The 288,358-nt window shown below is 38.5% G+C and overlaps 1 protein-coding gene across 1 annotated transcript; it reads right to left on the bottom strand.

Moving 5' to 3' along the window:
* Positions 1–125,921: 125,921 nt before the first annotated feature.
* Positions 125,922–283,419, bottom strand: LOC5568626 (transmembrane and TPR repeat-containing protein CG4341). Its single transcript, XM_021839645.1, has 7 exons — positions 283,403–283,419; positions 282,943–283,028; positions 203,384–203,628; positions 148,517–148,657; positions 147,809–147,893; positions 127,365–127,522; positions 125,922–127,287 (listed from the first exon to the last, which is right to left on the bottom strand). Exons 1-7 carry the CDS (start codon positions 283,417–283,419, stop codon positions 127,111–127,113), a joined length of 909 nt encoding a protein of 302 aa, XP_021695337.1. The 3' UTR covers positions 125,922–127,110.
* Between the last annotated feature and the right edge of the window lie 4,939 nt (positions 283,420–288,358).

The raw sequence follows: 288,358 nt of genomic DNA, 5'->3' as shown, positions 1-288,358 counted from the left end.
TTAATTTCCGGATTTACAAAACGACGAAAGTAAGATTTTCAACTTTCGCAACCTAACCATTACGTTCGCCGCCACGCTGTATGGAGAGACAAAGTGACTTATCCACGAATCAAAACAAAACACTACTTGAGCCGATTTTACACTGATAGAAAAACGTCGAAAGTAACTTGATGAAACGGCTTATCATTTTGTATAATTATTTTTTTTGGGAAATAATAGAAACTACGTAGTTTTTGAACGCGAGCTGATTGTATGCAAAATTTAAGTGTTGTACACTGCGAAAAAATGTTAAAAAGGTGATTCATTTTAAAACAGTTTTAGAAGACAGGTTGTGATTCTGCTGAATTAATTTTCTCAAAACCGTATGAAAGTTACTTACGTCGATTTGAAAAAGTAATCGAGAACTGATTTTCCATAGGCTCAAGTGTGTTGAGACATTACTGAGCTAATTTCATCATGTAACCAAATTAGTTCTTGTAGCACAATATTCATTTAGTTTGGTGATCCCATGTACTCACGATTCAGATTATTTTACATGATATTGATTATTACCTGTTGTACACCGAAGCGAAGTATACGTCAAGGAATACTTTACGAGTTAAGTTTTCGGTTATGATTAGCAGTGTATGGAATAAAATAAAATAAACAACGTAGAAAACAGTGATACAAAATGTAAGAAAATAATGCAAAGTTTAGAACATCCGTTGCTATTTTGTTTTAAGGAGTTCAGAACAGTGTCTGCATATTTCAATATACAGTCAACAACGCCGATCCTCAGTAGGCTCCGTCATCGTTGAATTCTTCTTTGTGTGAATGTTTGTTTGACAATACATGCACGAATCTGGTAGAACGTGCATTCAGTTTTTCAATTACTTTTGCTACACTAATTCTCATCCACTACTGACATTCAAATTCAATTTCACTAGTGAATAAAATCATTTCCGTCAGAATACCCCACAAAACATCCGCAAATTGCAAAAGTTGTATTTTTTTTTATTAAAAGACAATCATGATTGATCAACTGGAGGCATCACATTGCCGTTTTCTTACACCAGTAATATAAAATTCATTTGTAATTTTTTATATTCAATTTTCAATTTCAGTGCCTCTAGGTGAAACTGAATTTTGAAATGACACCAACAGTGGGTGAAACTGAATGTGTGCGTGTGTTGCACCCACTCTCTTTCTCGTCGCATTCGCACTCGAAGTCAGATTGGCTTCTTGCTAGCGGAGTTTGTTTTTGTTCGTTTTCGCACTGATCGGGTATCATTCGGCTGAATTTTTACGACACTGGTTCAGAATTGTAGCATTTGCAGAGCTTAATTTTAAATGTTTGTCTTTGTCAATTTGGAAAACTTTGTGACGCTTCCAAAGTATGATTTTTTTTCGTTTGTGATGAGTCATAGCAGCTGATGAGTCTGTACTTCACAAGTACAGTCTGCGATCGAATTCAAATAAAAGTTTACATTGAAATCTGTAGTTTGTGTAGGATTGAAACCATATTCTGGTAGGTAGACCAACAGGTTATCAACAGGGCCACAGAACAATTTACGATTTTCCGAAAATCAAAACTGGGATTTACATAAAATCCATGAACAACTCTGTTTTAACCATATGGTATATATCTTTTCAAAATTATACCCATTGATTTTGAATTCCATTACCCCGAATACCCAAAAACCATCTTCGCAAGTTCCAGTTTCTAGAATGGTATTACTTCGAATTCCATTATCACGGGACAATGTCATGCAAGGTAATTATATATTCGGGACAATAGCATGCAGTGTAATACTGCGTTCAGGGTTCAGGGTGATGACACTCGGGTTTTGTATATTTGTATTTTGTATATTTGTATATTTGGGTGGGTTAATGAAATTCGGAGTAAAGGTATAGAATCTTCTCAAGAGAGTTTGATTTTCAAGGGAGACATGTAACATAAAGCTCTGAAAGTGTTATGATTTTAAATTAAATGAAACCAAATAAAAACGAAAGTTTCTTACTTTTCTTAAGTATTTTTCAAATACTGAGACTTTTTCTTCACGAGTTAGCATGAGAATGGATTGATTGATTTAAACAATTCTTCCACTATTGGATTTATACAGAGCTCTTACGTGTTTGTGTAATCGTCAAGACCGAGAAACCCAAAGGTAAAATTGTAGATTTTTGAAAAATATAAATGTAGTAATGTATGCTACAAATGATCACAAAAGTATTGACAGTGGTCTATTGTTCTATAGTTTGGCCAATTGTACATTACTCAGCAATTGAAGTTTATGTTCTAAGGCAGTACAAAATTAGCCACAATAGCCGGTAGCTTCTGCTTCGTCTTATTAGCATTATGTCCCCACTGGGACAGAGCCTGCTCCTCTACTTAATGTTCAATGGCAATTTTGGCAAAGAAAGCTCCATTTTCGCATCGTATATCGTGTGGCAGATACGATTATACTCTATGCCCAGGGAAGTCAAGGAAATTTCCATTACGAAATGATCCTGGACCGAACGGGAATTGAATCAAAACATCTTCAGCATGGCTTTACTTTACGCGGACTCTAACCACTCGGCTAAGGAAGGCCCAAGGTAGCTAGTTGGACTAGTTGGGGTTATGAATAACAATAATGACACGAAAATTGCTCCGTGATGCCTTACAGCGCTTGAGCCTTTGAAAAAATAATCAATTGTGAAAGACTTTGGCGACATGTAAGTGCAATGTTTTATTGAAAACATTTGAACATGCTTAACGGAATGCCTGCTTAAAAAATGCCTAATTAATCTATTGGAAATTAGTGTTTTTAATGGTAACGCTTCCAAAAGGACGTAACTCCAAATTTCGTCTATCTTCTCGTTCAAAACTCCTCCAGAAGTTACTAATAATTATAAAAACCAACTTTGATTCACATTATAATATTATAACTATTCTGATAATCACGGCCAATGAAAACTCGTTTAAATATCTCAGATTTCCTTTGAATTAGTGGACTTACACATCCAAAAGGGCGTAACTTCAAAACGGGCCCTGCGATTTTTTTTTTAAATTTTGCCTAGACATGCAGCTTAGCTATAGAAATCGACTGGTGAGCACAGATTTGATGGAGATTTTTTTCTGATAATAACGGTCAGGGGAGCACCGTGGCTTCGCTTCGCAGTCGCTTACTTGTCGATCGAGATTCTCCGGCATTCTAGACACTTCAGTCTACGCACTGCCATGAAGTAGCTGTCTGCCAATTCCACCTGGCCAACTTTCCATATCAAGCCAGTGACGACGTGAAGCTGCTTAAACGTGTAGCACTCGCGAATCCGATGTCCGCTCTTGTTGCAGTGGGCGCAATTGTACTGCTTCGTTGTTGTCTGCGTAGCACTCGATGAGTCCTGTTTACTAGATGTTACCGTTGCATGAGAGTTGACAAATCCCTTCTGCCTTGGACGATCACGAACGTTGTATCACATCGCTATAGAATCGCCTAAGCTCTTCAGGTCAACGTGCTAAAATCCGCACTTGTTGCCTGCCCATATTATTCATTGGTCCACGGAAGCTTGACCACTAGTCCCTGGAATAGCGAAGGATTCTAGAGATGAGCACGTTCGTTGGCAGCCTCAATATGATCGCTCAACGCTTGTAGAGCCATGCCAAATTCGACGAGTCCTTCGAGCTTGTCAGACCTTGGAGCCGGGATTTCACGTACCTTTCGCAGTAGGGCATTGATGAGGAGCTCCGGTCTTCCAAAGCGCATTCGGAGGGTAGTCATGGCCTACGGCACTGCTGCAGGTAGCTTTAAGCGACTGTGCGCTGTTTCAAACGCTGGTCCCGATAAACATTACTATAAGCGGAGCACGTTCTCTCCATCCGTGTACCCACAAGCTTCGGAGGTGTAGTAACAAATTTGAAAATGGCCTATGATTTTTTTGCCAAGAGATATTATTTGAAAATTTATAGCTCCGAAACTGCTTATTTTTGACAAAAACATTATATGGAGAAGTTATTGAAAACCGTTTGAGTTACGTAGGAAAATATACACTGAACATATATTTCGTTTATTTTTTTATCATGGATCATTCAAAAATAAAGTTTATATCTAGTAATACATAAAAATCCCATTTTTATTATTATTTAAGACTGAACAAAACAAAAGTTTTTCTAAGAACCGGCCTTGGTTGATTTTATTTTATTTTTTATTTTTTGTTTTTTGAAAACGTTCGTTTTGATGCTCAAATAATACTCTTGAAATTATTCTAAACTATCATGATGCCAGCTTTAAAACGAGTCAACAGATTCACAGAATTCTACCACTAATATTTTCGTTAAGAGCTGCGACGTGTTTTTTTTTTTTTTTTATTTATTCATTTATTTATTCATTTATACGTGTTAGTGCGTAGAAAAAAGTTGTAGAAAGTTTCCGTAATAGTCGAAAAAAAAACGGGAGAAAACTAAACTGTTATTTTGAATGGCTGTACTGATTGTAATGTTAAAAGTCATACCCCATTCTCCATTGATAACAAGAACGATCAGTTTGGTAGAACATAGATCGTATTACATATTCTGAATTAATTTAATGGAGAATCGTGATTGACTGGAATTTCAATCATGGAGTTCCTTCAGATATTCTACTGGGAATTCCTACAGGGATTCTATCAGGAGTACTTCTTCTTCTTCTTCTTCTTCTTTCTGGCGTTACGTCCCTACTGGGACAGAGCCTGCTTCTCAGCTTAGTGTTCTTATGAGCACTTCCACAGTTATTAACTGAGAGCTTACCATGCCAATGACCATTTTTGCATGCGTAATATCGTGTGGCAGGTACGATGATACTCTATGCCCTGGGAAGTCGAGAAAATTTCCAACCCGAAAAGATCCTCGACCGGTGGGATTCGAACCCACGACCCTCAGCTTGGTCTTGCTGAATAGCTGCGCGTTTACCGCTACGGCTATCTGGGCCCCAGGAGTACTTCTGGGGATTTCAACAGGAGTTACTTCAATGATTCAAACTGGAGTTCCTTCAGGAATACCCTCAAGAATTCCATGGATTCCATCATAGGTACCTATAGGGGTTCGATAAAGTATTCTTTCAGAGATTTCACTTAGAATTGCTCCAGGGATTATATCAAGAGTTTCTCTAGGGATTCCAACAAAAATTCCTCTGGAGATTCCATCAGTTCTTCCAGAGATTTCATCAGGAATTCTTCCAAGGATGGATTCCATTTTTAGTTGCTCTAGGGATTCCATAAGGAGTTGTTTTAGGGTTCCTATCAACAGCTCCTTCAGAGATTCTACCATGAATTCTTCTAGGGATTCTATCAAAAAAAAACCCTATCGGGATTTTATCAGGAGCTCCTCTAAAAATTCCTGCTGAAATTCGTCTATAATTTGTACCAGGAGATCCTCAAAGAATTCCATCAGGATAACTTCTATGGATTTCATAATGAGTTTCTCCAGGAGTTCCTTCCGGAATATTTTCAGAAATTCCCTTAACGACCCCAATTCTTCCAGGTATTTCAACAGGAATTCACTGGAGGAACCGTTTCCATGAGAATTTTCTCCAGAGATTTTATCAGGTATTGTCTTTAGAGATTCTACCTGGAATGCCTTCAGACGAATCTATTAGGAGTTCCACTAGGGAGTCTATCAGGTGTTCTTTAAGAGATTCCACCTGAAAGTCCTCCAGGGACTCCATCAGGAGTTCGTCTATGAATACCATCAGGGATTCTTCTTCCACAGTTATTAACTGAAAGCTTTCTTTGCCAACTGACCAATTTGCATGTGTATATCGTGTGGCAGGTACGAAGATACTCTATGCTATGGGAAGTAGAGAAAATTTCCAACCTGAAAAGATCCTCGATCGGTGGGATTCGAACCCACGACCCTCAGTTTGGTCTTGCTGAATAGCTGCGCGTTTACCGCTACGGCTATCTGGGCCATCAGGGATCTTCTAGGGATTTCATCAGAAGTTCCTATAAGAATTCTATATTGAGTTCCTCTAGGGATTCCATCAGGATTACCTATAGGGATTCCATCAAGTGTTCCTTCAGAGATTCCACTTGGAATTCCTTCAGAGATTTTTTCAAGAATTTATCTAGTGATTCCATCAGAAGAACCTCTACAGATTCCATCAGTTCCTGCAGAGATTTCATCAGGGATTCCTCCAAGGATGGATTCCATCACAAGTTCCTCCAGGGCTTCCATCAGGAGTTCCGCCGTTCAGTGATTTTATCTAGAATGCTTCCAAGAATTCCTTCAAGAGTTCTTTCAGGGATTTCATCTAGCATTCCTACAAGGATTCCATCAGGATAGAAACGCTAGAGAAACCGTTTCCATCAGAAGTTTCTCCAGGGATTCCTTTCAGAGTTTCTACCTGGACTTCCTCCAGGAGAATCTATCAGGACTTCCTCTAGGAATTCCATCAGGAGTTCTTTCAGAGATTCCGCCTCAAGGTATTCTATCAGGAGTTTGTCTACGAATTCCAGCAGGAGTTCTTTAAGGGATCAGAGGTTCCTTCAGGGATTCCACCAGATGTTCCCATAAGGATTTCATTAGGAGTTTCTCCAGGGATTCTTCCAATCTGGTACCTCCAAGAACTTCCTCAGAAGTTTTTCTAAGGATTTCATCAAGTGTTTCTACAGGGAGTCCGTCAGGAGTTTATTCAGAAATTTTATTAGGAGTTCCTCCAGAGATTACAACAGAAGTTCTTCTTGAGATTACAGCAGAAGTTCCTCTAGGAATTCCATCAGAAGTTCTTTCAGGAATTCTATAAGGAATTTCTTCAGAGATTCCACCTTGAATTCTTCTAGGGATTCTATCAGTATATCCTTTCGGGATTTTATCAGGAGCTTCTCTAGAAATTCCAGTTGAATATCTTCCATAAGTTATATCAGGAGTTCCTCAAAGAATGTCATCATGTTTATTTCTACCTGTAGTTGGTATACAAATTCCATCAGTAGTTATTATACGAATTCCATCAGGATTTCCTCCAGGGATTACACCAGAAGTTCTTCTAAAGATTAGAACAGAAGTTTCGCTAGGGATTCCATCAGATATTCTTCTAGAGGTTTAATCAGTAGTTCCTCCAGGGATTCCTTTAGGAGTTCCTACAGAGATTATACCTGGAGTTCCTTCAGGGATTCTATCAAGAGTTTCTCTAGCGGTTTCATCAGGAGTTACTCCGAAGATTACAATAGAAATTCCTCTAGGGATATCATCAGGATTTATTGTGGAGATTTCATTAAAATTTTCTGTAGGGAAGTGCTTACATGGATTTCATCAGGGAAATTTTTAAAGATTCCATCAGGTAACCTTTCTGGGATGGCAAACGTCCTGTCAGGGATTCTATCAGGAATTCTTCAGAAAATCCTCCAAGTTCCTCTAGCGTTATTCTGGGCTTACCGGTTCCTTCCAGAATTTATTGAGGGATTATACCAGAACTTTTCAAAAATTTCTGTAGAGAACTCTTTAAAGGATTCCTCTCGAAATTCCTCAAGGGATTCTTCCCGAAATTTCCCTAAAAATTCCTCTCAAAATATCTACAGGGATTCTCGAGAGTTACCAGGAATTCCTACAAGGATTTTACCAAATTTCTTACAAGAATTTAACTAACATTTCCTCAAGGCAATCCGCTTGTTTTCCTCCAGTAACTCTGTCAGCAAATGATCCAGGGACTCAAAAAGGAGTTTCTTAAGGGATTTCACCAGGATTTTTTTCAAGAATTGCACTAAGATTTCCATTGAAGCAGTGAACTAGAACACCCCCTCATAAACCATACAGGGATTCCTTTAAGGATTCCCCTAGAGGTTTCTCTACGGATTTCATCCGGAATCTATCAAGGTAATGTTCCAGGATTTCCAACAGGCAAACCTCCAAGGATTTCAGTTAAAATTCTTGTAGGGATCTCACTAAGAATTCTTTCAGCGTGTATTTTTTCTAATTATTCCACCAACAATTATCGAGAGGGAAGTTTCTGGGATTTTCACCGTAGGTTTAGCAGGATTTTCTTCTTAGAACTCATTCAAGGTTATCAGAAATTTCTTCAGGGAATAAACTTCATATTTAGAATATATTCTTTCAAGGCGTTCAAATTTTTTTGTAACCACCTGTACTTGAGCGAAAGAATCTACCAGAAATACCATGAATGATTCAACCATAAAATTATTATTTCTCTACCCTAAGTATTCCACCTATAGAATTCCGAAAGATATTCCTCATGGAATTCCACTGGATTAACCAAAGAATTTATCAACATGCCTCCATAAAGAATTCATAAAGTAACACCTGAAGAAATTGATGGGAAATATACTGGAAAATCCATATAGCAATTCCTTGACAAATCCTTGGAGGATCACCGAAAAAATAACTGAAGAAATTCCTAGAGTTTTCCCTGTAGAAATTCTAAAATATATCCCTGTAAGAACTTTAAGAACAATCCATGAAGGAGTTCGTAAGAGATTATTTGAAACTATTCTAGGTGAATTCCTTGAAAAAAAAATCTTCAAAAAATGCTTGATGGAATCCTTTGACGAAATGATGAAGAAAATTCCTTAAGAAATCCGCGAAGTAGTTTCTTGTAGAATCTTGAAGTTATTCCCTAGAGGAAAACCTCTTAGGGTTCTCAGAGAAACTTAAAGTAATCTTAGAAAAAAAAACACTGGAGGAATTTCTGGAAGTGTATTTGAAGGATTCCCTGGAGGAATCTCCCAAAGAATTGAAAGCGGATTATCTGAAGGTCGAATCTCGGGGAGGAAGCTTTGATTAATTCTTTTGCTGAATCTCTTGTAGAAACCCTGAAGGATTTTCTTGTGGAATCCCTGGAAAAATTCTCGGTGAAGTTCCTGGGGAACTGCTGGTGGAATACTTAGAGGAATTCCTTGACGAATCCCTAGATAAATTCTAGGAAGAATCCCTGTGAGAATATCTGAAGTAAATCTCTGCAAAGATTTTTGAACAAAAATCGTGTAGGAATACTTGAAGCATTACCTAGTGTTGGTGTGGGGTCCAAAAGGAAGACCTTAACGAGGCGGATGCTCAACCGGAGGCGAACGGGAAACTTTCCGAGAACGATTAGAATAAAACGCGCTTGTTGCTAATTCAATTGATACTGATTATTCTTAGTTCTTTGTATAGGCTTTTATAAGGTTGGACATGTATTCAAATAAAATAGAGAATCAGGGAGAGAGAGAGATTCTGCCGTTTTTGGGATCAGAGCTCACCTTCATATCGGCGACTACGTTTAGATCACTTTGGATCGAAGCTGATAGGGTGGTTCCCTATTCTCGCTCGAACATAATCCGCCCACCAAATTACGGGCAGTAATTTCAGTCCCAGTCCTGCCTGCAACGTACTCATCGCTGTCCAAGGGAAATCGACGAAGTTTCCTGATGTCCCGGCGAAATATTCCCTTAGATGTTTTAACCGAAACCACTCTTACTAGTCCATCCGATCCAGGGAACAGTTCCAATATACGTCCGATTGGCCATTGGTGGCATTTCTGGCTGTCATCTACAAGAAGCACGAAGTCGCCTTGTTTGAGATTCGGAGATACATTATTCCATTTCAAGGACCTTTGAAGTCCTCCCACATATTCGGTCTGCCATCTCGATCTGAAGTCCTGTGAAACACGTTGCACGTAAGCCCACCTGGACAGTGAGCCAACATTCAGATCAAGATGGTTGATTTCTGGTAAAGCATCAAGAGGACGTCCAATTAAAAAATGGGCAGGAGTCAAGGGTTGCGGATCCGTTGGGTCAGTAGAGATTGCTGAAATCGGACGTGTGTTCATGCACGCAGCAACTTGCGATAAAATCGTACTTAGCTCCTCGAAAGTGTACTAATTATCTCCAATCCGACTTAACAATCTTTTAGCAACCTTAATAGCTGCCTCCCACAATCCTCCTTGATGCGGTGATCGAGCCGGAATAAACAACCACTCCACTCCTTTATCGGCCAAATAATCGCTTACTTCATTACTGTGCTCGGTGGTGCTAATTTGCTGATAAAGTTCGCGTAAGATCTTTGCTGACGCTCGAAAATTTGAAGCATTGTCGGAGTACATTTTGTTAGGTACCCCATATCTACAGTAAAATCGTGTAAATGCAGCAAGAAAGGCTGGCGCACTCAGATCAGACACCGCTTCGATATGCACCGCTCGAGTTCCTAGGCACACAAACAGAGCGATATAACCCTTCGATGGAACCGCAGCCCGACATTTTCGACCAATGATGCTCACTGGACCGGCATAATCTACGCCAGTAATCGTAAATGGTGGAAGAGGCTTCAAACGATCAGCTGGTAGTTGACCCATCTGTTGGGTTAGTGGCACTGGTTTGATTCTGCTGCACGTAACACAATCACGATACACCTTACGTGCCGCACTGCAACCGCGTACCATGCCCACACAGTTACGGATCACCCACAGTGACGGATCACTTTGGCGTTCAACATCGGATAACTCGCTCAAAACATAAACGTTAACGTAAAACATATTTTTTCCATGTTATAGTATTTGTCTTCTACCATTTGTAATGTTAAGCACAACATTCAACCGCTAAATAACGGTGTATTTGGCAAATGTTTAGTTGGTACCACACAGCTATCATTATATGGTCGTTTTCCGAAAGAAGTGCCGTCAGCATTCATAAGCTCCCACAGGTGGTGAAATATAAATGTTATAGCAGTAAGTATGCTCATTCGCTTCGATTTAGTATGAACTCATCTTAGGAAAACATTTTTCTTGATTGTTGATTCTAAATACCGAATATTAGCACTTCTTATTAGTGATCCATAATATGGACTAGGAAATGTTTGTTTACCACGGTTATGGATCACTTACGAAGAATGTAGATTTCTGCCATTTTAAGCATTGGATTCCACATTTTCAGACAATAGCACTAAGGATAAAACTAATAAAACATCAAGGTTTATCAATTTCATTTTTAAGCAGACAAAAATGGGTGGAAAACTTGGTGTGGAGCGAAAACAGTACATGTCTCAGTTACTACAATGCGGTATCACAAAAAAAATGACATTTTACCCTTGTTTCAAGCTTTAACACTGCTATTTTTTGCAGTAACATGTGATACATTATTAACTTTCACCAAATCATGCAATACAGATGCATTGAGTTTAAAATCTCTTGATTTTGCGCACTGATCCGTAATATGTCACAATTTGATCCATAATATGAAAATTGATCCATAATATGGTTTTCAGGAACCGACACAATTTTTAATTTTTATGCAATCCTATGTAAATATTACACTCAAAACAGTTTACTAACCGAAGTTCCAATTTGAAACGATTCGATTCGTGCTTTTAAATTACAATTTTACGTTTTCCATGTCGTTTTATTGAATTTTATAGGTTGGACTCCACACTATTTGATCCATAACTGTGGGGTCATGGTATAATCCAATACTGCTTTCTTGAAGCCGCAAGCAACAACTGAGGTCCACAATGTAGCTTTTCGTGATGCTCATCCAACAGAACAAAGGACGTGAAAATTGAGTTTGTGGGTAACAAAATCGGATGCTTGTTATCATAACTCAAATCTGACTGCTGTAGTCGACCGCCCACCCTGACGAGACCGTATTCATCCAAAAATGGATGGAGCTGGTGAAGTGAACTGCTTCGTTCGACAGGGAGACCACGCTGTAGACGGCTGATATCTTTGCAGAAATGTTGTTGTTGTGTATGTCGCACGAAGATTCGCTGAGCGTAGTTGATTTCATCTGGAGAGAGGCGGTGAGTGCTACGAAACTCTGGATGACCAACACGAAGCAATCGTGCTGTGATCCGCAATAGTAGTTTGAGTTTGGGATAGTATCGCGACATCAGACCATCCAAGAAGCGATTTTCATGCACAACTGCCAAAGCTACGGCCGTCGTACGGTGCTCTCTTTCAATTTGCCGTTGTTCATTGGTGTTGAAAGCGCATACTAAAGCAGATGTTTCGCTTGTGCTCGGATCCCATTCTGGTCCAAACCACCAAAAAACATTTGTTTTTATATGTTCTGGAAATGCTCCTCGCGAGATCAAATCGGCCGGGTTATCCTGAGTGGGAACGTGAGACCAGTTTATGGCGGGCAAGTGTGAACATATCTCGGCAATGCGATTTGCGACAAATGTTTTCCACCTTGAAGCACCAGCAGCAAGCCAAGCCAGAACAACTTTGGAGTCAGAGAAAGCCCGCACCTCGTAGAAACTTGTCGTGGAGAGAGCCGACCGAACATTTGTTATCAATCGTGCCAGAATGACCGCAGCGCATAATTCCAATCGGGGTATAGTTGTTTTACCGTTACCAATGGGGGCCAATTTCGATTTGGCACACAGCAGGTGTGATGAGGTATCGCCATTGTCGTTGACGGCGCGAATGTACACACACGCGCCCATCGCCACATCGGAAGCATCGCAGTAGCCGTGCAGGTAGAGACGAGACCAGTTCTTCACGTTGATCACATGGCGAGGGATCTGGAAAGAATTCAAAAGCGAGAAACTTTGCACCAAATTCAACCACTTATTGGTTAACTCACCAGGAGGATTTGCATCCCAGGCCACCTTCAGCTCCCACATGCGCTGCATCACTAACTTTGCCTTCACGATGACCGGAGCGAGCAAGCCTAGTGGATCAAAAAGGCTGGCAATTTGTGACAGGATCATGCGCTTTGTGGGCTGAAGGATCTGGTTTGGCTGGTACGAAAAGTGGAACTCGTCACTGCACGGCTGCCATTGCATTCCGAGAGCCTTCACCACGTTGCTTTCACTTTCTTCAATATTAATTTTCACTTCCAAATCTGCCTCAGGAACTCCTTCCAAAACCGCTGGGCAGTTGGAAGCCCACTTCCTCAAATGAAATCCGCCGTCCTTGAACATCTCTGTCAACTGTTCCCTCAAAGTCCTTGCTTCCTCTTCAGTCTCAGCACCGGTCAAAACATCGTCCACGTAGATTCCTTTTTCCACCTTTTCGACGGCCACTGGATATTGCACTCTGTGAGACTCCATCAATTGCTGCACACACCTGGTAGCCAAAAAGGATGCGCATTTCGTGCCGAATGTGACGGTGTTCAATCGGTATTCCTTTATAGCCTCCTCCTTATTCCATCGCCATAAAATCTTCAGGCAGTCACGATCATCTTCGTGAACCCAAATCATACGATACATCTGTTTGACGTCGCCTACAAGGACGATCGGTGGCATGCGGAATCGTATTAAAATGTTGATCAACGAATCCTGAATAGTTGGTCCACACATGAGAACGTCATTCAATGATAGCCCGCTAGTTGTTTTCGCCGAAGCATCGAAGACAACACGGCACTTAGTGGTGGAGCTTGTTTCTTTAACCACGCAGTGGTGTGGTAGGTATACCGAAAGGCCGTGTGCTGTGACATTATCTACGGCAGACATGTGTCCGAGATCGAGGTATTCACGCATGAACGCGTGGTACTCAGCTTTCAACCGTGGATGTCGTTCGAGTTTTCGCTCAATGTGGTACAATCTCCGCTCAGCAATTTGTAGTGAGTTTCCGAGGTTTCTCGGATGCTGTGAGAAAGGGAGCCTAACCACGAATTTACCTGATTCGTCACGATTGGTATACTGACAAAAATGCTGCTCACAGAGCAGCTCTTCTTCCGAGAGATGTTTGGACCGCGCTGCATACTCTTCCAGTTCCCAAAATCTACGTAATTGCTTGGATAGTTCATCATCAATAGATATCAACAGACATGTCGATACAGGGGAATTCGGTATTGGATTCACATCATCATATCGACCCGCAACAACCCAACCAAGCTTGGTGTTTTGAAGTATTGGTGCGGTACCGTTGGCACCGAGAGAGAGTTGACCCGGTTGTAGTAGTTGAAAGAAAATTTCACTACCTAGTAGAACATCGATGTTTCCAGGGCGGTAGAAGAGCGGATCAGCAAGATTGATGGATTCGGGAATTGTCCAATTGCCAATATGTGCTGGCTTGCAGGGAAGCGTGTTAGTAATTTTCTCTAATACTATACAAGATACCACCGCCCGAAAGTCTGAACAATGGGAAGCAATAACGATTTCGGCGCACTTGTGTGCTCGAGTTGGTACAGATGATATGCCTTCGAGATCCATACATGCCGATCGCGTTCGGATGCCGAGTTCGTTACAACATCTCTCTGTAATGAAACTCACTTGTGAGGCACTGTCTAAAACGGCACGACAAGTGCGTGGTCGGTTGCGACTGTCGATAACGTTGATAGCAGCCGTAGCGAGGAGAACGTTGGACGCATCGAGGTTGGCAGGAGAGTCCAGCGCCGAAATCAAGGACTGAAATGGCTGTCCTGGACTATTAGAAGCTGGCACAGACGCATCGAAGGCTTGTATGCTCGCTGGTGATATGGCAGAATGTAGTAACGTGTGGTGCGGTAAGTTACATTTTCTACACATACCTGATCGGCAATTTTCTTCCGGATGCCTTTTGAGACAATTTACACACAAACCTATCCTGTTGACCAGGGCAAATCGAGCTTCAGGGTTCATGTGAAGGAGCTTTCCACACTGATAGGTGTTATGTTGTTGATTTGAACAAACGTCGCAAAACGGAGCGTTCGTGGCGACGTAAGTCAATGCCCCTCTAGGCTGTGGTTTGGGAAACGGCTTGAACGACATACCGGTTCTTGGTCTTGCAGGTTGAGATGATTGAAGCGCGAAGCTTCTCGATTCGATAAATTTGAGGAAACATTGCAAGGTGATGTCAGAATCCTCCATTTCTGCAATCTTCTGGCACCATAATTGTTTGGTATCAGGATCCACCTTTTCTGAGAGGATGAATAGTAGCCACGTATCACGATCCTCTCGATTCATGGCTTGGAGCGCTCGGATAACTTCATCCGATACGTCGTGTAACGATCGTAGACCATTTGCTGATGCTGACGTCAACGTTTGCTGAGTTAAAAATCGCTGAATGTGTTTGTTAGCGATTTCTCTCGGCTTGTCGTATCTTGATTTGAGTTTGTCCAAAGCGGTTTGATAATTAGCGTCCTCGATTTTGAGATGGGAGATTAACGACGCAGCTTCACCATCGAGATTTGTCTTCAAAAAATAGAGTTTTTGACTGTCCTTCAACGAAGGATTTGCATCCACCAAACTCTCAAACAAGTCGAAGAAAGACTGCCACTCGAGGTAGTTACCACTAAAGATTGGCAAATTCATTCGAGGTAGCTTCAGGTCCGATAGCGGAGATGCGGTAGCGCTATTGTTTGCTGACGAGGTCGAAGCAATGGCCATGTTTGCAGACATTATTCGTAAAAATTCTGCCTGTTGATCAGCGAGTTGCTTGATGACGTCATGAGACGCCTGCTGAACAACCGTACTGTCTTCCCGCCCTTTGATGGCTTTCAAAGTTTTCAAAAGCCGATTTTTCGCGGTACTGTAGTGCTCTTCGAATTTTGCTTGATGGCTAACGGCCTCATCGTACTCAACATCATTTTCACATGCACTGATAATCCGTTTGTACAACGTTCCATAAGAAGCCCAAACTTCACACAATGCATCCAACTCAATTTGGACATCCACTTCTTCAGCTTCTAAAGGCTTGATTTTGATCGCAGTCTCGGCGATTCGTTTCAAACGCGGCTCTAGTGACTTTCGTTCGCGGATAAGTTTATCCATTGTTATGGATTTCGCGCACTTATTGTTCGAAGTCTTTTCTCTGGATCACACACTTCTTATAAATATCACCTTCGCCGATTGACAGGATCACGACTGCGACGGTGTCAATTCGTGGGCACTGATGATAAATATTAGATATTTCGGCTCGCGACGATATTTTCGCGATCCGGCTAACGAAGGACCATATGTTGGTGTGGGGTCCAAAAGGAAGACCTTAACGAGGCGGATGCTCAACCGGAGGCGAACGGGAAACTTTCCGAGAACGATTAGAATAAAACGCGCTTGTTGCTAATTCAATTGATACTGATTATTCTTAGTTCTTTGTATAGGCTTTTATAAGGTTGGACATGTATTCAAATAAAATAGAGAATCAGGGAGAGAGAGAGATTCTGCCGTTTTTGGGATCAGAGCTCACCTTCATATCGGCGACTACGTTTAGATCACTTTGGATCGAAGCTGATAGGGTGGTTCCCTATTCTCGCTCGAACACCTAGAATTTACGTTCAACGCTCCGTCATCGTAATCATCGTCATCATCGAAACTTCAAAAGCAGTTTTTCTGTTCAAAACTAAAAATTATTCCATGAAAATGTGTTCACTGTGTTTCGGTTGGAGAATAAAACACAATGAACACATTTTCTTGTAAATATTCTTGATTTTGAACGAAAAAACTGCTTTTGAAAATTCCGAAATCAATGACGGATCCTGTCCCCTTAATCGCTGAAAGATTTTCTGGAAGAATCTGTGGAGGAATTCCTAGGGAAATTACTGGAGGAATCAGTGGAAAATTTTTAACAGGGAAAAGTCCTGGTGGAATTTTTGAAAGAATCCTTTGTGGAACTCCTGATGCAATCCCTGTAATGATTTCTTGGGAGGGATTCCTGAAGCAATCTCTTAAGGAATTTCAGGAGCAATATTCTGAGGAATATCTGGTGGAATCCTGTGCATCTATGGGGCCATCCTAACGGACACTCATCGGAAGAACGCTGAAACGAAGGTGCAAAGAAAATTAGGCTCTCCCAATTGAGGGCGAATCGAACTAAACTCCACTCTTCCTGTGTGATTTGTGCAAAGCTCGTGGTCACATCATTGGGCGATATACAATTCCACACCGATTTTTTTTTCCTAGTATGAGCACAGTTCTGAGTAAGAACAACCCACAAAGCAGATAAACACAACACGTCCTCCGGATAGGTTCTTGACTTCCGGATCGACAGAGCAGTAAAACGAAATTTGACCAGTGCTAGGAAGGGGGAGTTGGTTCCGGGGCAAGTGAAAGTCTATTGCAGCTCGTGTGGAAGATTGTACATCACACGCTCGAGGCCAGCAAAGGACAACAACGGATGACAATGAAGCCGCTTCTTCGGACACTCTCACTCATGAATCATTCTGGACATGATGGAAAAATGTTGCTACGTGACCAAATCGAAGATTAACAGACAGCTTGTGCCGCTGTATGGCCTCAAGGAGAAGACGATGGATGTGAGTTTGCTGTTGGCGATTACTGGGAGGGTTCAAGCCTGGGGATGTTCTCAGGTTTGAAAGTTTTTGTTAAAAGAAATATTCATATTACGATTATTTCAAAGAATTAAGTCTGAATTTCTTCATACCTTGGTTTTGCAGAAATTTACGCCAAACAAAAATTATCAAAAATAATTGAGGCGTTTTCTCTCGAGGAATTCAAAGGCATTTACCAATATTGTACCAAAAACATAGTTTATTGCTACAATAAGTCTTCGAGCTGTTTAGTGGAATACCTATAAATAAATAAAAAACTGAATTTTGTACTGTTAATTTAATTCCACTGGAATTTGTATCCTTTGTCATCAACTGTAAGGCCCTGAAGACGGCCCATCGAAACCATTTGACCTATCCGTACAGCAAACTTTCACCCACACGTCCGTTCCTATAGGCGTGTTTAACAGCGTTCGGCCCGTGAGACGTGTGACACAAATTGAGAATAATCATCGGGCAGCGGACGTGCGTTGTCGCTCTGCTTGCCGAGGAAAGCCTTTGGGTTATTGTTGGTCTAAGTATATACGCATCAACCCCCTTCCCAGAAGCGCAACAGAGTTGATGAAAAACAATTGCGAAAAAAAAGCTGCGAACGTGCACGGCATAGGAGAACGATATTGAGTGTTTTCCACAGTGAATGTTCGATCCAATCGTTGCATACAGGAATATTTAGTGGTAATCATGGCAAAAAATATTTGCTACTCGCAATTGTTATATAATTGCCTTATGTTTTCAAGCATTTGCTTCCCTATTGAAGCAGAGTATTTTTCTCGATTTAATGTTCAATGGGCACTTCCACAGTTATTAACTGAACTATTGTAGAAATATGTTATAAGGTCTACGAATTCGTTCTATTTGCTCCACTGTGCGTCGTCCCCGTCGAGTTCAATCAATGATGCGGCTTGGGCCCGGAAATAACGACCGGAAGAGCCGGGCAAAAGCAAATCTTTTCTCCACTCTCGATAATGCCATAAATATATTCACACTCATGCTCCGGTGTTCGTTCGGCAGCAGCCCCAACCAACCAGGCCAGGCAATAGTGGCAGAGGCGCTCGAGAGTCGTCTTCGGACGTAGTTCGCATAAATCCTGCATCTTATCTTGCTTGTCCAATAGATCTAAATTTTCATCAGAAATAGTTTCCTTTTCCGGGTGCACGGCGGAATGTGACCACTGAAGAAAAGGGGGTATGTAAATTTAATGTGTGCCGGTATTAAATATACATTCTTCTTGTTCAATCCGGGCTCCTTTTATGCATTTGAATGGGAAAAGTCGGTCGGTAAGCCCACTGCTTTGTATATTGTCTGCCAGGGAGAGAGAGAGAAGGGATGCTGTGAATGGAAGAGATTGAGTTGTATGCCACGTACGGATTCAAGTGTCTCAATCGAGTCGTGACCAGGCTCCGAACCGGGTTAGAGACGACGACGACGATGGGCTGAAAAGAATGCATGTTTTACAATCGAGCCGGATTTCGGAAAGCCATTCTCCATCAAGCAATCACAATGAGCCGACGATGGGTTCGAAGGGAAAGATGCCTAACGTGAGATGTATGTTGGTTTGCTAGGGACAACGAAGAGTGCCAGTATGATATAGAAGGGAAACCCAGAGCTTGATTCCACGATGCATTCATAAGGAAACGAAATCTGTTTGATACAAATGGTCAAACAAGCCAGAACAATAGAAATCAGATTCGATTTTCTATGCGCATGTATATCACAATTTAACTGCTTAGTGTTGTAAAGATTAATCACATCGTTACACTCTCTCGTGCAGAGTTTGTTAGCAGATATTTATTAACATATTTTGTCCTTGGATATTCAGACAAAGTCCTAAATAACTACTTGTATAATTTCCTGCCTGAAAAACATATACCGTTTTGATTCATATTACGGACACTTAAGGCCCCTGTGAACTATAACTTATCTAAAAGCATACAAATTGAAACATTATATATGATACCTGTGCGTTATCAAGCTACTAAAACACTTTACTTTCGAATGGAGGGTGAATATTTGGAATCCGCTACTTGAATTACCTAAAATGAATAGAAATTAGAGATCTTTCAATGATTCTCATTCCGAAGCACAAATTTTGAAAGAATTTCTAGAGGAACTTCTAAAGAATTCCTGAAGATACTCCGAAGAAAATCTTGGAGGAACTTTGATGGAATTCCCGCAAGAACAGTGGAAGAATTCCCGGCGGAGCTCTGAAGGAATTTCTGGAGGCATTACTGGAGGACTGAAAAAAATGAAGAAATGCACGGACTATTCACTCTGAAGGAATTACCATAGGAACTCTGAACGAATTCCTGGTGGAACTCTTACGGAATTTCTGAAGAAACTCTGGAGTAATTGCTTGAGGAACTGTAAAGGAATTCATGGAGAATTCCGAAAAAAAATCCAAAAGGAGCGCTTGTGAAATTCCTGTACGATCTACTGAAAAATTTCAAAGGAACTATAAAGGAGGAAAGGAATTCTCGGTGGAGCTCTGGAGTAACTTAGGATGAAATTCCATGAGAAACTCTGAAAAACTTCTTGAAGAACTTCCAAAGGCATCCCTGCAGAAACTCCGAGGAAATTGCTGGAGTAACTGCTGAATATTTTTCAAAGAAACTCCGGAGATATTTCGGAAGGAACTCTGGAGAAAATCTTGATGAATCTCCAAAGGCAATCCTAAAGGAGCGCTGAGAAATTTCGGGAGGAACTTTGAAAGAAATTTCCGGTGAAGCTTCGCAGGAGTTTCCGTCGTACAGTGATGCATTTGAACAGTAGAAACATTAGCATTAGAATGCTAATGTCGCGACTGTTGGTGTGACCAACATCTAGTTTGCCTCACTCTGATAGCTTGAGTAATCATTTTTTTCGACCAAAATTCTCTACAACATGGCACTATACAAGCAATTTAAAGCTTCAATAGAAAGTAATAATGAAATAATTATATTTTGTGATAACAGCGCCACTAGCGATCTACTACTTATATTTCTATTATGTGAACGCGTTCCTTTCGCGTTTCAGTTTAATTTTTAGAACGGAGTGATCAAGTAGGCTTGCGCATTGTTTAGTTCAAAAATTTGAACACTAGAGAGCAGAAAATTGAATGCAGATGGTTTTGACCAAGATATTTTAAATAGAGGTACAGCAATCTTAACAGTCGGTGGATGCGAGGAGTGGTTAACAGCGAGGGGAATAAAAATGACACCTGGCAAGTCAGCGAGCTGGCAATTCGGTTCCTATCGCCTCTATAGTGCCATGATGTTTATTCTTACGGTTTCATAATTCAAAAGGAACATTTTCTGCAAACAAACGACTAATTCAGAATACAGGTTCAAAATAAATTTATTCCTTAGATTAGGTGTAGATAATACCTATATTTTAATTGCTCTGTTTTAGGATGCTGTTATTCCACCACGAGAGAAAATATTGGAAATAAAACAAAATCCCAATGTGAGGGTGACACAGACGATTACGTAGCGCAGTTTAAGATCCGTTTGGCTCGGAAAGGATAGTTTCAATTTTAGAAAATATTATGTACTGTATAAAACAAAATAAAATCCTTCTTCACACTCTACGTTTTGAAGACGGGAATTGGAGCAAACCAAGTTTGGGAGTTGTGATATTCACGTGAAATTCTAGTGATAATTATGAGTTGTGTTCATAGCGTACGAATAAAAAAATATCTTGAGAGATAAACTAGAAGTTACCAGAGTTGTGTTCATTACATTTTTATTCAAAAGCGAGAGGTTGGCGAAAGATCCTTATTCTATTTATGTCCTTTTTCACGGTAGGAATGACAGCTATAAAAATGTCGAAAATGACTTCCATTTAAGTTGTATGTGACTTTTTCCAACCTAATTCTCCTGTTGTCACCGTAATAAATTATTTATTTAGTTTTTACGGGTAACTGGTCCAAAATCATTTAAGTTCTTTATTCTAATAAAATCACCACTGGTTCTAAGCAAATGTTCAAAACAAATTGAAAGCGTTAAGTTTCCACTGGGTTGTTGAATGATGTTTACGAAATAAAATAAAAATTGAGGGGAAAAAATTGCTTGGATCTCAAGGCATGCTGACCTAAAAGAGCGACACAAACTTGCCAGATGTCAAATATTTTTTCAATATGGCGGAATGCTCTAAATGACACATTGAATTACCTCCCTTATAGACACCTTGGTTTTGACAGACTTCACGGCATCTTAACGTGCTAAAGTTGTTTTGAAGCTTGAGCTTGATTGGCCGCCCGTGGATGCTACTCCAGTATCGCCAGATCAGCTGCACTTACACAAGGAACCAACCGAATGACTGCTTGGGACTAACAGGCATCCTCAGTGTATAAGTGCTGGTGATCTTCTATTTTTTCTAGGCTATGGCTATAATGGCGCCTGCCACGTCAGAATGCAGACCAATGTGGGGAAGGGGGAGGAAAATGATGTTGCACTTATACTAGCCCTCTGTAGACCGTAGAGTCCGACTGCATCTACGTCAGTTCATGCGGAGTGTATGGATTGGGGGAAAGGCATGGCAGAGAGGTTTGCTTTTGTGATGCTAACTGCCTATGTACCAGGCGTAAGGAAAAGCATGCGCGTGGAAGAATGGAAGCGTTAGGGAAACGGTTTCTTGTCCGTCTCTGGTTCTAGCGTTTGCTATGAACGAATAGTTTGAGTGTGATAGATTTAGAATGGAAAACAGAAGCAAGTGAGAGATATATAACTACAAAGTACGAGGGAAGGGACGGGCCTGGGATTGAACCCATGACCTTCTGCTTATGAAGCAGAACCGGTAGCCATCAGACCACCAACCCCGTCTTGCCAAAGTTGTTTTGAAGGTGCACAAAGCAAAAATTGCTATATTTTTGATAATTAAATTGAACTTATCATCAATTCAAGAAATATGTGTAAACTTAAACTCATACTTTGATTACCGTTGTGATGAATTGCCATCTGAGCTGGCCGTTCGAGAGCAGCAACAGGCTCTGACTCGAAAGTTCAATGTTTACTGCGTTCTCGTGCAAAATTTGAACGCGCTTCATTCATTTTTGGCACGCGTTGAGTTCAAAATGTATCACTGCGATCGTAACTACGGTTGAATTCTCGGAGGAACTCTGAAAGAATTTCCGGTGGTGTCCCGAAGGAATTACCAACAACGTTCTGAAAGAACTATACAGGAATTCCTGAAGAAACTCCGAAGTTAATGCTGGAGGAATCCTGCAGAAATTTACAGAGGAATGTTCGGAGCAAATTTGAAGGAATTTCCGGAGAAACTATGGAGAAATTCTAAAATTCTCCGGAAACCCCTCTGTGGAAATCACCGAAGGAATTCCATGTGAAAACTTTAAGAGGAGTCCTTGGGGGAAATCCCCGCAGGATATTTGGAAAATTTATGGAGAAAACCTCCGGAGAAATTCTTGAAAGAAATTTATTGATTATTTCATGGGGAAAATCGTCAGATGAGTTTCTGAGGGAAATTCTCTGACGAATTCCTGGATGGAATCTCCGAAGACATTTGTATTGAAAATTTCCTGAGGAATTCCTGAAGAAAATTTCCGGAAGAGTTCTTCAGGGATATCCTGGTAAGAATCCTTGGAATCCTTGAAGAAATCCCGGGGAAATATTCGTAAAAATTCCTGATATAAAGCCTCAGAAAAATTCGTGGATGAAATCACCGACTAAATTCTCTGAAAAAATCCTTGAAGGAATTTCCTAATGACATCCTCGGAGGAAATTCCCGAAAGAATATCTGGACGAAATCCCCAGAGGCATTCCTGGACGAAATCCTCGCAGGAATAGTAATAGAATCCTCAAAGGAATTCCTGGAGAAAATCCTCGGAGGAGCTCTTGTGGGATATTCCCGGAGGAATCCTTGGAGGAAATACTGGGATGAATTCCTGGTGGAAATCCCAGGAAGAATTCCTGGAGAAAATCTCCGTAGAAATTCCTTGTGCAAATATCTAGAGAAAATCCTGGAGGAAATCACCTGACAAATTCTACGAGATAATCTCCTAAGGAATTTCTGGACAAATTAATTTTTGGATGAAATCCCCAGATGAATTCCTGGACGAAATCTTCAGAGTAATTCTTTGAAAGAAGAATTTCTGATGGAAATCTCCAGATTAACTCTTGGGAGAAATCTTTGGTCGAATTTTTGGAGGAAAACCTCGAAGGAATTCCTGGAGAAAGTCCACGGAGAAATGCTTGGAAGAAATCCCTGGACGATTTCTTGGTACAACTATCAGGAGGGATTCCTGGACGATATCCCCGGAGGAATTCCTAAAGAAAATCCACGGAACAATTCCTGGTGAAAATTCTAAAAGGATTTTCTGGAGGAAACCCCGGATGAATTTTTGGACGAAACCCACGGAGTAGTTTCTGATGAAAATACTCGTAAGATTTCCTGGAGGAAATTCCTGTAGAAAATCCCTGGAGGAATTCCTGCAACAAATCCACGAAGGAATTCTTGAATGAAAAATTCCCGGAAGAAATCCTGTATGATACATCGGAGCATTTTCGGTAGAATTCCTGGAAATTTCCATAGAAGGACTTCGTTGAGGAATCTTTGAAAGTAACCCCTAGAAAGTCGTGGTGGAATTCTTGGATGAATTCTTGCAAGAATTTCTAATGGATTACCCGAGAAATAACCTCAAAGGCTCATCTAAAGATTTGAACATTGGATAATATGGTTCTTAAGAGAAATGTTGGTAATTTCTAGCGATTTGTTCAGCAATTAACTCATCCATTAGTTTTGTCAGTGACGTAAGCAAGCATTTCTATAGGATATATTTCAGGAATATCTTCACCCATTAATTCCTTAATCTTTGAAATTTATTTGCTGATTTCTCCAAGACCTTTTCAAAATATAAAAAATTTACTCGAAAAAAAAAATAGTCAAACAAAAATTATCACCAAAAATTTATTTTCAATTGAATACTTTTAAATTTTCAGCAATATTTATTGAATTTCCTCCCCCAAGCAGCATGCTCATACATTTCTTTTTCAATTGCCCATGAGATCTTGGACGAGGCTTTGCCCATCTTTCTTACACAATGTCTCCCAGTTTTCCTTTAAAACTGTTTTTCCGCTTTTCTTTATCTTCTTCTTCATTATCGCCTAAAACATTTCGATCAGACGAAGTTCTGAAGTATTTGGCAGGTTCGCCTCATTCGGGACCACATTAACGAGCATCGCTTCGAACTAATCCATTACAGGCTTGGCGTAACACGCTATGCCTGAACCAGACGATTATAAAAATCGAATGTACCTCGGATTTTTTCTCGCTAGAGATCAGTATTTGGTTTTTATTTACATAATCGGAAGGTTTCAAAGTATTCTATCGGTGAAATTTTTTCCATACATTTTGTATGGACAGAAATGCGTCAAAAACTTGATTTTCATGGGATTTAGTATGAAAAATGGCTTAAAAGTGGAAAAAATCAATATTTCACCGATGGAATATTTCAAAACTTTCCGATTATGAAAATATAACAAAAATATTAAACTCTAGAATTATGCGATCGTGACCGGTGATAGCTTTTTAAAAAAGGTTAAAGGCCGTTTATTAACATTTCACTCACTCACTACTTTTTAATACATAACAATTCGATTAGTTTTAATTATACTATTCGCACGCGTAACGATCCTGTCTCGATGATTTCCGGGATAGAAGAGAGAGGCGCCAGCGATTGATGACCGTTTTTATAATTCAATTCTGCTGACTGTGTAGTTCTGGAACTGGTTCGATGATAACTGCTGACCTGGTTATCCACGTGGCGTCGGGCTCCGTGTAACTCTAGCGAGGAAAAAAGCCTGGAACATTCGATTTTTATAATCGTCTGGTTCAGACATAGCGTGCGTGATGGCATAAAGCAAGATCCTGCCAGAACAGCCCTGGACCACGGTGAGAGCGGAGTAAGGGCGGCAAGCGCTTCTGCAAGCATTCCTCTCAATAAATCTGCCCGTTTATGGTGCCGGTTGTAACGAACGGCTTTCTGTACCTTCCGCACTCACAGATCGCCTGCCACAACTGGTACTTCTTCGCGAATTTGTCCATCTTCCTCTTCCGGAACCTCCATTCGGGACGTACCGACAAAATACTCGAAGCCGAGGATTTGTTTGGTGTTCGCCTTGATGCATGTCTCGTCGTCCATGACGAGACCGCCTGGCTTGACCTGCCACTCACGGTACAGCTTCCGCGCACGAAATTTGGCCACCGTATTTTGCTTGTCAGTCCGATTTGGCACCTTTATGGCCTTAAAAACACGCAGCCCAGCCCGCTTCATGGTCTGCTGGACGAACCACTTCGACGAATTGACCTTTTTGGCCACGTCTCGGGTGGAAAGTTTCTGGTTATTCTTAAAGCACTGCCTTATCTTCCGCGCCTTCTCCGGGTATTCCGTTTTCGGTGTTAGGCAGCTTCCAGCACGACACTCCATCTGTGTGACTGACCAAGATTATCGATCACCGCTCCTGAGGTTTGTTGGCGTAGCTCTTTTTTTGTTTTGAACGCATCTTGACAGAAATCGCTAATTTGGCACACATAAACATAACACTCTAAGCTAGTATTAACCAAAATTTAATTAATTTTTACCCACGCGATAAAAATTTCGCATTCAGGGATTCTTATTTGAATTATTTCTATGATTCCTCTAAAAAATACTTTCTAAAATTATACCACTTGAGCCCCTCCAGTATACTGTGTGTACATTTCCCTATTTCCTCTCTCCCTTTTTATAGCATGACGTAGTTTCGGAGAAAATCTGTAAAGAATTCTAGGCACATCCTTAAAATATTTTTGGATTTTTTGGAGGAACTACTGGAGTAGTTTTGGAGTAAACTTTGAGATGTTTTTGGAAGAGGTCAATGTGGAATCCCTGGAAAAAAATCCTGAAGAAGTCATGGAAGGATGTTCTGAAAAGTGTTTGGAGAAACAACAAGTTATATTTCAGGATAAATCCCTAAAAAATACTCTAGAGGTCAAGGAGGATTTTTTATGAATATCTGCAGAAAGAAATTACTAAATGGACTTTGGAGGAATCTCTATTCGAATCCATCGACGAACTCATTCGAAAATCCAAAAATTCGTCAAGGAATTTTTGCCGACAGCAAGGACCCTTCCTCAATAAATTACATTTTTATCAAAAATCCATGTTCTCTGCCCGGATGCGGTTTTGGTCTGAATTATTGAGCTTGATTCTGACGTCAATTGGAGAGTTGTCACACACCAACAAAAAGTTTGCCAATCTCTTGAAGCATGCAGTTTCCGGCGTTCATTCTCTCTGACTCAGGAGGTATCACCACCAAGGGAAGAATAAATTACGTTAGCATAATATATTTTTCTCTTCTCTCAAGTCTCATATGCATAATTCACAGTCAGACTATTCGGCTAGACATTCACCGACGAACAATTCGTCATTGCCTATATTCAACCGAATCGAGACATCGGCAATCTGCTGGCAATCCTCGCAATAACAGACGCATTCCAGTAGCAATCTCAATCTGTTGCTTGCCGGTACAAATCTGTGTCGTTCGATAGAAAGTCAATAAACAACACACTCGGAACGAAACGGAGCAAAAGCACACGAAATGGACGGCTAGCATCCGATAGGGCTCCAAGAACATAAAAACTTCCGCAAAACAAGCAAGCAACAAATTATCATTCTTCACATGCACTCGCCTCTCACTCAGGCCAAACAAAAGCTCGTAAATCAATCCGATACAATAGTTTGGGTGATTTTTTTCACTCGTATTCTTGGTATAGGAGGTAGAGTGCCACATTCGGAGCAGCTCCTTGAGCTAGTCGAAAAAGTGATGGCTGCTCATGAGGCTTCCGTTGCAGGCTACCTCCAATCAGGCTCTCAAAGTTGTCATTCGCCACTGGGGTAGTGAAGGGTTGATGATAAAAGGGGTTGTCTTTTGGATTTCATTTGTTATATCGTTATATTTTTGACCTTCCAGATTTTCTTGTTTCTTACTCCTAAATGCGAAATTATTTCGAAGAAACCATGTCTTCGCTTTGAGTTTTAATTTAAAGGTAAACAATTTTGAATAAAATATGGTTAAAAGTATGGAACCGCGAAATTTTGGTTTATTTGCATTAGCCCTCCGCGAAGTTTCAAGAATTTTATCGCGAATTTCCATTGTCCCTACTTTTTTATAGATTCAAATAATCAGGAAATCTCGCATAATTTGGGATTACGTTTTGACACCTGCACATGCCTATGGCTCTGATACATGCAGCTTAAGAAACACTTTGGAACAGAGAACAGCTTTGTGCTTTTTGTTCTTTCCGCTTTCTTTTTCGGCAGTTGAACTTTCGTTTCATTAGTTCTTAATTCCGAGCGCTATACCGGGGAAAGAACGGCTGCTGTCTCAATCAGTAGGTTATCAGGGTCCAAGCCTTTGACTGCCAATTGCTCATGTGAGTTGGGAAAATGACCATTCCTGCACATGAGTCAGCCCTTTCCCAGGGGGAAACTTTTTCCTCAAATCGTGCAGCTCTGTGTTTGATGATTTTCTCATTTGTACTCGATGCTGCTTTTCTTTTCTTGTTCCCCATTTGTTGGCTACCCTCTGATGATCCACTTGTCGAAGGGAAACAACTTTTTAAGATGTCCACTCCGTGATGCGGGCTAATTGCTATCAAACATTATTTAATTCACTTTTTAGTAGCAATGGCTTTTGCGCAGGATTGAGTTGAAGGATTGAAAAGTTGTATTGTTTTAGGATATTGACTCCGAAACGATTTCGTATCCAAAAACGAAAATGAATTAAGTTTTGCAACCGCATGTGCACTGCATGCATATTCTATATGCCCCCCTTCGTTGCCTCCCTAACTCGACGATCTCTTCAATACGAAGTTATGGAAAGTTGACTGTAGTTTAAGTTTTAGACCTGACGGATGGTAGAGCTTCGTCAAACAACTCTTTTTTTAAGTCTGTTTGGTATTAATTTGAATTTTACGGTTTTAAATTTAATTAACATGGAATAAATTTCAAATTTGAATTGCTCTATTCACAGCATGTCAGTTTATTCTTATAAAATATAACACAAAAACAAGATGTTTATGGTTTTGATAACCATCCTGTTTTCCGCTCGAGAAAAACGTTAACTTTGGTTCCCACTTGGTCGACCAAGTTCTTTTCCGCAAGGTGGCGAGTACCAAACAGGAATATTTCCGCTCCGGTTCAATTACGTGCAGTTTATCCAAGTTCTTTATTACACGATTCATAAAGTTCAATTTGCTGCATCCTCCGCCATCCAGAACCGGTCGAGCATTCCTGGCTGCCATGTAGGGTTAGCGCGACATCTTCGGAGTTGATCGCGCCCCTCCCCCTCAAACAACCAACATCGGTTCCATCGGAAGCAGGAAAAACCGGTGCTTAAACTTTACACTGCTAACTGTGGCGCATGTCTTCGACTGACACCAGCTTCCTTGGCCGGTTGATTTTTTTTAATAAACGTCATACCAACAACCAACAGGGTGCCAACATTCGCCAGATCCAATGGATCACGGTGCTTTCTAGACTGGTATTATCAGAAAAAAATCTATCGTTTTGTTTCGAATTGCCGGACGCTTTGAAAGCCGGACACCCTCGAGAAATTACAGTCAACTTTCCATAACTCGATATCGAAGGGACCATCAAGTAAGAGAGGTATCGGGTTATTAAACACAAAACTAATGCAAATGCGATTCAAGGGATTATCGATCTAGCCCTGAAAACCAAACTATATTATGGTTCTCTTACCCATTATCAAGATACAGAATATTGAGTAATGAAGAATTGACTGTATAAACATGAAGGATGACGGTAATCAAATGCACCGTTAATCAACTTATCAATGGACCAATGCAAGAGTTCACTAATTTGACGTTTGAGCGGTGCCGAATTCACTAGTTTCCATGGTAACATAAATAACACGGCACCGCTAAAACGTCAAATAGTGAACCCGTGCATAGGTCCATAGCTGTGTTGTTATATTCATCAAAATGGCTTTGGTGAGTGAATTTGACGGATCGGGCCGATAATTTCTGTTGCATAGGATTCATCGAATGTAGCGCGATTGTTGCACCGGTTCCGGATCATTTGGCCGAATGCCATTTGGCCGAATGCCGTTTGGCCGAGAGCCATTTGGCCGAAAGCATCATTTGGCCGAATGCCATTTGGCCGAATGCCGTTTGGTCGAAATTGAAAACAATATTAAACTACAGTTAGCATGCATTTGTAATAAATTTCAAAGCTGAATTTCAATTTCACAGCTTATTCTTAAAGAAGGATAAATCAGTTAATTCAAGGAACAGTCAATGCTAAAAGAAAAATATCCCAAATGTAAGCAATAATTCACTTCTCTGCCAGCGGTAATAGCTGCTAGCATAGATTTTCGCATTGAGCTCTCGCCGCAATTTTGCTGGTTGAAAATACTGCTGTTTGATTTTGCTGATTCTTTTCCAGCAGCACTCTTTAGGTAGTGTTGGTGACATGTGATGTGTATGTACACGAGCGCAGAAACCACTATTGCGTTTGTAGTCAGATTTTGACAAGTAATAAAATGGTTTACGACTTATTCGAAATGCTTCAATTATTCTGATAGTACTTAGTAAATTGATTAGTTTATAGCAACCACAAGTTTTGCTTCATCTTTCCACAACGGAGAAACAGTGAGCTTCTTTAACGTAAGTATGCATCGAGTCGTTCGGTTTAATTTTTAATAAAACTATTCATGAACGTATTATAAGCCTTAATTCGATAACTATGAAACATATTCATGTATGAAAGAACAGCCTATGATCAAAAGAAGGAAAACAATGTTATGAAATTATCAAAAACATTTCAAACCCTAGCACACCGTTGGTAGCTCAGCGACGACCCAGACAACCAAAATGTACGTATAACGAAATCACCTGGAGGCTCTATATGTGCAAAATTTCACTTATAAGATGTTGCGAAACGGCCTTCTACGTACAAAAGTGGAGGCGATATGCGTGCATATATTATGTGATGAATAATAACATACAATGCGAGTGTATATTTATTCTACCGAAGTAACCTGCAATATTATGCGACTTAACTTATGATAACAAATGATGATTTGACAGCTGCTACGAATTGATCCGACTTACTTTGTACGTGTGTACGGGACGAAACAAAATGTACAAATGAACTCAGAAAAGAAGTGTTTTATGCGAGGAAACTCATCAATCTGACGAGTTTATCCACGGTGTTTAGCGAGTTTGATGTTATTAGTATGAATAAACGAGTTGTAACGTGAACTTTCATGCGATTTCTGGTTGTCTGGGGAACCAACCATGAACAGAAGAATGTTGACTCGAGTTCACAACTTTGTCCTGAATAAGCGGAAAGTTTAATTTATTCTCATGGATAATTTATGAAGTGACAAACATGACTGGCCACACATTAGAGTTGTAAAAAAAATGTTTTTGTTCGTGATTCGGCCAAACGACCCATTCGGCCAAATGGCATTCGGCCAAACGGCGTTCGGCCAAACGGCATTCGGCCAAACGGCGTTCGGCCAAACGGCATTCGGCCAAACGGCGTTCGGCCAAACGGCATTCGGCCAAACGGCGTTCGGCCAAATGGCCGGACACCTGTTGCACCATATGGCAAGATTCATTTCTCGAGCGTGTGCACGGAAAGAAATAACAGTCGTGATTGAAAATGCAATCGACTCTCCACATCTTGATGCTCTATATCTCGATATCTCTCCCTATGTCGATTATTTCAAATTAAAACGCTTCTTGATTTGCGCAAGTCTGTCTGATGTGGATTTCCTCGACTACATAAATTCGCGAAATATGAGAAATACCGCGAAATGAGTCATATGGGGTCATGCACAAATTATGTCACGCTTCGAGGTGGGGGGGCGGTTAAGCCAAGCGTGACAAGCCTTACAAAAATTTTGAAGGACTTATACCAAAAAACGGGGGGGGGAGGTGGTCAAATTAGTTGAAATTTAGCATGACATAATTTATGTACCATCCCTATATGAAGAATTTAAGTGACAATCACAATACATTTTAAAATTATGTTAATGAAAACATTTTCTATTTATTATTATTATTATTATTATTATTATCTTTATTTGTGAGATTTTCAGCCCTAGGCTGGTTCATCTCAAGATTTTCTATTTTAGATTTGATCTTCCAGCAACATTTTTTACAATGTTTGTTTTAAACTAAGTGTCATGAGTTAATTTTCCCATACCGTTGATGAAAAGTATCGAACCGCAACAAAGCCACAAAATTTCAAGTATTTTACCGCGTATTATCATTGTCCTTACTTACTTCCCTCGCGTTCTTCTACAAGTTTTCATAATTTAATTTGACATCGTCAGCATCCCACCAAACCGGATGGCGCACAAGTTCCTCAACTAGTTTATACAATGTTCATGTGCGGAACGAAATGAAAGTTTTAATCGAAATATATTTGGTAGACATGATAGTCACAATCATCACGCAATCCTGTACCAAATATTTTTTTCGAAAATAGTTCCCAATTTCGAGAAATAATTCCTTAGATGCATTTCACTATACAATAATTTTCCACGTTACCTTTAGGCGATTGTTCGTGCATATACACTAGCGCATGTGCGTTACTATGCGGTGAGTAGCGAATCAGGCCAAGCATGTAACCCATTTGAGGCAGCCCTGTTTAGTTAGCAATTTTGCCACTACGTGGCGCTAGTGTGTAAGTAATTTGGTCATGTTCTAGAAAGCTCTAGCTCATGACCCTGGCTACCTAGAAAGCTCATGTCTTCAGCAAAGTTGTTTGAAAGCTTGAAAGCAATTTGAGACAGCGCTGTTATGTTAGTGATTTTGCTATTAGCACCACAGTGTGTTGAAAAATATAATTTTGAGAGAAATATCAAAATATCCGAATAGAAATATGTTTGAATCATGAATGTTTAGAAGAAATTTATTCTACAAACTTGTACACTTAAAAAAAATCGATACAAGGTGGTATATTATGTAGGGGAACATGGTCCAATTCGGACCTAGTAACAGTTTTTTGGCCATATCTTTTCAGCACGATGAACTACATCAAAAGTTTGATGTTATCGTGAAAGCCTGATTCAGCGTGCACACTTTTTACTCAGAGAGTTTTATGATATCTCCTACCAGGACATGACTAGACATGTTTGAACAAAATTCTCCAGAAGGTCCGAATTGGACCAACCCTGTTCCAATCCGGACCCCCCATGTTCTAATTCGGACCATCCTATATACTATTGTTTTTTGCTATGGTAGTAATAAAATATAACTCCGATTTGTTTGGTATCAAAGCTTATTGAACTTCTTCTGTAAGCGCGAGCAAAAAAAAATAAACTCGATGCGTGACAAATTACATTTTAATTCTAGGTAGAACTAGCTTAATTAAAATGTAAATTCCATTTGAAAAAAAAAATCATAAGTGCAATCCACTAGTGAAACTGTTCCAAAATTAGGTACAGTCAACTCTCCCTTATTCGATTTTGAACGGACCATAGTGTATGGGAGATATCGAGATAATAAACAGATATTTTTAAAACTTTGGAGCTTTTTTCATTTTGACAAAATAAATTCGAAAGGTAATTTAAACTTTGAATGTAGTAAAATTTCAACACATTGAAACTTTGCATGAAAATATCGTGTAAAACAGGTGAACTTGTATGGGGCACTGAAACAGACATCATCGAATCTCAGGACATCAAGTTGGAGAAGTATGGACTTCGATATAGGGGTCAAAGTATCTATACACTATATTGAAAGGACTGCGAATTCAATCGAGCTTGTGAACAAAAATACAGAATATCGGGTAAGGGAAAGTTGACTGTATTGTTCTTAGCACTCGTAAACGTTTTTAATACCATATTGCCAAACTATTTTGGACACTGCTTGGCTGTGGTATTGATGGATATACCTTTCAAGTCGCTGATATATTGATTCCTTTAGTTTTTGGTGAACTACCGTATTTCTTAGATTTATTTTCAAAGCCTTTTCTTGACCACAACAGAAACAAAGGCACCATTGATCAATATTATAACTGCTGTGATTTTCTACCAAGTCGAGAAGACTTTCACGGTGTGGAGCTCTTAGAATAGCCTAAGTACACGTTGAAAAGCAAGAGGTCCATATTGAACCATATCAAAAGGTCCGGATTAGACCAACGCACATTTTATGATGTTCTATCTAGTTGAGCACAAACAGTGCATATACTTATCAAAACCATATGGTCAGATGAAAGTTTAGGCTTTGGGCATTCCATTACAAAAAATCACAGAAAGATTGAAGAATTATTGTCGCTTAAAGAAGCTTGGAAATAATTCTAACAGACGGTACACTAGAGCACTAAAAAACAACAAACTTATATAAAAATCAAATTAAATTACTGAAAGGCGTCAAATTTATTGTGTTAGATCCAAGCCGGAAGATGAGTAGAAAAACGGTAAACACGATCTTCACAGTAGCGCCAGTATTGAGAAATGCTTGATGGTCCGAATTAGAACATGGTCCGAATTGGACCAGGTTCCCCTAATAAAAGTTGAAACGATGTATTTGTTTGTTTTCAACAATATTCAACTGGGGTGTTATACTAGATGATGCGATTCCATACTTACGGCGGGTAGTGTATATAATATTCACATATTTGTATATTTATTAGTTGCGTCCCTGCGAGGCTTTCGAAAATTACTTTTGAATCCTTCCAGAAATGCATGTACGATGCTCATGAAAATATCTCTAGGAATATTCACAGAATTACTTAAGGATTTAAAAAAAAATCTGGGAATGTTTTAAAAAAAAAACCTTTGTAACTTTCCTGAATATGCCTCATGGAATCTTACTGGGAACCTTACGGATATCCTTCTGAACACTAACATTTTCTCAGAGGGAATTGCTCTGCAATTGCAAATTGAATCACTCTGAGTTGCTTCAAAAAAAATCTTCGAGGATTCTTCTGGAAACCTCTTAGGAGTTCATCAGAAAACCCTTTCGGGATTTTTTTAGCATTCTGTCAAACACCCCTCTAAATCTCACTGAGATTCTTCCGGGTACCCCTCAGTATTCTTCCGTATGTTCCGTATATTCCGTATATTCATGAGACTCTCCCGAAAATCCCTCCTAGATTCTTTCGGTACTATTTTTGAAATGCTTTAGGTAATACGTCTAAAATTCTTCCGGATATTCTTCTGTCGTTCTTCCAGAAATTCATCTGGAGTTGCTCCGTTCGGAAATCCTACTGGGATGCATTTTGAAATTTCTGTGGGATTCTTGGAGAGATGCTTGTCGCTAGGATTTTTCTAAAATCTTCATGTTTCTTCGGAAATTTCACCTGGATTTATTCCAAAAAATTTTCTAAGATTCTTCCGGAAATACCTAAGAGATTATTTCAGAAATTAGGATGACATTATTTCGGAAATTTATCAAAAATTGTTTTAGTTATTACTCTGACAGTAGTGCTCATAAATAATTAAAAAAAAACAAACATTTTAAATAAACATATTTCCTGTTAAAGTTACATAATTTTGGTTTCCAGTTTCATATAGTCTACAGTTTCATATAGTTATACAACTTTTGCTGTTTCCGTGCGGTTAGTGTAACCAGGCATTAAGCCGCATCGTGCCAAAGAGTGTGGGTTCGATTCCCGCCTCAGGTAGGAAAACTTTTCGTGAGAAAAGTTTTCCGAGTGTGCCACTGGGCGTTGCATGCTAGTCCGTTGTCTAGTGTGGGTGCTTCCTTCAAAGGGCAAAATGCCCACTGGAAGCATTAACGTGTCCGTGTCTTTTAAATATTTTCCAGTAATCCTTCAGATTCTTAAGTCAATCTTCCTGGGACTCTTTCAGATATCTTTTTTGAATTCTCCAATAGTAGCTTTCTGGTATTCTTATGGATTTTTCCGGATATATTATGGATTTTTCCGGAAATCTTTCCGAGAGTCTTGCAGAAATTCCTCAAAAATTCTTCCGGAAATCTTTGTAAAATTTTTATATTATTCATTTTGATATTTTCATAGAAATCCATCTGTAATACTTCGGTAAATGTCATTGGTACTCTTCTGGTGATCCCATTCAAATTCTCCCGAAAATACCTCTGATATTATAGTTTAAATATTTACTATTCATTCTTTGATATTCTTTCGGAAACCTTCTGAAATTCTTTCGGCTGTTCCTTTGGAATACTTACGGATTTCTTTTTTTCAGAATCTCTCTGAAGTTTTTCCAAAAAATCCCCCTAAGATTGTTTGGAAAACGTCTTGGTACTCTTCCAAAAAGCCCCCTTCATTTTTTCCAGATATCTTGCTGGAATCATTCCAGACATTTTCTTGCTATTTTTACAAATATTCGCCTTAAGTACTTCCGGAAATACGTCTGTGATTCTTGAGAAAATTCGTCTAAGATTGTTCCGAAAACCATACGAGAATATAATAAATCTTCGAGCTGTTTAGTGGAATACCTATAGTTCCTTTAGAGTTCGTATCTTTTGACAGATAAGCGTATTTTGCACTCAACTGTAAGGCCGTCTTCAGTGCCGTGTACTGAAGTCGAGTCTAGTACACGGCACTGAAGACGGCCTTACAGTTGATATCGAAATACACGTATCTGTCAAAGGATACAAACTCTAGTGGAATTAAATGGTATAATACTAAATTCGGTTTTCCATCTTATTATTCGAGAATAGTTTCAGAAATCTTTCTGGAATTATTGAAACGATCCCTCTGTGATTCTTCCGCAAATTCATCGGGGAGTTTTCCGAATTTCTTTTTTACTGACAGGAATCCCTTAGGAAATCTTCCAGAAAGCCCTCTGGGGTTCTTAAAGAAATGCCTCATATATTCTCCTTTAAAGCCCTCTGAGATTCTTTCGGATTTTTTCTGGTGGTCTTCTAAGAATTTGGTGTGGAATATTTACAGAAATTTATTTTGAAGTTTATAGGAAATGATTCTTGTATTCCGCCGGATATCTCGTTTGAATCCTTCCGAAAATCCTTGTGGGCTTATTCCGATAATCTTATCCAGAAATTCTTCCGGATAGCTTCGAGAACTCTCCCAGAATAAGCTAGTTTTACCGGAAAATTTATAGAAGAATGTTTCAAAAAATTGTAGTGGTATTTCCAGAAAAATCTTAGAGAAGCCAGATAATTCCAAAATAATTCCTGAAAGACTCCCATAAGATTTATCCTTTAATGATATTCAGAGAAATCCCAGAACGAATTTCGTTTTTTTTTCGGAAGGATACCTGAGGTTTCTCTAGAAGAATCTCAGAAATATTTCCGGAAAAAAACTTTGGGAGATTTCCGCAAGCTTTTATTATGTATTTCTTGAAAAATTTCAGAAGGATTTCAGGAACGATTCCCGATGAATATTCATAAGAATCCTAACGAGATTTGTGGAAGTATCTCAATAAGATTTTCGGAAGAATTTCTTAAAAAGGTTTTTAGAAGAAACCAAGTAGTAGTTCCAGATGAATCTCAAGAGGATTTTTGGAAGAATCATCGAAAAATAACCTGAAGAAATTTTAGCAAGATTTCTTGGAGAATCCTACAGAGATTACCGGACAAATCTCAGAGGGTTGTTCGGAAGAATCCTCGAAAAATATTCCGAACAATTTAAACATACTTCCAGAATTATCCAAGAAGAATTATAGAGGCATTTCCTTAATTCCTAATCTCCGAAGGTTTTGTGGAAGCTTCCCACAAGGACTTCTTGAAAAATCCTGGAACAATTTACGGAAGAATCCTCGGATGACGTCTTGAAAAATTCCAGCAGGATTTTCGGAAGAACTTCAGAGCAAAAATCTTAAAAGGTATCCAGCCAGAAGTATCTTAAAAGTAATCCCGGAAGAATTTCGGTATTCTCACGAAATTTTTTTTTTGTTGAAGGAATTCTCGAGAAATATCCGGAAGTTTTACCACAAATTCTTGATGGATTTTAGAAACGTTTTCAGAAGATCCCCAGAAGAATTTTCGTAAGAGCCAAAATATTGAAAAAAATATTCGAAATATTTTTTGAAGAATCGCATTTAGTCGGAGGGATTCTAGAAGGATTTTACATCAACAATTTCTGAAAAAAGAATAATAAATGGTTTTCCCCACAATTACTTTCATAGTATTTTAGTATAAATTAAAGCATTGAATTTCTTTGTAGAGACAACTTGTAACAGAAATATTGAATTTAGTTTATAAATTATGAGGCGAAATTTATTACATCCTAATATGAAAATCCCACTCCCCTGAGTTTTCGAGGATATAGATATATTTCTTATTTGATATTTAATAACCTAGATTATGCATGTGCTTCTAGAACAAACTTCTACATCAACTGTCGGAGTTTGCAAATCAAAATAAAGAACATAATCGGATAGCAAAAATAAAAAAATAAGGTTTCGTTCTTCTTCGTCGTAAGCGCAATTATTCAACATATCAAACATAAAATGTTCCACTACGGCGGATATTCCAACTAACCTGCAACACAGATTCATTTTCCAAGTGAATTTTTGTGAAAGCTGTTATGGTTCGCACACTTGTACACCAAAAATGCAATAGAACTACTGTGTTTCTATGAATAACTTCAGTTCAATTATCCACTTTGTACCTTTTCACCGAAGTCCCATGGACGAACACGATTTGAGAGAAATGCTTAGCGTCGACACCAGTCACACCACTTTATGATACAAGTTTCTTACCGCCCCACTGTGAAACTTAGTTCACTGGACACTTAATTTCACTATGGAAACACTATTCCGTACACTCGGTTTTTGTATGGCGGTTTGGTTGAAATGTTTCGCTGAAATATGTCACCAAATAACAAGGAAATGGAAGTCAATTGCAATTCAATTTAAACGTCTCCAGTATAATTTATATCGCAGGAGTAGTGATGATTCACTAGTTTGAGACCAGTAGAATAAGCTCAGATTAATTTATTTGCGAAATTATTCATTTGAATACGATTTATTCGTGCTGTTCGGAATTTGAATCAAGGTGTTTGGAATATGAGACAGAATGGAACCAGTGTTCGGCATTTGAATCAAAATGTTGTTCCATACTTTTAAGTAAAACAATACTAAAACTGATAAAATCAACATTATTATTGGTACACCCAACAGCTAACAGTTAGACTTTGCGAAGAAATTAAAATTTACACAAATATCAGCTAATTTATGCCAAATGCATCTTGAAGTCTCTGTTGGCCTTAAGTGTTCGGAATATGAGTCAAAACGGTACTGAGTAAAAAAAGCTTGTGCGCATCAATGTATGCGCGATTCCTATGATTGTATTGCACGGTTCCTATGATTGTATTGTTTTCGCACCACTGTGAGCAAATGTCATAATAGTTCGGTCAAAAAGAATTGTGTAAGTATGTTTGAACTTAATTTTGATGGCTTACAATGAATTTTAAAGAAAATAAATATATTTCATAATGCTGAAAGAATAAAGGGAGATGTCCGTAGATGTATACATTCTAGTAAAACATTTTATAATAGCGTTGATATGTTGTATTTTGATCACAGTGAGTCGTAAGTTGTGAGATGAATCTGGAAACTGATCGCGACAGGAATGAAAACCATACGACGAATTGAGAATATGGCAAGATGCAGTTTCTTTGCATTATTTTCAATAAGACGATCAAGATTTATCAAAATCTTATTGCACAATGCAAAAGCCGTTGTGGGAAAGAAGCTTTTGGCATCGGTTTGTATCAGCATCATTCACTGCAATACTGGGAAAATTTCAGATTCTCCACTGATCAAAGCTCAACACTATGGATACTAGCACATCACCCTACCTACAGCACTATCCACTTCGGGATGAATAGGTGTGGTTGTCTGGTTGTTGCAGATGAACACTTATCGTGTAGCGCGACATCATCATTGCCATCAAAATTGCAACTCACCAGAAAACGATAGGTTGGATTAACAACAGGCCCAATGTTTTTGACGATCACTACCCAAAAATGGCGTAAGTTACCATTTCGTTGACCTCCAATAATGTATCCAGATGTAGAGAATAACTATATAAATCAGCTTTGAATTAAGCTTTGATTATGTATGTCTTCTGATACATAACGATAGATCAAAAACATTGTCTCCTTATAATTTGTTGTCTTTACAGTCAAAAGGCCGTAATTTCAAAACTTTTTTACGATTTTTCGATCAGATGTGCAGTTATGTTGTTGGAATCGACTGGTGAAAACAGATTTGATGGAAATTTTCCCTCACAATAAAGGTCTCAGGATCACCGTGATAGAGGGAGATGGAGGACAGGCCTTGAACCGGAGCATTTTACCACATCCGGCACGTCGCTGTTTGGTACGTCTTCCATCGGTCGTCTGCCATTCCGCGTCCTCCTCTCGCACTCTGCTTATCAGGAAAGGGATAATAATAATGTAGATTAAATTGGAAGTTTTTTTCTCATCTCGGCTCTGCTCGTTCCCCGGCTGACGGACAGCATAAAGCAATAAAAATGTCCTTTTTCCAGAGCGTTTTTTCTTCCATTCCGGAAAATTCCGGAGACAAAGCTGATGTTGACTGCGGTGGAATGGGATCTGACTCATAGTTCCTTGGATTTTTTCCTTCCCTTCTCACCGACCGACGGAATGTCCGCTGTTTGTTGGGAAACGAAATCATATCAACAACAGAGCCCCAACATCAGCACCAGCAATGGCGGCGTGTCTTGCTTTATAAAAATGACAGAAACAAGATCTCCCATCCACTGTTGGATTGTGAAAAATCGCCGCAATGTATTCTACTTTGCTGCCGGATGGCTGCGGGATGGAAAACAGGAGCCCCCTCACAGTAAGGATCGTTTTCCATCTTGCAGGGTTCGTCAGATGATGGGCTACAGGGTAAATATATGGCATTACGAGGTAGAAAAATCCTACTTTATGGACGCTTCGTGTCTATGATAAAATATTTGTTTTTGTCTCAATTGGTTTTTCATTTCCTACGAAAACGATAAACTTCATATGTTTGTTCCAGTAGTTTACGCAACAAGTAGCAGAATGATGATTTTTACAGCATGAGTCATACATTTATCCAACGAGGCTTGCCGAGTTACGACGAGTGCTGTATAAATCGAGTTCGGCAACGAGATGCGTACAACTTTTTTTTGTAATTTCTCATCGTAATAGGCTGTTTTTCATCACGCCAATCTGTCATGAAACGGCCTACTTTCCTGCATTGAAGTATGCAGTGCGGGAATAGTCATTACCTAACTGAAACCAGTGCTGTAATCATTCATTACGCAACGCTTTCTCATTACGCAACTGTTTTGAGTTGCGTAATGAATCATAACACAACAATTTCTCAGAAATTGTAAAATGTTAGTGTATGCATTCCTATATAATTTCTGATACCCTCGAGTGGTCTTCTACGAAATTGCAAAAAATGTTGTACGTAACTCGTTGTAGAACACGATTTTAACAGCACTCGTCGTAATTATCCTACTCGGCAAGCCTCGTAGGATAAATTTACGACTCGTGCTGTAAAAATCATCATTCTGCAACTTGTTCCGCGAACTACTATTTTGCAATTTCGCAGAGGACCACTTGAGAGTATCAGAAATCATATCGAAATGCAATCACCATTATTTTAGTATTCCTGAAAAATGGTTGTGTAATAATTTATTACGGAACTCAAAACAGTTTCGTAATGAAGAAACGTTGCGTAATGAATCGTTACAACACTGGTTTCAGTTACGTAATAACTATTACCATACTGCATAATTCAGTGCAGGAAAGTAGACCGTTTCATGACAGATTGGCATGATGGGAAACAGCCTATTACGATGAGAAATTGCGAAAAAGGTTTTTACATTATTACGATTCTTAAGCATAACCGATAAAAAGTTTGTTCGGCAAAGTAATTTGCTCTTCTACGATTTCGCTGGCCATATCAACTTACAATTCGTTAAAAAAATAGTGTCGCTCTTGCGATCACTGTATTTATTTTTTTATTTTCATACATTTTGTAGTACTGAAAGCTCTGAACATATACTCAGAAGAAACAATCGAGACGAAAACCACATGTCTGCCTAAATTAGCTTCTTGACCAGTGTTCACTGTCTGTGCACAATATCGACTGTACTGGTATCATTGTCGTGCCTCTGAAGAGCGAAACAGCGAGATTAGGCCTGACCATTAGTTCTACAAGTACATGGTAGCAGTCAGAGATAGCGATAGTTCTAGTGATGTTGGTGCTAAATAGATAAGTGTTTGATGGGGATGTGTTTAAAGTTGTTGAAAAATTCTTCATGCAAATGAAAGCAAAATTCGACATGTATAACACGAAGCGTGGACGTTGAAAGAGACAGGCAGGAAAACCTTCGATAGTTTCGAGCGTGAAGTTCTACGGACAATACTCGGTGGGAAACTAAATTATGGGGTGTGATGCAGACGCACGAGTCGCGAGTTATATCAAGCGTATAGAGATGCGAATATTAATAAGCTTGTAAAAAACTATGGCATACTTCAGTAGGATGGTTGCTTAGTGCGAATGTTAGAAGAAAGAATTTCGAAAATAATATTCAATAGGGAGTCAGGTAGAACCTTACTAGTCAGACTAAGGCCTGGGTTAATTATGCTGTACGTAGGACACGTCTCCATTCGACTCGGTTTATAACTGCCTGTCGCCAGCCACGCATTCTGCGAAGGTCCGCAGAATGTCCCCAATTTGATCGACACATCTTGCCCGCTGCGTACCACGTCGTCTTGCGCCGGTCGGATTATTTTCGAGAACCATTTTCACCGGATTGTTATCCGGCATTCTGGTTACATGCCCGGCCCATCGCAACTTCCCAATTTTTGTGAGGTTCGTCTTCCATCTGCACTCCGCCGTATATTATCCGCAATACATGCAAGCTACAGATATTGTTATACTTCCCTGAAGCTTTACTCTGACAACTGGTAGTTGAGAGTCGATGTTCAGGAAGGTGAACGGGATTGATTTCAGGACTCCTAAGGTGACAGAACGGCATCCTCACCATTTCCAAGATTCCGAAGGCGGATAAGCGAATCCGGTTGGGGTAAAACTTCCGGTACGCTGGCGCCCCGACTATCAAGGAAGATGGACAGACTGTAACAGATTGCTAGGTCGATCCGGCGATTCCGATTGGTGTTACTTCAGTGGGCTGAGGGCTTGTTGATACCTCTACGCCATTCCGTCACCTCTGCCTCCGTCGCTTATATTTTAGGGCCGGCCGCACGCCTGGGCTATGTGAGACTTGTTTTAATAGAAGCTCCTGTGCTTGTTGATTCTCTGGACTTTACTGCGCTGCTCGTCTTGCTCTTTGGGCGGACCGGTTGGATGCCAAGGTCGGTCTTGCGATTTCAGTTGAGGGGTTACTTCCGGTACGCAAGTGCCCCGACTACCGAAAGCCGGCGATTCGTCGTGATCGATACTACTCGGCGTAGTTCGTGACGGTGAAGCTAGCTTACTCCTAGCTCCGACGGAGGAATATTTCCTGGAACCGGTAACGTTACGCGTTTCTCTCATTATGTTGTTGGCCGGTAGAGTACCGAAGTCGGCCCAGCGATTTCGGTTGGAGGATGGCTTCCGGTACACTGGCGCTCCGACAACTCAATCCGATTACTCGCTACGGAGTGCTCGGAATAGCCCCCGACGGTGAATCTATCCTACTACAACGAAGATTTCCCCGACAGTGGAAAATTTTCCGAACCGATGCCGAGGTCGGTCCTGTAATTCCGGTGGAGAGAAGCTTCCGGTATACAGGCGCCCCAACGATCATTTATCATTGCTGTTTCGTGATCTTCTCAGCTAGCCCCCGTTGGAGGATCTGCTTAGTCTACTCCGACTCGATGGTGGTCGGTATGGTGCCGAGGTCAGTCCTGCGATTCCAGTAGAGGAAGGCTTCCGATTCACAGGTGCCCCGACTACCCATTACCGATACTACGTGACACTCGAACTACTCGACCTAGTCCCCGACGGAGGATCTAGCCTACTCCGATCACGGTCCGACGCCTTCTGGTTTTCTTGCCATTTCTGTTGCAGCGACGACATGACATGCGTTATCACTCTATTCGCCGTGTGCCACGTACTTGCGTGTTGACACATTTTCTGTACGATGTTGTTGGTGTTTCGTTCCGCACTTCCGCCTATCTTGGGCAGTCATAAACTACATGTTGCGGTGTTTCCTCGATGATTTGGCGGTCTTGGCAGTGTGGCAACTCTGAGTGCCCGAATCTATGAAGATAATTTCTGAAAAATATTCATGACCTGATAGGACCTGTGTCAGGTAGAAACTCGGCTCTCCATTCCTCCTATTCATCCACGTCGACAGGTTTGAGATGAGCTGGTGAGTCCATCTTCCTTTCTCCGCGTAGTCTCACTCGTGCTGCCACCTCGCCATAGATCAAACTATGGCCATCTTCTGTACGTTTACGACGTCTCTTCGTTGGTGGCATTCGATATTCTCTTCAAAGTGATGCAAATGGGGATCATACCGGCTATAACGCATACAGCATATCGTTCTATATGCACTCACTATTCGCACTGTCATCAACCGAAATGCTCTGCTCACCTTTTCACGGTTTTACTTTGTTTCTAGTACCTTGCCCCAAGCAGGAACTCCATATCTCAGTATCGATGACGAGACGTTAGCTAGCAGACACTTCGAATTGATGCTTGGACCGCCTAAGTTTGGCATTATTCTGTCTATTGCGTTCATTGCCTTCTCGGACTTTTCGCATGCGTAGTCAACGTGGCTGTTGAAATTCAGCCGATTGTCGATCATTACGCCCAGCAGCTTCAACACGCGCTTCGGTGCAATCACATATCACGCTGAAAAGCTGAACCGCCTTGCATTTTCTGACTAGCAGTACCACTGTTTTGTGGTGAGCTTTCTGCTTTCTGACTCCACTCATCCAGCCCTCGATTGCCCTTGTTTCCATCACAAACATCTCCATTTCTTCAGTGTTTCGCCCATCATCGTTAGTGACACATCATCCGCAAAACCAACAATCTTCACCTTCCTGGGTAGCCGCAGTGTCAAGACTTCTTCGTACATCCCGTTCCAAAACGTTGGACCTTATATGGAACCTTTAGGGACGCCCCCCGAGGAGGAAAGAATAACTCGCCAATAACTTGTGCATACCATATTTTGGTATCATACCACAATTAGGTATTGTTCATTTATCATTACCTCATTTTGGTATTATAACGGTATTTGAAAAAAATGTTTAAGACAATTGTAAATACTTCATTTTGGTATTCGACAGCTATTGAGGACTGCTAGAGGTATTGAACTTGTATTGAAAAATTTCATTTTTATATGAAAATCATCAAGTATTATTTAGGTATTACGATACCTGATCTAGTTATCAGCTTCTACAAATAAGAATATGACGAAGGTTTTATTTGAGGTATTTTACCTCTTATGCAGAGCTCATTCATACCTCATTCAGGTTTTTTTTAAGGCACTCGTGGCCACTATTGTGCCGGAATCAGTTGATCTGTAGCTTCTTTATCGATACAGATCTATTTTTAACTTATCTATATTTACATCTTCTTTCACTCTCTCCTACTCTTTTTACTCTACTCACACCGAGCAGGTAGGAGAGAGTTCTGCTGTTAGTGAGGCTAGCTGCCTGCGAAGAGGGTCAGTTTGTCTCAGGCACCATCTGATACTGACGGAGGATGGATGTGCTCCCCAAAGCGTAGTTCTTCTTGAAGGCGTGTTCTGGTGGCTGGACGGTTTTTTTGTGGAGGGGCTGGGAATCGAATCCATGACCTTCCGCTTATGAAGCGAAAGCGTAACCTCAAGGCTACAGACCCCCCTCTTATTCAGGTTGTAAGTATTGGAAATTATCTGGTATGGAACTTTTATAGAGGATTGACCATGTATCCAATGTTAACTGGTAATCAATGGTGTGTTAAATTCATCGGTAAAATGTTCATCATATATTTTCCCTTCTTTCATATGTCAGTTACTCTTTTGAATTTGAATTGTTGGCAACTATATCTTTTTTTTTCTGGGACAGTGCCTGTTTCTCAGCTCAGTGGGCACTTAACAAATTTCATAACGCCAAAAATTGTCATTTTTGGCACCCATCCACCCCCTCGTAACCATTTTGTATAGAAATTCTACGAATTTTGTATGAGTTGTAACATTCCGGGAACAACCACCACAACCCCGTTCGGCGTTATGAAGTTTGAGATTGGGCTTTCAACTAAACAAGCCTTTTAATTACTGAGAGCTTTCCTTGCCAATTTATCATTATTGTACATGTGCTCACCGGTATTTGGTGTTCTTGGTGGTGTTAATATTTCAATTTTAGTTTTAACAATGATTTTCATTTCTTATGGATACAGGTTGAGCGATTGTATCACGTTGTTACAGTGAATATTCACGTCATAGCTGCAAGCATTTCACCAGAAGTTTGCCCTTCTTTCTTAAATAGGCTGATCTTCTAAATTTTCGTTGGATAAGCTAGACACTAATATTTTCATATGGAACAGCTATTTTTTTAAAGCAGGATATCCTTAAGGCATTGATTGAAGATAATCCTGCAAATTTTAATCAAAGTTCATCTAAAACAAATGAACGAAATCCGAAAGATTGTATCTTTTGTCAGATACGCGTATTCCGACCTCAACTGTAAGTCCGTCTTCAGTGTCGTGTACTTGTCTCGAAAGTTGATCCTGCTAATTCTCATCAGAAATTTCTCCTTCTTTTATCTTCTGGCATTCAAAGAGTAAGATTTCTTATGGAACACCTCACCACTTTTCTGCCATCATTAATTATTCATTGTGAATCAAAAACAACTATATTTAGAAGATCTTATTGAAATTCAGCTGAATGAGGCCATAGTTTTTCTAACATGTATAAGTTTATTAACGTTTATATGCCTTCGTGGAACGATTGTCTATCAGGTTGGTTTTTAAAAGCTGCGATAATATCAGGGTGATCTTATATTACCATCGTTTATGAAACAAATAATTGTAGAAGATTTCAATGCTAGTAAAAAATAATTGAGTGAAATAAGTGGGTAGCAGTGTCAAAAACGAAACTTTACTACATCCTTATTTTGTGCATATTATAGCTGTGTTAATGTTATCAAAATTAGGGGACAAACCCAAACGAAACTTAGTACGTAAAAGTTATTTTATAAAAAATCTGCTCCATTTTTATCTTATAATATTTGAAAAATTCATTGTTAAGCCAAACTTGGTTAAATACTCATAAGGAATCGTACAGTTTTCTCTCCACCTTCTAATTGAAATAAGTCTCAAAATGTTATGGATTCGGGGTAATGGCGTTCGGGGTAATGGCATTCTGGGTAGTGGCGTTTGGGGTAGTGTTATAGAGTCTTACAAAACGCCTGGCAATGACGTGACGATACTCTGTAGTCATCATCGTTCTGAAGCTTTTCACGTGAACTGCCATTTTCATTTTCCGTACGGCTCTGAGAAAAATGCTTTCCTCGTTCATATGAAAACGTAATCGAGAATGGTATTTCGCAATTTGTCAACTTATCCTTACCACGAATGGCCCATAATTTCTCATTGGAGTCATCTATTCTGCAAGAGAAATACTTTTTCTCCGAACAAACTTCATCACGGCACATGATCCCCAGGAAAATATACATCAGTTCCAAGACAAATCTTCCGCTCTCGGTAGATAATTTGTTCCTTATATTGTTGTTAGTGTGCTACGAGTTGTGGGAAAAGGATTCCACAAATCCGGGCAAATGGGCACGCGTTCATCCTAATTTTCCGCAGTCATAAATTATATTAGGAACACAGTTGCGCGTTTCCCCACCGGTTCCTGATGCTGGTTGATGGAGCTAGGGGTGGAAACTTTTTCTCGCTTGGCTTGTGCGAATAAAACTCACTCATGCACACGAAATCATACACACACTCGCTGCCTCCTGGTTTCGCTTACAGAAAGCAAAATCATAACTCCGCTGTCGATTTCGCAGTTAATTTATAACCGTGTGCTTCACGGAAGATTTATGCTGCCGCACTTCTTGCCTTGTCCTTGTTGAGAAAAGGGGAAGGAAACTTTGGTTCAATCATGTTGCAGCAGCTTCTGGATGACGACGGATGGGGCCGGTGTCTTTGAACGCGAATAAAAAGTTCATAAATTTCGCTGCTGCCAGTGTTCCGCTTCTTTACATCAACAATTTATGAAGTTTGAATAAATTTTAAATCCTTTCCACCGACTTGACGCCACGGGAGAGGTGGGTTGGCGTGCGTTGCAGATGAGTGATATTTTTTTTTATGCTGACAACTTTCGTTGTTACTCGAGACGCAAGAAAAGAGCAATAAATTTCACCCGTGTTTGACTTCTAAGCGAAGAAGAGCAAATTGCGACACGCCCCACGGTGAAATGAGTGTTCTCTGAAAATTATAACTTTGAATGTTATATTTGATTTTTCGGAACAAATTTGTGTCTGAGCAATTTATACTTTTTTTTTCTACAAAGTTGATATGAAAAACCACAGTATACAGCAAAAACAAACAGGCGTTGGAGTCGCTTATCTTTTGTGTTCAATTCGTTTTAGGATCAAATTTATTATGCCTTTCCAAAAATAAAACAATCAAACTATGGAGGCGATAAACCCTCCCTTTCGAATCATGTCATAGATTAGTTCAGCGCTGAATCGTATCGAAATGAGTTGGAACACAAACGGAGAAGCCCTTTTTTACATTAAACGCTTGCCGCCTTTCAATTCACCAAGGAGAGTGAAATCTTCCGATTGCGAAAGCCCAATATTACTAATCCTAGCTTTTGTTGTCGTTGAGAATAACTATAGCTATCAGCCCCAGAGCGATTCAAACAAAAAGCAGTCGGATTTTATTGTCCATTCCTATACAAACCCATAGTCAGTTGCTGACTGACGAGTGATTGGTGATAAAAAAAGGCTTACATATCACAAGCGTCTCGATAATGAAAGGCTAATGCTTTGGAAAAACTATTCAACGCAGCCATGTTTTTACGTTACACGATGAACGCACTGGAAATATCTCAATATTTTTTTTCTATACTTACTTAATGCACCCCACAGACGCTCAGATGGTTTGACCAACATTGACTCCGCCCCCAAGTTAGCCAAACCAAGTTATGTTCGTGCCACCGTTTGACGAACTGTCAGATTTTGTTGCACAAACATTTTTCGCCATAGTTCGAATGATCTCTGCTCGTATATTGCAGATGTGATTATGCATACGGAACTATCCGGAATAGAAAATGTTATCGATTGTTTCGTAAATTTGATGCAGCAGAAGAAGACGATAGAGTGCTATCAAATAGTGACTCTTGAACAATTTGACACGCGATTATTGTTGTGGATCATCATCAAACACCCGTGTTTGATCTTTGGAAATATGTAGGAAGCTGGATTCAGACAATTATGCCGATAGGGTTTACAAAGCGACAAAACAAAAAAGGTGGAATTTTTTACCCCACTTGGATCTAAAATTTTTGCAAAGGGTATTCCCGAAGGCAATAGTGCAATTTATTATTGAAATTTGCGATGTTACTAGAACTGCCTAATTAAAGTACTCCAGAATATCCTCGCCACGATTTTCGACAGTGATTCCTCTAGGGATTTATCCAGAAATTCCTAAACGGAATCCTCCACTCATCCAGAGATTCCTTCAAGAATTCCTCAAATAATGCCACCAGGGATTACTCCAGAAAATCCTACAGGGATTCAGTCAGAACTCAACATCAGAGAGTTTTTCAGCAATTCCACAAAAAATCCGTCAGGAATTTTTAAAATTCCACCAAGGATTCCTCAAGGAAATCCTACAAAGGTATTCCCAGAACTTTTTCCAGGGGTTTCTCCAAAAATTTCATCAGGGAATTCTCCAGATAGTTACATCAGAAATTCCTCCAGAATTTTTAATAAAAAATCCTCAACAAATTACTCAAGGTATTCTTCCTTTAGAAAAAATTCCAAAATTCCACCAGGAATTTATCCAGAAAATCCACCAGGGATTCCTTCAGCAGTTCATTCAGATATCCCAACATGAATTACGATATGAGATCTAGGATTTCTTCTAAGTTCTGTTCTAGAAAATCCACAAAAGATTTCACCTGAAGTTCCTTCAGGAATACCTCCAAAAATTCTTTTAGAGATTCCAGCAGAAATTCCTTCTGGGATCCTGCAAAATTTTCTAAGAATTAAAAAAATCCACCAGGGATTACTGCCGAAATAAACATAGGAGAATCCTCCAAATATTATTCAAATAATTCCCAAACAACTTCCTTAAGGTTTTTTGTTTTAGACATCGAATAATTCAACTAAATACTTCAGGGATTCCTCGAGAATTTCTTCAAGGATTCATCCAGAATTTTCTGCAGAAATTACAACATGAATTCCTAAAGAAATTCCACCAGAAGTGGCCATCAGAGATGCCTTAAGGATTCCTCCCAGATATTACACCAGGATATCATCCACAAATTCAACCAGTATTCCCACAGTAAAATCTCCCAGCCATCCTCCAGAGATTTATACATAATTTTCTTCAAAAATTACGCCAGGATTCCTAAAGAAGTTGCCATCAGAGATTCGTTCAGAAATTTCTCTGAGAATTCATCTCGAAAACTCCAGTTTTCCTTAAAAAATCCTCCAGGGATTGTTTTAGGAATAACTTGAGAAGATCCTTCAGAGATAGGGGTCTTCCTTAGCCGAGTGGTTTGAGTCCGCGGCTACAAAGCACAGCCATGCTGAAGGTGTCTGGGTTTGATTCATGGTCGGTCCATGATCTTTTCGTAGTGGAAATTTCTTAGACTTCACTGGGCATAGAGTATAATCGTACCTGCTACACGTTACACGAATGCAAAAATTGCAACTACGGCAAAAAAAAAGCTTTCAGTTAATAACTGTGGATGCGCTCTTAAGAACACTAAGCTGAGAAGCAGGCTCTGTTCTAGTGAGAACGTAATGCCTAGAAGAAGAAGATCCTTCAGAGATTCCTCCGGAAATTATCATCAGAGATAAATCAAAAATATATATTAAAAATTGACTACAGAACTTCCATATAAATAACTACAGAGCTTCCCCCGGATTTGTTTGAAAGTTCCTCATCAAATTCCTTGAGATATTCCACTAGGAACTTCTTCTCCCGTTCATTCTGAAATTCTTCTGGGAATATCTCCAGCAATTCTTCTATTCTTTTAAAAATTTCTCCAAAAAATCATACAGGAATTTCTTTAGACATTTCTCCAGAAATTCTACAACAAATTCTCACAAAAAAAATCTAAGGGCTTCTTCAGAAGTTTATGCCTAGGATTTCTCCTAAAATTCCTTCAGAGGTTCCTACACGATTCATCCAAAAAGTACTTCAGAGATTTTTGCAGAAATTCTTCAAAGAATTCCTTCTTAAATTCATTCAGCAATTCATCTAGTATTTCATCCTTCAGGCTGTTTTCCATCAAGTTATATACGGATTGCTTCTGAAATTTCTCCAGAAATTGCTGCAAGGTTTTTTCCAGGAATTTCACCAGAAATCCGTCCAGATGTATTATCAGAAGGTACTATCTTCTTCAAGTATTCCTTCAGTGATTGCTTCTGAAATTTTGCATTCTTTCCTCCAGAAATTACTTTAGAGCATCCACTAGATATTTCCATAAATTCTCCATAAAATTTCGTCATTGATTTCTTCAGAATTCCTCAAGAATGTATAAAGGAATTAGTATATTGTACTGGAATAATCTGAAAGCTATTTGTTTAATTCAAACTCAGCAAATCTTTTCATGTGGTTGTTTAAGAATTTTTCTCATAGATTTCTCTAGCTTTTTCTCCAGGGAATCATCCAGGAATTTATTCATGGTTTTGTTTTTTGAGAATGATCCATGATTTGAAAAATAACTATAAGCTACTTCATGATTTTTTCCGGGTATTTCTACAGAATTTTTTCCAGTTATTACTCTGAAAATATTCTTCCTGGAATTCCTCTCGAGATAAGTCTAAAATTCCCTCTTCAATTTTTTCCCAACAACTTCTTTAGGTATACCATCGTAACTCCTCTCAGAATATTTGCAAAAATTTCTTCAGCAGTTTCTTGCGGTATTCTTCCAGAAACTTCTTTTGGTATTCTCCAAAAGATTTCTTCTGAAATTTCTTCAGAGATTCTTTAACCTTCCGCGGATGTTAAGAAAAACAACTTAATAAGATACTGGGGTCATTATGACCCAGAAATGTATACCCCTATAAATCAGCGAAATATCAACCGAATAATGAAATTTATGCCGCATTCGAAAGATATACTCCTCAAGACTCTGATCAGTACCTGGAATACCGGTTCCGGAAACAGTGGCCACCGGGAATCGGCTACGAAGGGGACCATGTTGGCCACGTGGAATTTCAGTACACTCAGTCCAGAAATCTGCAGTCATCACCAAATTGTATGAGATTCAGGCCATATAGGAATGTACTGTCTTCAGCAAACTTGTTTCGGGGACCAAGAACTTCCACATGGCATACAATTTAGTTCAGAACTCGACCGCGACGTGGCGCTAGCGTCGATATGAACTTCCGGTAGGGGCTAATTATGCGATAACTCGAGATCGCGAGCACATAGAAGGATGCTGTCTTCGGCAAAGTTGCTCAGGAGGATAAGGACTTCCACATGAGATACAATTTAGTTCAGAACTCGACCGCTGCGTGGCGCTAGCATCGATATGAACTTCCGGTAGAGGCTAATTATGCGATAACACGAGATTGCGAGCACATAGAAGGATGCTGTCTTCGGCAAAGTTGTTCAGGAGGATAAGGACTTCCTCATGAGATACAATTTAGTTCAGAACTTGAACGCTGCGTGGCGCTAGCGTCGATATGAACTTCCGGTAGAGGCTAATTATGCGATAACTCGAGATTGCGAGCACATAGAAGGATGCTGTCTTCGGCAAACTTGCTCAGGAGGATAAGGACTTCCACATGAGATACAATTTAGTTCAGAACTCGACCACTGCGTGGCGCCAGCATCGATATGAACTTCCGGTAGAGGCTAATTATGCGATAACACGAGATTGCGAGCACATAGAAGGATGCTGTCTTCGGCATAGTTGCTCAGGAGGATAAGAACTTCCACATGAGATACAATTTAGTTCAGAACTCGACCGCTGCGTGGCGCTAGCATCGATATGAACTTCCGGTAGAGGCTAATTATGCGATAACTCGAGATTGCGAGCACATAGAAGGATGCTGTCTTCGGCAAAGTTGTTCAGGAGGATAAGTACTTCCACATGAGATACAATTTAGTTCAGAACTCGACCACTGCGTGGCGCCAGCATCGATATGAACTTCCGGTAGAGGCTAATTATGCGATAACTCGAGATTGCGAGCACATAAAAGGATGCTGTCTTCGGCAAACTTGCTCAGGAGGATAAGGACTTCCACATGAGATACAATTTAGTTCAGAACTCGACCGCTGCGTGGCGCTAGCATCGATATGAACTTCCGGTAGAGGCTAATTATGCGATAACTCGAGATTGCGAGCACATAGAAGGATGCTGTCTTCGGCAAACTTGCTCAGGAGGATAAGGACTTCCACATGAGATACAATTTAGTTCAGAACTCGACCACTGCGTGGCGCCAGCATCGATATGAACTTCCGGTAGAGGCTAATTATGCGATAACACGAGATTGCGAGCACATAGAAGGATGCTGTCTTCGGCATAGTTGCTCAGGAGGATAAGAACTTCCACATGAGATACAATTTAGTTCAGAACTCGACCGCTGCGTGGCGCTAGCATCGATATGAACTTCCGGTAGAGGCTAATTATGCGATAACTCGAGATTGCGAGCACATAGAAGGATGCTGTCTTCGGCAAAGTTGTTCAGGAGGATAAGGACTTCCACATGAGATACAATTTAGTTCAGAACTTGACCGCTGCGTGGCGCTAGCGTCGATATGAACTTCCGGTAGGGGCTAATTATGCGATAACTCGAGATTGCGAGCACATAGAAGGATGCTGTCTTCGGCAAAGTTGCTCAGGAGGATAAGAACTTCCACATGAGATACAATTTAGTTCAGAACTTGACCGCTGCGTGGCGCTAGCGTCGATATGAACTTCCGGTAGGGGCTAATTATGCGATAACTCGAGATTGCGAGCACATAGAAGGATGCTGTCTTCGGCAAACTTGCTAAGGAGGATAAGAACTTCCACATGAGATACAATTTAGTTCAGAACTCGACCGCTGCGTGGCGCTAGCATCGATATGAACTTCCGGTAGAGGCTAATTATGCGATAACTCGAGATTGCGAGCACATAGAAGGATGCTGTCTTCGGCAAAGTTGTTCAGGAGGATAAGGACTTCCACATGAGATACAATTTAGTTCAGAACTTGACCGCTGCGTGGCGCTAGCGTCGATATGAACTTCCGGTAGGGGCTAATTATGCGATAACTCGAGATTGCGAGCACATAGAAGGATGCTGTCTTCGGCAAAGTTGCTCAGGAGGATAAGAACTTCCACATGAGATACAATTTAGTTCAGAACTCGACCGCTGCGTGGCGCTAGCATCGATATGAACTTCCGGTAGAGGCTAATTATGCGATAACACGAGATTGCGAGCACATAGAAGGATGCTGTCTTCGGCAAACTTGCTAAGGAGGATAAGAACTTCCACATGAGATACAATTTAGTTCAGAACTCGACCGCTGCGTGGCGCTCGCATCGATATGAACTTCCGGTAGAGGCTAATTATGCGATAACTCGAGATTGCGAGCACATAGAAGGATGCTGTCTTCGGCAAAGTTGTTCAGGAGGATAAGGACTTCCACATGAGATACAATTTAGTTCAGAACTTTACCGCTGCGTGGCGCTAGCGTCGATATGAACTTCCGGTAGGGGCTAATTATGCGATAACTCGAGATTGCGAGCACATAGAAGGATGCTGTCTTCGGCAAAGTTGCTCAGGAGGATAAGGACTTCCACATGAGATACAATTTAGTTCAGAACTCGACCGCTGCGTGGCGCTAGCATCGATATGAACTTCCGGTAGAGGCTAATTATGCGATAACTCGAGATTGCGAGCACATAGAAGGATGCTGTCTTCGGCAAAGTTGCTCAGGAGGATAAGAACTTCCACATGAGATACAATTTAGTTCAGAACTTGACCGCTGCGTGGCGCTAGCGTCGATATGAACTTCCGGTAGGGGCTAATTATGCGATAACTCGAGATTGCGAGCACATAGAAGGATGCTGTCTTCGGCAAAGTTGCTCAGGAGGATAAGAACTTCCACATGAGATACAATTTAGTTCAGAACTCGACCGCTGCGTGGCGCTAGCATCGATATGAACTTCCGGTAGAGGCTAATTATGCGATAACACGAGATTGCGAGCACATAGAAGGATGCTGTCTTCGGCAAACTTGCTAAGGAGGATAAGAACTTCCACATGAGATACAATTTAGTTCAGAACTCGACCGCTGCGTGGCGCTAGCATCGATATGAACTTCCGGTAGAGGCTAATTATGCGATAACTCGAGATTGCGAGCACATAGAAGGATGCTGTCTTCGGCAAAGTTGCTCAGGAGGATAAGGACTTCCACATGAGATACAATTTAGTTCAGAACTCGACCGCTGCGTGGCGCTAGCATCGATATGAACTTCCGGTAGAGGCTAATTATGCGATAACACGAGATTGCGAGCACATAGAAGGATGCTGTCTTCGGCAAACTTGCTCAGGAGGATAAGAACTTCCACATGAGATACAATTTAGTTCAGAACTCGACCGCTGCGTGGCGCTAGCATCGATATGAACTTCCGGTAGAGGCTAATTATGCGATAACTCGAGATTGCGAGCACATAGAAGGATGCTGTCTTCGGCAAAGTTGTTCAGGAGGATAAGGACTTCCACATGAGATACAATTTAGTTCAGAACTTGACCGCTGCGTGGCGCTAGCGTCGATATGAACTTCCTGTAGGGGCTAATTATGCGATAACTCGAGATTGCGAGCACATAGAAGGATGCTGTCTTCGGCAAACTTGCTCAGGAGGATAAGAACTTCCACATGAGATACAATTTAGTTCAAAACTCGACCACCGCGTGGCGCTAGCATCGATATGAACTTCCGGTAGAGGCTAATTATGCGATAACTCGAGATTGCGAGCACATAGAAGGATGCTGTCTTCGGCATAGTTGCTCAGGAGGATAAGGACTTTCACATGAGATACAATTTAGTTCAGAACTCGACCGCTGCGTGACGCTAGCGTCGATATGAACTTCCGTGGAGGCTAATTATGCGATAACTCGAGATTGCGAGCACATAGAAGGATGCTGTCTTCGGCATAGTTGCTCAGGAGGATAAGGACTTTCACATGAGATACAATTTAGTTCAGAACTCGACCGCTGCGTGGCGCTAGCATCGATATGAACTTCCGGTAGAGGCTAATTATGCGATAACTCGAGATTGCGAGCACATAGAAGGATGCTGTCTTCGGCAAACTTGCTCAGGAGGATAAGAACTTCCACATGAGATACAATTTAGTTCAGAACTCGACCACTGCGTGGCGCTAGCATCGATATGAACTTCCGGTAGAGGCTAATTATGCGATAACTCGAGATTGCGAGCACATAGAAGGATGCTGTCTTCGGCAAAATTGCTCAGGAGGATAAGGACTTCCACATGAGATACAATTTAGTTCAGAACTCGACCGCTGCGTGGCGCTAGCATCGATATGAACTTCCGGTAGAGGCTAATTATGCGATAACACGAGATTGCGAGCACATAGAAGGATGCTGTCTTCGGCAAAGTTGCTCAGGAGGATAAGAACTTCCACATGAGATACAATTTAGTTCAGAACTCGACCGCTGCGTGGCGCTAGCATCGATATGAACTTCCGGTAGAGGCTAATTGAAGAAACGTCCTTCGAGCTGTAGTGTTAGTATTAAAATGAATATTTATTGAACCAATGTGACAATGTATAACAATCAATGATTACTGCGATCCTACATCTCTCCCTTTTTCTAATAATTAACATTTTGTTTAATGAAATAGTAAGTGTGAATACAAGGATTATTGATTAAAGCCTTTCTACATTATATAACGCAAAATCTTGAAAATGCTTAGGGAGACGTTTTGATCTTTTTGATTCGGCTACTCTGGACTCTGGTTGATATTGACGTTTTCCTCTTTCTTCATTCGATGGCAATTGGCTTGAAATCACATCTGAAATTCAAATACATTTTATGCCAATATTTGAATAGGAATATATCTATATAGATTTATAATAATCAAATAATTGTTAGATTATACCTCTATATCCTTCTTTTGAACACATAAATGGGTTTTGATTACCAATCCTTTTTGTATGGTTAACATGTCGGTTGGATAAAACACCTGTTTCAAGGTTTTCCAAATGAAGGCACGTCCCCTCACTACTCGTTTTAATAACGCTTTATTATATCACTCTCGATTTTAGCACGGTTTTCTGTTCGATTTAATCACGCTACAATAATTATATGAAATTCATATATTTTACATTGATAAACAACCCCAAACAAGCAACATGTATCCATTTGGCCCATGCCTAACGTGGTTTTCAATTGAATGGGCTTTATTTCTGCAATACAAAGCCCAAATTTTGTAAAAAATATATGGCAGAAAATACATTTTCATTATATCACGCTTCGGTATATCACGCTAAATTGTTTTGGGTCCGTGATATAATCGAGAAATTACTGTATATCATTTGTGATTTCCTGTTGTGATCCTTGGTAGCTTGGTAGCATGGAATGGAAGAATTCTAGGGTAAGAAACCCACACCCATCCCTGTGCAAGTGGATGTCCAAGGATGGAAGACAGATGAAAGTCCTGTACAATATGGACAACAAATATAATTAAGCAACGATTGGAATGAGCTGCCCTGAGAATATTTGTGAATTCGCTTAGTGAGGAAAACTAGGAATTAGTACTGAACATACGTGCCAATTGCCTTCTACATAGTGGTTCTTGACTTGTAAACGAGTGAGAAAAAGTTAACTTAAATCTAAAGCATAGTCCTAAACATGAATATGTACACAGGTTATAACTTACAACTAGATGCTATAAGCAATTTGCTTAGATACCGCAGGACACATCAGTGATACTACAGTTCTACCGTTCATAGGTAGACTTTACATCAACAGCAAAATGAAGGTTACTTCTGAAACTTTTACCCCATAGATCGTTTAACCCTACGAATTATGTCCATCAGCAAATGGTAAAGGACAGACAACAAAATATCTAAAGTAAGCTATTTACTTTGTTCACTCATACAGACATACTAATCCTAATTCAACTAAACTTCCACCAGAGGTTTAAAAATTTTGCACTTGATGAATTAAATTTGGAAATAAAGTTCTTGTAATTTTGAATTAACAAGTTGTGATCAACAGAGATTCTTAATTTGATTTAACTAGTGAGATTCTTGATGGATTATACGCTTAGGTGTTTGTATCAGCCTAACAAATTGCTGCTTGTTTGACTAGTTACATCCACTCTGGAAATCTGCATAATTTTTAATAACAATTATTCAAATATTTTCAAATAGATACTGCTCGATATAATGGTGTTCTCAATATAAACAGTGTTGTTCGTTTGCTCAGTGTTTTTGGTGATAATTACCCTAACGATAAAAATGTAAAAGATTGTTTATAATGTAGGTTTAGCTGAGAATTTCTTGTAGAAATGTTCAATTATGCCAATATTACGTTAGATCTGTTTCAAAACAGGTACGTGGTACATTTTCCAAGTGCTAATGATTTCAACTGTTTATGATGTAATTGTATAGCAACAAATAAATATTAGTGAAATATTTCATTTGGAATTCGGTTTTTTTGAGAGTAACATTAAAAAAAAAATCTTAAAGTAGTTTACAATTGGAATTATGAAGTTGAAGCTGGTATAAACAGGAGAAATCTACCTAAGCGTATAAAGTGAATCCGTCAAGAATCTCACTAGTTAAATCAAATTAAGAATCTTTGTTGATCACAACTTGTTAATTCAAAATTACAAGAACTTTATTTCCAAATTTAATTCATAAAGAGCAAATTTTTTTAAAACTTCTGGAGGAAGTTTAGTTGAATTAGGATTAGTATGTCTGTATGAGTGAACAAAGTAAATAGCTTACTTTAGATTTTTTTTGTTGTCTGTCCTCTACCATTTGCTGATGGACATAATTCGTAGGGTTAAACGATCTATGGGGTAAAAGTTTCAGAAGTAGCATTCATTTTGCTGTTGATGTAAAGTTTCACATATAAACGATAGAACTGTTGTATTACTGATGTGTCCTGCGGTATCTAAGCAAATTGCTTATAGCATCTAGTTGTAAGTTATAACCTGTGTACATATTCATGTTTAGGACTATGCTTTAGATTTAAGTCAACTTTTCTCACTCGTTTACAAGTCAAGAACCACTATGTAGAAGGCAATTGGTACGTATGTTCAGTACTAATTCCTAGTTTTCTTCACTAAGTGAATTCACAAATATTCAACTCAGGGCAGCTCATTCCAATCGTTGCTTAATAATATTTGTTGTCCATATTGTACAGGACTTTCATCTGTCTTCTATCCTTGGACATCCACTTGCACAGGGATGGGTGTGGGTTTCTTACCCTAGAATTCTCGCGTAACATTACTAAAGGACCTATGTACAAATGAGAGATTCTCTCCTCTCTCGTTCTCTTTTGATTATAACAGTGGAATACTAAAGATTTTGGGAAGTTTTTCATTATAGATCGAAAGTCAATTTCCTTGACTAGCGTTTCATACAAAAAAAGCAACATAAGAGATTAATGTGACTCAGTTATTCATGAAAGAGAAAGTAAACAAAGAGAGCCTCTCAATGTTAGATAGGTCCTTTAGTAATGTTACGCGAGAATTCTTCCATTCCATGAAGCTACCAAGGATCACAACAGGAAATCACAAATGATATAATCAAGGATCCATCAATAATTTTGTAAGAACTTTGTTAAGGAGCATTGCACTAATCTGCTACCAGAAAATGTATTGAAGTTTTCTACAAATATCACGAGATTAATTCTTCAAACACCTCTTCTACTTATTACAAAATAAAAGTTTTGTGTCTGTTCAACTCCAGCAACTCCAGTACTCACAAATTCAACTTAATTTGTTTGTCATGCTTTCAACTCGGTTGAGCTCGGGACATCTAGTTAGCAGGGTTGGGAAAAATCTTGACATTCACTCTACAGTAGCCAAGCAAAGCCAATCACAGTCAGCGAAGCCAGTGAAACTCACGCCCATCGCTGCTGTAGGCAAAAGCCTTGAAAATAGCAAAACACACGTTGCTAAGGGCAACCCAGAATTACTGTAGAAAAATGTTCTATTTCCCGCTGTATTTCCCGCATTTAGAGCCCTCAATGACACTCATGGTTTAGAAAATTCGTGCACCCAACATAGGCTACTTAATGAGATTCACGTTTTTGAACTACTGCACTGGGAGAGCCACGTGATTTTCGCGAAAATTCAAGCCTACTACTATTACCATTCCCAGCACTGCTAGTTAGTACTCACCATGTGAAGACACGTTTTACCTGAGCCTGGGTTATTTCCAAATTACCCGATAATTTTTCAGTTGCTTCCACTTTTCTCCGGTGCTGACGACTTTAATGTGATGGACAGTATTCTCTTGTACGTATGTGCTAATTTGACCAGGATCTTGATATATACGGTGCTTCCATCGTATTCCAAACCATGATGATTTTTCTTTTGAGCAGGAAGTCTTCTTTTCCCCTAAGTTGCAGTGAATGATATTAATGTATTTGATCAAGGTAGGCACAGACAATGACTCAGAGTAGGCAATGACAGTCAGTAAAGTTAATAAATGATCATTCTGTAAAACCACCTTAAACAGAGCAGTTGTAATTCCTGACCTCTACATATCAGAACCGACCATAAACCACTTGTGGTAATTTTTGGAGATCGGGTTAAACCATCACCTCGAATAGAAAGATGGAAACTACGACTGATGTCTTACGACTACAAAATTATGTATAGACCAGGAAAAGGAAATATAGCTGACCCTCTTTCTCGATTATGCCAAACTATACCCGATAACGGACCTAGTTTTGATGAAGAAACGGAAAGAATAATCAGATATATCACTCAAGATACGTGTCCCATAGCTCTGTCGTTGCAAGAAATAGAAAAAGCAACTTATGCTAATGAGGAACTTCAAGAGCTCATCAAATGGTTACCATATGCAGCTCGACGATGGCCCAAAACATTAATGAAATATAAGAAACTTTCAAACTGCATTACTACAAACCAGTGAGTTGTGATGAAGGATAACAAAATAGTTATTCCTAGGGTATTGCAAAAGCGAACGTTGGTTTTAGCACACGAGCCTCATCTTGGCATATCATCAATGAAACGACGGCTGCGATCAAAAGTTTGGTGGTCTGGAATGGACTCCATGATTGAACATTTTGTAGGAAATTGTTCAGGGTGCGTTTTAGTTTCTATTCCGGAGACACAACCAATCACACGAACAGAAATACCAGAAAGACCATGGATGAAAATTGCAATGGATTTCATGGAAATTCCAGGAGGGCACCATTTGTTGGTTGTAACTGATTATTTTTCTAGATATTTAGAAGTAGTTATCCAAAACTCCATGACAGCTAAACTAACAATCACAAAACTAAGAGAGATATTTGCACGATTTGGATATCCTGAAGAAATAGTTTGTGATAATGGCCAACCATTTTCGTCTGAAGAGTTTTCCACTTTCTGTAAAACAAACGGAATTGAAATAAAACATTCTGTTCCATATGCAGCTTTCCAAAATGGACAAGTAGAAAGACAAAATAGAACGTTATTAAGATCTATCAAAATCAGCGATGCAATGGGTCGCGATTGGAAATGCGACCTACAAGACTTCTTACATGCGTATCGATCAACACCACACTCAGTTACCAATTTCTCTCCTGCTGAACTCATGTTCGGTTGGAACTTGCGAGATAAGCTACCACGATCCACACGTAAAGTAAACTTCGATCAAGCAAAACAAAACGATGCACGTATCAAGGAAAAAGGAAAACAATATATTGACGAAAAACGGAATGCAAAACAATCCACTATCGATGTTGGAGACTTGGTAGTGGTGAAGAACTTCATTCGAAAGAATAAACTATCTCCAAATTTCAACCCTCAAAAACACAAAGTAGTCAAAAGAGAGGGGACGCGCCTTCATTTGGAAAACCTTGAAACAGGTGTTTTATCCAACCGACATGTTAACCATACAAATAGTAGTAGAACTTTTCGCACCCCCACACTAGAGCTAATGCTTCCCGCTCAGTTTGTGCATACTTCTTCTCAGTAGCTGTGAGGGTCTTTGAAGCATAGTGAATTATCTTAAACTGACCAGTGTCATTTTTCTGAACCAATACTGCACCAAGTCCAACCGGGCTTCCGTCAGCAATTACATATGTTTCAAAATCTGGATTATAAAATCCTAGGCTCTCGTCTTTCTTTAATATATTTTTAATTTGATCGAATGCTTGTTGATGAACAGAATCCCAATGGAACTTTGTTCCTTTGTGCGTAAGTTGATTTAGAGGATTTGTTATTGTTGCCATGTGTGGAATATATCGATTTACAAAGTTCACTAATCCAAGGAAACTTCGAACTTCTTCAGTCGATTTAGGTGCATCGAGCTTATCAATTGCCTCCAACTTGCTCTTAGAAACTGATATACCATTTGGGGTTATGTGGTAACCAATGAAATCAAGTTCTGTTACGCCGTATTCAGTTTTATCTGCATTGATCAAAATGTTGTATTGCTGTAGCCTTTGGTTCACAAGATTCGTTCTACACCGCAATTCCTCGATATTCTTGGCTGGTATTAAATTATCATCGATAAAAATTATCAGCCAAGGAAAATCGGCAAATATTGTTTCCATCGCTTTTTGGAAAAGTTCAGGGGCCGCCGAGAGACCGAACATGAGTCTTTTGTAACGCATTAACCCAGGTGGAGAAATGAAGGTCGTTATATACCTACATTTCTGTTCAATTCCACTTGGTAAAATGCTTGACGAATATCAAGCTTCGTAAAAATGGAATGGCCACCTGAAATTTTATGATTATAATTATAAATCATGAAAATATAATCAATATCATTATTGATCCCAACCTATTTTTTTAGTCATTTGTTCAAGCATCGGTAGGGGATGTACTTCGCGAATGACAGTTTTATTTGCCTCGCGTAAATCAACAATTATACGTACTTCTGTTTGACTTTTCCTTTTGACTATCATTGGAGAAACCCATTCTGAAGCTTCAAAGACTCGTTCAATTATGTCTTGCCTCTCTAATTCTTTGAGTTTCGCTATTGCTAACTCTTCTAAGGGAAATGGAATCCTTCGCAAGCTTTGTCGCACGGGTGGCACATTTTTATCAATTTTAACGTTTGCAACCACACCTTATGAAGTATCCAAACAATTTTTTTTTTATTCGATCAAAGTATTATTACTTACCTCTGATTGATGGAAACGGATCAACTTCAATCGCATAAGTGAACTGCAGGATACCTAGCTTGATAGCGGCATCTCCCGAAAGCAACGAATATTTCCCTCCAGAAATCACGTAAAGCGTAGAATCAATTGATTTCCCGTTGAACGTAATTTCAGCGTCAAGTTCTCCCAAAACACTAAGCGGTGTATTTGATCCATAAGCGTTGAAAATCTTCTTGCTCCCTGTCCTTATTGCATATGCTTCGAAACCAGCTTGTTTTAATTTCTTCCAATCATTTTCAGCTAGCACATTTTCGTCTGCTCCAGTATCCACTATAAATTTCACAGGGTGGCCTCCGATGTTCACGATCACAAATCGTTTTCCAGTTCCAAGGTGAAATAGGTTGAAAACAGTTCCTTCGTCATCAGCGCTAGTATCTTCGATTTCACGAATGAAGCGTTTTATCTTCGGTTGATTCGATCTATCTGCAAACTTGAATTCAGCATCTTGCTTTCTCTTCCGGTAACAGCAACGAGCGAAATGTCCTGTTTTGTCACAAATATTACACTTACGGGTTTTGGCTGGACAGGAAGGATCCCGAACATCATGTTTTCCATCACATCGGCTACATTTACGTCCCACATAGTCCGTCACCTTCAAAACTTCGCTGGCAGCAACAGATTTTTCATCCACAGCATTCAGGTCCAATTTCGGTGTTTGCTTTCCGTCCCAGTTATTCAGCTGTAACTCGACAGATTCGTGCGTTCGTGCTATGTCGAGGACTTCCTTTAGTTTTAAGTTTTTCTCCAGGCATCTTCGTTTAAGTTTTAAATCTTGTGTTGTACTTACAATCTGGTCAACGATCATGTTCTCTACTTGGTTTCCGAAATCACAATTGGTCGCTTGATGCTTCAGCCGTACGACGAAAGTGTCCAGCTTTTCTTGTGGCATTGATGTCATTGTTCTAAACTTCTGGCGTTCGAAAGTTTTTGAAACTCGTGGCACGAAATACTCATCCAGCAAATTCACGGCTATACGATATCGGTTATCAATTGTTCCGCTTCTAACTTCAGCAACTTTTGAGGTGATTCGTCGTACATCGGGACCTCCGAACATCATAAGTGTCTTATACTTCTCTGAAGAAACGTCCTTCGAGCTGTAGTGTTAGTATTAGAATGAATATTTATTGAACCAATGTGACAATGTATAACAATCAATGATTACTGCGATCCTACACTAATTATGCGATAACTCGAGATTGCGAGCACATAGAAGGATGCTGTCTTCGGCAAAGTTGTTCAGGAGGATAAGGACTTCCACATGAGATACAATTTAGTTCAGAACTTGACCGCTGCGTGGCGCTAGCGTCGATATGAACTTCCGGTAGGGGCTAATTATGCGATAACTCGAGATTGCGAGCACATAGAAGGATGCTGTCTTTGGCAAACTTGCTCAGGAGGATAAGAACTTACACATGAGATACAATTTAGTTCAGAACTCGACCACTGCGTGGCGCTAGCATCGGTAGAGGCTAATTATGCGATAACTCGAGATTGCGAGCACATAGAAGGATGCTGTCTTCGGCATAGTTGCTCAGGAGGATAAGGACTTCCACATGGGATACAATTTAGCTCAGAACTCGACCGCGACGTGGCGCTAGCGTCGATATGAACTTCCGGTAGGGGCTAATTATGCGATAACTCGAGATTGCGAGCACATAGAAGGATGCTGTCTTCGGCAAAGTTGCTCAGGAGGATAAGCACTTCCACATGAGATACAATTTAGTTCAGAACTCGACCACTGCGTGGCGCTAGCATCGATATGAACTTCCGGTAGAGGCTAATTATGCGATAACTCGAGATTGCGAGCACATAGAAGGATGCTGTCTTCGGCAAAGTTGCTCAGGAGGATAAGGACTTCCACATGAGATACAATTTAGTTCAGAACTCGACCACTGCGTGGCGCTAGCATCGATATGAACTTCCGGTAGAGGCTAATTATGCGATAACACGAGATTGCGAGCACATAGAAGGATGCTGTCTTCGGCAAACTTGCTCAGGAGGATAAGAACTTCCACATGAGATACAATTTAGTTCAGAACTCGACCGCTGCGTGGCGCTAGCATCGATATGAACTTCCGGTAGAGGCTAATTATGCGATAACTCGAGATTGCGAGCACATAGAAGGATGCTGTCTTCGGCAAAGTTGTTCAGGAGGATAAGGACTTCCACATGAGATACAATTTAGTTCAGAACTTGACCGCTGCGTGGCGCTAGCGTCGATATGAACTTCCGGTAGGGGCTAATTATGCGATAACACGAGATTGCGAGCACATAGAAGGATGCTGTCTTCGGCAAACTTGCTCAGGAGGATAAGAACTTCCACATGAGATACAATTTAGTTCAGAACTCGACCACCGCGTGGCGCTAGCATCGATATGAACTTCCGGTAGAGGCTAATTATGCGATAACTCGAGATTGCGAGCACATAGAAGGATGCTGTCTTCGGCATAGTTGCTCAGGAGGATAAGGACTTTCACATGAGATACAATTTAGTTCAGAACTCGACCACTGCGTGGCGCTAGCGTCGATATGAACTTCCGTGGAGGCTAATTATGCGATAACTCGAGATTGCGAGCACATAGAAGGATGCTGTCTTCGGCAAACTTGCTCAGGAGGATAAGAACTTCCACATGAGATACAATTTAGTTCAGAACTCGACCACTGCGTGGCGCTAGCGTCGATATGAACTTCCGGTAGGGGCTAATTATGCGATAACTCGAGATTGCGAGCACATAGAAGGATGCTGTCTTCGGCAAATTTGTTCAGGAGGATAAGGACTTCCACATGAGATACAATTTAGTTCAGAACTTGACCGCTGCGTGGCGCTAGCGTCGATATGAACTTCCGGTAGGGGCTAATTATGCGATAACTCGAGATTGCGAGCACATAGAAAAATGCTGTCTTCGGCAAAGTTGCTCAGGAGGATAAGGACTTCCACATGAGATACAATTTAGTTCAGAACTCGACCACTGCGTGGCGCTAGCGTCGATATGAACTTCCGATAGTTGCCAATTATGCGATAACTCGAGATTGAGAGCACATAGAAGGATGCAGTCTTCGGCAAAGTTGCTCAGGAGGATAAGCACTTCCACATGAGACACAATTTAGTTCAGAACTCGACCACTGCGTGGCGCTAGCGTCGATATGAACTTCCGGTAGGGGCTAATTATGTGATAACTCGAGATAGACCATTTCCGTCAGATCTAACCCCCAGTTTTTGTATTTTTCTTCGAAAGGCAATCATTTTTAATGAATGTTAACGCTTTCAGATTTTGTTTATACGCACTCCTGATTTTCTTACAAATTTTTGAAAACATAGATACTCACCACATTTTGAAAAATAATTCAAGATGCGGCACAGTTTGTTCAACCCTATGGGAATCAGCGTGGTGATTTTGCAACAGTTTTTCGATTCCACCCCTGCATTGGGATGCTTGTTTACATTTGGAAACGTCAAATCAGGTGCGCGCTCAAACTGACCGTGATCCCGGTCAGGGCGCCCCAAACAGGAGCGCCAACGAAACTAACTTGAAAGTACTCAAACAAACGTTTTTAAACCAGGTTGGAACTGGCGCAATCCGTTCTGAATCACAGTTTCAACTCCAACCCGATTCAGGTTTAGGAAAATATGTTTTCCTCCACATATTCAATATTCAAAACCACCCCCTAACAACAAATCTCTCATCCACCCAACAGTTACGGTACCGCTAGTTCTGTAGAAGGCTATTTTTGGCAAATGCCTAAATCTATCTGTTGGATGTTGATCCGGAAGATTTCCGCCTTGAAGCAGCAACAGCCGCGCAAGAAAATTTTGAGATGCCTGATCTCTCTGTTTTCTGCCGACGAGGATTGAATAAGCCGGAAGATTCCCGCCTAGAGGCAGCAACAGACGCTCAAAATTTCCTTGCGGGGCTGTTGCTGCCTCTAGGCGGTAATCTTCCGGCTTATTCAATCCTCGTCGACAGAAAACAGATATCAGGCATCTGCCGACTACAATCCTTGCGTTACAGAACCGTGTAGTGTCCGCCGGGTACGGTCATATTCGGCCGAAGCGGTGAAGGTGGTTACCGCGGTGATTCAGGAACCGTGAAGGAAGGGGAGAGCGAAACCAGCGGAGCCCATTATGATGAATGAAAACATAAACAAAAATCATCTGGTCATGCCAGCTGATCTTAAATTCACCACAACGTGGTTGCAATACCATAGGGGAAAAAGGGGTCTGCATTTTTTCGAGGTGAAACAAATTGCAGGGGACCGAGGGGTGAACTAACGTGCCGCAAGTTTTTCATCGTTTTCTAATAGTTAAAGGCTCCAAAACATATCGGTTCCTTAGGAAAGTTTGTTCAGTAAATTGTCAGAAATCATATAAACCAATAAAATTTTTTTACGGAAATGGTCTATTGCGAACACATAGAAAGATGCAGTCTTCGGCAAAGTTGTTCAGGAGGATAAGGACTTGCAAATGAGATACAATTTAGTTTAGAACTCGACCACCGCGTGGCGCTAGCGTCGATATGGACTTTCGGTAGAAATTACACAAATATTGTCCGTGCATCAGAATCATAGTCCCTACTTCTTCAAACTAGAGAATCAATTGAATGAAGGATTATGAAACAAATTGTTCAATTTTTTTTCCTTGTCTCGATCATTGTCAGATCATTCTCTGCAACTGGAAAAACCGAGACTTGTCACTTTCAACAAGGTTTAAAATGTAACAAGGACTAATAAGTGTTCCTTTCATTACTCGAACATCCTGTTCTCTTCGTTTGAAGCAGTCAGGACTAGGGTTCACTGGTATATCTTTTCTCCATAACGCACCATGAAACTGTGACATACCCGCGTTATGGGTCATTTAGAAGGATGCTGTCTTCCACAAAGTTGCTCGACCACCCGGTGGATTTGACGTCGATTTGTATTTCCGATAGAGGTTAATTATTAGAGGGGGGTTTCACATTTTTTGAGCCCAAACACGACCCGTACCCGACTTACTTTATTTTTTTTTAAACCCGGACCCGACCCGTACTCAGACCTGACCCGAACTTGAATAAAAAAATCCGCTGTTCAAATCCAAATCTGACTCGAAACCTAAGCATTTTTTGTAAGAAAAGACCGAGTTTTAAAAATAGATAAATTCATCGTTTCTGATGCATAAGGAAGCTTTTTGGTTGTTACTATAACTCTTACTAAAATCCACCTAAATCCGAATTTTTACAAGCCCGATTCCGACGTACTCGAAAAAAATGTTCTAGCCTATAAATCCGTCCCGAACCATTCGAGTCCGGGTTTGAAAACCCGAGACCCGACTTATAGAAGGATGCTGTCTGCGGTAAAATTGTTCGAGAGAATAAGGAATTAGTCATGAACATACGTTCAAAATTTAACCAGCATGTGGTGCTGGCGTCTATATGTATTTCCAGAAGGAACTCTTTTTTAAAGGTTTTATCTTCGGCAAAGTTGTTCAGTTTTTTTTTAATTCTGCGTAGTAAATTCCGCGTGACGCTCGTCAGCTAAATGGCTGAAGACGGTGTCCGTGTCCGTGTCTTTTAACTACACGATCCACGAAATATATGTTACGATATAAACTACAGTCGACTCTCTATAACTCGATATTCAAGGGACCATCGACTTATAGAATTATGGTATAATAGATTATACCGACACAAAATCGAAGGAACAAATTTTTGTATTTCCAATATTTTTATTATCATTTTTGTAAGAAAGCAGTATTATTTTGTTGATAGCATTTTACAAACCATTATTTGAAAACATTTTTCGAAGTGCTCGAAAAATCACGTTATTTTTACTGACAATAGCTTTTATCATTTTCATGTCATTACAACTTGTAAGTATTTATTCACCTTCAAACAAAAATTAGATCACGTTTCCCCAAAAAAGAAAAAAAATTAAAATAGATATCGAGTTATGGAGAGAAATTCACATCTCACGTAACATCAACTTGTGGAGATATCGAGTTAAAGAAATATCGACTTATGGAGAGCACAATGTATGGAAATTGGAAGGAACCGGAAAATCCATCTAGTTATAGAGTATATCGGGTTATAGAATATCGAGTTGTGTAGTATATAATATAAAATAAGCTCTATGATATGATATGAACTATATTGTACTCACTTCTAAAATTCCAACAAGAGTTCAGATACAGATAACGTCATGAAGTTGCAAAAACAATTACTTCTAGTTTTCTTTAGAAGTTGTTGCAGTAACTGTGCACTTTAGTTTTTAACTGGATCCGCAGGAATCTTATGACTTTATACCAGTAATTCCTTCTGGATTTCCTCCAAAAAGTTATCTAGATCTCAAGACGTAGTTCACATCGGAGTTATTCAAAGGATATAGTCCAGTAACCTTAAATGTTTTGTATGATGGATTCTACAGTTATTTACCGAGAGCTCATCCGATGGAATACAAACCCATGCCCTTCTGTCCTCATCCTCCCGAAATATCTCCAGACACTCTCCCAAAGATTTTTCCAGGAAATCTTTCGAAGATTCCTCCAAGTATTTTACCAGAAAATAATCCAAGCTATTCTGTACCTTAATCTACCTTCGTACCTTGATTTCTTCTGGGGTTCCCTAGGACTTTTGCCAGAGATTCTTTCAGGAAGAACTTTTGTTTGCCATGCATGGAATAGCTTCCTCCAGGGAGTTGACATGGAATATTTACAAGGATTCCTACAAAAAAAATATGCATAAGGATTTCTTCAGAGATTTCGCAAAGGTTTCCAGCAGAAATGTCTTAAGTGATTCCTTCGTAGATTCCTCCAACAAAATCTTTATTGGGATTCTTTCAGGATTTTTTCCAAGGGTTCCTCCAGGATTCGTTTTAGGAATACTTCGAAGTTTCTCCGGAGATTTCTCCAGGGATTTTTTAAGTTATTTCTTCTGGTATTCCTCTATAAAATTTTCCGCAGACTTTTGCAAGGATTTTCTCCAGGAAAGTGTCTTCAAGGATTCTTGCACAGATATCTTCAAGGCTTTCTCCAGGAATTCCTCCAGGAGTAACACTTAAAACAATTTCTTCAAGGATTACTAAAGATGTTTCTCTAGTTGTGAAGCTCAGAATCGTTGCTGGCAAGCGGGAGCACCACGAAGAACCTTGCATTCTATTCTGACATTACTATAGGAGTGAGGCGTCGAAGTTGTGCCATGCCTACTAGATCGTTTGATGTCCGATCCGATGTTACATTCTCGGAGTTCTTTCAACAGGCTTTTGATTGTCAACCATCATAACAGGGTTGGAAGACAAGATCTATGACAATGTTCATTCAGTACCACACATCCTCCCTCTTCTCAGGAAAAAAAAGTTTGAAGTGATGAGTTTTCACATCGTTTCCGTCATCACGAAAGCTTTTAGGAATTCAGGATGTATATTTCACATCGCTAAGAACTTCACCGATGTATACTGTTTTATATTTCAACTGTTCACTTGTACATGCGACTTTGAAACATTTTTCCGCTGTAGAATACCCACGCAATCAGAACGGCGTTGAAATTATTGATCGGTTGAATGTCGTTCCATGCATTAGAAACGGCAAGCTAATTATATGAAATGACATATCTAAGATGAATTTTGGACAAAATATTGCTATTTATAAACTGACATATATGCGTTCAACAGAGTAGCATCAGTGTTTGACTTTCATCTTGTTGTACATTCAATCCACCGTACTTTCACGGAAATACTCACTCAAAGACTTGTTTGACTGTTGTTACTTGTTTTGATATAACATATCTACTAAGTTACTAGCCATCATTGGGCTTACATATCTTATTCTATAGATACAGTCGCGCATGCATGTGAACATCACTTTTATTAGGAATCAATTTGTGACCACTAGTCGCGATAGCAAGTGTACACCACCATTACTTAGAGCAAATATACGCTGGTGGTCGTATCGAGTGAACAATATCAATAGCAGTTACTATGAACCAGTATGCGACCACCAGTCGCGGTAGTAAGTATACACCACCATTGCTTAGAACAAATATGCGACCTCCAGTCGCGCTAGCAATATCAATAACATTGATTGCTAGAAACAAGTATGCGACCGACAGTCGAGTTAATAACATATTCATTGTAACCATCTGTCGCGTTAAAGACAACCAAATACCAAACCAAATGCAACCACCAATCGCGGCAATAATATTTTTTTAATTGCAACCACCAGTCATGTTAAGGACATATTTTTTTTTTTTTTGCATTGCATACACCAATTGTGTAAAGGGCATTTTTTTTATAGCAACCACCAGTCGCGTTGAGGATATTTTTTTCGAACATGTTATTATTTTTTTTTAACATGGCATTTATTTAGAAATTATAATGAATTAAGTAGATTTGAATAGTTTGGATCTCACCGGTTATCGACACAAAATTCACAAATTTCACCGATTCAGTGTGCTTTACACTTAACTTGTTCGTTAAACATTACGGGATACACAATGTACTGAAGCAAATAGGAAAGAAAACAATCATGTGCATTATAGGTCAAATTTGACCAAAACATCGATAATACTGAATCGATTAAAATTCGATTCGTCCTTTGTATCGATTTTATTTCTTTACTCGTAAGCAAATTTACAAGAACAACGACTCAAAATAAGATCAAATCCCTTGTATTAGGATTTCATGTTGTTTCAACATCAAAAAATCGATTAACGGAACGAAAAATCTACTTTTGGAACACCAATTCAAAATCGCCATGGTTAGGAATATTTGCACACACTTACATTCATTTTTCACTCTATTTTATTTTATTGAAATTATTTTGTTTTTTTATTTGAAAGCAGGAGAGATAAGATATAGAAATGTGTGTATCATCACAGAAGAAACGATGAAATGATAACATACAATCAAAGCGAAGTTTTATTATTATTTATATAGAAATTTGCACAGTTGATAAATGTTACGGGAGTTTTTTTTTCGATTGAAATTACTAATTGATAAGTTATACAAATTGATTAATATTCATGAAAACCACTAATAACTTTAACACTTCACTTCTCTTTTGCAAAATCACATTATTTTACAAATTATACTTAATTATACGATATTTTTTTATACACGTTTTGTACGGATATGTTCAATTGACTTCTGCAAAAAAAAATAGTTCAGTTCCTAACGTTATTCTTTTTTCCGTTCAACCTATGCAGAAAATAGGTTTCTGATAAAAGCAGAATGCGCACTTCATAACTTAGATGAATCAGCTCGAAATGATCATAATCTTTGAATCGGATAAAATAGATGAAACACTTTCTATTACATTCAAATATTTCCATCGAAGCAATCTGTTTGAATTCAAATGCAAAACAAAATATTCACTTCAAAGCCTACATCGCGCAACTCAAATAGTTGAGGTGATGCTGATGTTCAATAAGAGCAACAACAAGAACAGAGAGAAACATTGCTGCTTCAGCGAGTAGTGAAGCGGCTAATGCATATTAATGTCATATTTCCTTTTCAATCAGTTTTCTATTATTCATAGAAAATACCACATTGCTGTTTACTTACAGATGCCTTTTTATCAGATTCAAACTTCACTCCACAATCACTCTGAATACATATTTTCACACGCGGCTTAAGAAGCACTCGACACAAACACATTTCCTAGTGGACACTCCCACTTGCTATCGAATCCAGGCTCTCCAGGAAAAACGAAAATTTATTTAAAACTCCTGGCAGGATCGCCAAATGTGAAGCTCAGAATCGTTGTTGGCAAGCGGGAGCACCACGAAGAACCTTGCATTCCATTCTGAGGGGGCTCTTGCAAGAATTTCTCCAGCGATCCCTATAAGAACTCATGAAATAATTTCTTGTAAAATCCCCAATTGAATGATAGAATCTCTGGAATAATTCGTTATAGAATTCCTGGAGCGATCCCTGGAGGAAATCTTAGAAGTAAGTCCTAGAGGAATCTTGAGAGGACTACCAGCGGAATTTCTGGAGAATTCACTGTGGAAATATTTTAAGTAATCCTTGAAGAAGTGTTTCTTAGAGAAACCTCTGACATTCTGCAAAAATCTCTGTAGAGATCTTCTTGGAGGATTCCTTAGGGGAATCTCTTATTTTTTATTAGAGGAATGTCAGGAGAAATCGCTTGAAGAATCTTGGAAGAATCGCTGGAGAAGTGCTTGAAGTAATCTATGCAATAATTCCTGGAAAAGTTCCCTGAGGATGCATTAATTCCCGGAGAAATCTATCTGGAGTGAATTCTTCAGAGTTTTTGCAATTCCCTCACAGGTCTTTTTTTATTGAATTCTTCGACGATCTGATTTTAAAATTATTTTCGGTACCGTCGTTGGGGGTGACAATGGGTCAAAAAGGGATATGTGCGATTTATTTTTTGAATAACTATCGCAATTGAACTCCAATAAACTTCAAATTTGGTGTGTATGTACTTTGATGGTAGATTAACAACTGTTCAAAAAATTAAAGACAAATATTTATTCACAGCGGCATCACAAGTGAATGAAAAATGACCCAATCTCATCCCATAGAGGGGGTGACATTGGGTCACTATAATTGAAATAACTTGTTTTTGAGAATATGATTTCAAAACCATTCACAACTGAAAAATATTGATAAAAAACGATGCAAACAAGACAAAAAGATATCTAAGATGTTTCACAAGTATGATAAACCCACTTAAAAGAAAAATTATACAGAAAATTTAAGAGCTATGAGAAAAAATACGTAAACCCAACATTTATCGTCAAGTTTACATAAATTTTCTTGGTTTTTTCCTCAAATTGTCTTCAAAGTCTCATCCCCATTGCTATAAGGCCCATTCAGTTTCCCCAAAGGTGTACTGAAACAGTGATTAATTTAAACCTCGCAAATAGTTATATTTCGGTGCGACATTCCACGATCAATAAATTTCAGACAGAAGTTGACGTCATAATCCCAGTATTTCAGCGATCCAACTCATTTGTACTTCCGTGAGATGTTTCTATTATATAAAAATACTGATAAATAATCAAATTTAGAAAAAAACACCCTTTTGATAAAAACACAGTTGCTGGTTTGAAAAGTTGTCAAAATGCGTTGTATTTTTATTCAATGCACGGAATACTCAAGTAGACTTGTTTGATGTTTCAGAGATGCTATATATAGAAAGAATAAATACATCTTAATGAAAAAAAAGAACAACCGGTACCGTAAAATGTCAAAAAAGTGGATTTGGAATTTCATTTACTATCGTTCTTGCTTGACCCAATGTCACCCCCATTTTCAATGTTTTAGACATCGTACCGAAAAAAAATATTTTTTTGTGGGAAAATCAAACAGATTCCGGAAAATACCTGTGATGTGTAATAAAAAGACTTTCAACATTCTACTAATACAACGATAGAGGCTAGAGTACATGCGTGATACTTTGTACAGGAGAAATTTAATGTTGTAAATTTTATCTGGTTTCAACATGTAAGTTTATTGATGTAGTAAACAAAAACTACTATTCCTAAAAATGTATATTGTTATGAATTATGTGTAATAATATGTTCCCTAACATATGAATTATAAATTTTAGTAATATCAGCGTTACTAGCTGAAATATTTCACAAAACATATTTTTCCGTTTTGACCCAATCTCACCCCCTAGACCCATTGTCACCCCCATCGACGGTATTTCTCAAGTTATTATTTTTGGATTTGACGGAATAATAGTCTGATTTTTTTCTAAAGGATAATTTTGAATTTTCTCAAGAGGATTTTTTAAAAACACTTCAGAGTACTTTTTAATAATGCGTCCCAATGAAGCTATTTTTGGAATTCCTCCAGCTGTTTTTTCTAGTATTAGTCCATAAGATATTTCCAACATTCGTTCGAGTTGATGTATGAATTCCTCCACGGTCATTTATTCAATCTAATTTGATTCTTCTAATCCTTTATTATAGAATTCTACGAGAAATTTGGATTTTTGGGATTTTTTCATTGGTGTTTGCGAAATTGCTTAATTTTTTTACAAACCTTTTTTCAAGATAATCTGACGAAATTTTTCTGAGTTCTTCCTGCCAAAATTGTTATCATACAAAACCTTTATGCAAATTCTTGTTGAAATTTCTGCAGAAGCTGATTCAAAAGAAATGTCCAGAAGTTAACGGAGAAGAATGTTTTATTTTGGCGTTACTATCCTGTTAATTATTATAACTTACGTAAAAAATAACTGATTCTGGATCAAATCAACTACTTCAGCACTAAATTTTACTTTAAATCAAATTCACGCACTCTATTGATTTTACAGTAATACCTCCATGAGTCGATGTTCCATGACTCGATATCGACTCATGGGACCATAGTAAAAACAAACTTTCATGGTTACTATGATGGTCCCTAGAAGCAGCTTTCCAAAGGAATGCTGTTCCATGACTCGATATTTCCATGAGTCGATGGTCCCTTCAATATCAACTCATGGAGGTTTCACTGTACTATAAATTTTAAATTATCTCAATAATAATATTGATAATTATCACTATCCGAACACATTCACATCTTTATACTTCAAGTCATGCTCGCAAATCTACTTACTCTAACTTGCGAAGAATAGTGTAGGTGATTAGATAATCACAACTCAAGCAGAAGATTACGTTCAAATTAAAGTTTATGACGTGCACATTTTTAAGTGGGGGTAAGAAAATGTAGGAAGTTTCTTATGAAATGTGCTAAAGAGTTTCTTTCGGAATTCTATCTCTTATTTTTTCTAGGGATACGCCACAGAATTTTTTTCGGGGACATCCTTATAAATTATTTCCTAGGAGAGACACCTCCAGTTCTCCTCAAGGCGTAATTTTATCAATTTATTTATTTATCCAATGATTTCAAAAATTACTCCTTAAATTACTGTTTAGTTCATTTTGGAGTTTTCAGCAATCTATTTCTTTGTTTACATTGAAAATTAGCCACGTAGTGGTCGTGTTCTAAACTAAATTGTGTCTTATGTGGAAGTCCTTATCCTCCTGAGCAACTTTGCCGAAGACTGCATCTTTCTATGTGTTCGCATTCTTGTATTATCGCATTAGCCCCTACCGGAAGGCCACATCAACGTTAGCGACACGCGATGGTCGAGTTCTGAACTAAATTGTTTCTTATAAGGAAGTCCTTATCCTCATCAACAACTTTGCCGAAGACTGCATCTTTCTATGTGCTCGCAATCTCGAGTTATCGCATAATTAGCTCCTACCGGAAGTTCATATCGATGCTAGCGCCACGCAGCGGTTGAGTTCTGAACTAAATTGTATCTCATGAGGAAGTCCTTATCATCCTGAGCAACTTTGTCGAATACAGCATCCTTCTATGTGCTCGCAATCTCGTGTTATTGCATAATTAGCCCTTACCGAAAGTCCATATCGACGCTAGCGGCACGCGGTGGTCGAGTTCTGAACTAAATTGTATCTCATGAGGAAGTGCTTATCATCCTGAGCAACTTTGTCGAAGACAGCATCCTTCTATGTGCTCGCAATCTCGAGTTATCGCATAATTAGCCCCTACCGGAAGTTCATAGCAACGCCAACGCCACGCAGCGGTCGAGCTCTGAATTAAATTGTATCTCATGTGGAAGTCTTTATCCTCCTGAGCAACTTTGTCCAAGACAGCATCCTTCTATGTGCTCTCAATCTCGTGTTATCGCATAATTAGCCCTTATCGAAAGTTCATATCGACGCTAGTGCCACGCGGTGGTCGAGTTCTGAACTAAATTGTATCTTATGTGGAAGTCCTTATCCTCATGAACAACTTTGCCGAAGACTGCATCTTTCTATGTGCTCGCAATCTCGAGTTATCGCATAATTAGCTCCTACCGGAAGTTCATATCGACGCTAGCGCCACGCAGCGGTCGAGTTCTGAACTAAATTGTATCTCATGAGGAAGTGCTTATCATCCTGAGCAACTTTGTCGAAGACAGCATCCTTCTATGTGCTCGCAATCTCGAGTTATCGCATAATTAGCCCCTACCGAAAGTTCATAGCAACGCCAACGCCACGCAACGGTCGAGCTCTGAACTAAATTGTATCTCATGTGGAAGTCTTTATCCTCCTGAGCAACTTTGTCCAAGACAGCATCCTTCTATGTGCTCGCAATCTCGTGTTATTGCATAATTAGCCCTTACCGAAAGTCCATATCGACGCTAGCGGCACGCGGTGGTCGAGTTCTGAACTAAATTGTATCTCATGAGGAAGTGCTTATCATCCTGAGCAACTTTGTCGAAGACAGCATCCTTCTATGTGCTCGCAATCTCGAGTTATCGCATAATTAGCCCCTACCGGAAGTTCATAGCAACGCCAACGCCACGCAGCGGTCGAGCTCTGAATTAAATTGTATCTCATGTGGAAGTCTTTATCCTCCTGAGCAACTTTGTCCAAGACAGCATCCTTCTATGTGCTCGCAATCTCGTGTTATCGCATAATTAGCCCTTACCGAAAGTTCATATCGACGCTAGTGCCACGCGGTGGTCGAGTTCTGAACTAAATTGTATCTCATGAGGAAGTGCTTATCCTCCTGAGCAACTTTGCCGAAGACAAAATCGTTCTATGTGTTCGCAATCTCGAGTTATCGCATAATTAGCCTCCACCGGATGTTCGTATCGACGCTAGCGCCACGCGATGGTCGAATTCTGAACTAAATTGTATCCCATGTGGACGTGCTTATCCTCCTGAGCAACTTTGCCGAAGACAGCATCCTTCTATGTGCTCGCAATCTCGAGTTATCGCATAATAAGCCCCTACCGGAAGTTCATATCGACGCTAAAGCCACGCAGCGGTCGAGTTCTGAGCTAAATTGTATCTCATGTGGAAGTTCTTATCCTCCTGAGCAACTTTGCCGAAGACAGCATCCTTCTATGTGTTCGCATTCTCGAGTTATCGCATAATTAGCCTCTACCGGAAGTTCGTATCGACGCTAGCGCCACACGATGGTCGAGTTCTGAACTAAATTGTATCTCATGAGGAAGTGCTTATCCTCCTGAGCAACTATGCCGAAGACAGAATCGTTCTATGTGTTCGCAATCTCGAGTTATCGCATAATTAGCCTCCACCGGATGTTCGTATCGACGCTAGCGCCACGCGATGGTTGAATTCTGAACTAAATTGTATCCCATGTGGACGTGCTTATCCTCCTGAGCAACTTTGCCGAAGACAGCATCCTTCTATGTGCTCGCAATCTCGTGTTATCGCATAATTAGCCCTTACCGAAAGTCCATATCGACGCTAGCGCCACGCAGCGGTCGAGTTCTGAACTAAATTGTAACTCATGAGGAAGTGCTTATCCTCCTGAGCAACTTTGCCCAAGACAGCATCCTTCTATGTGTTCGCAATCTCGAGTTATCGCATAATTAGCCTCTACCGGAAGTTCATATCGACGCTAGCGCCACGCGGTGGTCGAGTTCTGAACTAAATTGTATCTCATGAGGAAGTGCTTATTAGAGTGATGCAAATTTTGAAATTTTAGCTCCCCTATGCTTAAACGATTTTAATCATGGTAAATAGCATCCTCCCAAAGTTTGAAGTGATTCAGATGAAATTTGACTGTGCACACGCCATTTGAAGTTTATATGGAGATTACTATGGAAAACGCCAATCTTTTGTGTTCAGCCCTCTATCTCTTCGTCATATTATTTTATGGAAAAGTGAACACACTCATCTCATGTGAAAACTTCCTAGCTACAACTTTGCCGAAGACCACACTTCCGAATCACTTCAAATTTTGGGAGGATCGTTTTCATCATAATTGACATCGTTTAAGCATAGGGGAGCAAAAACTTCAAAATTTGCATCAGTCTAGTGCTTATCCTCCTGAGCAACTTTGCCGAAGACAGCATCCTTCTATGTGCTCGCGATCTCGAGTTATCGCATAATTAGCCAATACCGGAAGTTCATATCGACGCTAGCGCCACGCGGTGGTCGAGTTCTGAACTAAATTGTATCTCATGTGAAAGTCCTTATCCTCCTGAGCAACTTTGCCCAAGACAGCATCCTTCTATGTGCTCGCGATCTCGAGTTATCGCATAATTAGCCCCTACCGGAAGTTCATATCGACGCTAGCGCCACGTCGCGGTCGAGTTCTGAACTAAATTGTATCTCATGTGGAAGTCCTTATCCTCCTGAGCAACTTTGCCGAAACAGCATCCTTCTATGTGCTCGCGATCTCGAGTTATCGCATAATTGGCCTCTACCGGAAGTTCATATCGACACTAGCGCCACGCGGTGGTCGAGTTCTGAACTAAATTGTATCTCATGTGAAAGTCCTTATCCTCCTGAGCAACTTTGCCCAAGACAGCATCCTTCTATGTGCTCGCGATCTCGAGTTATCGCATAATTAGCCCCTACCGGAAGTTCATATCGACGCTAGCGCCACGTCGCGGTCGAGTTCTGAACTAAATTGTATCTCATGTGGAAGTCCTTATCCTCCTGAGCAACTTTGCCGAAACAGCATCCTTCTATGTGCTCGCGATCTCGAGTTATCGCATAATTGGCCTCTACCGGAAGTTCATATCGACACTAGCGCCACGCGGTGGTCGAGTTCTGAACTAAATTGTATCTCATGTGAAAGTCCTTATCCTCCTGAGCAACTTTGCCGAAGACAGCATCCTTCTATGTGCTCGCGATCTCGAGTTATCGCATAATTAGCCCCTACCGGAAGTTCATATCGACGCTAGCGCCACGTCGCGGTCGAGTTCTGAACTAAATTGTATCTCATGTGGAAGTCCTTATCCTCCTGAGCAACTTTGCCGAAGACAGCATCCTTCTATGTGCTCGCGATCTCGAGTTATCGCATAATTAGCCCCTACCGGAAGTTCATATCGACGCTAGCGCCACGTCGCGGTCGAGTTCTGAACTAAATTGTATGCCATGTGGAAGTTCTTGGTCCCCGAAACAAGTTTGCTGAAGACAGTACATTCCTATATGGCCTGAATCTCATACAATTTGGTGATGACTGCAGATTTCTGGACTGAGTGTACTGAAATTCCACGTGGCCAACATGGTCCCCTTCGTAGCCGATTCCCGGTGGCCACTGGATCCGGAACCGGTATTCCAGGTAGTGATCAGAATCTTGAGGAGTATATCTTTCGAATGCGGCATAAATTTCATTATTCGGTTGATATTTCGCTGATTTATAGGGGTATACATTTCTGGGTGATAATGACCCCAGTATCTTATTAAGTTGTTTTTTTGTGGCGCCATCTTAGAATCACCTTAAGAAAAATTTTTTTTGGTCTTGCGCTTCGTTTCCACAAAATATTAAAAGTCAGGGAATTTCAGAAAGATCCGTTTGATAACAACAGAGATATTGCAGGTTGAAATTCGATTTTGGGTCATTATGACCCCAGTATCTTACTAAGGTTAAGCAATTACTAATATTTTTAATATAGAATACTCTTAGTATTTCTACACGAATTCCTACTTATTCTTTCATGGATTCTACTACAAATTTCTGCAACAATTCCTCCAGTAATTCCGTCATGGTTTCAGCAAGAAAATCTTAAATTGGTTTCTCCAGAGAATTCCACCAGGTATTCCTTCAGAAGTATTTGCAAAATTTTGTTCATGAATAGGTATTTTATGATTTATCAAGCGATTTAAAAGTCTTTCAGAGATTACTTCAGAAATTTCTTCCAGAATATTTGCGAATATTTTTGCAGTATTTTTTTATAAAAGATCCTTCCTGTTTATGTTAGTAAGATAACTCATCGTTTCTTTACATCCGTATAAACAATAATAATTTTAGTGACCAATTTTGTGAAAATAGGGTCTTTAGAAGCATTTTGTTGCAAATAGTGAATAGGGAACAAGTCACTAAGGAGCGATTCGCTACCAGCCCTGAGAATTTTTGAAGGTATACCTGAAGATATTTCTCGAGAAACTTCTGGAAAAAATACTCATAGAATCCCCTAACCAATAATATATGAGATCATTGAGTGAATGCTGAATTCAACACGGGAAAATTTCAATAAAGAATTTTAAGGATTTCTGGTACCGCAAAATCGGGTGAGAATGATTATTTTTTCACTGAACACGACTATGGAATTTAACATTACTTTCATAGAAATAAAAATTGCTTTAACACAACGAACTTCACAATATATACCGTAATTTTCGGGTGAAATTGATCATTATTCACGGTTTTTCTTGTCTTTTTTCTATAATGTTGACAATGCCAAAAAATTTAATGCAGAAAAACAAGTACAAAGGGGAGCCTCATTGGCTCATGTACCGAAGTTGTCTAAGAAATGTCATTTTAGTGCTAAGAAATATCTTTAAAATGGAAAATCGGGGGTGAAATTGATCACCTGTCAATGCGATCATTGTTAGTTTTCGAAACAGATCTACATATTAAATTTGAGCTTTTTGAATTCGAATATGCTTGTTAAATTTTAAACAATTCAATATTCATAGAAATAATTAATAGTTAATTTTCAAGAATTACGCAGAAAGCGCCTAAATGTATGCAATTTCCTAAGGAATTTCTCGATATCGAACTGAAGTTCAATTATTTCAATCGAATGAGCAAATTGATAAGAGTTTTGGTGATGATATCTGGTTTGGGGATATAGCTTATGCATCCTTACAAACTTTCAGGTCTATACCATGTTAACATCCTTGTCTAGAACTAGAAGTTTATAGATGTTTGTCAATACTGCTCCGTACATGATTTTGAAATTTTATATTATTTTTATAGAAATAAACATTCTTTTACGCAAAAAGCTTCACAACATATAGTTCGACAATAGTTACGACAAACAACGTTCATTTACTGCAGGTTTAATTGATTTTTTTGCTCCATTAGGGACAAATAAAACCATGTGGCACGCTGATCAATTTCACCCGAATTAACGGTAATTCATCAATAGTTTAAGCAGACAACGTTCATTTGCTTTTGGTAGCATTGATATATGTGCTCTATTTATAAGAAATAACATCCTGTGACACGGTGATCAATTTCTCCCGAATTTGCGGTACAATGAAAAAAATCTTGATTGCTCTGAATTGCTTAGGAATCCACTTAAATAGTCTCAAAGTACTGCCGGACAAGCTGATGGCTGGAACCAAGTGGTGACCAATACATCCGGCGCATTCAAACCGCTCGACGAACTCGTTTGATACAACCCATTTTTTATGCGTCTGCACCACACACCATTTTAAAGTTTCTCATCGAGTCCGCAGCACTTTACGCTCGAAAACACTTTCTGGTCTGCTTCTTTCATTGTCCACGCTTCGTGCCCGTAGAGATTCACCGGAAGAATCAATGTTTTTTACTCGAATTCTGTTTGCACTTGCAAGTTGCGGGACCTAATCTGGGAGTGCTTTGCGAAGGCCCAAGCAGTCCGATTCATTTTTGCGTGCTCAGAGTGTCAAACTCCTTCCCGTGGTAAAAATGACGATGCAGAGGTATACTCGGTCTTTAGTAACAATGGATGTCACACTAACATTCCTTCCTTCCCCGATGACCGTAAGGACGTGGCCTGCACCGTTATTGATATTACTAATTTCAGAGTCCTCAAAAATGTACAATGAAGGTGATATGCTACTTCGAAGCTACATCTGTTAGTTCCCTGTACGATTTCGATGATTCTTGTCAATCACAGAGTAGCAACTACGAATTGTACGGTCATCAATGCTCATGTTTATGCAAGTTGTGTGACCTAATCTGGCTACGTAGTCCATAAAATGTCCGATTGTCATCATCTTTTTTCATCCATGAAAAAACAAAATAATTTTCTTAAGTAGATGAAAAAACCGATTTAGTACTATACCATTTACTTCCACAAGAGTTTGTATCCTTTGACAGATACGCGTATTTCGTATTTCAACTGTAAGGCCGTCTTTAGTGTCGATACAAACTCTAGTGGAATTAAATGGTATAGTACTAAATTCGGTTTTTCATCTACTAATAGGTATTCTACTAAACAGCTCGAAGATTTATTATCATAATTTTCTTAGACAAAATATTTTACATATTGGTTCATGGCATTATATCTATGATGAGCAGCATAAAAAACCATGAATTTTGAGCTGTTACACGATATGAATGAATAATATTTCAAAAGCGGCCCACTGAGGCCGTATCGATTCCGGGTTATCCAAAAGTGGCCAGAATCTAATATAGCTAACATAGTTGTAATATGATGATCAGGATAAAGAAAAATCATGAATCTTCAGCCGTCGCACGATATGAGTTAATAAGATTACAATAGTGTCCCCTGAGGCCCTATTGGAACCGATTTCGGGGTATCCAGAAGTAGCCAGAACCTCAAATTGGTTCATGTCATTATAGCTTTGAACATCTTGATAAAAATCATGAATTTACATCCGTCACACGATATGAGTGAATAAGATTACAAAAGTGGCCTAATAATGGCCAGAACCTTATATTGGTTCACATTATAGCTATGATACTGCCCATAACTGCATATTTGTAACATCCGACAAAAGTAGGCATTGAGTAAATGGCATACCAAGTGTGAATTTTATGGTAGTATGGAAGGAAACTTGAATTTCTAAAAACTACCAGGAACTCAAAAGTGCTTATTTGAGGCTGATATTTTGTACAACTCATATAGCATACTAGGTGAATTGTCAGAAAATAATTCTGATATTAATTTCATTGCTATCACATTACGAGGCTAATTAATAATCTCAATGTGACTGTTATGCGGTTATAATTACCAATGTGACAAAAGGGGATTTTTTACCCTTCTTACAACCATAAGAAGGGTATATAGATCGCTTGAAAAACCGAATTTTGATCCGAGGCCCGGAGGGCCAAGTCTCATATACCAATCGATAGAGCTCGACGAACTGAGCACATGTCCGTGTGTGTGTATGTGTGTGCGTATGTGTGTGTGTATGTGTGTGTGTATGTGTGTGTGTATGTGTGTGTGTGTTATAAAAAATGTCACTCAATTATCTCAGCCGTTTGTCAACCGATTTAAACACTTTTAGCTCTAAAAGAAAGCTACAACATTCCCATAGAACGCTATTGAATTTCATTGCGATCGGACATTTCGTTACAGAGTTATGATTCAAACAGTATCGGCTAATGAAAGCTCTGACATTCAATCATAAGCCTTCAAATTTTCATTGAAATCGGATTACTAGTTTCAGAGATATCATTGGAAGAGTTTTCTAAAGTACTGAAAAAAAATTTCATTTTTTTACATTTTGATCAATTTCTCAGCTATTTTTAATCCAATTTAAGCTCTTTTTTCGTCGATTGAAAGCTAGGATATCATTTACAACCATATTGCAATCGAATTATAAATGACAGAGATAAAAATCATTATTTTCAAAAATCTCTAAAATTCCCCTTATTTTAATTTAAACCTGCACATAAATCTAAAAAAAAATCGCTGGCAAAATCATTTTAGGACATCAATTTTTCATTTTTCGATATTATTTTACAGGATGGCAACATGGGATTATAGACCCTCTTAAACTATGATAATAAGCGTATGAAAACTAAAAAAGTTCGATATCCGCCTTTTGACGTGCAGTTTCCTGGACCTTTTCGCAAACCATTAAACTATTAGGGCAGATAGAACATAGTCACAACATCCTAAAGTTTAGTTATACACCGGGGATTCGCTGGTTGGAACACGACTGCCTTCCATCTAGCGAATCCGACCCGTTAGTAGGAAAGACTGACAGCTGGTGAAAATGCTCCACACGAACGCATCTGGACAGCAAATCGCCACAAAACGCACATATACATACGCATTTGTTCTATATATGGAGACTTCAAAGCGACGATACTAAGACGACAAAGTCAGTTTGACATTTTCTGTTGACATTTGAGTGCTTTTAGTTGGAATATTTTCCAACCAGCGAACATCCAACCATCGAGTCATTCCATGTAGCGGAACCCCACCGAGCGAATCCCCACTGTACTGGTACAAGGTTCCAAATGAATGATGAATAATAATTATCTCATACCTGTATGGAAATGTAAGAAGGGTTCAGTCTCACCATCGGTGGATTAAGTCAGGTTTTTTTTTATTACCGTACGGGTTTGGGCCGAAGGGTCTCAGATTTTCATGAAACTTTTTCCACAGGCAGGGCTCATGGATATATGAATAAAAAAAAATTGAGAAAAATTCAGGGTCGCTTATTTTTTCGGAAAAATCAGGTGGAATTTTTTTGTTTTCCCTTGACACTACTTACTTTGAAAAATCATAACTCAAGAACGAAACATTGTAGAAACAAAGTTTTTATATGAAAATTTGAGCAAATTTTCTCAGAAATCCAAAAACAAAATATATGAACTGGAAAAAGTTTTCCACAAAATTTTCCACCGTTGGGGAAATTCATAAAGAAAAGCTGGAAAATATATGCCCATTTTTGAGAAAGAAACTTTATAAACTTCAATTCTGGTAACTTTTAGGATGTACTTTTCTTTAGTTCCTGATCTATGGTCAATTTTGTAAAAAATGCAAAGATTTGCCATACATGCCTTTTCGTTTAAAAATCATGACTCAAGACTCATCATGACTTGTCGAACCGGATTCAAATTATCTTAAAAATATGAAATTTTTGAAATGGAATCAGTTTCCCAGGACATTTTTCACTGTTTATGAAAACAAATAATGAAAACCCGATTAGCTATTCCAGCTTTCAAACAAAGTTTATTTGAAAAGAGCGATCAATAAGATCTAATCCTACAATATTTTTCAATGCGCTCATTTTTCGTTCCTAAAACATGATCAAATATTGCTAGGATGAGCTGTTTGAACCATATATTTACAAATTTATAAGTTCATAAACAAAATTTCTTAAGAATGAAAATACATAGAAACAAAGTTTTCTTCAATCAGAATGTAGGCAATTTTTTCCTGTTAGGTAACTACAAAATTGACAGTTAAATAAATGGGTAGACAATATGACAAATAGGTATTTACCAATTCAAGTTTAAAGCGTTGAAATGGCTTGAGAATCATAAGTTTACCAAAAACTAACAAAGAGCAGTGAGAAAGTGCAAGTGTTGTCTATCAGCTGTATATTCCTCGTTATTAATTTTTGGAAAGTGAAAAAAGTTTTCCCGAAGCTGTTGAAATGGACAAAGTTCAATATTACGAATACAATTCTTTATGCTGTAACCCCTTCGGACTGGACGGCCACAAATCAGTAAGGACAAATCGACGGAAAAAGTTTCATGAAAATCTGAGACCCTTCGGCCCAATTTGTACGATAATAAAAAAAAATCGCCAAAACAACTTGGTATTTTTTTTTCGAATTTTATAAAACACTCTTACAGATTTCAGTAGATTGATCGAAAATATTTATCATTTGATGACTCTCCATGGTCTTAACTCCATTTTGACAAAAATGTCGAATGTGACTGTTTTGCAATTATGGGCAGGATAGTCAGGATGAAAATACATGAATTTTGAGCTGTCGCACGATATGAAGGAATAGGTTTACAAAAGTTTCTCTTTAGGGCCCTATCGGTACCGATTCCGGGGTATCCGGAATGTGGCCAGAATCTCATATTGGACCATGGCATTAAAGCTATGATATTCAGGTTAAAAAATCAAGAATTTGAGCCGTCGCACGATATGAGTGAGTAGGATTACAAAAGTGTCCCTCTAGGCACTGTCGGAACCGATTCCAGGATATTCGGATGTGACCAGAACCTCTTAGGTCCTTGGCATTACATCTATGATATTCAGGATAAAAATTCATGACTCTTGAGCCGTCGCACGATATGAGTGAATAAGATTACAAAAGTGGCCCTCTGAGACCCTATCGGAACCGATTCTGGGGAATCCCGAAATGATCAGAGCCCCTTATTAGTTCATGGCATTTTAGCTATGATGTTCAGGGTAAATTCATGAATTGAGCCATCGCATGGTACTATTCTTAAAGTTTCAGAAAATGTCCTCTTTGGGTTCATTCAGGAACCGGTGCCAGGTGACCGGGTATCCGAAATGGCCAGAATGAATCAGAAACAATGCTATTCGACCTTCTGGCAGCTGTTTACTTATAGAAAGTACACAATGAATAGTTTTCATACCGCTCATCTTGGAAAATCTTCGTGAACCATCACTTCCGGAACGAATATACCCCTTTTGAATCCGGAATAACTCCGGAATAAAGTGGCCAATCGCATTTCTTCTAGAACAGAATAAATCTTGAAGAGATGCGGTTTGTTTGAGACCAAATCCAAAATCGGTCTTTAACTTTTCAAGTGATGAATTTTTAAAGTTCATTTTCAATGAAAAGTGAGAAGTTGGGGGTTTGAGTGATTCTATTGATTCAAAATGTTTACAAATTTTTACCATAAAATCACTTGGTATATATCTTCACTTCCATAATCAAGTGGGCACAAAATATGTTTGTGTTTCCGGTGTCTGCTTATGACTTGTTCGTGATTTCTTTACCTTCTGTGCCTCCGTTCCAGATTACTCCAAATTCAAACTTTTTCCTCCAGTCGCGCGCAAAATTCTCGGAGGGCGGGAACCAGGAAAGGTACGCTCGGCGAAACTGTGTCTATCCGTTGTAATTTTATAAAAAGTTTTCCTACTTGCCTAACGACTTTGCTCCTGACGATTATACCTACCTTGTAAGGCTTGCAGCTCGCTTCCGGGAGCTGAGCCTAGCTCAAACCTCCACACGAAAAACTCAAATGGGGGAACCGCTTGTTGCTGCGCGCTTCAACTTACGAGGTCGTGTAGCTCGCAGTGTACAGTTTCAACTTTTAACCGTACTTTTCTTGTTTTAATTATTTTTTATATAACGAAGATTTTTGCTTCCGGACTTTTGGAAAGCGTGAATGAGAGGTGGAAAAAAAGTTGAACCCAAGGTAGGAACTTGTTGTCAAACACTTCCGGGAGGCGCAGTTTAGAATCAATTTCAGCTGCCACCGCGGTCATCAAGCTGCTGGGACGTCGTAAAATGATCCGAAATTTTTCTACGGGAGAGTTGTGACTTGTCGTGGGATGGAACCGATAGCCAATTGATTTCCATATGTGGTGAAAGGCTGCTGAGTGTAGTTTCGCTACATAGCTGAATGCAAGCAACATCTGGCCCATGAGCGACAATATTTTCATATAATTTTCATGTAGCTTTAATTAAAACGCTTGTGCAACATGTGTAACGAAAGGAAAACATTTTCATTACACCGCACTGATCTCATTCTAGTTTGAACCGTCGCACTAAAGGGTTTATGTACTAACTAGGCGGCCAAAAATATTTCGAGAAATTTTCCACATACCTTATGTTTAGTAGGTAGCAAAACACGTTTTGAACGGCATTTCAATGTATCATGGGTAACTTACACACTTAAATCGTTTCGTTAGAAGTGTATCAAAACGTAGTCGCAAACATTCAAAACAGTGGCGTTTTAAATAATTTTAGAAAAACAACTCCTTGTTTAAAACCGTGCTTTAGATTTTTCGTTGGACCCACTAGCTAGCAAGCGGTGGTAATCCTTCTTGGACACCGTATTGGAAAACAAACTTCTTAGAAAGTCACTTCTTCTTTCGTTTATTCACTGAACATCGATGCAACTACGAACAAAAGGATGAATCTCTGAATTCACAACTTACTTCCAAAAAAGTGGATTTTAAAACTGTCACTAAACGTGGCAAGAATGAAAAAAAAGGATTCCAGAATGTGCGCTTTATACCAAGGGCGAAATGGTTAATGTTGATAATTGCATCGAAATTAGTAATCAGTTCGATGCTTTAGACAAATTTTGCGAACTTCAAATTGAAGCAGCCTCTATCCCAGGAAACGGCATAAAAAAATAACGAGGCACTTTACTGATATAAACATCAAGTTTGGTTGTAAACATGTGACGTCACTCCTATCGTACCATATACCATCCGGATCACTAGATCAATTTTTTTGAAAATTTGTTCGAGGTGGATAGGAATGACGTCGTCAATTTGCTGTCAGTTTTCGGAATATATCACCATCCTAATTTAGTACGCCGTGTCCCAGGCTTTTTTTCATTCAGGTGAGGAAACAAAGAGTGTCACTGATTGTGGTCAGTTGTTCCCAATTCGGAGGATTTTGACACGAGATCTTGAACTTTATTAGGGGAATCAAGGTTGCCTTCCAAATCGCAAAGCAATGAGACTGTCGGCTTTTGTCAGAAACCGGTGATTATAAAATAATGCCAAGCTTTAAGTTTTTAATTACAAAAGTCTGGAGCATCTGACAACCGTTGGCGTTGAAAATCGATCAAATTTCTTGTTTGTTGACGGTGACCAATCGATCAAATTTTCAACACGGAGCGCTGTTGTGCGGAGCGGACCTGTGCTCTTGAAAATTCGAGTTGTGGCTGCGTTCTATAATTATCTTACATATCGCAAACTTCTTCTCATGAGGAGAAGAAGCACAAATTTTCTACTAATGACGACAATACTGAAAGTTTGTTCAAGGTCGTTTTTAAAGGACTTTCAAGTGGCTACAAGTCACCAAAAAAGATTTAAAATGGAATATATGATTTACTTGGGTTTTCCACAGTCCAAGTAAACATTAAGAAAAAGAGAACCCAATCTGGCATTCGATGGAAATGACTTTCTCAAGAATTTTATTTCGTTCACTTTAACAAATGCGATCTGCATAATATCAAAAGAAAAACAAGCCTTAAGCTGTGATTACGAACACTTGTGCAAATTGAAGAAATGTTCGCGCGTATTGTGTAATATGTGCACGAACCACAAGCAAACATTTTGTAGAAACATATTCGTGCATAGAATTATGTTGATTTGTCGAATTTTCATTTCATAGCAACCAAAGAAAGTTGTATAATACAAAAGACAGCCATACTATTCATTGACTTTGGCTGAATTTATTCATAAAAAAAATCCCCGGGATTTGTTTCGAAGATTTCTCCAGGGATTCTACCAGAAATTCCTCCAAGATGATCTTGACAGACATACAGCGATATTTCCAGGGATTTTACCAGAGATTTTGGCAGAGATTCATCCAAAAGGAACTTTCAATCGCAACCAGATTCTTTCAGATCGGCTCAGATAGGGATCCAGGTATATTGGAAGAATTGTACTATTGTAATTGTAATTGTACTGTATTTTGCCAGGATTCCACCAGGATTCAAAGATTCTTCCAGGAAAATCTCTATACAGGAGGAATTTCTGCATAAACGCCTCATGTTATTCCTGCAGAAATTGCTCCGGCAGTATTTTTAATGAGATTCATCCGAGAATTCCTCCAGCAGCTGGTACAGGGATTTCTTCATCGATTCTTTTAGGGATTTTTCAGATTTCTTTTGAAGTTCTTTCGAAGACTGCTCGAAAGGTTCCTCTAGAAAAATCTCTACAGGGATTCTTGCAGAGTTGATACAAAGGATTTCTCCAGGAATTCCTACAACCAAAACAAGTTGTAAAGATATTTCTCCAGAAATTCCTCCTTAATACTTGCAGGGTTTTCCCGAGGTGGTACTCTCAAAATTACTTCAGAAATAATTCCGAAAATTTCTTAAGGAATTTCTGCAGGGTTTGCTCCAGGCATTCTACCAGAAATTTCTGCAGGTATTTCTTCAAGGATTATAAAACAATTACTGCACGAATTTCTCAATAGTATCCTCCATGAATTCTCCTAGAGGAATTACTCCAAGGATTTTTGAGGCAATCCTGTAGGGATTTACCCAGAAATTTAGTTAGAGAATTGTTCTGAATATCCATTTTTTTCGAAGATTCCTCCAAGAAATCCTCTATAAATTTCCTCATCAATTCTAGAATTCATTCGAGGATTCCTTCAAGATTTTAACCAGATACTCTTTTTCTGGAGATTTTTTTGGAGACATACCAGTATGATCTCCTGGACAAACAATCCTGGATTGATTGATTCAAAAAGAATCTGGAACTATTTTTGGAGAAACCCATGAAGAGTTTTGTGGAGAAATGCCTGAAGAAATTCCTGAACAAAAAATGCTTATTAAATCTCGGGAGGAGTCCTTGCAGAGATTTTCTCAGATGAGTTCCTAGAGGATGTCTGAAGAAAAAAATATTAAGAATATGTGATAGATTATCTGGTTAAATTGTTGAAGGAATCCTCGGTGGCATTTGTGGAGGCATCTTCGAAGGAATTACTGGATAATGTCTTCACTCTGAAGACTTGCTGGAGACATTCTTAGAAAAATCCTAGAAATAATCGTTGGAAAAGTTGCCAAATTTCTGGAGAAACACCTGTAAAAATCTGTTGAAGGAGCCCTGTAAAAAGTATTCTGTAGGAATCCCCGGAGGAGCCTCTGGAAGAATCCCTGGAGGTGTATCTAGAGATATTTCTGGATGGGTTGTCATTGAAAGTTCTTGGAGAAATTATTGGAATAATTCTGTAAGGAATCTCTGAGATATCGCTTCTGTAGAGATTTTTAGGAATTCATGGGAAAATCTACTGAAGGAATCTCTGCATGAATCGCATGAAAATCTTTCAAAAATTATTCAAGAAATACCTGAGGAATGACAAAATAAATCCCTGTAGAATTTCTTGAAGGATTATCTGGTGTTATTTATGAAGGAAACTTTGGAGGTATTGTCAATGCATTAGGATAAAAGAAGTTTCGAAATTGTTTGGTGGAAAGGAGTATTTGATGAAAACCCTGATAGTATTCTGAATGAATACTTGGAAGAATTTCAGAAAGAGGTTCAACAATAATCGGAACTTCAATCCCTGGCGAAATTTTGATATTTTTAATTAGTCAGACTTGTAAGGTATAGTTATTCATATACTGACAGTCGAAAGAATACAAGAGCGTATTGGTTACTTATTTGTATGAAACTAAATAGGTTATTTTTATATGAGAAAATAACGCGTTAATCATCGAGGTTGCATGTTTCTAGGCCACGATTATGAACCTCTATTAAGTATCAGTTTTCATGACATTTTCAAGAGTTATGTTCGATCTGTAAAAATAGCTACAACAATTCCCATTGTATTTGAACTGTGGGTCACAGGTATTGTTGGATCGATTTATGGAAAATTTTCTATTAATTTTTGAGTGAAATATGATGATAAATTACCATGTATGCAAGTCATCCCGCAGTTGTAGCTCATTTAATGTGATGGCAACTTAAAAAATGTTTCACATACTTTTTCATAAATTTACTGAAATATTCTTAAGGCATGTTTCCAAATTTTCCTTCAAGTATTCCTCAAAGCTTTCATCCAGCTTTCTCAGATTTTCCTCAACCAATTTCTGCTAGAATACCTGCAGAAATTCATTGTAGGTCCTTTCGAATATTCTTCCACCTTCGCTTTTGTTTGAAAATTGTTTTAGTAGGGTTCTGGTACCACTGGTTGTAATGCACCAGTAGATTGGACTATGGAATAGAACATATATTTTTTATATTTTTTTAATTTATTGAACCATTCGCAAACGTCTACTACTGGATCATTAGTGCAACTACTAGAACACGTGTACCAATAGTGCCTCAAGCGATTTTAGGCTCAAAAAATAATTGTATCACTCTTTTTATATTTTTCCCATATAATATAGGTTGAAATCAATCGGATAACGATAATGATTTTTTATTGCTTAGGTAATTTACTATTAGCATCGGCACCCTAATTCTAAAATATCATTACATCCCAGTTGAGATAAGCCCGCTTCTAAGAATAATTTTGTGTAATATATTATCAAACATTTCTCCTAGACATAATCCAGATGTATGAACAATTCACTTGTCAAATTATCTGAAAAAAAATGTGATACAATTCAACAAACAAATTCCTAGGGCTGAGTTTGAGCTTGGTTGGCCGCCCGTGGTTGCTACTCCAGTATCGCCAGATCAGCTGCACTTACACAAGGAACCAACCACTGCTTTGACTGGATTGAACCCATGACCTTCTGCTTATGAAGTAGAGGCGGTAGCCATTAGACCACCAACCCCGTCCCACGAAAAATAGGGCAATTCATTACAAATTTACTGAAGGCAAATGCCGGGATTTTAAATAACAACAGTTCATAAATTTATTCTTGGCGAATTGTTTTTGAATATTGATCTAATCTGTGCCAAAAAATCTTTGAGGAACTCGAGAAACTATTGGACATAATCTTTAAAGAATGTATACAACAAATGGTTAAGGAATTGCTGGAAGTAGTTATTCAATGTTTTATTCCTATATGCTTCCAGGAAGCAATAGTGGATTTATCAGAGGAAATATATGTTGTGTAATTCATGTAGTATTTTTGTGAAATCAAAAGAAATACTTTTAAGAATCCATGAAAAATTGCTTTGGCGGCATCCACAAATTACGTAACGCTCGAAGGGGGGGAGGGGGTAGGCTCGAGCGTTACGACTCATACAAAATTTTGAAAAATTCCATACAAAAAGCGTTACGGAGGGGGGGAGGGGGTCGAAAATTTCCAATTTTAGCGTTACGTAATAAATGGATGCCGCCTTTGAGAAAGCTGAAGCGACACTGAAAACGGCCTTACAGTTGAGGTCGAAACACGCGTATCTGTCAAAAGATACAAACTCTAGTGGAATTTAATGGTATAGTACTAAATTCGGTTTTTAATCTACTTGTAGGTACTCCACTAAACAGCTCGAAGATTTATTATCATAAATATAGCAGTTAGGTATTACTTAAACCTATTTGAAACCTGAATCCAAACTAAAAAGCTAACCAAACTTTTTTGTTTATCATAATGATTGACTGCATGGAGCACATGGAGCAGTTGGTATCATCATTCATAAATGTATAAAACAACACTTTTTCGTGATTCGAAATCAAAGTATTTAAAACTTTGGGTGTTTCTTTTGAAACACAGCTTTGCTAGAACACTAGCTGCTTATTCGTCTTTTCAATGCATTAATTAATTTGCTTCAAACAGGCAAATGGAAACTGAGTGAAATTTGTTTTGTCACTAGTGACTTTAATACAGAACATCTCTCATGGAATAATTAGCAATTAAATCAGTTCCAACGGCTAAATTTTATTTGATGAATGCCCTTCAGGATATTTCTCAATTCAATACCCTGATAACCATACTTGTTTTATCTCTTTTAGAAACTCTTCTACGATTGGTTTGGTTTTAACCGATTCAAGGCACCTTTGTAGTCAACTAACGCTGATTTTGATTATGATTATGTCCCTTTTACATTCCAAATATCCTATCGAACGATTCTCAACAACCAAAAATCCATCAGAAGCATATAGCTATTGTCCAATCAGCTTGCTTTCCTCCATCAGTAAACCTTTTGAACAGGATAATGGTCCACTTAAACGAAAATTCAATGATTGTCAATGAACAGTTCGGATTCTGACATGGATTTTTTTTTCTTCTGTCGGGTGTGGGATCACTGCGTCCATTTTTTAGGACTATTGTGATATACCCTATTACTCTATGTACACAATGTTTTCCAGTAGCAAATGTGCCTCCGGAATACTTTGCGCATTTGACTGAACTTTGAACCATCTGCCATTGATGGGCAGAAGTCCTAGGTTGCAGTGTTGTAGTTCTCCCAATCTGGCGTGATCAGTCTAATAAAGCTAACCACCTCCCTGGGGGATGCGTTCCAAATATCAGCTGGCTGTGCTTGCCAAATATTTTGAACCTACGATGGATGTGTGCACTGCAAGAGCAGAGAAGGTGTTGTGAGGTTTCGTCCGTCTCGTCACAGAAACGGCAATTTGTGTTTTGGACGACACCGATCTTGTATAAGTGGTATCTGCTTGGGCAGTGATCAGTTATTAGACCGATGTATGTGCTGAGATCCCTTTTGTTGAGACCTATAAGTTTTTGTGTTTGTGTCATGTTTATTGTTACGAACCTTTTGGACTGATTCGCATTGGAAACTGTATTCCAATTTGATTGAATTTGACTGAACAACCAGTTGTTCAATTCCGTGTTTAGTGCAGAGTTTGAAATGCCAAGGAATGGCTCTGGACTAATGAACATATTGGTTGATCCATTCCTTGCTAGCTGATCGGCAATTTCGTTACCCTCTAGACCCGTATGTCCTGGGATCCAATATAGTTTAACTCGATTGTGTTCAGCTAGGGATTTCAGTGCAAGAATGCATTCCCACACAAGTTTTGAGTTGCAAGTGAAAGCCTTCCAAGATTGAAGCGCTGCTTGACTATCAGAGAAAATACAGATGGTGGCATGTCTGTAATTTCTTTTCAGAACAGCTGCGCACATTCCTTGATTGCATAGACTTCTGCTTGAAATACTGTAGGCCACTGTCCAAGAGAGACAGAGATTTTGATTTTCGGTCCGTATACTCCAGACCCTGTCAGATTATTCATTTTTGAACCATCTGTGTAGAATTTAATAGATCCCGGTGAAATGGTGGGTCCACCTCCTTCCCATTCCTCACGAGAAGGAAAGACCACCGTGAATGGCGAGTCATAGTTTACCACTTTTTCCATCCAGTCACTACATTTTTCAACAATAGGATTTATCGAAAATTCGTTTAATATACTGAGGTGACCTGTTAAGTCCCCTGACAGTAAAGGCCCAAACGCAATGATAGCGGAACGGCAACGGAATGCGGAACCGGTTCGCCAGCATGAACTATAATCAGCTTGTCGACTCAGTGTTGGTCGAATTTCATTCGTTGTCAGCTCAGTCGAGATGTTGTGATTCATGCTGGCGAACCGGTTCCGCATTCCGTTGCCGTTCCGCTATCATTGCGTTTGGGCCTTAAGACTGTTGATTGTTTTAGCCTAAGAGCACTTTTCTCAGCATCCAGCTTTATGAATTGATCCAGCCGGGGCAGATTGAGTATAGCATCTAGGGCAAACGAGGGGGTACTACGAACTGCACCGGTTATGGCAATACAGGCAGTAGGGGAAGGGGTGGTAAAATGAACACCTTAAGGAAATCATCTTGTTTCTGATAGAAAAACGAGGAATGTGTATAGTTCTATCGCACAACATCAAAAATAGGGATGTAACCTATAGCAGCAACATGGATCCAGACTAAAATAGCTAAATTTTCATATATTTTCATCGCTATCAAAAAGCAATGCAAATGTTCATTTTACCTGCACTATGTGGGTAAAATGAACAGCGGTTGGTGGTAAAATGAACACCACGCAAAAAACGTGAGCAAAACAAATATTTCTGAAAATTGTCATTGCCCCACCGAAAATACATCCCTTAATGATTGTAACCCATTCAAAAAGAATTCTAAAGGTACCAGATTTGACATCATATCATAACGATATTCAACTCACTGAAAAACCTCAAGTTTTCCGAGCTAAAAGTTACGTCAGTTCTAATTTTCAAACGTGGTTTTCCAAAATCTTAGTTTTTGTAAATATTTTTGCTTCAATTGACCTACGTATTAACTCGAACACGCAGATTTGTGCTCTAAATCGTCCGTACGTGATAAGAATTCATCGAAATTTGTTTTTTCTCGGTAAAAGGCACGGTGTTCATTTTACCACCCCTGTTCATTTTACCACCACTTCCCCTACGTTGAATTTTGTTCAGCTTAGCTCTAGCCGTAGCTTCCTTTGTTTTAGGCCACCAAACAAGGGAAGCATAGGTTATTCTAGGCCGAACGATTGTTTTATAGATCCACATGATCATACTGGGTTTTAGACCCCATGTTTTAGCACAGGTCTTTGAGCAAACCCAGAGTGAATTGAGACCTTTATTTATGATTGTTTGAAGATGGGTGTTCCAATTTAGTTTTGCGTCAAGTGTGATGCCAAGATACTTGACCTCATTTGAGTAAACTAATTGTATTTGGTTCAAGAAAAGAGGGTGGAGTTGTACCTTTCGTCTTTTTGTGAACGGTACAATTGTTGTTTTTGAAGGGTTTATTCCTAGTTTCTCTTTTTGACACCAGGAGAGTGTGTGATTGAGAGCAATTTGCATCCTTGATGAAATAACGCTGTCTCGTACAATAATGACTACGTCATCTGCGTATCCAACAACTTCAAAACCCCTTCTTTCTAAGCTATCTAGTAGTTCGTCCACCACTAATGACCACAATAAGGGAGATAGTACTCCCCCTTGAGGGCATCCCCTTGTAGCCATTACAGTAATGCGCGAGTCACTCAGCTCAGATGAGATATGTCGATTTGCTAGCATAGCATGTACCCAGGTTGCAATGCATGGGTCGAAGTTTCTCCTCAACATTGCCGAACCCATAGACGAATAAGAAGCGTTATCAAACGCGCCCTCAATATCAAGAAATGCTATAAGAGCGATTTCTTTTGCATTAAAGGTTTTCTCGATCTTGTTCACTAGCGTGTGCAGTGCTGAGACCGTTGATTTTCCGCTTTGATAAGCAAATTGGGATTTAGAAAGAGCCATAGTTTTCATAAATTTAGAATCTATATACTCGCATAATACCTTCTCCATGATTTTAAGCATTACCGAGGATAGGCTTATCGGTCGGAATGCTTTAGGGTTGGTTTTGTCCTTTTTTCCTGCTTTTGGAATAAAGACAACTCGAACTTGACGCCAAATCATTTGAAATGTGTCCCAGAACTCAACTTGCCTTAAAAATCTCTACCATGTGTGGAATCAGTGTTTCTTCCTCTTTTTGGATAAGCGCTGGGAAGATTCCATCCATGCCAGCAGATTTGAATGGCTCGAAAGATCTCACTGCCCTAACAACCCTATCGCGAGTAAAAGCTTCTTTGGCAACCTTTATTGCGTCCCTTTTTGCTCCTGAGTCCCCTGATAGGAACCCGTGTGGAACTGAGACGTCAAGTCTGGCACCTTCAGCATTTAGACTCGTTTGTGGGATTGAATCAGGAAAGTGAACTCTTAGCATTTCACTCAGTGTTTCACGAGGTTCCACAGTGAGTGAACCGTCAGTCCTTTGAAGACTTCCCAAACCATTGGAGTGATCATTCGAAAGAGTTTTATGAAGTCGAGCAGCTACGGGAGTTTTCTCGATGCTTTCACACATGAGAACCCATGATTTCCGTTTTGCTCGTCTCATTTCTTTGTTATACTCTGTCAGAGCCTTTCGGTATAGACTCCAATCAGAAGTGCGTTTGGCTCGGTTGAATTCCTTCTGAGCAGTTTTTCTGAGTTTATCAAGGTTGAAGTTCCCCCATGGAACATCTCTGTTCGAACGAACTGTTTTGATCGGACAGCTTTCTTGATAAGCATTTAGAATTTTGTTTTTAATAGAATCCGAAGCTGCTTCTAACTGTATAATATTCTGAATATTCGGCTCTATTATGTAGTCTTCAGAACGGAGAATAGCTGAGTAGGTTTCCCAATCAATTTTCTTGGGATCTTTTAACGACTTTTGAATCATTAGACCCCCTTCCCACTCGAAGACTATATGTTTATGGTCTGACATCGATATTGCATTAGAAACATGCCAGTTTTTTTTATTTTATCCGAGATGGATTGACTGCATAAAATCAGATCAAGGACTTCTTGTCGTAAGATGTTTTCAAATGTAGGCTTATCACCGACATTGCATATGTCAATATTTTTGGAGGAAAGAAACTGCATAAAATGCTCACCTCTGATATTTGTGTTTGTACTTCCCCATACATGGTGATGAGCATTGGCGTCACAACCGATGACGAAGGGGATGTTGTGTTTTTGACTGGAAGAGACAACCCAAGTAACACCGAAAACATAAATCCAAATTTAAAAATACACAGTTTGTCCTACAATGGTTGCTAGAAAGTTTTTGAAACATGTCATGTCTCACGTAAGTCGCTATTTTGTTTTGTTAAACCTTTCAATATTGAACTTGAATGGAGATGTTCTACTAAGGCATATAATTTGTTTTGCAATACAAATCTACCATTTTGCTGAAAATGTTCTAATTATGTTTACTATGTTTCAATCATATTATGTTTTATATTTGTTTATCAAAACATGTGTTTGGTTATATGTCTTTATTCGGTTGTTTTAGACATGTACGATAAATAAACAGTCTCAATATGTCATATTAATGTTACATTTATGTCATAATATATACTCTTTTCAAACATGTTCTGAATAAACAAATAATGTTTATATTCGGTCAAATATAAGTTTTTCTAGTTGTCTATAAAACAAATGCAACAAAAGTGACATTTAATACTTTTGATAGCATGGATGATACACTGCCGGCTAAGAAATTCGCCATATGGTTTTCACTGAATACTTTTAAGCAAATGTTTTGAGTAAATTATTATTTTTAAGGTATGCTCTAAATTCCGATTTATCAATTTATATGAATGAATAGAGTGTGGTGGTTGTTTGCCACTGTTTAGTACGAAAAAGGTTCAATGGAATTACCTAACTCGCCTACAGTTGTGTTCATGCAGGGCTAACGTGTTTTTGTGAAAAATTGTAGGAAAAAATATAAATACTTAGAAAACATTTCATAGTCATTTGGTATAGGAGTTTTCCGTCAACAAAATTGTAACATAAAGTTTGCCGGAATAGTTTTTGGTAATAACCTGATTAGACTATTTAACAACGGTTCGTGAGATTTGAGAAGCAACTTCCATGCTACAACTTCCATTCATGCTGTCATAGTCAAGTGATTTATCAAACTTATATCACACTGTAAATTTATGATCACACAAGTTGTCCATGAAAACTTTTCACTGCCTTGAATGAAATAATGGCAAATGATTGGCAATGAAATTTTTGTCTTTTCCCAAAACACTTGTCATGCAGTGTGTCTAAGGGGACCATCTTTAATTTTTGAATTTAATTTTGAATATTTACCATAACGATGAGATTTTTGTTCTGAAGCTTTGAAAAAAGTAATAATAGTTCAGTAAAAGTTCAGTGTATTAGTAGAAAACAAAATAATGAACAAATTTGCAAAATTGTGATGATTCCTTTTTGAAAATATTTACTTGGCTTGATGTCGGAAAATGTGTTTCACCATCATTTTTGATTCGCATATTAATTTAGTGTTAAATAACAGTTATCAATCAATAACAGTTATGCAATCAAAAATGAAGGCTTGTCAATGTTTGCACTTTTACATTTTTCATTGTCGACCATCCAATGCATTTCCACTACCAAATGTTCTCAGTATTTTGTTGCGTTAATGGTTTGTTGGACAAAGTATAATACATAATTATGTATACCTAAACCCATATGATACATAATTTTGACAACAAAAATATGTTGCACAAGCTCCACCTTCTGCGCTTTTTCAGTCGTATATAAGTATGAATTCCAGTTTTTTCGCTATGAAACAGAACATTCTCATTAGTCATATTGAAGTCATTGTGATTTATATGAGACATGTTGTGTTACTTGGGAAGAGCAGCCATCTCTGGAGGAGGAATGTCTTCTGCGATGCCAGGGAAATACGCCGAAACCATAATGATCTCAGTACTGCCCCTAGCAGTAGAAACCTCTATCCTGACCGCCATGATGTCCCTTTTGATGAATTCTGTAATTGGAAAACATTTAGTATCATTGCGTATTAGAATAGCTGCTCTGGGAGAGAGCTGGCTGTCATCATATACCAACCTACACGAGTTTAGTTGAATACCTTGTATTCGAGTTTTGTTGACCCATGGCTCTTGAATCAGTACCACGGAAAGGTGTTCTTTTGTGAATCTCCTGCAAAGCACATCTGTTGCGCACTGACATGGATATTTGACCATCAACTTTTAAGTGTGACAAATTTGATTCCTTCCAACAAATCTGAAGGCTATTCTACTCGTCTCGCTCTTCTAGATAAAGAAAAACATCCGACAGTGTTTGGCATGAAGGTTTGATTGTAAAATTATAAAAACTTTAATTTTCTATATACATTGTTTGAATAATCCAAAGTTATTTGTTAAATCGTACACTTCAGGTTAATTATCAGAACTCCAAGTCTGAAAGGCTTCTTGTAAGAGCTAGTGTTCCTCAAGGCAGCCTTTTGGGACCAATATTATAAATACAATACTTAACAACTATGCAACTGGGGTCATTATGAACCCCCAAAGAACAGATAACGTAAGTATTTTTTTGTCGCAAAGACAGAAGGTCAAAATGCCTTTAGGCCAGCTAGATTCACTAAACAACCCCATAGTGCGTCGGCACCGGGTGACCAGACCCTTTGGATAACTCGATGATATCCACACATTGACCTACAATCCAACAGTGGGTGGGTAGCTGTTTAGTACCTTGGTAAGCACTCACAATGCTTCGGTTTCCCTTTCTCCATTTATGAAAACGAGGACGACAAACAACACTCGGTGTCAGTGCGGTTCGTTTGGCAGCGGCACACACACACTCGATATTGCTCAGCCCGTGTAACAAGTTGAACAACACGTAACTAATCAACTGATGTCACCTTTGCCAGGTTAGCAAAATTGGCATGTTAACACATGGGATATCAACAACCGGAATGGGGCGGCTCTTAACAATGCAAATGAAGTGGTTCTGTTGTTGTCAAACAATTTATCGAGGGGGTTTTTCGTTCTGGCGATTCGACCTGGGTGGTTTATCCTAATATTATTTTGGTAGAATTGCTCAACAATCATTGGATTGCGTCATTCGATATCAAGTGTCCACAAAAAACTATAAACGTGTAATCGAGCATCACCGATTTTTGGTCAAATATTTATTTATTTGAAACATGCATTATTCGTGACTGAAAGCCGAAATCTAAAATTATCATAATCAAAATCTAGTCAATCTTCCTTACCTTTAAAACAATTTGATTGGAAAACAAACTATAGATAGTTAGAGAAACATTTAATGAAAGTAAATGAAGTCATAGTTTAAATCTTTCCCATTGATATTTTGAACGTGGAAACATTAAAACATGTTCCCAAAGCTACTAAAACCGATACAATTTTCAATGAACAAGTATATGATAGCATTGTTTGCATGCCTCAAAACTGAGAACAAAAGTCCTTCCACATAAATTCCTCAAATGCCGCAGTGCCCCAGGATAGGTGTCGAATGGATTCCGTCGCAGAGGTCTAAGCAAATTCCAAATTCCAATATTCGATGCCTAAGGCATTCGTGTTTATCGTCGTTGTCGTCGTCGTCGTCTTGGCACACATCAAAGCAGCATTGAATTGAAATGGTTTTCATTTTTCTCGGGACTTGAGGTTTACTCATTCCGTTCAGGTATGGGAGAAGGGTTCAAAATGCAGCGCCAAGGCGTATTTGTTTGGCTGCGATGGAAGTCGATTTTGTGGATCGTTATATATGAATTATTTCTAATAAATTATGACCCATATGTTACTGTTGTCCATATGAGACAATGATGTTAAACGTGTTAGACCAAAGTTAAATTTGTTGAAATAGGTTATGCATGATATAAACATCTAAGAAACCTTATCGAATTCATCTGTATTTACGGTACCTGACTGTTAACATTTAGTTTATAGAACTTCCATTCGTGTGATACATTAAGCTATAATTAATATTTTTTAATCCTCATCAAGAAACTTCCAGAGAGTGGCTATTGATTCTTCTAGCAATCATGCTGTTTGACATGTTTTCCTCCATAAGTAAACATTTTGAAAAAGCATGTACCAATATGAACTAGCAGGAAGAAACTCTGCAGACGTTTCAGAATAGATTTTTGAAAATGATTCTGAACTTCACTCCCTGGTATAGAACTTATGAGTTATATAGACGTTGAATGTTGAAAGAATTGAACAAATGTCGAATAAAATTATTACTAATTTTAAACAAAAATCGTTGCAATCTTTTATTGCCAAGATTAATAAGTTATATAAGGTTAAGTTAGGTTATGTTAAATTGAAAACGATTTATTGTTTTAATCTTAATCTGAAAGGAGGTCAATTTTGTGACGAAGCATCTCGACCTTCTAAACGTACCGGAACGGCGGCCAATTGAAAAGTACTGGGCCATCATGAAGCAGGCACTTCGGAAGCATCCTAAAGAAGTGAAATCTAAAGATGATATGAAGATAAAATGGACTGCCACACAAAAAAACTGGTCCAAGTGTTGTACAGACCCTTATTAGTAGTGTGAAGAGAAAAGTTCGTGCATTTGGAAATCGAATTGAAATGGAATAAAACAAACATGGGAAAATATTCATAACATGTTTTATTCTACTCTCTGAAAGTTTAAAGATGATTGTTTGAACGTGCAAATTTTGCCAAATATTTGTGCGTGTCGCAATTTGATTCCGTACACCCTTTAGACTATACAAAATTCCCTGAAGGGATCCTTTTGGACCCATTGCATTGACAAATTTATATTGTCTGTGTTTATGTATTCGATGGAGTTGCTGAAAACCCCTTATGTTACATTCTTCACAGTCCTCTCCCATTTCAGAATAAAGTATGTGGGTGCTCCCCCCGTGGTGCTGGCAGAGGCACACCCTGAATACATATCAAGGAAGCTATTCGCTTTCGTCACTGTTAGAACAATACGGATTCACCCATCCATCTCCACCCTGCTTCCGCTGTTTCGTGATTGGGTGCCGCAAAACCCTCCAGTCACGATTCGAAGGTGAAGTACCATCGAAGCTAAACGGCTTGACCCGTGTTGGCCATAAAACACGTGTTTGCACGGCTGTCATAGAATGTCTAATGTGTGAACAAAAGCGACTAAATTCCAGTAAATGGTAAAACGGTGCCGGTGGTGCCACCACCAAGCTTTGATGGAGTGGGATGATTCTATAAATACAAGATCCTGTGCGAAAGGTGCGCGCCGGGGAAGACGTGATTTCACCTTTCTCCATCCTAGAACGATGCTAGGTATAGAGCTACTGTACACACAAGTAAACACGTCGATGGGAGAATAAACGCGTAGCTGTTGCCGGCGGACTTGTGCGATACGATGCGATGGCGTGACTTGGCATAAAGGACGGTGACTAAAGCTTAGCTAGCTAATGGTAAGACTGTGTTCTTGGCTGACGCGGGGCCGATGGATGTGTTGGCCGTAGAATTCTTAAGCCAAGAGGTTTGTTTCAACTCAAGTTCTAAAGATTGTACGAATTTGTACCTGTATTAGGGCATCTCAAAAAAAATCGATGTTCGAAAAATTGAACATATAGACCCTAGAATGAAAGATAAGCTCTTTTATTGCCTTATTGTAGAACTAGCCATTTTGACTACTTGAGGGTTTGTATCACATCGGGATGCATTCATCATAATTTTTGTAATTTATGTTAATTTGTATGAAATTATTCATTACGGAACTCAAATCAGTTGCCTAATAGACATGACGCAACTGATTTCAGTTGCGTAATAACTATCACGATACTACATGATTCAGTATAGGGAAGTAGGCCGTTTCATGACAGGTTTGTGTGATCAAAAAATATAAAGATTGATAGGAGACAGTAGGGTTTCTGTGATTAGTTCATTTCCATTTCAATATGTACCAGAAAATGAACGAGAAAATCGATTAGTTATATGTTTTCAAAAGTTTCGCAAACAAATTGAATATTTGCAATAGCTTACACCGTACTAAAGCTCAAACATACTCATGAAAAAATATTGAAACAGTAGTGACAACAGTGACTTTTCGAACATTGATTTATTTGGGACACCCTAACCTGTATGCATCATTGATTTGATAGCAACTTTACAACTTGGTTTGCTATTTTTAACTTTTCCTCTGAACTGCACTAAATTATTTATGTTGCGAATCAGCATCTCATCATAAATCGAAATTAGGGATTATAAACTTAGATGACTAGCTAATGCATTCTCCATATTTCAATAGCATAATTCTAAAGTAGCAGACGGTCATTTAAGCTGAAAACTCGATCGATTGTTTCATCAGAGCTATTTTTGGTTCTCCAGGTTTGTGGTTTTTGAAAATTTGAGGCGAAGCTACCATTCACCATTTCTTTGAACAAAATAACTCAGACGATTTACAGTACCTTCCTTCATTGGTGAAAAACTTTCACTGGAAACACATCCACTGCCGATGGCGTGACTGCCGTTTAGGCTGAATCACCATTAATATTAATGCGAGCTGACTTCCTAATTGCTTCCGATGAATTTTGCGTGATATTAGATACATCGCGGCCTAGGCGTTCGTTCGCTTCATTAGACGATGACGATATAATTTCTGCGTCGCGAGAAGTTCTGAAAGGTTTTTGGTAGCTTTTGAAAGAAAACTCTAACGACATTCTTTCAATTAGCTCATGGTTCTTCTTCTTTCTAGCGTAACGTCCATACTGCTTTTCAGCGTAGTATTTTTGAGGGCACTTCCGCAGTTATTAACTGATTGATCATTTTCCATGCATGGTAGGTACGAAAATATCGTATGCCTTGGGAAGTCGAGAAATTTTCTTGGACGAACAAAGATTTTTGTCCTTTCTACGATAACTCAGGCTATATTGGAAATGGCTGGAATCTCCTTTAATCGGCAATCTTGCCCAACAATATATTTGCGAAAGACTGAGCAGGGCTAAATAAAATCATTAATTTTGTTTTTGAACAGAAGCTGTTCACTAATTCATTAATTCACTTCAAGCGCTAAGACGGCAGTAGCTACCTGAACCGCCAGAAGCAAAGTTTTTCATTCCATCCTCTTCGCGGTTCATTCGAGCGAGGAGGCCGAGTTCTGCCACATTAATCACATTTTCCGCACCATAATGTAAACACAATAAATATTAAATCACTAATTGCACACAGTCACCCTCCTTCGCCATTAATGCGCCGATGGAAACAGCGAAGCTATGCGATGCCATCATCGTCATCAGTCCGAACTTTGAACTTAAAATAGGGGCGGATGGCGCAAAAGGCCAACTTCAGCCCAATCGAATTTAAAGAGAAATCATGAAGTTTAACTAGGAACTCAATAGGGTAATGTTCCCATTATTGCGGTATAAGAATAACACCCTCATTATGAATCTAAAACTCTATTTTATATGGATATCTATGTATCTTTGACGAAAGCTTATAATATTTCCAAGCTGAACCAAATTAATGCTTTCAAAATTAAACGATTTTGATTGTTGGAAGAACAGTTTCAAATAATGCATTAAGAAAAGCCAATTATTAACAACCGGTCAGTCTATCTATGGAACGGGTTTCATAAGTGAGAATTTTTGAAATAAGAGCCAAACAATTATATGCAGCAGGTATATCAGGTCATAATGGATGTAGTTACATGATAGATGTTTTTTAGAAATAGCATATACCGCAATAAAAGTACAATGAAAATAGCTATTGCAGTAGATACTGCAGTATCTGCAAATTACATTCAAAACTTATAAGTTTCTATAGTCATATTAAATGCAATTACTAGACACATTTTTTATATTATGAACATACTATTTTGTGACATTATGTTGTGTCATTCAACAGAAAGAATAAAACAAAATTTCTGTTTTTTTTTAATGCTGTAGTTAGTCTTATTTACAAATATATTTCAATTAAACTCAATGTTTTAACGACAAATCACAAAAAATATGAATGAAAATCGGTACACATGCCAAAAATGTTCCGTACGGAACGAGCCGTAAAAGAGTAAGACTGAAATTATTCACGCCATTTCCAATTCGTCTCAAAACACACGCCACTTTCGATTCCCGACTCGTGGCACTCATCCGAGTTTAGCCCCTTACACGACCCACCCTGCCGACGCCTCTGTGGTCGAGAGTTCCCACAGCTGGTGAATGAACTCTGTGAGTTACCAACTGATCACTCGTGAGTTCCCTTCCACGAGTGAGTGACCGAGCTACGTGCATTGCGTTTATTCCACGTGCTTCTAGAAGCTTCCGCGTCCTTCTAGAGCACGTGGCGCAGTGCTATAAATACGTTCCGTTTCAGCCGCCACTCCCTCCGCAACGCTATTTCGGTCATTTTGCACGTGGGTCGACTTCTTCGCTGCCCGACAATTTGCAGCTATCTCACTATCGCCGAGGTCGATCGTCGGCATCATCGAGTCTGCGGTGTCGACGTTTTGTTCCCCGTCAACGAGCCTTCATCGAGTCAACGCAAAAGCCTGCGCAGGTACGTCAAGAGCTTAATTTTACATTGCCATGTTTGCTCTTTTCCATTCCGTATGGTTTTGCTAGTCCAACCCGAATGAATACTTAACTATGCTTAAATAAAACTACTTGCTAACTCGTTCCGTTTATTAGCTCATCTGAGTAAGCATCCTCTTCTTAATTCCCTTAAACTTTGAGGCTGTAGAGGAGTAAAAGTCATTCTTGCGTTGATTTTCTAGTGTTGTTTACCAAGAACCATTCAAAACTCTCCCAGAGAGAAAAAGTCTCTAAACGTCGGGCAAATCTGAACTCGACCGGTGGTCTCTCATTGAGAGTGGCGCTTAAGCCACCGAGTTTGTTAATAACACTGCAGAACACGTTTTTGTCTCAAGCATCGAAATACCATTTTATACTCAATTAGGGGTTGCTGAATCCATTGCTGTTTTCAAAAATATCAAAGCACGTCTAGTTTTTGAGATACTGACTGTTGAAAATGCTATATTTGACGATTTCAGCCAACTTGCATACAAGTTTGCCAACTTGTAAGGCAATTAATTTACTTAATTTGCAACAAAATTCAAACTTCATGTGTTAAACAATACTTTTCAACAAAGTTCAGAATTCTTCCCTTGGTAAAATGTTATTTTTTAATGGTTCTGAAAAGTGTTGTCTTATGCCATATAAGAGAAACGAAGAATTTTACATGGAAACTTCAAGCATGTTGGAAAAAAACGATTTAAACTGAATTTAATGGTAAAATTTACAGTCAAATTATATAGAAATGGAAAGTTTAAGTCCTATTTGCATGATTGGTGGATTAAATCACAAAAAAGTTTGATAAATTATACTTTAAGTTTCATGTTAACATTAATAAAACCTGTGTTTTATACAACTTTGGCGACATGTAGCTAAAAATTGTGACGTGCTGGAACGTTTCTGAGAACGGCATCGGACTCAACGACCCAAAACCTACTAGAGACACATAATTTGATCCTTGAGACACGCAAAAATGTCATTTTTGTTACGCTGTGTAATCTTTAGTAAAGTTTTACGAACGGTTACATGGCCTAAATGCTTTGAAACCATTTTTGGACCATAGTGGCATAAACTCAAAACTGCAGGGAAGAAGTTTGAATCATGTATTTTCTCGCGGAAGAATTTGCAAGTTACCCAAAATCTATATATTATTTTTTAAATTAAGCGATGATCGTGCGTTTCATTTTTTACATTTGATTTGCGAAGCATCATTGTTTTTATAATATAATTGGACCAATTTTGATGACTGGGTGAAAGTACGCCTGTCTGTGTTTTAGTCCATAAAATTTTGCCCCATACTACATTCGAACTCTTGCCCATTAGGTGGGACAAAAGTTCAAGTAAGAAAATTAATTTCAGATTTGTTTAAATACAGGTTTGCTCAGCGAAATTGTAGCCAATACGTTGAAGGTTCTTTGTATAATATCATCTGCTATAGTTATATGGATGAATTGATTATTCCATTAAGATTGAACTAATGCTCCACCTTACGCTACTTGTTAAACATTTCATATGAACACAGCTTGATAGCGATGAATAATTTCAAACATTTTTACTTTCCAAACAAATTTACATCACTGGAAAAATATGAATGTTGCTTTGAAAACGCTCACGTGATTTTGACGATATATCCAGGAATTTTTAATGAGAGTTATTACAGGTATGTAAAATCACTTAAATGTTCAATGTTAAAATTACTAACTTTTCCAGTGAGATTTACAGTTATATTATTCTGAAAGTAGGATGAATCAAAATATTGAGGTAGAAAGCACTGTTAGCTTGTTATCAGGGGGGATGATTTTTTTTAAAAAAAATTTTAACGGGGCAGAATACGTAATTGATTTTGGAATTTTCATTGTTACGTTCAAAATTAAGAAAATTTACAGGAAAATGTGTTCACTGTATTCTATGCTCCAACCGAAACGCAGTGAAAACATTTTCATCGAATAATTTTTAGCTTTGAAAAGAACAACTGCTTTTTGCTTTTTCTCGATGATAACGATGATTACGATGACGAAGCGTTGAACTTTAAGTTCTCTCCTTACGTCCTTACAGGAATCAGCTATGCCGCACTTCAAACGGCCCTGAAATTCCATGTCATTCATCAGGGTCTCATTAGGTGAGGTAACAAAGTGGCCATAATATCCGGGAGGGGGGGTTTTGCTGTTGTAATCAATTTAAAGAGATTGGTGAAAGAACTTGAATTTTTGAACTTGAGTAACTTTGTGAGGAAACAAATAAAAAATCAGCTTGTTCGCTCTCTCTTATGCCCCAACTAGAATATGGTATACCCCCCTTATGGAAGAGGAGGGGTCATAATGCATTTGTAGAGCATTTAAAAAGACACCGACACTGTAATCAGTCATTCTGCTGCACAGATGGTAACATTAAGACCAGACAACAGACTAGCTTCCATCAATGACGCAACAGAGAAACATTCCTGACGAAAAGTTTCAATGGCAGCAGCGAGAATCAAACTCACACCCATGACATGATGCACTTAACTGCCTGACGACACTAAGCGCACAGCCACGTAGCATACAATGAAAGGAGATTGGTAATTGCATTTTATTTGTTATTAGGTTATAAAATGTTATTAGGTATTAAGCGGATACAGTATCGGACATATAAAATGCACCAAAGCCGTTTTCCCATACAAAATGTTCAACTTCAGAGAGCTATATCTCCGCCGTTTCTCAACCGATTTGTCTCATTTTTTTTGTAGTGAACAACAAATTACCTCAATTTTGTATCACTATTGAAAAAGTTGTGTGAAGTAGGTTGAATTTTGACATAAAAAATGCACCATTCATTCCATTACAAATTTGCTTACTAAAATTTTGAATACCTGAGGAGGCGTATCGATTAGAGCAACATTTCAATTTTTAAAGATTATGCTGCGTTCATTTATTACATAACGATTAAATTGACAATTTATTTTCAATTCTTCTCCATAACAACACGAATGGAACTTCATATTTTTTTGTACCAGATGCAGGAGGGTGGTCAAAACAGATTATTAAAACATCCTCGAAATTCCATATAAAGATCGACTAACCATCTAACCATCAGTTCGACTTCAATACAGTTAACCTTTCTTTAATAATAATTCGCCGAAAAAAAATGTTCAAATTAGTGCCTCATAATTAAAAGAAGCATTGAAATCAAGTTTATGTTGATTGATTTTTGTTTTTTAAGAATTTATCTATCTCAAAAGCTATCGAGTAACTTGTCTTTAAATTTAGCCGCGTGTTCTATCTCGACAAAGTAGCGTAGTAGATTAATTTGTGTCCAATTTTCTTTTTTATGTTACAAAATGAGACGTAAACATTGACAACACATATATTGAGTTGTGTAATCCAATCAGAATGGCTTTTAAATTAATTAACACTTCTTCTTCTTAGTATTAACGTCCTCATGGGGACAGAGCCTGCTTCTCAGCTTAGTGTTCTTATGAGCACTTCCACAGTTATTAACTGAGAGCTTTCTTTGTCAAAGTTGCCATTTTCGCATTCGTATATCGTGTGGCAGGTACGATGATACTCTATGCCCAGGAAAGTCAAGGAAATTTCCATTACGAAAAGATCCTGGACCGACCGGGATTCGAACCCAGACACCTTCAGCATGGCTTTGCTTTGTAGCCGCGGACTCTAACCACTCGGCTAAGGAAGGCCCCACAATTAATTAACACATTACGCGTGGTAAAATTAAATAAATTTTGAGTAAAATTTAAAAAAAAAAATCCACATGCTCAGGTGGGATTCGAACCCGCAACTCTTGTATGCTAAACGAGTGCTTTACCAACTTAGCTGTCTAGCCACTTGGTGACCCAATAACTCAGAAGGTTTTAAATTTCGCATTCAAATCCCAACAGTCACGGCTGACATCTCCTCAGTGCAAACATGAAATCACAAAAAGTGTATACTTTTCGTTTATTGTGACTGCTACACTTACTCAATGGTTCTGCATGCAAGTGACGACATGGTTACTACAAAGAGGCATTACACTCTTATATATAATGACAATTAGCTTTTCGGTAATCCAATCCGCATGATTTTTAAATTAATTATCTCATTACGAGTGAGAAGGATCTGTGTGAACTGTTGCGACGAATTCGAAACATGTAACCTACTGAGTTATTGAGTCACCAAGTGACTCGGTAGGTTAGTTAGTAAAGCTCTCGTCTAGCATAGAAGAGTGTGGGTCTAAAGCCCAGCTTTTTTCATAATTTATCCCACTCGTTATGAGTTAGTAAATTTATAGACGTAAATTTGATTGAACATTCAAAATCCTATTGTTAGTTTGTTTTTTTTTTAAGTATTCATAAACCATGCTTAACAAGAATATAAGGGTGCGTTACGGATCATGCAAAAAGCTTAAATTTTGTTTTGCAGTGCATTAGGGTCTCGGTACCAATAGTTGTTATGTACCAGTCGATTGGACTATGGAATGAAACGAATATTTTTCGATTTAAACAACTTAGACTCTAGTTTAATCGATTTAAAAAATTCAGCTGTTTTTTCAAATAAAAAAATCATATAATTAAGTAAGTCTTTGCAAAAAAAAAATTGCTCCCTTGCACCTGTAGCTGTAGTCGTGTTCCAGTAGTGGATCAACTGATGGAAGCAGTTTTTCAAATAGATGTATATGAAATTGTATCAAAATGAAGAAATGTCCCAGAGATCGCATTATCTTTTTCAAACGTCTACTACTGGAGCACTAGCGCAACTACTGGAACACGTGCCACTATTCTCAAGCGATTTTATGTCAAAAAATAATTTAATCAGATCTCTGTTAAGCCTTTTCGTTATTATGCTCTGATTGTTTATTGCTTAGGTAATCCACTACTTGAATGCAAAATTCGTTAACCCTCATTTTGTCGCACGTCGATATGACCAAAACAAGAAATGCTCTAAAAATGTTCGGAAAAATTGCTTGTGCCATTATGGGTTTATTGCATTGACAAATTGACAAATTCCAAACTAGGAGATTGCATTGACAAATTCCAAACAGTTTAGGAAATATAGCAGTACTAAGTGAAAACTAAGCTGAAAAACAGAAAAGAGCGTAACTTCGAATTTCAAACTTAACTTTCAAAATTCACATGTGTATACACACCAAAAAAATCTTGGATTTACACGTAACGTAATATTAGCCTCAATCATGCAAAGCCATTTCTCATGTATTATTCAATGATAAAACCTATAAACACATCTATTATATACAACATTGTTACCAAAATCCTTAATATTGAACGCGAAACGTCTGCTCTCGAAGAATGTTGCATGCAAAACGGCACGGTTTACATGATTTTCACGCTGAAAATTCAATCATAAATAATGCACATGGAATGACAAGCCGTCGATTCATCCATGTGCATTATTTTTGACAGAATATTCATCGTAGAATCATGTAAACTGAGAATTCTTGTTTGCAATTTCACTTTCAAGATGCAAGATAGCATGCAACATTGGCGAATGTTGGATGGAAGATCATGAAATGTTTCAGTTTCACTCAAGTTTGCAAGCATTATCGAATGCAATGAGACAGTTTACATTAATTATCGTTGAATGTTCAATTGCAACTCGTTTTACATGATTATCATAAAAATTACGTGCCATGTAAATTTGAGAATTTTTTGCTGTGTAGGGTTTTGCTTGTATAGGTGTGTACTTTCATGATCTGAAGGCTGAATTTATTTACATTTAATGACTGTGATATTTTTCGTTTAATTCAAATGAAAATTGTGCCTTTTCACCCCATGATTGCATTTTGAACCACTTTACCTTATTTCCCCACGGGTCTAAATCAATCAACGACCGAAGCGGTGCTTGGCAGCCGCGTTGTCGTCAGCAAGCTCCACCCACTCTAGCCAACCTGGCTACACAACACCGAGTTGTGGAGGTTGAGTCCCGCTGCTGGCCCCGGTCATGATGGTCACACAATACGCGAAAGAAAACTTTTCGCCCGAGGGTTAGCTAATCTGAAATCTTACCGAGGCAATATGTCACGTCAAGTGTGAGCCAAACGACAACAATAAACCGACCGAATTCGGGACCGATGAGGGGCGAAGGACCCACGCCGAAGTCAGCTAGGTCAACCGGTGTGTTCATCCGGAGCCAAGGCGGGGGAAAGCTAAATGTTCAGAATCACGCAATCCAACTTTTAACTGCCTTTTTCCATCAGACTGTTCTGACGGTATGCGATATGCATTTTTTTCATGTAGATACGAACTTGTCTAAATGAAACAGATATTTTGAATATATTTCAAGGAATATATCAATGGGACCTTCCTTAGCCGTGTGGTTCGAGTCCGCGGCTACAAAGCAAAGCCATGCTGAAGGTGTCTGGGTTCGATTCCCGGTCGGCCCAGGACTTTTCGTAATGGAAATTTCCATGACCACCCTAGGCATAGAGTATCATCGTACCTGCCACACGATTTACGAATGCAAAAAATGGCAACTTTGGCAAAGAAAGCTCTCAGTTAATAACTGTGGAAGTGCTCATGAGAACACTAAGCTGAGAAGCAGGCTCTGTCCCAGTGAGGACGTTAATGCCAGGAACAATGGTTCCCAATCTTTTTGAAGCTTCGACCCCATTTCATGTTCTACAGAAATCCTGCGAAACCCTTAAAATAAAAGCTCTCAAAAAGAAAGTTTATTGAAGCCAAAAATGGTTTAAATCAAAAGATTTTCTGGGTAGGCTACCGAAGAGCCACGTCAGCAATTCACCCCAACGCTCTGTTATACAAAAAACTGACGATTTTTCTTTAAATTAAAGGAAATAAAACAAACTACGATATTTCATGGAATCATTTGAAATACCGCATACCCTTACCCTGCTCGGTTAGGGCTAAATGACGGCGATGGACGCGCTCTGGGGTGGAACAGCTGTTGAGTTGAGCCAAGAAAGGGTAACCATTAGTCGTCAGGAATTGCGTCGTTGTCGTCGGAAAACACCTTCTGGTTTTGTCTCGAGTGGTAAAGGTTAGAAACATGTCATTACGGTTGGTCACGATGGGAAATGTGACGAAACACGAGAAAGAAGAGGTGGAGCAGGATGCACTTAATTATTATGAGAGGTGGGAATTTCACTCTTTAAATTTGTATCGTTGAAATAACAACAAATTTTATGCATCATTTCATCTGCTTGAAATATAATGCTGCAATTATTAAACATTGTGCAACACAGGTGAAAAAATTTCACTTTTTCTAAACAGCAAGATTATTTTTATATATGAGAACAAATTTAGTGAAATCACTGAGGAATGCCTGGAAATAATTAAAAATGAATCCTAAATAGAGAACGAACTAGGTATCTAAAGAATCATCATCTAACGTCCTGAAAAAAAAAATCAAAAAAAAAAATTTCCTAGAAATTTGCCATCAATTGAAAACAACCATTGCAAATATTATAGAAGGAAACACGATTGTATTTTGCGTTGGATCCTTCTTCTTCTTGGCATTACGTTCCCACTGGGACTGAGAATTGAACCCAGACCTCTTCAGCATGGTTTTGCTTTGTAGCCGCGGACTCCAACCACTCGGCTAAGGAAGGCCCTAATTTTGCGTTAGATGTAATGATTGATTTTAGCAGGTTATTTTATAAAATTCAGATCAGACCTGCCCAACCTTTTTGGCTCTTTTTTGGTATAAATTATTGATGCGTTCGCAAGAATAGACCGATATGAACAAAATTTGTCTCAAATGAAAGCTTAGTAGTATAGGGTAAGTGTTCCCTTAGTTGTGGGTGTTCCTATAGTTGCGGTAGTGCCGTTTTCACTGATATTATTTTATAAGCCACAGAACAGACACTGCCAATCGACGTATTGGGCTGTTAATACAAAGAATAGTTGAAAAGAGCGTTCAAATTGCTTTAAAAATGATGTAATAATTATAAAATTGTTAAAACTTTTCTTACTTGTACCAATAGTTGCGGTAAAGTGTTCCTATAGTGGAGGATCCCATTAGAAAACAACGGGTACCGCAACTATAGGAACACAAATTAAAAATATACCGCAACAGCGTACCAATAGTTGAGGTATTATTTTTCACTGACATGTCGTGGATTACTGCGATGAAATGATTTTTCTCAGAGGTAAATGGTCATTACTTCCCGTTACAACATTAACATGTACATTAATTGCGCTTCTTGAATTTAGGCGGTTAAATGAATTTCAATCGTGCTTAGTACCTCCACTATTGGTACATCTACCCTATCTGATGATATCAATGGTTCAATCGCCGCGACTTGATGTGTCAGTGAATCATCGATTTGTTTTCGGCGAGAATTAACGTACAAATAAATTGCCAGATTGTCCGGACGTTTCGGTCGTTTTACTGGCCTACGACCATCTTCTGCGGACTCTAAAATATATTTTTTAACATTTAGAACACATCAAAAACATAAAATTAACACCTTACAATCTTCTAGCCGTTTGTTTACAGTTGGACGGCCATAACTTTTACAAACATCATAATACATAAATTTCTACATACAACATACATACAAATATCTTCTGGTCATGTGTTGGTAATAGATTTAAGCTTAGTTATAATAGAGTTGTACGCCGTCTTAAAATTGGCAGAGTCTTTCTGTTTGTTTACAACATTATCATCGCCTCGTATCTTAATGTGAAAAGTTTCTGTTATTAATCTAGTGTAGCTATTTGTAACTTTGTCAAGTATATTTGTCTTGTCAAAGTCGAAAATATGTCCTTCTTCTATAGTGTGTTGTGACAATCCTGTACCAGATATGTTTTTTTGTTTTTACATTATACTTATGTTGACTTAGACGTTTACACAGAAATTGACTTGTTTCACCAACGTACGATTTTTCACATGCACCACAAGGAATCTCATATACTACATTTATGTTTTTGTCTTTAGATATTTTGTCTTTAGTTTTTGTAAATAGTACATCTTTAATTTTGTCAACTGGTTTATAAGCCACCTTAAAGTCGTGTTGTCTTAGATATCTAGATAGCTTTTCACCTAGTCCTTCAATATATGGTATCGTTATAAAATTGTTCGTAGCGTTTTCCTTGTCTTGTAGTGTATTGTACATTTTGTGTAGTCTTTCCCTAATAACTTTTTCTACAAGGAAACACGGGTAGTTGTTTCCTGTGAGAATTTGTTTAACCGTTTTCAACGTGTTTACCCGATACTTAGCATGAGTTAACTTTAAGGCTCTATCTACTAGTGCTATTATTGTATTGTTTTTGTGTATGAAAGGACTAACAGAAGTAAAATCTAAATATCTACCGTCTGCATCTTTCGGGAACCACTCCGTTGTGATCGTGTTGTCTTCGCGCCGCAGAATCATGTCCAGAAATTTCAGTTTTCCTTCTACTTCTAATTCAACAGTGATAGCACTAGTAGATAGAGCCTTAAAGTTAACTCATGCTAAGTATCGGGTAAACACGTTGAAAACGGTTAAACAAATTTTCACAGGAAACAACTACCCGTGTTTCCTTGTAGAAAAAGTTATTAGGGAAAGACTACACAAAATGTACAATACACTACAAGACAAGGAAAACGCTACGAACAATTTTATAACGATACCATATATTGAAGGACTAGGTGAAAAGCTATCTAGATATCTAAGACAACACGACTTTAAGGTGGCTTATAAACCAGTTGACAAAATTAAAGATGTACTATTTACAAAAACTAAAAACAAAATATCTAAAGACAAAAACATAAATGTAGTATATGAGATTCCTTGTGGTGCATGTGAAAAATCGTACGTTGGTGAAACAAGTCAATTTCTGTGTAAACGTCTAAGTCAACATAAGTATAATGTAAAAACAAAAAACATATCTGGTACAGGATTGTCACAACACACTATAGAAGAAGGACATATTTTCGACTTTGACAAGACAAATATACTTGACAAAGTTACAAATAGCTACACTAGATTAATAACAGAAACTTTTCACATTAAGATACGAGGCGATGATAATGTTGTAAACAAACAGAAAGACTCTGCCAATTTTAAGACGGCGTACAACTCTATTATAACTAAGCTTAAATCTATTACCAACACATGACCAGAAGATATTTGTATGTATGTTGTATGTAGAAATTTATGTATTATGATGTTTGTAAAAGTTATGGCCGTCCAACTGTAAACAAACGGCTAGAAGATTGTAAGGTGTTAATTTTATGTTTTTGATGTGTTCTAAATGTTAAAAAATATATTTTAGAGTCCGCAGAAGATGGTCGTAGGCCAGTAAAACGACCGAAACGTCCGGACAATCTGGCAATTTATTTGTACGTTCATTCTCGCCGAAAACAAATCGATGATTCACTGACACATCTACCCTATCTGTGTAATCCATACTGAAAATTTTAAATTTATATCAAACTCTTTGCTAGCGATGCAAGCAGAGGCAAAAATCAGTCCGGCCCGCGGGCCGGATCATTTTTTCGACTTAATTGCCTCGGTAGCAAAGAGGTTAATATAAATTTAAAATTTTCAGTGTGGATTAGACAGATACACTACTAAGCTTTCATTTGAGATAAGTTTTGTTCATATCGGTCTATTCTTCCGAACGCATCTATAATTTATGCCGAAAAAGAGCCAAAAAGGTTGGGCAGGCCTGATTCAGATAAAGCAGAAAATAATGGTTTTGATGCATACTTGATAATAATTTTTCAAAATGAACAAGTATATGAACTGATTGCCTATAGAACATATGAAATGCAGATTTTTCCAGCTTCAAACTTCGATCGATATTGTTTCACTCATGCTGAATTTATGTCATAATTTCAACATAAATTTGCTTTCCATACGAAAAAGCTGGTTTATTTACCAAAGGATACCAGGATTTCAGAATTTATCGGTGATTAGGAGTTGTATAGCTTGAAAATATTGATTGATTCTCTACAGATATCGAAAAGAACTATGTAGAACAAAGTCAAATTACTCCAAGGCTTTGATACAGCTTGATCGATTGATGACAAACAAGGCGTTAAGATCCATCTGATCTACGAGGAATAAGGTCTGATTACTCGAGGACATGGATAAAGTTTGGAATTTTGAAGTAATCTTTTATAGGGCATCAAGATGCATCTGATTTATTTGAGACAAGGTTTTCAGAGCGTTATGATGATTCAGTTTTCGTAACTATCTATGTGGAATATAGTCAAATTAATTCCGAACGTTGATACAGCTTCATAATTTTGAATGATGTAATACATGACGTTTATATACACCTGTTCTATTTGAAATAATTTTAAATTACTCCAGGGCATTGATACAGCTTGCAATTAACAATTGATAACCTACAGGGCGTTAGGATGCACCTAATCGACAAGAATAAGGACAAATAACTCCACGGCATTCATACAGCTTAGAATTATTAAATGATGTCTAACAGGGCGTTAAGATGCAGCTGATCTATTTGAGACAAGATCAAATTACTGTAGGGCGTTTATACAGCTTGATTTGATTTCGATTGATGTCATACAGTGCATTGAGATGCACATGATCTACATAAGATAAAGTTAAATTACTCTAGGGCGTTGATACAGCTCGGAGATTCGGATTATTTTCTACAGGGCGTAAAGCTGTTTCCGATCTCGCAAAGATCTATGTGGAATACAGTCCAATTACTCCAGGGCTTTCACAATGCTTAGAATTTTCAATTGATGTCATAAAAGGGGTTAAGATGCACCTGATCCATATGGAATAAGGTTAAATTAATCCAGGGCGTTGATACAGCTCAAGATCCACAATTGATGACCTACAGAACGTTGAAATGTACCTGATCTACGTGAAATAAGGTAAAATTACTTCAAGAGGTTGATACAGCTTTGAATTTACAATTGATGTCCTATAGGACGTTAGGATGCAGCTGATCTATTTGAGACAAGATCACTTTACTCCAGGGCGTTGACACAGCTCGATAATTTCGATTGATGTCATACAGGGCGTTCAATTGCACCTGATCTACATTAATTAAAGTCAAAATACTTCAGGTCGATGATACAGTTTGAATTTTTTATCAATGTCCAACAGGGCGTAAAGAAAAAAGTTTAGAAAAGCTTGTTAGTCGTTGACTAAGCAGGACGACAGGGCTGATTTTTCTTAGAAATCATAAAATGAATTGCAAGTTAGTTTTCAAGTTATCTTTGTAGATCACGTATCTCTACATGAAATCTTAAAACTAAAGGCTCATACGGCAAAGATATATCAAAGCAAAGCCACAAACTGCAACATGGTGCAGAGGTCTTCCAAAATAGAATCCATTTTCACATCTGCAAATATAAATAGAAAAAATACCAAAACACAAAGCACGAGTATCAAACAAAATATGAGATTTCATTCAAAAAAATAAATATGAGTTTGAGTATATGATAACATCTTGTATCCAGTATATCCCGAATTAACTGTCACGCAATTGATTTGAAAAGAGTGTATTTGTTCAGTTAAATCATGAAGTATTAGAACAATTTGCGTGTATAGTTTGATCAGCTTAACGAATACGTTTTCGTCTAACTTTTCTTAATGGCAAATTCTACTAACCCAGAATCAAATCTTTCGCATTGAAAATAGTAATGAGTTTTTAAGTCAAAGTTGCAAAAAAAGATATTTCCCAGACATTTCTAGGCTGTTTCCAACGTATTTTTCTATCACGCAGAGGTTTCTTAAGAAAAGCATTATCTTCGTCTTTTAATATTGTCCCGTTTTTGTTCCTCGTTCGTCCCGTTTATATTTGATTGGCTGATGGTCAGCCTACGTTAAAAACGGGACGCATGGTCAGCCTATCCCAGCAGCATAGAGCGTGGCGTTTCATTGACTTGAAGATAATCAAAATCCTTTTCAGTCATGATGTTCGTTTCTTACCTTTGAGTGATCGAGAGATTCCAGATACGATGTGGATCTTGATTTTGAAAATCCAGCGGATCGTAGAATGTCGGGGCCGTACTAGGCTCCGGGAAACTTTCTAGCTCTCTTGCAACATGACGAAACACGTCGGGAAAGGAGAGAGGGTCGCTCAAGCAGAAAACCGGGAAAGGGCGAGTGTTTTGCTTGGGGGCTTGTAGGGGGAGTGAACAAATAACTGTTCTTGCCCTGAAAAGAGCGGATTGAGTTCCACAAGTCCGTCGAAGCGAACAACTCGATCGCCGGTGGACTGTAAACACCGCAGGAAAACACTCCTCGTCGGGTGGTTGCTCCTCTAGGAAGACACCGAAAGAAACTAGCCACTTAAATTCACTTAACTGTACATTTACTTCTCTTCGATGTTAACACTTCGAAATTATAGAAAAGGCTGATACTAGCAACGCTCCCTGCGTTGATTTTATACTTTGCTGATCGTTGTTTCTTCCTTTTCATCTTCCGTCTGGTTTTCGTCTTGTCGCATCGTTGCATGCAGGTGGGCGGAGCTAACTTCGAACGATTGCGCAACATGATATCCACTCTCGCTGACTAGAGGCTGTCAGTCGTCGTTCACGTTTGGGAGTGAACAGAGTGTGAATGAAGATGCTGACGGTAGCGATGTCTCTCGCTAGGATGGTGACTTAGTTTCGATCCAGGAGGAGTCGACTCATTTGCAGGAGGAGCAAGATAGTAAATCTCGTCGGTCTGGAAAGTCAAGTCTACTATGAACGACGAGATGAAGTCATAGTGGGAGTGCAAGGCCTGGGAATTGACGTCGTTGCCACCAGGAAGAAAAACCATCGGATGTCGCTGTCTATAAAAAGAAATAGGATGAACAAGGTTAACTAATAAGGTATGAAGCGAGATTAGTAGCGCAAGGTTTCACACAACGGTATTGCCTTGACTACGACGAAGTTTTTAGCCCCAGACACGAAGCAAGTGACGCTTCATACATTGCTGACCATCGCTGGACGATATAGGAGTCAAGTCTGGCACATTGACGTGAAAACTGGAATTCTGATAGAGGTTATTATATGCGTGTGTGTGTCGTTTGCGTTAAAGCCTATATGGGTTGAAGCAATCAGCCAGGGTTTGGAACCAAAAGCTGAGTACTGTATTGAAGCGACTTTGATTCAAGCAAGCGGAAGCTGACCCGTGCATATACACTCCCGTGCAAAAGTTTGGGTTCACCCCCTCGAAAACATACAAAAGTGTTCTGTCCATATCTCTGTGATTACGCGTCCAATTGAAACTCTTTAAGTCGCATTCGAAAGGCAAAGAGTTATTCTTACTTCGTATGTATTTTTCCAAAAACATTTTTTAAATTTTGTTTACTAAATTTTCAATTGAAATTGTTACATTTTTCAAAAAACACCCTGAAAAATCATATTTAATTTCCTCAGTATTGGGTCGACCAACATTTTAAATCAAAGTGTCATTAGAATCGTAATCTTATATTCTTTGAAGAGACCCCACGAAATTTTGGCGGAAAAATCTGGAAAGTATTCAAAATCAATGAAATAGTCAGTCAAGTCATCGTGCAAAAGTTTGGGTTCACCCCTCAGTATGATGCAAATCGTGCAAAAGTTTGGGTTCACCTTTAAGTTTAAGTTTTTTTGAGCGAAAATAATGGCGTGTACATGATTGGTTTGAAATTTCACAGATTTAAGTAAGTTCAGGTGATGATGATGATGATGATGGTCCCACCGGGGTATGTGGTACAAAGGTTTGAGCGAAACGATATATCTTTAAGATAATTAATTATGATAAATGTTAACCAGATTTGCAAACAATAAACGGTCTGATTATTTCAACAGATATAAACAACATTACAAGTTCCCATACTATACAGCAAAAAAAATGGTAAAAATCTGTTGGTCTCAACCACACTTTTCATAAGTTTTAATAGTGATCAAGAAAGTTCAACAAAATCCAAAACATTGCCAGAATTGATAACCCCGCCGATGATGTCAAAACTATCGGAAACATTTGTATTTTCAAGAAATTTCCGACATTCAACCAGAAAACTTACTACTAATGCATGGCATCCACCAACAGCATAAATTCTCAATTCAAAAGATAAGTAATCAAACAGTCGTTTATACCTGTGTACCGCGCGCGGGACTCAAACCTCCGTAGACACATAAAAAGGAATAAACTATAACTACGTCAATATATAAAAAATCCATCATCATCATCGAGGCGAACATCGCAGTTTATTATTGCCTCAATAATTATTAAACATATTTTACAATATAGTCAATACAAAATATCCGTTAGTCAAAACTTCGTCAAGATACAATATTAGTCAAGTTAACATGTAGCTGTTCAGAAGGCAGCTTTGACGTGTGAAATACATAGTCTCTTAAACTGTGATAGAGTTGCAGCACGTTTGATGTGTATAGGCATCGAATTGAAAACATTTATTCCTTTAAAAAACAAAGAGTTTTGTGAAGCAGCGTACAAAAACTGTAGTGTTCTTAATTCAGTCGCGTTTCTAGTATTATATCTATGAATGTCACTTCCTCTTTCAATTCGATCACACAAATATCGAGGCAACAAACCGTTAATTACTTTAAAAATGAACACCATCGTCAAGAATACAATTCTTTGCTTCACCGATAACCACTGAAGAGCATCTAATAAGAAAGACGAGGAAGTGAATCTGTTGCATCTCAAAATCAAACGCATTATTTTATTTTGCAAACGCTGCATTCTCGATATTTGTGTTTCATTTGCTAAAAACAAAATGGAAGCGCAAAACTCTAGATGTGGGAAGATGATTGATTCGTACAAATGTATTTTACTAGCAATCGTTAAATCGTTTTTTAATCGGCAGAGTATTCCATACTTCTTGGCTATTTTCTTGATAACATTGTCGATGTGAGCGTCGAACTTTAATCTGTCATCAATAATCACGCCAAGATATTTAATTTCGCGCACGCGATCAATTGTCTCATCATCAATTTGTATTGAGACGTCTATATTTGTTCGATTCCGCGATATCAACATAAATTTAGTTTTACTTATATTCAATTTCAACTGTTTGTACTTCAACCATCTACTCAGAGTACGTAAATCTGCATTCATATGTGCAACGGCATCATCAAGATTTTTAGCCGCAATGAATATCACGGTATCATCTGCAAAAAGATTTATGTCACAAAAACGTAAAACTCGTCGCATGTCATTTATATACATAATGAATAAACGGGCCCGTGAACCCAAACTTTTGCACGATACACCATACTGAGGAGTGAACCCAAACTTTTGCACGATGACTTGACTGACTGTTTCATTGGTTTTGAATACTTTTCAGATTTTTCCACAAAAAAATCATGAGTGCTCTTCAAAGTATATAAGATTACAATTCTAATGACACCTTGTTTTAAAATTTTGGTCGATCCAATGCTGAGGAAATTAGTTATGTTTTTTCAGTGCGTTTTTTGAAAAATGTCACCACTTTAAGTACAAATTTAGTATACAAAGATCAAAGAATGTTTTTAGAAAAATACATACGAAGTAAGGATAACTCTTTGCCTTTCGAATGCGGGTTAGAGACTTTCATTTGGACGTGTAATCACAGAGATATGGACAGAACACTTTTGCATGTTTTTTAGGGGGTGAACCCAAACTTATGCACGAGAGTGTATGTACGGAAGAAGAGTGGCCGCACAGTATAAATCCTGGTGTATGTGGACGTTAAGCTACGATGGAGATTTGAAGGCTGTGGCTAGCGAGTTCCAAATAACGGCACATCGTGAAGTTACGTTTTTTGGATAAAGAGTTACGGGGTAGAACAACGCCTACTGCTTTTACCAAAAATCGTACATTGACAAGTTGGTTGAACAGTTTGGTCTTGCGATTGCTAAGAGATCACGCATTCATATGGACATCGGACATCTACAGCAAAATGAGGAGCTGGAGAGCCTACCAAATAATGAGAGGTTCCAGAGCCTCGTCGGTGATTTGCTGTTATTAACAGTGAGTACCTGGCCAAACATCGCTATCAGTACATCTATACTTGAAAGACAGATAAGCAAGCCAACGAATGCGGAACAACGGAAGCAAAAAGGGTTCTGCGCTTCGTGAAGAAGACCAGTGATTTTAAGTTGGAATTGGGTGTCAAAAGAGAAGATCTTCGAGGACTCGCTGATGCAGACTGGTACTACTTTCATCGACGGAAGCGGAGTATAATTCGTTGGCTGAAAGTTGTCGGGTGCTACTTTGGCTTTAAAACCTTATGGAGGACTTAGGGGAGCCTGTACAGGAACCAGTGCAGATCTTCGGAGACAATTAAAGTTAAATCAAAATAATAAAGAATAATGCTGAAGCGTACAAAGCACATGGACACCAAAATGTCACTTCGTGAAGGACTCCGCTGAAAAGGATAACGCAAATGTAACTTATTGCCTATCGGCGGTTATGTTTTTGGATAACGCTACTTTCAAGACGATATTGGGCGGTTGAAAAACAGCAAAGCCACTTGCATTGACTAATTGAAGTATGATTATAGGGAAACAAGGCAAAAAAAATCTCCCTGTCGTTTGTAGGCACGCTTAAGGAGTCGAATCGGACATCTAAGAGAGCCGAAGGAGATGTAGAGTTGTGAAGGAGAATGTGGAGTCCTGACGAACTTTTGTTTGAGGTTGGCCAACGGCGCTGCAGAATCGTAGTGTAGTTGGCTAACGCGCCCAGTCTAGCGTATTTGGAATCGTGGGATCGAAGCCCACCAAAACGAAACGACTCTTGTGTCTACGAACTTCAGTGTTTTTTTTTTTCAAAACACCGTAGGCTGGTATAATCCGTAATAGAAATGACAACCCTAGTTACGGAAATGAATACTATTCGAATTGTTTGAGCTTGAGCTTGATTGGCCGCCCGTGGTTGCTACTGCAGCATCGCCAGATCAGCTGCACTTACACAAGGAACCAATCAGATAACTGCTTGGGACTAACAGACACCCCCAGTGCATAAGTACTCATGATCTTCTATTTTTAGGAAACAATGGCGCCTGCCACGTAAGCATGTAGATCAACTAGAGGATGGGGGAGGAATTGATGATGCATCGAACACTGGCCCACAGTAGATCGGATACACCCCTGGATCTACGCCAGTTGAGTACGCTAGAATGTGTAGGGGTGGTAATTTAAGGGAAGAGAGGCTTGCTTTTTGGTTAGCGACTGGCTAGGTATCAGGCCTAAGGAAAAGCGTGCAATAATGATGGAAGAATGGAAGCATAGGAAATCGTTGTTTTTCTGTATTTTTCTGATTCTAGCAAATTCTATGTACGAATAGATCAAATGTGATAGATTAAGAGCGGAAGATAGGAGTTAAAGATACAATTATATACACGGGTAGTAATCAGAATCCAAAAACGAGATTATGCCTCATGATATCATGATTCCAGCGAGTTTTCGTCTTATGAAAATACACCATGATTTGGACTCATGATATCATGAGTCAGATTGCCGTAACGGAACACACGCGTTAGGTTTTTGTAGCTGATTGCTCGGAATCATGATTCAAATGCCAAAAATGCTGAGTCACGCATCCGTTTATGATCGACAAAATAAAAAAAAAAAACTTAAAAACAGCATACATTGAGATTCGAGCCAAGAACTTTCCGATTGTGAGCTCTTAAACAACGTCGGAGAACCGAATACCAGGCTTCATCGCCAGACTGATCTCAAACACATCACCGGTCAGAAATCATCTGGCGAGAAAAAAGCCGATTAAGGCGCAAGGTGTTATGAAAACGTATGAAGGCTCTCCCAAATCTACGCGACTTTTTACGGCGACAGCGACAAAAAATCGTTGCGATTTCGTTGTTGTGTCGCTGCAAGCACTCTTCTATAAAACCATTTTGACTGACACGACGCGATTCATTGCGAAATCGCGTCTTTGTGGCTTAGATGCGCTCATTGAACAGTACATGCAGCGAAATCGCGACGATATTTTGTCGCTGTCACCGTAAAAAGTCGCTTAGATCTGGGGGAGCCTTAAGATAAAAATAAAAACATCTTTATAAGATTTCACTGAAAAATACAGGGGTGGGACTTTCCGTATAAGATCGGTTCACATAAAGATGTTTCGCACAACAGATTTTTGGCATTATGAGAACTATATAGGATACTTCTCCATGCTAAAACACTTTTGTTGAAATTTTGAGCTCCACAAACTTTAGCAAAACTGTGTTATGTTTAGTGGCTAGTTAAGGTGAAGATAAATTGAAGCCGTACTTTTAATATTCATCGATTGATCACTCAAATTGATTAAATTTTCTAGGCAAAGGGTTCCCTAGATCTGCGCTTTTTGAAAATTGAGATGTGACTAAGATCAAACGTTCCGAAACCACTGTCGATTATAAAACGATTGATGAAAACTCAAAATAAACTGCCCAGGACAACAACTTACCCCACCGAAAGCGTTCGTTTTGTTCGACATGATTAAAACAAGCGTTTTTATTCATTTTTTAAACAAATTTGCATTTATTCCGAAATTGTATAGTTCCCCATTGCGGGTGGATTCTGTCACTCAATGCTCTTTGTCTCTCTGGTTCTGCGACAGGTTTAAATATTTTGTGTTCAATATTATACATTTCAATCGTTGAATTATTTTGTTATAAATTTAATTCATTCGTTCGCTATACTCGCACCCCTGTCGCATTTTTTTTTGTTAAGTACAGCGTCGATTTGCACTGGTTTGAATGATACTGTCTGCTTGCTCTGGATAAACTGCGTTGGAGTGTTTGTGATTGGGGAGCACCATTCATGGCATCGTTAATTCCGTTTTTTTTTTAACCGCAGCTTTGATCATGCGGCATTTTAAATACAATTTATTCTTCATTTGTTGACTGCCGTTGCACACGTTTTATTCTTGCGTAATTGCATATGCTCGCCTGTGTTTTGGGTGATTGTGGCTGATGGGCTTCGCTCATGCTCATTTATCAACAAACTACACTTGAAAGGTCTGTTTTTATTTTTAGCTTATGTCATTTTTAATCCAAGATGAGTTTTTAATCGATATGAGTGATGCTTGATAGAATGCGGTTGTTTCAGTTACGTCAGGGGTTAAGAGCATTGACAATTATCTTTAGGAGACAATCAGCAACAAAAGTACGTTTTACTGCTGATTGAATACTTTAAATAACTTGTCAAATCTTCGATGCACACTGAAAGATATCATTTTTTTACATAATTGCTAATAATTTTATGCACAAACAAAATCCATCATTTAGTAGAAACTTAACAAAGCTTTTGGCTTTCTATTATTTGTCCTATTCTGTGTTTCACTAAGTATATACTCTTCTTAAACTTAGCATCTGTATGGTACAGTTTCTCCTTAGGCTAGCTAATTTGTCACCTTTGTTGTATTTCTTATTCTTGTCTTACTGTTATAAGTCTGATTTTGATTAGCCCCTCTTTTGGCAGGGTAATTAACGATACTTAGATTGAACTTAGATATTAATCTTTTCATATATTATTCAATACAAAAATTCTGTCTTTTGATAGTTCAAACTTGTACTAGCTATGATCCTTTCTTTTCCTCGTTTTTTCCTTTATCATTTTTCAGTTTTTACAGTTTTTCTTCTATCTCCATTTACAGCTGATTATTGTTTCTTTTGTTCAGACCATGCATCCAAAAAACAACAATACATCATCAGTATGTACAGTACACTTCAACGCTTCAGGTTATTATACAGCCATTTACAATCTTTCTAGAGCATCCGTTCGCAAAGCTAGCTTAAGTCGTCTTCCTCAACCGCCGGTGGCCCCAACGGACCAGGGATTGTATTTCAGGACACTTCCGCGATTCCCAGCTTGGCCAGATTGGTCAGCGTTGTCAGATCGTTGGGTTGCAGCCGTAGGGCTTCCTTGTAGCTGATTGCGGCCTCTTGGGGACGGCCCAGCAGATGAAGAATGGCACCGAGATTCGTGTGGGAACGTGCTTCTTCCGGGCGTAGAGTGACAGCCTAGTTGATGGATTGAGAGGAAAAAAAGCGATTCATTAGTACAGGGTGGAAGTGCTGATGATGATGATGGTACGCACCTGTCTATACCACCGTTCCGCTTCGACCTTTCGGTCGAGCAAACGGAGCGCTGAAGCTGCGGCCGTCACCAGGGAGTAATCATCCGGGGCCAACTCGGCTGCTTTCACGCGATACTGACAGGCTTCTGCGGTGCGACGAACGGAGGCAAGGAATTCCGCTGCAATGAGTGGAGAACGATAGTTAGTGAATGATTGTTCATATGGCAAAGAATAAAAGATCTGTTTTGCTCCACAAGCATCAAAATTATAAGAAATAGATGCACATAATAAAAATTGTATGCTTATTTTTTTCTGATAGAATTTCTGAAAAAACTATTGGAGGGATTCAAGAATGACTTTTGTTTTGTCGAAAACTTTCTTCAAAAATATCCTAACTAGCACTAGCGAAGTAAAAACCTCCCGGAAATATATTGGATGCATCTTCGGTGAATTTATACTACAAAATTTGTTTGCGTGTAATTGAGCCAGAACCTCTACATAGTGCTCTGCATGGGCGTAGCCAGAGGGGGACGTAGCCGTCCCCAGGCCAACGGAAAGAAACATCGAAATCAACTATTTGCATTGAAAATTAATATATTGTTTAAATTTTACGGAAACTGTTTTCTGTATTCATATCTATATAAAATAGCGCCATGATATTGGCTTAATCTTGGAATCCAACTTACAATCAGACTTTTCCAATTCGCTACAGAAACTATTCTTGTTTTTGAATTTCTCAATATATGATTTCGGCAGAACAATCTTGAAATAGCACATGAGTTTCAGTCAATCCTGCAGCTGGAAATGTTAATAAAACATTTCATCACTTTTATTAAATCTTGTTACCTCTCATACTTACTCATCTACTCTTTCTTTCACTAAATCATACATTTTCTCTTTATCTTATAAACAAAAAAAAATGCCTCCCATCCCAAAGTATACAATCATATATCCTGACTTTTCCACGTATGGCTCTGTTTTGCTTATGTCAAAACTAAGGAATGTTCTGGAGTCCTTAGCATTATTCTAGATAATTCGCCCCTGGTGTAATAAGCAAACAACTGGTCTGTACAATTTTTGTATGAAAACATTCCTTTTGAGCTCTAAAAGAAAGTTTGTGTGATTTTCACCTTACCTGACCCAGAGATGTTTCGGAATAGCTTTGTCAACAATACTCCGAAAGTATACTGTTCAATTACTCATAAAACTACAAATAATAGTGAAGCATTCCTCAGAATTTCATTAAAAATATTGAGTTATGGTCAAACGCAAGCAATTTGAACTTTGTATGTCAGCTCTGTAGCCTACGGGTTAAACGAATTTATCCAGAAATTCATATAAAAATTCATCAAAGAATTTGAAAAATAAAGATAGCTTCACATATTTCCAAGGGCCTCCTCTTAAGTTTCATCTAAATGTATTTCGTTCTATTTTTCAAATATTTTTTTGATAACTATCCTAGGGTTCATACCAAGATATCGATCCTCGGACTAAATCGAATTTCTCCAACGAGTCACCAGCAATACCTCAAGGTATTTTTTTTTTTAACGTATCTCTGCCAGAAATTTCTCCTAAGCACAAGGAGTTACTTCATGAATCGTTTAATTTTAGTAAAGAACTTATCGGAAAGTTCAAAGCAATCCCTCCTAGTTTAGTCTCAGGAATCACGAGTTTTTTTCTCTTTTATTCTTAGTAAAATTCTTAAAACATTCCTTTCGAAATTGCTCTTGAGATTTTTTTTTTTTTTGTAAAAGCGTTTATTGGTCGTGTTAGTTGTAAAAGTATAATTTCAGGATTATATTTCAAACTTCGCAGGCCAATATAAAGTCTAATGCTTGCACATCTACTCTACCGTTAATGTTATTAATGAAAGTGATGTACGCTATGAACAGTTTGAAGAGCTTAGCTCTCCGATTTGGTGAAATGTTGTCCAGAATTGGGCGTACCAGCTCGGAAAATGTGAGTTGTCGTCTTCCAGTGATAATTGTGGCGATTCTACGCTGCAGTTGAAGCCAAGCTTGTGCGATGCGAGGACATTCGTTGAATTTATGCTGCATTGTTTCTACTGAGCCATTGCAGTAAGGACACACCTCACTGGCAGCTCTTCCAATCGTATGGTAGAGCTTTCCATAAACGGTCTTTTCGTTTACGATCATGTATAGAGTGCTTTTCTGAGGTGATGTCAATAGTGGAGTGCCTATATTTCTCCAGATTTTGCTCCATCGTGTGTTAGGGTGGTTCCTTTGTATTTTTGGCTCGTCGGTTTGTTCTACGAAGAATCGATGAATTACTTCAGCTGATGGATTTTCTAATACTTGTGGTGATAATTGGTCTTGTAATTGCTTAATTATCTTAACGTCTTGTAGATCAGCAGGACAAATGGTCGCGACGTTGTTAGTTGGCGTGATTAAGGTTCGATAGTATGGCATGCTACTGCGCTCTCGGAGGTGGCGGTTGAGCATTAAAGATTTGCATTTAAATGTTGGGAGATGTAAATTCAGTCCACCCTTATCTCGTGGTCGTGTTAGTTGTAGCATTGGAATTCGAGTTGGTATCCCCCGCCACAGGAAGGTTCCCATCGTTTTCGTTATTTTTGCTGTGTGCACAGCGGACGGTGGAAGTATTGAGGATAGGTACCAAATTTTAGAGGTGGCGTATACGTTTAGGAGAGTCACTTTTTGGTGCAGGGAGAGTGAGCGTCCAGAGTGAAGCCATGCAATATGGGAAAAGTGGTTGATAGTTGCATCCCAATTCAACTTTATCATCAAGCGAATACTGTTCGCGAAGACGATTCCCAGTATTTTCACTGTATTTGTTGTTTGAAGCCATGAAACGTTGAGTGTATTGGGTCCACTTATGGCGTTTTCGGTTTTAAATCTGGGGTCAGAGCTGACCCGACTCGCAATAAACGAACGAAAACGGATCCAGGTTCGAGTCAAATCAACTGTGGCATTCCTACATTCGAAATGTCAGCCACACAGTTTCATCAAATTTAACTTCTTATAGTGCAAAAAGACAAAATGAAGTCTCATTATCAATCCAATGAATAATGCCGAATGCTTTCCTATACATCTTTTGTTACTAATATGTTTCTATAATAGTTAATTTTGATAATTACAAAAATGTAAACAATCTATTTTTGACAGTTGGACCCCGCTCAGGTTGGATCGCAAAAAATCGGCAGAGCGAACCTCGTTGTGTTTGGGTCGAACCTGGGGCGGATCCGGGTTCGACCCAACCCAATAAAAAAACGTTTTGACAGCTGTTAGTGCGAACCCAGGGCGAAACTAGGTTCGCCCCAGCAATAAACGAAAACGCCATTAGATCGCCGATGTCCACCGAGAGAGTTTTTCGTAGGTTCAGCTTTGCTCCCGATGCGAACTCAAACCGAGAGAAATAAGATTTTGATTCGATGATGGCATGCACATTTATGGATATGATGCTGATGTCGTCTGCGTAAGCGACTACGATTTGGTTGCCTTGAACTTGCTCGAGTCTACAGATGAGATGATGTAGGTACAAAACAAACAACAAGCTAGACATCGGATCGCCCTGTCGAACCGAGCGCTGGATTGGGAAAGCTCTTGAGAGGTAGCCATTTACCAATAGACGGGATGAAGAGAGTCTGGATATGCGAGCGAGCAACTCCACGAAGTCTCTATTAATGCCGAGTGCGCACATGGTGCGATATAGGAAAGCATGCCGTACACGATCGAAAGCATGGTCGAAGTCAAAACTGATCAACTTTGCTCTCTGCTTTCGTTGTTTCAGCTGTGCCAAGCGGTCCTTTAGAGAAAGAGTGGCTTGGAAGATGTTATGGGGCGAGTTTGCACACTTTTGTGCAGTGCTGATGATGCGGTGTTTGATTCAATTTTTCAAGTCTGGACTTCAAGATACGGGAGAATATTTTATAGTCGTTGTTCAAGAGTGAGATCGGCCTAAACGATCGCGCAGTGTCGTCGCTATTTCTTTTCTTGACCAAAACGATTACACCATCCACGAATTGCGGAGGGAATTGTTGTGTGAGGGCTTCATTGAGAACTAAGTTGAGTTCCCGCTCCTTCATCGCTCCCTGGAGATTTTCGGCGGGTTGCGCTTCGGATCGAGGAGAGAATTTATGCGGTGGTAATTTCTTCCATCCAGGCGGCATTCGTTTCATCGTTGTCGGGTACTGCTCGTTCAACTTGGAAGGTTTCGTCGATCGTGGTGTGGTTTTCGTTTTTCGAGTATAGCTGCTTAAAGTATCCTAGCAAATGCTGCTCTATTGCTCCGGATGTGTCGTAGGTTTCGTCTTGTTCTCCTTTTAGGTGTGTGATGGTGGTTCTCTTCCTTCTTCGCTCTCCAAGCTGGAAAACCGATATCGCTTCACCGCCGACGTATGTCTCGTTTGTACGCAGGAAAGTCTGAGTGTGTTCTCGTTGTAAAGCTAGCATTCGGCCTTTCACGTGGTTTATGGTGGTGAGCGCATCGGGGTCATGGAAATAGTCATCATACGCCCGTTGAAGCTCACTGTATAGACGTTGGGTTTCGCGTTTGAAGTTGTCTTGATCGATTTTTGACTTCCAACGAAAGAAGGACATTATTTTCGGCTTTGCGAATTGAAGCCACCGTGCCATCCACGACGGAAAGTTGCGTTTCTGTCGGGTCCAACTCTGCCAACGGACTTGGAATTCCTCTATGTTTTCATTTGTTAGGAGATGTGGTCGGAGTGTCCAAAACCCACGACCGGGTTCTCTTCCCATGTATGGGAGGCATATACGGAGTGTAACTGCTTTGTGGTCAGAAAAAACAGCAAACGTGTGTGTCCGTAGTTCGCATTTGATCCCTAAGGCTTGAGCTGACATAAATACGATCAAGTCGAGAGGAGGAGTTGTGGGTAATGTATGTGGGGCCTGGAGTGTTTCGACGAAGCTTCTCCCACACATCGACAAGTTGCAGTTGTTGCACGGTTCGCTGGAGTGCTGGGCTGTGGTTGTTGCCAGTTGTGTCATCTCGACGTATCACACAATTAAAGTCTCCGGCCAGTATTGTGTGCGGAGTATTGTGACGGAGGTAATATGCGATGGTTTGGTTGAAGAAGTGTTCTCTTTCTGCTCTGTGGATAGTGCCGCTATGTGCGTAGCAGCTGCAAAGAGTTGTGTTGTCAACTCTCATCGTAATCAAGCGACCGTCTAGACTTCTTTCAACGTGAGAGAACTTGATGTGTTGTTTTATTGCTATCGCTGTCCCTCTTCTGGCGTGATCAACATTGCACACTATGTTGAATCCGGGGATGGTTAGTTGCTCGTTTGCGACTTCTTGTAAAAATACGATGTCGAGGTCGTGAGTTCGTATGAACGATCTTAGAGCTTCCAGCTTCGTCTCGTTGGTGATTGTATTGATGTTGATAGTAGCTACGTTGTAACTGAACGAATCCATTTCGATTACTTAGTTTTCATCGTGCGAGTTTTCCTCGTCGTTAGGACGCATCTTCTTCCCGGGAGGCCGAGTCCGAAGTCGCCTACTGCTGGTGGATGTCGTGGAGCTGTCGGTGTCGTGCCCATCGGTGCGACGTTGATCGTATTCGTTGTTTGTTTGGTGCTGTTGGGATCGCAATGCGGGGAAGTCGGAATCGGATTGTAATGCTGGTGCTGGTTGTGTTCTAAACGGCGGTGGTGGCATTGTTCCATTTGGCTTGGTGCTGGATGTAGATGGTGATGATGAGGACGATGGGCCAGGTGTTTGAGATAGTTTGCTTGTGGTTGGTTTTGTAGCCGGTTGGCGAGTCTTGTCGGTGGTTGTTTGCTCTGTGTTTCCTTTCGGAGTGATTGCTTGTTTAACTACATTGACCTAGGAGCTCTTGTCTGCGTGTAGTTTTTGAAGCATGAGATTTTTGTTTTGGACGCACGTGATGCCATTATGAGCGAACTCATTACAGTGCTCACACGTCTGTAGCTGTCCACTGTAAGAAACGCATGTGGTCTCGGAGTCAATTGTGATTGTACTCGGAATGTTCTTTTTCACGATCATACGCACCAGACGCACTCCGGTCGAGATGGCTCCAAACTGATATTTGGAATCCCAGAGAAGTTCACGGATCGAGAGTATATAGCCATACTCCTTCATAGTGTTAATGATGGAGTTGTCTTGGACGTCCTCCGACAGGTCGTGTAGTTTCACGTCGACGCCTCCATCTTCCATGCACAGACGAAGGTAGTATTTCTTTTTGTCAACCTCCAACACGTGTTTCCCATCGTGTTCTTGCACGATGCGCTCTGCAACGGCGAAACTGCTGGCTTTGACAAAAGCACAACCCAGGAATTTACTGCATTGGAGGCGTTTCACTTCCTCCCGCTTCATTCCAAGCACCTCACCTATGAAGTGATGGAGTTCCTCATATGAGGGTTTTTTAGGGATCTTCGAATAGTCGATGCGAAAAGTATTTTCGCGCCGTTGCATTTCTGCACCGCGATTTGACGTCGAAACGTCGATGTGTAACACTTCGAAGATACGGAATAATGATCGAAATAAACGCTTTCGAAAAGAGACTTATTCGACTACCGTGACGAGCGGAGGAGCGAGAAAATAAACGCGTGCGCTTGGCTCGGTATTTGAGCGGGTAACTGAGATTCACAAACTCCTTCTAAGATGTCTCCAAAAAATCATTTCCCTGACATTTTTTGGGAATCCTGAAAAAAATCAACTTAACACCAGTATTCCCAAACGAACACCGAGCAGTTGGTTCAGGCGGTTTTGTACTCTCCTTGTGCTCTGTTCTCGTATGCAAACCGAATCGCTAGAATTTGAACCTAAACCCAAACATGTGTAAAGTGAACATCGCTACAAACGCTGGTTCGAAAACCATTTGTACCTCATATGCAACCGCGGTTCAAATTTTTTTGCAAATCTTCGGTTGCATCCGAGGTTCAGAACGATGACACAATCGAACAAACAGAAAACTGTTGATATCCACGCTTATCAATTTCTACTTATCGTATTTTGATGTATGATATAGTAAAATCCCTGTTTTTTCATAAAGTTATCGCTAAATGTAATTAAGAGTATTGATCTCAGTTGATCTGATTAAGTGAAACATTTATTCAAGCCTCAAGAGTCTTGCGATTTGAACCAAGAAGTTCCGTATATGATCGTAGAAATTTATCCGCGTAGATTTCAACCGTTCCCTGTCTGTCTGCTTTGTGCCATTATTTAAACCTAAGTTTGAACCGAAGTGCACATGTACCGGGATCGGTTTGAAACACTGGTACAAAGACGAAGCGCGTTTGCGGTTCAACACAATTTGTTAAGTTAATTAACTCATTACGCGTGGTAAAGATTGACAAATTATGGGTGAAATTATGAAAAAAATCCACGTGCTCGGCTGGGATTTGAACTCAGGACTCTTGTATGCTAGACGAGCGCTTTACCAACTAAGCTACTGAGCCACTTGGTGACCCAATAGCTGAGTTGGTTACAAGTTTAGAATTCAAATCCCTACAGACCACGCGGGTCATAACCCATATCCATCCATCTCATGTTAACTACACACGCGGGAAGAGCGAGTGCGATTTATTAAGTGTTGAAACTGTTTGCCTATCATACCTACATCGCTTCCACAACAACTGTATTGTGAAACAGTAAAGATGTGGGAAGGCTATCAACGTGTCGTTCTCACTCAAGTGACGACAGGACTACTACAGAGAGGCAGTAACACTCTAATATAAATTGACGCTTATGTTGAGCTGCTCGGTAATCCAATCCACATGGTTATTAAATTAAATTAACTCATTACGCGTGGTAATGATGGACAAAATATGGGTGCTCGGCTGGGATTTGAACCCAGGACTCTTACCGTTCTTACCGATCACCGAACAGCTCAATATAAGCGTCAATTTACAAGTTGCAAGGTTCAAATCAAAGTTGCACATAGGTTCTGTGCATGGAAAGACTGCCTAAAACTAATCAAAAATTTGTTTATGGTACTTCTTAGAGCTCCAGGGATGTTTACATACATATCTCTCAATTTTTTTTTTAAGAATTTACACAACATTTAATTCTTTAGGATTATTCTGAGCAATTCCAGCAGAAACTGCTTAGATTGTTGAAGGGTTCCTAGGCTGTTTTCAAGGAATCAAGAAGTATTGTCTTAGGCATATATTTCTCAAGAAATTGCTCCTGTGATTCTTCAAAGTAATTTGCCATAAACAGCTATTATACTATCTTAGGAATTTTATCAGCAGTAGCTACATTTTAAGAAGGAACTCCTCAAGAAACAACTGGATGAATTTTGGGGCAATATTGGAAAATATTATCTAAGTATATCTAGATGAAATTATGGAGGATTTATTTTTCAGATTGTACGCAAATAAATTGAAAGAATTACTGAAGGGAATACTAGAATGTTCGAGTTTTTTCATAGGTAACTCTGAAAGTACGTTTGAAAACATCTTTGTTGGAATTGATGGAAATATGGTCGAGTCCTGGAAAAAATACTCGAAGTAACGTGTGAAGAAATATCTCAAGAACAAGTTGGTATCAATTTGAAACAATTTTTTGATAAAAATCTAAAATTGATTACTGACTGTATTCCTGAACCAACCCTTAGAGGAATTTCTGGTGTAAAGAAAGTCAAGAAGAAAGTCAAGTGAAAACATTTGAAGGCATCCGTTTTGGAATTGGAAGTATTACTTGTTTAACTCTAATAAAAATACTTAGTGGAATCCAGGAGAACATATTAAATAATTGGAACATATATAAAATATAACGTATAGTATAGAACTCATGAACTCATGCATCACGTTTAAGAGTATATTGAGGAGTTTCTGGAAGTACGCATGGAAAATTTCAGATTACTCGGGTAAGACATTTGAAACAAATCCTACAAAAATCTTCACAGGAATCCCTTAACATTTTACAAGGCGATTTACTGTCGGATTCATTAGAGGAATACCTGCGAGATGTTTGGGAAAATTCATATTCTAACGTTTCATGCAAAAATGCTGCGCGGATGTATTTAACAATCGTTTTGCGTGAAATTCGTGAACGAACTTATGAGGTTGCTTGCCCCCCTCTGGTGGAAATCTTTGCTACGCCCATGGTGCTCTGGATATGCATGCTAAAAATTTGGTTACTTGGACAAAATATTTTGGAATAAGTTGCACTACATTTTTATCGCTTTGATTTTGATCTAGATAACCTGCAACTGATCCTTATCAGTTTTATCTCTTAATATGAATGACCGGGTTAAAAACTTCCTTCTGTAATGTTGTTCAATGAGACATTTTATTTAAGATTGCTTGTATAAGTGCAGTGAACATGAATACACATTTTTGGTAACACTTAAAATTGATGATACTGAAAAAAAATATATACCATGCCCATACAGTTACGGATCACTTTGGCGTTCAACATCGGATAACTCGCTCAAAACATAAATGTTGACGTAAAACATATTTTTCCCATGTTATACTGTTTGTCTTCTACCATTTGTAATGAAAAGCTCAACATTCAACCGCTAAATAACGATGTATTGACAAATGTTTAGTTGGTACCACAAAGCTTTCATTATATGGTCGTGTTCTGTAAGAAGTGCCGTCAGCATTCATAAGCTCTCACAGGTGCTAAAATTCAAATGTTATAGCATAAAACATGCTCGTTCGCTTCGATTCAGTATAAATTCATCTTTGGAAAACATTTATTTTGATTGTTGATTCTAAATACCGAATATTGGCACATCTAATAATATGGTCCAGGAAATGACTGTTTACCACAATTATGGATCACTTCCAAAGAATGTAGATTTCTGCCATTTTAAGCATTGGATTCGACATTTTTAGATAATAGCAATAAGGATAAAACTAATACAACATCAAGGTTTCTAAATTTCTTTTCTTAGCAGACAAAAATCGGTGGAAAACTTGGTGTGGAGTGAAAACAGTGCACGTCTCAGTTACTATACAATGCAGTATCACAAAAAAGGGTATTTTACCCTCGTGTCCAGCTCTACCACTGCTATATTTTGCAGTAATATGTGACACATTGTTAACTTTCGCCAAATCATGCAATACAGATTCATTGAGTTGCTGATCCGTAATATGTCACAATTTGATTCATAATATGAAAATTTATCCATAATATGGTTTTCAGAACCCGATACAATTTTTAATTTTCTTGCAATCCCTTGAAAATATTACACACAAAACAGTTTACTAACCGAAGTTCCAATTAGAAACGATTCAATTCGTGGTTTTAAATTACAATTTTACATTTTCCATGTCGTTTTATTGAATTTTATAGGTTGGACACCACATTATCTGATCCATAACTATGGGGTCATGGTATATATAGCAATAACATGTAGGTTTTTCAACATAAATTTGATTTCAGTAGTCTGGAGAACATTTTAGAGTAGTAGTAGAAATTTACATAAAATACACTCCAAATTAATTTTGATTAAAAACTTCAAGGAAGTTTTTTAAGAACTTGTTTGCATAAACTAGATTGTACAAGTTCGGTGAGCATGTTTGAGCAGAAATGAATATTCTGGATTGCACTTAAAAGCAACCTTGTTTAAAAAGTATAAAAGATTTGTAGAAATCTGATGAATATGTTTGGGAAAAAATAGTAAATTCATGATAATCTCAAAATTTCTCAGTCACTAAGAAACTTGTTTTTGTGTACCATTGAAACGAGTTGTGAAACGATGACCTTCAGCTAATCGATATAAATTTGATTGTACAATACCATTAGCTGCACTCAACCAGTAGGAACAATATTTCAAAACCATTCCGAATGAAAACCTTATATATATTGTAGGATACCATTGCGAATACATTAGTTGCAAGGTAACTGAAAAGTTTCAGAACCTGTTTATCTATAATCCAGAACTGAAATCGGCGTTTCAGCATAAAATTTCTAGTGCAAATTCAGTGAACATGTTTAACATAAAATAAACAATTTTAATTACAGTCTTAATTTCTACAACTAAAAAACTAGGAAAACCCTATTTTCACTCGTAAATTTTATTTAGAAGCGTTTATTCGAACAAGATTTCAGAATAAATCGATTTTCTGACATTGATAACACATCTATCCGCTTCGTGGGACGTCTTTTAAAATTATTACAGCAATGAAACCGAACACTATTCAAAATCATTGCACACTAAAAAAGTTCTCGAAATAGGCAAAAATTCTAAGCGATGAAATATGGTATTTTTTCATAGTTTTAAAATTCTTATGAACATGTTTGGAAGAAGAAAGCAAATTTTTGATTGAACTCAAAGTTAGCTTCACACTGGAGTTTTACACTTAAAACTCGATGTTTCAAACCAAACCAAGTTAATTTAGATTTAAAACAATAACATGTAGTTTTTCAAAACATGAATTCATGAAGAACACTTTTCATAACATGAAAATTAGCCAGAAGGATACTTGCCTCACCTCTACATCTAGTTTTGGCTCACAGTCGAATTTATTAAGAGATTTGAAATTAGAAAAGAAGATATCAAAATATATATAGAAAATTTAACTATGTCATATTGTTCAATATGTGTTATCAGTTGAAAATAGAACATTGTCTTTCAGAGTATTTTGAAAAAAATATCAAAGAAGACTTCCAATGATTTTGTTATGATGTGTTATAGAAATTAATGTTGCGATGTTTACAAAAATCCATAAAAAAATGGCTGCTTCAACAAAATATTACTTCCATAAATGTCTGTAGCTTTTTAGGGTTTCTTCAAGAATTCATTTAACTTTAAAATTCCGGATCCGATGGAGAAATCACTGGTGGTACTTTGGCTGGCATCCTTTGAAAACAATTAATGATCCCTTGAGGAAATATTGCCAAGCTTCTTTGAGGAGCTCTGAACCCAAACTGTGGAATAGTAACTAGCGGTATCTGTGAAATGATTTCTGAGAAACATCTTAAAAATGATAGAATCTTAGTTAGAATTGGTTAGAAAATTCCAAAGAATAAATGTTTGATGATTTTCCTGGAAAAAAAAACAAATTCCAAAAATCTTCTGAGGAATTTTGAATGCCATTAATAGTGGTGTGTATGAAAACGGAATGATTTTTTGGCGACCCAGTATCTAAAATGACAAGACATTGGAGTTTTAATTAGAAGGACATAAACCGTAAAGAACTGCCAGGAGTTGGGTAAACGGTAAAATCAAGCGGAGTATTACCTAAGAAGCGTGGGACATTCGAGGAACATTGTAACGCAGGTCAGGGACGTTGAACCAGCAAAAGTTACGTATATAAGGTCATTATTTATTACTTATTGCAACATGCTCTACACAACAATCTAAAAATGTTCCTCACTCGGCCCTAACCTTGAAGAAGGTAAACAACTCGCACAGACGCGTTTTAAAATAGCAACCGCATTGCAATCCCTGGAAAGGCAGTCATTTGTGTTCGGATATTTTTCAGCATCTCTTTTATCTGCCAGCCACCAACCAAGGATCGTTACTCCCATCTTTGGGTAAAAAGAAAATGTTGCCTACATAGTAAACCCAGTTCAGCATCGCAAATATAATTGGATACTTGATATTTTTCCATCGCATTTTATTTTCGCAACTATGGTATGCTGCTTGTGCCAACTCTTAACAATCTATTCAATTATTTCTTTCGACGTAGCTCAATCTCCTTCGCCAGAAGTGGATATGGAAGATATTACGGAACTGAACACTGCCTGTCGAGAAATACACATTTCACAGTTTCCTCTAGAGGTGCGGAGGTTGACTTTTTCCTCGGTTTGGCACTGGTTGTCATCGTCGGAAGAAGACCTCATAGCCAGGAGTGCAACTCTTGTCGTCGTCGTCGAGTTGGAACTGTTTTCGTCAAATCGTCACTCACTACCATCGCCATCGTCTGATGTCTTGTCGGAGAGAGAGCATGTCTTGAAAGAAGACTAATGATGATATTGATGGTAGCCATCCATCTCAAGTTTTTTCTCGGTGGAGCTAGTAGGGGAAAAGTGTGCAAAGTTCGATGGGTGGTTGAACTTTTTTTGGAGCAATGCAACCAACATGTAATTGAATTGTACTCAGATGCAGTGAAACTCATCATGTTTCGATACACACCTACTTTTTGTTCGAAATAGTACAAAATGGACGCAAATTTGCACTTTTCAGCAGAAGAAGCAAACTACTCCACATTCCTCTACAAAGAGGACCCAAGTTGACGAAAGCAAGGTTGATTGCATCACTTCTGACGAGAGAGACCACGATGGGGTGATTTTTCCTTCTCTTTTCTCTATGATGTTTGACTATCAATTCTGGTTAGGGGCTTTTCAATTTGCATGCTTCTACAGTACGAGAGAAGATGGATGAAAGGGGTGATACTGACTGGCACACTCAATGTGCTTGAATCAGAGAAGAAATATTAGTTATTATCTGGACGTGTACTGCTCGACAAGACCAGATCTGGTAATGTGAAGGATTGCATAAAATGTTTGATAAAAATTTATGTTTTAACTCCTTCTTCTTCCTCTTCTTCTTCTTTGTGGCATTACGTCTCAATTAAGTTAGTAATCACTAGCACAGTAATTAATTGGGAGCTTTATTTTGAGCATTGAGCATTCCGGAATTTATCGATCATGATTCCCAATTAACCTAAATAAGTTCCACAGTCCAGATAGCCGTATGGTACACACGCAGCTGTTCAGCAAGACTTAATTGAGGATCGATTCCCACCGGTCGAAGATGTTTTTACACTACACACTTAAATTATTTTACCGTAATCCGTAAATTTCACCGTAACATAAACAGTTGAACAGTTCGATAAAATAAAACACCGTAATTCCGTCGAAAATCAACGGATTCCGGTGAAATTTTACCGAAAACTGTAAAAATTTACCGTACTCCGTTAATTTATTTCACCGAACTTTTCAGCTGTTGAGATTACGGTGAAACTCGTGGATTCCTGTAAAATAATTTAAGTGTGTATTTTTGGATGAGCTTCGACTGAGGTTATGTTATTGAACCAATGTTGGCTGAGCAGTTGTGAGGGATTTAAAAACGCTATTTTTTTTAATTTTTCAGGACGTTTTGGTCCGTTTGGGCCCTTTTTCAAGGGTTCAATCACTATGGTTTTCTAGTCAAGATGGCTTTGCTTATGTCATGCGAAAACATCGGTATCGATTGATTCCGACCTTCTCTGAACCATCGTGGGGCGGACAATCTCCTAGCTAGCGAGCGGTCTGGAATTCGGTTCCTATATTTAGATCTTCCACCATTACTGCTCAGCCAATATTGGTTCTTTAGGTGTGTATTCTTACAGAATACCTGAAGGATTCGCATAGAATTCCCAGAGGTTCTTACATGATTCCCAAAGTATTTGGACAAGATTCCCTTTGGTGAAAGGAGCTCCAAAAGAATTCCTGGAGGAATTCCGAAGGCATTCACGGTGGAGCTCTGAAGGAATTCTCGGCAGGGCTTCAGAGACTTTTCTGGGAGAACTGGTGCGAAATCCCCGATGGAGCTCTAGTGGAATTTCGAAGAATTGCTGGAGGAACTCCGAAGGAATATGTAGAAGGATCCCGAAGAAACTCCTGGGGAAGTGCAGAGTACTTCCTGGAGGAACTCAGAAATAATTCCCAGATCAACTCTGGTGGAATTCCCGAAGGAACTCTGCAAGATATCCCGGAGAAAGTTCTCAAAATTTTTCGTAGATAATCCCTAGGAATTCCTAGAGGAACCCTGAAAGCAGTTTCAGAAAGAGTTTTTGGAGGAACTCCGAAGAAATTCCTTTGGGAACTCCAAAGGAATTGTCGAGAAGTTGCTAGAGGAGCTATGAATAAATTCTGAGGAAATAATCGGTGGAGCATCGAAGGACTTTTCGGAGGAACTCTGAAGGAATTCTTACAGGATGTTTGAAAAAACTCCGGAAGAGATTCCTAGAGGAAGTCCTGAAGCAGAGGAACTTCTGTAGGAACTCCAAGGTAATTTCTTGAATAATCCCGAAGAAATTTCTGAAGAAACTATGGAGAAAATTCGAAAGAATTCCCGGTGAAAATCCAAAGGAACTACTGAGCAGATGCTGAATCAAACCCAAGGCAATCTCTAAAGGAATTCTGGAAGAATTTATAAAAGAACTTCGGAACTATTCCCGGTGAAGCTCCGGAGGTACTTCCGAGGAGATTGCTGGATGTAATTCAGAGAAATATTTGGATGAAATCCAAATGCTGGACGAACTTCGGGGGAGTTTCTGAAAAAAAAAGGAACTCTGGAGGGATTTCAGAAAGAACTCTGAAGAAACTTCGTAGCATTTCTGGGAGAAACTCATGAGAAATTCTCGCAAGAACTCTGGAGGATTTTAAAGAGGAAATCTAGAGAAACTCTAAAATAATTACTGATGAATCCATAGAAAATCGGATGGAATTCCCGTCGATATCCGAATAATTTGAATTGTTTAGCGATAAACAAGTTTCAGGTCCAAGTAGCGATCAAAAAAGCACATTTTTCTTAATATATCACAATTTTATTGCGCTTCAATATCTTAATTTAAGCTTTATGAATGATTCATGAAAATTTAAATCTGTAGACTCAATGACATTCCAATTTACTTAATGACAGCTCGTCCTGTAATAAAATTTGCCGAGGGGTGATTTAAAAGCGATTTCCATACTAACTTTAAACGTGTTTTAAAAATAGTGACAGTGCACAAAACATTTTAAAATTTTGGGTTGTGGCTCAATTTTTAACGTACACTCCCATGCATAAGTTTGGGTTCACCCCCTAAAAAACATACAAAAGTGTTCAGTCCATATCTCTGCGATTACACGTCCAATTGAAACCCTCTAAGCCGTATACGAAAAGCCCCTTGAACCTACTTAAAACACGAAAAATCTGTGAAATATCAAACCAATCATGTACACGCCATTATTTGCGTTTGAAAAAGCTATGAATTAATCAAATCGGTTGAAAAATGGCTGAGATATTGACAAAAATGATTTGCGTGCGGTTCAGGTGAAACTAAACTTTTGCACGATGACTGTTTCAATGATTTTGAATAATTTTCAGATTTTTCTGCGAAAAATTCGTGAGTTGTTTTAAAATTTTGGTCGATCCAATGCTGAGGAAATTACAAATGTTTTTTCCGTGTGTTTTTTTATTTTTTGATTTTGATTAAAATTTAGTGTACAAAATTCAAAAAAATGTTTTTGTAAAAATACATACGAAGTAAGAATAACTCTTTGCATTTCGAATGCGACTTTGAGAGTTCCAATTAGACGCGTAATCACAGAGATATGGGCAGAACACTTTTGTATGTTTTTGAGGGGGTGAACCCGAACTTTTGCACGGGAGTGTATAATAATAAGAAAACACTACAGTTTTTTTACACGATTTTTTGGCACGTTTTCTTTTTACACGGATTTTAAACATGCCTTTCGGAATTTACACGGTACGTTTTTTGCACGGAATTTGGAATTAACACGGCGTTTTTTCTTATTTACACGGATTTCAGAATTAACACGATTCTTTTTATACGGATTCCAGAATTAGCACGGTTTATTTTTACTCTAATCTCGGAAACACCACGTTTTTTTTTGCGCGGATTTTTTTGGACGGCACGCATCCCCCGTGTAAAAAAAACCTTATTGAATGTAAAATGCTGAAAACCCCTAAACAACGCCCAGCAAAAATTTTGAAAAAAATTCTGTAGAAACTTGCGAGGAGCTCAGCGAAAATATCACAGGAATTCCCGAATGAACTCTTAAGGAATTCCTGAAGGAACTTTTGAGAAAATTTGGGATGAATTTATGGAAGAAATCTAGAAAAAATCCCGAAAGAAGTCCTGGAATAACAACGAAAAAAATCCATAAGGAATTATTCACGATGGAAACCCAATGAAATTCACGGTTGAGCTCTGAAGGAACTTCGGAGGAAATACTGGACAAAATTCAGAAGAATTTCTGAAAGAACACCGAAGGAGTTTCTCGAGCAACTCAGAAGAAATTCTCATGCTCCTATGAAGTTCCCATGAAGTTTCCGGAAAAGCTCTGAAGGAATTTCCGGAGGAATTCCTGGATGAGGTCTGGACAAAATCCTAGAGGAATTCGTGGAGGAGCGTCGGAGGCGTTCTTGTCGTAACTCCAAAGAGTTCCTAGAGGAACTTTGAAGAATTTCCGGAGAAATCCATAAAAAAATGAGGAACTAAGGCGGAAATCCGAAGGAAATGCCAGTAGCGCTTCAAAAAAATTCCCTGTGGAAATCTGAAGGAATTCAAGGAGGAACTCCGAATCGATTCCATGAAGAACTCTTAAAAAATTCCATGAGGAACGCTGAAGAAATGTTCGGAAGTCCTACAGAAAATTTCTGCAGGCAATCCGAAGCAATTGCTGGAGGAACTGCGGATTTTTTTGAGAGAAACTCCGAAGAAACTCCTGAAGAAACTATGGATGAAATCCTGAAGGATCTTCAAAGGAATTTCTGAAGGAGCTTCGGGAAATTTCTGGAGGAAATCCGAGGAATTTCTGAAGGAACACTAAATTAACTACGGTAGAGTATTAGGACGAACACTAAAAGAATTTCCGATGGAGCTCCGAAAGAATTTCCGACAAAAACTGCGAAGCTAACCCTGGTGAACTTTGAAAAAAAAAAAAAAATCCTGGACGAATTTTCCAGGAAAATTCCTGCTGCAAATTCAAAGAGAAATTCCTACAGAAAATCTCCGGAGGAATTTCGGGAGAAAACCCTAGGAAGAGCTCTTGGGCGAAATTCCCAGAGAAAATTTTGGATAAAATCTGTGGAAGAATTTCTGTAAGTCGAGTGTAGTACACGACACTGAAGACGGCCTTACAGTTGAGGTCGTAATTCGCGTATCTGTCAAAGGATACAAACTCTTATGAAATAAATGGTATAGTAATAAATTGGGTTTTTACTAAGTTAAAGACTAAGTTAAAGACACACACTACACGTTAATGCTTCCAGTGGGCTAGTTGCCCTTTGAAGGAAGTACCACACTAGACAACGGACTAGCATGCAACGCCCAGTGGCACAGTCGGAAAACATTCCTCTTGAAAAGTTTTTCGGCCTGAGGCGGGAATCGAACCCACACTCCTTAGCACGATGCGGCTAAATGCCTCGGTGACACTAACCGCACGGATACGAAGCCCACTATATTTAATATACCTATAGGTATTCCACTTAACAGCTCGAAGATTTATTATGAATAATCCAGAACAAATCACTAAAAGAATTCCTAGGGTCAATCTCCGTAGCATTTTCTGTAAGAAATCCATGGAGGAAATATCCAGAGGAATTCCTGGAGGAAATCCCTGGAGAAATTCCTGGAGGAAAATCCCGGCTAAATGCTCTTGAAAATCCCTGAAGAAATTTCTGGAGAGAATGTTTGGAAGGATTTCATAATGAAATCTCCGGAAGAATTTTCCAGAGAAATTCTTGGAGGAAATCTAAGGAGGAATTCCTATGGGAAATCCTGTTAGACGGAGGAACTTCGGTAGAATTCCTGGAAAAAAATCCTGGAGATTTCTGTGGAAGGACTTCATTGAGGAATTTTCAGATGTATTCCCGTAAAAATTCGTGTTGGCATCCATGGACGAATTCCTGCAAGAATTCTCAAAGGACTCCCAGGAGAAATACCCTGATGATTTCTAGAGGATTCCTCGATGAAATTGTCGAATGAATTGCTGGAAGAGGAATACATATTGTTTGGAAAAAAACAGCAGTGATGGAATATTTTTCTTGTTTTTACATATTTTAAATGAGTAGGAACTAAAGACGGTAGCTGTTTCAACAATAAAATCAGAACTGGTAAACAAATACATGTAAATTTAGTTTTAGAACAGCTAATTTCTTTGTCCAAACCCGATCAAAAATGGATCAGGCTGTTCAATAAATAGATCAGAAAACCGGTATAAATTAAAATTGGAAAATTATTTGCAACACACATGCAAGCTCCAATGTTTATCATGGTCCAAACATTTGGTCCCAATCGGTGATTTGAATAACCGGTGAAGTTGTCGTAATACTGAATGTTCAAAGCTAGGTTTCCCAAGCATTGTTCAAAAAAAAGCAGCGCAAGCATTGAGTACCAAACTTGAAGAAACCTCCTACCGTCAGCCGCCTGATAACTCGTACCTGAGCTTACACACATCAACAAGCGTGGTGATGCTGATGGCAAGAAAGTCAAAGAGCAAGCGAAATGGTTCCCTCTCGTAGAATGGATCCCTCTCTTCTCTCCCTTCTGCACGCTAGCACTGATCGAATTGACTGATGGAGCAAAACTGTGCACCGGCTACTTACATTTGTAGTTCAAAAAGCTTTCTACCACATATACCTACAAAATTGCGTGTACGATGCAAGACACGCGTTTCACGATGATAGTGCACTTGTTGGTTCTAGAGTGTCAATTTCCCGGCCATTTTGCTTGTCCTGGGATTCGGGATAAAAATTGAGGATTATTAATTTTTGTTGAAATAGAAGTTAAATTTCAACAGTACAATGTTTTTACAATATATATCAAGTGAATTTCCAAAACAAAAAGTTATACTAATGATCGCGGCAAACTTTGTTTTGCCAACAAGTAGGCAGTTAAAAACACCATGAAACGTCCCGTACAAACTTACAGTTCCGTCCACTCCCGTTAAATTTGCTTTTTACATACAAAAACACGTCGGAACAATTTGGAAACATAACATAACATAAAAATACCATTCCATTTTTATTTATATAGAAGAGTATAACTGTTTCATTATGATGAAGTATCTATACAAAAATATAAGCTTAGCTTGACAAGTTATGGGTTTTTCGTTTTATTTATTTAAGTTTCTTATAATATAAATGAAAGTGTCAAAAACATTGAAATCATAATATTAAACCAATTTCCTCCAACAATTTGGTGTACTTTCAGAATGGCTTTTTAGCCTACGCTTATGGCAACGACTTATAATGAAGAGAAACGCAATAAGCACAACTGAACGTATGAACACAGATTTCACTTATTTGGGAGTTTTGTTTTTTTCATCAAAAAAATGCCCTGTTTATTATCTCTCTCATATGATGCTTCCCAAATTTATCAAGTTAAGCTTAAGTCTGAACAATGATGTCTTGTTTTGCATTAAAATTTAATGGTTTTCATCAAATTTTACGTTTATTTTGGGAAATCCCGTAATTCCCGGGATGTTAGGATTTATATCCCGGGAAACGGGAAATCCCGAAATTTCTTAAATCCCGGAATTTTTTGTCCCGGGATGGACACTCTAGTTGGTTCTAATCGTCACAGCAGTAAAGTTTAGTATGCGGCACACAGAGCGCGTAGAGAAAATTAGGCCTTAGATCGCACATTGCGCAAATCAGCTTTTGCACTAAATTTGCTTGCAAAAAATTTCATTTTTTCATTTCTAAATGCAGCTTCTAATAGTTGCTTGCTTGACGAAAATTTCTGTTGCAACAATCTAAACCAAACAAAACAAAACTCTCAAATTCTAATACATTTCCACCAAAAACCCCCAATCCTTACCATAGTGATGATGTACACTGGCATCGGCAGGCGCTAACCTTAGGGCCCGCTTAAACCACTGCTCAGCTTCCGAAGTTCGGCTGCTCTGAATTAAGAGGATCCAAAACGTCCGCAGCAATACAATACAGGAAAAAAGAGATACAGAGAAAAACGCAAGTGGAAAAAAGTTAGGCATGGTCACGATTGATTGATAAAACGCACCGCACATCGACAAAGCATCACGGTGTTTCGTTTATCGGTATTACAAAAAAAAAATAGTTATCAAAACTTATAACCCCAGTTTGTTTGTTTCGAGCGGTTTTCACATACAGTTGAACCTCCATGAGTCGATGTTCCATGACTCGATATCGACTCATGGAACCATACTAGAAACAAAATTTAATGGTTATTATGATGGTCCCTTGAAATAGCTTTCCAAAGGATTGCTGTTCCATGACTCGATATTTCCATGAGTCGATGATCCCTTCAATATCGACTCATGAAGGTTTCACTGTACAACATTTATTAACTAAAAAATTAACAATTCTGACTGTTAAGTTAGGTTAGGGTAGGTTTGAAAGGCCGTAACCGAAAATCCCATCTAATGTTTTTTTTTTTAATTCACTTCATAGTTGTATAACAACTATATAAATAAACTGGCGTTAAAAGTTTTGTAGAACATATATATTTTTATAATAACGGTAAAAGAAGCACCTTTGAAACACTTACATTCCTCGCCAGCATCGAACCGTAGGATATGTGCGCCGCTATGTGGTCCGGTTGAGCCTCCAAAGCTGCCCGCTGGAAACGCTCTGCCTCCGACCACTGGTTGAGTCGGGCGAAAACTTCTCCCAACCGGTGATAGATTCCCTGGAAATGGAAAAAAATGGAACGGGATTAGAGCTTTGGCTGTCTATGTCGGCTGCTGGATTCCTGAGTACGACGATTTAACCCACTGACAGCTGGAGTTCACGAGGCTCCCGGTGGGGGGGCAGTCCATAAACCACGTGGTCATTTGTTTTGAGAAGGAGGATACATTTCATGGAAACAATTTCCAAATTGAACGATGAGATTGGAGAAGAGGTAACAGGTTGGACAACTCCGTGTGGTTTATGAACGGCCCCGAAACTGCAGCTGGATCGAGCAATCGGCAAACGGAATGGAATGAAAAACGGGTGAAAATGGGCTTCGAATCAGTTGCAAATGCGAGTTTAATAGAGATGGATCGAGTTGTCCACCGCATCCGTAAAATAGTGTGAGTGAGCTTAGCGTTGCTAGTTGTCAGTTGGGATACCGAACCATTGGCATAATAAAGTTTGATAAAAGTGGGGCGCTATTAGATGAAAAGCCACATTTGAAAACTGATTGTCATTGAAACTGCTAATTATAATAAACCTTAAGATGCCACGAATTCTCATTTCTGTTGTTAAAATGCAATGCTTAGTCAACGATTCACACAAATTTTATGTTTCCATGTCAAAAAAGGATAACAAAATTTATTGTTCTCTCATCATGCTAGAGAGTCAATCAATAGGGGAAGACGGGGTAAGAGCGCCCGCCGGGATAAGACGGACCACCTTCAGTTTGGCATAAAAATAGCGGTTTTCTTGAAAGTTTATCAAGCAATTTTAGGATGATATTTTTATGAAATTTTCCATAACAAATATCAAAAATAAAGTTTCTGCTTGTCGATATTGAATTTGATCTAAATTTAACAGATACTCACTTAAGGATTTCGGAAAGGATTTTTTTGTAAAAACATTACAAATTACCCATCCATGCTTGAACAACAATGTGAAATGTGCATCAGTGAAGTGAAAATTGAATCGTAAATATTTAGCTTTGAAATAAAGCCATAGTTCTGAAATTTGCGTAAGTGGGGTAAAACCGACCACTGTTGATGGGGTAATTGATAATTTATACCAAATCAAATGTCTAAATTATTTTTAAAATTGTAGCTACGTTGTACATTACTATTCCAGTAAAATTAAATCAATTTTGTAAAAAATTCAAGCCAAATCCGCATATTTTTTTCAGAATATGGGTGTTTTAAGGATATGATAAATATATATCTAAGTTTTTTGAATTCATTAACCCTAAAAATGATTCAATATTCATGAAACATTATACTTTTTAGAATCACAGCGAACTGATATATTTTTTTGCAAAATTGTGTACGAAAATCGTGGTGGTTGTTTTTACCCCGTGGGTGGGCGGTTTTACCCCGTCGCTAAAAATAATCGTGATAAGACATCACTTTTTCAAGCTTCAAGAAATAAATAAATTTTTACAAATACAACACCTGTGATATTTTTTGATCATACATAAGGCTTCAAAAAACGACATGCCAAGCAGAAAAATAATTTATTGATTCTTGATTTTTACATTTGAATTAAATTGCTTAGGCGGGCGGTCTTACCCCGCCTTCCCCTACATGGTATACCTAAAATATAGACATGAATTACAATCAACATACCCTTGCTTGCGTAAAGATACGATAGAGATTCCTCGACAATTTAGAGGATTGATTGAAATTACTACTGTAAGAATCACATTTAACATTTATAAAAAGACACAGATACCGTCGCTTTCTGTTGCCATTCCGCTATCATTCCGTTTGGGCCTCAACCCGACAGTTCTATTCAACAATTTAACTGTAAAAATGGCGTTACTAAAAAAATTGCTTAAACAAAAGTTGATGCAAGTTAGATATATTATTCATCAAAATTATTTGTTTTATTGTTGTTTTTTTTAATAGTTAGTTCGAAATTCTGACCAAAAGGTCACTTATTTCTATGTTTGATGAGACAAATAAGCGTTATAATTTCATTCCAATCTTGATTAAGCTTATCGTACCAATTTGGTTGAGCAAGTGTTCGTCGAAAATCGGAGAATCATCTGCCGTGCTACCATGGTGAAGAGAGGATTAAATACTCCTGCTGGCTACACAATAGGCATAGCCAGGATTTCCGTCGCGTTAGAAGATTCAAGATTGAAAAAGTTTTAAAATTAAATTGGTAAATTCCCTATTCACCGTTAATTTTAGTCTAGTTATTGAAAAGATATCTAAGGATTTTATACAGTTCTTCCACGAATACTCTAATTAATACCCCCAGCTTAGCTCCATGCCAAAATTTTCACAGACATCTTACAAGTATGCCTCTAAAGAAATGGAAATGAAGTGAAATAAAACTGCTTCAAGCGTAGATGAGTTATCCGATACGCAGCGTAGATGCGCAAGACCGAGAATCACTATCCCAAAAGCATTTTTATTCTGAATTTCCCGAGGAATTTTCGGGAAATCACAATTGTATTTCTCGTTTGCCAGGAATCGGTTTCTAGAGGTTTTCCAAATTTTTGGCAAAGGGTAAGCCAAGTGGTTAGAGTCCGCGGCAACAAAGCAAAGTCATGCTGAAGGTGTGTGGATTCGATTCCCGGTCGGTCCAGGATCTTTTCGTAATGGAAATTTCCTTGTCTTCCCTTGGGCGTAGAGTATCATCGTACTTGCCCCACGATATACGAATGCGAATATGGCAACTTTGGCAAAGAAAGCTCTCAGTTAATAACTGTTAAAGTGTTCAGAAGAGCGCTAAGCTGAGAAGCAGGCTCTGTCCCGGTGGGGACGTCATGCCAAGAAGAAGAATAAGAAGATTACTTTGTAATCAATTGTGGCTTCGGCAGACAAACAAAAATGATCTGGTGGGAAATGTACTCGAAATATTTCATAATTTTTTGAAGTTATTTCATTTCAAAGAACGCAATAGCAAAATATTTGATTTCTAACTTTACTAGAAATTGGTTTGAATTATCTCCTTGAGCGAACTCTTTATTAGTTCATATTTATGACAAACGATATTATAGATAAAACGCGTATCCCAATTGCATCATCATCGCGCATCAACTCCGCATCCCTCTCCCAATCGGTATCGGATTTACGTTGGCTTCCAAACGGCAAGTGTGCGGTGAAAATTAATGAATTCCGATACCGAACCGGCCGCCACAGTAAATGACGATGACGACTGACCGCTGCTGGTGCTGCCATCGACCGATAGACCAGACCAGACCAAACCACGCCGACTGCTTCCGATTGCGATGGGGTGGCGGCTTTCCCGAACCGGAACAGGAAAGGGAAAGGGGATTACTTTGCCAATCCAGAGCAACAGATTATAAACTGTCCGTGCGTTCGCACCACGGGAAATCCTCCTGCTGCTGTTGTCTCCTGCTGTGGCCAAGAGTGAAACGACGACGTCGGCTCGCTCGGTTTCCTCATCCTCACGTTTTTTGTGCAACTCCGGAGCGGTGGCCAGTAAGCTGACGTTGGAAAAGTGTCATCAGCAAAGTGCATCCGATCCGAGACAGTCAGTGTGGGATGGGAAACCTCGAGAGAAAAATAGGAAAGAAAGAAGTGTACGTCTCAAAATGAGCGTAGTAAGGGGTGGGGCCGAAAAAATTGAAAATCAACTGATTTGCTTCAAATGTAGATAATTTATTTCAATTTTGTTATTTACTAGTTGATCTGGCCAACGTTGTTATTTTCAATAGAATATAAAAAATTTATCATACAAAACTTGAAATTTTAATTAATCCTTTATTAGAATTTCTCGGTGGATTTAAAATAAAATAAATGGGGTAAAAATTTTTGAAAAATAGGCATTTTCCTATAGTTATTCGCGATTCTCCAAAAACAAAATAAAAAAAAAATAGTAGAGAGAAATATGGTCAATACTTTCGAATCAGTTGCGAATAACTAAAAAAAATTGCCTATTTTATGATCAAATTAATATTTGTTGCATTTTACTTGGAATAACTTTCAAATGACAACTTCTAGTTTAGTGATCATGATAATTATTATGGTTTGGAACAATTTTAAGATTATTACTGCTCATAAAGGCATAACTGTCCCATATAGAATTAGTAGGTATTGAGAAAATAGCGCTCAAAGTTTGAAGTTTGCATTCTCATACAAATGTTTATAATTTTCTAGTAAATTTTTGAATGTCATATTCTTTTAGATCCACCCCACAGAATACTCATTTTATTAATATTGATCAGTAAAAAATATAAACTTGAACATAACTCCAGTTTTGTAATTGCTATTGAGCTCCAAAATTCATATAGAGACTGTTATGCCTTTATTTTTCAATATGGGCTGCACCAACTCCATATTTTTACTTAACATTTTCAAACAAAGTGTATAAATTTTCATATGCGTAATGAAGTGTATATTAAAACATGAATGTTGCGATGAAAAAAGGTGTTGGTTCGAAAATCAATATGGGACAGTTATGCTTTTATGGGCAGATTAGTAAATCATCTAAATGTATGTATTTAATTAAAAAAGTAATGGATACATTGAAATTTTATGAAATTTTATAAAATTTTGAAAAACGCAAAGGATTTGCAGGAAAATCTAAAAATAAGAGAAATTTCTGTAAGAATTCCCAGTTAAATCGGAAATTATTGAGGAAGCCCGTAGACTCCTTATGGAATTCTTCTTGCAACGCTCATGCGTCTCGGAGAATGTGTCACGTGAAATAGTGTCGGCTAGGACATGCGCAAATTCTGTTGGCACCAATACTACTCACCAGGAAATGGACCCGGTGAGACGTGAGACACTGACTGTTCTGTGAGATTCCACACACTAGGAGATGCTGGTTTGTGAAACTCACAGGACAGACGGCACAGAATGTTTGTCTGGTCTTGTTCGTTGCCTACTTCCAGGCGGTCAATGATAGTGTCAGTGGTGGGGAGAAAAATAGTTTTCTATTTGGCGTTCGAAGCGGCTTTGGGTTGGAGTTTGGGTCGTCGCTTGTTGAATGAACAGAGCGAGAGTCGCGCAATGATTTTCTGCTGAAGTTGCCTTGGTGGGTCGGTTGGTTGCTGTTGTAATGAAGTTAATCTCGGGTGGATTGGCAAATTAGTGCTGACGTAAGCTTTGCTTGTGGTGCTGACAGAGGGGGAGTTTGTCTCTCTGGACATTAAGGTGAAACATCTCGGCATCCAAAGATGGCCGGCACAATGGCCGCCTTGTGCCCCTACTAACGTTTTCAAAGGCACAAAACTGGAGGAATAGTTGACAAACGTTTCTGATCTTCTTATTTTAAGCTTTTTGCTAGTGCACAAAGCCAAAATAAAAAGTGCACTGTTGTTGGATGCTTTCTTCGCGAGATTTGTGCCTTTGAAGTTTTAGTGCAATCTTAGAAGTTGATTCCAAACTGTTTCACCTTAATACAAAATACAATTTAAACTAAAAATAAGCATATCTGTAAACAGTGGAGAAAAGATTCGTTCTCAAAATTTGGACTCTAGCTCAAGTTTAGTTCTCAATTTACTTAACCTAAATATATAGAGCATGTATCATGCCAATAGAAGATTGCAACGATTTTTGTCTAAAATTCTTAATAGTTTTATTTACATTTTTTCCAATGTTTCATGCTTCAACGTGTTTAAAATTCTTACTTTATAGAAGAGCTTTATTCCTGGTATTACAACTGCTAGTTTATATTAGTACAGCATACAGCACGGGAGGCCTCAAAATTTGTTTAAAGATCAAAATCTTATTCTTATGACAAAGTTTTGATTTTCTATTAATAAGGGGAGACATTTTATACAGTTGTCACATTTGGCTTGAATGCCCTCAATATGATTTTCGGAAGTTAAATTTCTATCTAGAATGAGAATTAATCTCAACGTGACGACAAGTATAATTGAAGCTTTTGGTTTATGTGGAAATATTATTAGTTGAGTTTTGGAAGCATTAGGAGAAATCTTCCATTTTTGCAAGTATGAAGAAAAAATATCAAAACTTTTTTTTGGCAATCCACTACAGATGACACACAGACTTCGTCCTTTGACGGAGAGGCCTGTGTCATCCGCAAACAAAGTTTTTTGACATCCCTGAGTTAACTCAGGTAAGTCAGATGTGAAAATATTGTATAATATTGGTCCCAAAATACTGACCTGAGGAACACCAGCTCTTACAGGAAGTCTTTCAGACCTGGGGTTCTGATAATTAACCTGAAGTTTACGATTTGACAGATAACTTTGAATTATTCTAACAATGTATGATGGAAAATTAAGGTTTTTTAATTTGACGATCAAACCTTTATGCCAAACACTGTCGAATGCTTTTTCTTTGTTTAGAAAAGCAAGACCAGTAGAATAGCCTTCAGAGTTGTTGGAACGGATCAAATTTGTTACACGTAAAATTTTATGAGTGATCGAATGTCCATGACGGAATCAGAACTGTTCATTGGCAAAAATTGAATTTTCGTTGATGTGGGCCATCATTCTGTTCAAAATAACCGTTCCAAAAAGTTTACTGATGGAGGCAAGCAATCTGATTGGACGATAGCTAGAAGTTTCTGCAGGATTTTTGTCTGATTTTAAAATTGGTACAACCTTAGCATTTTTCCATTTGTCAGGAAAATATGCTAATTGAAAACATTTGTTAAATATATCAATTAAGAATAATAAGCCACTTTCTGAAAGTTTCTTGATGAGGATGTAGAAAATTCCATCATCGCCAGGAGGTTTCATATTTTTAATTTTTTTCATAATGATTCTCACTTCTTCCAAATCAGTCTCCCAGGCATTTTCGAAAACGTTCTCTTGATTGAGAATATTTTCGAACTCCTGAGTAACTTGATTTTCAATAGGATTAGTAAGTCCTAAATTAAAATTGTGCGTGCTTCCAAACTGCGTAGCAAGTTTTTGAGCTTTTTTCGCAATTAGTTAGTAATAATTTGTTTTCCTCTTTCACCTGCCGGTATTGGCATCTGAAGTTTTTTCAAAATTTTAGAAATTTCCAAAACGGCTTAGAGCCAGGGTCCAATTGTGAAATCTTATTTTCAAATTTTTGTTTCTTAATTGTGAAAAACGTTTCTTGATTTCTTTCTGCAAATTCTGCCCATAACTGCATAACAGTCACATTCGACATTTTTGACAAATTGGAGTTAATACCATGGAGAGTCATCAAATGATAAATACTTTCGATCAACTAACTAAAATCTGGAAGATTGTTCTAGAAAATTCGAAAAAAATACCAAGTTTTTTTGTCACATTGGCAATTGTAACCGCATAACAGTCACATTGAGATTATACATGAGCCTCATAATGTAGTAGCAACGAAATTTGTATCAGAATTATTTTCTGACTATTCACCCAATATGCGATATGAGTTGTACACAATTTCAGCCTCAAATAAGCTCTTTTGAATTCTTAATGATTTTTTGAAATTTTAGTTTCCTCCCATACTGCAGTAAAATGCAAACTTGGTATCCCATTTACTCAATGCCTACTTTTGTCGAATGTTACAAATATGCAGTTATGGGCAGAAATCCTGCCATATAATTTTCATAGCAAGATCGCGAGTGGGTTGAAATTGCCTTCTCCCCACGTTTTTGAGATGGATCAAGAGTTTGAGATCATCGTCTATAATTATGGATTCAAATTTTACTTAACATTTTGGAATTTCAATGCTCCTGACTTCAACAATGGAATTTGTTAAAGTTTCAAGAGCATTGTCAATATCAAGCGGCTCGAAAATAATTGAAAGTGGAGCTGATAGGATTGAGAATCGCTTCATGGGATATTTGAAACGCAACAGGGACATGATCAGAATCAAAATCAGCATGAGTAACTAATCTATATAAATAAAATGGAATGGTGTTTGTATGTCACGAAATGAAATTCAAATGGGTCAACGGATCTGCACGATTCTTTCACTGTTGTATTCATATAGGGCTCCGACGTGTTCGTATGAGAAAAAAGTGTTGAAAAGTCTCCGGATTAGTTGGAAAAACTGGAGAAAACAAATCTGTCAATTTGTATGGGGGATGAACATGACGTTTTATAACAGCCTACTTGATGGCAAGACGAAGTTTGCCGGGGCCACTAGTTGACTATAAATATGACCAGAGTCGATTAAGACCAAATCAATCGTAGATGGATTTCTTGAAGAGGAAAAACATGTAGGGCTATCAGGGTATCGAATTGAGAAATATCCTGAAGAGCACTTATCAAATGAAATTCTGCCGTTGGAATTACTTTGAGAATTATTCCATGACCGATGTTTGGCATTAATGTCACCAATGACAATAAAATTTGACGGATTGCGAGTTAATTTTCGCAAGTCAGTTTGAAGCAAATTAACTTGCTGTCCAGAGTATTGAAAAGGCAAATAGGCAGCTATGAATGTATATTTACCAAGTTGTGTTTCAACTAAAAGACCTAATATTTCAAAAACTTTAGTTTCAAATGACGAAAACAGTTAATGTTTTATATGCCTATGAATGATGATTGCAACTCCTTCACATGCCCCATCAAGTCGATCATTACGATAAACAAAAAAGTTAGGATCTTTTTTAATTTTGGATCCAGGTTTTAAATATGTTACAGTAATAACTGCTATATGCGCGTTATTTTACACCAACTTGGACTGCTTCAGTCAAAGTGGTTGCTTTGAACATTGCGTCAATCATTAGATTCAATTGTTCAGTTAGAAAATTAAAATCAGAGGCAGACATATCACTTGAAGTGGGTACATTATCTGATGATTTTTCGTTAAAAATTCTCGGTAGACGAAGAGGCGGAGTAGAAGTTTCCTGTGGCGGCAGGGTTTTTTTTTTCATTTGATTTGAAACAATTAGAATGGTTACTCAAGAGTATGAATAGAGGTGGAGCTCAAATTACCTTCTACGATATCGGCAAAGGATTTTTCTTGGGTAGATACATTCAAAATTAAAAGATTCGAACGGATTAAAATTAATTTGTGAATGAGCATGATTATTATCTTCCTGAGCGGTATGATTCTTGATCAAGCGATCGTTAACTGAAAAATTAGCATTGTTTGATACTCTACCAGGCAAATTCCGGAAACGACCGTTATCGTAACGGACATTATTGTTCATCTACCTGGCACAAGCCTCGACGACTCGCCTACGCGAAGGGCAAGCCCAAAAGTTAGATATTTGATGCCCCCGCAATTCGAGCATACAAATGTTGTGGTATCATCACTGGACAGACGTCCTTGTCGTAAGAAGAACCTCCGCAAATCATGCATTTAGCATCCATGCGGCAATGTTTTGTTAATTAACTCATTACGCGTGGTAAAGATGGAAAAATTATGGGTGAAATTATGAAAAATTTGTCCATCTTTACCACGCGTAAGGAGTTAATTAATTTAATAACCATGCGGATTGGATTACCGAACAGATTAATATAAGCGTCAATTTAATGTTTTGTTGCATGACCCCACTTTTGGCACCGACGGCACTGAGTGGGGTTCTGAAGATTCACTCCAGGTTGCTGATATTGTTCGTATTTCACACGAACATCAAAAATAAATCTTGCTTTTTATGAAGTTTCAATATCATTTACACACTTTTGTTAAAGTGGACTAAGTAATATATAAGAGAAAGCCCTTTCCGAAGCCAGATTGGGTTGTCTTTTTCAAAATGATTATTTGGACTGGGGAAAATCTAAGTAAATCATTTATTCCATTTCTGATCTCTTCAGGTGACTTATAGTCACTTAAGAGACCTTTCAAGACGACTTTGAACAAACGTTCTCCTGCCTAAATCCCGTAAATTCGGAACAAGTGAGCACGATAGGTGGCATTCTTTGTATCCTCACTTGAATTAAAGAGCCTGGGATAGAGACTGCTTCGATTTGGTGTTCGAAAAATTTGTCTAAAGCATGTAACTGATTGCTCATTTCGATACAATTATCAACTTTATCCCTTCCACCCTTGGAAGAAAGCACGTATTCCGGAGAAACGTCGTTTATACCATTTTTGCGTTTAATGACAGCTTTTCTGTAAGGAAGTTGTAAATTCAGATATTCACCCTGGCTTTTGTTCGTTATTGTTACAATAGGGCTGTGTTAATCGTTTTCTGGTGAGTTGCAATCTTGGTGACTATGATGATGTCGCGCTACACGATAAGTGTTCATCTGCAACAGCCAGACAGCTCACCAATACATGAGTGCACTATTTCACGTTTGAGCGGTGCCGTGTTATTTACGTAGCCTGTGAAACAAGTGAATTCGGCACCGCTCAAACGTCAAATTAGTGAACTCGTGCATCGGTCCATAGGCCAGGAGAAGTAGATGAACTTGTCATTCATTTTCCTGTCAGTTTCCACACAAAATCTACTTTTTGTCTGCTATAAATTCTCTTTAGGCGAAGCACTTCCCCTGGGCCATCCCGAGGTGGATCGTGCTGTGTTGTTGAGTTTGTGAATGAAAGCGAAAGAGAGAAGGCGCACAAAAGTATGTTTTGACGGCTCAGCAGAGAGCGCACGGAACTAGACGGACACTCAATTTGAAATGACCGCTTATTATTATTATTATTGCTATTCTGCTTTTATTATAAAAACAGCTCCACTTATTTGGCAACATGTTGCCGTGTCCAAGAGTAGACAATAAAACTAATTTAATCAAAATGATTTGAAATTCTAATTAGTACATGATAATGTGCGGTACAAAAAATATCATATGCTACATAGTTGTTAGTTCATATTCGGCAATAGAATTTTTATTGGAAAAATCGAATAACAACAAGTATTTGATTACAGAAAACTATTTTCATTTCAATTACTAAAAACTATTTTCAATTCAATTTACCGCGAAGAAAATATTATATTATTATTAATGAATCAAAGTTCTCCTCAAATGAATCGTCGGAATCAGCCGAATCATCCCTATTTGGAGGAGTCTTATTTTAATAAATGTTCCATACATACTAATTTTTATAATTATTATTTTTTTAATTTTAATGGTTTATTTTGGTACTATATAATCCAAATTCACCTGAAGATATAATGCAGTATTGATGTTACGAGTTGCCGCTACAGTGAAATCCTATGCTACACAATAAATTGATTTGAATCATAATATTGTTATGCATATTATTAGAACTATTCTTAAGGAAATTGCTCTAGAAACTTTTTGGAAAACTCCCCTGGGATTCTTCCTTAAATTTCTCTTGTATTTCACCTAGACACCTTAGGGATTGTTCTGGAAATCAAGGGATTATTTCTGAAATCTCTCCAAGTTTTTCTGGAAACCCCAGTACTCTTGAAAATACCGCTCTGAAATTCTTAAAAAAATAAAGAATCCTTACTTCTAGGAATCTTCTAGATATCCCTCTGTGATTCTTCTGAATATATTTTTGGGATTCTTGTAGAAATCCCTCTGTAATTTTTTCGAGTATCTCCTCGGGATTCCTTTCAAAATCCTGGAAATCAAAACATTAGAATTTGTTTTTCGGACATATTACGGAAGTTTCTACAGAAAATCCTAATGCAATTCTACCGGATATCTTAAAATGATTATTCCAAAGATTTCCTAGAGCCGTAGAAAATAGAAATTCTTCTGTAATTCCTCCGAGCGCTGAGATTTTTCCTTAAAAAAATCTTAGATTAATCCGATAATACTCCTTAGATTCTTACGAGAGTTAATCTGGATTCTAACGATAATCATCTGAGACGTTTTCGGAAATCCTTTTGGAATACTTTCGGATATCTTTCGAGGATACTGTAGTGAAATGTAGTCAGAAAGCATAAATGAGTAATGATATTTGGGAGAAAACATTGATACGTTTTAATGTTGGAATAATAATCATCTGCAGATTAAGCCCTAATCAATAATAACTAATTTGGCTGCGTTTCGAAGATCATCACAACGATTTTGTTGAGTTTCAGAAGAGAGATATTTGAATGTTTGTAGACTATTCGAATGGAAGAAGTCAACTGTCATTCTTCCAGTAGAAATAGAGCAAGAGAGAGAATGTGTAAATGAAATGACAACAATGAGATAACCGAAAACTCAGAATTCGAGTGATCATTGGAAGAAAGCTGGAGTCAGTTTATCGAACTGACTAAGAACAACAGTCGTGTTGTGAGTTAAGGTCCTCTTCCTTTTCGCGGTTACGATAGATATTTTCGAAAATCCTTATGGAATTCTTTTACAATGCCCATGTAATTTTTCGCCAATGTCCTTATAATACTTCTGGGACTCTTTCGAAAATCCTGTTGTAATTCTTGGATATCTTTGGATGAGTCATTCGGAAAACCTTATGGGATTCTTTCGGAAATCTTTCTGAGGATCCTCTGAACACTTTCTACTACATTTAGTTCGAAGATTGATTCATAAGTTTTTCCGGAATTACTTCTACGATGCTTCTGGGCATCCCTCCTGAGTTTTTCAAGAGATCTCCACGTGTTAATTCTATAGAATATCTCCCTAGGATTCTTTCGGAAATCCGCCTGGAATATTTTTGGATTTCTTCTGGAAATCTTTTGGATGGAGCCTTCCATCTCTAATATCTTTGAAAGATTCTTCCTATATATTTTTTCGGGAATTATTCCTGCTCTTCCGTAAAGCTTCTGAGTTTCATCCGGAAAACCATATCATCCAGATATCATTCAAGGATGCTAATGTACGTTTTCTTGGGACTCTACCGTGAATCGTTCTGGTATTCGTCCGGAAATACCATTTGGTTTTCTTAGACAATAATTTCAGGACTCTCCCGAATATCTGGAATTCTTCTGAAAATCCTTTAGAGAACTTTTTATGGGATTGAAAAAGGATTTCCTGGACAATTTGCGAGATTTCTGAACCAATTTTGTGGAGATTTTTGGAAGAATTACTTGAGGACTTCCATAAAAAAGCCCCACGAAGATTTATGGAAGGATATTTGGATACGCTTTATATTGATATCCAAAAGAATCCCAGAAATTATTTACGGGGTTGTTGTCCGGCATTCTTGCAACATGCCCTGCCCAGCGTATCCTTCCAGCTTTAGCTACCTTCAGGATACTGGGTTCGCCGTAGAGTTAAGCGAGCTCGTGGTTCATCCTTCGCCGCCACACGCCGTTCTCCTACATGCTGCCGAAGATCGTCCTTAGCACTCGGCGTTCGAAAACCCCAAGAGCTTACAAGTCCTCCTCGAGCATAGTCCACGTCTCATGCCCGTAGAGGACTACCGGTCTTATAAGCGTTTTGTACATCGTGCATTTGGTGCGGGGGTGAATCTTTCTTGACCGCAGTTTCTTCTGGAGCTCAGAGTAGGCACGACTTCCACTGATGATGCGCTTTCGTATTTTCCGACTAACGTTGTTGACAGCCGTCAACAAGGATCTGAGTTAGACGAACTCGTCCACCACCTCGAAGGTATCCCCGTCTATCGTGACACTGCTTCGTAGGCGAGTCCTGTCGCGCTCAGTTCCGCCAACCAACATGTACTTTGTTTTCGACGCATTCACCATTAGCCTGACTCTTGTTGTTTCGCGTTTAAGGCGGGTGAACAAATCTGCCACCGTCTCAAATTTTCTCCCAATAATGTCCATGTCGTCCGCGAAGCAAACAAATTGGCCAGATCTCTTGAAAATCGTGCATCGACTGTTAAGTTTGTCTCTCCGCAGAATTGCAGGAAAATGTTACAGAAAAAAACCGGAACGATTTCCAAAAAAATCCAATAGAATTTCCGAGGTAATCCAAAAGAAGGAAGACGTTTGGAAGAATCGCAGAGCGATCAAAGAGACAACTATAATAGTTTCAGAACGATTATTTCCGAAAGGAACTAAGAGGAATTTCCGAGAAATTTGTGGAAGCATCCCAGAAGGGGTTTTTGGAAAATGTCACAGGGATTCTTGGAAGATTATTTGAGAGATTTTCTGTTGTAACATAAATAAATTGCAAAAGGAACTCCAGAAGTGTTCCCGGAATAATCCAAAAAGGATTTGTGGACGAAACAACTCGAGATAGGTTTATTCCACAGGCAGGGCTCATCCATGTATTGATATTGAAAAAAAATTGAGAAAAATTCAGGGTCGCTTATTTTCCCGGAAAACTCAGTAGGATTTTTTTTGTTTTCCCCTGACACTACTTACTTTGAAAAATCATAACTCAAGAACGAAGCATCGTAGAAACAAAGTTTTGTATGAAAATGAAAGCAAATTTTCTCAGGAATAAAAAAATACTAACTAGAAAAAGTTTTCCACACAATTTTCCACCGTTGAGAAAATTCGTAAAGAAAAGCCGGAAAAACTATGCTCCAACTCGTGGAAAATATTTTTGAGACTATAATTTCATAAGCTTTAATGGCTGAAATTTTTGAAATGGTATTTTTTTTTTCGTTCTTGAGTTATGGCCAACTTTGTAAAAAATGTGCAAATGTTGATTGAAATTTTGAGCCTTTTCTTTGAAAAATCATAACTCAAGAAAGAAGCATCGTAGAAACAAAGTTTTTTTTTTATGAAAATGAAAGCAAATTTTCTCAGGAATAAAAAAATATATTAACTGGAAACAGTTTTCCACAAAATTTCCGCCGTTGAGAAAATTCGTAAAAGAAAAGCCGGATAAACTATGTTCCATTTAGTGGAAACCTTTCAAAAATATAATTGTTTTTATTTATGAATCGTGGTTTACGGCTAACCAGCCTAGCGAGCCCCAGGACAGTGTCCAAGACGGATTACCTCCGCTAGCTTTCACTAGAGGGTCCTTGCTACATTGATTTCTACATGTAAGAAAGTTGACTATAACACCAAACAAAGGGCCTAGCTAATGCAAACAACTTTGTAAAAGATAGTTTTCGTCAAAAGTTTAAAACTCTAAATTAATCTTTCCACTTTAATCTGCTTTCTGGATTTTACACTGCACTGGACTCTCAAGCCTTTTAAATTTTAATTGAATATATCAAATAATTCTTTTATTTCAAAAATTGGATGTTCTTAATTTATGTGAATGTGACTAAAAACTACAAATCCTTAAGCAGTCATAAGTGCACCTGTGTTTCCTATGTATTTAATTGAATATTCAACACGATCTATCAAATAAAATAGAATTATATTGGACACATTACCAGGCACCTGTCCCAAACGCTTTCTCCTGAAATATCTCTCACGCCCGGAAAAGGATTTTTCCGAGACTGATACCAGTGATTGGTTCCGCCATTCTCCTGTCGGTTCTAATATCAGTGAAAACATTCCCTAGAACTCCCACCCGTAACTTCCAATCCATGGCAGGTTCCTGCCAAAATGGGGGAGAAATTTTCCACCATAAAAGTAGCTATATCCCATTCTCACCTTTTCCCGGAGGTGCAACTCGGAATCGTGAAGGTGGCCAAGAGCCCAACCAGCACCAGTACCCGAGGAGGAACAAATAACTCCCCAATAACTTATGCATACCATTTTTTGGTATCATACCAAAATTAGGTATTTTTCAGTTGTCAATACCTCAATTTGGTATTATAATGGTATTGAAAAAAATCTTTAAAACAATTAAAAATACTTCATTGAGGTATTAAACAGCTATTGAGGTCTGCTGGAGGTATTGAACTACAATTGAAAAATTTCATTTTTATATGAAAATCCATCAAGTATTATTGAGGTATTACAATACCTGATCTAGTTATCAGTTTGGTGTTCGTAGAATATGCTTGAGATATTATTTGAGGTATTTTACCTCTTATGCAGGGCTAATTCATACCTCATTTAGGTATTAAGTATTGGAAATTATCTGGTATGGAATATCTAAATTTGGTATTCAGTAGTTATTTTCTTCTGCTCGGGTATATCTGCAGATAAATGTTTATGACGGTGTGAATTGAATCGGTAAAAATCATTTAAACTATCTTTATTGGACCCCAGTTTGTAGCAACTACCAACGCGATAGGGGATATGGGAAGCACCAAGGCACTGTGGGCGGTTTTCGTGTAATATGGCGGCCAGAATTAAGCAAGTCGTTTTACGTGATTCCCCGAGGAGGAACAAATAACTCCCCAATAACTTATGCATACCATGTTTTGGTATCATACCAAAATTAGGTATTGTTCAGTTGTCAATACCTCAATTTGGTATTATAATGGTATTGAAAAAAAAAACCTTAAAACAATTAAAAATACTTCACTGAAGTATTGAACAGCTATTGAGGTCTGCTGGAGGTATTGAACTACTATAGAAATAATCACTTGTATATGAAAATCCATCAAGTATTATTGAGGTATTACAATACCTGATCTGATTACCAGCTTGGTACTTGTAGAATATGCAGAAGGTATTATTTGAGGTATTTTACCTCTTATGCAGGGCTCATTCATACCTCATTCAGGTTGTAAGTATTGGAAATTATCTATGGTATGGAATACCTCAATTTGGTATTCAGTAGTTATTTTCTTCTGCTCGAGTTTTGGGTAACATTTCTTCCCTGACTGTAAGGACATGGCCGATATTGTTATTGATCAATAAGATTGTATTTGCTAAAACAGCCCTGCCCAACCTTTGTGGCTCTTTTTTGACATATAAAGTTGCCGCGTTCGCAATAATAGTCCGAACTGAGAAATTTGCACCTCAAATGAAAGCTTGGTATTATAATGGATTGATCCATATATTAAAATTCAAATTATTATTAAACTTTTTGCTAGCGATGCAGAGACTTAACTGCATATGTCGCGAAGAGTTAGATATAAAGTCGAATACATGGAGTAGGCAGATAGAATAGCAAGCTTTCATTTGAGATAAAAATTTTGCATTTCGGACTATTCTTTCGAACGCACCAACCATTTATGTCGAAAAAGAGCGAAAAAGGTTGGGCAGGCCTGTGCTAATATGTGCGCTCCGAGAATAAGCAAAAAGTCCCATCACTTATTCATTTGGATCGAAATACTGTAGATTCATGTCAATTCTTACAAGTACCTATCAGAACAAGTCATTTCTTTTGTTTAATGCCACTTGATCGCCCACAGTGCAAAGGTGCGCTTCTCGAGCAGGGGTGAAACTCAGTGACGAAATGGCGTTCCGGGATATTTTAATGGTCCACTCGATGAAAATGGACAGCCGGGGCGTTTGTAATGTGTTTCTCTGGAAAGGAGAGTCGTTACGATTGATGTTATGGGCCATGGAGGAGCCGTCTAATGTGTTCTCAGTATGTGGGAGACGGAGTGGGAAGCGAGAGGAATTACCGGGAATAAAATGAAATTGGCGAAAATAGATATAAAAGTGTCATCGACAGGGGCTAAGTGAGCTATTTACGATCTCTTGCGGGCGTATGGGTAAATTGATTGATTATTATGGAGTTTGAATCGACTTCGTTAGTTTTCGTAGAAATCACGCTTGAGCCTCAAGTTTCAGACTAACGGCAAACATTTATAGAGGATTGATTTTTTTTATCTAAGATCTTTTTCTTTTTGACATTCCGTCCTCACTGGAACAAAGCCTGTTTCTCAGCATAGTGTTCAATGAGCACTTCCACGGTTATTAATTGAGAGCTTTCTTTGTCAATGTTGCCATTTTTGCATTCGTATATCGTGTGGCAGGTACGATGATACTCTATGCCCAGGGAAGTCAAGGAAATTTCCATTACGCAAAAAGATCCTGGACCGATTAGGAATCGAACCGAGATAAGGAATGCACATATCATGGATAACATTACCAACTACTCTCCCAGATCCTTACCTTATCTCACTATCTCACTTACCAAATATCCTTTCCATGACAACTGTGGAGATGCAGAGCTGTGTTCAGTAATAATGGGTATCTAACTAGGGGAACATGGTCAAATTCGGACCTAGTAACAGTTATGTTTTCTTGAAAGCCTGATTTAGCGCGCGCACTTTTCTCTCAGAGAGTTTTGTGGTATCTCCTACCAGGACATGACTAGACATGTTTGAACAAAATTCTCCAAAAGGTCTGAATTAGACCAACCCTGTTCCAATTCGGACCCCTCGTGTTCTAATTCGGGCCACCCTATATTTTATCCATTTTCACTATGGTAGTTACAAAATATAACTCCGATTTCTTTGGTATCAAACCTAGTTGAACTTCTTCTATAAGCTCAAGCATACAAAATTAACTCAATGTGTGAAACATTCCAATTTACTTCGAGTCAGAACTAGCTCAAGTAGAATGTGAATTTCATCAAAAACATGAGTGAAATCCGAAACTGGTTCAAAATTGAGTACAGTGAATTTGCCCTAACACGATTTTAAACTAATCATCGTATATGGTAGATATCGAGATAAAGACAATATATTTTTTTTAATTTTGGTGCTTTTTGTTATTTTGACAAAATACATCGGAAAAAGCCATTTTTGCTAAGAATACAGTAACAATTCAACATATTGAATCATAGCATGAAAATATTGCGTTAAAAAGGTGAACTTGTTCTGGAAACTGAAAGAGACAGCATCGAGTCTCGGAACATCAAGTTGGAGAAGTATCGACACATTTTAGGATCAAAGTACGCTATATATCAGTAATTATAAAATAAAGCCTAACTTCAAAATTTCATGATCAAAACATTATAACGAGTATGGGAAAGTTGATGACCCATAACGCGGGTAGATCACTTTTTCGTGGTGCGTTATGGGGTAAAGATCTACCAGTGAACCCTAGTCCTGACTGCTTCAAACGAAGAGAACAGGATATTATAGTAATCAAAGGAACATTTTTTAGTCCTTATTACAATTGTAAACCTTGTTGAAAGTGACAAGTTTGGGATTACCCGGTTGCCGAGAATGATCTTGAGACAAGGAAAAAATGAGTCGAATACAACAATTTGTTTTCTAATCTTTTGTTTATTTAGTTCTCTAGTTTGAAGAAGTAAGGACTAGGATTCTGATGCATGGACAATATCGGTGCAATTTCTTGGCTTTATCAAGGGATCCGATTTTGACTGATAAAGGGGCGCACCTGTGGATAGTGTACCCACCACATTCTTCAGAGGGTATAAATAGCGGAACCTTTCAATTAGAATCCTTTCCTGTGATCAAGTTAGGAATTACAACTGTAAGAAAACCGAATACTTTATCACTTCTCAATAGTGATAAGGTAACACGACATGCACTAAACAAAGGACGCGGGATATACTACAATAGATCAAATCTTGGTCGCAGTGGTTTATGTTCCGAACAGAAAAAAAAATGGGAAAGTTGATTGTACTGTTCTCAGCACTCGTAAACGTGTTTTTTTGTATCGTATTATCAAACAAATTTGGAAAGCTGTATCTTAAATAGGCTGTGGTATTAGTAAAGATGCTTTTGAAGTAGATGGATTATTGATTCCTTTTTTTTCGGTGGTTCACTGTATTTTTTAGATTTTTTGGAAGACTTTTACTTGAACGCAACAGAAACAAAGGCACCATCCATCAATATTACAACTTTTGTGATTTTCTGGTAAGTCAATAAGATTTTCACGGGATGGAGCTTATGAAATAGAATGACTGCTGGTTGAAAATCAAGAGGTCCGTTTTGAACCATATCAAAAGGTCAGGATTGGACCAACACACATTTTGAGATGTTCGAACTAGTTGAGCACAAACTCTGCATAGACATATCAAAACCATATGGTCAGATGAAAGCTTAGGCTTGGGGGATTCGATAAGAAAATAGCACAGAAATATTGGAAAATTATTGTCAATTTCAGAAGCTTGGAAATAATGCTAACCGATAGCACACTAGAGCACTTCAAAACAACAAACTAATATAAAAATCAAACGAATTAACTGAAAGGCATCAAATGTACTGTGTTAGATCCTAACCAGACGGTGGGTAGAAAAACGGTACACACGATCTTACAGTAGCGCCAGTATTGAGAAATGCTTGATGGTCCGAATTGTAACAGGGTCCGAATTGGACCAGCTTCCCCTAATGTTCTTTCGCTTCCTCGATTTTCGTTAGAACGTGGGCGCCGCCATTTTTGACATTCAAATTTTTGGTTTTAGATATTTGAACATTGGAAATAGTTAGGTTCTTCCAAGTCCCATTCATTGAATCTCTGTGCAACTTAGATTGTTCTAGTCATCATTGATTGCCAAGTCCTGGCCAAATGTAGATAGGGTAGGTGTACCAGTTATGGCCATAGTGGTTCCCTATTTCGCCATATGTGATAAATTTAATGTCTTCACATTTTGAATTGGTGTGTTTTAGCAGTAAGATAAAGGATATTTCTTGATGTTAAAACATTTGAAAACATTAAAAATGTCAAGGTTATCGAAATATCACATATGGCCAAATAGGGATCCACTATGACCATAACTGGTACACTTTCCCTACATTAATTGTGTTGAAATTGGTACTCTAGAAATTTTAAGGTTGGGCTTCAATTTGTCTTCATCTGAATTTAAGAATTAGAGTCGCCATTTGATTCCGTACACCCTATATTCACGAATACCGCTGATATTTCCACACATTTGAAGAAAAATAAATGTGGCACTATCCAATTCTCATTAACATAAGATAGCGCTCGGAAAATGTGCAAATTGTCAGCCCAACCTCATCGGCAGAATTACCTTGCAGTATTTCCTGCTTCGGACACATTTTCCTATCTCTTGGCTGCCGACCAGATGCAAACACAAGCAGGGGACGACAACCAAACGAAAAGAAATAGGATCACGTCCAGAAGCGCAAAAATATGTTGGCGATAATCGTAAAATAAAGGAAAAGCGAAAATTGTTCCCCGTTTCCCATTGCTGCCCATTCTTGGACTGTCTTCTAGGGCTGCTGGAAGGAAGATAGTGGCCTTCTGCTCAGGTTTCGTTCTTACGAAGAATTACATTCGGCGAACCGAAAAGAGAACAAAGCGGAGATAAATTCGGTTCAAAATACAACCGAAATACGCCGCAATGACCAACAGGACCAGTCAGATCCAGCCGAACACTCTGAATTTCCGGGCTGGCGGCATCGTGAATAGGATAATTAGAAGTGATTATCCAATTACTTTTCAGCGAGTGCAGCAGGACCGGAAAATTGCTTCATTCTGCTCCGGCGACAGTAAACAATTGACTTCTCCTTTTTCGGGATGGCCTCTGAACTGCGCCGCGCTTTGGTAGAGTAAAAGTGTGTCCTGTGTGTTCTGGATGAGATGCAAAAGCCCGGTAAAATGTGATACACTGAAACCGCCATTCACGAAATGGGTCGAGGGTGCGTAAATAGAACTTTACGTAAATGAAATTAGTATTACGTAAATGGAGTTCTCGCCATCGAAATATAGTTATCATGAAATTTCATGGATTGGGATTCAGCCTAAGCTTCCGAGAATTTACATCAGCACAAGTCCAACATTCAAGAAGGAAGCAATCAGTGTAACATATTATATTGTTTGATATACTTCTTTCCAAATAGCCAGACGTCCACTCTTCTCGTGAAGGAAATTTTTTTTTTTTTTTTTTTACTTATCTCGTTTATTTGGTAGGCTCGGGCGCCATAGGGCATAACAGAGCCGAAATCATTTAATCTTTTACTTTTATTTTTTTTACATATTATATTTTGTAATTACTTTAAAACTATGTTAGTTTGGGTAACCGAAGTACTCGCGGTTGATTCGAGGTTAGGGATTACATTTGAACAATAGGAAAGGAAAGGATTTCTTAGGGTTTCTGTTGTACTTTTATAGTGATACTTAAACTACTTAGACTACTAGCTTGATAAGGTTTGATGGGACAGGTTGTCCAGAACTGTAACGAAACTAAAAAACGTATTAAACGGGGGAGACAGCGACAAGACGAGGACAATTTGAACGGGAAAACGATAGACAGGGGACGAACGACAATCAAACTCTGACATCAATACGTTTCAAAAACATATAGATCGCATTCATGTATTCTAAATCAAGGCTCGCCAACACTTCCCTAACAGGTTTCTGTTGTTTTCCTCGGACCCGGAGTGTTTCAGTCAGTTCAGATCTGATGCCACGGTGCTCATCGCATCTCCATACGACATGTTCAATATCCTGGTAAGCCTCGCCGCAAACACAGAGATTGCTTTCCGAGAGCCCAATACGGTAGGTATGCGCGTTTAACGAATAGTGATTGGACATAAGCCGACACATAACACGAATGAAATCACGACTCATGTCCAATCCCTTAAACCATGGATTTTTCGACACCTGTGGAAATATGGAGTGCAGCCATCTACCCATTTCTCCGTCTCTCCATTTCTGTTGCCAGCTGATCAAGGTCTCCTGACGGGCCAATGCAAAAAATTCATCGAAGGTGATTTGACGCTCGTAAACATCACCTTCTATTGCGCCCACCTTAGCCAGAGAGTCCGCTTTCTCATTGCCCGGAATGGAGCAATGAGAAGGGACCCAAGCCAGGGTAATAGTGTATGAGCGATTTGACAAAGCACTCAATGCTTGGCGTATTCCATTCAGGAAGTACGCTGAGTGCTTTACCGGTTTCATTGACCGGACAGCCTCCAGAGAACTTAGACTGTCGGTAAAAATGAAGAAATGCTCGGGTGGAAGAGAACTGATGTACTCTAAGGTGTAATGTATAGCTGCTAGTTCAGCAACATATACAGAACATGGCTTTTGAAGCATGAAGGAGGCGCTATGGGAAATGTTGTAAACACCGAAACCAGTGATATCGTCCATTTTTGATCCATCAGTGAAGAACTGTCGGTCCTCGCTGACATGCCCGAATTTACTTGCAAACATGGGAGGGATAAACTTTGAACGTAAATGATCTGGTATTCCATGGATCTCTTGCTTCATGGACAGATCGAAAACTACAGAGGAACGGTCGAAGTCAGGGAAGTCACCTCGAGTGGTATTAACCGAAGATGGGCTGACCTCCAGCGTCATGTACCAGTAGTACACACTCATGAAACGAGTTTGAGGGTTATGTTCAAGCAGCTTTTCGTAGTTTTCAATAACCAATGGATTGAGAACCTCACAACGGATGAGGAACCTGAGTGTTAACTCCGCGAAACGATCTGTCAGGGGCTGTACTCCTGCAAGTACCTCTAAACTCATTGTGTGAGTCGAGTTCATGCAGCCTAGCGCGATGCGAAGACAGCGGTACTGAATCCGCTGTATCTTCAGCATATGTGTTTTCGCCGCGGATTGAAAACAAAAGCTACCGTACTCTAAGACCGACAAGATGGTTGTTTGGTACAGCTTGATCAGATCTTCCGGATGGGCTCCCCACCATGTTCCGGTTATAGTTCGCATGAAGTTGATTCTTTTTTGGCATTTCTGTGTCAGATACACAATGTGCTTCCCCCAGGTGCATTTGGAGTCGAACCAGACCCCGAGATATTTAGAAGACATGCTATGAGAGATTGTCTTACCCATGAGTGTAAGTGGAAACTTAGCAGGTTTGTGTTTTTTAGAAAAGACAACCATCTCAGTTTTCTCCGGAGAGAATTCGATACCCAGCTTTAAGGCCCAAGTAGACAAATTGTCTAGAGTATCCTGTAAAGGTCCTTGCAGCTCGGCTGCGGTTGGTCCTGTGACAGAAACAACACAGTCGTCTGCAAGCTGTCTTAACGAACAATTTTCCATGAGACAACCATCGATGTCCCTCACGTAAAAATTATAAAGCAGGGGACTCAGACATGAGCCCTGGGGGAGACCCATGTAGCTTATTCGTGAAACTGTCAAGTCGCCATGAGCAAAACTCATATGCTTCTCTGACAACAAATTGTACAAAAAATTATTCAAAATTGATGAAAGGCCACTTGCGTGGAGTTTGTCTGAAAGGACATCAACACAAACTGAGTCAAAAGCACCCTTAATATCCAAAAATACTGAACCCATCTGCTCTTTTTGAGCAAAGGCAAGCTGAATTTCTGAAGAAAGTAGCGCAAGACAGTCGTTCGTTCCTTTGCCTCTGCGAAAACCAAACTGCGTATCTGACAGCAAGCCACTCGATTCAACCCATTTATCCAGTCGAAAGAGAATCATCTTCTCTAACAACTTGCGAAGACATGACAACATTGCGATTGGACGGTACGAATTATGATCCGACGCTGGTTTCCCAGGTTTTTGGATAGCTATCACCTTCACCTGCCTCCAATCATCCGGAACAATGTTACACTCCAGAAACTGATTAAACAAGTTCAATAAGCGCCTCTTTGCGACGTCAGGGAGGTTCTTAAGCAAATTGAACTTTATTCGATCCATTCCTGGAGCGGAATTATTACATGAAAGGAGGGCAAGTGAGAATTCAACCATCGAAAACGGTCTATCCATGACATCCCTATCATCTGGAGGGGCTCGACGAACGCGATCTACTGGAACTGAATCCGGACAAACTTTCTTGGCGAAATCGATAATCCACCGCGGACTGCTCTCTCGATCTTCATTAATCGACGACGCGTTACGCATTCTTTTTCCGACGGTCCAAAGCGTTCTTAACGAGGTCTCGCGTGATAATCCTTCCACGAAATGGCGCCAATAACCACTTTTCTTCGCTTTGACCAAGTTTTTTAAACTTACGTTCAAGGGAAGAATAGTGCTCATAGTTGTGAATTGTACCACGTTTCCGGAAAATTTTAAACGCGGCGGATTTCTCGCGATAGAGTTCCGTACATTCGTCATCCCACCACGGATTGGGAGGTTTTTTACGAATCGACGGACCTGGCACAGGACGACGTTGTGCTTGAAGCGCGCTGTTGAGAATCAACTCGGATAAAAATCGATACTCTTCCAACGGAGGAAGAACTTGTACCGCTTGTTCTCCATCAATGATCGTTTCAGCGTACTTTCCCCAGTCAATGTGTTTCGTGAGGTCGTATGCAAGATCAATGGATGAAGGCTGATGTGTTCCATTAGTAATTGACACTACGATCGGCAAGTGATCACTACCATGGGGATCCTGGATTACCCTCCATGAACAATCCAGTGATAGTGAGCTCGAACATATGGAGAGGTCTAAACGGCTATCCCTTGAACTTCCATCTTGCGCTGGAGGTGCAACTCGCGTAACTTCCCCAGTGTTTAGAATTGTCATATTGAAGTCGTCACAAAGGTCATATATCAACGTTGATCGGTGGTCGTCATACAGTTCCCCCCAGCCTGTTCCGTGGGAGTTGAAGTCCCCCATGAGCAACCGTGGCTCAGGCATAACTGAGCAGATGTGAGAAAGATCTCTGCGAGAGATCGCAGTTCTCGGCGGAAGATATATGGAGGCGACACTGAGGCTTTTGCCTCGGATAGTCACCTGACATGCAACGACTTCAATGCCTGTCATCGGTGGCAGATCGACTCGGTAGAACGAGTGATGCTTTTTGATCCCTAAAAGCACCCCTCCATACGAGTCGGGACGATCCAGGCGAATAATATTAAAATCATGGAAAGGAAGGGTCGCATCAGGTGTTAGCCATGTTTCTGACAACGCAAAAACATCGCACTGCAAATTACTAACTAAAAATTTAAAACTATCTAATTTAGGCATAATACTACGACAGTTCCAGTGTAGAACAGAAACCACATCTTCGACCTCGGTGGATAATTTATCCATCAAAAGATATGATCGTTGCAAGGAGGGGCATTGTTGAAGCAAGTTGCTTCAAAAGAGGAGTCACACAAGGAAGAAGACCGTTAACAATGTTCTTCACTAGGTCGGAAGCATTGAAGAAATTGAGGATGATATCCACGATGCCAGAGAGCGTGAACATTGCAGCACCCTGAGATTGCTCCTGATGCTCCATATGTGGGCTTTCTGGCTGAGAAGTCTGAAAAGTTGGGACATCTGGGATTTTTGATGTGCCCGGTAGCGACGGAAAGTCTCTTTCCTCTTGGAGTTTGTATCCAGGAGGTGAATACTTGGAGACTTTCTCGGCAGGCTTAGAATTTTTCATGGTTGGTGGGTGGTCACTGCTAGACAGATTACGAGGCTTTTTTGTGGGTCTCTGGAGCCTCACACGCTTCCTCGTTGTACCCTTGAAAACGAAGGGAACCCCTTCACCAACCTCAGAGTCAGAGCCCTGATCATCAAGAGGCAGAGAAGAGTAGATGTTCCGAGAATCAGCAGACGGAGCAGCCTTTTTTAGTATCTCAGCGAAGCTTCGCCGAGAGCGCTGCACTAAAGACCGTCGCTGATGTTGCTGCCGGCGTACGTACGTCGGGCAGTTTTCGAGAGCATGTGGAGGCCCTTCATTGCAATAAACGCATTTTGGAGGCGCACTGCAGGCACCATCCACATGTCTCTCCCCGCAAGAAGCACAGCGGGGTTTATTGCAGCAATACTGGGCAGTGTGGCCCAGCTGCTTACAATTGGTGCAATTCATTACCTTCGGTACGTACAACCGAACAGGTAGTCGAAGTTTGCCGATTACGACGAAATCCGGCAAAGCAGATCCGGAGAAGGTCACACAGAAGGAGTCTGAATTAGAATACACCTTCTTCTCTCCCACCAGAGACACCGAGTGTAATTGCTTGCACTCCAGTATTGGGACTGCCGGAAGAGAAGGGTTTTTGAAACGACCACAACCCTGCATCAACTCTTCGCAGGTCATACTTCCTTCGGTGACAACTCCCGCGATCTCGACCCGATGGCTTGGCAGATAAACATGGTACTCTCGTGTAAAGAGCTCATAGGCCACAATCTCATTGGCCTGTTTACGGTCACTGACGGTGACGCGAAGCTTACCGGTACCTACTGTGTCAATGGAGACAACGGTAGAAAACCGCTTAGTCAGATCCTTACTGATCTGACTAGTATTCAACCGTTTGCCTTTGGGTCGGAAAAAAACAACATACGGCCCGCTAGAGTCGGGCGGGTAGGCCTTGAGGCGGGGGCACGTGAGAGATGGTACATTACTGGTGTCCATTTGAGATGCACCAGATTGAGGAGGCACACAAGTATTAGGCGCATAGTTTGTGTTCTGTTGGCTCAACACATTCGGATCCAACAGCAACGACTCTGTGAGGGGATACGATGTACCCCCGCCATCGTTACTTTCGCCCATTGCGGTAGCTCAATACCGCAAAGGGTACACAAATAAATTTAACTAACACTAATCGCAGGAATGATAATTGAACCAAATTGTAAAAGAGAAAAAAAAAGACAAGCACACACAAGGGAAAGGGAGAAGAAAAAAAACTGCAAAATATCTAATCAATTGAGACGGAGGAGGGGGGAACAACGAAGGTTACTTATCTTTTTACTCTCTACGCAGGCGTCGTCGATGCGATGAGCGCTACTATGTTGAATGTATTGTTGTTGCTCTCTGCCTTTCTCCCTGCCAACAAACAACCACTGACGTCGACCAACGATACGAGCGCACGGCGCGGGGAACAGCCGCCGTCCACGCGGTACGCGCTGCTGGTATCGAACAAACCACTACAGGCGTCGATTACGATGCACGATCACTCACTAGGTCAAACACGTGGCGTGGTGAGCCGCAGTAAATGATGCACGGATGACGAAAACCACGTCGTCTCGCGTGGCTGATTCAGCACCAAAACTTGATTGGCCAAAATAATACCGCTTCCAATCTGAACTTAGGCTTCTCACTGCACAGAAAATAACTTTGCACCTCGAAAAAAAAAAAAAAAACCACGATTGGGAAAAAACCGAGAGAGAACCGGGAACAACGAGAACTGTCGACTGTCTCGCACGGTAGCTCGACAAAGAATGATGAAGGAAATTGTGTGGTAAATGTCCTGTAAGTAAAGTGACAAGCAATTGTGAGATCAATTGGAGCAAGGACAATTTTGTCCCAATTCACCAAAAGTGGAAACAACGAAGTGTGTGTAGATCTACGATTTACTGGATTTTTCTCCAGTAGATCGGGTACCCATAAACGGTAAGAGCAAGAAAGTGCTTCTTGTTTAAGATATATGTGTAGTGGCACAACGTAGATTGGTAAGCATGTTGATTCACAGGAAGAGGCATGTTTTCCAAATAAGCATCACGGATGTGATGATCGATAATGCGTTCCAGAAATTTTAGAAGAAAAGAGATCAGACTGATTGGTCTAAAACTCTTCGCTTCTTCATACAACGCAGGTCCTCCTTTCAGAATAAACTCCACAGTAATATCACGCTAGAATCTGGGGATATAAATGGTAGCAAAACTACTTACCAGTAGCTTATTCAAACCATGTTCGATGAACTCAAATCCCTTCTGGAACAGAACAGGAAAAATCCCATCTGCTTCTGGAGATTGAATAAACATTCTAAAACGTCTTCATCAGAAGAAGTAAAGCCATCTTTGAGTAAGCAAACTCCGTTCACTTGGATATCCTTAGATTTTGCAAGGATTTTGTTCAACTGATTGGCTTTCCTCAAATTTGAAACATTTGCAAAACGGTTTTTCCAGCCGGAACGTTCAGCAGAACGAAGAGCCTTCTTGTATGCCTTGTTTGACAACTTAAACGACTCTGACCCAGTTGATCAGCGTCCGTTTTAACTTCTTCTATTTTGTTTCCTGAGTCCAGTCAGGAAAGTTCAGCGCCCACCGGCTAACGAACGAGAACGGCCTATGATTGATAGATTTTGCCGCCTCCAAGAATATGGCCATTCGTAGCATCTATTTCCAGCACAGCCTCCCGTATAGGTACACCTGGAGATCATATCAGCAGACAGAATCGCAAATCGACCACGTTTTGATCGATGGACGGCACTTTTCCGACATAATCGACGTCAGAATCTCTCGTGGCGCTAAGATTAACTCCGACCACTACCTGGTGATGGTGGAACTGCGCCCAAAACTATCCGTCATCAACGATGTACGGTACCGACGCCCACGTTGGTACAATCTAGCGTGACTGAAACAACCGGATGTCGCAAATGCGTACGCGCAGCATCTTGAGGCAGCGTTGCCGGATGAGGGCGAGCTCGATAGGGCCCCTCTTGAGGACTGCTGGAGGACAGTCAAAGCAGCGATTAACGATGCTGCCGAAAGCATTGTCGGATATGTGAAACGATTGGTTCGAAGAAGAGTGCCAGGAGATTTTAGAACAGAAGAATGTAGCGCGGGCTGCAATGCTGCAACATGGTACGCGACAAAACGTGGAACGATACGGACTGAAGCGGAAGCAGCAAATCCGCCTATTCCGAAAAAAAGCGCCACTTGGAAGAGGTGGAATGCCAAGAGATGGAGTTGCTGTACTGTTCTCATGAAACGCGGAAGTTCTATCAGAAGCTCAACACATTCCGTAAAGGCTTCGTGCCGCGAGCTGAAATACGCCGGGATAAGAATGGGAGCATCTTGACGGACGGACGCGAGGTGATCGAAAGGTGCAAGCAGCACTACGATGAACACCTGAATAGCACAGAGAACACAGGCACAGAAGTTCAGGACAGCGAAGGCGATGCAGGACAGTGGACAGTGGAAACCAACCAGCTCCCACGATGGGGGAAGTTAAGGATGCCATTCAACAGCTCAAGAACAACAAGGCCGCTGGCTAGGATGGTATTTGAGCCGAACTCATCAATATGGTCCTGGACAGGTTGGCCGCTTTTCTGCACCGGCTGATAGTCACAATCTGGGAAACGGAACAACTACCTGAGGAGTGGAAGCAAGGCGTTATATGCCCTATCTACAAAAAGAGCGACAAACTGGAGTGTGAAAATTATCTTGCAACCACTATCTTAAACGCCGCCTACAAAGTGCTATCCCTGATTCTCTTCCGTCGTCTATAACCTATAGCAAACGAGTTTGTGGGAAGTTATCAAGCAGGTTTCATCGACGGTCGCTCGATAATAAACCAAATCTTTTGAGTGCGGCAAATCCTTCAGAAATGTCGTGAGTACCAGGTTCCTACGCACCATTTGTTCATCGATTTCAAGGCGGCATACGATAGTATTGACCGTGTAGAGCTATGGAAGATCATGGACGAGAACAGCTTTCCCGGGAAGCTCACAAAACTGCGTGAAGATCTCAGTCGAACACTCCAGTTCGTTCGAGTCTCGGCGGGGACTACGACAGGGCGATGGACTTTCGTGCCTTTTGTTCAATATTGCGCTTGAAGGTGTCATGCGGAGAGCCAGACTTAACAGTCGAGGCAAGATTTTCACGAGATCCGGACAATTTGTTTGCTTCGCGGACGTCATAGATATTATTGGGAGAAAATTTGAAACGGTGGCAGATTTGTTCACTTGCCTTAAACGCGAAGCAACAAGAGTCGGACTAATGGTGAATGCGTCGAAAACAAAGTACAGGAAGCAGTGTTACGATAGACGGGGATACCTTCAAGGTGGTGGAAGCGTTCGTCTACCTCGGATCCTTGCTGACGGCTGACAACAATGTTAGTCGGGAAATACGAAGGCGCATCATCAGTGGAAGTCATGCCTACTATGGCCTCCAGAAGAAACTGTGGTCAAGAAAGATTCGACCCCGCACCAAATGCACGATGTGCAAAACGCTCAGAAGACCGGTAGTCCTCTACGGTCATGAAACGTGGACTATGCTCGAGGAGGACTTGCAAGCTCTTGGGGTTTTCAAACGCCGAGTGCTAAGGACGATCTTTAGCGGCGTGCAGGAGAACGGCGTGTGGCGGCGTGCAGGACAACAGCGTGTGGCGGCGAAGGATGAACCACGAGCTCGCTCAACTCTACGGCGAACCCAGTATCCTGAAGGTAACTAAAGCTGGAAGGATACGCTGGGCAGGACATATTGCAAGAATGCTGGACAACAGCCCTGTAAACATGGTGTTCGCTACAAATCCAAGTGGAACAAGAAGATGTGGGGCGCAGCGAGCTAGGTGGATTGACCAGGTGCACCAGGACCTGGAGAGCGTGGATCGCAGTCGAGGATGGAGAGAAGCGGCCAAAAACCGAATGAATTGGCGAAATGATGTTAGCGAGGTTTTATCAAGGTTTATGTAAAACCAAATTAATAATAATACTGAACTCACAAGTTTGAACGTTTCGTAGACGTTGAATTTTTATAAAAAAAAATCTTGATTAGAAATTAAAACATATATTTGGCCTGTTAAATTCAAACCTTACGAGGATGTAACCAGAATTTCTGCCAGGAAGTAAATCTTGATGCTGCATCTTGTAGAATCAAATAATATATATGAAGCAATTGCTTCAAAAGTTTCTGTTCAAAATAATCTTTTAAGGTTTTCTTGGATAACTTTATGTATGTTGTATGATGTTTAGAAGTATCATTGAGGTTATTCCTAGTTGAACTCTTCGACCACTCGTGAATAATTCAGAGCAAAATATCTGGTGGAATCGCTGGACATATTCCTGAAATTCTAGTAGTGCGCAAATCACTCAAAAATTCTTTGTTGTAGTTTTTGATGCAAAGATCATTGCTTCTACTGTTTTCGGTGCTTCGGGAAGCCCAATTGAAAGCAGCTCGTTTTCAGGTCGGTGGAGAAGTTTTTTTTTCTGTTTTCGCGCGTTTTGCTGGGCAGTGTTCCGGAAAGCCTAAATAAAACAGTTGGTTTTCGGGTTGGGACAGCGAAGTTTTGTTTTTATTTTCGAGCGTTCTGCTGGACAGAGTGTTCTGCATCGGTCACAGCAATCGAGTTGATTTAGAAAAATTCTTGTTGGCGTTGCTTAGAATATTCTGTAGAGTTTCCATATAAGCGCTGGATAAATTTACCTTAATTTGTTGCTAATGTTGGTTCTGTAGAAATCCGGATAGAATTTCTTGGAGAAATCTCTGAATACGTTTAATACAAAAAATATTGTTTTATATTCCATAGGATAATTTTATTGCAATTGCCAGAAATAATTTTAAATAAATATCCTGATAAATTATTTAAGGTAACCGACAATAAGTTTGGATAATTTCTGATAGGTATTTTTGGATAATTTCATAAATAATGCCTGCAGACATGGAGCAGTCATTGGAAAATGTTCTCTGAAATCTGTCGAGAAATCGTCAAAATATTTCCTAAACCAATTTCAATAAATCATTTGTATATTTTATAGTAGAAATGCTGGAGAAATACCTGTAGTTATCTGTAGATACAACTGAAAAGGTCTCTGTATCATTTCTAACATGAATGACTGTTTAGATCGTAACAAAATGTGTACAAGCTCAAAGCTCATCAGTGCTCTAATTTTTTTTTGGATGCCTACAAACTTGGGCAGATTTGATTCGAAATCATTATTCATGAAGAAAACATTTATGAATTTGAAGCCCTTAACTAGACAGATTTGGTTCATGAACCCTCAAATTGAATTCGATCGCTTTAGCTGTCAACCAAAGAGCAGCTTTCAACTGCTTCGATGATTTTGGAATTTTAAACTGCAGAATATCTTCAATATCATTAAAATAAACATTCATATTTTGTCTTACTACATTCGAGCACCAGTTCCAGATCATTTTGGCTATTGGGCATTGCTTGATACGATGTTCGTTGGTGTCAGATAAACCGCATTTGTCACAAACTGTCTCGTTTATGTGCCCGATGTTATATGCCTTTAATTTCTCTCTGTTCGGTATGAGATCATTCACAAATGCGAATAACTTAGCACGTATTTTTAGCGGTAAGAAGCTTGAACTTATGTTTTCCCATAAGTTTTCCCAATCAATTTGGAATTTAGTTTCAATGGCTGGTATCTGTTTATTTTTATCTATAAAAAATCCATACATCAGATATGTTGTTGGCAAATTATAATTAGAATATATTATAACACCTTCACGTAACCATTCTCTGGCATTTCGTGATAATTTCCCACTAATGTTATCAGTAAGCAAATATCTTTCATCTGTGTTACGACCACTTTCTAAATTGTTATAGAAAATGTTTTTCAAAAATAACGCTTTGGTCTTAGCTTCTGGATCAACTAGACGAAGTCCACCTCGTTGATAATCCATGTAAAGCTGGTTTCTGTTTAGTTTGAAAATGAAACTTGTCCAAATGAATTTTCCGCAAGCTGATTTTATTTGTGCCAGGTGTTTATTTGATGGTGGAATAATCTGCGCTACATACCACAATTTCGATAATACGAAAACATTCAAAATTATGCTTCTTTCTATCAAATTGAGCTGACGAACATTATGCATTTTCAAAACAGCTATAACATTTGTTATTAACCTACCATAATTAGCATTGACCATAGAACTCCATGTTTTCTGAAATACGACTCCCAAGATTTTAATACTATAAACTTCTTTTATTATCTGTGGACCTATGTTAGCATTGTTAAGCCTTAAAAAACTGGATTTTAGGTAATTTAATCGGATTTGTGCAACTAATCCGTAAGTGCTAAGTATAGATAGCAAACAATCGAATTCTAAATCATTTTTAATAAAAACTACTAGATCGTCAGCGTAAGCAATTACATTTATGAACTTGTCATAGACAAGCACACTTGGAATGCTATCAGCAATTTGTCTTATCAAGGGCTCTATATATAAAACAAAGAGCACCATACTCATTGGGCACCCTTGTCGGATGGAGCAATTAATTTTTATTTCTTGAGAAAGAAATCCATTAATTAAAATTCGAGATGATGCACTTCCCTATATGTGTTTCAAACAATGTACAAAAGTGTCGGGAAAATTGAACTTCTGCAACACTTTCCATAAAAACTCATATGTAGTTCACTCTGTCAAATGCTTTGTTTAAATCCAAACTGACAACACAGCCTTTAAACCGCTTAGTTTCACATGATCTTGTCACTAATCTTCTAATATCTTTTAAGTTATCTCCACAAGACATATTTGGGATACATGCTGTTTGTCCTGGGCCAAGCAGTTTATCTAGAAACTTCATTACACGTTCAGCAAGTAGCTTCATGAAAAGTTTGTAATCACAATTTAGTAAACTTATTGGTCTGAAATCATCAAAACTTGCTTTTCTACAATTGCCTTTGGGATAAGAATTGAAAATTTGAACTAAATCATTTTTGTAGCAATCAAAATTTTTAAGATATACTTCGTAGGTAAGTCCGTCAGGTCCAGGTGACTTCTTTTTAGTGCACCGGTTTAGCACCGACTTTAGCTCTTCTTCGGCAATCAGCTTTGTTAAATCTTCTCTGTCGTCATTTGATAAAAATTTCGTAATGTAGTTCAAAGGATCATCACTTGTGGATGAAACTGTTTCTGGTTCATCTGGTTGGAAGGTATTCGAAAAATGTTCAAAAGCAAGCCTTCTTAGTTCCACAGGATCTGTTATCACAATGTCTCCATTGCGAATTTTGAAATTTCCGCTACTTTCCAGTCGTTTGATTTGAGCTGCAACTTGGAAAATGTTAATCATTTCACCTTGCATCAAATTGAAATCATCAATATTGCTTCCTAAATGAGTCAATCGCTGATTTTCTATTTCAATCAAACGCGATTTGATCATCTTTATATCCAAAAAAGTTTGTTGTCCAGTGTTTTGCTTATCCATCCACTCCAGCATTTTCCCATGAAAATATTTTTTTTCACTAGAAATTCTTGTGTTCAACAAAAAGCTTTCCCGTTTGAAAAACTGTTTCATCTTATGTTTCGCAACATCATTCCACCACCTACTCCTATCAGCTAAATATACGTGACGCAACTTCCATCCTTCATATTCCTCAACCAAACGAGTACAGATGGAATCGTCTTTTGCTACTGAACTATTAACTTTCCAATAACCTCGTCCTATTGGAGCCACATCTGCAACAGATCCATAAACAGTCATTAAAATTCTAAAATGATCAGAGAAAGCCACAGGGACAGTCACGAAATCATTAATTTTCTGTAAAAAATTAGTAGTGGTATAAAAACGATCTAATCGTGATGAGCTGCCGTTTCTTATGAAGGTAAAGCTGTTCTTTTTAAGCTCCATTGCAACATCTTTTAAACGAAACATTTCAACCAATTGCTTTAGCCCTGTGCTAAAGTTTTTAACTGAGCTGTTGGAGTCACTGTTGTTCAAAATGCAATTGAAATCACCACCAATCACATCGACCTTTTTCCCACCTTTGCCAAGATGAACGGCTAAATTGTTAGAAAATAACTGATCTCTATCGTTTTTTCTATTGCTCCCCGAAAATGCATAGATATTAACGTAATTTACACCATTTACAACGACAGAAAATATTCTCCCGTTTGTATTCATTAAGGGTTGACAAAACTCAAACGATCTACGAATCAATATGGCGGTTCCTGAGCCATTCTCACCAATATTTACTAAAGGAGAATGAGATCGAATAAAAGAAAAGTTGGCATAGCATACTTCCTGCAAAAATAGAATGTCTATATCATTATTTACAACGAAGTCTCTTAATAAGCTTTTGTTGATAGTACTCGATGAACTATTAAGATTTACAAATCCTACCTTAAATGCATAATTCATAGTAAGGGATGGTACACAAATTATGTCACGCTAAATTTCAACTTTTTCGACCCCCTTCCCCCCCTTTGTCACACTTTTTGTATGAGCCCTTCAAAATTTTTGTAAGGCTTGTCACGCTTGGCTTGACCCCCTCCCTCCCCTTGGAGCGTGACGTAATTTGAGCATGACCCCTAAAGCGTGATATCCTCACTAAAACAATTAAAAAAACCTAAATTGAATACTCACGGTTGCCTAATTCACCCTACCGGTCGCTTACTACCGATTTACTTCATCCCTCTCTTTCACTTAGCTTGATTTGCTTATTCCGTGATCTCGTCGTCACCTTCTGCCATCCACTGATAGTGGAACTCTTTACGTCTGCCGCTTTTTCAGCATTCGATGTGTCCGACAACGAACTATCGTCGGTCTCTACGCTTTGTTGTAGGGGAACATGGTCCAAGACGCACTGATGGGGTAAAATGGCCCACCTCATTAAATCATTCCTAGCACGTTTCAATTTATATTCTTTGCCAAACGATGTTAAAATATGTTTACCCAAGAGTTGCCGCCGCAACCCTTGGACATAAACTCATAGATTTCTCCTTAATTTTCCGGTGAAATTCAACATTTTTCCCTTTTATGCCTAAACATTAAGGTTTTCCGATGATTTCATTAAAGAATAAGCGTTTCCATTCCACAGAGCAAACTCATGGAGAAACATGGTTGCTAACTACTAATTCTCCATACTAAATGGCATTTTACCCCATCCATTTGGTCATTTTGAACCACCCCCATTTTTCAACCAACTTTTCTACACGATTTAAACCCGTTAAAAAATGCAAATTTGGGAAATGTTTTCATGTTGGTAGCTAGGAAATATTGTAAAGTTACTCTTAGGACTTCGAATGGCGTTAAAATGTGGATCTCATTAAGAGAAAACGACACAAATCCTTAAAGTGGCATTTTGGACCATTTGACCCTACACCATCCCTGCTTCGCTTCAACGAGCAACCTTCCGCCTCCATCGATTGTGTTGCATTATCACACGCTGTCGAGGTGTGCGGCACCTCGATACTACTCGATCCCGTTGTATGCGGAACACCATCCGCCTCCATTATATCGGTGTGGGTTCCTTGCTCCGTTGTTACTTTTGCTGCAGCATTTGCTATCTCTGTTTTCTCCGTCCGATGGCCCAGCTCACGGTATCGTTCCTCCAAACCGCAGGCCTCCGCATCCTTCTCCTTTGACTCAGTGTTCTTACTTGCAACTGAACTGGCAGCGACCAAAGCATTCAATTTCGTCATTTTTCGCTCGATTCCTTTGTCTTGGTCACTCGGGCCCAACACAGTTTTGGGTTTATTCCACAGCCCCTTCAAAGCACCGCTGTATGAGTCGGATTTATCTGATCTCAAACGCTCATTAACCGTTCTCCGTTGCGGACAATCCGCATTGGTAACATTTATTCACCAGACCTTCATAATACACGCGAGCGCGCATGTTCCGAACGTTGACAGTTGCAGGTATTTCCTCGCCTTCCTTGAGTTCTATGTAACACCCTCGAACTGAATTCCAAATTGGATAGCCCGTTTCAGCTCCGTATGTTTCGCGGACCAAACGCTGGATGTTCCCAAACCTCGACATGACAGTCCAAATTTCCTTGTCCTCAACTTCCGGTGGCAGGTTAAACAGCCTGACATACCGAACCACTGAATTGGCAGCAGACAATGTTACCTTGCAGCTCCGATATTTGTCGATCACAAAATCCATGGTTCCAGGAAGCCTTTCTAACGATTTCACCATGTCCTCCTCCGTCTTAAACTTAATAATTACCGACATCGTATATTTTTCTTTGTACATAGACAGTAAATCACTCGATCGTAGTTTCATTTTGTCTCGCATAAACGCAAAGATGTCGGCATCAGCCGGCTCCGCACTTCCACGTTCGAACCGTAGTCACAAATAATTGACCTTGAGTCCAGCCATTTTAGCTTCCCTTATGTCCTATTGATACGAGAACTCCTTTTGAAAATCGAAACAATGGCACAAAACCAACTTCAGCACACTATTTAGACTGATAGCACTCGGAATACGTCTGTTCTCATCAGAAACTAAACACGAACTGGGACTTTGAAAACCTATATTCTAGGTAATTCATTAGTTCAAGATGACATGACTCAAATTTTCACGAAGGGTCTTGGGTCTAAGCTATAAGAGGCTCCGTTGGTAATGTTACAAATTCACACGTAATTCTTACGCAAATATTTGTTTTATATATTGTGACGATTTCCGTCGAATTTCTGGCCAGTCGAAGGCTTTCCGGATTAACTTTCTTCTCGCATACTTTCAAGCTAACGATACCCGATGATACTCGGATAAAAATATGGAATTACGACGACTGTTTTTGTATGATGATCCACTTGAATTCTTTATTCATCTTCAACCAATCCATACATATAGCTACAATAATCTTTTGTCCCTCAATTCATCTATTCACCGGTTGGTGCAGGGAGGTCATCCCTAATATCCGTAACAATATGAAGCGTGGTCACAAATAATATTTCGTAACTGAAATAACGTAAATGGAGGTTGCAGTGTACTCGGAAGGTGAAAGCGAGGCGGGTGACGAGCATTGCTCCGCCAGTTCGTTATCGAGTTTGAACATTCCGGAACGACAATGGGAAATTGTTTTTGATTCTGTTCATTCGTTTGGGTCACGGTATTTGTATGAAGACAGAATCCATTACGAATGGAAAGTGGCACTTGTGAAAGTTTTTATTACAACCCATTACACAACATTTCCCATCAGGTTTGTTTTTTTACGGTGGAAAAAATGCAGCTCCATCGACGTAACACGGACAAAGGATCACATTCTTTGTGTTTTGTTCCGAACCCATCCTTTCAGCACTATCTATCTGATGCACACATAATTGGTTGAGATGGTAACGACGACAAGGGAATATGCATCTGAAAGACCGAACGGGAGAGTTCATTGGCTTCGGAGCAACGAGCTGTTTTGAAAAATCCGCTCTTGCAGTCCGTTTTATGTAGCTTGTTATTCAAAAACAAAGGGGAAAGTCATTGGGGTAAATATGCAAGGAGCAATATGGTTCATTAATAATGGAATGTTTTCAAGGCTTATATAACCTACTAGCACAACAATTGTACCCCGAGTGTATGTCAACTTCGCTAGATTGTTTAATCAAACTAGCTATGCAAGCTATCTCGATTACCCCTTCGTTTCGGGAATAAATCTGAGATAATAAGTTATTTTTCTAAAATTTAGTTTTGTGACCAAAAATGTATTTTTTGATGATTTCATAAACATAACAATAAGAGATTAATGTTTTGAATGTTTTTTTTATATAATTTGTTTTACTTTACAGGTCAGAATATTTAGTTGAACGAACATCAGGATTGAAGCGTATTCTGAAATTCATAAAAATTCCTACTCATACCACATTCATCAAAATACCGTCCGTCATTTGGATAACGGTCTTCCATATCAAATGTCAGAATCATTTAGCTCGCGATGTCAGTCTTGATGGGCTTGATGGGGCGGTATGAGCAATTTGGTTTGAATTTCTATATTCCTCTGCACAAATAGCGGCGCGGACGTTGAGAAAGAGCTGTAGGAGTTTTATTAAATTCCTGACTACATCCCGTATCTAATTTTCATGGTGTAATCCATCTTGCTGCGCTGTCGTCCTCGTCGACACCGTCCATCCGTTAGGCTGCTGCCCAACTAGCTGCTGCATCTCGCCTCGGAAGAAGCTGAGCAACGACGGTATGGGACAGGGCACATACGGCGAGAGTTTTCCTGTACGAACAGATTGTTTTCCCATAACTTCATGCTGCCTGCCTGGGTGGCGGTGGGTGGCAGAAGTATGCTTTCGAGGCGAGCATTTTTAGCTTGGGACACACGAACGACTGTGCGAACATGTACATCCAAATGTGCATCCCATATGAAATAAGTTTGCTGACTACTGCCTGCTTTTCGCTCTGGATGGCTCCCAAGTACAAGAATATCATTCCACATATATCATGCTATTCCGTAATATTAATCCATCCAACCGTTCCGGAATCTGGGAAATTGTATACCACTGCTCCACTTGCACCAACCATCCCGCTCACCCAAACACATACGCCAATTTTGATATGAGCAACCTTCCACCAGTCGTCCACCGCGGTACCCAAGTTCTGTTCCACTGCCGGCTGGTTCAGTGCAGAATGTGGCCTCGTAAAACCGGATGTACATTGCACATCAAAAATGGTTTCATCACCGACCGGTAAAAACGCGAATCGCTTCAGCCCGAACCACTTATTCCTACAGTTTTGCTTCTAGATTTACGGGTAGGTACGTTAACTTTTCTAGTTTCGAATACCTATTTTTTTATTGGTCCGTGTCTACCACAGGCGTAAATACGAATCTGAATTTAGGGGAGGCCACTGTAGCACCACCTATGGGTCCAAATTTGAAAAAAATAATTTTCTTGTGTTACACTCCCATATCGTTTTCAATCAATTATGATCTCGAGAATGTAATAATATAAACTTTATAAAAGACCCAATTAAAGATGCATAATGGTTAAGATTTTCCTGTTTTAAAAATAAGATACACAGAGGAAAGTTGAAACGTCTAAGGTAAGAAAAAATATTTTCATTCAACAACTGAAATTCTGTTTCATTTGCACAAGCGCTCCTAGATTTATTAAAATCCACCTCTTTGGAGCAAGTACTGCGCAGTCCCACTCTCGAACGAGCATACATTTTTTTTCCGGATCGAAGAAAAAGCCAAACTTCTGTTTGCTATTGCTCATATTTCAGCATTTATAAAATTGAAACATTATTTCCTCCACCGAGAACCGATCTCCAGTGCCAGGAAGCGAAATGATGTGTGGGTGAAAAGAGCCATTCCGGGCTGGGCTATAAACGTGGTCCCATGTAGGAATTTTGAACTGTTGAGTTGGCGGCACCTCGCACACGTACGATTTCACATCGATATGCCGTGGCCACAAAGATACGGTAGAGCGAAAAATACGAGTCAGCCAGATGGTGAATGTTGGAAAACTAATTTCTAGTCCATACGTTTCCCCGCGCCCTATGTTCCTCACTAGTACATGAAACTTTGGTGTGGTCGTGTGGTAGTGATTCTGCGAGCAACAAATTTGTCGTGGGGTGTCGCTGATATTAAAAACTTGATTCATATTGGTAACACGACGATATTCTACAAATATGACAACCTGAACCTGTTCGTAGAATCTAGAAACCACCATATTGGACACGCTAGAGTGAACGTAACTCAAATTTCAAACCGATATGATAGGAATCACTTTTAGCTATCATTTTCTCTATCACCTTGTCATTGAATTTATTTGGCTGCAAAAAAACGAGGAAAAGATTTTCTACATAGCTATCACTAATGCTTGTTGAAGTTGGGTTGGGTTCAACTATTGACCTGTCATCTTGCTTGTACTTAATGTTCAAAAATCCGTCATCTAAATCACAGTCATCATCGAAACATCAAAAGCAATTTTTCTGTTCCAAACCGTATTTTTTTTGTTTAAAATGTGTTCACTGTGTTTTGGTTGTAGAATAAAATACAGTGAACATATTTTTATGTAAATTTTCTTGTTTAAAAAAAAAATGCATCGCACAATGCAATGCATGTTCATAGTGATTCGAGTAGTGAAATAAAAAAAAAAATAGAGTGGAGACATCTCTATGAAGACCTCGATAGAATCGTTTGTGGAAATCATTGATCCGTAAGATCAGTATTACAGACATCGCGAATTGGTGAAAATGTGTTGTCTAACAAATGCTGTTTGATTATTTTCGTGTGCCCTATATGAAGTCTTGTTAGCATATATTTGTATTGATTTTATTATTTAGTTTGAGAGCCTCATGTCGCTGCCCATCAGTGATTTCAGTTTTCACTATGAAAAATATAAAGGAAAAATATAAAGTACAGTGGGATTCCATTTTTGGCAACATTTTTGAATACCATTAAAATTTGTATTTTTTGTAAATATTATCGTATCTGTTGCTTTATTTATCTGAATGGCAGGTCAACTACACACCGATTACATTCCAGATCTTCATTTTCGTTGATATTCCCCCAAATCTTATTAGCTACTAAGGGCTCCCGTACGCGCTTATTTACTTCAGGATGGTCATTTGTCATGCATTCACAACGTTTCACCACAATCTCAACTAGAGATCAATCTCTTAGGTATTCCTATTAAGTGTCCAGCCTACTTTTGGGTCTGCCAGTAGGTGGTACACTAAAAATCACTTCTCTCCAGTTTTGGAACAGCTTGTTTGAACAGAGCACAAGCACATTAGGAAACTAAAAGTTACCTTTTTAGTTCACTGTTATTAATGTGGAGTTACATACATTGCGCATGAAAAACACACCGCAGTAATAAATGAAACTACAGTTAACTCTCCCTTACTCGATATTCCGTATCTCGATATGAAGTTAGAGAACCATAGTAAAAGTTGGTTTTCATGGCTACCTCGATGGTCCCTTTGATCGCAGTTGCTCTGGTTTTGTGTTCTGTAACTCGATACCTCCCTAACTCGATGGTCCCTTCAATATCAAGTAAGGGAGAGTTAACTGTACAACAATATGTCGTGCATCATAACTTTTAAGGAATTTCATAGAATAAATTTCTAAATTCTAGTGAATTGCAGAAGTGGCAACATATAATCCATAAAAAAGTGAAGATTTTACTATATTGCATATTAATTTTTAAAAATTCCAATGTTCCATTCAATACCGGCGCAAATGCGAACACAGTCCAAACTACAACTTATTCTCAATAATTGAAGCGTGCGATAAAAACGATTAAGAGTATTTTAACTTTTTGTTTGTGGTATTTGTGTGTATATTAATATTTCTGCGACAACTAATTAGAGCTACGTTCCCTCTTTGTTGGAAATTCTTTAAAACGTTAGATTTTTAAGAGACGAGTTCGGTACAAGATTTGTAATCAAGGGTACGGGTCTCAACATAAACAAAATGTTCCTTGCGAGCTGGGACTATGAGTTTCCTAACTGAAGCCTGGAGAATCCTTAGGAGATTCTTAGTCCTTAAGGGACTTCTCAAAAGTTTTTACGGATTCTTGGGAATGCCTGCAGATTCCTAGCGGACACTTGGGTTTTTTGTGGGATCCTGATTTATTAGTTATTAGTTGGTTATTGGGGATTAAGTCCGAAATTCGGTGATTCCTAATAAACTCTTAAGATTTCTAGGGCATCCTGGTAATTCCTAGTGGGAAAATGTGAATTTGTGGTGATATTTTGAGTATTTCTGGTGCAATCTTGTAGATTTTGAAAAGGTTTCCAGAGGAATTTGAGGAGTGCTAGTGGTAACCTAAGAATAAAAAACATTTGAAAATTTTCTTTGGAGACTTGATAATTTTCGGCAATATAGCAGCAATATTCTTAGCAAGATGCTTCGGAACCTTAAAGTTTTCCTGTAGATTACTTACGAGCACCTGAAGATTCCTATCAGGTTCTTGAGGTTTCATAACATGGATATATGTAAATATATGTTTTATATGTTTTTATGTTTAGCTAAATAAAAACTCACTTCAAGTACAAATAATACAAGTTGTATGTGTATTCTACAAAATTACGAGACGCATTTATGGATCAATAGATGTAGTTGTTTATGTTTGGTCTTTTGACTGCAGTCAATCATTCATTATGAAATGCTTTACTTTATCAGAAACAATTATCAGGAAGGTATTCTAAACTTACAGAATTTTATAAAATTTTACGCTAAAGCCTAAAGTTGAACTGATTTTTGATGTTTTTCAATACCCAGAACTTTTGATTTGTACTTAAAAACGTCTTTGTATGAATACAGTAACACATTTAATTTTTTTCGTATTCTTACACAGTTTTAGGAAAATGTTCAGTTCTTGTATAAAAACCGCTTTTGCGATTGTTAATTTTACATGGCCAACTCATACAAATAGTGTACATAAAGCTTCTAAAAATTATTAAAGACGTTGAGGTTCAAAAAGCATGGATGTAGAACGTTTGCCACAATTAACATTTCGGCGCTATAGATCCATAGCATAGTACAATATTACGGAAAACTGCTTCGAAGTGAACCGTTCAGAAGTCTTTAAGCCATATAGTTCTATAAGGATGATGTTATAACAATCTAATGATGTTTTCAAAACCAGTAGTTGAAAAATAAAATTTTAAATAAGGGTTCCTTTTTTGGCAACTGAAAATTTCAACTTTGTTGCCGAAAACGGAATCCCACTGTACTAAAAAATATCGCCAATATTTTTCCCAAATAACTTACGAGGAATATCCCCTCATAGGTCTTTTTCCGTTACCCCGATTATTCCGAAGACTTTCCCAAACTTTTTCCCCGCACGATCACATCCCATCCCTTATCGAGTGCAACAGTGGAAAACTTACGTCAATCCGTTCATTCGTTTTCAAGCCATTGCGTGACATACAAACACCACTCCATTTTTAATTATATAGAATAAATAAGAAATTTGAGTTTTTCAGTGTCATCCAGTTGTTTATTAATAACTGAAGATTATCCACAAAATATGTACAATAAATTCTAGGATCCTCACCAAAATTGTCTTCACGATCACCAAGGATTATTTCCCCAAATTCCTTAGAGAGTTCACCAGCAGTTTTTCCAATTTTTCCTATGAGGTTCTTCATGAAGTTTTTCTTCAGATTCATTTAACAAATGTTTCAGAAAATCTCTTTCGAAAATTCTTCAACGATTGCTTGAAAAATTATCCATGACTTTCTACAAAAAACAATCAATGATTCTCCCATGTGTTCTTCCTGATTTCCTACAAGAGATTCCACAGTTGATCAGCAGAAGTTTTTTCGTGTTTTATTTTGTATGGGGAAAGGCAACTAACTTCAATTTCTCGTAAATTAACCTTCGGGCTGTCGCGCTGTTGTACTTTGTACAACAGTTGTGATTTATATGCTGTCATTTTGCAACAAAGATATCTATCGACACCAAACCAAAATGTATGAATCTTCTTAAGAACAATACTCGAAAGTTTTTATTAACAGTATGGCCCTTCATAATACAATAAAATCAAAAATATGTACATGGAAGTCGCATAATAATGAACGCACTATGTACGCTTTGAGAACACCACAGTTTGAAATCGTCATATCTTAAAATCCAGATAATATAGAAACTTGGGGTCTTTAGTAAAGTTGTTCTGGAGGTGAAGCGCTACCTGATGGTACCTCATTTAATTCGGAATTTGACTGCTAAGTGGCACTAGTGGGCATGGAAGTGTTACTTTTGTTTTGTAAATATTTCAGGATCCTGACCATTTTTTTTTTGTCGTCTTCGGCAAAGTTGTTTAGTAAGTAAAGGACTATCATTTTTCGAGCAAGTTGATTCAAAATTGTGCCACTAGGCGGCGCTAGTGAGCATGAAACTTTGGTTCGCAGATATCCCGGGAGCCTGACCACTTAGAAAGATAGTGTCTTCGGCAAAGTAGTTCAGTAGCTCAAGTGCTATCATTATTTAAGCCAAGAAATAGGATATTTTGTCACCAGGCGGCGCTAGTGAGCATGATTTTTTTTGTTTTGCGAATACTGCAGGATCTCGACTTTTTAGACAGGCACCTTCGGCAAAGTTGTTCAGAAGCTCAGGGACTAGCATTATTTTGCAAAATCTCGAACTTTAAGGATTAAACAAAGAAATAATTTGAGCTACTGAACAACTCTGCCGAAGACACCATCTTTCTAAGTGATCAGGTCCCTGAGATATTTGCGAAACAAATATTTTATGCTCACTAGCGCCGTCTAGTGGCAAAATCCCGAATTTCTTGGCTATAATAATAATAGCCCTTAAGCTACTGAACAATTTTGCCGAAGACGTCATCTTTCAAAGTGGTCAGACTTCTGGGATATTCGCAACACCAAGGGTGTTGTACAAAGTACAACGCACGACTACTCGCGTTACAAAAATTCGCGCGACGACCGAAAGGTTAAAGCATCAATCGAAAAAAATATTTGGTAATCGTGATAGTTATCATCTGGTACCAAATATTTTTTGAAAAAGAGTTCCCAATGTTGAAAAATGATTCGTTTGATGCATTTCCCCATACAAATATTTTTCGCGTTACCTTTTAGAGATTTTTCTTGCATAGACACTAGCGCATGTGCGTACTCATGCTGTGTGTACTAGAGCAGCAAGCTCAATTTTGCGCACGGGGTCATCTACGCCTTAATACCTTCAGGGCCGATGAAGATCCACTTAGCGTCCACGCACGGACTTCAATTTTTTACCTGGTTTTCTTACCAAAACGAGCACTTTACAATGAAGAACTAATAACATTTCGCATTGACATTAACATTAACAATGACGAGCTTATAACATTTCGCATTTTTTAAAAAATTAGGGCAGCCTAAGGAACAATTTACCGCAACTATTGGCACAAGTGAGAAAAGTTTAAGTAGTTTTGGTGCTGTTTTATCAATTTTGAAGCAATTTGAACAATGTTTTCAGCTATTTCGTGCATCAATGAGCCAATACATCGATCGGCGGTGTCGGATCTGCAGTTAATTCAATTCATTAAATCTACCACAGCTATAGGAACATTAACAACTAATAGATCACTTTCTCTACCCAAATGCCATCAGCTATTGTTTAAGGTTTTAGGACTTAACACATTTTTTCTCTTCATGGTTCTCACATTCTCACTCTTCATCGTTGGTTCAAAAACCACTCCAGGAATACCTCAATAATTCTTCTAGGAATATCTTTACAAATAACTCTACAAATCACTTCATATCCATTCTATATCAGATTTCATGAGTGACAGATACAAAAATAAGTTTTAGAAGAACTTCTGAAAAAACTTGGTAGACAATTTTAGCTTAAATTGAATTTAAGATATTTATTTAATTTGGAAAATTGAAAAATTTTTCATAGAATTTCTGAACTTTTTAAACGAAATTCCTTACGAACAGCTGATATTGTAGAACTTTCTACAAAACAAGATTATTAGATTACTACAAGATTCTTTAAAGTGTTGCATTTGGGAGTATGCAAAGAAATTTCCTCAACAAAGCGTCATGCAAAAAATGGAGAAACAATAGAAACAGCAGATGGACAGCAAATTATAAGTGATTACAAATCTTTTCTCTAGAAGTGAATTATTACAATATGATGAAAAGCTCTCCAATAAAACAAACATTTTTATCGAGAAGTTCTATCAAGCCCTTCTTTGAAAATTATCCTTGTAATCTAGCAAAATTCTTTTCTAAACTTTCGGATTTCCCCGGATTCTATATGAAATTATTTATGAAGAAATATCATAACGAAGATCCTTATAAACTTCTATATAAATATCTTAATAAATCCCTTCCCCTACCCAAATATTTTGCTGAATTCATTTCTACAAATATCTTTCTCGCTATTCCGATCTCATAAAAAAAATTCTTGTTTTTCCACAAAATATTTGCTGAAGATTCGAAGGCAGACGACATTTTTCGTAGATAATTCTTGTATAATCTGGAGATTTAAGGCAGACTTTCCAGAAAACAAAAATCATTGAAGAATATCTGACTTCATTTGTGATATATGTTGGGAATGTTTCTGAAAGACTTGAATTTGTAATATTTTTGTTCATGAAAACTATTTTCAGGGATTGACAGTGAAATATCTAGTAAAGCTTTCAGAAAAATATCTCTGTAAAAGATTTTTTTGGAGGAATTGTAGCTAAGCTTAGCTTAGCCTGACTACACATATCAATGGTTGCTATTCCGTGATTGGCCGTTAATGTATTCAATTGATATGAACAAATTTCATGTAGAAGAAAAAAATGTCGAAACTTGAAGTAACGAACCGTTCAAAGTTTGTTGAACAAATAGCTAAACGCAATATTCCTATAGCTATCAGGACGAAAGCATGTGTTATCATATTTCACTCTTAAGAAAAAAAAGCGCGATTGGCTGGACATAACACTCTTATGAGGACACTTACAGTGGCGAAACCGTTCAAAGTTTGTTGAAAAAGGTGAACGTTTTGCGAGTCTACACTTATAGTGTGGAACCATTCAAAGTCCTTTCTTAATTACAAAAATAAAGTTAAAAGGTGTTTTGAAAAAAAAAAGTATGCAAAACATAGATAATTTATGATTAAGAGTTGGGGCCTTCCTTAGCCGAGGGGTTAGAGTCCGCGGCTACAAAGCAAAGCCATGCTGAAGGTGTCTGGGTTCAATTCCCGGTCGGTCCAGGATCTTCTCGTAATGGAAATTTCTTTGACTTCCCTGGACATAGAGTATCATCGTACCTGCCACATGATATACGAATGCGAAAATGGCAACTTAGGCAAAGAAAGCTCTCAGTTAATAACTGTGGAAGTGCTCATAAGAACACTAAGCTGAGTAGCCGGCTCTGTTCCAGTGGGGACGTTAATGCCAAGAAGAAGAAGAGTTCATGCCGACACTTTCAGCGACGAACCGTTCACAGTTTATCGAAAAGCTGTATTTAGGTCCCATCGTTGTATAAGATTTTTTTTGGAGAAATTGTGAAGGAAAACTTCTAACTTTTGAAAAGTTTAGTCAAATTTGTTTTGTTGATCATATGAACAAATGTGACAATATTATTAGACTAGTTTCCAAGAGATTTATAATACAAGTTCTAAATTCACGCTTCGATATATGATTATACCAAATTTTCCAAGGAAAAACGAAGGGTGCCTTCAAAAACTTTGCTACAAATCTCTTGGGTGTGTTCTACTTGGAAAAATATTGTTTTTCATTAAAGAAATAAGTTAATTCAATAAAATAATTTTGAAACATTGAAGCAAAACCAAGGTAATGTATTATTGTTGTAATTTTAAACTGTGATCAATTTTGTTCAACTATTTCACTCCAAATTTTTGCTATCCATCTGAAAAAATCCCTTATTAATTTGTATGGATGGATTCCTTCAATAAATTGATAAAATGGAAATCATCATCTCCGGACACCTCGAGCAGGGCATCCTTTAAAAATATGGGAAATCATAATGCAGTGAATATGCTGCTTTATGCCAAAATATTTATAACAGCATTGTTTGCATTATTCAGAAAATATACGAATACAAATTTTGGTAACATAATTTTCATGAGATTGACGCTTTTTCGTACCACGATAGCCTTTGCAACGAAGATGTCAAGAAATCACGCTCTTCACGCACAACAACGAACTGGTTTCAGTGGTAACCATTCAAGAGACAGCCGGGCGTTTAATTTTTCATTTGTTACGCGATTCAACAAGTCAAAACTGCCATCAGCGCGGCTGTGTACGACAAGCGAAGTTTGCTTACTATTGTTGTACATAGTAAAATAACCTTATTACTGTTTGTTGTCAATAAAAAGAGTCATGTTAGTTGTTTCAGAAGATTTTTCTTCACGTAAGAATTATGTGAAACTTTTTTTCTAATTCTGTACGGGCCCGGTTAATCCTGGGGAGGACCTGCCCTAATGTTTTATTGGAATTTTTGGTTCTAATCGGTTCTCTCTGTCGGTCCATTTCTCAACTGTTGGTTTGCAGCGTTGCAAGAATGTGACTGATTTTTGAATTCCTGGATGAAATGATGAGTAGATTCTCCTCTTTTGATGGCGGACAAGCAACTGGCAGAACCCTACAATATAACGGTAGATATTCTAGAAGCAGCCTCGAAAAAAGTCCTGCACCTACAGCTGGCAAAATGCTACATTGAGGAGGCAGACTTCTTATGTCTAAAATATTTGGTAGTATTACTCTAACACCAAACTCGTCAGAGGTTTTCAAGCCGTCTGTGAAGATTTTTGTGTGTGTAGCGTACTAGGCGTCCATGCGGTTCAATTTTAACATCCTAGCCATTTTCAGGATTTTATCCTTTCTTGAACTCTCTTCTGATAGACCAGTCGACTCGAATTCGATGAAAATTTCATGGACGTAGGTTGAATGGGAGTTCACCTGCCTCTGTGGCCAGACTAATGGTTGGTGAGGTTCGAAGAGCACCCAGAGATTCTTAATTGTTCGTTGTAAATTGGTCGTAACTGCGCAGTGATCCCGTCTCCAAAAAATTCTTCTCCATAAATAAGCTTTAATATGCACGCTGCATGGGAGATTTTCCAAAGTGTTGGTCTGCTAGCCTCAGGCGATAAAGCTCTTATAAAGTTAACGTTATTACGCAGTGCTTGTTTAGTTCTGGCGGTATGCGTGGAAAATTGTGCTCTGCGATTCTTCCATACTCCAAAGAAACTGGTGGCATTAACCTTCGGAATAGCTTCACCATCTACAACTTTTGCTGGCACTGTGACTTGCTCTCTAACACTCATGTAAGAGGCAAGATTTGGTAGCCGAGAATGAAAAATTCACTTACCTGGCACATAATCGCGCTAACTGCATTTGTCAAGTGGTGACGTACTGTTGAAATTGGTTTGGAAGATGTAATCAAAACTATATCATCAACATAAACTAAAATTCGAACATTCTAAGGTTGCTAGCAAAAACAGCGTTTCAGCTAGAAGCGAACCTTGAGGAACTGCCAAGTCTGGTCGTAGGCCTTCCTGATATCTAACAAAGCGAATTCCAGGTATTTATTCGATTTCTTGGCATTTTCAAGGATTTCTTTTAGATAGGAAAAAAATATGATGATGTTCTTCGACCAGATCGAAAAGCATGTTGGTTTGGATGAAGAATATTGTGCTCTTCCAGGAAGGTGATCTGATTATCTATCATACGCTCATAGGTTTTTCCTATGTAACTTAGGAGGGTGATAGGTCGATAATTGTAAAGGTATTTTGGGCGGCACTTGGTTTTGAAACAGGAACTTCTATCCCTTCTTTCCATTATTGTGGAAACTTTTCCTCAGCCCAAATTCGGTTTAAACATTTCAGCATAACATATTTACTGGAAATTGGTAATGAACGTGTCATCGGATATCCGATGTTATCTTTACCCGTGGAATATCCTTTAGCTCGTAAGATTTTGTTTGATAAGAACTTTTTGTCTACCTCTGAATTCGATTCAGTGGAAGATATCAGTATGGTTTCTCCGTTACTTGCCCTAGCTGAGTTAGCGGGAGTTGTAGAGCATTGTTAGAACTAGTTGGCAATATGTTCAGCAATTACGGGAGGGTCTTGTACGAACGCTCCATCAATAACGAGCTGTTTAGCCCCATTTATTCTTTTATCACTGAGCCTGTTATAATTGTTCCACAGAACATCGGATGGGGTACGTGGATTGAAACTACTGCAGAAGTTAGTCCAGGATTCTTGTTTTGCTAGGACTATTGATTTTCTAGCGCGTCGATGGGAATGTCTTAATTCGGCTGTAGTACGTCGAGTAAGCTGCTTTCTAACATAGATCAATTTGCATTTTTGCACAACAATCTTCTATGATGTTGTTCTGTGGGGAGCCTAAATACTCGAATTGGAAAATGGTCACTTCCGTGCGTTTATTTGGCAATTGTTCAGGAGCGTCTACTTGCGATGCTATTCGAAATAATTGTTAAGTCGAAACTGGATATACTTCCATGAGAGGAACTAATGAAGGTGGGTTTACCATCGCTGAGAGAAACTATGTTGTTATCAACGATCCAATTTAAGAGTTTTAGTCCTCTACTCGACGATTTGACACTGTCCCAGGCTCCATGGGCAGCATTGAAGTCTCCGCCGATGATATAGGATGGTTCCATGTTGCCTTTGATGCTGTTAAGTGTTTCTAACATGTGGGAATCTCGGCTGTTTGGTGGGACGTGGATGTTGTATGGATTTAACAGCCGGGCTACGCATACATGAACCGGACAATTTACTTTAAGAGAGTTGAGAGGAACCTCGGAATGTGTTCCAAGACCAGCTGCACTAGCGCCTTTGGAGTTATGTCTATTGACGGAATTCCAACAGTATTGTTTCCGAAGGGCTTTAGTTACGTTTCTAGTCATCATTGAAATCATGAAATTGAATATCCAATTCAGTATACGAACCCTAGATCTAGTTTGAAGGTTGACGTTCCAGTTAAGAAAAATTCATTCACATTAGATTCCTATTTCATGTTTTCCCAATGAAATCCTCGAAAGATTCTTCTAAGTGCAGTTCCAGGAATCTACTCAAAGTTTTTTGAGGATTTATTTGGATATCTTTCAATCACTATAGAAATTCTTCGACAGGAGTTTGAATACCTTAAATCATTCATTTGAAAATGTATGACATTTTTTTAAGAAAAAAAAAGCTATAGTATCAACATGGATTTCAAAAATGCATTATTTATTATTATATTCCAGATAAGCTTCCTACAAACAACTCAAAACGCTAAATTTTGTTTCAAAAACATAATTTCCTCGTTTATCAATGTCATGCATTTTATTTTCCAAACTAGTTTACGAATCCCTGATCTTCGTCCCAGTTAAGAGAAAGTCATTTGAAAATTGAGGTTCCAGATGAGATAAAGTCATTCACATTGTATTCCTTTTCCAAGTTTTCCCAATGAGTCTCGTCATGAATTTTCCAGAAAATCCCATGAAATTCCTGGAGAGATTCTACTCAGCGCAGTTCCAGGATATCTTCCCAAAGTATTGTAAGGATTTACTTGGACATCTTTTAAGAATTCAGTATAAGATTTGCTAATCTGTTATGTTAGGATTATCTTATGTAATTGAGTTCCTAATATAATGTTATAAAAATACATTTCGTTAAACTGAATACTATCATTATGTGGATAATTAAATAAAGGCCTACAACCCATTTGAGGATGTAAAAATTTTAAACTTTTGATGACTGTGAAAATTTTTGACCTTTGAAAAGCTTCATATAGGAAAAGATGTTAACATTTTATTATTTTCCCATTAAAATTTGAATTTTTCATGTCTTCCTCTTGGCATTAACGTCCCCAGCTGGCTACTCAGCTTAGTGTTCTTATGAGCACTTCCACAGTTATTTACTGAGAGCTTTCTTTGCCTAAGACACCTTTAGCATGACTTTGCTATATTTCAAAATTTCTTTATGTTTGTTTGTAAAATAATGCGAAATTAAAAAATGGGTGTTCCGTATTTCGATCCCTTCCCAACTTTATAGGGGCAGTTCACTGTAGATACCGTTGCATTTTTCTCTTAATGGTACAACTTTATTCTCAGGTTAAAATGCTGCATTATTTGCCTTGTAAACTTTTCCAGTTTTCTTTTTCTTCTCTCTGGCCTCATGACACATATGCTCATGTCCTGATTCATGTCCATAGAGAACCATCGGTTTTGAAAGCGTTTTATAGAGGTGGACTTCCACTGATGATTTATCTTTTATTTTACGACTCAAATAGCCGTAGCTGTACACTTGAAGCTATTCAGCAAGACTATGCTGTGGCAGTCTTGGACCCAGTATTCCAGTCAACCGCGAAGCTTACAAATTTATTGGATCTTGTGAAATCTGTACCCTGGTTGCAAATCTCTATTTTTCTGTGGTGCCTAGTGCACTTAATTGCGCCATTCATCGAAAACTCGAGCAAGAATATCCCTCATTCATGTTTATAATTCTGCAATAACCTTTTAAGTAGATGAAAAAGCCGAATTTAGTACTATACCATTTAATTCCACTAGAGTTTGTATCCTTTGACAGATACGCGTATTTCGACCTCAACTGTAAGGCCGTCTTCAGTATCGTGTACTAGACTCGACTGACACGACACTGAAGACGGCCTTACAGTTGAGGTCGAAATACGCGTATCTGTCAAAGGATACAAACTTTAGTGGAATTAAATGGTATAGTACTGAATTCGGTTTTTCCATCTACTTATAGGTATTCTACTAAACAGCTCGAAGATTTATTATAATAACCTTTTAACAAAATTGTCGATATCAACAACTAGTAATACAAGGCACGCTACCGCCAACCATCCGAAACGATATTACACCGAGAACACATTTACCCACGCTCTTTCCACCGCCGTCGTAAATGCCAATTTGATTACCGTAAAAATTAGCAACCAACAACCCCGGGCTCGAGAGCCCAGTTTGTCGTTTATGCAGGGTAGAAAAGAAAGGCCCGACAACCAGTGAACGAAATAAAATATAAGCAAACGACGAAAAGAAATTGTCCTTTCGATAGTAAAACTAAACAACATGATAGAGAAAATGCCACGTTCGCCGTTAACACCGGTCCAATAAAATATCCTATTTATAGGTTCCGACGTCGTCGTCGTCGCCATCGCCGTGTTCGATGCAAGGCGAAGGGGTTTGCAATAAAAAGCGATGCCACCGTCCTGTCGCACAGAGGGAGAGTTTTGAAAAATGTTGCCAAAAGCTTAATTTCCAAGCATAGTTTTAAGTTGAAAACCGAAGCCATACTTTCATCTACAAGATCACAAAATTTAGAACACTTTAGATAATATAAAAAGACCTTAATATTTACATCAAAACAATTGTTACCATTGACAAGACGTAAATCCTTTTTTTTTCAAATTTTTCATGTATTCTATGAAATAGTTCCAAAACTCAAAAATGATTGGAAAACTTGGACTTCAAGTCAATTTTTCAACGTTGAATCTAAAAATGAAATAATCTTAATACTCCTGGAAACCAAATTTTGTTAAAATTTGGCTCTATGGAAACCATAAATTGATGACGTAGAAAAGGGTCTTCAATGCTAAATCAGGATCCAAACTGCTTTTTGCCATGATTTTCAAAATCTAGACCACTGTATTTCCGGCAAAGGACTCACGTCACGTTGTTTCTCGGTGAGCGCATGCGATGGTCGTCGGTCAGCCAGCGTGTGTTCTGCCGTCGCCTCGAGAGAAAGTGTTAAGTAGCATAACCAAGTTATCGGGCAATGGGGGAAGGAAATGCTTTCGATGAGGGGCGGAAATCGGAGACCGGAAAGTTAACGAGCTAGCTGAAAGAGATGATGAAAGCCAATCTGAAGCAAAGCTCTAGCTTGCTGGTACGGGTTGTGCGATATTCACGGAGTGTCTACTGTGAATAGTAGAAACAACTCCTTTCCCTTTTGCAGGTGTTTTGAACTCCTGAACATCAATTATTCTTAGAAGGAATTTAAAAAGAATTACGGTTTTCATATAATTATTGCCTATTATTGCTCTTTTGATAACTATCGAGCAGTGTTGCCATCCAAAGCAAGAATTGAGAATTATAAATTACTATTCTGCAAAGCTCTTGAATTATACTTTAACTTTGCATAATATCCACGATTTAAACATAACTCAACAAAAAATAAGTCTGATTACAATCAATCTCATTCATAATAATTGTCCTAAAAGCAGCTAAAGACATTTCTGAATTTAACATAATATCGCACAGCCCTATACTCACTGGTTGAACGTTGGCGCGCTTCTCAGCTTGTTTCGAGATTGGTTTGGTAAATATCGACTTCAGGCTGGCAAGGCGTATAAAATGGCACCGGTAATAACACGATAAACAGCCGTGCGCTCGATAGACGAACAAATATCAAAACCTGTTAAGTGAAGTCAAGTTTCCGACTTGAGCAGACCATAGCTAACAGTTTTATGAGCTCATTGTTGATAAGCGAATTTCCTTTTCCGGAGATACCTACTTTTTTCCACCATCATTCGAATTCCGCACCGTTTGCATTCTCTCGCATTTAAGCCCCCCCTCTTCCACCCGAACAATGGAATTTAGTTATGACGCACCTGCGGCGGGTAGCGATCGGGCAGGATGTGCAACGCCTCCCGGTAGACAGCCAGGGCTCGCTGCAGCTTGCCCTGGTCGGCGTACAGGTTACCGAGCTGCAGTAGGGCACTTATCCGGGCGTTGTCATGGGCTGCCCGATCGCGCAAACCGACTCCGTCCAGCTTGGAGCCCTCCCGAAGAACGCTCGCCGCTTCCTGGCAACGGCCGAGTGCTATCAACGATGTTCCCAAGTTGAGGTAGGCCACTGGAAAGAAAAAAAACATGGGAAGAAAGAAAGAATTAGGGCAGGCTCATGGGCGTATTTGGAATATGATACTGTACGTTAAAAGTATCGCTTTTAGTATTACAGTAATTAATTAACCAATTTGAAACCTCACATTAGATACAAATTATTGCGTACATCGTATGTATCGACTGAACGAAGCATGTGGTGGAATTGCTATAGGGTAAGTGATCCCTTAGTTGTGGGTGTTCCTATAGTTGCGGTAGTGCCGTTTTCACTGATTTTAATACACAGAACCGGCACTGCCAATCGACGTGTTGGCTTGTTGATACACGGAATAGTTGAAAAGAGCATTCAAATTGCTTTAAAACTGATGAAATATCACGTAAATTGCTAAAACTTTCCTTGCTTGTACCAATAGTTGCGGTAAAGTGTTCCTATAGTGGAGGAGCCCATAAGAAAACAACGGATGCCGCAACTATAGGAACACAAGTTTAAAAAATACCGCAACTAAAGGAACCAAAAGTGCCAAAAGTGGAGGTATTGTTTATCACTGACATGCCGTGGAATACTGCGATGAAATCATTTTTCTCATTAGTTCAATTGTCGTTACTTCCCGTTACAACATTAACATGTACATTAACCCCTCTACCGGCAGCTTCATTTTTTACAGCAAAACTCAAATTCAAATCGTTAAAACTTTTTTGTTTTTCAATATTTTTGCATCATTTTTTCACAAGCTCTCATAAAACTCTTCAAGTTAAAGGACCTGTGTCGATATTGATCATTGGTCATCTGGTTTTGAAGATATTCCAAATTTCCTTGGGGGACCGACCCGTAACTAGAACCTCCCATTAATTTCTCAGGCTACAAAATTTTAATTGTATTCGGATATTCACTCTTCGGAACAATACATAAATTAGAGTATGTTGTGAAAAAAAATGAAGCAATTTGATGCAGCCGTCTTTAAGTAATGACCATTTAGGTTTCTGGAACATCGCTGGTCAAATAAAGATCTTAAAAACTTCAAAAAACATCATATCGTAATTTTCAGATTTCTCCAAGAATACTGAACCGATTTGTATGATTTTTTCAGAGAAGCTCCTTATTACCTGGCATTATATAGCCCACATTTTATTTTTTTGATAAATTGATCAAAAGGCCGTCAAAGGCATTTTATATGGAAAATGTCGGTCCCCCAAGGAATATCGGAATATCTTTAAAACCAGATCACCAATAATTAATATTGACATATATCCTTAAACTAGAAGAGTTGTTTGAAAACTTGTGAAAAAATGGTGCAAAAATATTGAAAAACAAAAAAGTTATAGCGATTTGAATATTTATTTTGCGGTAAAAAATGAAGCTGCCGGTAGAGGGGTTAATTGCGCTTCTTGAATTTGGACGGTTAAATGAAGTTCAATCGTGCTTAGTACCTCCACTATTAGTACATGTACCCTAATTACTCATAAAATTCGCAAAAACTGTTTTTCGTCATTTGAAACCAGATATTTTGAAACTTTGGGTGTTTATGTTTAAACAAAGCATGGGAAATGTACTTTCATAGCTGCCTTGTAACCTTTCCAATGCACTGGACAGCAAGTTGCAGGTTGACCCATAATAAATCAAAAAAAATCTTACCATTGGTGACTTCAATGAAAACATCTTCCATGGAATAATTGGCGAAGCAATTCAAGCTACAGAATTGTATTTAATGAATGCTCTGCAGGATATTTCTCAATTCAATACCCTGATAGTCCTACTTGTATTCCTCTTCTAAAAATCCTTCTACGATTAATTTGGTCTGAACCTGCTGAACTAGCAATCGCAATTTTACAAATCGAAAAATCCCTACAACAATTTTTCTAGGGGTTTTTCAGAGATTTTTCCAAGAAAAACTTTTGATTGTCATGAGACATTTCGGTTTTGATAGGGCTCCAGGAATACCTTCAGATATTCCTCCAAGAGTTCCTTCTGGGATTCGACAAGGGATTTCTCCAAAGATAAATGCAAAAAAAAATAAAGGGAATCCTTTAGAGATTTTTCAAGGAGTTCCTGCAGCAATGTATCGAGTGATTTTTTCTTAGATTCCTCCAAAAAAATCATTACTGGGATTCTGCCAGCATTTTTCTAAGCATTCCTCCAGGATTTGTTTCAGAAATTCTCCCAGGAATACTCCACAATTTCTGTGGAGATTTATCCAGGGATTTTTCAAGCAATATACTCTGGTATTCCTTCAGATATTCCTCTTGAAAATCTTCCAAAGAATTTTACAAGGATTCCTCCAGGAACATCACTACAAGGATTCTTGCTGACATATGTTTAAGTCTTTCTCCCTGAATTCCTTCAGGAGCTACAATAGAACAGTCTCTTCAAGGATTACTCATGATATATTTAAACGGATTTTTTCAGAATGACATCCTTCAAGGAAACATACAAATAGTACTCTCGAGATTCGTCCATGGATCGCTCCAGGGATTCTATTAGGTATTCCATCAGGAATTTCTCCAGGTGCTCTACAATTCACGAATTCCTGAAGAGATTGCTCAATCATTTCCTCCAAGAATTTTCCCAGAACCTCCCAGACCACTTGGGAAATTGCTACATCACTTACTCCAAGAAGTCTCCAGATAATCCTCCAAGGGTTCTACAGGAATTCATCCAGGGATTTAATCTGGGCCTCCAAAAAGTCCTCCAGAGATTCTCCAGTGATTTCCTTCAGGAATTTCATAAAAAATTATCCTAATAATTTATTCAGGGATTTCATTAGGGAAATCTCTAATAAAAAAAACTTCCTGTTAAATCTTCAAAGATTTTTTCGTAAATTCCTCCAAGCATTATATCAGGGATTTCTCCAGAAAAATCTCAATAGGTTTTCTTTTCTAGGATTTCTCTCAAATTGAGGCAAAACTTCTACAGAGACTTTTCCTGGGATACTTCCAAAGATTTCTTCATATTTTTATTCAGGGATTTCTCCAGAAAATTCCTTTCATGGTTTCCTCTAGAAATTGTTCCAGGGCTGAGCTGGTAGAGAATCAACTATTTATTTAAATGAAATGAAATGAAAAACCTTCATTATCAGAAAAAAAAATAATGCATAGCCGAAAAGTATGTTTGGTGGAGCAGGGATTTCTTCAAGAATTTCTCCAGGAATTACTCGGGAGTCCATAGACTCCAGCAGTAATTGCTCCAGGGGTTCTTCTAGGAATTCAATCAAAGACTCTTCTAGGGCTTACTCTAGATTTTTTCTAAAGGTTCCACCAGGGATTGCTCCAGGAATCCCTCCAGAAACTTGTCCAGGGATTTCTCATGAAACTTTTTCAGGAAAGGAATTCCTGAAAGAATCATTGGAGGACTACCTGGAAAAATCCTTAGAATAATTCATGTTGCAATTTTTATGGAGGTATCCCTGGGAGAACTCTTGAAGAAAAATCCTGAGAAATCCCTATAGGAATTCATCACCGGAATAATTCCTGATAGAACTTCTGAAGTGATCTCTGAAGGATATCTCTGGAATAATTCCTTGAAAAATTTCGGGAAGACTATCCGAAGAATGTTTGAAGAAATCACCGGAGAAATATCTGAAGAAATTGTAGTGAAATCTGGACAAAGCCTTGAAGACATATCTTCAAAAATCCATAGAGTTTTTCCTAGAGGAATCCTTGGAGGAGGGCTGAAAGAATTTTTAAAGGAATATCAGGACAAATCAAATTGAAAATTTTTTGGAGGAATCTCTAGAAGAGTCCTAGAAGTAATCTCTGGAATAATTCCTCTGTTCTTTGAGAAATCCTGAAAGAAATCTCTGGATAAATTCCAATAAATATTTTAATGGTCGAATCATCGGAGGAATTGTGACAGAAACTCCTGGCAAAATCGCTAGAAGAATCACTGCAGAAATAGTTTTTTCTCTCTCAATGTTTTTGGTGACCTCTGAAGCTTTTTCAAGCATTTTGTTGATTTTCAAAAAGGCTTAAAATGGTTATGTTTTTGAAAAAAGTTTTCCAGTTTATTTTTAAAGATCTTGCCATCTGATTTTCATAGCAGGATCGCAAGTACGTTGAAATTGTCCTCTTTTCACTTATCAATGTCGGATTAAGAGTTTATGATTGCTGTTTGTATAAGGAAATCGTCTTTGTTCATAACAGAAAATCATCGTCCATAATAGATTTCAATTTGCCAATTTTTGGAACAACTTTGCCGAAGACGCCATCTTTCTAAGTAGTCAGGCTCCTGGGATATTCGCATAACCAAGCGTGTTAGTTTTCGTAAAATTTTAGCATATTGTTTTCTATTGTAAGTGAATACTTACAATTAAAAGATCCTCAGCCTGTATCATCAGCATAGTCTAGGAACACCGTTGAGCCGTAAGTTATACAGATCGTTAACATAAATAAGTAATAACAGCGGTCCGTGGTTGCTTCCTTGGAGTACCCCAGTTTCAATATTAAGTTCACTACTTCGACATCCATTAACAATGGCAGCTTTTTTCCTATTCTGCAGGTAATTCCTTAGCAAGTTGTTAGCAAGACCCCGGACTCCATACGCCTCATGCTTTTTCAGAAGAAATCTGTGGTCGATCGTATCAAAAGCCTTCGATAAATCCAAGAACAGACAACCAGCAATGTTCTTATGACGATCAATATCATCAGAAAGCCCATCCACTAGTTGAAGCAGGGCTATTTGGGTTCAGGAGCCTTTACGAAAACCGTATTGTTTGTTATATAAGAATGATTTAGCGTTAGCGTTAGCGTTAGATTTAGAATCCAAAAACTCGAGAAGACGTTCGGTGAGCAGTTGTTCGAGTACCTTGTTTAGTAGCATCCGGTAACACGGATATGTGCCGATAATTACTAAGTAGTTTCTGATCTCCATCGAAAACAGACTAACGATTGGAAACTCGAATCACGGAACTGTAAGTCTCTCAATTTCTAGGGAAGTACCCGCACTCTTTCCGAATTATTGAGGGTTCGCAAGTTCGACATCATAGCGCTGCAGGAGGTTGGCTGGAAAAGATCGACGGTACATACATATAGGGATGGTTATACCATCTACCAGAGCTACAGCAACAAACATGAGCTGGACACAGCTTTCATCGTGATGAGCGAAATACAAAGGCGCGTGATGGGGTGGTGGCCAATCGACAACAGAATGTGCAAGTTGAGCATCAAAGACCGTTTCTTCAATATCAGCCTAATCAACGTGCACAGCCCTCACCTAGCAAGTGACGATGACGATAAGGACTCAAGCCATGATGTCAAAATCGTTATCGGAGATCTCCACGCTCAGGTTGGCCAGGAGGAGGAATTTAGACCGATTATATGGAAGTTCAGCGCTCACCAGCTCACAACGTAAACGGCCTTAGACTGACAGCCTCCCGTATCGGTATACCCTAACAGGCTGAATCGCAAATCGACCACGTTTTGATTGATGGAAGACACTTCTCGGACATTATCGACGTCAGAACCTATCGCGGCGCAAACATCGATTCGAACCACTACCTAGTGACGGTTGAAGTGCGTCAAAGACTTTCCGTTGTGAACAACATTCGGTACCGACGCCCGCCACGGTACAATCTGGAACGACTCAAACTACCCGAAGTCGCAACTGGTTACGCGCAAAGCCTTGAAGCAGCGTTGCCGGAAGAGGGAGAGCTCACCGAAGCCCCTCTTGAGGACTGCTGGAGTAGTCTCAAAGCAGCCATAAACAACGCAGCGGAAGGTGCCCTTGGGTTCGTGGAAGGAAATCGACGGAACGGTTGGTTCGACAAGGAGTGTCAGACGGTTTTGGACGAGAATAATGCTGCGCTGGAGATTATGCTGCAGCAAGGCACCCGTCAAAATGTGGATCGATACAAACAGAAGCGAAGACAGCAAACCCATCTATTCCGGGAAAAAGTGCCGCATGCAAGAGTTGGAGTGCGAAGGGATGGAGCAGCTGTATCGTTCTCAAGAAACGCGTAAGTTCTACTAGAAACTCATTGCATCCCGCAAAGGCTTTGTGCCACGAGCCGAAATTTACCGGAATAAGAATGAAGGTATCTTGACAGATGAACGTGAGAAGATTGAAAGATGAAAGCAGCACTACGATGAACACCTAAATGGCGCAGAGGAGGAAGACCAAGGCAGCAGGAGGAATGGCTTCATCAGTACGGCGAATGAGGGAGACGTACCAACTCGCACAATAGGTGAAGTTAAAGATGCTCTCAAACAGCTCAAGAACACCAAAGTAGCTGGAAAGGATGGTATTGGAGCGGAACTTATTAAAATGGGCCCGGATCCATTGGCCACTTGTCTGCACCGATTGATAGCCAGGATCTGGGATACAGAACAGCTACCGGAGGAGTGGAAGTATACCCAATGGGGTACTTTCAGCTTTACATGGACGCATGGTTTCGAATTCAGGATTGTCCATTTATAACAAATAACTAGTACCTTTTTAAAGTCAACGGAGGGTGGTTTCAAAAAAAAAAAATGAATGGCAATTGGCGAAATGGCAGCTATTTGAAAATGCCTTGTCGAAGGTCGGGTACGTTAAGTTTATAAACCAAGAGAACACAAACAGAGCAGCAGACATTAGATGAAACATAAATTATTCCGCTATAGCATCTTTGCTACCAATAAACATTGAATCATAGATAAAAAGGCCAACAAAAAAATGCCCAATTTGCCGCTATAAGTTTAGAGAATTCATCCAAGCGTAAGATTTAAAAAAAAGTTTACGATGTTGCAACATATTAAATCTGTTTAAAATAAGTTTACAGAATGCAGTGTTGCATTTGAACGCGTTCAGTTTGCGTTTCAGTTCAAATATTTGAACGAGGGATCAAGTAGGCTTGAACATTGATCAGTTCAAAAAATTGAACCCATGAGAGCTGAAAAATGAACGCGGAAAGAATATTGTTCCCAAGGCTCATAACGACAAATTTCCATGCGAAAGTCAAACAAAGTATGCTTGGAAATATCGATGGTATCTTCAATTTGGAATGATAGGAATTCAACATACCGTTTTGACTCATATTCCGAACACTTAAGGCCAACAGTGACTTCAAATGCATCTGATTGGCGTAAATTAGCTGATATTTGTATAAATTTTAATTTCTTCACAAAGTCTAACTGTTAGCTGTTGGGTGTACTAATAAAAATGTTGATTTAACTGGTTTTAGTATTGATTTTACATAAAAGTGTGAAACAACATTTTGATTCAAATGCCGAACACTGTGTTTATTCTGTCTCATATTCCGAACACCTTGATTCAAATTCCGAACAGCACGAATAAATCATATTCCAGCGAATTGTTTCGCAAATAAATTGTTCTGAGTTTGTTCTACTGGTCTCAAACTAGAGGATCATCACTACTCCCACGGTATAAATTATATTGGAGACGTTAAAGTTGAATTACAATTGACTGCCATTTTTTTGTTATTTGGTGACATATTTCAGCGAAACATTTCAACCAAATCCCCATACAAAAATCAAGTGTTCGGAATATGAGTCTGTTCGGAATTTGAGACAAAACGGTAGTTTGATGTATTTTTTCGTGTTTTAGGTTTTTGTGTGCATTTATAAGTGAACGGGGCGTTCTTGAACATTGACAAAATTTTGCACGAAAGTTCAATGTTTACTGCGTTCTCGTTCAAAAAAGGAATGCGTTCAGTTCACTTTTGGCTCGCGTTCAGTTCAAAATGCATCACTGACAGAATGTACCATCTATAAATCTACAAGATGTAACTGTCTTGTAAATTTTAGACAAAACTTAAGACCATACACGATAAAATTAATGTAAGGTGTACTGACAAGACTATGTAATGAAAAACATTATTACTAGTACATTTATAAACTCTCAGTTCCCCCTGAAGAAGACACCAACCACGTGCCGAAACGATGGGTAAGTAATAAACCTCGTTTTGTTCCTTGAAATACTGCGTAGCCGTCAAATTCGACATTATTGCAAAGCTTCAGACAATTTGAACGAAAAAACCCCATGCCAATGTGAATCATGGAAGTGATAAAGCAGCTCTGCACCATACACCTGTTATAAAGTTAATGTGAAGATGTATCGAAGCCAAGCTTCAAAATTTCAAAAAATCGATCATGTTTTCAGCTAGAATGGTTGTCTGGTTTTTTAGATTTGTGCTCTTGAAAATTTAAGGTGTGGCTTCTTTGCATCTTCACCTTTAGTACCAGATTCAATCGCTTAAAATAATAGTAGTTTTATCAATTCCAATTTCTGATTCATTTAAAGCTTTTCGTTTTTTTAGTTTCTATTGTTCTCGTTCAAGCTTAACACAAGCTATTGTTTACAAAATTTTTGTTGAATAACAATTTTCGAAACAAAAACTTCTATTAATTTGAGCGATTTCACCTAATGCTTAACTAACTTAACTATCGCGAATTGAAAATTTTTTAGAGGTTAAAATGAAGCTGCCGGTAGAGGGGTAATAAAAAATAATTTCATAAGACCCTACCGGTGAGCTCTACGCCACTGACCATTTTTGTTGGTGACAGTTCTGTTACGTAAATGATAAGAGCATTAAAAAAAAAACTGGCAGAAGCGCAAATTCCTTTCGGCTTTACGTGAACGGTGAACGATAAGCCTTTTAATCCAGAAGAGGTCGTGCATTTTTTTTTCGTCTTACCCTCAAACTACAGAGCAAAAGTCACCATCATAGCTGAAGTATTTTGCAAGAAGGCATTAGGAGCCCCATCATTTGACATGAGTGTTTGGGTGGGAGGAAGGTAATCTGGTGGCTGTCGTCGTTGTCATCGTTGGTCCGAGTGCTGCACCAGATCGCTGTCCTGCGAGCAAAGACGTAATCCAGCGCAGATAATTGGACTGCACTTTATGCCTCTCACGTTGTGCTGTAGCTAAAAGTTTCCTCTACCCACCAATTTCCAACGAAACGGTGTGGAGGACCGGGGCTAAAATGCATCAGCTAAGAAATATGTGCCAAAATGAAGATCAAGGGTGTTTATCCTGATAAAAGTAAATTTTTAGGAAATTATGTTTTTTTTTTCAAATTCAATGTCTGCGTGAATTGCAATCGAAATAATCGGAAAAGTTTCATCAGAACCGCGCTTTTGTATATGATTGTTTCATCACCCTTTATTATTTTTTTTAAACTCTCAAGGTGTGAACGATATAACGTTTCATCCATTTGCATAGTATTTTTAAGTTTTTCTACTTTTTGGCATTTAACGTCCTCACTGGGATAGAACCTGCTTCTCAGCTTAGTGTACTTATGCGCACTTCCACAGTTATTAACTGAGAGCTTTCTTTGCCCAAATTACCGTTTTCGCTTTCGTATATCGTGTGGCAGGTACGAAGATGCCTGGAGAAGTCAAGGAAATTTCCATTACGGAAAGATCCTGAACCGACCGGGAATCAAACCCAGACATCTTCAACATGACTTTGCTTTGTAGCCAAGGGCTCTAACCATTCGGCTAAAGAAGGCACCATTTTTAACTTAAAGAAATAGAGGTGAAGATAAATCATCAAGATGCGCTTTGCCCCTACAGTGCATATACCCCCATTCACCCCTAGAGCGGGTTCCATAAGCTCATCCAAGTCCGGCTCATCATCGGTTGGCCACGCGTAGAAAAAAAATGCAACTTAAGAGCAGTCGACCACAGCTCGTGTTGCGCTTCCTGATAGACGTTACTAAGGAATGGAGACATGAGGAGACTCATAAAGAAGCATAAAGTAAACTGAAAGGTTGTGGTGAGTGGCAATTTTAAAACTGATATCATCCCCAAAGCAAAGGGCTGGTGACCGAGGAAAGCTTTTAACGAGATTTTTACGACGACGGAGCTATGTGAAGCATAAACTTTGATGTGAAGTCAAATGAACGCTAGTTATTGAGGTCATTAGTTGAACATAATTGAAGAAATAATAAAATTAAACTATTACGCTATGATTATAAGATATGTTTTGAAGAGACTTCTGAGGGTAATCACTTAAGAAAGTATGAGCAGGCTAGCATCAGACACATTCAATTCTATCAGATGGAAAGTTTTGGTTTTCTTGAGAATAGTGAGTACAAAATGAAAGAGTGAGCTTGTAGCTCTAAGCCCCAAGCATCAAAATCCTTCTTCCTCAGTATTGATGTCATACGATGCTCTTTTGCGATCTATTTCATGAATCGATTAATTTCCAGATATGAATCAACACAACCATACACAATTTGCAGAGCTACTTGTATGCACACAACAACAATTTAATTGTTACTAGTGGTCCCGGCAAACTTCGTCTTGCCATCAAGTAGGCTGTTGAATAACGCTTATGATCGTCCTATACAAAATGACAGTTTCGTTCGCGCTCTTTTTTTCAACTTTCCCGGTGAATATCCTGGGATTTTTAAACACACAAACACGTCGGAACCCTTGACGAACAAAACTGAGAAAGAATCATTCAAATTCGTTGACCCGTTTGTAAGCCATTTCGTGACATACAAACACCATTCCATTTTTATTTATATATAGATATCACACCGTTTTGAACGTTATGAATTCTCTTTGGCAACGTTCCTTATCAGGTGGGAAAAATCAAATAAACATTTGATAGCTCTTTTAAAGAGATTCCACAAATATAGTCGGTAAGACATTGGATGCCTCTAGAAGATGTATAAGCGATTATTCCTGGAATCGCTCGGAAATTTCGTCTATAGCTCTTCAAGAAATTTATTCCTACACGCTCAAAAAAGCGTTCTGGAAAACGTGAACTGTCAAAAATACACCGTGAACTACCATCATTGGTCACAGATACATGATCTAGTTCACGGTGTATTTTTGCTTGTTGACGAGTTCACGTCTGCTGTTCACGGATACGAGAACGGATTTTTTCTGTGTAAGTTCTCTCAAGAGCTTTCAAAAGAATTCGTTCGATAAGCAATTGTCTCGAGACCCATCAATTTAGAACCACACCTAGGATTAATAAACGCTTGGAGACAAAAATCTACTTCATCAATAGATTTCAGAATCGCTTCTAAGATTCATCCGTAAGCCATTTAAAAAAAAATATTCAAGAGCTTTCCGAAGGTCTTTATTCTTTCAGAAATTCCTCCAGAGACTTTTTTGAGGATTTATTTTGAAAAAAACTCTAAAAAGATTCATGCAGACATGTCTCCAATTCATTTTGCAGAGGTTGCACTAGAATAATTTCTTCAAGGATTACTCCAAATATTTCATCAGAAATTTCTGTGTGGATTCCACCAGGAATACATGCAGAGATAACTCAGGTAGTCCTCTTCAGGACTCCAGGAATTCCATCAGCCAAAGCTCCAGGGATTCCTCTAGAAGTTTCTCTAGGGATTCTACAAGAAATAACTTCACGATTTTTTTTTTGTGGAATTCTTCCAAGAATTCCTTAAGTAGTACCGTTCAGAAAATCGGTACGTGAGTTACTCCAAGAAATTTTCTTGGATATTCCATGGATTCCCTCAAAAATTTCTTCAAAGATTCGTTCTGGCATTCTAAAAATTCTTCCGGGGATTCATTGAAAAATTACTTTACAAATTTATCCAAAGATTTACCATAGAATCATTTTCCAGGAATTTCATCAGAAAATACTCTAAGAATTTCTCCATGGATTACATTGGAAAAATCTCTACCTAGATTTCTCTAAGAAAATTCCTATATGGTTTCTTCCAGATATCTCTGCAGGGATTCCTTTTACACAACCTTCTCAGTGATTCTTTCAGGGATACCTTCAAGGATTTCTTCAGAGATTTCTCCAGGGCTTCCTCCTGAGATGCCTCAAGGAATTAACTCAGGCAATTCTTTCAATATCCCTTTAGCAATTAACCCAGGTAATCTTTCAACTCAGAGATTCTTCCTGGAAATCTCTCCATAGATTCCTTCAAAGATTAAATCCAACCCAGTAGGAATCTCTCCAAGAAGTACTCCAGAAAAATGGCAATAACAATGGAATATAATATTTATTTAGGACTTCCCCCAGAGATTTCCTCGGATATTCATCCAGAAACTCCTTCAAGAATTTTTTTTCTTAGAACTTTTCACGGAATCTTCCAGGGATAAGACAAGGATTCCGCAAGGGATTCTCCCAGATATTACTCTAAGGATTGCTTCATTAATTTTTTCTAAAGGTTCCTCCAGGGATGGCACAAAGAATTTCTACAGCGATTCCTTCAGGAATTTATCCAGGGGCTTTTCAAAAGGAGTTCCCTGAGAAATTCCTGGAAACATTCTTGGTGCAATCCCTGGAGGCACTCTTAGGGTCACAATATTGTTTTCTAGCGAAATGATCCAGGAATATCTAGGGATTACTTTAAGGATTTCTTCATGAATGTTTTCTAGAGGTTACTCCAGGGATGGCTCAAAGAATTTCTCCAGCGATTCCTTCAAAAATTCATCCAGGGGCTTTTCGAAGCACTAATTTAGCTTGGAAGCTTCTCGTCAGAAGCTTGGAAGCTTCTCGTCAGAAGCTTGGAAGCTTCTCGTCAGAAGCTTGGAAGCTTCTCGTCAGAAGCTTGGAAGCTTCTCGTCAGAAGCTTGGAAGCTTCTCGTCAGAAGCTTGGAAGCTTCTCGTCAGAAGCTTGGAAGCTTCTCGTCAGAAGCTTGGAAGCTTCTCGTCAGAAGCTTGGAAGCTTCTCGTCAGAAGCTTGGAAGCTTCTCGTCGGAAGCTTGGAAGCTTCTCGTCAGAAGCTTGGAAGCTTCTCGTCGGAAGCTTGGAAGCTTCTCGTCAGAAGCTTGGAAGCTTCTCGTCAGAAGCTTGGAAGCTTCTCGTCAGAAGCTTGGAAGCTTCTCGTCAGAAGCTTGGAAGCTTCTCGTCAGAAGCTTGGAAGCTTCTCGTCAGAAGCTTGGAAGCTTCTCGTCAGAAGCTTGGAAGCTTCTCGTCAGAAGCTTGGAAGCTTCTCGTCAGAAGCTTGGAAGCTTCTCGTCAGAAGCTTGGAAGCTTCTCGTCAGAAGCTTGGAAGCTTCTCGTCAGAAGCTTGGAAGCTTCTCGTCAGAAGCTTGGAAGCTTCTCGTCAGAAGCTTGGAAGCTTCTCGTCAGAAGCTTGGAAGCTTCTCGTCAGAAGCTTGGAAGCTTCTCGTCAGAAGCTTGGAAGTTTCTCGTCAGAAGCTTGGAAGCTTCTCGTCAGAAGTTTTAAAGCTTTCCGTCAGAAGCTTAAAAGCTTCTCGTCAGAAGTATGGACGCTATTTATCAGAAGCTTGGAAACTTTTCGTAAGAAGATTAAAAGCTTTCTTTCAGAAAGAGTTGTTTTCAGGAGCATTAATGCTTCTCTTCAGAAGCATGGGAAACTTCTCCTCAGATGCATAGGAAGTTTCATCTCAAAGCCAAGGAAAGCGTCTTCTCAGATCCATTTGAAGATTCTTCTCATATGCATGGTAAGATTATTCAATAAAGCTTGGAAAATTCTTCTCAGAAGCTTAGCATGCTTCTCCTCAAAAGCTCAGAATGCTTCTTCTCAGACGCTTAGAATGCTTCTTATCAATGATTGTGGAACTCTTACCCATAAGAATGAAAAGCTTTTCCATGCCTCTGGCGTAAGCTTTCTTAAGCTTGTGACGGAAGCTTTCATAAGCTTGTGACGGAAGCTTTCTTAGAATTTTAGATAAGTTTCCTTGAGCTTCTTGCGGTAGGTTTCTCAGATTCCTCAAGCTTCTGGAGAGTTTTCTGATGACTCTCTCATGAAGCACGGAAACTCAAGTTTTCTCAAGACGCTTTCCTAAATATCATTTTAAGCTTCTGGTTAAAGCTTGTTTAAGCTTTTTCCGGAAGCATTATCAAGCTCCTGAAGGAAACTTTATCATAATTCTGATGGAAGCTTTCTTATGCTTTTTGCGCAATATTTTCAAGCTTCTGATGGCAGCTTACTCGATCTTCTGGTTCCTCCCATTTCCTCCCATCCTTCCCTTCCCTTTCCTCTCCCATCGGGTAGATGATGAAATAGGCTCAAATATGGCGATGGCAACTGGTGGGGAACGTGTCTTTGGAGCCAGCCTTCTGATACCTGTGCGAATTCTCAAGCTTTTAATGGAAATTTCTGCATGCTTCTGATGAACACTTTATCAAGGTTCCAATATAAGCTTTTTCAAGTTTCTGATAAAAAATTTCTCAAGCTTCCAGAGGAGTTTTCTCATTCTTCTCACTAAGCACAGCAACTTTGTTAGGCTTTTGGTAGAAGCTTTCTCAAATATCTGACGAAAGCTTTTTAAGCTTCTGGCGAAAACTTTTTCAAACTTCAGGCGGAAGCATTGTCAAGCTTCTGAAGGTCTCGTGACTTTATCGTGATTCTAATGAAAACTGTTTCAGCTTCTGACGGATTTTTTTTTCGAGCTAGTAGCAGACTGTGTCTAACTGATAATGAAAGCTTTCTCAAGCTTATAGCAAAAGCTTTTACAAACTTCTGGTGGAAGTTTTCCCAAGCTCCTAATGGACACAATATCAAAGTTCTGACGGAAAGTTTCTCAAGCTTCTGGCGACATTTTTTAAAGCTTCTAACAGACACTTAATCATGGCTCTGATAAATGCTTTTTCAAGTTTCTGATAGAATCTTTCTAAAACATCTTACGAAGTTTTCTCATGCTTCTCACGAAGCACGGAAACTTTGTCAAGCATTCTCAAGTATCTGAAGGCAGCTTTTAAGCTTCTGGTTGATGCTTTTTTAAGCTTCTGAAAGAAGCATTGACAAACTTCTGAAGGAAACTTTGTCATGATTCTCATGAAAGCTTTATTATATTTTTCACGCAATATTATTTAAGCTCCTGGTGGAAGCTGTGTCTTCCTTCTAGTGAAAAAGTTTTACAACTTCTACAGCTTTTTTTTCTGACGAAAGGTTTTTCAAGCTTCTGACGGTATTTACTTAATGATTCTGACAGACATTTTATCATGGTTCTGATAAAAGATTTTTCTAGCTTCTGATAGAATCTATTTCAAGCTTCTAATGGAGTGTTTTTATGCTTTTCACGAAGCACGGAAACTTTTTCAAACTTTTGTAGAAGCTATATCAAATATCTGACGGAAGCTTTTTAAGCTTCTGGCGAAAACTTTGTCAACCCTAGCAACACACATGTTATAATTGTGTATTATCAACTGATATATAACCAAAACTAGTCATATATAAGTTGATAATACACAATTATAACATGTGTGTTACTTGGGAAGCTTCTAATTTAATTGACGCTTATATTTAATTAAATTTAATTCTGGTTGAAGCTTTTTCGATTTTCTGGTGGAAGCATTGTCAAGCTTCTGAAGGAGGTTTTATCGATATTTTGATTGATGAAAAGCATCATGCATTTTATGCAATATTTTTTAAGCTTCTGCTGGAAGCTGTGTCAGGCTTCAAGTGATTTTTCCTCAATCTTATGGCGAATGCTTCAACAAACTTATGAGGGCAGTTGTCTTAAGCTTCTGATGGAAATGTTTGTAAGGTTTTTAACATTGCATCTGATAGAAGCTTCCGACGGAAGCTTTTAACAAATTCTGATGAATGCATTTTCCAAGCTCCCGACAGAAGATTTGTCATGCTTAGGACGGAAACTAAATTATGCTTTTCTCAAAAGTGTTCTCAATCTACTGACGAAAGCTTCTAACGAAAACTTTTTCATTCTTATAATAGAAGCTTTCTTGAGCGTCCGAAGAAAGTTATCTTGAACTTTGGACGGAATGTTTGATGTTTTCTGATGGAAGCTTTCTCAAGATTTTGACAGAAGCTTTCCTTAGCATCATAATGAAGCTCTCTCAATCATATAGCGCTTTTTCCACCAACTGATTCTGCCTCTTAATTTTGATTTGGAAAATAATGCAATGATAGGGCATATGGAAAATTCACCTCAATTGTGAGGCCGTCTTCAGTGTCGGGTACTAGACTTGATTTTAGAGTCCAGTACACGACATTGAAGAAGACCTGACAGTTGAGGTCAAGATACGTAGTTCTCAGAGAAACTACTAAAAGAGTAAGTAAATCTCAAAAAATCTCAACAATAATCATGGAACAAGCTCAGATCAATTTATTTGCCAAATTATTCATTTGAATACGATTTATTAGTGCTGTTCGGAATTTGAATCAAGGTGTTCGGAATATGAGACAGAATGAACACAGTGTTCGGCATTAGAATCAAAATGTGGTTTTATACTTTTATGTAAAAACATTACTAAAACTAATTTAATCAACATTATTATTGGTACACCCAACAGTCAACAGTTATACTATGCGAAGAAATTAAAACTTACACAAATATCAGCTAATTTATGCCAATCAGATGCATTTGAAGTCCCTGTTGGCCTTAAGTGTTCGGAATATGAGTCAGAACGGTACTAAAAGAGTAAGTAAATCTCGAAAAATCTCAACATGATTCCATGATTCTCATGGAATATTAGTAGACGAATAACTGAAAATTTGAATACGTAGTCTAAAAAAATAAATTTAAGAATTTTGATCCATCCGCAGTTATCAAGAAATCTATACAAATAAAAATTGAGTGGTGTTTGTATGTCTTAAAATGGCTTGAGAACGGGACAACCGAATTGCACAATTCTTTCACTGTTGTGGTCCTTCAACCCTTCAATTCCTTGGTGAAGTGGGAGAGTACTAATATGTCATTTTGTATGGGAGGTTCCATGACATTTTTTCAACAGCCTACTTGATGGCAAGACGAAGTTTGCCGGGACCACTAGTTATTTAAGGATTTCTCATATCATTCCAAAAATTCTTTCAAAAGCATTTGACATTAACAAAAAAAGTACTCCGGGCATTTTCTCATAATCACTATCCCTTTTGGCTTACTTATTTCATTTCTATATTGGCTAGCATATCTTTTCATGACAATGTTGATTTATTCACAATTCTGAAACATTTTTAAAATGTTGGCTTTTCTTCAATAGCCTCATTTTGATTGATATTCTTTTGAACTTGGACCTTTAACCTTAGACCTTAATTGAATAAATATTCTGAAGTCCCCAATGATTCAGAAAGTAGCCAAGAATATCATTATATTCCTACCTTAAATCAAAATTAACGCCATAGAAACTCAACTTGAAACCAATTATGTAAATCTTGAATACATTTACGAAGACGCTCTGGAAGAATTACTTGAAATAAATTAGATGATTTAAAGAAAAATCTTCGAGAAATTCTATTAGAAAAATGTTCATTTATCAAAGGATCTAGAAATTTCCCAAATTTATGACAAACTCCCATTTTGACAACAATTTTGGAATAATCCAATACTCTTATTGGTAGATAACATCTGATACATGAGGATATTTGGTGGTAGTGGTGCTTGGGACCACCAGTACGAATAAGTTTCGTATTTTCAACTTCATATTCTTCTTCTTGGCATTAACGTTCCCACTGGGACATGAAAAAAAAAAACAGCCTCTTGTAACCACTCACCATGTGAAATTTTGAGCAGTAAGGTTCTTGATCGAGTGCCACTTTCGCTGTACTATTTTCCATGAGTCTACAAACATTTCTCGTTACCATTCTAAAGATTGATTTGAGATTATCTAACTGTGGTCATGACTCAAACCAGACAGTGTTAACATTTTGCAACCAATGATCGAAAATTAACAGCAATGATAAGTCAGATTAGTATTTGTTGAAAGACGCCAAAGACCACAGGCTCAGGCACAGAATACACTGTGTAAGACCTGGGAGGGAGAAACCAATACAAAATTTCTGTACGTCATAGTGAGCCGGGATTCCGCTGTCACGAACTGTCACTGTGAGCCCAGATCTCAAACATTGGACTAACATGAAAAAAGCGCGTAACTGTTTAAAACACATTTTCGCATTTCATCAAAAGTGACAAAAATTGAATGAAAATCAATTCATGCACACAATGCATGTAATGCCACGTGAGCACCTTTCAATCGGATTGAATATAAAGCATTGAAAAACGCATCGTTTTACTTTTTCCAATAAAGATTAATATTTAGTGCATAGAAAACTGTGGCCCTTTTTCCATGTTTGTCAGGAAAAATCGAAAGTACACAACAAAAGAAAACTAGCGATTTTCCCCAAGAATGCCTTGATTGTTGTTCGCAAGTTGGAGTTATCTTGCAGTTCAAACAAACATTGTTCTATATTTCGTGTGTAGTATCGGTGCCTCCCTCCCAGTGTAAGACACATATTGCTCATAGATTATTATTTAACTGAATTAACATCACATCCATGGTTTCAATTTTTCTCAACTTAAAGTTTGATATTGAGGAAGGGTAGCTGATTATTATAGAAAAACGCTAGAGCATTAGCACCACTGCTTCGAGTACCTAAGTAGCACACATGCTGCAATTTACCCGAGACACTTTGTTACAGCAACCAAAAAAATACGAAGCATGCTAGAGTATCGTTTTGAGACAAATTGTTGACATTTGTTTTCTATGACAATTTTTTAAGATTGCCACTCAAATTTCTTCACAGGATGTTCCACTATTCTACGATCCAAGTCCTCATATAAAAGTGGAGAAAATATTAATTCTTTAAACCGTCACTGTTCGGAATTTGAGGGAAAACGGTTATGGTATAAATATCAACGAAAAAGGAAGTTAGGTAATTTTTACCCTCAAAATACTCAATGATTAGAATGAATTTATACAATCATGTTTCTTCATTATTAAAACAAAGATTGTCAAATTGACACCATTCAATTTTTTACCTTTTTGCTAACCAAATACGGCCTGTCAACCACTCACCTAAGACTATTTTAAACAGTTACGTAAACTGCTCGATCCACATCTCGCCTCAAATCTAAATATTTAAAATCATTATGCATGACGCTATTTGCTTTCCCATTTTGCGTCCATCCGACTAAGATATATGTCGTAGGGCACACAACATCCACCGACGCAAAGCTCAATACCCAGCCAGGAGAGTTGGACCCCATGGTATGAATATATTATTATCATATATTCCGAGAGTGTCTCATGTCGCTTGTCATATAGGATCATAAAGTTACTCGTTTCCTGTATGCATTTCCCCTCGCTAGACTAGCTGACTGACTGAATGGCTGACTGACTGGCAGCATCACCAGTCTAGATCCCCAATACACATGACAACGCAACGATTCTCCGTACGGTGGAAGCACCAGTTTTGGTCGTAGTGCTAATTGTTGGTTAGTGGATCATTTTCCGTTTTATGTTGAAAATGGATGTTTAGTAGAACTCAATCTAATGCGAAAAACCTAAGTTAAAATGTGGCTGAAACTGGTTCTACCCTACTCGATAACAACGATGATGAAGATGATGATGATGATTCCACACTACATCTTGGTACTCATTTTGTTGGGTCACCAATCCTGGATCCCCCTTCTGGTGCCAGGCGGTTGAAGGAACGGGTTGATGGAACGCTGAATCTGACAGCATACCAAATGGGCACCGAAGCTGAAAAGGGGTGTTCCTAGTTTAGCTCCGCATACGACAACCGAGATTGATGCTCGAAAATTTATGGCCATGTCGGATGCCAAACATTTAAAGCTATTTCAGTCAGAGACGGGTCATAAAAATCACTTCCGTTGAGCTAAAATGAGTGTGTGTTTGCACCGGGATGCCATTAAATCTAAACACCTAATTTACGAAGCACGGAAAAAAAAACAATTCTGCGGTTCACAGTGGTCCAAAGCTGGTCGAAAGGAATAAATGAAGTTAACCAGTTCCCTAACCGATGTTTCCCACGTTCCATGATGATGTCAAATCCTAGCTCAACCAGTCCCATTCGAAAGAATTAATCTTATTCTACAGTGCCCGAAATTCCTATAAGCGCATGACCATTTTTCACCGGCACATGTAGTATGAAAGTCCAATACTTCAATAAATCATCTCTGCTTTTAGGTATTCGGAAAATATGATATTTCTACCAACTACTAAGACTTTTCTTTCAAACAGTTTGGAATGAAGAGGAAAAAACGGGATTTGAGTATGGAAATTCTTATAAGCGCACCTTTATTTTCAGATCATAAAAAATCATATCACAAGAACACAACAACTTTAGTACTTGGTTTGTTTACCATTTTTCAGAATTGTTTCATAAATTCGTTTCGGCATTGAATCGACGAGGTTCTGCAGCATTGTCAAAGGAATTTTACGCCACTCCTCTCTAACAGCTGCTTCCAGCTCTCGAACTGATCCGAACTGCCGTCCTCCACTGTAAACCCGTCTTGCGAGGATTCCCCAAAGATTTTCGATTGGGTTTAGGTCCGGACTCCGCGCTGGCCAATCCATAACTGGGATGTCCCGCTCCAAAAACCATTGTTTGGAGGCCTTGCTGACATGGATCGCAGCGTTATCTTGTTGAAAAACAAATTCGTTTTCCATCACATCCTCCGTAAATGGGATCAAAACACTGTCCAGAAGCTCAACATAGTTTTCGGACTTCATTCTGGTAGTAATTGTTGCAATCGGGGTTTTACCTCTACGTGAAAATGCAGCCCAGACCATCAAACTTCCTCCACCGAAATTTCTGCTCAGCTTCACTTGCGGATCCTTCCGAAGATCGTGCCAATAATACGCGCAGCAGTCAGGACCATCAAGATTAAACTTCTTCTCGTCGGAAAAAATCACGTTGTTCCATTCCCGCTTCCAAGACATATGGTTTCTGGCAAAATCCAGTCTTGCCTGAACATGCCTCGGAGTAAGGTTGGGTTTTTTGGCCTTTTTCGTGTACACCATGTGTCCAGATCCACGTAGTATTTGAGATACTCGCCTTGTTGTGATGGAAAGACCCAATTCCTTCTTAATACCGGATGAATCCAGCTCCCCGGCTTCACCAAGCTGGATAATTCGGTTCCTCTCACGGTTGGTGATCTTGGAGTTGCCCTTGTTTTTCTTCCGGATGCCGTAATTCTCACCTTTCTTCAGGAAATTTCGCACGACCGTCTCTCCTCTACCGATCCTCTTGACGATTGCACGGTTACTTTGGCCAACATCCTTCAATTCAAGGATTAATCTTCGCTCCGTTTCGTCCAAGAACTTTCCTTTCGGCATCTTGAAAACTGTCAACAAACAACACTGTGCACGAATCGCAAAACTTTCCGCACGCATCCGTTTACATCGGCAGCAAAAGAAAATGACAAGTTTTTGTAGTGTGAGTGGAGCAAACACAAATGGCGTTAGCTTGGGCACTGTGCGCTTATAGGAATTTCCTGGCCAAAAAATGATATTTTTATTTCACAAAATCGAAAAATTATTAATTTTGACTGTCTTTCATACAACCAAGTGGAAATATAGTAAATATCATTTTAGTAACAGATCGTCAATGTTTTATGTAATAACTAGTCGCAAATGTTGAAAAATGCGTGTGCGCTTATAGGAATTTCGGCCACTGTATGTTTCAAGGAAGATTTCGAATCGTGTAACAAATGTAACTTATACATTCGTGTATTTCTACCTTAACTTTAAGACCATCTGCAGTGTCATGTACAAGACTTCAATATTGATGGTGAGAGAGTAAGGTGGGGCAAAAGGTCAACTTATCTTGAATAATCAATATCTCCAGAAAAACTATAACAGTTGAGCAGATATAAAAATAGCATGGTGCACCATAACATTTATATCATTAAGTTTTGATTGAGCTGGAAATCTTAAATCTTGCTCCACTCGAACTTTTGTCCCACTGTGCTATATGATTACTTCTTCTTCTTTCTGGCGTAACGTCCCCACTGGGACAGAGCCTGCTTCTCAGCTTAGTGTTCTTAAGAGCACTTCCACAGTTACTAACGGAGAGCTTACCCGAGCAAAGATGAATAGCAAAATGATAATAAATCTTGTTACCTGGTTATCATCAATTGATAACTGATTTTGTTATCATCTTGGCTGAATTAACAGCCAACATAACAAAAATGAGAACTCAAATTTGTTTGTCTAATAACAAAGTAATAATAAATTAAGTTATCACTGAGTTCAAGTTGAAAACTAAATTCACAACATCAAATTTTTTTGAATTTTATGGTCATAAATCTCAGAAAAAATTAGAGAAATGAGTGTTTTGGATTGAACTTACGCTTCAAATAATTTTACGAAATTTTGTATGACGAAATGTAAACTTTTTTTATCAACACACACTTTGTAAAAATGTTATGGGAAAAATGTGTGATAACATATTATGTTATCAACCTGTTATCAATAAAGTCTGTCGCGGATACAATGATAACCAATTTTGTTATCATTCGGTTATCATTGATAACAGAATATCAAATTGATAACAGTGATAATTAAAGATGTTATCATTTTGATATCATCCAGTTATCCGCCTTTGCTCGGGTACTATGCCAATGACCATTTTTGCATGTGTATATCGTGTAGCAGGTACGAAGATACTCTATGCCCTGGGAAGTCGAGAAAATTTCCAACCCGAAAAGATCCTCGACCGGTGGGATTCGAACCCATGACCCTCAACTTGGTCTTGCTGAATAGCTGCGCGTTTACCGCTACGGCTATCTGGGCCCACATGATATATGATATATATGGGCTATAAGATTTTTATTAAATCATTTAACGAAACATCAATTATTGAAACACGTCTAGTGGTCCAGTGGTTAAAACGCGTTTTATTCGTTAAAGAACACAAAGTTTATGGTAGAACCATTCAATGTTAAATCGCCAATAACTAAAAAATTGAACAAGTTTTTAAAATGGTGGTTGAACACCATCGAAAAATAATCGATGGAAATAGCCAGAATTAAATTAAAATTATCAGGTTTGTTAAGAAGGAAAACATTGTTTTCAGTTTGCAAAGTTTGCAGCATTCATTAAAAATAAATAAAATCATTCAATTCTACAAGAACTTACCATAATAAACTGATTATGTGCAGGCTCAAGTGCTATAAAACATTACGGAGCAGAAGTAATTTTGTGATTACTCAAAAATGTTATTAATCAACATAACATTCTAAATAGCTCAAAGATCACAAGTTCGGAAGCCCAAAATGCTGGAGCAACAAATTCGCAGCAAACCTAGCCAGGTGGGTTTGAATCCCGCTAATCGGGAATCTTTTAATAATGGAAATTTTCTCGAATTTCCAGGGCATATAGTATAGTCAAGCTTGCAACATGGCGTACGAATGCAAAAATGACAAGCAAAGCTCTCAATCAATAATTTAGAAGTGATTATAAAAACGCTACGCTAAGAAGCATGCTCTGTCTAAGTTAGAATAGGGCGTACCTAGAAAATGAGAAGACAAATATCAAAAGTACTGGATTTAAAAAAAAATCTTATGCAGACTTACTGAGTACATATTGTATAACACATGCATTTCGTTCAATAATGTTTCAAATAGAACTCATAAAACTCCTGTACGGAGTAAAGGAATGTATCACTTTCCATCTAATTCTTGATACACGTGCAGAACAGGACAGAATATAGTACATGTTGGCCATTGTTCATACCAAATTGTCAAGTTTGACAGTCTGAATCTCGGCTTCTAATGGTGCTACTGTCCTGAAATATTCACTGCAGCTCAGATATAACATGAATTGAAACACAAACTTTTTAATTATTGAAAAAGTCTCATTTTTAAAAAAATAGCTTACATTTATTTTGGAAATATTTTGAAAACAATTAGTTTTACTATAAAATGCTATTCTACACACTTGTGCGTCTTATCAATTTAAACATGCCTGTACAAGGGTAAGTTGCACTAAGTATTTCCATTTAAGAACTATCCTGAATTAAAATCGTTATCATTTTAGTCAAAGTTTCAGATTTGTGATAACTTGAAAAATTATTTGATTTGCTTTCAAGCAGTGTTAAAAATTGCAATGGTAAAAAGCCAAGATTCAAGCCTCCAACCATGATCATTTTATATGGTAAAACAGCCAATGTGTAGTTTATTCTGACCAATACTGTTCTTACGACATTACTGACTCATAGGTTCAGGCTCGTACGATGACATCAAAACAAAATGTGAGATAAAATTGAATGAAGCAATCCAGGAATTTCGTGTGTTTTTATTCCGAAGAATCATAACTTCTTATGTGGCTCCTCCTCCTCCTTTCTGGCGTTACGTCCCAACTGGGACAAAGCCTGCTTCTCAGATTAGTGTTCTTATGAGCACTTCCACAGTTATCAACTGAGAGCTTTCTATGCCAATTGACCATTTTTGCATGTGTATATCGTGTGGCAGGTACGAAGATACTCTATGCCCTGGGATGTCGAGAAAATTTCCAATCCGAAAAGATCCTCGACCGGTGGGATTTGAACCCACGACCCTCAGCTTGGTCTTGCTAAATAGCTGCGCGTTTACCACTACGGCTATGTGGCCTAGTTGGTTAATAGCCCTGTCCAACAGAGACTGTGTCTTGTCTTTTAGTAGTACAAATATTGAGACATTCTTGGTAAATTTACATATTGAATTGTCAACCAATCACAAATCAAGTCTTTTGATTTCGAGGTTTTGTTCAAGAGGTGAAAACCGATTAGAAGAGTCAATAAGGGCAAACAATATGTCATGTACAATGAATGCAGCGAAAGTTCTTTTAAGTTGAAATAAAATAAGACACTACACGTTAATGCTTCCAGCGGGCTATTGGCCCTTTGACAAAAGCACCACACTTGCCACTACCCACTACCCACCCAAATACCTTGGATATTTCATATCAGAGATTGACTGTAAACCTTCTTTGGGTTGTGAGTAATTAAACTAATAAAAATAATAAACAATGCAAAATGGCTCATGGAGGTTTCCAAGAAGTCGTTCACACTACGTATGCTGTTAGCCCATAGGAACTCTGTAAAATAACTTGCACTAGTAAATAGTACATAGTAAATTGATGTTTCGAACATCAGATATTATGCTCTTTATATTATTAATATTGTTGTTTTGAAAAATTGAGTTTTTAAGTAATCATAAAATTAAATCGGCTCCGTAATGCCTTATGAGGGATTCCACGGAGGCATGCAAGTCGATTCTGATCGACCATTTCAAAAATATCTGAAACTTTGCACAGTTTTTCAGTTCCATCTAAATCGTCATTTTCCGATATCAAATCTTCAAGTTGAGTCACGACTAACTTTTCAAAAGGGTGTATGTGAAAATGGTTCAAAAATATTCAAAAAGCTGCACAGCAAAAACGGTTCGTTCGATTGTTAGACAACTAAAGAAACAAAGTTAGACAACTAAATAAAGATTCAAAAAAAATACACACAGTAAAAAAAAATGTTTTTGCATTAAAAAACATCATTTTTGTCACAAAAACTCAAATATCTCAAAACCCTATCGGAATACCAACGTAATTTTTTGAGGGAAAACGGTCCATTATATTAGCTATCTATCATAAAAATTAGGTGATGGTAAACCAATAAACAAAAAAGTTATGACATTTCAAATATTTCACAAATTTGACACTTAGTGAAAAAAAAAAAAAAAATTCGGTGTAAATTATTACGGGAACCGCAGTTTGTTGCTGATTTTATTGTTAAGGGCCTTGCGTGAATTAAACAAGTCGTTTTCATGTATTCATTAGTATTATGTATATTATGTGTATAAATATTATGTATATGTATAAATATTATATGTATATGTATATATGTATAAATTAAAATGAATTAACAGATTACACGAAAATTATTTTTTTTTTACCAGGATATTTTTTTTAGAGTATGATCGATGAGTTTCTAAATGTTATATATAAACTTTAAAAGTTTTGGATTTGGGTATGCGTTATGAAATCATGAAAACATTTTATTAATACTTATTTCTTTATTTATTGTTATTCAATTTTTTTACAATATCGAACACTTTTGCATCATTATCAGTACAGTTCGAGTATAGTTTTGCTTTAATTTTATTTTCTGGCATTGGAATGAAACAGTGAAATTTTTGGGTTCCTTGGAATTATTCCAAACCAGCTTGTGCTACTAAAATTCATTGATAATGAATTGAAAATCAATGCTTCGACAGTTATGCCTTTAAAAGGGCTTATCTCAAAATTTCGTCTAAGATTTTTTGAAATCTGCTGAGAGGTGTAGAATAGGCATATGAACAATCCAGCGTTTCAAGATTTGATTGCTTTTTTATGATAACGGTGGTTGAAGAACCGTATACAACCCTTTTGAGACGAACGATTTTTATCATTTATAAGCAAATTTCTCTTTCAAACACTCCACAATAAATTGTATTCTACATGATGTGTAAATATAGCTTATTGGCTATGGCAATTGTAGAAAGATAGAAAATAAATCTGGGTTTGGGCTTAAATTAGTCGTTAAAAACATGTCTAGCACAATTGTGCTGCTTCGTCCGGAAAGGGATAAGGGACTCAAAATAAAATACATTCAATTTATCAAATACGTTCAAGAAGTATGGGTGATGGATTTATAAAAAAATACATCAAGAGATCAATCCTATATTTATTCCTCCAAATGATTTTCACTTGAGATTTTTTATCAAGTTGCACGTCAGAACATCTTCACCTGATTTTTTTGGTAGATTCTCTATTGAATTTTTATCATATTTTCTGAGAAACAACAAGAGTTCTTTAATGAATTACTCCAAAAATTGGTATGATATAACACTTTTTTATATTAAACTTTGGGAGGGATTATTAGAGTATGTTTAAAACTACAAATGAACTTTAACACTTCACTTTTTGCAAAAAAAAAAATAAAACACTTAAATCACTTAGGTGAGCAAATACCTTTAAACTTCACCATAGTGATTTTAGTATTTTATTTTTTCTTGCAAAAAGTGAAGTGTTAAAGTTCATTTGTGGTATGATATGTTAACAAAAATCCTTAGAATCGAAGAATTCCCAATAGTCGTATCGCAATTCCACTTATGGATTTTGTACAATTTTTTTAAGTATGTCTAATACGTGCCAGGAAATGCAACCAGAATTTCGATTAATAATCACAATATTTCTTCAATTAATCATAGTCATTATATCTCGGGATATTTTTCAAATTGTTTCTTATATTTATTTAAGATCCTGCAGAGATTGAGGATAACTCATCAATTTGTTGAAGCATTTTGCAAAAAAATCCTAAACAAACTATGGAAATATTTGAAAAAAATCCATTTATTTGAAAGCAATTCTACCGAAAATTTGTGAAGTCTTTTAACAGAAATCTTTGAAGAATTTCACCAAGATTACTTTCAAGCATTTATCCAGGTTATAATTTCCCAACAATTAGCATCAGTATTTGATTTTTACCATTATTAAAACCATTCTTTTAGAATTGGAAGAATAAATTTTTAATGAATCTTTGAATGAACTCTAAAGATCTGAGAAATGTTTCACTGACATGGTTACTAGTGTTAATTTTGAAAGAATTCAGAATGAAAAATTGAACCCTCAAAGTCCCTTAATTTTATTTTCGATACAAAATCATTTTTTATTTTCAAAAATTGCGACTTGTGATAAACGTTCAGATAAAATTGAATCACTGTCCTGTTGATTTTGGACAATGATTCAATTTTATCTGAACATTTATGAATTTTAATTTTATAATTTTCATTTTTGAACATCCCTATCTTTTTCCCATTTTTTTCAGAGGTTTCAACTTTCCGGATACTGATTTTTATCAATAATAAAAAAATGAGCTTCAACGGAACTTTTAAAATATAAGATTTAGATAGAACGTTTTTTGTAAGAAAACAATCTTCAGGTTTATGCGGTCCTTAGCCTCTTGCGCAGCATCTCCTATCCCTACCTACTCGTGGTACTGGCCGGGGTACGAGTAACCTTGGGGAAGATCGGGTAATCAAACCTGGTGGGAACTTTAGTCGTATGCTGACAGGGAAGGGGGGGGTTGGTTTGCTTTTGCTTTTGCTTCTGCAAACCTGGAGCGTCTGTTCCCCATGTCAGGGGCGGCTGATCATCGTCCGAGTGCCAGAGAAGGACTCTAAGCTAAACTGCGTACTATGGCCCTTCGAACATTTAGGGGGAATGGTCCTCCGGAAATCTAGGGGCTTGGTGTCAGGCCCTGCAAGCCAACCGAAAAAACACATCAGCACAGTAACGTCAACGAGAGAATACGGACCGAAACAATCGGCAACGACCACAGCGACAAAAATGGACTAGCGATTGGAAACTCGGTACGTGGAACTGCCAAACTCTTAATTTCGTTGGAAGTACTCGCATACTCTCCGATGTACTGAAGACCGGCGGTTTCGGTATCGTGCTGGACAGGAGCATTGGTGCGAACGTTTAGAGGTAATCATACCATCTACCAAAGCTGCGACAACGCACGCGAGCTGGGAACAGCTTTCATAGTGATGAGTGATATACAAAGGCGTGTGATCGGGTGGTGGCCGATTCTTTAACTTCAGTATAATCAACGTGCATAGCCCTCACTCCGGAAGCACTGACAATAACAAGGACGCATTTTACGCGCAGCTCGAACGCGAGTACGACCGCTGCTCAAGCCTCAACGTTAAGATCATCATAGGAGTTTTGAACGCTCAGGTTGGCCAGGAGGAGGAGTTCAAATCGACGATAGGAAAGTTCAGCGTCCACCGGCTGACGAACGAGAACAGCCTATGACTGATAGATTTTGCCGCCTCCAAGATTATGGCCATTCGTAGCACCTATTTCAAGCACAGCCTCCCGTATCGGTACACCTGGAAATCACCTCAGCAGATATAATCGCAAATCGACCACGTTTTGACCGATGGACGGCACTTCTCCGACATAACCGGGGTCAGAACCAGAGGTGGGGAAAAAACCAAACCGGTACGCGTATGTGCTGGTTTGGTTCACCAATTCGCAACACGTGTAAACGAGTGGTGCACACCGGGTTCGGTTGAGATTTCGTGCACACGGTAAACGAAACCGAAACCTCACACGGTGTTTGGTTTTGAAAACACAACCGAGTGTAAGTTTACCATTTCACATGTGTGTTCGAGTTTCTTACCGGTGTTTTGAATATAATCCGCGGTGTCGGGTAAAATATAGCAAAACCGAACCCGGTTTTTATGGAACACGGTTTTAGGTTTCATATGAAAATTAATATAGTCAGGAGAAGTGCTGCCGTACCACCAAGTATGAAAAGTATCCAAAGCCCACATGTGATAAATTGATAATTTAGGATGGCGACTGTTTCTTGATAGTTTAGCCTCTAAAACCATGCAATATGGATATTTTTGGTATGGGGAAGAAGTCTAGAAGCCAAAATTGATGATTTGAAAATCCAAGATGGCGGCTCAAAATTCAAGATGGCGACTGTTTCTTGATGGTCTAGCCTCTAAAACTATGCAATATGGGTATTTTTGGTATGGGGAAAGAGTCTAGAAGCCAAAAATGATGATTTGAAAATCCAAGATGGCGGCCCGAAATTCAAGATGGCGACTGTTTCTTGATGGTCTAGCCTCTAAAACCATGCAATATGGGTAGTTTTGGTATGGGGAAAGAGTCTAGAAGCCAAAAATGATGATTTGGAAATCCAAGATGGCGGCTCAAATTTCAAGATGGCGACTGTTTCTTGATGGTCTAGCCTCTAAAACCATGCAATATGGGTAGTTTTGGTATGGTGATGGAGTCTAGAAGCCAAAAATGATGATTTGAAAATCCAAGATGGCTGCCCGAAATTCAAGATGGTGACTGTTTCTTGATGGTCTAGCCTCTAAAACCATGCAATATGGGTAGTTTTGGTATGGTGATGGAGTCTAGAAGCCAAAAATGATGATTTTAAAATCCAAGATGGCGGCCCGAAATTCAAGATGGCGCTGTTTCTTGATGGTCTAGCCTCTAAAACCATGCAATATGGGTAGTTTTTGTATGGTGATGGAGTCTAGAAGCCAAAAATGATGATTTGAAAATCCAAGATGGCGGCCCGAAATTCAAGATGGCGACTGTTTCTTGATGGTTTAGCCTCTTAAACTATGCAATATGGGTATTTTTGGAATAAGGAAGAAGTCTAGAAGCCAAAAATGATGATTTGAAAATCCAAGATGGCGGCTCAAAATTCAAGATGGCGACTGTTTCTTGATGGTCTAGCCTCTAAAACTATGCAATATGGGTATTTTTGGTATGGTGAAGGAGTCTAGAAGCCAAAAATGATGATTTGAAAATCCAAGATGGCGGCCCAAAATTCAATATGGCAACTGTTTCTTGATGGTTTAGCCACTAAAACCATGCAATATGAGTATATTTGGTATGGGGAAGGAGTCTGGAGGCCAAAAATGATGATTTGAAAATCCAAGATGGCAGCCCAAAATTCAAGATGGCAACTGTTTCTTGATGGTTTAGCCTCTTAAACTATGCAATATGGGTATTTTTGGAATAAGGAAGAAGTCTAGAAGCCAAAAATGATGATTTGAAAATCCAAGATGGCGGCTCAAAATTCAAGATGGCGACTGTTTCTTGATGGTCTAGCCTCTAAAACTATGCAATATGGGTATTTTTGGTATGGTGAAGGAGTCTAGAAGCCAAAAATGATGATTTTAAAATCCAAGATGGCGGCCCAAAATTCAAGATGGCAACTGTTTCTTGATGGTTTAGCCACTAAAACCATGCAATATGAGTATATTTGGTATGGGGAAGGAGTCTGGAGGCCAAAAATGATGATTTGAAAATCCAAGATGGCAGCCCAAAATTCAAGATGGCAACTGTTTCTTGATGGTCTAGCCTCTAAAACCATGCAATATGGGTAGTTTTGGTATGGTGATGGGGTCTAGAAGCCAAAAATGATGATTTAAAAATCCAAGATGGCGGCTCAAATTTCAAGATGGCGACTGTTTCTTGATGGTCTAGCCTCTAAAACCATGCAATATGGGTAGTTTTTGTATGGTGATGGAGTCTAGAAGCCAAAAATGATGATTTGAAAATCCAAGATGGCGGCCCGAAATTCAAGATGGCGCTGTTTCTTGATGGTCTAGCCTCTAAAACCATGCAATATGGGTAGTTTTTGTATGGTGATGGAGTCTAGAAGCCAAAAATGATGATTTGAAAATCCAAGATGGCGGCCCGAAATTCAAGATGGCGACTGTTTCTTGATGGTTTAGCCTCTTAAACTATGCAATATGGGTATTTTTGGAATAAGGAAGAAGTCTAGAAGCCAAAAATGATGATTTGAAAATCCAAGATGGCGGCTCAAAATTCAAGATGGCGACTGTTTCTTGATGGTCTAGCCTCTAAAACTATGCAATATGGGTATTTTTGGTATGGTGAAGGAGTCTAGAAGCCAAAAATGATGATTTGAAAATCCAAGATGGCGGCCCAAAATTCAAGATGGCAACTGTTTCTTGATGGTTTAGCCACTAAAACCATGCAATATGAGTATATTTGGTATGGGGAAGGAGTCTGGAGGCCAAAAATGATGATTTGAAAATCCAAGATGGCAGCCCAAAATTCAAGATGGCAACTGTTTCTTGATGGTCTAGCCTCTAAAACCATGCAATATGGGTAGTTTTGGTATGGTGATGGGGTCTAGAAGCCAAAAATGATGATTTAAAAATCCAAGATGGCGGCCCGAAATTCAAGATGACGACTGTTTCTTGATGGTCTAGCCTCTAAAACCATGCAATATGGGTAGTTTTGGTATGGTGATGGGGTCTAGAAGCCAAAAATGATGATTTAAAAATCCAAGATGGCGGCTCAAATTTCAAGATGGCGACTGTTTCTTGATGGTCTAGCCTCTAAAACCATGCAATATGGGTAGTTTTGGTATGGTGATGGAGTCTAGAAGCCAAAAATGATGATTTGAAAATCCAAGATGGCGGCCCGAAATTCAAGATGGCGCTGTTTCTTGATGGTCTAGCCTCTAAAACCATGCAATATGGGTAGTTTTTGTATGGTGATGGAGTCTAGAAGCCAAAAATGATGATTTGAAAATCCAAGATGGCGGCCCGAAATTCAAGATGGCGACTGTTTCTAGATGGTTTAGCCACTAAAACCATGAAATACGGGTATTTTTGGTATGGGGAAGGAGTCTATAAGCCAAAAATGATGATTTGAAAATCCAAGATGGCGGCCCAAAATTCAAGATGGCAACTGTTTCTTGATGGTTTAGCCACTAAAACCATGCAATATGAGTATATTTGGTATGGGGAAGGAGTCTGGAGGCCAAAAATGATGATTTGAAAATCCAAGATGGCAGCCCAAAATTCAAGATGGCGACTGTTTCTTGATGGTTTAGCCACTAAAACCATGCAATATGAGTATATTTGGTATGGGGAAGGAGTCTGGAGGCCAAAAATGATGATTTGAAAATCCAATATGGCGGCCCAAAATTCAAGATGGCGACTGTTTCTGGATGGTTTAACCACTAAAACCATGCAATACAGTGGGATTCCGATATTGGCATGCTCCGTTTTTGGCATGCTTCATTTTTGGCACCCCCCCCCCCCCCCATTTTGGCAACAAGGGAAACGTTTTTGGCAAAACTTTTGAATTCCTTTAAAATTTGTAATATTTTGTTATATAATTGTGTCTTTAGGTTTAGTGATCTGAAAAGTACGTTAGCTTCATACTTATCGCATTCCAGAGCTCAATTATTGTCGATATTCCCCCAAATCACACCGACTGGTAGAAGTTTCGTACGCGCTTCTTCAATTCTAGATGGGCGTGTGTTCGCAACGTTTTATGAAGTCATCAATCTCTAGCATGATAGTATCTAACTAGAATTTTAATCTATCAGGCATTCACGTTATATGACCAGCCCACTCGAGTATGCCGATAAAAATAATACCAGCGTCAAAACGTCGGGTTAAATAATAAAACTCGTTTTTAACAGAAACGACTGCGTTGCCGATATTTCATCAATCGATAAAAATAATTTGTCTTTAGATTTTGAACAGCTCGTTTGAACAAACCACAAGCTTTGACAAAAAAGGAACAAACGTCTATGACTCACAGAAGTTTTATCATTAATTTCGCATGCTGCGTCAGCTCCATGTTCTTTTTATTGCGAAATTACAAGCATTGCAGGAGAGACCTCTCCTTTTTCTTATGTAACATGGCATCATAGAATCCGATGTGAATGTGATAGACATAATAAATCAATGAGAATGTTCAGTTCTTTGTTATAAGGGATGCACCTGAGAATGAACTCAAGAATGTTTTAGCAATGGCAAGGGACATGCTCGAGTTCATTTTATTTTTGATAAGACTATAGACCTCGTCATATTTTGTACAATATCTGTTATCTCTCAAACCCGATAACATTGCACAGATTATAGCAACAGCTATTGATTAGGTCCTGTTGCAAGGATAGGAGAAAAGGTCCAGCGAAACTTAACGTAAGACTTACTTAACATAAGTTTGCATCAAGAAATAAGGAAAAGGACTGAAATGGCTGACAATTTGAGAAACTGTTGATACTGGATGGTCCCATGTCATGCACGTTCCTATCTCAATTTTTTGGGGTCTTGATCTTTGAGCAGACACGCACCTCTTCTTCACGTGGAGACCAAAAGTTTAATTAAGAGTTCATACCAACTGCCATACGCTTATTCATAAAACTTAACAGAAGAGATTATAACCAAAAAGTTCTAAAATGGTTATGCTTGTTGTGGAGTTTGTACACTGTTTAAAAAAAAGACATGGACACCAACTTCAGCCATTTAACTGCAACTTAACACTAGACAACGGACAAGCATGCTCCAGTGGCACAGCCGAGAAACATTCCTGACGAAAAGTTTCAATGGCTGAAGCGGGAATCGAACCCACACCCCATGACACGATGCGCTTAAATGCCTGACGACACTAATCGCACGGCCACGAGGCCCCTCACTATTGTGTTTTTGATAAACCTATTCAATATTGTTTTACTAAACAAAACAGTAGGACTTTAGTTTAGTTTACTGCTAGCCTATTCGTGATCTACCGCAGAGCTAAAACATGAAGAAAGCACTGCTCTAGAATGGCGATTTGTGTATCACATTCAAAGTTGGTACAGTGATACCTCCATGAGTCGATGTTCCATTACTCGATATCGACTCATGGAACCATACTAAAAACAAAATTTTATGGTTACTATGATGGTCCCTAGAAGCAGCTTTCCAAAGGATAGCTGTTCCATGACTCGATATTTCCATGAGTCGATGGTCCCTTCAATATCGACTCATGGAGGTTTCACTGTAGTGATAACTTTAGAAGAAAAATCACCTCAATTATTTTACAGAACAGATTTTGACAATTCAAAGCACAGGAAACCGTAAATATTCATTTAAGCTTGCAAAACTCTTGCAACATAATCCCACGTTTAATCGCAAATCGGGTGTCAAAAATGCAAGAAATGTACCATGCCAAAAAAACTCTCAGTTGATAACTGTGGAAGTATTTATAAGAACTGTAAGCTGAGAAAAAGGATCTTCCTCAGTTGGGATGTAGAGATGAAAAAGAAGTTGTTTCTTGTCGAATCTTTCTCGAAAAAATAAAACAATGATCAGCTTGACCAACTTCCTCATAGTTATTTTTTACAAATATGACCCATCTCATGATGCAAAGCTCATTTGTGTGATTATCGTTTTAATATTCCATATTTCACACATTGAAATTCTAACCAAGAAAGCTGAAACTATTAATGATTTATCGCATTAATTAATCAAATTGATTGATAAGAGTCCGAAATTCACCTTATTTACTAACTTATACGAATGAACCATCTTAATGCTCATCACAGCTTCTTAACATCAATAATGTGCATTTATATGATTAAATTGTGTATTTTCGAGGCAAAAGTGCAATTTTATTTTAAAATTTGTAAATTTTTTCTCTAAGGAAATTATTCCGTTTTTGTCACGGTTTCGTTTTTGTCAACTAAAAAATGCTGATCGTTTTGATAAAAACGGAACATACCTATATAGATATTTTTGATATCAGTAAGAAGTTTAGAGGCTGAAATTGATGGTTGAATTTTGAGTCTCCATCTTGGATTTTCAATTCATGATACAGTCAACCCTCCATGAGTCGATATTGAAGGGACCATCGACTCATGGAAATATCGAGTCATGGAACAGCAATGCTATGGAAAGCTGTTTGATGGGACCATCATAGTAACCATGAAATTTGATTTTTAGTATGGTTCCATGAGTCGATATCGAGTATTAGAACATCGACTCATGGAGGTTTAACTGTATTTGGCCTCTAAACTTCTTTCCTATACCAAAAATATCCATATTGCATGTTTTAAGTGGCTAAACCATCAAGCAACAGTCGCCATCTTGAATTACGGGCCGCCATCTTGGATTTTCAAATCATTATTTTTGGCATCTAGACTCCTTCCCCATACCAAAAATACCCATATTGCATGTTTTTAGAGGCTAAACCATCAAGAAACAGTCGCCATCTTGGATTACGGGCCGCCATCTTGGATCTCCAAATCATCATTTTTGGCTTCTAGACTCCTTCCCCATACCAAAAATACCCATATTGCATGGTTTTAGAGACTAAACCATCAAGAAACAGTCGCCATCTTGGATTTCGGGCCGCCATCTTGGATTTCCAAATCATCATTTTTGGCTTCTAGACTCCTTCCCCATACCAAAAATACCCATATTGCATGGTTTTAGAGACTAAACCATCAAGAAACAGTCGCCATCTTGGATTTCGGGCCGCCATCTTAGATTTTCAAATCATCATTTTTGGCTTCTAGACTCCTTCCCCATACCAAAAATATCCATATTGCATGTTTTTAGAGGCTAAACCATCAAGAAACAGTCGCCATCTTGGATTACGGGCCGCCATCTTGGATTTTCAAATCATTATTTTTGGCTTCTAGACTCCTTCCCCATACCAAAAATACCCATATTTCAAGGTTTTAGTGGCTAAACCATCAAGAAACAGTCGCCATCTTGGATTACGGGCCGCCATCTTGGATTTTCAAATCATCATTTTTGGCTTCTAGACTCCTTCCCCATACCAAAAATACCCATATTGCATGGTTTTAGAGACTAAACCATCAAGAAACAGTCGCCATCTTGGATTTCGGGCCGCCATCTTGGATTTTCAAATCATTATTTTTGGCTTCTAGACTCCTTCCCCATACCAAAAATACCCATATTTCAAGGTTTTAGTGGCTAAACCATCAAGAAACAGTCGCCATCTTGGATTACGGGCCGCCATCTTGGATTTTCAAATCATCATTTTTGGCTTCTAGACTCCTTCCCCATACCAAAAATACCCATATTGCATGGTTTTAGAGACTAAACCATCAAGAAACAGTCGCCATCTTGGATTTCGGGCCGCCATCTTAGATTTTCAAATCATCATTTTTGGCTTCTAGACTCCTTCCCCATACCAAAAATATCCATATTGCATGTTTTTAGTGGCTAAACCATCAAGAAACAGTCGCCATCTTGGATTTCGGGCCGCCATCTTGGATTTTCAAATCATTATTTTTGGCTTCTAGACTCCTTCCCCATACCAAAAATACCCATATTTCAAGGTTTTAGTGGCTAAACCATCAAGAAACAGTCGCCATCTTGGATTACGGGCCGCCATCTTGGATTTTCAAATCATCATTTTTGGCTTCTAGACTCCTTCCCCATACCAAAAATACCCATATTGCATGGTTTTAGAGACTAAACCATCAAGAAACAGTCGCCATCTTGGATTTCGGGCCGCCATCTTAGATTTTCAAATCATCATTTTTGGCTTCTAGACTCCTTCCCCATACCAAAAATATCCATATTGCATGTTTTTAGAGGCTAAACCATCAAGAAACAGTCGCCATCTTGGATTACGGGCCGCCATCTTGGATTTCCAAATCATCATTTTTGGCTTCTAGACTCCTTCCCCATACCAAAAATACCCATATTGCATGGTTTTAGAGACTAAACCATCAAGAAACAGTCGCCATCTTGAATTTCGGGCCGCCATCTTGGATTTTCAAATCATCAATTTTGGCTTCTAGACTCCTTCCCCATACCAAAAATACCCATATTTCAAGGTTTTAGTGGCTAAACCATCAAGAAACAGTCGCCATCTTGGATTACGGGCCGCCATCTTGGATTACGGGCCGCCATCTTGGATTTCTAAATCTTCATTTTTGGCTTCTAGACTCCTTCCCCATACAAAAAATATCCATATTGCATGGTTTTAGTGGCTAAACCATCAAGAAACAGTCGCCATCTTGGATTACGGGCCGCTATCTTGGATTTTCAAATCATCATTTTTGGCTTCTAGACTCCTTCCCCATACCAAAAATACCCATATTGCATGGTTTTAGAGACTAAACCATCAAGAAACAGTCGCCATCTTTGATTTCGGGCCGCCATCTTGGATTTTCAAATCATCATTTTTGGCTTCTAGACTCCTTCCCCATACAAAAAATACCCATATTGCATGGTTTTAGTGACTAAACTATCAAGAAACAGTCGCCATCTTTGATTTCGGGCCGCCGTCTTGGATTTTCAAATCATCATTTTTGGCTTCTAGACTCCTTCCCCATACCAAAAATACTCATATTGCATGGTTTTAGTGGCTAAACCATCAAGAAACAGTCGCCTCCTTGGATTACGGGCCGCCATCTTGGATTTTCAAATCATCGTTTTCGGCTCATTAATTTTTCCTCGTAACCAAAAACATCGATGTTACATATATTTGCTCTGGAACCACTGTCGTATGCCATAGATAAAAACTATTGAACCTCACCGAAACACAACCAGGTTTGGTTCACAAGAGACCCTGGTCTGGTTTTGGTTTTCGTTTACCGGTAAACGAAAACCAAAACTCAACCGGGGTGCCGTGTAAACGAAACACGGTTTGGTTTACAAGCCATTCACAAAACACAACCAGTGTCTAAACCGAACACGGTGTGCAGCAGTTGAGTACACCGTGTTGAAGTTTTTTGAACCGCACCGGTACTGTACCGGTATTTTCCCACCTCTGGTCAGAACCTATCGTGGTGCTAATATTGACTCCGATCACTACCTGGTCATGGTGAAACTGCGTCCAAAACTATTCGTCATCATCGGTGTACGGTACCGACGCCCGCCTCGGTACAATCTGGCGCGACTAAAATAACCGGATGTCACCAATGCGTACGCATAGCATCTTGAGGCAGCGTTTTCGGATGAGAGCGAGCTCGATAGGTCCCCTCTTGAGGACTGCTGGAGGACAGTCAAAGCAGCCATTAACGACGCTGCCGAAAGCGTTGTCGGATATGAGGAACGGAGCTCAAGAAACGATTGGTTCGACGAAGAGTGCCAGGAAATTTTATAGGAGAAGCATGCAGCGCGGGCTGCAATGCTGCAGTATGGTACGCGACAAAACGTGGAACGATACAGACTGAAGCGGAAACAGCTATGGAACTCATGGGCGAGAACTGCTTTCCCGGGAAGCTCAAAAGATTGAACAGAGCAACGATGGACGGTGTGCAAAACTGCGTGAAGATCTCGGGCGAACACTCCAGTTCGTTCGAGTCTTGGCGGGGACTACGACAGGGCGACGAACTTTCATGCCTGTTGTCCAATATTGCGCTTGAAGGTGTCATGTGGAGAGCCGGACTTAACAGTCGAGGCACGATTTTCACGAGATCCGGACAATTTGTTTGCTTCGCGGACAACAGGGATATTATTTGAAACGGTGACTGATTTGTTCACCCGCCTAAAACGCGAAGCAACAAAAGTCGAAAACAAAGTACATGCTGGTTGGCGGAACTGAGCGCGACAGGTCCCGCCTAGGAAGCAGTCCCAGACAACCAGAAGTCGAACCAGTTTACGAACAAAGTACTTTATTAGTACATATAGCATCATACCCGCACTACATGGACCGACGAGTTTCCTCGCATAAACATCTTTTTTATGGGTTTATATGTACATTTCGTTTCGCCCCGCATAAACAAACAAAGTAAGTCGAATCAATCCGTAGCAGCTGTCAAATCAATTTTGTTGTTACAAATTAAGTCGTATAAGAGTACAGATTAGTTGGCAATAAAATATACACACCCGCATTGCATACTTCTTTTCATCATATAAAATATGCACGTATATCGCCTCCACTTTTGTACGTATAAGGCTATTTAGCGACATCTTATACGTGAAATTTTGTGCATATAAGCATCGCATAACGCAAGAGGTGATTTCGTTGTATGTACATTCGGGTTGTGTGGGGTGTTACGATAGACGGGGATACCTTCGAAGTGGTGGACGAGTTCGTCTACCTTGGATCCTTGTTGACGGCTGACAACAATGTGGATAAAATCGTCAGATTGATGAGCTTCCTCGCATAAAATACTTCTTTTCCGAGTTCATTTGTACATTTTGTTTCGTCCCGTACACTCGTACAGAGTAATTCGAATCAGTCCGTAGCAGCTGTCAAATCAACATTTGTTAAGTCGCATAAGATCATACGTTAGTTCGGAAGAATATTTGTACTGTTGCATTGAATACTATTATTTATCACATAATATATGCACGCATATCTACTTTTGTAAGTAGAAGGCATTTTTGCGTCATGTTATAAGTGAAATGTTGCACATACAAAGCCTCCAGATGATTTAGTTATGCGTACATTTTGGTTGTCTGGAGAACCACGAGCTCGCTTAACTCTACGGCGAATTCAGTATCGTGAAAGTAGCTAAAGCTGGAAGGATACGCTGAGCAGGGCATGTTGCAAGAATGCCGGACAACAACCCTGTAAAGATGGTGTTCGCTACGAATCCGGTCGGAACAAGAAGGCGTGGGGCGTAGCGAACTAGGTGGATTGACCAGGTGCAACAATAATAATAAAATAATAAAAAAAAGTTACTGGCATGCAAAACGAAAATTCTTCTGAAGTAAAGCTTTAAACTATTTTACTATTTAATACACATTGGAGTGAGTCCTAAAGTAATACTGCACAAAACATTTTCAAAATCGTGTTTTGTCAATATGTAAACATTGTTTAACTATTTGGGTAAAATTTGTACTCTTGACTAACATTTATTTGGAACGCGGCCACTGCGCGCTCTAAGTCATAGCGAAAAGCTGAAAGCCATCGCTGAAAGAGCTCGTAATTGTTTGATGATTTCTGCCATTAAGTACAGAGAGCGCACAGACCGTTCCCGTCCACCCACTCGATTTCCTCCCACATATATTGAAAGCTCCGAAGTCTTTATGTCGGGAAAAACAAAAGAAACCCCCCTTCATTTGAAAATTCGGAAAACACATCATCTCTGGTCCGTCTGGTTATTCCGGACAAAAAAAGAGGAACGGAAACACACGCTCCCCTAATTTAATTAGACCAGGAGGAAGGTCGAAGGTTGGGGCCTGGGATGGTTTCTGAAAAACGCTAAAAATAATAACATAAAACGGTCGGTTGGCTGACGGTTCTCTGGGAGTGGTCACCGACAAATGGGTATGTGGGCTTGAGTGGGCGAACAATGCGATGGTGTTTCGGTATGGTCCGGTTACGGGGAAGGTCAGCACAAGACTCAAAAGTAGGTACAGAACTTCATTAGGGAGTGTTTTTTCACACAAGCAGACGGAGAAATTTAATTAAAATTAATTGCCCCATAATTTACCGGCCCCTCTTTTTCGTGAAGGTTGAAATGGGAATCGTCCTTCTGGGGTGTATGGGTATGTGTGCTGAGACTGACAAGTCGTTTGTCCTTAAGCCGAAAATGGTGTGTTTATACAGTCACTTTTGGTTCTATTTTCGGGAGAAGATAGATGATGATAGTACCATCTGACTTAATCAAAACAGGAAAAGCAAAACAGATATAAATATATGTTTTGTTAGAGGTTGGTGTTCTATGTCTGAACGATTTCCAATATCTTTAATAGAATCACATTAATTATGACATTAATTTCTAATGCCAAAATAGTACAGGTCAAACTCGATTATCCAGAGTATTTTTTTCACTCTGGATAATCGATTCGTCCGGAATCGCCGAGTAGTTAACAAAGTAAATCCATGCTGAAGGTGTCTGGGTTCGATTCTTGATTGGTCCAGCATCTTTTCAAAGTGGAAGTTTTCTTGACCTCCCTGGGCATAGAGTATCATCGTACCTGCCACACGATAAACGAATGCGAAAATGGCAACTTTGGCAAAGAAATTGCCATTGAAAACTAAGCTGAGAAGCAAACTCTGTCCCAGTGAAGTCGTTATGCCATTCGAATTGAGTACTTATCACTGAGATATATTTGAACATAACTCAGCCACTTTGCACCTGATTTATTTTTTTACTCAAGATGATTGAAAGTTGATTAGCTCTTAGTTTTGATTTCCCCAAAAATGATCTACCAGAATACCAAAATGATGCCCCTCCATCAACATGAGGTAGTTCACCTCGAAAAGTCAAACATAAGATATTTTAAGCCTCAAATCATCCCTAAACACCAAACCAAACTCAATCGATACTGATTCACGTAGTTCTCCATTTTGGCTTCCTGTATTTTACCAAGGCTATTTCCCTGCGGCCTGTCAGTCACCTTTCCCATACGACAGCTCAACACCGACATCGACCTCACGTCGAAATCTCAAGACATCTTCTCTGGTCGTTCATCGCCGTCGAAGATTTTCTCCTGTCGCCCAGTGCCAAGCCGCTTGCATACAGATTGCAACTCTGGCCGCATAACGTCGATCCGTACCTTACGACTTTTATAAATATTTTAGTGAAGAAAACCATCTTGAATGAGCTGAGATAGCAAACTGCCATGATGCTGCTGCCAGCCATATCACCCCGAAATATACGACCGCTATGGGATATAGTTTTGTCAAGGGAAACTCGGTAGGGGCAGTATTTGACAGTATATTTGCACCTTTTAGAATTTTCTATTCAAGATGATCAACTTTGGTTAGCAGATTCCAGTTATTTATGGAGCAATAAGAATGAAATTTTCACAGCACTTCAAACATAACATGAACTTCAACAAATATTTTGGAGTATTTTTTCATGCACAAGTTCAAAAGCAATAGGAATTCTTTTTATAATATATTCTTTTTATAACATAAATTAAACAAAATTATCTAAAAACATGAGAGTCCTACACAAAAAATGTCTTTAGAATATTTTTATGTCGTTTCAATTCACCAATTAGTTAAAGGTACCATTCCTTCCTTTTTTAGTTCAATGTTGTTAATTTTGTAACAAAAAAAAGTGGCAAATGCATTGTCCAATACTGTAAATTTCGTTCTAGGTATTGCCACATCTCAGGTAAGAGCACCAGAGCATCTTACCACACACGTGGTGGGACTGCCAGAGGTGAACATAAGGAAGCAAATGCTGTATTTTCTGTCTTCCGAGTTTCCGGATCAGACGGACACTCCACATCCGGTATACGTGGCTAAGTCTGAAAAGTAACCCTCATTCCACCAGACCCAGACCCATCCATATCCCGCAGAATCCTTTCTGCCAGTGTCAACTCTTATCGCCTTCGGCACTGGTAGACATATAGGTTCGTGTAGACATTCATACGAATCTCGGAAAACCATTTGGAAAACGTTGCTGTTGAACCTGGTTTCTATGGACTTTGGCTTGTAAATGAGTGAAGGGTCGAAGACAGGAAATTTACCCAGATTAAAGGTATGCTTTTAGTTGGGAGGCTTCTACTAAAATGTTTGAGGGGGAAGGGTAGTCGTGAATAGTTTCTACAGCAAGGAACTTATTTTATCCCTTGTTTGTTTTTTTTTTATTCAAAATGATATGCCCTTACAATAATTCTATTCTGTTGAAAATTTTCTTTACAAACTTTTGTACAGATGGCTTGAGAATTTCATATAACTGCAAGATATTCCTTCATAGAGGTCGTTCATAAACTACGTAAATTTTTTGCGAAAGAAATTAATACCTTATAGATACACTAAATTTGATTTTTTTTTTCTGATAATAATCTTGAAAAATGCTTTTTCTCTCTAATATTTTGAGCACGCTTTAAAAGCCAAAATCATTTCGACTAAAGCCAAAACCCACCTAACCTATACTCGACCCACTAAAGTTGATCTAACGCCAAATTTTCATCCCCTGCCATCCCCCAGATGATGAGTTTCCTAGAAATGGCCACCATCATTTCCACCCGACTTGATTTGCAATTTTCTAAAGTAGATCACTTGTGTACCCGTCCGTTGATTTCAGTGCTGGTCCACATTTTTCGAACCGCCGCCCCAACGTCCAAATGCCAATTGCCAATAAATAGGATGACCACAAAATTGACCTGCCGCTCATCCAATTCCGTTTTATTACCAGAATTAAATTTGTTGCTTTGTCAAAACAACCAGAATTGTACGGACAGGGCGAAGATGGACGGAAAATCAGCCACATTGGCTGCTTCACATAGCGGAGGTGGACTTTGGAGACATGCAGCCGGTGAAACAATACCGTACAAATAAGTGGGTTCCCTAAGCGCTGTGTGATGGCCACAGAGAAGAACCGAACCGAACCGAACATCGAAAAGGACATGCGACAGGAAAATATAAATGATTTTTCCTCTCCATTACTCCCAATTTTGCGAAATGGATGATAATTTAACTTTGCTTTTGCTCCATACTTCGTTGGTAGCTAGCGTTTTCTATACTTCGGGCAGTTTGTGATCTAATTTGTAGGAAGCACTACCTGGTTCGTCGGAAGCAGAACAACTTTACTAGCGGCTTCCAATTGGTGGTAGATGATGCAGCAAGGATACAAGGCGTAATGAGTATGATATGCTAGATCGATTGAATTGTCGCTTCAAGATGATGATTTATTTCGTGCGGAGATGAACGTCTTGGACGAATGAAATGAAGGTTGTCTGAAAATTGAACAAATCAGAATCTGCAATAAAATTGGGTTATGGCCTAGTTAAGACCGTTAATTAAATATCAGTATTCATCTTCTTCTTCTTCATGGAATTATGTCTCAAACAGAAAGCATCTTATTGCATCTCAGCAATAAGTACTGCTAAAGTTATTAACTTAAAAATAATAAACTAAACCTTACCTAATTGAATTTTGGAATATTAGGAGAAATCTTTCAATTTTGCAAGAATGACGAAAAGTATCCGTCGTTTGGTCGAATTACGAACAAAAAAAGTCAAATTGCTACAACGCTGATGTATAGGTTTCATAAGTGTGGCTCAATAACTGATTAGCTTAATAATTTGTTGGTTTTTATGATGTGACGGACGTCATGTTTGTCTCTATTTAAGAGCTCCAAGGAATGATAAAACCAAATCGTTAATTTAGGACGAAGTTCTGAACTTCACACATCACGTCAAGGGCTCCATCCCATTACCCCGAACGCCACTACCCCGAATGCCACTACCCTGAATGGATCACTACCCCGAAAGCCATTAACCTGAAAGGGTCATTACCACGAACGCCACTACCCCGAATGAGCCATTACCCCGAATAGTATGAGATACAGTCCAGTATTTTGTTTTGCGAACTAAAATGCGCCTCTAATGAAACTGGTAATCAATGGCGCATAAAATTCGTCGGAAAAATGTTCATCATATATTTTCCCTTCTTTTATATGTCAGCTCTTCTTTCGAAAGATCTTGTTGGCAACTATCTTCTCCTCAATTTTTCTAAAACAGTGCCTGCTTATTAGCTCGATGGGCACTTTCGCAGTTCAAGGCTTCATTGACAAATTTCTTAACGCCGAAATTGCCATTTTGGACACCTACCCACCCTTTAGTACCATTTTTTGTATGGAAATTCTACATATTGTGTATGGGCTGTAACATTTTGAGGACAATCACTCACGAAATTTTTTGCCCCCTTCAGCGTTACGAAATTTATGAAGGGGCTTTTAGTGAAATAAGCCTTTCTTTGTCAATTTACCATTCTTGTACATGTGACTCTATGCCCAGGGACGTCAAGGAAATTTTCAATGCATAAGATTCGCCAACAGAGGAATTCGAACCCATAATCCTCAATATGGCCTTCCTGAGCAGCTGCGTGATCACCGGAATTTGGACTTCTTGGTGGTGTTCATATTTCAATTTTGTTTTTAAACAAATATTATCCTTACTTATGAATATTATGTTGTGCCATAGCATTACGTTGTTACAGTGATCATTCACATCATAGCTGCAAACATTTCACCAGAAATTTGCCCTTCTTTCTTAAATAGGCTGTTCTTTCAAGTTTTCGTTGGATAACCTAGTCACTAATATTTCCATAAAAAAACCTTTTTTTTTGAAGGAATATATCCTGAAGGCATTCACTAAAGTGAATCCTGATATAATTCTAATCAGGACAGACAGGATTCTTATGGATTTGCTCACCACTTTTCTGCCATCATCATTTCTTCATTGTCTTGAATAACAAAAAAAAAATGTGGTTGTTTCATTGAAATTCAAATTAATGATCCCACAAATCAACGAAAGTTTTTACTGTAGCGGCAATCATAAACCGCCATTTTTCTAATATGTACAAATATATTAACGTTTCCTTGCTATAACGGAATGGTTGTCTATCAGGTTGGTCTTTAAGCGGATTCCATAAAACAACAATTGCAGCGACAATCTCCACTACTATCTTTTACGAAACAAAATCTTTAAGATCTTAATGCTAGTAGCCTGACACCTTTAAAATGATGAGTAAAGGAAGTGGGTACCGATGCCCAATAAAAGACTTGACTACATCATAATTTTGTGAATATTATAGCTATCTTTTTCATAATGAATTCACCCATCTTTTCAAAATAGGCTGTACTTAGAGCACTGCAATGCGGCTGTGTGAATCTCATCAAAATTAAAGGACAAATCCAAACAAAACTTAATACGTAAAATTAATAAACTGATATCTAGCTGCATTTTTATCTTCTAATATTTGATAAATACACTGTTGAGCCAAACTCGTTCAATACTCATAAGGAATCGTACAATTATCTCCCAACTCTCTAACTAGAATAAGTCTCAAAATGTAATGCATTCGGGGTAATGGCGTTCGGGGTAGTGGCATTCGGGGTAGTGGCGTTCGGGGTAGTGTCATAGAATCCACGTCAAGTCTTTGAGCTGAAGGTTGATTTGTCTCTCGGTTAACAATGGTGTAGTAGTGTTTCAAGTGTTTTTAATCATTTCATCAGACATTTTTCCTTCTTCGAGTAAAAAGGCGCCGGTACCAATGGTTGTAATGTATGAGTAGATTGGGCTATTAAATAAACCGTACATTTTTCGTTTAGAATGACGTGCGCTATTTTTGGTGGTTAGATCGACTCTAGCTTAACGCAACAAATTTGCTCCCTTGTACCAGTAGTTGCCGTCGTGTTCCAGTAGTAAATCAACGGATGGAATCAGTTTTTAAAATGGATGTATAAAAATGAAGAAAAGTCCCAGAGACGATCTTTATGTTTCATTCGAAAGATATTAGTTGCTGTTCTGAACGAAAAATGTTAAACCTTTATAAGAATTAATTATTTTGTCTAAAATTCCTTGTATTATTCCCGAACGTCTACTACTAGAGCACTAGCGCAACTACTGGAACACGTGTACCAAATCTTTCTGTTGAAGCCAAAAGATCTCTGTTAAGACTTTTCGTTATTATGTTATGATTCTTCATAGCTTAGGTGGTCCACTAAGGGCACCGGCATCCTACTGGCTTCATGACTATCCGCATTGATTTAACTTCAATTGGAAATTTTACCTTCATTAAATCCTCAACTGTTCTTTGTAGTTGTACTGATAGAACGAAACTTGTTCTTTCAAGAGAAAAGTATTTTTAAGAGCACAAATTTTCGACCCATTCTTACGATTTTGGCCTACTTTGTATGAAAATCCGAAAATTAGCACATAATTCTTGTGGGTCGAATATTAGTGCTTTTACCCTAATACGTTCTTAAAAAGTCTTATTCAAAACATATTTTAGTACAAGTGTTAACTTAGACGAGATTAAGATTGCAACGCGTGAACTGAACTCTTCACCGTTGCTTGCGTATAGCAGTAAACCAAACGGCTCGGCGAACACTTGCTTTAACGAAGCACACTGTTTCTCCGTTGTGGAAAGAAAAAGCCAAGACCTGTGATTACTTGAACTATGGAATATATTGCTTGGTACGATTCGAGGGATTGATGCAACCCGATCCAGCAGAAGAACGAACAAATTTTGAATCTATTTAGTTACTGTTAATATCATAATACGCCGTGCGAAAACCTCTAGTGGTGGCTATTACTGCCAGCAGAGAAGTAAATAAGTAGTTGCGTACATTTAGGATGTTCTTATGTCAGTACTGACTGTTTCCTGAACTAGCACCTAAGAGCTATTTATTTGCATACCAATGATGATTTATCCTTCTTTATTAATGAGCTGAACAAGTTCTTTGAAGTTCATTGCAAGTTCACTTTTGTAAAAGCTGATGAGAGATCGAATGTTCAATATCCATGAATTCACATTTCAACATTCTGTTCAAAACAACCAACATTCAAAATAATTTCTTCAAAAAGCTTACTGTTAGAGTTGCTCTTCTCTGATTCGATTATAGCCAGAAGCTTCGAAAAGATTTGTTTCTAGTTTTAAAATTGGTACAACCTTATAAATTTCCACTTTTAATGAAAACAAGTCATCTGAAATATTTTTTTACCACAAAAAATATTTAAATGTATGTAAAACCAAGTAAAAAGTGGTCTATAGAATATTTGTATGTATTTGTAAACGGTTACGTCCATTAATTAGAATTTGGATAAGAGATATAATTTATTTAATCTTGCCCTACATATATACATTTCCAGAGTTTTCCCCATAAATACTTCTGAAACCATTATGAAATTTTCTGACAATCAATATCAAATCAACAAAAACAACTATTTTTATGTTTTGATTACAAAAAATTCTTTCAAAAATAATTATTGCCTTTTTTCAGTCTTGATTTAGTCTTCTAATGAAAAAGGGAAAATTTATGTTGATTGAGTTAGCAGCAACAAGCAAAAAATATAAACACAGCAAAGCTTCAAAGAACTGCCTATAGGTAAAAGAAGGCGAGTCTTAATTTTAAAGTAGCAACTATTTTGATGCCAATGATTAGTAGACCAGTAATATAAGGGAAAAGAATCTAAGTATTTTAGAAAGTGTATCAATAAATTTGAAAACAAGCAACTTCTACGTTATCAGTTATTGTCACAGAAAAACAATACTAAAATATATAACATTAATTACCGCATTACGCGTGGTAGAGATGGACAATTTATGAGTGAAATTTTGAAAAAAATACGTGCTCGGCTGGTATTCGAACCCAGGACTCTTGTATGCTAGACGAGTGCTTTACCAACCGAGCCACTTGGTGACCAAATCACTTAAATGGTTACAAGCTTCGAACTCGTGAATATTTTTTCATTTCCCTTTACATTTTCTGCATTTTTATTACTATTCTTAGCACAGTAAATTTAGGTACTGAACTAATTTTTCCTTACATTCTTTTCAAAACTGACTGTAGAATAAAAACTGTTTTCAAATTTCTTCCAACCATAATACCTAGGCTGTAATTTTTCTAATCTAATCATTCATTTGAAGCGATAATCAAACCTGCTAAATTCAGTCTGTTATACCGACAAATAAATAAAATCTGAGAAATATCTTTGGAAGAAGCTTTCGGGGAAACAGTACATTTGGTCAAACAGTTTATCCGAGGAAATGATGTTCGGGAAAAAATCTATCAGGGAAAATTAATACGGGGAAATGATATTGGGGGAAAAGTCGGACAATCTTGATGTACACCTTTCTTTATTTAATTGACGAATCTTTTGAGGCTCTCTTGACTTTTTGGCATTTTGTGCCAAGTCGATAATGACTGAATATCTCCGTCACCCTGTCACAGAAATCTGTTCTTGTATTTTTTTCTAACTGTATAACTTTTCGAGGAAACGAGTCATTCGGAAAAATTGCATACTGGGAAAAGCGTCATTCGGGGAACTGGCACTCGGGAAAACGAAATTTGGAAAAAAAAAGTAGCACAACCATTCAACGATCAATTCAAATGAACCATTGAAGTTATCTCTTGCAGCGCTCACCGCATCAAAACAGAGGCACCGCCGTACATGGTTTTAACATTGTAATAATATTGATGTTCTGTCAAACGTGTACAAAGAAAGAAACAATCATGTAAATTTCAGAGTGAAATCGTGCACATATAGGGAATGCTAGATTTGTCGCAAAATTACTTGTCACATCGTGCTAAACTGCATTAACATCATGTTAATTTATGCGAATTGTCACTGTTCGGATTAGGAAGAATCAAACCGTTTTTGCTGAATCAACCCTTTGCAGGAAGATCAAACTATAATCAATTATAAAAATGAATTACGCACTTTAATACAGAGCAATATAACGAAATAAATATGTTTTGCACTTACATTTTAGTTTGTTCTTCTTCTTGGAATTTTTCCTCTACCGTATTTCCTTGGTTATGTCGTCACCAACCTCCTATCAATTCAAATAGTGTTAGATATAGTACATCCCTTTCTGCGCCTGTGTTTCCCACTTACAACCACTCCCAGGTACCTCGCAAACAGTAGTTCCCGTCCGGGATATAAACGCTATTCGCTCCGTCTCTAGCAAATCACTTTCGTCCTTCTAACGTCTTTTAACAAAATTGTTTCGATCCTCAACGCAATAACAACGTGATCAGCTCACCAAACGATTTTAAATAAACTTTACTACACTAACTACCACTATACTTCAGACTAATTCACTAAAATTCAGATTATAACTTCGATAACACTTTTAACTAACTGTATTCAATCCAATTGTTTTTGTTTATGTTTTTCTTTATCCCTCGTATTCACTTTTTCCAGTTCTCTATCTTTCTCTCTCTTCTTCATGTCACCTCATCTGTCTATCTTTCTGTCAGCTCGCATCTCATCGGTTCTCGATACGGCAGTGCTGCCAGAACATTCCCCGGCCCGTAACTCTGCCTCTAAAGCTAAACCAGGAGCAGGGTTACTGTCCATGAACTCTATTCTGGCCAGTTTGACTGATTGCTTGCGATCCCAACATCTGGAGCTGACACCATCGACCACATTGAACAGATCGCCGACACCTGAGAGTTTTCATTCGTCTAACCACTTTGTTTTGTGAAACCCTTCATTATGGTTGTATAAGAGACGTTTTGTTCGTACCTTTGGTCTGCTCAGACGAAGAAAACGATTTTCAATGCACTTCATCCTCGGATTAGCATCTTGTGATATCTCATCCAATCTACTTGCGCCAAATGATACCTTCCTTGATCCATCTTTCTCTTTCATTGCTTTTGACGTTTTGTGTTCGCTTATTGTTGCTATGGAGTGCATATTTGTGAAGGTTTGCTTACTAGTTTTCCGCTTCTCTGTTCCGTACAACGTCCACCCCATCTTCGACCGCACGGCTATCGGTTCTCTTGTTTTTCCAATCCGTGATTCTAACGGCGCAAAAAGATGGAGGTTGTCCAAACCGACAAGAATCATTGGCATGCTGCACTCAAAATCTTTCACCGGCACTTCTGCAAGGTGTGAGTAACGCTGAATAAGTTCAGAGTACTTGATGTCTTGAGTCGACAGTTGCAACTCTGTAACTGTTCGCGCGTTGAACAACGGAAACTTCCCCTTTGAACCCTTTGCCGAGATCATCATCTCCACAGTCCTTGATTCACTTTCAAGTCGATTGATGTTTTCTGTCCATGAGACTATCAACGGCTCGTGAATCCCTCCCGCTTTTAGATGCTTGGCTACCACATCGTCTATCAACGTAGCAGACGAACCTTCGTCGAACATTGCAGTTGTATCATATTGCCGCTTACCCACGTAAAGTGTAACAGGCATCATCCGAAAAATCATCGTGTTATTAGTTTTAGTTGTCTGCAATTGCACCGATTCTACCACTCTATGCAACAAAGTATGATGGTTGCCTCGGCAGTCCCGCACCATACACGATATTCTTGACAAGCAGTGATCTTTTCCGTGCTTGTTTAGACATACTTCACAGAGCCCCAGCATCTCAAGCTCAAACAATCTTTCCGCGATGTTCATCCGTTTAAACTCTTCGCAGTTCCTGACGAGATGATCCGTCTCCCCACAAATCCAACATGGTCGGCTGGATATCTCATGGTTAGTTTTATCATTCCATTGATCGGAATCATGCACATGTACAAAATCTTTTCTGAAATTGTCTTGCACGCGTGCACGTTCGTTAAGCGACAGTGTCGAAAAGTCTGTCAGGTCAGACACGTCGGACACTATTTCTGTCATGAAGCTCGTGAACATTCTAAGCGGACTATCCACTTTTCCTCGCTCATACCGTACTCAATCTAACTTGTAACTCGGTGGCAGTTTGTCCACCAATTCCTGTGCCAGCATTGGGTTATTAAGATAATCCTTGAGTCCCGCAGCATCCAGATGATCGCATAATTGTTTCACTGTAATCCCAAAACTGAGGAATGTCTCTAACCGGTCTGCTCTAGGTGCTGGAGCGTTCCTAATTTCAACCAACGCTGTTGGTTAAAGTTTTTCCGGTCTTCCGAAGAGATTTCTCAAATCACTAATGACGTCTGGAACAGAATCCGGCAGCATAAGTCGGCTTCTGACTGCATCAAGCGCAGCCCCCTGAAGACAGTTTTGCAGCCGTTTCAAATTCTCCAGGTTTGAGAACCCGCACGCCATTGTAGTGTGCTCGAAACTGCTAATAAACAGCGGCCAGACTTCCGGTTCTCCGCGAAACATCGGAAGATGATGAGACACCGCTTTTCGAGCAGCTAGTTGTTCCCTCGTGATTTTACCAACGTATGGCCCCGGCCCATCACCAACTCTGCTACTGCGAAGACTGCTACGCCGACTATTCTTCCTACGACCATCTGCAGATGACTCGTCACTCTCACTATCCTCACTTGTACCGTCGGATTCGACAACCATTGGCATCTTTTTCATTGGTTTCGGCTTCGACTTGCTAGTGGGGTCTTTCGAGTACGCTCCTCTGAAGTCCATCGCAGACGGCTTCTCGTCTGCTGTTGTTGACTGCTGTAGCCACTTTGTTCCATTTCGGTCCTGTTCACTATTCGTCGCTCCACCGACAGCTCCAAATTGTTCCTTGCACTCGTTCACTCTTTTCACGCTGCTGTGGAATTTCCTCCGGATTGCATCCCGTTTCTTGAAGAACTCCTTCTCTGCAGCTAGTTGAACATTCAACATTTCCTGCTCGTGCTGCAACTGCTGATTCTCTATATCTCGCTGAACCTGCAGCTCCAGCTCACGCATTTCTTTTTCCTGTTTCAACTGCTCCTCTTGCCAGGCTTTCTTCCGAGCAAGAAGTTTCTTCCGCGCTTCCATCCGCTTCGCGAAGGCTTTCTCATTGGCGAGCTGCTCCTCTTCAGACTGCTTGTCCTCTGGATCTAGATCGGAACGGTCGGAGCTACCTCCCCGCTTGGACCCTCCGTCACCTTTTTGGACGGACTTCTTCGCTCTTCTCTTGCATCCAGCTTCGGGAATTTTAAGCTGCTGAGCATCACTTAACACGCACTGAGCACATCGCCAATCGGTATTGGCCACTTCCTGTTCAACATGGGCGCACAAAATATGAGCCCATCGGCTACACTTTCCGCACTGGACCCAATTACCATTCTCCGACATTGACTCTGAGAGGGTACATAACATACACTGCTCCTTGGACGGTGAAAAGGCCATTCCGAAGAATCCGATCGATTGAAATTTTGATTTTGTTCGGATTAGGAAGAATCAAACCGTTTTTGCTGAATCAACCCTTTGCAGGAAGATCAAACTATAATCAATTATAAAAATGAATTACTCACATTAATACAGAGCAATATAACGAAATAAATATGTTTTGCACTTACATTTTAGTTTGTTCTTCTTCTTGGAATTTTTCCTCTACCGTATATCCTTGGTTATGTCGTCACCAACCTCCTATCAATTCAAATAGTGTTAGATACAGTACATCCCTTTCTGCGCCTGTGTTTCTCACTTACAACCACTCCCAGGTACCTCGCAAACAGTAGTTCCCGTCCGGGATATAAGCGCTATTCGCTCCGTCTCTAGCAAATCACTTTCGTCCTTCTAACGTCTTTTAACAAAATTGTTACGATCCTCAACGCAATAACAACGTGATCAGCTCACCAAACGATTTTAAATAAACTACACTACACTAACTACCACTATACTTCAGACTAATTCACTAAAATTCAGATTATAACTTCGATAACACTTTTAACTAACTGTATTCAATCCAATTGTTTTTGTTTATGTTTTTCTTTATCCCTCGTATTCACTTTTTCCAGTTCTCTATCTTTCTCTCTCTTCTTCATGTCACCTCATCTGTCTATCTTTCTGTCAGCTCGCATCTCATCGGTTCTCGATACGGCAGTGCTGCTAGAACAGTCACGTAATCGGTTAGAGTTCATGCTGGATTACACGTTGCATAGCGGAAATTTACATGATGTTATTGCTATTTTACACAATGTGTCATGCACACTAGATGATTATGGTGTGAAATGGGCGATAGATTTTAAAGGTATTTGTTCTAAGTGTTACGTCTGTTTGTCTTTGCTATCAATTTCACATTTGGAAGTTAGCATGTCGAACATACGCCCTCCTTCCCGTGGTATCAAAGAAGAATTATCACCGCTAGCAAAATTTCACTTCCATAAGAAATTATAAGGGATTTATTACCGTTTTGTCTCAAATTCTGAACAGACTCATATTCCGAACACCCGGTTTTTGTATGGCGACTTGGTTGAAATGTTTCGCTGAAATATGTCACCAAATAACAAGGAAATTGCAGTCAATTGCAATTCAATTTGAACGTCTCCAATACCGTTTTGATTCATATTACGGACACTTAAGGCCGGTGGGAAGTATAACACAGCATAGAGCATACAAATTAAATCATTCTGTATGATTCCTCAGCGTTATCGGTCGTCGGAAATTGCCCAATTATTCATTTGAATACGATTTATTCGTGCTGTTCGGAATTTGAATCAGGGTGTTCGGAATATGAGACAGAACAAACACAGTGTTCGGCATTTGAGTCAAAATGTTGTTCCATACTTTTACGTTAAAACAATACTATAACTAATAAAATCAATATTATTATTGGTACACCCAACAGCTGACCGTTCGACTTTGCGAAGAAATTAAAATTTACACAAATATCAGCTAATTTATGCCAATCAGATGCATTTGAAGTCCCTGTTGGCCTTAAGTGTTCAAAATATGAGTCAAAACGGTACTTGATTAAAAATTGATGATAAAAGTTGTCTCAATACTTTCGTTACTAATAAGAATTGTTCACACACAGTACAAAAAAAATGCGATTTGATAGAAACGTTCCTTATGTGTGACAAGGTTGTGCTCTTTTTCCTCGAATGTCGTTTCCCCGAACGTCAATTTCCCGAATGCCCCGTTGCCCCGAAAGATGATGCAATTAAAATCGTTTCAAAAATAGTCTACAGTGACAAGGTGGCGAACTAGAATTAACGATAATCAATCAATGGAAGAAGGTATTTGGTCATTCTTAACTAAACCCATGTTTCTAAAAATGTTAAGGATGGTGAAAGTCGATATAACGGCCAATCGAATAAAATAAGGTGCATTACAGATGACACCAGTTCGTGCACTATCTTGGAATGTATAAATTTTTGACACTTATGAGTTCCAAAAACAATTCGAGGAAATGGGCTATTCGGGGAACTGGTATTCGGAGAAAACTAGCACAAACGTGTGACTACATTCCACATTGGTCCACAGAACGGAATTAAGTGGAATAAATTAATAACTTGAAAAATACAAGAGATAGCGTTTTGGTGTCTTCTGAACATTTGCTTGTATGGACAAGACACGTTATATGCAAAAGTGTCCTTAACGCCAAATTCTATAATTTACGAAATTCACTCTCAAACTTTTTTATTTCAAAAGATAGCAAATTACAATGTTCTACAAAGTTGTAAATTATTAAAAACAAGAAAACTTTGTAGAAAATCATTTTTTTCTACATGCAATAGTTTAGGAGATATAGGTCACTTAAGAAATTAAACGTCAAAAATCAGACTTTCCTCAATACTGTCGTAAATATTCAATTTCCAGGCTCACTATGTTGAGAAGAGTTTTAGATATGGACAAAATACTTATTTTCTCCCAAGACGTCATACCCCTAAAACTATCCAATAAAAAGATATGAGCAGTTCTGTAGTTTTTTAACCCACTTTTTCAAGCGTAACATTTTAAAATGGCGCAAGTATAATGCAAAGTTTTTCACGGTACATGAATATCATATCATGAAGTGTATTTTAGGAAACTTTGGTGTAGGTATTTTTTGATTTTCGTTCATAAATACGTTTTGAATATTGCCTTTAATTTACCTCCAGAACTAATTTTTCTGACTTTTCGATAACTTAATTCAATCACGAATGGATATTTAAATTACATTTATAATTATTGAACTCTTCTGGGAGATATTACTTCGTTTAAGCTAGCTCCATCATCGGCGACTATGTCACGAGGTATCGATTTCATCGGTTTAAATAGTCGGGGCGCTAGTAAACTGGAAACTATCTTTTAGGCGGAATCGCTGAAGGACATCTTATCTAAAGTAGAACTACGAGTGACTGGATGTATTTTGAAGATGTTCTTTTTTTCGAGAATATGGCTAGTAGCTTTTATTGTTGTAAAATAAAATCCAAGTTTTATATAGATAGCTTTCACATTGTAGAACTTGAGAGACTGAACTCTTCAGAAAGCAGCCAGATTATGTTCAAAAGTATTTTTGAAAATGATGCTGTCCCATCTATAGATATTTACCTGGAATCTTCTGGAATTTCTCAGGATTTTTCCTGGAAAATACTTTTAGTTTGCATTATATTACTGTAAGATACAGAAATCGGAGTTTTTCTCCCGGTCCTTGGAAATGAACAACTGTGATACAAAGCAATTGCCATTACAAATGTCATATGACTTACCTTACCCTGTTTAAAAGGGAATGCGGACACAACATGACAAAGGACAGCTGGCTAGTGATCATTTATCGCTGTCACAAGGTTTGGAAGCTCGTTAGTTTAGAAACATGCAATTTTAATCAAATAAACGCCAAATAATCACTGAACAATTTACGCGGGCTCTCAGGATTTATCACCCTACTGCGTAATTGACAATATCCAATTATTCACGCATTAGTTCCAATTATAATCCAACTTCAATTTGATCCACACCACCACCAGTACTTTGGGCGTGTGTGTCCGAGGCTAGGAAACTGAGCACCAATGGCTAAAAAATCAAAAATTTACAATAATCATGCACACTGGCACTGGTTATGGAGGGTTGTGGGCGATTTCGGAACGATATAATTCACCTGCTCGCACACATGTAAAAATGTTCCCATTCACAAAATTCAATTAAAAATTCAATTAACACTTTATGACTGCCGGCTTTAGTCGCTGGTGGTACATACGCAATTCCGAACAAAGCATTCGGTTACGTAGGTATGATTTGGGATTTGCTTCAAGCTGCGTGTTCGTAGTTTGAGTTGGACGTTTGAGCTTTTGTGCCGATTGGCTGTGTGAATTTTTACTATTTAATGAATTAAGAGTAGGAGTTTTCCTTAGTCGAGTCATTAGCGGACTCTAAGCAAAGCCATGGTGAAGGTGTCAGGGTAATGGACAGTTTCTTGACTTCTTTGGGCTCAGAGTATCATCGTACTTGCCACTAGAGTTACATATTTCTTAAAAACACATAAATACAAATGTGTGGACTTTTCATTATTCTTATTCCGGACGCTTCCTCACTTTTGATCCATATTCCGGACAGCCCACGAAAATCATAAAAAAAAGACAAATCGTCAAACCACCAAAAGACGTCTAAAGCAGTTCGGCATTATAAATTACATCATACTCGCACAACACGGTGAATGAAATCGTTTAATTAACGAGATCCTGTACCAATTCTGAATCAAACCCAGACACCTTCAGCATGGCTTTGCTTTGTAGCAGTGGACGTTACCGCTTTACTAAGGAAGACCTCGTATCTAGTATGGTGCAGCTTTTAGACTTCAACATTGAACATTTTTTAATTTCTATTGCCAAGAAGATGAAGAGACGGAGATTTTTCCAAAAACACGTAAAAAATATCACACTCAGCTGAGAATGCATCCGGCGGACTACTGAAAAGTAACGAAAAGATGACGAACCAAATCAACGGAGCAGACTCAATTTGCACTCCACTGTTTTTGCTTTCATGTCTGCTATCTCGGAGATTCATCGCTTGGCTCAAGTGGCAGCCCTCAGTGGCAACATTTACCGTTGAGCATCATCAAAGCTGCGCTTCAATTCGCAAAGCACTTGTGTGCAGTATGCAGCCTTCGCCTCAGTCATTCCCTAACATCTTCACTACTCCTTCCGCAACCAAGTCCTGTGTAGTAGCTACCCATTGTGCAGGCATTAAATCAAGAAAACGATGATGAGGCTGATGATTTGCATAAATATTCTACACCCCTCGAAGGATGATCCACAGGGAGGATAGGTGTGTGTGTATTGCTCATGATGGAAAGCTGTATGGAAACACAAGAAACCTAACAAGTCATACATTCATAATGAGAAAGCAAGAGGCGCCAGGCTTCAGAATCTCTTTTATGGATCATATCGTGTGCTCGCTACACCCGACGATGGGTAACCCCTGAAAACGAGGTGCATCACTTGCGATGAGATTCACTCCAGCTCAACCGATGAATGCCATTGACGTCATGGGCGAGAAAAAACTGTGTCTTTAGCTTTATCCCCTTTCTCGCTGGAAAGCACGACGCTGCTGTAATGAGTATCCCATTTAATATTTCACAATAATTATGATTACACCTTTTGACTGGGTGTCAGCCAGAAAAAAGTACCACTGGAAATGGAAGGTGTATTTAGTAGTTGTGTAAGGTTTTGCCTTTTTCCGTCTGAACGTGGAATTCTCTTTGAATCAAATCTGTTGACTTTTTTTTGTTTGTATTAACGGTAGTGAAGTGGTTCCTTGATGGGAGGAGGATGGCTTTTAAGGCCATGGATGTTAAACATGCTGCCAGGTGGAGGGCGTAATCTGATATGTATCTAATGGCAATGGATGATGCTGTTAGCATTTGGCACTATGGTGACATTAGTGAGGGGACGATCTGGGGATGGCTTGTGAATCAAGTAAAAAGGATTTTTTCCTGCGTGGTTGGTATTCTTCTACTAATTGAGATGCTTCATGAAATTTGAGTTGTGTGTTGAAAAAGGATGCTCAAGAGCATGCTTCTATTAGTGTATATTGTTGAATGAATCTCATTGCATGCGATGCTTGTCTTTTCTTTTGCTAATGTCACTACATGCTTAGAACACACAGGCGATGAGCACATCAATAATGCACTAAATTTAAAAAAACTCTAGTGATGGAGAACAACATGGTGATAACTTTATAACACTGATTGTTTTTTTAGAATGTTATCATGATTTTATAGGCTATGTTTTGGTTGTAACGGTTTAAACCCGAGATAAAGCCTTGACCTGTAGAAATGATTGGTTGACTCATGGAGTTAGCTAAACAAACTGCAGCACATGATTGCAGGTAAAGGCATAGGGGTATCAGTTCCTTATGTTAAAATATTTTATGAGTATGTTTTAAGTTGTTAATTATTATGTGTTATAGACAAATCCATTCTTTTGAACCACCCACCATTTGTCAATAATCTTCTAATTTCTTACATTACGTCGCTACTGAGATTAGATGCGTGTTAAGCGTTAGCGTTAACGTAGTTACGGTATACTTCGTAGATTGGATACTAGCAACATTCATGTTTCTTTTTAATAATCTCATCCTGACTACTTTCAGGAACAAGGCAGGGGAGTATACCCAGGCTTTATTCTGCTCATGTTGATCTGATAGATGAAGCGACCTTGTACGCTCACAACAATTATGAACCAGCATTCCCTGTTGGTTGAATAATCCGTGGCTGAGAGAGTGGAGAGAAACGTTGGCTCTATCCAAACGCACATCTTCCATTTGGCAGCTCTAGCTTACTGCGAGGCTCTGCAAACACATCATCATTGCTTTTGGGATGAACTGAGGTTGGTTTCTCCGTCAACACAAGAGCATGATTTCGCTTTCCTCTTTACCCTTTTGGGCAAAGAGCTACAAAGAGACAACGAAGAGCTGTCTGGAAATGCTCTTCCCCGAACTGAGAAATGGGAAAACATGCTCTCCCCCTAACTGAGAAAGGGAGAAAATAATCTCTTTCTCTTTTAAGCACTGAGGTTGTCAAAACAAACTCTTCACCACTGAGGGAATGAAAATAACAAAACACAAACGTGTGAACTCTTCATCCCGCAGAGCTCGTACGCTCAGTTTGTTTGTGGGTAAAATCGCTTCTCTTTTGAAGTTGATCATTAAATGGGGGAGAAAGAGGATAAGTCAAGAGCAAGGAAGAAGCCTGAGTATTCCTTGTTCAAATCATAAACAAGTCTACTAAAAGCATGAATATCACTATTCCCGGCCACGCCCATCTTTACCGTAACTTGGGATAGAGGAAGGAAATGTTGATGTAGCACTTACTTAATAACTGACATTAGATGCGTGTTAAGCACGAAAATACTCTTTATCCTAAAAAGTTGGTAAAAAATACAATCCGCAAAAGATTCTTGACCTATTTCAATTGGTCTAGTACCGGCTATGGATCCTTACCAGGCATTTCAGAATTCATTACCATTTGATTCGGAAACACGATCACACACGAGCGAAGGCCCCGACCGGAAATGTTTCTCAAGTTGAAAAATAATGAGAGTTAAACCCAAACTTCAAAAATAATGGAAGTGAACGAGACCCCCAACATTGGCGTAGCAAAAATAAACTTACGAGGAATGTCGTTTGTGATTCTTCAACGAACTTTTCAGGTATTCAACCATGTTCTTTGAAGAATTTCGTCATGAATTATTTTCAGTGCTTTCTCCAAGAAATCCTCTACCAGTATTCACTGAGTTCATCCTGGTATTCACAGGGAAAATCATTCCCAGACTATCCAATCACACATCTCCAATTCCAATTGTAAGTTCAAAGCATCCTTCAGGTGTTCAGTGCTAATAACACATCTCCAATTCCAATTGTATGTTCAAAGCATCCTTCAGTTGTTCATAATTATTAATGTTTGGGATTTTTAGGAATTACTGTGGATTTTTCCAAAAATTAGTACAATAAATTAAAGCAGTTTCACCAAAAATGTTTTCAAGATCACCAAGCAAGGACTCATTCTACGAATTCTTCAGAGAGTTTGTCAACAACTTTGCTTCTGAAGTTCTTCCTAAAGTTTCCTAAAATTTCTTCCAGGTGTTACTCTAAGGATTTCTTGTAATATTTCACAATAAAGAATTCAATTGAGAAAATGTTATTCATGATTTCTCAGGGAAGTTCTCCATAGATCGATCTGCTTTGATTTCCATAGATATTATTTTTAAGATTTCGTGAAAATAAAGGAGCAACAACTAGCATTCCTTCGAAACTCTCTCACAAATATTTTGATTTTTTTTTATATCTTACTTAGAAGTGTTTAAACAATTCGAACATTTCCATAAAGTTCCAAGCGGAATACGTTCAATTGTTTTCTCAAAAACTCTTCCGCAAAAATACTCAAGGATTTTCCAAGTAATTTGTTCCGGCATTACTGAGAGAATTACATTATTGTTTACCTGTTTGTTAGAGATGCATCAAAATATTTAAAACAGATTTTTGTCATGAAAGCCGCACAAACGATCCTTTTGGGTTTTTTTTTGACCAAATTTTCCATCAGATGTTATCTACTAAGGTTTTGCAGTTCATTCTTGATCTTCTCAACACAATTTTCTAGAATTTCCATCGAGTATTCCTTCAGGATCTAGAAATAACTCAATTTTTTTTAAATGGTAAACAGCATTTTTTGTAGAATTTTTTTGAAAAAATTGCAGCTTCAATATAATTTGAAAAAAAAAATACTAAGTTTCTGTCGTAAAATTGAAGAATAATATCGTTGAATTTATGAAGCTTGTCGACAATGTACCTCACAGAAAATCTTAATTCATCCCTGTATGATTACAAAAATTCTTGTTTTTTTTTGTTTTTTTTTTATGATATGGTGTTGAAACGAATGAATTTTTTTACTGAAAGTGTTTGTAACTTAAATCTTAAATAATATTTTATATTAGCTCCAACGTATCATGACACCAAGGTTAACAGAATAATGTAGAACTATTTTTTCCTACCTTTTGAAATCCCAAACAAACTATTTTGGAAGGTCTGTATCGATTATTTTGTAGTACTGTAGAAGTTTTACGTGAAAATATTGCCGGTATTTTTTAAGGACATTACCGAAGATGTATTGTTATCAAATTTGTTATGTAAGATTTGATATTTTTAATCTTAGTGGAAACTTTTGCATTACTTAGAAATATGGACTTCAGAAATCAAAAACCATACGTATAAAAATTCAGCAATTTTTAAAAACTCTTTAGTAAGCAGTTCCTCAAAGCGTCGTGCGAGGGGACGGAAAAACAACAAAATGTTGAAGCAGGTAGAAAAATAGATGGGTAATAGTTCAATGAAAGAGTTGAAACATCTCTAAAGAATTATAAATAAACAAATTTCTCAAGAAGTTCCATCAGAATCTTCTTTAAAAATTATACATTCAATCTATCCTTCGTTGACTTCTGGTTTTCTAGAATTTTATGAAAATTCCACCCTCTTATCGCACACAAATTCAAACCAAGAATATTGATTCTGCTAACAATTGGTATTTTTTTTCTAAAGAAGGAAGGAAGATCAATACAAATTTCTTTATGGCTGTCTTGGTAGTGTCATTCTCAAAACACACCCAAGCCGTTCCCATAGGGGACGTTAGCCACAAGGAAGTGACGTTTCAAGTAATACTGTTTCATATGGTATGCCCTCTTCAACATCTAATCCAATTTCTCTCGCCGTTCCCTTACGGTACCTATCCATCTAGTATTCATTGCTTTCTTCTCCATGCTCCCTCTTACTTCGAGCATAATAGACCGATATGCCGATAAACAATTTCAAAATTTATTAATAAATTAAACACCTTTTCCCCCTCCCAGATATTTCGCTTAATGTTTCTTTACAGATTCCTTTTCCGCTATACTAATTTCGAAAGAAAAAGTTGTCCTGGGATATTTCCACAAATTTACTCTGAAGATTCGAAGGCAAAAGACATTTCAAAAACAATTTTCTTTTAAATTTTTGAATAATCTGGGGATTTGAAGTAAAAAAAACAGAAGATTTTTTGACGCCATTTTATTAAGGTACCGTGGAGTAAGTGGATAGAGAAAAATCAATACACTGTAACCTCAATTTACGAACTAGATCGGGGGTGCGCAAATTGAGTTGGTGCGTAAATTGAATCAGTGCGTAAAATGAGGGAGCTCAGTTCGTAAAACGAGGTTTTGCTAATTTATCATATCTATGTAGAAGAATGTCTCACAATACTGGACCCTAGAAGATTGTTATATTTTTAAGGAGCGTTTGTATTGTCAGATCCAAGTTTTGGTAACTAAGTGAGTACAACAGGTGTCCTAGTTCATCCAAAAACTTCCTGGAATATATAACTGCAATGTACTGGCATATTTAGCGATCCTTTGATGTTTTTTGATATGGCACAGGCCCTTATCTATTCATAGTAGTGAAATGAGTATTTTTATAATTTGTGCCGATGTCCTAGGCCACCAAGGACTCCATTGAATATAGGCCTTGGAATCTACGACCGTAATGAGAGATTAAAGGATAGTTTTCAAATACTCCACAGGCCCCTAACCATTCATGTGAGTAAACGGTGTATTGTAATAATTTGTGAGGATGTCCTCGGTCCTCCAAGGACTCCATTGAATATAGGCCTTGGGATCTACGGCCATAATAAGTGATTAGAATATAGTTTTCAAATACTCCAAAGGCCTACTACCATTTCTGTGGGTAAACGGTGTATTGTATGAATTTGTGCGGATGTCCTCGGTCCTGTAAAATATCTATCGAATATGGGCATTAGGATATACAAGCGTAACCAATCATCAATAGATAGTTCTTCAATATTGCAAAGGCCTCTTACTGTCCATATTTGCAAACGAAGTGTTGTATTGAGTTGTGTCGATGTTTTTGTACTTCCGAGGACTCCACGATATATAGACCTGGGTATTTACAAACTTAAGTAGTTGTACATTGATGATACCTATTTATAGCATAAAATATAAACTCTTAAGGCTAAGTAGCCCGTCATTCGGTTTGGTAGCCTTGTTGGTTTTCCAGATTGTAATTTCAAAGTGATAAAACTCAGTCATCTTAAGTAATATTGATTCATAAAAGTATCACTACTTGAGCTTACATATTGAAAATAAGCTGATACATTTTCAGCAATGTCAGTGCAAAACCTAGTGATTTTCTTTTATTCGCAATCGTGAGACGGTTTGGCCACAATCATCGATGCCCACTACAAATTTCGAAGACGGCCTACTTCGCCTTAATATAAGCAAATGGATCAATGTACTGATCTGTACTGATGTTCATGAATTTGCTTCGTGAAACAAGTGACGTCTATTGAATTTGCGTAAAAACAGACTTCGTTGATTGGAGTTTAGGTGAAAATACTCATATTGCATGAATTTCAAACGATTTTCTGAAACCAGAGGTTGCCATCTTCGATTTCAAAATGGCGTCGGACATCGATTTTCGTCATCCCCTAGTCTTGTCCGTTCCAAAAATACCTATATTGTATGAGTTTCCAACGATTTACCCAAACCAGAGGTCGCCATCTTGGATTTCAAAATGGCGTCGGACATCGATTTTCGTCATCCCCTCGTCATGTCCGTTCCAAAAATACCCATATTGTATGGGTTTCCAACGATTTTCCCAAACCAGAGGTCGTGATCTTAGATTCCAACATGGCGTCGGACATCGATTTTCGGCATCCCCTCGTCGTGCCCGTTCCAAAAGTACCCATATTGTACGGGTTTCCAACGATTTTCCCGAACCAGAGGTCGCCATCTTGGATTCCAAAATGGCGTCGGACTTCGATTGTCGTCATCCCCTAGTCGTGCCCGTTCCAAAAATACCCATATTGTGAGGGTTTCCAACGATTTTCCCAAACCGGAGGTCAATGATTTCCCACAGAATTGTCAATACTCAATTTACGCACTGCGTAAAAAAAGTGACTTAATTTGAGTTTACTTCGTAAAAAAAGTGATTTAAATTGAGGTAGCGTAAAAAAAAAGACTTCGTAAATTGAGGTTTTAGTGTTGTCAACTTCATTGTTATGTACAGCTAACGTGTATAATGTAATTCAAACGTTTTTCTATGGATAACAAATGAGGGATTAATATACTTCAAATCATCGATTATTTTGATTTTTTTGATTGTTATGTATTGAGTATGAGGGACTTAAAAATTTGCGTGGGGTAAGTGGATCACTAATAGATAAAAATCTGTTCTCAAATAAAATGTGATGTAATTATGTACAGTAAGGATGATATAACTCTCGTTCTTATTATTAGTGTTAGTAATGGTACATTTTATTACTTAAAAATTAAAAAGTATCTTCATTTAATCAAAATATACTTTAAAATATGTTTACTTTAGTATACACTAATTCACACAACAAAAAACATTGTAAAAATCGTCATTGTAAAAACTGTAAAAAAGCCACTAATAATCCATTTATAAACATAAGTTATACAGAAGTATTGTAGGATTATTCCTGATGATGTTTTTGAAAAGCACTCGTAGTTTGAAAATATTAGTTACATTTATTTTTGAATAACAAACTGCAATCTTTTTATTCTATTTATGAATATGTTTGTAACATCTGTCTAGAATAATTTATATGGTCAAATGAGGTACGATAATATGCTTTCAATTGGAGAATTAGTATATTTTGCTCTTTTGTAACCCAGCTAAGATAAACCACGAAAAGTTTCGTGTGAGTTTTGAAATTATTTTTTTTATTATTTTTTTATACCAAAAAGGTTAAAAAAAACTTTTAGGTGCAATTATTCAGATTCTCTATGGTCAATTTGACAAATTTAAGCTGGGAATGAAAAAATAAAGAAAAACAACATTTGCGAATATTAAAACATATTCAAATTCTCGTAAGCAGTCTGCCAATAAATGATAATAATACTTGATCCACTTACCCCACCCAATTAAAAAGTAGGGGTAAGTGTACCATGCACAATATATTTGTATTTATTTATTAATATCACATATTTTTCATTGTGATTCAATCAATAAGAACTGAAATGCTCACCATGTGTCGAAAAAACTAATAGAATTCGATTTTAGACAGAGATAACCTAAAACGAAGCAATGGTGTGAAGACATTCAACATATTCAAGTATTTATGCTTAATATTGACGAATGATCCACTTACCCCACTGATACACTTCCCCCACTGTACCTTATGTATTTTGGAAATATGTCTTGAGGACTTTCAATGAAAAAAAAATGTAATTGTTTTTTTGGGAAAACTATTTGAAGGAATTCACGGAAGAATTTATAGTAGCACTTTCAACGAAATATCTCAGTATGAGACTTAAGTTTGATTTAATCAATGATTTTTTGGAAGAAAGGCGAGGGAGAACTGAACTTTTAAAAAATTAAGTAACATTTTTAGGTTAATCACTGGATATGTTCTGAAAAGAATTTGCTAATAAAAAGTGGACATAGAAGGAATGGATGTCCACCAGGAGGAATTCACTTTGAAAATAAGAACAAATAATACAATGTTAATTTCCAGGAGATTTGCAAAAGTTCTGAAGCGACCCATCAATATTCCCTGAGGAATATAATTATACCAAAATTCTGTAAAGAATATCAAAAAGTTTTTTTTGAAAAATTTTGCTGCAAATCAGTTAGAACATAATCACATAAATGAGCCCCAAAGAGAGAGAGAGAGAGAGAGATCGTTAGTAAAACACATTTTTCTCTTAAGTAACATTATGGAAAAATGTTTTATTTAAAGATTAAAAAAAAATTCCAAAATTTGATAGAAACATCTTCCCAACGGTTTGGAACTTGTTTAGAGTGATTTTAATATGTAATGTTATCCCTCCGATCCAATCAGAGCTGTATCAGAAGATTATAAACAGGTTCTTAAGATGTGTTGTGGATTATGATTGTTACAAAGAGCGATAAGTGAGATGGATACTCTACATTTTCTCAGAATTCAATCCCTGAACATTACCAAATATCACTGTTGATCTTCTGATCTTGACCTTAATTGGCGGCTTTTGGTTTCTATTCTAGCATTGCAAGATCAGCTGCACTTATACAAGGAACCAACCAAATGAATGCTTTGGACTAACAGACACCCTCAGTGATAAGTGCTGGTGGTATTCTATTATATTCCACGTAGATGCAGGGGTATATCCGGTCAACTGTGGACCAATTTTAAATGGAACATCAATTCCTTCCTGTTCCCCTCATTGGTCAGCATCCTGACGTGAAAGGTGCCAATCTGTCACGTCAGGATGCTGACCAATGAGGGGAACAGGAAGGAATTGATGTTCCATTTAAAATTGGCCCACAGTTGACCGGATACACCCCTGCATCTACGCCAGTTCATGCGGGAAGGTATGAGTGTAAAGTATGTTTATGGCAGATAGCTTGCTTTTCGTTAGCAGACTGCCTATGTTGCAGGTGTAAGAAAAGGATTGCTGCAATGATGGAAAAATGGAAGCTTAGAAACTGTTTCTCATCCATCTCTGTTTCTAGCGATTGCTATGAACAAATAGATTATGATAGATTAATAGTAGGAAATAGAAGCGAGTGATATACTGATAGTGATAAAGTACAAGGAAAGGGACGGTTCTGGGAATAAATCCATAACTTTCTGCATGTTAAACAGAAGCGATAGCCATTAGACCACTAGCTCCGGCGCTAGAGACAAAAGTGCAAATTACTCAAAACTTAACCCTCATCATTTGAAATGCGAATACTTGAACATAAAAAAGATGTTGTAGACTGAGATATAAACGTGGGCTACACGTCAGTCCTCCAAAAATTTTAGGAGTATCTTTGGATTAAAGATTCTAAAAATAGATTTTTTTTTAAACTTGTTGAAAATGGTGCAGAAATAACGAAAAACAAAAATGTTTTCGAGGTATTTCAATCTATGCTGATAAAAAAGCGCTGTTAGATGTGTTGATAATATCATGAATTCATGTTTATTCAACGTATCACCACAAATATGTATAAAGTCATGATTTTTTTTGCTGAACTCTGAAGGAAAAAAAATAGGAGAATCTCAGGAGTAATTAAAAAAATCGCTTGGAATTTTTTAATAATATTCCTCATGGAGTTAATTATGAGATTATCCAAGAGTCCTACAAATACATTAGATTTAAGATTACCTTTTGTGTGAACCAAGCACGTATTGAGTACACCTCTTATTAGTAATTCACCATGAATCTTATAAGGTTTTTTTCCAGAACCTTGTATTAATTGCAGGTTATTACAAGTGGACGCTCCTATTGTATTCTTGTAGATGACCCTTGGTGGATTCTGAGGTATGATATAGAAACTTCATAATTTTGTGGTACATGCGGTATAACTCCTTTCCATCATTTTCAACAGCTATCACCCAGCGTGAAAAGTCCAAACACGTAAAATTAGTATGCATCCCATTGTGATGGACGCGCCCGTCATCATCGCCACGGAAGTAATTTATCACGAGCATATTGTCCGAAAAAACAGCATCCTTTCAGCGTGCACAAAAGAACAAGTGCAACTAAAACCCGAAAGGTGCAAATGAATGTCCATTATGCAAAATGAAAGCAAACCCCTTTCATCCGCTGCCGGCTCATTTAAACCTCGTGTTTCAGAGAAGCAGAGAGAGAGAAAACTCGTCGTCTGTCTCGACAATAATTACTCCCCTGATGCTGATTTCGCTTTCCCGACCAGACGGAACGGTAGCTTATTTTCATTAGCTAAGCAACTCCTGGGTTTGCAACAGTCGTCCTCGTAGTCGTCGTAGTCTTCGTCGCCATCGTTTGGTCGGTGTAAATGAGACAAGCAGCTCGCCGGCAGCTATCAACGCCTCTAGACTCTCCGCTGCACTCCAGCTTTTGTGTCCCGAATCCAGCAGGAGTCTGTATCCTTCCGCAAACATAAAAAAGCTAGCTAAATCAACACACATAAATGGACAAAGCTGGAAAAACGAGTCTAGTTGCAGCAAACGAGAAAAGCAAACTTGGTGAAAGCACATAAAAACGGTCGCTGCACTTTCTCTCTCTCTGTCTCTTTATCTTGTGCACTGCGCTGGGGAAATGAACAAAATTTTCCATGCATCTCAACCTCCTCCCGTTTCGTTTCTTTTGATTGTGATGCATCGCGGCGTACCACAGTGGTCGCATTTGTAGTACAAAGTGGTTATAAAACACTTTACACAACATCTGATAGAATTAACGATCAGAAATTTCCATGACGGGTAGGAGAAGCAGTTTGCTATATGTGCTGGCCCCTCTCCGAAGTAATACCGTAAGGTAGTTCCGGGGAGAAAAGGATCTGAGGTCAATAGTAGTGTTTGAGCATTCTGTAGAAACCAAACAAAGAGCATGTTCTGGTTTTAGTGGGTCGTCTGTGTGCGGCATTTTCTTATTTCCTGGGTTACCTTCTCATTATTATAAGTCATCTTATTTTACCCTTTTGTGGCCTATGAGCAGAGCCACTGTGCGTCCCTTCCAACCGGAAAGGCATCTCCCGAGCGATGACTACACCGGATACTACTGAAGAATGCTATTTATCCCGTTTTTCATCATCAGTGAAAGAGATGTGAAAAAAACGCCGACAAGGACCAACGAATTGAGCGATGAAAGCAAACAAAAAATCACGGGCAAGGTTTTGTGTGGAGGGTTTACGGCAGTATTCGAGCATTCAGAGATTCATTTTCTGGCTTTTTAGATCGCGCATATCTCTCGAGTACAATCATACAGTGAAACGCAGCAACAGCAGCACCAGATACAAGGAATCTGTCCAGCCCAACTCCCGCTTTTTTATTTGCCTCCCATGTGTATGTGCGTCACCCAGCATGGAGATGGATTACCAGTACATAGCTACAGTGGAATCGAGAAGGAATTGAATGCACTTCCAGATCCGGCTGCTTTTATGTTCCGAGTTTGCGAACGCTGGCTGGAAACGAGATAAACAGCTTGCCGTTGGTTGTCAAACCACATATTCATTATCTCCGTGTTGGGAAAGTCGGGTAGATCTCTTTGAAAATGCGGAAAACTAAAGTCGAGAGGGGGAGGGTGAGGTAAAGTGCAAAATCAATAAGGATTTTGAATGAAGCTGTAAGACAGCATTGGATCATACAAATCGTTGATGCTCGTATCAGGCAGTTATCTGCCATGGCAATGTTTTTCGGAGGCGGAATTCCCCAGGTAGAATCTCCAACAATTCTTATTTTTCAGTTAAAATGATAATCATGATCTTTTTCAATCAAACTCTCTGCCTACGGGTAAACTATGAACCTTCTTCTTGTAGCATGTCTCGTTCTTTGACTGGTAAAGTGGACAAGCTGTTTGATTTTCTTACAGCTTATGAAATACGTATAGCAGTCACTACTGAAACTTATTTGAGACCAGGATGCAAACTCAAAAGAGATCCAATCTTTTTTTGTTTATCGTAATAATCAACTGAATGGAGCAGTGGTGGAGTTGCAATCATCATTCATAGGCATATGGAACATCAACTTTTTTCGTCATTTGAAATCAAAGATCTTGAAACTTTAGGTGTTTCTGTTGAAACACAGCTTGGTAAATTTACTTTCATAGCTACCTATTTGCCTTTTCAATACACTAGACAGCAAGTTAATTTGCTTCAAAGTGACTTTCGTAAATTGACTCGCAATAAGTCAATTTTTTTTTGTCATTGGTGACTTTAATGCCAAACATCAGTCATGGAATAATTCTCAAAGTAATTTTATTTGATGAGTGCTCTTCAGGATATTTCTCAATTCAATACCCTGATAGCCCTACTTGTTTTTCCTCTTCTAAAACCCCTCCTACGTTTGATTTGATCATAATCGACTCCAGTCATCTTTGTAGCCAATTAGTTACTCATGCTGATTTTGATATTGATAATGTCCCTGTTACATTTCAAATATCCCATGAAGCGATTCTCAATCCTATCAGCTCTACTTTCAATTATTTTCGAGCCGACTGGAATGTATATGAAACACATATTGACTCTAATCTTGATGTTAATATTTCTTTACAAACAAAACTTGATATTGACAATGCTCTTGAAACTTTAACAAATTCCATTGTTGAAGCCAGTGGCATTGCAATTTCAAAATGTGAAGTAAAATTTGAATTCGTGATTATAGACGATGATCTTAAACTCTTGATCCGCCTTAAAAACGTGAGGAGAAGGCAATTCCAACGCATCATTTCGCGATCCTGCTATGAAAATTATATGGCAGGATTTGCAGAAAGAAATCAAGAAACGTTTTGCACAATCAAGAAGCAAAAATTTTGAAAATAGGATTTCTCAATTGGACCTTGGCTCTAAGCCCTTTTGCAAATTATCTAAAATTTTGAAAAAACCTCAGAAGCCAATACCGGCATTCAAAGAGGAAAACAAATTATTACTAACTGATTGCAAAAAAGCTCAAAAACTTGCTATGCAGTTTGAAAGCGCGCACAATTTTAATTTAGGACTTACTAGCTCAATTGAAAATCAAGTTACTCAGGACTTCGAAGATATTCTCAATCAAGCGAACGTTTTGGAAAATTCCTGGGAGACTTATTTGGAAGAAGTGAGAACTATTATAAAAAAAATTAAAAATATGAAGCTCCTGGCGATGATGGAATTTTCTACATCCTCATCAAGAAACTTCCAGAAAGGAGCTTATCATTCTTAAATGAACTATTTAACAAATGTTTTCAATTAGCATATTTTCCTGACTAATGGAAAAATGCTAAGGTTGTACCAATTTTAAAACCAGACAAAAGTCCTGCAGAAGCTTCTAGCTATCGTCCAATCAGTTTGCTTGCCTCCATCAGTAAACTTTTTGAAAAGGTCATTTTGAACAGAATGATGGTCCACATCAACGGAAATTCAATGTTTGCCAATGAACAGTTCGGATTCCGCCATGAACATTCGACCACTCATCAACTTTTACGTGTAACCAATTTGATCCGTTCCAACAAATCTGAAGGCTATTCGACTGGTCTTGCTCTTCTAGACATAGAAAAAGCATTCGACAGTGTTTGGCATGAAGGCTTGATTGTAAAATAAAAAAAACTTTAATTTTCCAACATACATTGTAAGAATAATTAAATGTTATCTGTCAATTCTTACACTTCAGGTTAATTATCAGAACTCCAGATCTGAAAGACTTCCTGTAAGAGCTAGTGTTCTCCAAGGCAGCATTTTGAAACCAATATTATACAGTATTTTTACATCTGACTTACCTGAGTTACCTCAAGGATGTCAAAAATCCTTGTTTGCGGATGACACAGGCCTTTCCGCCAAAGGACGAAGTCTGCGTATCATCTGTAGTCGATTGCAAAAAAGTTTGGATATTTTTTCTTCACACTTGCAGAAGTGGAAGATTTCTCCTAATGCTTCCAAAACTCAACTAATAATATTCCCACATAAACCAAATGTTCTTTATTTGAAACCTTCAAGTAGACATGTTGTCACGATTAGAGGGGTTCCAATAAATTGGTCAGATGAAGTTAAGTATCTAGGGCTCATGCTAGATAAGAATTTAACTTTCAAAAATCACATTCAGGGCAATCAAGCCAAATGTAACAAATGTGTAACATGTCTCTATTCCATTAATAATAGAAAATCAAAACTCTGTCTTAAGAACAAGCTTTTGATCTTCAAACATATTTTCAAGCCAGCCATGTTGTATGCTGTACCAAAATGGACTAGCTGTTGTAATACCAGGAAGAAAGCTCTGCAGAGAATTCAAAATTAAATTTTAATGATGATTCTGAAGCTTCCTCCCTGGAAAAGTACCAATGAGTTACATAGAAAATCCAATGTTGAAACATTGGAACAAATGTCAAATAAAATTATTAACAATTTCAAGCAAAAACCGAATATAACAGTTCTATTGCCGTTATATATTTAGGTAAAGTAAATTGAAAACGTATTTTTTTTCTCTTATAAGCAGCTGAAATTCACTCACATGTAAAACATCTGAACTGTTACGGCAAATGACAAATAATATGTTGTTAACAAAATGTTAAAAATGTTTATCATGAATTTGTTTGACCAAATTAGGATGATAGAGTTGTTTAATTACATAGAACACCTAGGTATAAGAAATTAATGTAATTCAAACATTACTAATTAACAAATAAAAAAAAACATCAGATCCATAAATCCACTACGGCAATCTACTAAATAAACATAATTTAATCCTTGAGACAAGCAAAAATGTCATATTTGTGTTACGCTGTTTAATCAACAGTGTTATCGCCTTAACCTCAAATTGAACTGTTCATGAATTTCAGGAATAAACTCACATCGAATAAGTATAGATTTGTTGAAAGGGACGATTTCCATTTTTTAACTGTTTGTTTTACAATTAACGTGTGCCGAACAAGCTATTTTTAGGTTCGTAGAACAGATTAAAACGATTTTTGGAACGTATGGTTGAAACACGAATTTTCGTTATACGTATAAAGTTATTTTTTTATTAATGCACAATGTTCATCTTATTCGATTCGTTTTGAGTTTGTTCTCAAATTTTAGTTTCTGTAAGGAATTTTCTTAAAGTTTTTTGAAATCTATCTATGACATTTTCTAAGCAAATCATTGAAATTTTGCCTACAATATCCATCGATTAATTCCATAAATTCTTCAAGTAATTTTCTCGTATCTCTTCAATGCTTGACAAATTTTCAATGAATTTTAGTTAGCAAGTTCTTCATGAACCGAAATTTTGCCTAAAGTTCTATCACGAATCTGTTTTGCAGTTTTGATGAATTTGGATAGACCACGAGCTCATTATTGGCTGAAATGTTGGGATGTCCCATTTCATATACAGACGTTTCGCATACGGACGTTTGGCATGAATTAGTGTCATGCAATAACGGATGGCGAAACGTCTTTATGTGAAATATCCCACCTCCATGCTGTGGTTCCATCCCATTACCTCGAATACCATTACCTCTAAGACCATTACCCCGAACGCCACTACTCTGAGTGGGTCACTACCCCGAAAGCCATTACCCCGAATGAGACATTACCCCGAACACCACTACCGCGAATGGTTGTATGACATTTGCCAGAAAACCATTTGCCAGAAAGTCGTTTGCCAGAATCAATTCGCCAGAATGGACTACTTGCCAGAAAACCATTTGCCAGAATGGACCATTCCCCAGAAAGTCATTCCCCAGAAAGACCATTTCCCAGAAAAATATATTACCTCATCACTTCTTTTTTATAAAGCAATGCTCAGGCGTGTGAAACCCTTCGAATTTTTATGATTTACTTAATTATACGTAAAATAATAGTTTCGTAAGATGTTTAAATTCTTATTTGAAAAAATGTTTTAAACCTATTTTGGTATTATAGACTTAGGGCGGCTGGCTTATTTCGGTATTATAAACTTAGATAGCTGTAGGGGTAAACATGAAACTATTCAGCAAGACCTAGATGAGGGACGTGGATCCAAATTCCACCAGTTTTTACGAATTGCAATTTAGTTCGATTTCCCAGGGCATAGAGTATCTTCGTATCGGAAATATAATATACACATGCATAAATGGTCAATTGGCAATGAAAGCTCTCAGTTAATAACTGTGGAAGTGCTTGTAATAACAATAAGTTGGGAATGCAGGCCAGTTGAGACATTACTTCATATAAAAAGAAGAAGGTAGAAGACTTCCGTCTTTTTAGGGTTTCTAAGAAAAAACTTTTTTTTAATGTTACGGTGATCATTAGAGTGGTTCAAAAAATCGTTTTTGCTCCACACCGCTCATTCGATTCTAGATCAAATTTTGAGTGTCCTCCCAAAATTTGAACTCATTCGGATAAAAACTGAGACTGCACAAGCCATTTAAAGTTAATATGGGAATTACTATGGGAGAAGCAACCAATTCATTCAATCCGTCATAATGTTTGCCCATGTGCTCTTGGGGATTAGAGCTACATTGATACTGTGAGATACATTTATCTGCTACAACTTTGCCGAAGACCGTTTTCAAATCGGACGTTTCAGTAATTAGTTATTGATTTAAATACAGTCACAAATTCTTAAGCAGTGCTCATTTTACTTCTGAACAGGCAACATTGCTGCACCTGGCGCGCACAAATCATGACTACTATGTTTTACTGCATTTTTTAATGATGCCTGCAGAACAGCCCTATAATTATAGCCAAAGTTTTACAACTTATTCAAAAATCAATAACTAATTACTGGGGCATCCGATTTGAAAACGGTCTTCGGCAAAGTTGTAGCAGATGAATGTATCTCACAGTATCAACGTAGCTCTAATCCTCAAGAGCACATGGGCAAACACTATGACCGATTGAATGAATTGCTTGCTTTTCCCATAGTAATTCCCATATAAACTTTGAAGAGCTTGTGCAGTCTCATTTTTCATCCAAATGAGCTCAAAATTTGGGAGGACACTCAGAATTTGATCTAGAATCAAATGAGTGGTGTGGAGCAAAAACGATTTTTTGAACCACTCTAGTGATCATCTTCCAGCCTATTTTATTAGCACTGTATTCTCAATAATCTATCAATGATTTTCCCTTCTTTGAATATTAAGCTGTTCTTTAGGGTTAACTAATACAAGGACTTATATGCTTCATAGGAGATTTGCCCTTCTTTAGATCATTGGCTGTTCTTCATAATTATACTGGTAAGGTGTTTTGCTGCCTGCTGCTAACAGAAACAATGGAAGTTATTTAAACAATATATTTTCAAATCAATTTTCAATAACTCCTGATGAAAAAATAAATCTAAGAAAGACTGGTAGCATGCAAAATGCAAAAAATCGGTGGATAGATAGTCTACACCTGTCCCTTAATAAAAAAGCAATACTGAAAGTGAGTTTACTATGCAATGTTAACCATAAAGTTCATCTAATTTGTTATCTTCAATGACTCGGGTGATTCCAAAAACATAAATCCTCATAACCGACTTGTTCCGTATAGCAAATGACTGAATAAGAAAAAAAAAAATATCTGTGAGTTTTTCGGTTTACACTGTAAATATTGGCCACGTGGCACTCTTCCAAGTAGTTTTTAAATATCTACGGTATCAGATAGCTAAAACTAACAATCAGGGTATATACTGCTTTTTCGTTCAAAATCAAGAAAATGTGTTTAAGGTATTTTATTTTCCTACCAAAACACAGTGAACACATTTTCATCGAATAATTTTAAGTTTTGAATAGAAAAGCTGTTTTTGAAGTTTCTATGATGACGATGATTACGATGACGGACTGTTAAACGTTAACGTTCTTTTCAAGGACTGAATAATGTATAAAAAAATTGATCGCAAGAACGTTGGGCTGAGCCATTAGAGTTATACTATTAAAATAATTATTAGCTCTAAACTGATCATATTTCAAATATAATTTTCCCTTCTTTCAATGAAAGGCTGTTATTTATAGGGTAGAAGCACCCGTTTTGGCCATACGCCAGTTGTAGCCATAGTGGATAATACACCGTTTTACATAGCCAATCAGCATGAAATCTTTGAGGTTCAGTAGATCACATTCTTAAGATAGAGCTACATTCATTTACTCGTCCAAATTGATTCAAAACATAAGAAAAACAATTCATTTTCCTTAAAATTTTAACTCCCACACACCTAATTTGGCCACTCTCATGAGAAATCAATGCAATTGGCCAATTTAGGAACCGAAGTTAAATCTCTGGCTGAAACTGGTTCCGTTGGCCTATATTGACCAACGGGATTTTCAAAGCGAAAAAATGGTTTTAGCACAGTTTTGATATTTTACACACATAATATGGATTGAAAGCTTGCATTTGACATATTTGTAGTATAAATACGGCTTCCCATTTAATTTTTATTGACATTTTCTCTTAGGCTAGTCAAAACCGGTGCTTTTACCCTAGTTGTTTTGTGACGTTTCGCAATGATACACTATTCAGTAACATATCCATTCGACTATACTAATTCGTGCCAAATATCTTATCTCTCTTTTTTTTGGTCTGCTATATAGCAAAAAATAGTAATTTTACGTCAATTCCGCCATAAACTCAGAAAATTCTGTAGCCTTAAATTTTCCATAAATTTGTCGATAAATTGATATTAAGGTTGAGAATGAATTGCAAAAAAAATATTCTGGGGAATGGTTTTCTGGCAAATGGTCCATTCTGGGAAATAGCTTTCTGGCAAATGGTCCATTCTGGGGAATAGCTCTCTGGCGAATGGTACATTCTGGAGAATGGTTTTCTGGCAAAAATCATTCTGGCGAATTGATTCTGGCAAATGGTTTTCTGGCAAATGTCATACAATCCCGCGAATGGGCCATTACTCCGAATAATTTAGAGGATAAGGACAAAACAATAGTTAGGGCGAAAATGTGAAATGTACTGTAATATTGAACTGACCAAGGACCAAGGTAACGTCACTTATGTGAGCTGATGATTACACTAACGATGCACAAAAACCTTTTTTCATCAGAGAGTTTCCCTTCTATTCTTCCAGCTATTCTTCCAATTTATTCTGATAGTAATAAAAAACCTTCCTATTATTTTGATCAGAGATTTATGGTTTATGTCGTCATAGGTGCAAGCATTTTATCATAAATTTTCCCTTCTTTCTAAAATAGACGTTTCTTTCGCCAGATATTTAACCGCTAAAACATTCTTTAATTCAAATGTTCATAAGAAATACTTATGCTGTTAAAGTGGTTACTGTTTAGTAACATAGGCTGCTATTCTGTACTTTGTTTCTTCAATGATTCTACCACTGTTAAGAATGCTGAAAAAAAACGTTTGTAGGGTCTTTGTGTCGGTAAAAGAATAGTTAAGGAACTACGAGCGAAGAAGTTGGAAGCAGATTCTCTTAAGATATCTGACCTAAAGTGATTAAGAACATTTTATAGGTTTGATTAACATATGATTTATCCTTCTTTTTAAAAAGGCTGTTCTTCAGAATACCCAAATCAGGAACCCACGATCATTTGGACTTATCTCGGGTCACATGCTAAATCCATAATGAACCATATAACACTATACTTCACTATTTGTTCAACTTCTACTCCGCATCAATCTCAAAATATTAAGCGACGTCCATAAATTACGTTGCCATTCTAGAGAGTGTGTTAGAGAAGGATGTCGATCCACACAAATCGTTTGAAGTCTTCATACAAAAAATGTGTCATAAGGGACCGGTGGAGGGGGTGTCTACGATTTGACTACAAACCATGTATGAGATATGGAAAAGTAGGCTACGATGAGCGAGGAAGGTGTCAAAAATTGGCCAAAAAATGATACGCCATTTATGGACGCTGCCTAAGAGTAAGGGAGGGATGTTTTTTATTGACCGAATTTTGCATGACATAACCAATGCATTGGACTTTCCTTTTGCTTCCAGGGTAATGGCGTTCGGGGTAGTGTCATAGAGTCCCATGCTATACTTATATTCGTCACGTAGACAAATGAGAGTACATTTCTCCAATACGCCATTTTATCGGCCATGTATGGCAATTACTACAGTTCACTGCATGCTAATTTTCACATAATATTAGATTGACTGATATCCATCATAATAATGAGCGTACTATACGTTTCTTGTCAGTTTTTGAGAATTATAAGTTTTAAGGTTTGTTTTTAGTCATTATTTGGTCATTTAAGTCACTGAAATCTCTAGTCTTTTGCTATTTGGTCACTACCAGTCATATGGTTGTTAAAAGTCGATCGAAAGTTCTAAAATATTTTTTTTTCTATAGTTATTTCGGCGATGATGTAGATAGAACGAAATTTGTTGTTATGAAGTATATGGAAGAGCAAATTTCAGATCGAGACTGAGCATGATCTCAACGAAGCATTTAAAAACATAATGACCTCGTATGAAACTCCAACTCAGAACTCCTTTAGAATTCCACTAACCAATGCCAAGATTCTGTGAGAATTGTGCTCAAGATTTTGCGAGAATTGTTTGAAATAAAAAAACGCCAAAGATCCGGGTCTGTTATTTATGATAATGCTGTCCAAGATGAATTATGTTAATAAAAATGATACAAATTCCCTTGAAGTTGTATGAGCTTATCCAAAAATTGTTTTTTTGAGTATTATGGCCTGGATTCATTGGACGTTCTGTGGAATCCTGAAAATGATTCATGAGAATCATGAACAATACTCTTTGGAAATCATACCCAAGTTTTCCACAAGAATTCTGCACAAAAACTCAGATATTTGTTGATTTTTAAAAGACTCTGCTTAAGACTTTAATTAAATCTTTTCATGATTGTTAGAATTGTATGTCTTTGAGAATCTAGCCTCTGTTTTAGAGCGACTGTTTCTTCCTTATTTACTCATTTTACAACATCTTCGCGGCTTTTTTTTCTTTTTGGCATTACACGCACCCTTCGACTCAGCCTCCTTTTCAGCCTAGTGTACGACGAGCACTTATCAGTTATAAATCAAGAGCAGTTGTCATTTTTGCATTCGTATATCGTGTGGTAAGTACGATAATACTCTACACACCAATAAAATATTTTGGTCTTTCAGCAAAATGAATTGCTGAAGCGGTTTCATATTTTGTTGAAAATTCAGTGATGCCATTTTTGCTGTAACTTCAGCATTAGTAAAAAAAAATTACTGAAACTGTCAGTAAACTAGCTGTCAAACACTTTGGTTTTCCCTTTTAAGCAATGAAGCAAAGATCAACAAACTGTATTCCTGAGAAAGAGCTTCAATGATAATATTTCCAGTCAACACTCCCCACTATAACTGGTTAGCTAGGGAACACAAGCTGAAATTTGTTCATTTGCCTTTTTTCGGTTTTGAAGGGGTTTTCATCTTGTACCTATGGAGTAATCAAATAAATATTCTTCATATCGATCTGTCTATATTTCTTTCTTTTGTCTTTTACGCACCTCAGAAAATAAATAAAATCGTAGTTCTACAATTGTGCAATGATAATAAAAGTGACTGTCTTTCATAAGGGCATATTCAAAACAAAAATTGAAAATGATCTGCCTTATGTGCAAAATTTATAATTGAAGCTTACGTAAACACTTAAAAAAATCCAAAAATTTGGAAAACTTTTAAATCAACAATTATTTTTACAAATACAATTTGAGTGCTTTTGAATGAGTCGTAATCAAACACCATGTCAGTTCAATTGAAAGTTTTCAATCCAAAAGTTCTTTACCGTAGCTCAAATACGTTTTTGTTTGTTATACAATACATCCTCAAGACTTAAATTTAAAATTTTCTTGGTGATGTTAGAAAAAATATGTTTAAAAATTGGTCCACGTGAACATTGGAACTTTTTCGGAACTAGGTTTTTATTCGATCGATTTCATTTTAAGTGAAAATATAAAACGTTAAAGTAACAGTGGTTATCATTACAATACATACTTATCAGATTCTCATCGAAATTCCACATCTGTCAATGATAGGATATATTCATACTTACATGCCAGGGATGGCCGAAACTGAATAGCTTTTCGAAAGCTCTCCACAGCCTCTTCATAGTCTTGTTGATTTTGTAGTAAAATTCCTCTGAAAAAAAGAAAGAGAAAACAGAAACCAGGTTAGTCGATAAGTTTCAAATTGAAGCGTTGTTTAGAGGAAACAAAAAAAATGTCCGCTTTTGACGGGATTGGGATCCCAGTAAAAACCCAAGTATGAAGTGCCCTCCCCCTACCCCAAAAAAAAGCTTTATTGAATCTCAACAATGTAGTTGAAAACATCGGTGCCGTTCATCCAACTAGAAACATGATTCCATCAAAGGCACAAAAAAACCTGAATCACTCTACAAACGAAACTTGTTAGCACCAACAAAACACGAGCACTCGGAAATTCGAGTGAATCCTGCACATCCAGAGCCTAGCGTTTGCGTTTTCTATTTCCGGCAGTACATAGTGATCCAATACCCGGCGGTCAACGTCATCGTCATACCGAGTGCTCGACGAGAGTATCCTGCCGTGTGTATTGTTTCCCGACCAGACGGAAGAAACAAAGGAAGAATTATAACAGAATGTGTTCTCTTGATATGATTTTTTCAAATCACCAGTTGTAATAAAACATGTATCGATAGTAGTTAAAAGCCATTCTGATCGATCACAGAATTCAAATTGAAAAATATGCCAATTGTTGTTAAAATGTGTTACAGGAATAGCCATCGTGATAACAAAATTATATCAACTTTTGTTGTTTTTAACTTTTGATGATAGAAATGTGTTATAATCTTATTATATGCTTCTAGTTGGGTCGCAACCTAGTACAACTAAACTACAGCATCGATTCAGCTCGAAAACGAGAGGGGGCATTGTTTGATTAAAAATTGAAACACGAATCTTTCCGTCGACGATTTTTACGGTGTGGGTTCCACTCTGGATGGCTTCCAGTATTAGGATCGGACCAACCTCGGAGCTCGACACTAGTGTCGGATGTAGAGATAGACGACGACTGCAGCTGTCCATTGATTCGGTTGTTCAGACGAAATGGATGGGAACAAAAAAAAAAACGAACCAATGCAGAGTTTCAATCAAAGCTGTGGCTGTGGTGGTTTGATGGTTTGCAACAGCGTGTAACAGATGATTTGATGCAAGGAAAAGCAGAAAGGTGAGTGAGAGATTTTGAAAGGGTATTGTGTTGAGAAGCTTTAAATACACTGAAACTTACAATTACAGAATTCCATTACGGTACATTACACAAATGATTTTTTTTTGTGAGTTCAAAAAATTCAAGCTTATGATGATTTTTAAACCAAAATCTTAGCTGAAAACATCAACCCATGTTTTCAGCGAAGATTTGGACCCAAAAATCTTGACCATCTTTAGTAACTATACCTTTCATGATAATCTAAAATTTGTCGTCTATAAGTCCTTCTAAAAGCCTTTCTTAGCCAAGTGGTTTGAGTCCGCGGCTACAAAGCAAAGCCATACTGAAGGTTTCTGGGTTCGATTCCCGAATTCAAAATGAAAATTGTCTTGACTTTCCTGGACATAAAATGTTATCGTACCTGCCACGCGATAAACGAATGCAAAAATGGCAACTTTGGCAAAGAAAGCTCTCAGTGGAAGTGCTCATAAAAACTCTAAGCTGACAATCAGGCTCTGTTCCAGGGAGGACGTAATGCCAAGAAGAAATAGAAGATGTGAAGATCTGAAGGCCTATACTGAAAAGTAACGCTTGTAGTTCTCAAAACCTATACTACGTGGAAAGAGATTTCATTGTACGAAATTCCTTTAGTTGAACTGATTTTGACTGTTGTTCATCAAAGGCTTACTTTTGTATTAACTTTCCATAGAAAAACCCACTTTAAAGCCGACTATTTCATCAAAGCTATTTTACCTATTATAATTTCACACCAATCACTTTCATTCGCAAACTACTTTTGTCAGTGACTGTGTATACTGCCATCATTTATCCTGTTTAAAGAAATAAATTTTCCTGCAGAGCTTCCCATTTCCTTTATCCTTCTCACCATCAGTCACACAATAGTTCCTACTCGCTCCATCTCCCTAGAGCAGGACGAAACACAAGCGGTGATTCAGGCCCCACTGGTATCGTCATAAGAGAAACATAGTAATGGCATTCGGGGTTTTCTTCGAATGATCCCCCACCACCCCTTCCCCGCGGAGCCAGGATGGATTTAAATTTCAGAGAACGGCACACAATGACATCCGAACATTCGCACACACAAAAGCCCCAGCCTGGGCTTTCACCAGAAGGGTCTGATTCTTGTTGAAAATTTTCAAAAGAAGAGGAACCACAAACATCATAATTTCGTCAGGCTTTTGTGTTCACGTAGTGTTCGTTCTGGTGCCCTCCTGGTATAACAACAACACCACTCGCAAGGATCGGTTCGGAGGTGTACCGTAAAATCGGGTGGAATTGATCGTTGTATCATATGATGTCATTTGTTACCAATAGAGTACCAATATCATACTTTTTCTTCATGGCATTACATTTAGGCAAAGAAAGCTCTCAGTTAATAACTGTGGAAGTGCTCTTAAAAGCTTAGTGTTCTTATGAGCACTTCCACAGTTATTAACTAAGAATTTTCTTTGCCAAAGATGCCATTTTTCGCATTCGTATATCGTGCGGCAGATACGATGATGCTTTATGCCCTGGAAAGTCAAGGAAATTTCCATAACAAAAAAATCCTGGACCGACTGAGAATTGAACCCAGACACCTTCAGCGTGGATTCGCTTTGCAGCCGCGGACTCTGACCGCTCGGCTAAGAAAGGCCCAATATTACTATCACTATGTGGATAAACAAAAACTGGTGCTGGCGACGAGATTCGAACCTAAAACAATGCTAAAAAACTACCGCGATGCGTGCACGCCAATTATGCCACCTCATCAACTTGACGAAACTAATGGTTAATTTGATGCATAAAAGCCTGCTGCTCGTGGCGATGGATACAGGAAAAGTTCAACATGCAGCTGTAAAAATGTGCAATTATCTATTTTCGCTTTGTTTTGTTGACGGATGAAATCGCAAGGCAGCTTATCGCTGAAAATTAATGTGAAGGATAAATCCATTATCATGAGAGTGATTGAGAATTCGGATATATCAATACTAGACTGGCCCTTAAACAAAATAGTTGTAAAACTCAACGGGGCCTTCCCTAGATATTAGGGTAGGGTAAGAAAAACGCTCTCTCAAAATTTCAACTCAATTGTTTGCTCCACCAGCTGGCGCAATCGATATGAAGTTTGTATGGGATATTCGTCTCAAATATATTGAAAATTGATCCTATGTCACTGTTTCGTTCCGTATACTAATTGTTCGCGTTCAAATAAGCCCAGAATGACTAATACACTAGTTGATACCCTAATGAACATAATTGCAGAAGGTTGTATCTGGATTTAATCTCATTTTCATTACTCTTTCAGTTGTTGAAAGTTAGGCTTAGATCAGAACTCTCGTACAGTCACTTATATCCATGCGACATGTGCCTCAGCTCGCCCAACGTCATAGGTGGCTATGATGCGCTTAGTGGCTACCTCCAAGCTATGTTGCAGAAATACAAGCAATATTGCATGATATACTTCAGATGGTTAAAACACCAACTATATTAATTTTGATCATGGTACAATCTTCTACAATATTCTTCACCATTACATCAAGTAGTGTTTTTGACATTCTGGGTCCAATTGAACGCGATCATCAATTTTCTTGAACCAAACAGTAGATGATGCGCTGTTGCTCATATGTTTGAGCTGAAAATCCCATATTAACTTCAATTCCAATGCGCCAGCTCATGGAACTACCAAATTATATTTGGCTGTATCAGGTATGAGAAAGCTGGCTCCAGAGGGACGTTCTTCACTAATTGGGAGTAAAGTAATCATCTATCCGATGGAAAAGAAAATGGAAGGGAAAAATGGGAGGAAAATAGAAGTGGGGTCCCTTGAAGAGGGAAAATCGCATGAGCGAATTGAGAGCATGTAGCTCCATACCACAATTGGTTCGAGCAGCGCTCTGAAAAGGGCACTGCAAAACGCATGAGCGAAAATAGAGCCTATAGCTCATTACCACAGCGGGTTAAGAATAACAGAAGTTCCTGAAGATTCAGGTTTCTGAGTTCGGTTACACTTTAAAAAAAGACACTACACGTTAATGCTTCCAGTGGGCTGTTTGCCCTTTGAAGGAAGTACCACACTAGACAACGGACTAGCATGCAACGCCCAATGGCACAGTCGGAAAACATTCCTCTCGAAAAGTTTTCGGCCTGAGGCGGGAATCGAACCCACACTCCTTAGCACGATGCGGCTAAATGCCTCGGTGACACTAACCGCACGGCTACGAAGCCCACAATAATAAGTTTATTTACGCTATTTACGAGCACGCATGCATGAGGCCTGGTGCGCGAGTTTGCCATTTCATGTTTATGAAAGTAGCAAAAACTGGGTCCACAAGGTAACCTAGATAAAAGTTCCCCTTACGAAAGTAAGGTTTTTGAACTAGCGCCACTTGGGCAGTACCATTTTGCATGAGTCTACAAAGATTGATCGTTGCTGATATTTTATGCTGAATATTGATTTAAGCTAACCTAACCGTAGCCACTACCCAAACTAGGTAGGATTAAGCTCAGCACGAAAAACACAGCAGCGAAAACAATAGATCAGTATCTCTTCAAAGTCGCCCAAGGCGAAAAGCACACGATACACTTTGTAAACCGTATAATGCGAAACCATAGAGGTGATTATTTAATCTAAATTACAACGTATTAATAATCCCACCCTTATTTAGCCACAGGCAAAAGACTGAAGAGATCAGCCGATTATCTAGGAGAAACACAAGGTCACCTGCACAAGAAGGGCACAATACTGTAGAGGGTGCACTGCAACTCCAAAGGCTCCGTTTGCAGATAGGTTTTATTTAGACCCCCTAAGCTTTCATTCTCAGGCAATGGAAATGGAACTTGAAAAAATGGAAATTTAAAATAGGAAAACGCCTATACAGTACCCGTTCGGTTTTGGCAACATGTCCAAAAAGTTCTTGTTGCTAAGATCAAAGAGATTATTCATTGAAGTTTTTTCATCGAAATAGTGATTTCAAATTTAATTAACCCTCTGTCTGTTTTTTTTTGGGGTCAATATAACCCCAGAGAACTTTGTAGGGCTGTGACTTTTTTGTTTGTGAATCGCTTTGTGAGGTTTTTCACACATTGATGCGTATCCACTAGTTGTTTGTTTCGCACATGAATTTTTCTCAAATATCTTGTAAAATAGTTTCTTAAAATTATAAAATAAGGAGGATCATAAAATTTTGTTTTCTGCGGAAGCTCCATCGTGCGGTGGAATTACTAACTAACCAATGTGCAACACAGTAGTCTTATCCCAGTTGCAAATTCTAACCGAAGAAAGTGTA

The sequence above is a fragment of the Aedes aegypti genome, chromosome 2 (genome assembly GCF_002204515.2).
Source record: "Aedes aegypti strain LVP_AGWG chromosome 2, AaegL5.0 Primary Assembly, whole genome shotgun sequence".
NCBI lineage: Eukaryota > Metazoa > Arthropoda > Insecta > Diptera > Culicidae > Aedes > Aedes aegypti.
This window is presented reverse-complemented; position numbering and strand designations above follow the sequence as displayed.

Coding starts and splice junctions, on each gene's coding strand:
- LOC5568626 (XM_021839645.1), bottom strand. Junction 203,629..282,942: donor GTTTCGGCCATCCCTGGCAT/GTAAGTATGAAT, acceptor TTTTCTTTCCAG/TGGCCTACCTCAACTTGGGA. Junction 127,523..147,808: donor CAGTGTACATCATCACTATG/GTAAGGATTGGG, acceptor CACTCATTGCAG/CGGAATTCCTTGCCTCCGTT.